General features: G+C 45.3%; 13 protein-coding genes, 1 long non-coding RNA gene and 1 pseudogene across 24 annotated transcripts; 9 read left to right on the top strand and 6 right to left on the bottom strand.

The window, feature by feature from the left end:
• Positions 1 to 66,357: 66,357 nt before the first annotated feature.
• On the bottom strand, positions 66,358 to 96,306 carry SEMA4F (ssemaphorin 4F). Of its 2 annotated transcripts, none has more exons than XM_030827609.1 (14): positions 96,019 to 96,306; positions 93,835 to 93,986; positions 92,895 to 92,954; positions 92,567 to 92,665; positions 87,696 to 87,789; positions 74,830 to 74,949; positions 74,578 to 74,729; positions 73,732 to 73,910; positions 73,373 to 73,520; positions 73,024 to 73,246; positions 72,774 to 72,883; positions 72,505 to 72,665; positions 69,083 to 69,141; positions 66,358 to 68,818 (listed from the first exon to the last, which is right to left on the bottom strand). In XM_030827609.1, the coding sequence occupies exons 1-14, from the start codon at positions 96,161 to 96,163 to the stop codon at positions 68,208 to 68,210; spliced, it is 2,313 nt and encodes a 770-aa protein (XP_030683469.1). In that variant the 5' UTR covers positions 96,164 to 96,306; the 3' UTR covers positions 66,358 to 68,207. The 2 variants fall into 2 exon arrangements, with proteins under 2 accessions (XP_030683469.1, XP_030683470.1); XM_030827610.1 differs by lacking the exon at positions 96,019 to 96,306 and adding an exon at positions 95,140 to 95,725.
• Positions 96,307 to 102,179: 5,873 nt separating this feature from the next.
• Positions 102,180 to 194,764, top strand: M1AP (meiosis 1 associated protein). Its single transcript, XM_003268710.2, has 11 exons — positions 102,180 to 102,238; positions 109,958 to 110,249; positions 132,738 to 132,923; positions 141,350 to 141,518; positions 169,952 to 170,125; positions 175,436 to 175,598; positions 176,480 to 176,621; positions 190,018 to 190,224; positions 192,375 to 192,515; positions 192,965 to 192,976; positions 193,801 to 194,764. Exons 2-11 carry the CDS (start codon positions 110,010 to 110,012, stop codon positions 193,957 to 193,959), a joined length of 1,593 nt encoding a protein of 530 aa, XP_003268758.1. The 5' UTR covers positions 102,180 to 102,238; positions 109,958 to 110,009; the 3' UTR covers positions 193,960 to 194,764.
• On the top strand, positions 121,386 to 121,751 carry LOC105738916 (annotated as a pseudogene).
• Positions 194,765 to 195,103: 339 nt separating the features above from the next.
• DOK1 (docking protein 1) lies at positions 195,104 to 198,468 on the bottom strand. Of its 3 annotated transcripts, none has more exons than XM_003268707.4 (5): positions 197,818 to 198,468; positions 197,189 to 197,488; positions 196,969 to 197,062; positions 196,565 to 196,749; positions 195,104 to 196,335 (listed from the first exon to the last, which is right to left on the bottom strand). In XM_003268707.4, the coding sequence occupies exons 1-5, from the start codon at positions 197,875 to 197,877 to the stop codon at positions 195,529 to 195,531; spliced, it is 1,446 nt and encodes a 481-aa protein (XP_003268755.1). In that variant the 5' UTR covers positions 197,878 to 198,468; the 3' UTR covers positions 195,104 to 195,528. The 3 variants fall into 3 exon arrangements, with proteins under 3 accessions (XP_003268755.1, XP_030683030.1, XP_030683031.1); XM_030827170.1 differs by having other exon boundaries at positions 197,773 to 197,894; XM_030827171.1 differs by lacking the exon at positions 196,565 to 196,749.
• Positions 198,469 to 198,671: 203 nt separating this feature from the next.
• On the top strand, positions 198,672 to 219,762 carry LOXL3 (lysyl oxidase like 3). Of its 2 annotated transcripts, XM_003268702.4 has the most exons (14): positions 198,672 to 198,751; positions 199,988 to 200,312; positions 202,284 to 202,447; positions 203,048 to 203,262; positions 215,985 to 216,204; positions 216,442 to 216,622; positions 216,761 to 216,915; positions 217,158 to 217,325; positions 217,459 to 217,621; positions 218,111 to 218,354; positions 218,454 to 218,569; positions 218,649 to 218,785; positions 218,892 to 219,003; positions 219,207 to 219,762. In XM_003268702.4, exons 2-14 carry the CDS (start codon positions 200,000 to 200,002, stop codon positions 219,278 to 219,280), a joined length of 2,262 nt encoding a protein of 753 aa, XP_003268750.1. In that variant the 5' UTR covers positions 198,672 to 198,751; positions 199,988 to 199,999; the 3' UTR covers positions 219,281 to 219,762. The 2 variants fall into 2 exon arrangements, with proteins under 2 accessions (XP_003268750.1, XP_012358085.1); XM_012502631.2 differs by lacking the exon at positions 198,672 to 198,751 and having other exon boundaries at positions 199,151 to 200,312; positions 219,207 to 219,753.
• HTRA2 (HtrA serine peptidase 2) lies at positions 219,570 to 223,477 on the bottom strand. Of its 2 annotated transcripts, XM_003268705.3 has the most exons (8): positions 222,373 to 223,477; positions 222,064 to 222,268; positions 221,780 to 221,974; positions 221,514 to 221,546; positions 221,183 to 221,288; positions 220,960 to 221,029; positions 220,172 to 220,267; positions 219,570 to 220,066 (listed from the first exon to the last, which is right to left on the bottom strand). In XM_003268705.3, exons 1-8 carry the CDS (start codon positions 222,876 to 222,878, stop codon positions 219,901 to 219,903), a joined length of 1,377 nt encoding a protein of 458 aa, XP_003268753.1. In that variant the 5' UTR covers positions 222,879 to 223,477; the 3' UTR covers positions 219,570 to 219,900. The 2 variants fall into 2 exon arrangements, with proteins under 2 accessions (XP_003268753.1, XP_030683029.1); XM_030827169.1 differs by having other exon boundaries at positions 219,709 to 220,066; positions 221,183 to 221,546; positions 222,373 to 223,040.
• On the top strand, positions 223,129 to 226,225 carry AUP1 (AUP1 lipid droplet regulating VLDL assembly factor). 4 transcript variants are annotated; one of them, XR_001114785.2, is made up of 12 exons: positions 223,129 to 223,302; positions 223,383 to 223,520; positions 223,600 to 223,750; positions 223,948 to 224,132; positions 224,394 to 224,466; positions 224,562 to 224,635; positions 224,871 to 224,937; positions 225,039 to 225,141; positions 225,288 to 225,407; positions 225,515 to 225,630; positions 225,757 to 225,937; positions 226,041 to 226,225. XR_001114785.2 is itself a non-coding variant. In XM_003268704.3 (12 exons), the coding sequence occupies exons 1-12, from the start codon at positions 223,253 to 223,255 to the stop codon at positions 226,075 to 226,077; spliced, it is 1,233 nt and encodes a 410-aa protein (XP_003268752.1). In that variant the 5' UTR covers positions 223,129 to 223,252; the 3' UTR covers positions 226,078 to 226,225. The 4 variants fall into 4 exon arrangements, 2 of the variants coding, with proteins under 2 accessions (XP_003268752.1, XP_030683033.1); XR_004033267.1 differs by having other exon boundaries at positions 225,515 to 225,666; XM_003268704.3 differs by having other exon boundaries at positions 225,819 to 225,937.
• A 451-nt stretch (positions 226,226 to 226,676) lies between these two features.
• Positions 226,677 to 234,662, top strand: DQX1 (DEAQ-box RNA dependent ATPase 1). The gene is made up of 12 exons (XM_030828003.1): positions 226,677 to 226,747; positions 227,127 to 227,382; positions 227,661 to 227,854; positions 228,551 to 228,935; positions 229,300 to 229,527; positions 229,619 to 229,718; positions 229,823 to 229,981; positions 230,066 to 230,257; positions 232,775 to 232,894; positions 233,063 to 233,253; positions 233,579 to 233,769; positions 234,192 to 234,662. Exons 2-12 carry the CDS (start codon positions 227,146 to 227,148, stop codon positions 234,346 to 234,348), a joined length of 2,154 nt encoding a protein of 717 aa, XP_030683863.1. The 5' UTR covers positions 226,677 to 226,747; positions 227,127 to 227,145; the 3' UTR covers positions 234,349 to 234,662.
• Positions 234,663 to 236,043: 1,381 nt separating this feature from the next.
• Positions 236,044 to 239,237, bottom strand: TLX2 (T cell leukemia homeobox 2). 2 transcript variants are annotated; one of them, XM_012502642.2, is made up of 4 exons: positions 239,051 to 239,237; positions 238,578 to 238,798; positions 236,942 to 237,179; positions 236,046 to 236,838 (listed from the first exon to the last, which is right to left on the bottom strand). In XM_012502642.2, exons 2-4 carry the CDS (start codon positions 238,586 to 238,588, stop codon positions 236,290 to 236,292), a joined length of 798 nt encoding a protein of 265 aa, XP_012358096.2. In that variant the 5' UTR covers positions 238,589 to 238,798; positions 239,051 to 239,237; the 3' UTR covers positions 236,046 to 236,289. The 2 variants fall into 2 exon arrangements, with proteins under 2 accessions (XP_003268748.1, XP_012358096.2); XM_003268700.3 differs by lacking the exons at positions 238,578 to 238,798; positions 239,051 to 239,237 and adding an exon at positions 237,606 to 238,362 and having other exon boundaries at positions 236,044 to 236,838.
• A 5,422-nt stretch (positions 239,238 to 244,659) lies between these two features.
• Positions 244,660 to 248,056, top strand: PCGF1 (polycomb group ring finger 1). Its single transcript, XM_003268699.4, has 9 exons — positions 244,660 to 245,518; positions 245,947 to 246,052; positions 246,210 to 246,362; positions 246,847 to 246,918; positions 247,042 to 247,147; positions 247,329 to 247,362; positions 247,461 to 247,547; positions 247,680 to 247,760; positions 247,909 to 248,056. Exons 1-9 carry the CDS (start codon positions 245,426 to 245,428, stop codon positions 247,954 to 247,956), a joined length of 780 nt encoding a protein of 259 aa, XP_003268747.1. The 5' UTR covers positions 244,660 to 245,425; the 3' UTR covers positions 247,957 to 248,056.
• A 362-nt stretch (positions 248,057 to 248,418) lies between these two features.
• LOC115838339 lies at positions 248,419 to 252,628 on the bottom strand. Its single transcript, XR_004033344.1, has 2 exons — positions 252,552 to 252,628; positions 248,419 to 250,455 (listed from the first exon to the last, which is right to left on the bottom strand). It is a non-coding gene; the product is annotated as an uncharacterized LOC115838339 (long non-coding RNA).
• A 775-nt stretch (positions 252,629 to 253,403) lies between these two features.
• Positions 253,404 to 255,601, top strand: LBX2 (ladybird homeobox 2). The gene is made up of 2 exons (XM_003268698.2): positions 253,404 to 253,781; positions 254,803 to 255,601. The coding sequence occupies exons 1-2, from the start codon at positions 253,448 to 253,450 to the stop codon at positions 255,192 to 255,194; spliced, it is 726 nt and encodes a 241-aa protein (XP_003268746.2). The 5' UTR covers positions 253,404 to 253,447; the 3' UTR covers positions 255,195 to 255,601.
• Positions 255,602 to 258,534: 2,933 nt separating this feature from the next.
• On the bottom strand, positions 258,535 to 270,183 carry TTC31 (tetratricopeptide repeat domain 31). Its single transcript, XM_030828484.1, has 13 exons — positions 270,127 to 270,183; positions 269,852 to 269,940; positions 262,973 to 263,075; positions 262,627 to 262,856; positions 262,361 to 262,444; positions 261,916 to 261,972; positions 261,727 to 261,805; positions 261,431 to 261,624; positions 261,046 to 261,097; positions 260,872 to 260,962; positions 260,656 to 260,797; positions 260,354 to 260,455; positions 258,535 to 260,179 (listed from the first exon to the last, which is right to left on the bottom strand). Exons 1-13 carry the CDS (start codon positions 270,164 to 270,166, stop codon positions 259,847 to 259,849), a joined length of 1,596 nt encoding a protein of 531 aa, XP_030684344.1. The 5' UTR covers positions 270,167 to 270,183; the 3' UTR covers positions 258,535 to 259,846.
• A 41-nt stretch (positions 270,184 to 270,224) lies between these two features.
• On the top strand, positions 270,225 to 279,712 carry CCDC142 (coiled-coil domain containing 142). Of its 2 annotated transcripts, none has more exons than XM_030828483.1 (8): positions 270,225 to 271,445; positions 271,721 to 271,807; positions 271,887 to 272,036; positions 272,173 to 272,303; positions 272,377 to 272,490; positions 277,783 to 277,897; positions 278,107 to 278,595; positions 278,709 to 279,251. In XM_030828483.1, the coding sequence occupies exons 1-8, from the start codon at positions 270,584 to 270,586 to the stop codon at positions 278,963 to 278,965; spliced, it is 2,205 nt and encodes a 734-aa protein (XP_030684343.1). In that variant the 5' UTR covers positions 270,225 to 270,583; the 3' UTR covers positions 278,966 to 279,251. The 2 variants fall into 2 exon arrangements, with proteins under 2 accessions (XP_030684343.1, XP_012358090.1); XM_012502636.2 differs by having other exon boundaries at positions 270,255 to 271,445; positions 278,107 to 278,284; positions 278,396 to 279,712.
• Positions 279,713 to 280,431: 719 nt separating this feature from the next.
• MRPL53 (mitochondrial ribosomal protein L53) lies at positions 280,432 to 281,784 on the top strand. The gene is made up of 3 exons (XM_003268695.4): positions 280,432 to 281,201; positions 281,300 to 281,412; positions 281,520 to 281,784. The coding sequence occupies exons 1-3, from the start codon at positions 281,110 to 281,112 to the stop codon at positions 281,651 to 281,653; spliced, it is 339 nt and encodes a 112-aa protein (XP_003268743.1). The 5' UTR covers positions 280,432 to 281,109; the 3' UTR covers positions 281,654 to 281,784.
• Positions 281,785 to 283,035: the final 1,251 nt, after the last annotated feature.

Below are 283,035 nucleotides of genomic sequence, written 5' to 3'. Positions count from 1 at the left end.
CATCCCCAAAACTATCTGCTGAGCAAAGGCAGACAGCCAAGCTGATGGGAGTAAAAAAGCACATCATTAGAGATGGTGCAGAAAGCAAGTTAGAAATGGAGGAGCCTGTCCCTTCCTCTAGACATGTGCTTGTCACTTCTGAGTGAATGTCAACAAAGAAACTCTCTGCAGTGATTCCAAGAGGGTACACCTCTAAGGGGGCATGTGTGCATCTCAGTAGGAAGAGGGAGAATTTTTTAACTCCCTGCAACCGCCACCACACTCACCTGCAGAAATTCTAAATCACCTTTCAGGTAAAAATGGCTGCAGCAGTGACAGCCAACAAGGTTCAGAATCTGTGTATTGAGCACCTTCTGTGTTCTGGGAGTATTCCGACAGACCCAGGTAACAAACCACATTCCACTGTGTCATCCCTCTGGACTTGTCTGAGCACGACAGCTTATTCAATCACAAGACAGTCCAGTCACAAGACAGGAAGGTCTGAAGCAAGCCCAATTTCACCCTTAGGGTGTAATGGTCCTGAGGAAAGTGACCTGCTGGCCCAATCTGATCCCAGACACTCAGCCAGGCAGGACAGGCTGATGACACAGTCACAGGCAATCCCCAGCTCTGGTGGAAGCAAACAGTGAACAGTGGGGGACCAGGCTGGTTAGACTCACAGGTGGGTGGAGTGCAGCATCAGGCAATATTATCATAGTGGCACTTGGAAGTCTGGTCAGGCAGGTTATCTATAGCCAGGAATCTGCAGTTTTGCTCCAGGATTTAGGAGAATTCTGTGGTCTGTGGCTGGGGAACTAGTAGATACAGGCAGTGAGGTGGGGGTGTTAGGAGATTACCAGGAAAAGAACCCAGGACAGAGGCCAAAGGGACAGCAAATGGGGTTCAGGCCTTGGATCTTGGAGTTGGCCCTGGGCCACCTTGTCATGGATCAGAAGAGGTTTTAGGGGGGTGGGGGAAATGAATGACGCAAAGTCATGGCAGAATATGGACTGGACAGAACTGTGAGCCTGCAGAGGAGGAAAGCATAGGCCTTGATGAGGAATCAGGAGCTGGGTGTAAGGGTAGGTTCCTGAGCAGCAAGAAGTCTGTTGTCTGCCTCCTTCAGGTGCACAACCACGGCCTCCACTAGCTCAGGTGGAGCCTGTGCATGAACTAAAAATGGTGCCTCCTTTGGGCAGACCAGTTGAGTACACACCCCAGAGGCACACAGGCACACCTTTGTTCAAACAGAAAGGCACCACTTCCTCCTGCAGGTGCAGCCCACACCAGGGCACACAACTTGAGAATGAGCCTGCACTAGATTCCAGCACCCACTTGCTTACTTGGTCAGCATCTGTGTGCCGTCCATAAAATGCACACCTGTCCGTGGATGCCCTGGGAACGGCTCAGGGAGAGGGCGTGTGAATCCACCTGTTCTCCCCGGCAGTGGGCAAGCCTAGACCTCCCAGCACGGAGCAGGGACCGTGGGTGGGCTTAGCTCTGTGATGGAGGAAGTGGTATTGGAATAAACTTGTCTTTGTGCTGTTGAAAACCAGCCCCCACACCTCAGCGGCCACCCTGCAGTGTAGCCTGTAATTGATTCCTTATTCATACCACGTTGGAATTTCAAGAATCGGTGCTAATAACACCCTTTCCCCTTCTTGCAGCCCCAGAGCTGTAGCTGGAGAGAGAATGACAAGCTGGGTAGCCTCGGCCACAGGCCCCCAGCTAGAATCCTGACCTGCAGGTTATAATAATTATCAGTAACAGCTAACATTTATGGTGCACATTGCAACTTATCAAGTGCTTTCATGTGCATTCTCTCCCTTGCTCCCTGTGAGGCAGGGATTCCTGGCAGTCCCTTCACAAATGGGAACACAGACTAGCTCTTATGTGCCCAGATGGTTGGTATAGCAGCATGTATGGGAGTTCCCTGGAGCCTGACTGCCTAGTTTCCCATACCAGTATGACCATTTCTTGGCTGTGTGACATAGAGCAAACTGCTTTACCTTTCTGTACTTCAGTTTCTCTGTGCATGAAATGGGGATATTAGTAGCTCCCTCGTGCATGAGGTGATTGTGGCAGTTAAAACACTTAGAACAGTCAATGCCTAGCATGAAACAAGTGATCCCAGCATAGAAGCTCTGCTTTCATAGCCTCATCTGGAAAACAAGATCCACCTAAGTGTGCAAAAACCTCACATCTTTTGGCAGTCCATTTATGGCACAAATAAAACTGGATCAGATTGCAGCATCACATTTGAGAAATGTAATTCCTGATAAGTTTCTTGAGCATGACTTAGCCCCCATGAGGCTGGGTACTCAGAGCAGGTGCCACAAATGCAGTTGACTGGTTTGAGGAGAGCAGGTGGAATGGGCTCTGGCTGGACTGGGCAGTATGTACCCTCTGCACAGAGGCAACTGGCCAAAGGTGGCCATTTTTCAGCAGAAGCCCCAAACTCTGATTTTTAATGTGAAATATCCTGATTTCCAACTTTAGCAACTCAAATTTCTTCTAAACACTGTGTGGACCAGACCAGACACAGGTGCATGCAGCCAGTTTGTGCCACCTTTCCCAGCTGCCCTCTCTGACTGCCACCCCTGGAAGCTTTTAGTGCCTGCGGCCTCACACACTTCTCTCCAGGTTTGTCCTTATCTGTCCCATGATGGAGACCACCCCACTTGGTCCTCTCCTCAAGGTCCATGGGTGGTAAAATGTCAGCCATGAACATGATGGGTGTTCTACCTGGAGTACTTCAGAGGGAGGATGCCCCGACAATCAAGTACTCAATTACCATGGAGGATGAAAAAGAATGTGCTACATAAGATAAAATGAAACATGCTTTGGCATGTGAACATACAATGGGAAGTGTTTTGTCAGCTCCACACACAGGCAAGATGCCATGTGCTCACTATAATTTTTTTTAATACTTTTCTCAGAGGAACGATTTGACACCACACGAAAACCCCTTATTAAGGGGAACTTCAATGTGATCTCCGCCAACCTCTCATGTTACAGCTAGAGAAGCTGAGACAGTCCTGCATGAGATCTCAGAGCTGGAACCCAACACGGCGCTGCCATGTGCTCACTCAGCCCATTCTTCATTTTTATGTGCAATGCCTGCTTTCCAGGGTCTGGGATTTCCCTCCTTGAGGCAGATCCACATATGTGTCATCCCAAGCATGTTCTTATGAGGCACTTACTGCAAGTGCAAGATAATAACACTGTAGCTTACATTTGTAGGGTGCCATATATGGTCATCCAAGAACCCTCGTGTGTTTTTCTTTCCTGACAGGGGCATGAGACATGAAAGCAAAAACCCATGCCCAGGGTCAGGAGAGCTGGGCTGTCGTCTGCACCACTGACAAGCTGTGTGACTTTGTGGGAGCTATTCGGCCTCTTCAGCCTACTCTCTTCTTTTCTCACTTTGGATAATACCAGCCATACCTTAGTATTGGTATAATTATTATGAGCTTTCCCCAGCCACTGGTTGAAGACATGTTGCTGAGTAACTGTGATGTGAGGCTCTGACTCCAGTCTAAGGATGCTTCTTGACTGACACCTTGAAAAATGACACAAGGACCCTGAATCCACCAAAGAGGAGAGTTGCACACAGAGAGACACACACAGGCCTGCACGCACATCCATGCCCTGCAAGGTGGGGTAGGCAGAAGGCTGCTGAGGTGGCCCTCAGGAACCCACCCCTGGCAGCTACCACAGTTCTTTGCCCCTGCGTACCAGACTTAAGGTCACCCAGGCCTTCCTGGCACTGAGAGTCAGCAAATGCCTTGGCTGGGGCTGGCAGCCCCTCTACTCAGCTGGCTACTGGCATGGGACGCCTTCTCCTTGACTTCTGAATCTATTTGGCAATCCTGGTGCAGGTTGAGACCAGACTTTTAGTAGTGAGTTATAGAGACAATGATCTCAGCAAGACCGAGGCAACAGGATTAGAGCTGAAGCCGGTCAAGATCCACACCTGTGCTCACATGTGTGCCGATAAAGTTAAACAAGCTAGTAGTGTCTAAACTTGAGGGGATCAACGTTGGAATTAGAAAGGATTTTCCAGAAGGGGACAGCCAGTAACTGAGGAAGAATAACTTTTGAGGGAATATATGGCAGGGACAGAATAGCCTGTGCCCTACGCTAACTGTATCAGTGGATCCTAATTAACTTGGGAACATACCTTAGTCTTATGGACTATTGTTCCCTCCATTTATAAGGAGGTAAAATACTAGTTGACATTTAGTAAATGCTTGCAATATCCCAGGCGCTATATTAAGCACTTTGCATGTGTGTCTAATTTAATCCTCACAATGAATTAGGGTTCTATTATTATTCCCATTGCCCAGATGCAGAAACTGAGGTTTACAGAAGTTTAGTTATTTGCTACCATAAAGGAGTGATACATTTTACAGGGAAAATCTTCACAGAAGTGGTGATGTTGAAGCCGTCTTAAAAACCAAGTAGCTATTTGTCAAGTAGGCAGCACCAGGAAGAGGAAAGTGGACAGGGGGGCACTTTAAGAAGAGGGATCAGCTTGTAGCAAGGCTCAAAAACAGGAAATGACCTGGAAAAGCCCACTGGGATTAGACTGTGACAGGCTATATAGGGAGTTGGACAATCATGCATCATTGGAATCTTTTTGGTAGGAGAGTCACAGGATCAGATTTGTTGGGTGGACTAATGATTTTATAGTGTCTTTTGGAATAATGTTTTGTCTTCTTCATTTATTATGGCTACAGTTTACTCTTTTTTTTTTTTTTCTGAGATGGAATCTCACTGTGTTGTCCAGGCTGGAGTGCAGTAGCGTGACCTCAGGTCACTGCAACCTCCGCCTCCCGGGTTCAAGCAATTCTCCTGCCTCGGCCTCCTGAGAAGCTAGGACTACAAGCATGCACCACCACACCCGCATAATTTTTGTATTTTTAGTAGAGACGGGGTTTCGCCATGTTGGCCAAACCTGACCTCAAGTGATCCTCCCGCCTCAGCCTCCCAAAGTGCTGGAATTAAAGGTGTGAGCCACCACGCCCGGCCAATTTACTCTTAATTCTCCATCACTTGCATCTTATTCCCTATTTTATTATCCTAGTGTAGTGTATATTTGTGCCACCTATTTAAATCCTCTTGGGAAGGAGACAAGAAATAAATACCTACTTACTTATAAATACATGAGGATGTACACCGTATAGGTGGCACGCAGATCAGGGAAGAGAAGATGTCAAGAGAGACCAGGAAGAGGGCACTGGAGAAATAGACAGAGTAGTAAAGAGATGGGTCACAGAAGCCAAGAGGAGAGAGCATTAGAAAGAGGGAGCAGCTGGCTGGCAGCACGTCACATGTTGCCAAGAGGTTAAATTGGATGAAGACTAAAAAAAGGCCTTGGGATTGAGCGATGAGAAGGTCACCAGGGACTACAAGGACACTTCATTGCCCTGTTGCATCAGACACAAATGAGAGATGAAGAAGTGGAGGCAGCAAGGACAGACACACAAGTTCAAGAAATTTGTAAGCAGGAAGAAAAAAGAACCGTGGATTAAGTGAGGGGAGGAGGCTTTTATTTTCTTGGTTTGTCTTGTAGATTTTAGGGAGTGGATGCAAACACAGATGGGAAGGTAAGCTTCAACAGGATGCTGCCAGGAAGAAGCATGAAGAAAGCGATAAACCCAGAGGTGGAATGAACCCTTTGGCAGTGGAGATATCTGACCATGGAGATGGTGAGAAAGCTCAAATCTAAGTTCTGAGTTTCCCTTGCATTGATAGCTGAGGGACTGACATGTGCATGGTGATTGGAGGAACTTGAGAAGTGAGTTTCTATCCTTTCCCCTACAGAAATACTGTGGGAGGCATTGCTCCAGAGGTAGACTCCTGGCACTCCTATTCCTGCCCTGCACCCTCACACACACTCAGTGCACGTCCCCAGGGACAGTCCCTTCTCTGGGCCTTATTTTTCCTGCCTGAGGCTCCTGGTGGGAGTGATGTTATCTTGGGGGAGTCTCAGGAGAGGAAGTGGAGCACACAGGCAGGAGGGAAAAAAGGAGGGAGGCAGGGAGAGCATAAACCAGGGCTTGGCTATGCCAGCTCAAGGCTCAGGGATTCCATATTCTAATTCCAGCTTCTCTTAAAAGGCTGGGTTCTCTCTGACTGATGGATAATTCCTGTTCTGCCTATTCTGCAATCATGCTTCCATTTCCATTCCAAAGATGAACTCAAAGAAATTTGTATCAAAAAAAAGGCTTAAAAAGTAGTGGTGACTCGGAAGGGCGAGGCCTGTGGCTGCTGGCAGCATATATGTCATGCCGCCTATTCCTGCGTGCTTATATAATCGCAGTGTAACCGTGACTCACAGCCTGACAGCCAAGCTGAAACGTGATTAAGTCCTACAATCCTTCTGCCTGGAGCAGGGCAGGGCATGCCGTTTAACCCCTCTGCTGCCACAGCCTGGTGCAGAAGGTAGTGCCCTTGGGTAGAAGAGCTCCTCCAGATGGATGAGTCCAACACATTGGGAAAGGACCCCTGACCTGCATAAATACTTTTCTGAGACAGCAGCAAAAGGTCTTTCATTCCACAGATACAAATACTCCTGGGAGAGGTGACACATGGAATCCCTGCATTTTAAAGCTGAGTAAACTTTAGACTTACCCAAGTTGAGTCATCCCCTTTAACAGATGAGGCTACTGAGGCCCAGTGTCCAGTGAGATATTAGTGACCACTCAAGGTCACACTGTGAGATAGCAGCAGAGTGGGGACTTGAACCTGGGTCTCCTGGCAGCAAGTCCAAAATGTGGTAGCCCTGATGACCTGTTGAGAAGATTGCCCCTCTATATTCCAGGCTACCAGCCAAGAGGTTCTGCACTTTGGTGTAGCCTGCGTGCACCTGCTGTCTTCATACAGCCCTAGCAAGAATTACCCCAAAAGAGTTGTTCCTTAATCTCCAATCTCTACTTAAAAGTCTCACAACTGGAGTTCCGGGGAGAACAGTATTTGGCTTCAGGTCGAATCTCCAGCTCTGGAGTCTGTCCACATGGATGTGGTTGTGTCTGACACTTCCTAGCTCAGTGACTTTGGGCATCTATTTGAGTCTCAGTCACCTCATCTGTGAAATGGGGATAAAAACAGTAGTGTTGTCATGAAATCATTGAAATAATTTGTGAGAGGTGCCTGTCACAGTGCCTGGCATGCAGTAAGTGCTCACAAGTGATAGCTGCTACTCCAGTGTTAGAAGCACGGCTGCCTTCATGAAGGACAGGGAGTTCCTGCTGGAAGCACTCAGAGAATGCTGCCTTCAGGCTGACCCCCGACACTCACAGGCCACATGATAATCTCAGTGCAGAGCTTCTCTATAAAGACCTCAAAGCTCCACCAGCCAGCTAGACACTGTGTGACCTGAATACTGTCCAGGCCCCTGCCTTGCAGTTGCTGACATCCAGATGAAAAGATCTGGATTGCCACATCCTACCTGGTGTTATCTCTGGCAGTGGCAGCAAAGGATTGCCTGATGGGGAATGGCTCCACAAAAGGTTAAAATGCCATCCCCTTCCCCAAACATCTGTCCTGGTTTCACTTAATAACCAAATGATTCTGTCATCCAAGAGTTCATCTAGATAAATGATTGCAAACAAATCTTTTATTTTTATAATTGTCCTATTCAAACATGTTTAAAGTCTGTATTCTAGGGGAAGGGAAGCTATAAATATTAACAGGTGAGAGAAGCACTGGACTGGGGACAGCAGGAAGAGGGGAAGGGAGGGTGAGGGGAAGGCTTGAAAACAGAGAAGAAAGTAAAAGCCTGCACACTGAATGGTGAGACCCCCTCACCCTTCCCCTGCTTATTTCCAAGAATGCTGGCAATCAGGTTCATATCCTCCAGGAAAGAGACTAGAGGATCTTAATCTGGAAAATTGAATCACACTGGAAGAAAGCCCTACAGATCCTACAGATACTGACATTTGGAAGTGTCTCAGTGCAAAAATCCTGTCATTGCACAATTGTACTGTAGCAGTTGGCCTCAACCCTATCAGACTCAACACCTTCTTTTTTGTTGTTGTTTTTTAACAGCTTTATTGAGGAATAATTGATATTCAGTAAAGTGCTCATGATTAAGATGTGCAATTTGGAAATTTTTGACATATGCATGCACTCATGAAATGATCACCAAATTCAAGATTAAAAAACACAGCCATTCCCCAGAAGTTTCCTTGTGCCATTCATTGCCATTCTCTGTCCCAGTCTCCATTCCCAGGCAATCACTGATCTTCTTTTGGTCACTGTAGGGTTAGCTTACATTTTCAAGAATTTTATAAAAATTGAATATACGACGTCTTTTTTTTTTTTTTTTTTTTTTTTGAGATGGAGTCTCCCACTGTTACCCAGGCTTCAGTACAGTGGCATAATCTCTGCTCCACTGCAGCCCTCACCTCCCACGTTCAAGCAATTCTACTGGCTCAGCCTTCCAAGTACTGGGATTACAGGCACCCACAACCACACCCGGCTAATTTTTGTATTTATAGAAGAGACGTAGTTTTGCCCTGTTGGCTAGGCTGGTCTTGAACTCCTGACCTCAAGCCAGGAGGTCAGGCTTGATCATCAGGTCAGCTGATCCGCCTGCCTCAGCCTCCCAAAGTGCCGGGATTACAGGCATGAGCCACCACGCCCGGCCAATATGCCCTCTTTTTGTCTGGCTTCTTTCAGTCAGCATAATTATATTTTGAGATTTGACCATGTTGCAGGTACCTTCAACTTTCTTTTTAAAGCAAAAATATTGAAATACCTCTTTTACTATGTGAAATTAAATTCATAGTTAAAATAATCAGCCTACACATTATTTTCTTTAAATTATAATGTCCTTACGAAGGAGAAAAAATAAGGAAAGCAGTTCATGGCCCAAGATGGTTTACTAAGTAGGCACATGGGCAGCATACCTGGGAGACATAATGAAACAGTTAGGTGCTTTCATCTTTTTACAATGAATAGTCCAACCTTAAAAGAAGTTAGACCATATTCAACTGAATATTGTTGATACCATTTTTCATTTTATTTTGTCATGTTTCTTATATTTGCCATCTTGAAAGAAGATCTAAGTTAGTGCATTGGAACCCCTCTGGGTAAGAGGGACAACTGCAAACCTAATTTTTGCAATTGCAAAAATTATCTGCGTATTTGATCATGAGCAGTGCTATTGCCATTGACATGTTTTTCTAAATGGTGACAACCCTTGGTTAAGTTCTAAGCAAAACAAAGTCCAGTCTCCTCTCAATTTACATAGTAGCTGCATTTTAAAAAATCATAGGGTATGTTAAATCTGTGTGAAAAAAGTATTCATATTTATATACAAAGCAGAGCTGATATCAAGAATCAAATCATTATAAAGAGCTTTTCACCCACATAACTGTGCAGTAGGACATAGAATAGGACACAGACAGGGTTGCCAGATTTGGCCCATAAACATATAATATTTGAGACATACTAATACAAAGAAATGTATTTGTTGTTTATCCAAAATTCAATTTTAACTGAGTGTCCTTTATTTTAGGTGGCAGCCCTAGATACGGGACAATCTTTGTTTTGCGGAACTGTCCTGCAGTCCAACTAGCATTCTTGGCCCCCACATATTAAATGTTAGTAGGCCCCCCAATAACTGTGATAACTAAAAATCCTCACAACTTTCCAAACTGCCCAGGAGCTGCCCCTACTGAGAACCACGGTCCCACAAAGGAGATCACCAGAAGCAAGCCCTACCCCTGCCCATAGAGCCCACATCAGATTCTTAGTGATTGACTCAAATATTAATGAATGGTTAAGGATCCACAGACATTTGAAAAAGACCCCCAAGGTGAAAAACAAAGGCCAGAACAGACAGAGAAAAGGGACTTGAAGAAAAGAACAAGAAGAAAAACAACTTTAGAGGAAAAACTGTATGTATTCTTTGGAGAGATAATAGCAAGAAGAGGATGCTATAGAAGGAGGAGGAGGAGAAACAGGAAACCTATCAGAGAAGTTGGAAATTAAATATTATAGCCACAGTCAAAAAAAAAAGTCAATAGGAAGGGTGGAAGGTAAATTCAAGGGAGTCTCCCCAAAAACAAAACAAAATAACTAGGAGGTAAACAATAGGGAAAGAAAATGAGCCAGAAAATTAGAGGATCAATTCGGGGAGTCCAATATTCAAGTAATAAGAATTCTAGAAACAGCAAACAAAAACTTGAGAGAGAAGAAGTTTATCAAACAAATAATAATTTTAAAAAATGCTTCAAACAAAAAGATTAAAAGAGCCCATCAGGTACCAGAAAAAGAATATAACTTATGCCATGATCATATTTTAGAACACCAGGGAGGAACAGAAGTTTCTAAAGAGAAAAAAAAATTACATCCAAATAACTAAGAATAAGAATGGCCACTTCTTAACTGTAACAGAAAAAGCTAGAAAACATAAAGCACTGCTTTCCAGGTTCTAAGAGGAAAAAATTATTTTCAGTCTAAAATTCTATACCCAGCCAAATTATCAGTCAGGCATGAGGACAAAGAAAAATACAGGCTTGAAAGATCTCAGAAAACTTTTCTTCCATGCACTCTTTCTCAGGAATAGTTACTTAAGAAGATGTTCCATGAAAATGAGCGGGTCAATAAATCAAAAAAAAAGAAAGACTTAGGATCCAGGAAATGAGGTCAAATACAAGTAAGAGTCAAAAGGGATTTCCAGGTTGATGAAGGGAAGGCCCAGAGCCATGCTGCACAGCTGTTCCCAAGAGCAACAAGTCAGCCTGAAGCAAGAGGATGGAGTCAGGAAAGTTATCTGGTAAGTTATTTAACAATGGGAATAATCATGTTCAGACATTACCCAAAGGAACCAAGTAATTTAAGCAAACGGATGGAAAGGCAATTATTAACCCTAGGAATATCCAAAAATTTATAAAAATAAAACATTATAATATACTCCTTTGCTCTGCAATAAACAATATTTACATAGTCATAGTAATATAACATTTTATAATATAATATAAAATAATATAATGAAATAAAATAATATATAAAAATATAAATCTGAAATCAGATTTAATCAAAGCAACAATATACTATAGCTATATTGGCAGAAAGAGGGGCAGGAAATGGGGGTGAGGAACAGAAAGAAAGTTATATCTCTTGTAGTTCATGAGAAAGCCAAAAGATAAAAATTGATGCCTCAAACCAATGATATGCACATATCAAATAGAATAAAAATAGAGATAAACAGCAAAGAAAAAAACTTAAAAAGAGTTAAGGAGTGGAGGGGGCAGGAGATTGCTGTTTTTTCATAGGAGACTTCTGTCATTAACTGTTAAAGCTATGCGTGTACTGCTTAGATAAAAGGAAAAATTAATTTCAAGAAATTAATGGCTGTGGTGGAAGTAGTCTGGAAAGGTTCCAGCAGGAAGAGCTGCTACATTCTGTCACTGAATTTAATCATTGAGCTACTCTCGACCCTGGGATGAGGCCAAGTAGACCGGCTCCTTTGAAAAGGGAAACCAATGACTTCTTCTGATTAGAGAAGGCTCAGAGGAGAGGGCGTTTGGGAAGGATCCTGCTGTGCACACCTGCTACGGCCGTAATCTCTGTCTCTTATTCAGTTTTTTGCCAAGTCACTAGGAGCAGGAAGCTGCTTTTTCTATTATATAGAGCAACAAAGGGGATGAGTGGTTTGATAATGAGGACTGATAACTGTCTAATACAGAGAAAGCCTGGGCTTCCCAAAAGCTTTAAATTACAACTTTGATGGCACTGATCAGGGTTCTTGAAGTTGTAACTGGGACATAGAGAAGCCACAGAAGATGCAGTCTGAATGTTTTCTCAAACACAAAGAAAGACCTGGAGTCAGATTAAACAAAGATTTCCAGCTATTGAAGCAGATTGGTGCGGCAGTGGGGTGGGGAGGGGCGGGAAAAAAAAAAAACTAAGAGACGTTTCTGTCTCTTTAAATCTTATTCTAAATTGCAGGTTGCCTTGTGTGTAATAAGGTGGAGATTAGAAATCATTTAATTGCTGTTCAGTTTTAATGGAGAGCTTTATTTTAGTCAGAAAAAAACACAAATGGGTTATACAGGATGTGCTAGTTTATGACTCAGTTAACCATACTTAGGAAAAACCCGTCTGCTTGGATCATAAGTCCAAAAGCCAGCCTCCACTATTCACACAAGCGGCAGCTTTACCTGGGCTACAGGCCTGGTGCCTAGGAGGAGCAATCACCTTACAGTGGCATCGCCTAACCTAGGACTTGGTGAGAAACAGCGTGTCCCTTCTGAGCCTGTGTATATTTTCAAACTAGGCTGTCTCAAGCCAGATCTATTTGTGCATGTTCATCACAAATTCTGATTGAGGTAATGCTGACTTGATTCTGCAGACCAAAATTTACTGCATCTCAGATCTGTTTCAACAACTATTCCATTAAGATCCTTTGAACAGCACATCTAATGTCCATCCAGTTAGGTAGTGTGGGGGTTGGGGTGGGAGGGGTTGAGGCCTGGCCTTCTTACCCCAGCTCTGCACAACTCTGAAAGTCACGTCTAGCTTCATCACTCTCTATAGGATCCATTGAGGGCGTTGTAACAACATCATAGCCAAGTTCTCCCTCTGCTCAATCCCGCTTTCTTCCTGCTTCCTGATTTTAGGAATACTCCCTAATTCATGTGTGCATACTAATCTCTAAAAAACAAACAAACAAACAAACAAAAAACCCAGAAAACTCTTTGAACATTTAGTAAGAGCAGTAAAGATCTACAAACCAGAGATTACGGTCGTCGTTTCCAAAGAGGTTTTTTTACCGGACTTTGGCTGGTTTTTCATAAACTGTTTTAACTAGATGCTAAATATCCCCCTCAAAATTGATTTGATTTGAAAAAAAAAAGACAAAAAGATGGGCACAGGACATAAATACAATGTGCAATTGTACCCTCAGTAGAATGAACAGACCTAAACTCTCAGAGGTATCTTACATGACTTTTTGTGTCTCCACAGATCTGAAACCACTATCTCAAACTGCAGAGCTCTTGGCTCCCTCAGATAACCTGTGGCAAAATCTCCCCTCATTACTGATGAAGTTTGAGGTTTTCCTGGACTCTGGCTACAGTGGCCTGACCATCAGTCAAGAGACAGTCAGTCAGGGCCTCTTGTGCTCCCTGGGGGGATTCATGGTGGAGGAGGATATTAGCAGCATGGCTGTCTACACCAGCAATTCTTACAGCAGGTCATGGTGGAGTTCACAGGCGTGCACATGTGAGAAAGAAAAGGCCTGCCTCACTCTCTCTGTTACCTGCCTTCCAACTTCTTCGAGGAATAATATGCTAACAACACAACTTCCTCCACTCGGGTGACCACATACTACTCAATTACTGCTAGACTAGCACCATGTATTAAGTGATTAACATGTGCTAGGCCCTTTTCTTATCTTATTCAATTCCCATAACAATCTCCAGAGAACATGGGTACCCTTTTCCAGATGAGAAAACAGAGGCTTTTAGAGGTTAAGTAACATGCCAAAGACCACATGATGTTGGTATTCAAACTTATGTAATCTGAGCAGGCATCCTGTTTCTATTTATTTATGTATTTATTTATTCATTTATTTTTATTTTTATTTTTTAGACAGAGTCTTGCTCTGTCGCCCTGGTTGGAGTGCAGTGGCGTGATCTCGGCTCACTGCAAGCTCCGCCTCCCAGGTTCATGCCATTCTCCTGCCTCAGCCTCCCCAGTAGCTGGAAGTACAGGCGCCCGCCACCACGCCCAGCTAATTTTTTGTATTTTTTAGTAGATACGGGGTTTCACCATGTTAGACAGGATGGTCTCAATCTCCTGACCTTGTGATCTGCCCACCTCGGCGTCCCAAAGTGCTGGGATTACAGATGTGAGCCACCACGCCCAGCCTTCTATTTTTTTTTTTTTTAATAAATTCGAGTTGGGTTTCCATCACAACCAAAAGAGTGTCATTCAATACAGAAAATTAATGTGATGGGCAAAACATGAAACCACAAAGCCAAAAGAACAGGCAGCTGGGTCTCAGAAGCTTCTGCAGCCGCAGGGTCACACGCTCAGGGCTTCACCCCTTGTTTCTATTTCTCTACATGTGTTGGTTTCTGGCACTGAGTGGTTGGTGATATGTTGAACGAGGATAAGTGTTTCTGTATTTCTGAGATTAAAGGTGATTTTTAATTTATTTTAATATTTTTTCTATCACTTTTTTTGTTTTCTGCAATAAATGTATTTCTTAGGTGATTTTTTAAAAGGCATGAAGAACACAAATAAAATCAAAACAAACTCCAGAGTGCTCATTATTCATCACTTAACTGCTAACAATCCCAGAAAATACATTGGGCAGACTCCTAGATGCAAGAAAAGTGGACTGAATGTGGCTGGATAATATGCTGAAATGTCCTTTTTTTTCTCCCTCTCTCTCTCTCTCTCATTTTCTTTTTCCCTTTTTCTTTCACCCCAGTTTAAGGAGTAGCCTACTGCATCTCACAGGAGGTATGTCATGGGGCAGAATATAAAAATAATATGCAAAATACTTTCCTTCCTGGATTTTAATCCCAAGAACTTAAACAATAGAGAAGGGAGAAGAAGTGAGGATGAAGGTAGAATATGTGGAAAAAGCATGAGCAGAAAAGGATTTCCTCAAAACTCAATAAAAGACTTGCCAGGGAGAGGAGTAGGAGGCAATAGTCACCAAAAATTAAGCTTTTTCTTCATTATTTTTTTCTTCTCCCTGCCCCACCACCTTTTTTTTTTTTTTTTTTTGCTAGCTCCATACTAAATAATTATGTAAAACTTTTTAAGGCACATTTCTAGTAATTCATACATTGAAGAAGGTAAAATTATACATGGAAAGCATTGACATAAGGAAATATTTTAGCAGCAACTGCAGAAGCACCTAAACAGGCACCCCCACCAAAAATATTTAGGAAGCTCTGCAGAGAGGGAAAAAGCTGTTCGATCAAGGATCTGGGGTTATTTCTACTTTGAAACTACTCATTATTAGAAATAACTACAGATTTCTAGAGACAGAGATTAAGAAGTAAAGTCCTGCAAAGATATATTTGTTACTCTGCTTTCTTAAGAACTTCTGGGAATTACACATTAATGTTTTGTTTTGGTTTTGGTTTTCCCCTCATAAATGCCTCTGTTTTGGTTTCTGCTTCTCTGCTTCTGAATGTCACCCACCAAGAAGCTGCGAGCTGGATGCTCCACAGATATGATATACAGAGCCTTCCCTGCTGGCCTTTTTCCTTCCATCTGGAGATCAGCCCGGGTCCATAGGTAAATCACATCTTCCTACCTAACAATGACCAACTGCTAAAACCCAGGTAAGAGTACAAGGCTTGGAATTGGGGAAAGGGAAAATGCAGCATTTTATCAGCTGATTCAATTTTTTGTTTGTTTTAAAGGCTTTTTAAAAATAAACTTATTTTGGAATAATTTTAGGAAAGTTACAGAAAAGTTGCAAAGATAATACAGAGAATTATCATATACCCCTCACCTAGTTTCCCCTAATGTTAACATCTTATATTACATGGTACACTTGCTAAAACTAAAAAACAAAAAAAAAAAAAAAAAAAAAAAAAAGGTACATTATAATTAACTAGCCTTTATTCAGATTTCACCAGTTTTTCCACTAACATTCTTTTTCTGTTCCAATTCAGGATATCACATTGCATTTTGTGATTTATAATTTTCAAGTTTAAGCTCTATTTTTACAAAAGTTAACATGTCCAAAATTGAAAAAGGAAATGATCATACATGACTTATGAAAGGCAATCTTCTGCCCAAACCCTCCTTGCTTCTAATTTTCTCCTTCCAACAGCAAACAATTTCAACTTTCTCACTTCTTTCATCCTCTCTCCCTCAGTCCAGCCACACTGGTCTCTGTACATTCCTCAAATGTGCCAAGCCTATTCACATTTAAGGCCAAATCTTTGCTCAAGTTTTCTCTTTGTCATGTCTTTTTCCCAAGAAAGTCTACCCAGACAGACCACTCTATTTAAAATTGTGGAGACTTCTGGTTCTAAAATGGCAGAACCAGAAACAAGTGTAGAAACAAGCTGGCTTCACTCACCCCAAAGAAAACCAAGATCAAATATACAGTGCTGAGATTATCACTAGCAATATATTATAACTCAAATATGAAGATGAGAAAGTTCTCCTGGCCTCAGAGAAGCAAAAAAAACTCCAAGCAGATGGTAAGAGACTTGGACTTCCATATCTGTGACACCGCTTTCCCCAATCTGCCTAGCACAAAATGCATGGAAAATTTCCCCTGACGCATGGTTTCTACACTGGAAAAAGTGAGTCGGGATGGACAACCAGCTTGCCCACCCTCTTGGTCCTCTGTCAGGAGACCTGTCCCTGCCTCAAACCACAGGATGCACTGGGAGTGCTTGAAAGGAGAAATCACCCTAAGGAAACTGAGGAGGCAGGACTGCCGTCTCCAGCTGTGAAAACTGCTCTCAGCCAAAAAAGACACCAAATTACAGCGGCACCACACTGCAGGATTGTTCCACATGTCATTGGGCATAAACTCTTAACCAGCCTTTCGATACTACCAGGCTATCCCCCTTGAGACCTACCCTATTCAGTACTGGTGGTGCTCTGGTTATTTACTAGAACCAAGGCAAACCTGGGCGTAAGGCACCATTTAGTGCCAAAAAGGAGGCAGCAACCTAGCAGTGGAAACATAAGAAAGAAAATCAACTGATAAATTACAAAGAATCTCTAAGCAAACATATCCAATAAAAACCAAAACAAGCCAGACAAAGAAGACTGAAATAACTAATCCTTCAATGCAAAAACATAGACATACATCCACAAGAAACGGCAGCCAGTAGAGTGCTATGACTGCCTCAAATGGACAAAGCAAGGAACCAGTAACTGACCCTAACAAGATGGTGATATATAAACTCTCTGACCAAGAATTCAAAATCGCAGTTTTAAGGAAACTCAATAATCTCCAAGATAACACAGAAAAGCAGTTCCAAAATTTGTCAGAGAAATTTAACAAAAATATCGAAGTAGTTTTTTAAAACACAAATATTGAGGCTGGGTGCAGTGGCTCACACCTGTAATCCCAGCACTTTGGAGGCTGAGGCAGCAGGATCACTTGAGGCTAGGAGTTTGAGAGCAGCCTGGCCAACATGGTGAAACCCCATCTCTACCTAAAAATACAAAAATTAGCTGGGTGTGGTGACACATGCCTGTAATCCCAGTTATTCAGTTGGCTGAGGCATGAGAATCGCTTGAACCCAGGAGGCGGAGATTGCAGTGAGCCAAGATTGCACTACTGCACTACAGCCTGGGCAACAGAGTGAGACTCTGTATCAAAATTTAAAAATAAAATAAAATAAAGTATAAAAAATCACAAATCTTGAAACTGAGAAATACATTTACTGAACTGAAAAATTCATTAGAGGCTCTCAACAGCAGACTGGATTAAGCAGAAGTAAGAATCAATGAGCTCAAAGACAGGCTATTTGAAAATACACAGAGGAGAAACAAGGAGAAAAAAAAGAATGAAAAGAAATACAGGTCACCAATAAAATATACAAAATTACCTCAAAAGACCAAATCTCTATTTTTTTTTTTTTTTTTTTTTTTGAGATGGAGTCTCACTCTGTCACCCAGGCTGGAGTGCAGTGGTACAATCTTGGCTCACTGCAACCTCTCCCTCCTGGGTTCAAGTGATTCTCCTGCCTCAGCCTCCTGAGTAGCTGGGATTACAGGCATGTGCCACCTTGCCCAGCTAATTTTTGTATTTTTAGTAGAGACAGGGTTTCACCACGTTGGTCAAGCTGATTTTGAACTCCTGACCTCATGATCTACCTTGTAATCCCAAAAGCGCTGGGATTACAGGCATGAGCCACCATGCCTGGCTCAAAAGACCAAATCTAAGGATTATTAGTATTCAAAAGGGAATTGAGCAAGAGCAAGGAATAGAAAACTTACTCAAAGAAATAATAATAGAAAACTTTCCAAAACTTGAGAAAAAGATAAATATCCAGATACAGGAAGATCCGAGAACACCAAACAGATACAACCCAAATAAACTACCCCTAGGCATATAATAATCAAACTCTCAAAGGTCAAGGACAAAGAGAGATCCCTAAAAGCAGCAAGAGGAAAGAATCAAATAACATATACAGGAGCTCCAATTCTTCTGGCAACAGACTTCTCAACAGAAACCATACAGGCCATCAGGGAGTGAGATGACATTTTCAAAGTGCTGAAAGAAAAAACAACAACAACAACAACAAAAACTGCTTACCAAGAATACTTGTAACCTGCAAAGCTATCCTTCCAACATGAAAGAGAAATAAAGGACACACACACACAAAAAAAGAAAACTGCAGGCCAATATCCCTGATGAACACAGATGCAAAAATCCTTAACCAAACCAAATTCAACAACATATTTAAAAAGATTCACCATGATCAAGTGGGATTCTTACCAGGATACAAGAATAGTTCAACATATGCAAATCAATAATGTGATACATCACATTAACAGAACCAAGAACAAAAACCGCATGATCATTTCAATAGATGTTGAAAAAGTATTCAACAAAATTCAACATATTTTTATAATAAAAACCCTCAACAGATTGGATATAGAAGAAACATACTGCAAAATAACAAAGGCTACATATGACAAACCCACAACTAACAGCAAACTGAACAGGGAAACATTGAAAACCTTTCCTCTAAGGTCTGGAACAAGACAAGGATGCCCACTTTCAACATTTTTTTCAACATAATACTAGAAGTCCTGGCCAGAGCAATTAGTCAAGAGAAAGAGAAAAAGGACATTCCAAATGGAAAGGAAAAAGTCAAACTAGCCTTATTCACAGACAACATGATCTTAGAAAAACCTACACTCCACTGAAAAACTGTTAGAACTAAAAACAGATTCAGTACAATTGCAAGACACAAAATCAACATACAAAAATCAGTAGAGTTTCTATATGCCACTGTGAACTATCTGAGAAAGAAATTAAAAAAGCAATTGCATTTACAATAGCTACAAAAAAAAACCTAGCAATAAGTTTAACCAAGGATATGAAAGATTTCGAAAACTATAAAATATTAATGAAAAAAATCAAAAGGGACACTAATAAATGGGAAGATAGCTCATGTTCACGAATTGGAAGAATTAATATTGTTAAATTGTCCGTGCTATCCAAAGGGATCCACAGATTTCGTGCAGGCTCTATCAAAGACCAATGACAGTCTTCACAGAAATAAAAAAAAAATACTAAAATTTGTATGAAACCACAAAATACTCCAAACAGCCAAAACAATCTTGAGCAAAAAGAACAAACCTGAAGCCATCACACTACCTGACTTTAAAATATACTGCAAAGCAATGGTACTGGCATAAAAACAGATGCATAGACTAACAGAACGGAATAAAGAACCCAAATATAAATCCTCACATTTGCAACCAACTCATTTTCAACAAAGGTGCCAAGAACATAGAGTGAGGAAAGGAAAGTGTCATCAATAAATGGTACTTGGTAAACTAGATAACCAAATGCAGAAGAATGAAACTAGACCTTTATTTCTTACCAATACAAAAATAAATTCAAAATAGATTAAAAATTTAAATCTAAGATCTGAAACTATGAAACTGCTAGAAGAAAACATTGAGGAAATCCTCAAGGACATTTGTCTGAGCAAAGATTTTTTTGCTTTCTGAGCAAAGACCCCAAAAGCACAGGCAAGCAAAGCAAAAATAGACAAATTGGTTACATCAAGCTAAAACGCTTCTGCACAGAAAAGGAAACAATCAACAAACATCGTATGTTCTCACTCATATGTGGGAACTGAAAAAGGGGATCTAATGAAGACAGGGAATAGATTGGTTGTTACCAGAGGCCAGGAAGGCTAGGGGGTGAGAGGGATAAAAAGAGGTTGATTAATGGGTAAAAATATGCAGTTTGATAGAAGAAATAAGACCTAGTGTTTGATAAATTAGTAGAGTGGCTATAGTGTACAATAATCTATGGTCTATTTCAAAATAGCAATAAGAGAATAACTGTTTCTAGCACAAACGTTGTTAAAATGTTCATACTAACCAAAGTGATCAGAAAGAAAAGCATAAAGAACAGATATTTAAGGTGATGGATACCCCAATTACACTGATTTGATCTTTACAAATTTTATGAATGTGATAAAGTATTGCATGTACACAGAAAATATGTAGATATATTGTGTCAATAAAAATAATAAGGCTCAGCACAGTGGGTCACATCTGTAATTCCAATACTTCAGGAGGCTAAGGTGAGAGGATTGCTTGAGGCCAGGGGTTCAAGATCAGCTTAGGCAACATAGTGAGACTGCATCGCTACAAAAAAAATAAAAGAGTTAGCCAGGCATGGGGGTGCACACCTACTGTAGTGCTAGCTACTTGGGGGGCTGATGCAGGAAGATCACTTGAGTCCAGGAGGTTGAGGCTTCAGTAAGCTATGATCACTCCACTGCACTCCAGCCTGGGTGACAGAGCAAGACTTTGTCTCAAAATAATAATAATAATTAATTAATTAAAATTAAAAATAGCCTGGGCACAATGGTTCACACCTATAATCCCAGCACTATGGGAGGCTAAGGTGGCCAGATGGTCTGAGGTCAGGATTTCAAGACCAGCCTGGTAAATATGGTGAAACCCCAACTCTACTAAAAAATACAAAAATTATTTGGGCGTGGTGGCAGATGCTGTAGTCCTAGCTACTTGGTAGGCTGAGGCAGGAGAATCGCTTGAACCCAGGAGGCAGAGGTTGCAGTGAGCCAAGATCATGCCACTGCCCTGTAGCCTGGGTGACAGAGCAATACTCCACTGCAAAATAAATAAATAAAAATAAATAAACTTATAGGCCAGCTGCGGTGGCTCATGCCTATAATCCCAGCACTTTGGGAGGCCCAGGTGGGCGCATCATCTGAGGTCAGGAATTCGAGACTAGCCTGGCCAACATAGCAAAACCCTATCTCTGCTAAAAATACAAAAATTAGCCAGGCATGGTGGCAGGCACCTGTGGTCCCAGCTACTCAGGAGGCTGAGGTGAGAGGATCATTTGAGCCCAGGAGTCAGAGGTTGCAGTGAGCCAAGATCACGCCACTGCACTCCAGCCTGGGCAACAGAGTGAGACTACATCTCAAAAAGTTAAAATAAAATAAGATGAAATTATAATACACCTCACCCATGCACTCCTAATGTCCCTTACTCTAATTCTTTGTTCTTTTTTTCCACATAATGCCATATACTTTATTTATCTATTTATTATGTATATTGTTTATTATTTCTCTTTCCCTACTGGAAGGTAAACACCTAGAATAGTGCCGGGCCAGACAATAGCCTTTAAATAAATATTTGTTGAATAATGAATGAATGAACATTGAGAGAGAAGTAAGCAGACAGGAAGATGTAAGTTCTTTCCTCCTCCAGCTCTGCAGCATCCCTCTAATTTCCATACTGACAGAGCCTAACATGGAGACAGCCAGCAAGGAAGAAATGTGGTTTGCAGAGTTCCAGCCCCAGCATCACAGAGCAGAGTGTAAAAAGGTGAGCTTATGGCTGAGAAACAGTGTAATAACTGAAACACACACACTCAATTTTCCTGCACTAATCTTCCCAATATAGTTATATATCCATTTTTGTTTAAATTTATATTATTCTTTACATTATTTTTAATATAGAATATTATTTGCAGCTGAGTCATATGGTGTGCAATGATTACATTTCCTTTCTTATACAACTTTCTGTTTTTCCAGGATTTAATAATTGCCTATCATTCTTCATCTCAATTTCATTCCCCAGATTCTCACATAACACTCCTCTCAATACAGTCAAACACATCAGGAACCTATCAGCTCATTTTTTTCACGACTACATGCTTCAGTGCAGTCCTCTGTCCTCTTGTATTTTCATGTTTAGCTTCTTTGTTTGTAAGATTACTTCTTTCCCTATCTTGATGATACAATTTGCCACATATTCAAATGTATCTGATGATCCATCTATTATTTTGTTTTCCTTCCCCATGGAGCCCTGTACCTCTCCTACTGCAGACTGGATTGTTTCTTCTTGAGGCCTGCTACACAGCTGTTCTGGAACTTCCCTTCCCCAGCATCATTCTGAATGTCTTCTCCTGTGTTGAATCCCATATTTCCCGAATCTCAATCTTCCTCTTTCCTGGTTTAATCATTTTTGAGGCTCACATTCTCCAGTATCTTTCTGAGAACGAATGCACAGGAGATAAGCATTTTGCATGTCTGAATTTGTCTACTCTCAGACTTTATGGATGGTTTGTCTGTGTAAGAAAAATCTAAGTTGAAACTACTCTCCTCAGTATATCAAAGGTATTGTTCCATGGTCTTTTAATTCCTCAGGTTGCTATTGAAAAGTGTTATTCGGCCTCTCACTCCTTTATATGTATCCTATTTTTCTTTTTTGTGCTTCTCTCTGGACTTTAGGGCTTCCCTTTTTTTCCTGTGTTTTTTGTTTGTTGTGGTCTCTGGTGATCCATGACTGTTCACTCACAGGTGAAAGCGAGAAACCAAAAGGCCGATTGATATTTCAGTGCATGTGAGCAGGGCTTGTTGACTGTCAGGTCTTGCCTTGCTATAGGATGATTAGGTGGGGACCCAGCGATTTTGTTGATGAGTCCTTTCTGTCAGTATTTTCTTTTAGACTTGTCAGTTTCTCCAGATACAAGTGACTGTGTTTTTTGTCTTAGGTATTCCTGATGATGGTGCACTGTAAGGAGGGGAGCCTGCTCGGCTTGTGAACTTTTACTTAATACTCCTCTTCAAATACAGTGCTTCTTCTGCTCTGCCCTCTGCCATACTGAGTCCCCAAATCCCTGGCCTCTTCAGTCAGCCTCTGCAGAGAAGACATTCACCCCAGTGCCCTGGCAGAGCAGACAATCACCTGGATGTGTAGAGTGAGGAAGGAGATGTAGAAGCCTAAGCGTCTCACGCAATTCTCGTTTGGAGTCACACCCTGAACCGTTTCCCAGCTCTACCACCTATGGCCCTGAAGTATCACGTAGGGAACTCAATTTCCTCCCCTGAACTTGGAAGACCTTTGAAACACATAGGATGTCCACGGCCCTCCTGGCCCTGGGATTCTATGATCTATGAACCTTCAGAAGGTGGAGAGCTCTGCCTAGGCAGTAACATAGACAGGAAGATATAGGAGGTGAAGAAGGGCAAGGTGGCAGTAGGATAGAGTGGCAGGAGACTTCAAAGAAAAGGTGGGACAAGAGCAGGACAAGAGCCAGTTGGAGGAATAGGGGAGGGAGCACCTCCTCAGGTGTCCAATACTGGGGCAGGATCGTCACAGCATGTTGGGGGCTGGTAGGTAGGCAAAGTGTTCTAGAATAATAAAGTGGAAGAGTAAACTTCAATTAGAGTGTGGAGAATTTGAATTTCTTTTTTACATCAGCGGATCCCACGATCAAAGTCATCTAGAGATTTGTTTTCAGTGCCGGAGACCCTACCCCAGACTTTAAATCAGAATATCAGAGAAGAGCCCAGGAACCTATATGCCTTTAAACTTTCCACGTGAGTCCAGTAAACTGGCAAGTTTTGGAACCACTTCCTTAGGCAATGGAGAACCATGGATGGTTTGTAAGCAGGATGCATGATAGAAATGGAAATTCTAGAAAGATGAATTTGACAGGCATATGCAAGGTGGACTGGAGGTTGAAGGACATCAGACAGGGATTCAAGGGAGGAAATTTCAATACTTCACAAAGATGGTCATGAGAGTCTATAGGAGGTAAGTGGTCAGGGAAAAGAAATAAGAGACTATACCAATCCATCTGTCATGGATTGAATTATGTATCCCCCCAAAATTCATAGGTTGAATTCCTAACCCTTAGTACCTCGGAATGTAACCTTACTGGGAAATAGAGTCATTGCAGATGTAATTAGTTAGGTTAGGATGAGGTCATAGGGTGGACTCTAATCTAATAGAAGGGGGAACTTTGGACACACCAGCACGGACAGCCATAGAGGGAAGACGATGAAAAGGAAAGTAGGGAGAAATGGTTATCTATCTACAAGCCAAGGAGAGACACCTAGAACAGATCCTTCCCTCAAAGCTAACAGGAGGAACCAGTCCTGCTGACACCTTGATCTCTGTCTTCTGGCCTCCAAAACTGTAAGTCAATAAACTTCTAATCACCAGGTTTGTGGTACTTTGTTATGGCAGCCATAGGAAAATAATGCACCGTCTTTTTGGAAACACATTCCTGCCTTCAATTACCTCTTCCTCACTTTCTCTTGAGGAATGATTTCTCAAAGCCACCCTCCTGAGAGGGCTGGGAGCAGTGGTTACAGAGTGAAGCATGTGTTTCTAACATTATAGGATGCCTTTTTACTGGAGGAGTGAGTGTGGGTAGCTTTTTGGAGTCCTTGGCCAGTTTGCTCCCAGAACCCACCTGAGATATCAAAGAACTGACTTGTGATTAGACCTTGCTGAATAGAAAAGATGTTATCTCTAGGAGAAGCAATTCACATTCTCCCCACCTGAGAAAGGAATTGGTGCCAAGAATATCAGACAGTGGGTAAACCCCCAGAGGAGAAGGGAGACTCATTTCTTTGGAGCCATTACCGTCCCACTGGTGGCTCATCCAGATGTTAGAGCTGCAAGAGGAGGAACAATCTACAAAAAAAGGTTAACTCTCATTTTATCCTTTTGTGGCTTGGCCTACGCTGAAATAACTATCTTCCTTGGCTAAACAAAGAATTTCCAAGAACACAATATATGAAGGTCAATGTCATGGTGGCTGATATAACCACATGGGACCAAGCACAACCACATTCCTGGCCTCCCTCACTGTCCTGCTGAGCCTGGACCCACACCAGCTACTCTGCACTGCCCTTGCTAATATCCTTGGGACACTTGGCCCTTTTACCTGCCAGTGTCCCCAGTGGCAACCCTCGATCACCCACCACCTGCTCACTCCAGGATTGCCAAGTTTTGCTGGAAAAAGTGTCATAACTGTACCACAGGACTCGCTAAGTATTCCCACTCCACAACCCTATCTGGGCCCTTCCTGCTTACATGGTTATCCATCTGGAGTTAGCTTCCTGTTGCTTCCCTCCTAGCCCTTGCAAAGAATTCTCTAGGCTCCATGAGTCTTCAACTCCATCCCAAGGACTCTTACCATCAGCCAAGGATGTCACTTCAATTTTCTGGTGAAGTGAAAAGTCTTCAGGCATCTACTACCTCAACTCTGTTTCTCTCCACTTTGGAGTTTCTCTGTGTTAACATCACTCCTTTTCTGTATTCCTCCTATTTAGAGGAAGAGGTGGTGTTCTAATTTCCTTGACCAGGCAAACCCATCTCTGTTCTGGGTCCCATTTCTTATTATACCAATAATCTCATTTTTAAAAAATTTTCTTACAGAGCATTTTAAATGGATACACATAATTTTATTACCTTTTTATATCTTCGAAATTCTCTGGCTTATTTTGCTTGCAAGCTCAAGTCTCTTCCAGCCTTAAAAACAAAACAAAAAATAAATATAAAATAATCTTAATCATTCCACTTCTTTGAGCTACTTCCTAATTTCTTTCCATTTTTTAAATGGCCACTGTTTCCAACAGGTTACCTTTTCTTTCTCCTCTTTGTTTCTTAACTTTCTACAATCTAGTTTCAATCTCTATCACTCCACTAAAACTCTTCTTTCTTTTTTTGTAACTTTGTTATTTTGAAATTTCAGTTTTTTTAAAAAGTTTGCAAAAAACTGTGGAGAGAGTTCCCATATATCCTTTGTCCAGCTTCCCCAAATTTTAACATATTACATAACCTTAGGACATTTATCAAAAGCAGGAAATTAACTTTCAGACAATACTATTAATAAAACTATAGGCTTTATTAGAATTTCACCAACTGTTCTACTGTTAATTTCTAAGGCCATTCTTTTAAAAAAGCTTTCTACTAAAGTCATTTTAAACTTTGTTTTACTTCATAAATTCTGAATATAAAATTAAGGAATAATGAGTGGAAAACTTAGAAAATATGAAAAGATATAAGCCAGGTGCAGTGGCTCACGCCTGTAATCCCAGCACTTTGGGAGGCCAAGGCAGATGGATCACGAGGTCAGGAGATCGAGACCATCCTGGCTAACATGGTGAGACCCCATCTCTACTAAAAATACAAAAAATTAGCCAGGCGTGGTGGCGGGCGCCTGTAGTCCCAGCTACTCGGGAGGCTGAGGCAGGAAAATGGCGTGAACTCAGGAGGCGGAGCTTGCAGTGAGCCAAGATCACGCCGCTGCACTCCAGCCTGGGTGACACAGCGAGACTCCAACTCAAAAAAAAAAAAAAAAAAAAAAGACATAAAGAAGAAAATAAAAACTACCCACAATCTGGCCAGAGATAAAGCTACTAATCTACAGGGCATACCAGGGACAGAAGAACATGTTAAATACCACCATGGAAATATCAACACAATTCAGACTGTGGATTTATTTTTTATTTATTTATTTATTTTTTGAGATGGAGTTTCGCTGTTGTTGCCCATGCTGGAGTGCAATGGCACAATCTTGGCTCACCGCAACCTCCGCCTCCTGGGGTTAAAGCAATTCTCCTGCCTTAGCCTTCCCGAGTAGCTGGGATTACAGGCATGTGCCACCATGCCCGGCTAATTTTTGTATTTTTAGTAGAGACGGGGTTTCTTCATGTTGGTCAGGCTGGTCTCGAACTCCTGACCTCAGGTGATCTGCCCGCCTCAGCCTTCCAAAGTGCTGGGATTATAGGTGTGAGCCACCAAGACATTCAGTTCCCAGGGGCAGGCAGGAGACAGTGGCCTTCCTCTATCTCAACTGCAAGAGGCTTTCCTCTTTTACAAATCCACCTCAACACAGACCCTTTACGGGTGTCGGGCTGGGAGACGGTCAGGTCTTTCTCATCCCACGAGGCCATATTTCAGACTATCACATGGGGAGAAACCTTAGACAATACCCGGCTTTCCAGGGCAGAGGTCCCTGTGGCTTTCCACAGTGCGTTGTGCCCTTGGTATATTGAGACTAGAGAATAGCGATGACTTTTACCAAGCATAATGCTTGTAAACATTTTGTTAACAAGGCACATCCTGCACAGCCCTAAATCCCTTAAACCTTGGTTCCATACAACACATATTTTTGTGAACTCAAAGTTGGAACAAAATAGCTGGGGCAAAGTGGCTGGGGCAAAGTTACAAATTAACAACATCTCAACAAAGCAATTGTTCAAGATACAGGTCAAAATAGAATTTCTTATGTCTTCTCTTTCTACACAGACACAGTAACAGTCTGATCTCTCTTTCTTTTCCCTACAACTGTGGATTTCTTTGGAAAAAAAAATTCAAGGAAAAATAAAAGAGATGAAAGGGGAATCTGTAACTTAAAAAGATGTTCATAAGCTAGATTAACCAATTGCAAAAGGTGAACTTTCTGTGGATTCCAATTTAAATAAACTACAAAAATTATAAGACAATCAGGAATCTGAAAATCCTGAATATTTATTTAGTAATGCTAAGAAATTATTGTTATTTTTAAAGCATGATAATAATACTATGTTTACATAAGGAACATTTATTTTAGATATAGCTATTGAAATATTTATAGATGGAATGACTGCTTCAAAGTAATGGGATGGGGGAAATAGGTGGGGGTATAGGTGAAACAGATTGCCATGCACTAATAATTGTTAAAGTCAAAGGATGAGTAAATTAGGTTCATTAAAACATTTTCTCTGCTTTTGTGTATGTTTTGAAATTATCCATTGTGAATGCTTTTAAAAAATGAATCTATTCAACATTCAAAGTCATTAAAAATAATGTAGACTTTTTTGCCTTAGTTTTTCAAATACATAGCACAAAGAATCACATCATTTAAGTCTGGCAAACACCAGCACAAAAGACCTTTTATATCCACCTGTGTCCTCCAGGTCTCACTAACCCAGCCAGTGTTTCCCTTGTCTGACTCACTCCCAAACTCTGGCCCTACCCAGGCTGTTCTGCTTTCTTTGCCTTTTTCGCGACCCTTTTACTCTTGCCCTTTGCTACCCTCTTCCTGATCTTCCCTGGATCCTTCATGCAAGTAGCTCCAAGCCCTTTCTAATTTGAAGCAATCCAGTCTTTCAAATTCCAGTTCCATGGCTCTGCTCATAACCTTGCTTCACTCAATAAAAGCACAATAGCCTGGCAGAGAACAAAGGAAAACTCCCTAGTATATGTTAATATTTTGTTTGTGTTTAAAAGGTAGGCAGACAAAATAAACTTGGAATGATGTTTTATAGACATAATTGTATCCCCTCTTACGCTTTAATTTCTTTCTTTTTCTTTCTTTCCTCATTCTTTTCTTTAACATTATATTATAAACACTTTGCCAAATCCCTGTTCTTTGAAAACCTGGTTTTTAATGTCTGTGGAATATTCTGTCACATACATGAGCTATAATGTATTTATCTCATCCTCCTTTGTTAGATCCAGTGACCCCTTAGTTGCCAAAGCAATTCAGTCCTCACCCTCCTTGACTTTCTACAGTATTTTGACACTGGTGACCACGCTCTGCCTTAAAATGTCCTCTCATTGGCTTTCCTGATATCCTCTCAATCTCACTCCTCTCTGACTCGTCATTCTCCTGCCTTCTGTGACCTGTCTTCCTCCTGCTCCCTGAATAAAATCCCTCCCCAAGGTTCCATTAGATTCTTTCTTTTCCTCTCTTTACTCTCATTCCCTAGGTGGGTTCTTTCTCCCTTGGCTTCACTGTGAAGGATTCCCAGATCTTATAACTTCATCCCTAACCCCTTCCCAGTGTTCCAGACCTGCATCACCCCTGTCTGTTTTACATGTTCACCAAAATATAGCCCAGTGCAGTCCCACCAACATGACTAAGCAACCAAAAGGAGCTATCCAGAAGCAGATCAGCCTGCCTCCTCCCACCTGACCACAATGCTGCATCTCCTCAGGATTCAGCTCAATGCCTTGGAATCACTACCAACTCTTTCCTTCACCCTCCACTTTACCAAGTCACCAAGCCCTAAAGAACCTACTTCTGACATGTCTCCTATGACAATTTCTTACTTTGGATTCTCACTGCTCCATTCAGACTGTGAATGGGGTCAACAATTTTCATCTCCCATTTGCATTCACCTCCTACTTGGTCTTTCCTCCTCCTCCTCTGTCTCTGTTCTCTCCAATCCATCTTACCAATCAATCTTCCTAAAGTCTGACTTTAGTTAGGTGACTTACCTGTTCAGTAATCTTCAGTGGCTCCCTATTACTTAACCAAATTGAATTCTGACATTTAAGGTACAATTTAATAGGACCTGCCAAACAATTTCCCTAATCTCACTTCTCTCTTCTTCCCACACATATCTTGGAGGGGGAATAGCATGGCTCCAGAGTCAAATCCCAACCTAGTAGTGCTATAGCCTTGGGTAAATTATTTAAGTCATCTGAGGCCTCTGCTTCCCCATCCATAAAATGGTAGTATTAGCAGCATCTGCCTCATGTGTGATTATGAGGATAAGATGAAAAATATATATATAAAGTATATAATATCCAGCATACAGTAAGTTCTTGATAAATATCACTTACTACTTTTATTACATCACTGCAGTCAAACTGCATTGCTTGGTTTTCCCATATAAATTTTATGACTTATTTCCCCTCCTAATTTTGCTCCTACTCTTCTCTCTGCCTAACTTTGACACAACATCTTTGCCTTCTGAAAGCACCTCCTAGACTCTAAGGCCCTACTCAGGTGCTGCTTTCTCTGTGAACTTTTCTTTGGCCACCAGCCACAGGAGCTCTCTTCTTGCTCCTCTGAATGGTAGGGCTCTGCCTCCAGCACTCTGAGGCATTTATACTGCCTTCTGGTGAGCTGTGTGAATGCTTTATCTCCTACAAATCAGGGCAGGACCATGTCTTCCTCATGTTTAATTTCCTCTACACTGTCCAGCACAGGATCTGGCACAAAGTTGAAACTCAGGAAACTTTAATGGAAAGATTGAGTGGACAACATTTCCTGTTTCTCATCAATAAAGTTTCACCTTCATACTCATCTGTTAAATATTCATTGTCTCTTTTTAATACATCTTATTAAGCCTAGGATTAATCAACATGGTTCCTGTTCCCTCAAAGCTTACAGCTAGTTCAGATTATACTTTCAGAAAGTAGAATGAAAACAAGTCAGGGCAATATTTAACAATGTGTTTAATCAACTATAATCAAATTTCATAATATATAATCTAGACAGACAGTCATTCCCGGATGGTCAATCTAGGGAGGAGTCTGTAGGAATTAGAAGGTGAGATGGGGAGCGGCAGAGGCAGAAATCTTCAGCAGAAGGTTGGGCAGACAGAAAGGCAGTTGAATTCATGTCAGGAAAGTAGGAGGAAAAATAATTTTACAGGAGAATAATCATACCTGCTTTCATGGAGGTGGGGGACAAGCGGGACGGAGTGGAAACTAAGAGGAGTGTGTCATCTACTTAGTTAATGACTCTTTGTCTTGGAGTACTGGTGGAGGACAATGGACACCAGCTACATTGTTCACAAGTGGTAATTATCATGATTACAAACACCAGGGATTAATATTTACCTATCGAAGACCATATGAGTAATGGGTGTCTCCCAAGCCTGTAACTGAAAGCACCTTCTAGACTCTAAGGCCCTACTCAGGTGCTGCTTTCTCTATTATACAACTGCTATTCCTGGAGAATCAATGTTGATTAAAGAAGTTTCTGACCAGGCATGGTGGCTCACGCCTGTAACCCCAGCACTTTGGGAGGCCGAGGCGGGCAGATTACCTGAGGCCAGGAGTTCGAGATCAGCCTGGCCAACATGGTGAAACCCTGTCTCTACTAAAAATACAAAAAAAAAAAACTAGCCAGGCGTGGTGGTGGGCTCTTGTAATCCCAGCTACTCAGGAGGCTGAGGCATGAGAATCACTTGAATCCGGGAGGCGGAGGTTGCAGTGAGCCGAGATTACACCACTGCACTCCAGACTGGGTGATGGAGTGAGACTCTGTCTTAACAATAAATAAATAAACGTTTCTGAGTTTTTGCTTTTTCTATTTTGAGGCTCCCAATTGCTGTTCAGGTTAATAAGGTCACAGCTCTATGCTTCACCTAAGAGAAGAGGGTTTACCAGGAAGTCCGACTTGCCTCTCAGCCACAGATGGTTGTAAGGCATGAGCCGATTGTGAGTTGAGGTGTAATTTAAAGAATCCTAGAAAGACACCCACATGTCTGAAATTACACCCTTATATCTCATGAAGTTGTATCCAGTTCCCTTCTTAACAAACGCAAGCATTCTCGACGAAGGACACAGAAAAGTCTCTAATCTTTTGGCTTGAATGTGATTAGCATCCTTCAAGAGGAGGAGAGAAGGCATGGAACGAGATGCAGGAGGACAGGTCCCTGAGCAGTAAAGGTGAGGGACAAAATAACCCGCACCCTGTCAGGTCTAAAGAGGCCTCCTGTCCCTCGCCTGCAGACCCGGGTCCGATTCCTCTGCTCCTACCGGGGCCTGCAGTACGGGGGAAGGCAGCTTGGTGGAGTCCGCAGGCGTCCCCCCTTGGAGGTGCAGCGCGGACCTCGCAGTCCCCAGGCGGGAGAGCGCGGGAGGGCGGCCGGCGGGCTCGGGTCCTCGGTGGCTGGGGGGGCAGCCATGTAAGGCCTTACGAAACGTGCGAGCCGGCCCTGGCGCCGGCAGTACGGCTGCGGAGGGACGAACACCCACGCGGAAGACCTCCCCAGGCCCTGCCAGCCGCGGACTGCGGAGGCTTCCGCACAGGCGGGCAAACAGCGCTGCGTCCGCCCCGCCCTGGCCAGCCCTGCGACGCGGGGCTCCAGGGCCCACGAGGCTTACTCAGGTGGAGTTTCCAGTTGAGCTCGGCTCGAGGGTTTAAATGGATGACGTGTTCCATCCGAAGTCGGAGTTCACGTGATCTTAGTTCTGTGTCTAACTCCGTTCTAACCTCTATCCCTAAATTACTCTCTTCGGCTCCCACCCCTGAGCGCCCTCGCCCGACCGCGATCGGCACTCGTGCTGCCACCTGCAGGTGAAAGGGGAAATTGAGCGAACTCAAGTTGGGCGGCCCACGGCTGGAGGAGGGCTTTCAGGACAGGGTAGCGGATATTCCAGATTACTGGAAATCCTGGAATTACTAAGATTTAGATATATTAAGCCCAAAGAGCACAACAATTGGCAAGAGACTTGATCTAGTCTTCACATCCTCTGGAGGTTTTCCTTTGGTTTGTTTTTCCATTATGCGGATTTGGCAGGGGATGGATGATAAATATTTGCACGAATGCAATTTAGGGCTGTAAAACGTATGTTCGCCACCAGGGCTTGTAATCGATGCACATCGGGCAGAGCTGGTTTTTTTACCAGCGCCACCTCCATGATGTTACTGTGATTTCCATCATGGCAGGCTCTGCCCTGCCTGTATTGCTCAGAAAGGGCCTTGTGCCATGACCAGTGGTCATATCTGGGTCATTCCTAGCCTGGCGGGTTACCCCATTACAATGTTCTCTGTGCCATAGCAAGTCTTTTTTCAGGCATTCCAATACCATGATTCTGAAAATGAATGATTGTTTTTAAAATCATTTTAGAATAATTCCATTAGCATTATGGTTGAAGCGCCCTGGGGTCAGGCTGCCTGAGTTTGAACCTGACTCCAGCTTACTTACTTGGTGACCTTGAGAAAGTTATTTAGTCTCTCTGTGACTTAGTTTCCTCACATACTGAATAGGAATAATATACAGGCCATATAGGATTGTGCATTTTAAATGAGATAATACACACAAGCACAGGAATATAACATAAAAGAGGATGTGCTCTAAGCTCAAAATGTCCAAGAAAAAAAAAAGTGCTCTGAGCTCAAAACATCCAGTGTCAAAAAGTCAGGCTTTGACACTAGCTAGTTTGGGAATATGGGACAAATTACTTCACTTTTCTGAGCCTCAGTTTTCTCACCTGTAATATGCAGATGATGAGAGTATCTATCTCACAGGTTATTTATTAGAATTAAATGAGATAAAATGTCTTCCGTGCTTAGACACAGTAAGGATTCAATAAATGCTAGTCTTTTAAACCTTAGCTAGTCTTTACTATTCAGCATTCTGTTGTTTGGAAGATTCTGGGTTTTAAACTCCCAGATAAACAATCTTCATCTGTTTGTTCACTGTTTTACTTTTGTATCTAGTACAATCATATGTAGTCCTTCTACCATCCTGGGAGGTAGGTGTCCTCATCCCCAGTTTACAGATGAAGAAGCTGAGGCTCATTGTAGTTTAGTGCCATGCCTGATATCATCATACAGCACCTGGAACCAGGGCACATACACAGCTCCACTCTCCAAGACTAGGGCTCTTTTTCCTGTATCACAGCTGCCTTTATAATTCCTCTAAATGTGATGAGCACTCATTTTATTTTACAAGCTTTTGCTAGATGCCCATGCAGTGTTTGAAATTTTTCAAGTTATGGCAACTTCCTAAACTCAGACTTGAAAATTTCAGGAAACTAAAAGAAATATACTTAGAGCCTTTTCTTCATGGCAAACCTTTTCCTCTGTCTTATTAATGACTTATTAGGTGTTGCTTTCAGAGGGAAGGGTGGAGGGGGCAGCAGGAGGGGCTGCTGGAACTACCAGTTGCTCAGAAGTGACAGGTGTGTTAAGTTCATGCATCTCCCTCCTTCCTAGCACCCCACATTCCCCTTTTGAAATGTTCTTCCCCTGTACTGAAATTGCTTATTTTCATCCTCTTTCTCCCCTGACAGACTGTGATCTCTATGATCTCTATGATCACAGTCTGTGTCTAACATGTCAGTTCTCTAAAAGTTCTTTCAATTTTATTTCTGTAAGAAAAGAAATTCATAGAAGAAACACTCTTCACTTCAGGAGTCAGGAAACAAGATGACTTAAAAAAAAAAAAAGAAAACACTTAATAACAGATCCACACCAATCTGTAAATCAAGAGATTAGGGATAAATTTCATAATTTTGCCCAAATATCCAATTGAAGATCTTTCTTTGATGATTAGTAATATTAATAATGATAACAACTAGCACTTATCAAATGCCAACCATGATCAGGCCCTATGCTAAGCATGTTAGATTTATTGGCACATTCGAGTCCTGCAGTAACTCCATGTACTAGGTACTCTAGTCATTCTCATTTTACTGATCAAGAAGCAGGCTAAGAGAGAGCTTGGGCTCATCAGCATCTCACAGCTAGTAAGTAAAGTAGCAGACCTGGACTTGAACCCAGGCCTGTCTAACACCGAGAGAGAAGGCTCTAACCACTGCCCTGTGCTGCCTTCCAAGGAGTGGCAGAGTGCATCAGGAGTGGCAGCTAGCTCAGGGAGGTGCCCGATGTGGAACAATGGATGGGATGAGTGTGTGCATGCTTCCTACATGAACCAGCTTGATTCCTTCTCTTTTATTTATTTTTCACTTCATCAACTGGGTTTGTACCACAGTCATCTTCTTTTGCTGTGCCTGGCATCCCTGTTCCTGACTCAAGCCCAAAGTGATCTCTCCCCTAGTCCCTGGCACCAGGGCAAGGGGAAATATCCAGTGTCAGAGATCAGCAAAGCCCTCCATGTGACCATCAGACAGATCGGCGCTCATCTTCCCAGCAAACTGCATCCACGCCTCCAATGAGTGGTTTCAATGGTGATCAGCTAGGCCAAGATCATGTCTCTCCCTCAGTAAGTCCCAGATGCCCAGGTCACAGGGAACAGCTGCCCGTTGCATGATCTGTCCCCAAAGGCCAAATCTTTCTACTCAGTTCATGCAGTCCTGAAGCCTCCCACCCTCTTCCCATGTCCCCATTTGCCCCTACCCATCAAACCTCCCAGGGCCATATCCTTTTACAACTGACTGGCACAGCCAATTCACTTCTGGGATTTGATTTCCAAATACTCAACAGCCCCAGTAATTTCAGCAATAATTGCACAGGCAGGCCCAGACCATTCACAGCTGCTGTGTCCGAGATTTTTTAAAAAGGTTTTTAAGGGGTTTTTTTAGAATTCCAAACTTGTTTTCTGTTATATTTGGTTCCAAATAATTAGTAAGCCCCATGGCAGACCCTAGAAACCACCGATCATGTGATGAACACCTGCAGGAAAGATAGTGGAACACCGAACGCCTTTATGCCAATGTGGCACTTAAGGAAAAGTAACTATGACTAGAAAAGGCGGAAGAGTGGGTTGAGATTCTGAAGTGGAATTCGAAGCAACTTCAGAGGCCACAGAGCAAGAACTTCTCGACTCCCAGATGCAGAAGAACCATCAGAAGAGCTTGTCGAAATGCAGATTCTGGAGCCGGGTGCGGTGGCTCATGCCTGTAATCCTAGCACTTTGGGAAGCCGAGGCGAGTGGATTGCCTGAGTTCAGGAGTTCAACACTAGCCTGGGCAACATGGTGAAACCCCATCTCTACTAAAACACAAAACATTAGCTGGGTATGGCAGTGTGTGCCTGTAGTCCCAGCTACTTGGGAGGCTGAGGCAGGAGAATTGCTTGACCCCCAAAGGTGGAGGTTGCAGTGGGCCAAGATAGCGCCACTGCACTCTAGCCTGGGCAAAAGAGCAAGACTCCATCTCAAAAAAAAAAAAAGAAGAAAATTAATTAACATTAATTAATGTGTGACTGACTTATAGCTCATATTCTTCCTAAAGATAAAGTTTTTAAAACAACTTTATCGAGGTGTAATTGATATACAATAAAATACACCCATTTAAAGTGTACAATTTGATAAGTTTTCACATATGACTATGCCTGATAAACTAGCCCCACAATCAAGATAATAAACATATCCATCACCCCAAAAGTTTTCTCCTGGCCTTCTATTATCCCTCCCCCTGCAACCCACACCCCATCACACCTAGGCAACCACTGATCTGATTTCTATCACTATAAATTATGTTAGATTTTATAGAATTTTATATAAATGGAGGCTTACAATATGTACTGTTTTTTGTCTGGCTTCTTTACTCACCTTAATCATTTTGAGATTCATCCATGTTGCTGTATGTGTCAATACTTCATTCTTTTTCATTGCTAAGTAGTATTCCATCTCATAGATATTTATTCATTCATCCATTGATGGACATTTGGGTCGTTTCCAGTTTTGATTATTACAAATAAAGTGTCTATGAGCATTCATATAAACTCTTTGTATGGATAAGTGCTTTCATTTCTCTTAGGTAAACATCTAGGCATGGGATGACTAGATTACATGGTAGGTATATGTGTAAGTTTGTAAGAAACTGCCAAACTGTTTTCCAAAATAGCTGTGCCATTTTACACTGGCAATGTATGAAAGTTCTAGTTGCTCCATATCCTTGCCAACACTTGATATGGTCAGTATTTTTTTTTTTTTGAGATGGAGTTTCACTCTGTTGCCCAGGCTGGAGTGCAGTGGCGCGATCTCAGCTCACTGCAAGTTCCACCACCTGGGTTCTCACCATTCTCCTGTCTCAGCCTCCCGAGTAGCTGGGACTACAGGCATCTGCCACCATGCCTGGCTTTTTTTTTTGTATTTTTAGTAGAGACGGGGTTTCACCGTGTTAGCCAGGATGGTCTCGATCTCCTGACCTGGTGATCCGCCCACCTCAGCCTCCCAAAGTGCTGGGATTACAGGCGCGAGCCACCATGCCTGGCTGATATGGTCAGTATTTTTAATTTTAATCATTCTAATAGGTAACCAGTAATATTTCATTGTGGTTTTAGTTTGTATTTCCCTAATGAATTATTTTCAGCACCCTCTTGTCTCCAATCCATATATTGTCTTTGGATGAATAGCTGTTCAAATAGTTGTCCTATTTGGGGAAGGGGAGATTGTTTTCTTATTATTGACTTTTTTCATAGTTAAATCAGAGGAATAGATTTAATTCACTGTCTTATTAAAGTATTCCATACTTTATGTCCTTTACTTACCCAAAAGACACAAAACTGATAAAGAAATTATAAGCAAATGAAAAACTCAAGCGTTTCCCATAGAATAGCATAGAATGTTCATTAAGTTATTAAAAGCTCAAAGATAACTTAAATCAAATTCTTATTTAGATCCAAGAATTGTGCTTTGTTCTGCCTCAAAAAGCTTCATAACCTAAAAATGAAATAAATATAGGAAAAGAAAGCAAGTTCAAAGTTTTGAATGAATAAAATTGAAGCAAGCTCTAGAAAAAAAATTCTAAATGGAAACAACAACAAAAATGTACTTAAGAGCCAAATATTGTTGGAAACTTAATTCACAATGCAACCATGTTGAGAGGTAGGACCTTTAAGAGGTGGTTTGGTCATGAGGCCTCTGCCTTCATGAACGGATTAATGCTGTTATGTTTCCCAGATGAAACAGGGTTCCTGATAAAAGGGTGACTTTGATCTTCTTACTTCTCTCTCTCTTTTTCTCCTTCTCGCTCTTTTCCACCCCCTCACACATATACACACATGCTTTCTTACCTTTCCACCTTCTGCCATGGGATGACACAGCAAGAAGGCCCTCACCAGATGTGAACCCCTCAAACTTGGACTTTCCTGCCTTCAGAACTGAAAGAAATAAATCTCTTTACAAATATTTTTTAAATAGCCAAATGCTGAACAAAACCATTCGAAAACAGTAGATTACATAGTGTATTATAATGGAGTGCTTTAACATGTGCAATGTAGGCATATAATATATACTGGTTTTACAAACTATTTCCATTATTTTGTATTCAGCTTGCTTGTAAAATAACTTTTTCTATCTTGAACATCAGAGAGTAGCAAAAAACTGACTAAAACTGCCAGAAAATTACATTAGGCTAAATTATAATGTTTTAATACAGCTAGGCAATCTCCCCTTTATTCCTGAATGACATTTTCACTGAATATAGGATTCTGGGCTGACAGTTCTTTTCATTTAGGACTTGAAAAATGTGTGATGCTTCCCTCTGGCCTCCACAGTTTCTGATGAAAAATTTCTGTCATTCAAATTATTTTCCCTCTCTATGCAAGGTGTCATTTCTCTCATTCTGTCTTGTCTTAGTTTTGCAGAAGTTTGATTATGATGTGCCTTGGCATGGATTTCTTTTCAGTTTATTCTGTTTGGGTTTCATTAGCTTCTTGAATTATGCAATCACAGCTCTCCGCAACCTCTGCCATCTGGGCTCAAGCCAACTTCCCACCTCATCCTCCTGAGTTAGCTGGGACTACAGGTACGCACCACCACACCAGCTCTTTGTATTTTTTGTAGAGACAGGAATTTGTCATGTTTCCCAGGCTGGTCTCAAACTCCTGGGCTCAAGCTATCCTCTTACCTCAGCACCCCAAAGTGCTGGTATTAATGGGGTGAACCACTGCACCCGGCCTATTTGGCTCCTCTTTGTATCTTGTGTTTTCCTGCTGAGACATTCTATTTTTAAATTTGTTTTAAGCATGTTTATAACTACTAATGGAAGCATTTTTATAATGGTTTCTTTAAAATTTTTGTCAACATCTGTGTCATCTCAACATTGGCATTTGTTGTCTTTTCTCATTCAAGTTGAGATTTTCCTGGTTCTTGACATGACGAGTGATTTTCTATTAATTCCTGGGCTTTGGGAGAATTATATAAGACATTAGATCTTACTTAAATTTGTCGTTTTAGCAGGCCCTGTCTGACACTGTGCCAGTCAGGAAAGGGAGTTGCTGCTTCATAATTGCCAGGTAGTTGTGTAAGTCCACAGTCCTCACTTGGCCTCTGTGGACACTCCACTGGGGTAGGGTATCTCATTACTGCTGGTGAGGGTGAGAGTTCCAGGTCCCCACATGGCCTTCACTGACATAATCATTGAGGAGAAGGTCATTACAGGGCACATCACCCCAGCAAGGAAGGGTTGGGTTGCCTCATCACAGCTGAGTGAGGGGAAAAGCCTAGGCTCCTTTTTAATGTGGGTCATATTTTTCTACTTCTTCACATACCTGGTAATTTTTGCTTAGATGCTAGACATTGTAAATGTACTTTGCTGGGTGTTAAATATTTTTGGATTCCTATATATATTTTTGAACTTTGCTCTGGGATAAGTTAAACTACTTGGAAACAGTTGGATCCTCAGGTTTTGATTTTATGATTTTTTTTTCAAGGGTGCTGAGAAGTGCTCAGTCTAGGGCTATTTATTGCCCACTTCTGAGGCAAGTAAGTACCTTCTGTACAAACTACTGAGTGCCCCAGGAATCATGGGACTTTCCAATCTGGCAAGTGGGAACTGGCACTGTTCTCAGCCCTGTGTGAGCACTGAACAGCGTTGCTTCTAATCTTCGCAGGTGGTTTCCTCACACACATGTGCCGATTGGTACTTAGCTGAACCGATCTTGAGGAGACCCCTGAGGATCTCCTGGGCTCTCTCTGTGCACCTCTCTCCTCTCCATCATCTCTCCTGCAAACTCTAGTTGTTTCGGTCTCCCCATACTCTTATCTCTGTTTCCTCAACTCAGAGCTCCACCTGGGTTCCACCTTCCTGAGCTGTGGCCTAGGAACTTCTTCAGGGCTGTAAGCTGGAGCAATTGTAAAACTCTCCTCACCTCCCAGGAATCACTGTCGTTTATGTCTTGAAAACCATTCTTTCATATATCTTTATTGTGTTTGTTGGTGGTAGTGTTATTGTTTCAGGCAAGAGGGCAAATCTGAACCTATTACTCCACTTTGGCCGGAAGCAGAAGTCTTCTAGAGAAAGTTAACCTTTTTTTAAAAAAAAAAACTTTCATAAAAGCTGCAAGAATACAACGAACATTTACGTACCTTTAACCTAGATTTACCAGTCGTTAATATTTTGCCTCATTTGTTTTATTTCTCTCTAGATAGTTGGATAGATGGATAGATAGATAGATAAATAGATAATCTGCACACATGCACACATTATTATTGGTTTTGCCTAACCATTTAAGTGTAGGTTGCTGACATCATGCTCCTTAACCCCAAATACTTCAGCATCTGTTTTTTAAGAACAAGGATCTTTTTATATAACCACAGTATAATTAACAAATTTGGAAAATTTAGCATTGATAACAAACTATTATACAATATATAACCTACATTCACATTTTGCCAATGTACTTTAGAGTAATTTTTTTCCAATCCAGAATCCAGTCTAGGATCATAAAATGCATTTATTTGTCAGATACATATTTTTAAAATATATTTTAAAATATAACCCATATGACTTCCTAGTTAGTTAAATGCAGGTAGCAGAAGGGTGAGATCCAGCCTTGTTCTGCTTCCAGGTAGCAGAGGAAAGGGAGTGGCCTACCAGGGATCCTGCTTGGTCACTGCCTCTGAAGCCTACTACCTAATCCCCGCAGTTAGGCTGTCTCCTCTCCTCATTTGGCTCTTTGATGAGAGTGAAGTGAAAACACTCACTCACTGAGAAGTGCTCAATGGAGTATAAAAACTAATAGAAATGAAATGAAGAGATTTCAAACAAATAGGCAAACTCAGAAGTGAAAAATCAATGACACAAAAGTGGTAATGCTATAAAATAAATAAATGCAGAGATTAACCATGAAATATGAGTCAGCAAACCTCGTCCAGACAACCTACTCCAGTACTGCTTGTGTCAGAAACTTCCCCATGTCTACTCCAGACAACCTGTCTGTCCCTGCTCTTCCTCCTTGCCACTGCACCCACATCCTTTGACTTTCAGGAAAAGCTCTAGCCTCAATTGCTGATTCCTGAAATCTGACATCAAGTTCACATCAGATCTCCCTCCCTGATTATGCAGCCAGATCTCCCCTCTATGCATCTCCATGACCCTATGTTTGTCTCACTCATGAGCCACTGATCTGGGTCTGCCTGGACCTGAAGTCTTTGGGTTTGTGGGTTCTGAGCCCCTCTAATACTGCGAGCTCCTGTGGTGTCATGGAAAAATTTTAAACCTGTATGAATAATGATAAGTTCTTTGGAGTCAGATCTGGTTTCAAATCCCACTGAATGTACAATCTTAGGCTAGTTTTTAATCTTCTATGAACCTCAGTTCCCTTATCTGTAAACTGGAAACATAATATCCTATGCAATTATGGTAAAAATTAAATGAATTAAATTATACAAAGGATTCAGCTCATTGCCTAAAATGTTAAAACAAATTCAATAAATGTTATTTCTCCTTCTCTTATTCATTTTTTGAATTCCCAAAGCCTAAAATGTGTTACTAGCAATTTAATGCAAATTAAAATGGCTTGTAATTACATGACTAATTCACATTAACCATAAAGGAATCAGAAAGTATACAAAAAAAAAAACAAAAGAAAGTAGAGAATAATTTGTAACCTCCAAACACCAAGATACTAGTGTATAAATTGATACATATCTTTTGAAATTTTAAAAATGTGCAAATATGGCCAGGCCCAGTGGCTCACACCTATAATCCCAGTGCTTTTGAGAAGCTGAGGCAGGAGGATTGCCTGAGGCCAGCAGTTCAAGACCAGCCTGGACAATAATAGCAAGATCCCATCTCTACAAAAAAAATTAAAAATTAGCTAGGCATGGTGGCACACATCTGTAGTCCTAGCTACTCAGGAGGCTGAGGCAGGAGGATCACCTGAGCCCATGAGTCAGAGGCATCAGTGAGCTATGATTATGCCACTGCACTCTAGCCTGAGTGATAGAGCAAGACCCTGTTTCTATAAAAATAAAAAATTTTTAAATACTCATTGTAAAATACTGTACATAGTGCTTTATAATCTGCTTTTTATATGATAATATATGACAAGCATCTTTCATTGACTATAAATAGATTTCTCAATATTATCCATTATGGCTACAGAGTAAACCTATACAGGGATGTCTCTACTTACTCAACCAATCCTCTATTTTTGAATACTTAGATCTTTTGCAATTTTTTCACTATTTCCAGGCAATTACTATGATGACAAGCTTGTAAATCTTTGTTCTTATTCTCAATTAAATTCCTAAGAGTGGAATTGCTAGGACAAAGAAAATGTGAAAATGTTAACGCTTTTGAAATACATTGCCTAATTGCTCTCCAGAAAGATGTAATCAAATTATATTCCTCACCTACCCAGGGTATACGGTCATTCTTTGCTTGCCTTTGCCATGGGGAAATGGTATCTAATTGTTATTTTAATTTCCTTTTTTAAAAAACGTAATTTGTATTTAGAAAATGTTGGACTGAATAAATGCACTTCTCTGTCCATCCTGGCCCACACGCCAAACCCATCTGCACATTTGCAAGCTTTCCCTTCTAGGATGAGTGGTCATGAAGAGAATATGATCCTAATTTGCATGAAACTGATGGACCCTTGGACTGAGGGGCAGGAGGAGGACCAAACACATAGGATAACAAAGACATCTGCAGTGTTGGGACGAACTGAAGAAGAGCAGGGCAAATCATAGGATTCCAGGGCTAGCAGAAATGAAGGTCAGGATTATAGGGCCGGGTTTGAAGGAGAGAAGATAGGAAGGGACAAATCCAGTGACCATTCGGAGGGCAACTGGGGCTCTGCTAGGGTTGGGAGCATTATTGGAGACATCTGGCTAAGTGTGAATCCAGCCCGCATTGGTAGGCAAGTTACAGTTCCCACTCACTCTTATGTGGGCTGGTTATACAATATTTGTCCCCTAATAATTACTTTTCCTCATCTCCAATTGGTTAGATAATAAAAGTAATAACAATAAACAATTATTGGTGCTATATTCTACATGCATTATCTAATTTGATCCTTACAATAACCTCATGAAGTTCACACTAGCCAATTGTACAGATAAGAAAACAGCCTGAGAGATGTGCATCAACTTGCTCACGGCCACGTAGCTGGTAAGAAGGGATCCTAGATGAGAACTCCAGCCTTTTTTCAAAGTAACTGCAATATTTTACAAGGGCTGACATCTTTATCCAACCCATGAGTCATACTAGATACTATTTCAAGTTGAAGGCCAAATAGCCATGGGAAAATAAAGGTAAGACTCTGGTAGCAATTCTACATGGAGAATGAGGAAAAGGAGATCAATAATGCTGCCCCTCTCCATACCCAGTCCACTATAGTGACTCATCTAAGGCCCCAATTATTCAAACATCTACTTTGTTAGAAAAACTTAGCACCTACTTCATCAAGCTGGGGTGAATTTAATATACTTGACTCTTTGGAGATTTGACACTCATTTAGGCCCAAAGAACCAATCTATTTCCTGATTCACACATCCTGCCTGTCTTCTCCCCTGTGCAGTCTAATCTAAAATGGGTACTAGGAACTCACTCTTCTCAAGCCCTACTTTGCACCTGGCTACCACCCCCAAGGTTCGTGTCTGTGTTCTTTGGGGCTCCTCTAACACAGACCACAAGTGGGGCTTGGCCACATCCCTAGAGTACAGGTACAAACTCAAAACCTTAAGAAAGAGATGCAGGAGGACCCTTATATCGGCAGCTCCTGGTGGTTAACTCAGGGCAATCTGTGGCCCCCTTGGATTTTCATGCTACAAAGATTTGGAAGTAGAAGGTGTTACTGAGTCTGCAGGGGTTGGTTCCTACTGAGTCCAAAGCCTGAGCTTGACCTGAAAGACTTGTTCCCTCTCCAGCCAATTTGGCCAGGTCATGTGGGGATCCACTGAAGCTATTGTGATTGTTTTTCTGTGCCTGTTACAGCATCTCCCCATAACAGCCTCTTCCTGGAATAGGCCAAGATTAGTGTTTCATTTTGGCGCATTGCAACACAAGCTGCTTCCCAGCAGCTAACGGGAGGGGAGGAAGGATGGAAGAAAACTTGCTTCACTATTTCCCGGCTAAGTTCCACACCCTTCAGGAGACTTTTCCAGACCACTCATGCCAACAAGTCCTTGGGCTGCATCCCTTCCTGCTCCCCAGCTTCTCTGACCTTTTAGAACACTGCTCCTCTCCATGTACATCATAATGCCTTGTTCTATCAACAAAATTGGCATGTGAATGCTGTCTTATTTCCTTAACCAAAATGTGCATTTCTGGAGGGCTGGGACTATATTTTAAGATTTTTTTGTATCTTCCCCCAGCTCAGAAGATGACGTTAGGGTCCCAGATCACTCTACTTAAAAACTCCAAATGAGTCATCTCCTTTCCTCCAACCCGTGGTATTATTTATTTTGTTCAATATATGACCCCCAATAGAAGGTTAGCTTCAGAAATGTAGGGATTTTCACCTGTTTTGCTCACTGATTTTTCTTCAGCATTTAGAGCAGTGCCTAACATATAGTAAATGCTCAATAAATACATGCTGAGTTAAAGGATTAATTCAGGAAGAATTATGAAGTGAACCACCAATATCTATGGGAAAATGACCATTTTCCATTTCAACTTTTCAATGAGTATTTTACGTGTTTCTTTTTATGCATTTCAGGATAATTTCTTTAGGCTCCCAAATCAATTTCCTTTTTTACTTTATTTCTAGCTCAGAATATCCTAAGATAAAGCACTACTACCAGTAGTTAACTGAGCTTTTACTATGCATCAGTGACTATACATATTCTCATTTAATCAACACCCCCTCCCCTAGGTTGATCTATGAATCTTCTGGAAAGTAAATAACTTTCCTAGTCTCACAAGCAGTAAGTGGCAGAGCTAGGGCATGAACCCAGGCCATCGATCATCAATCTGCTTTCCTGCCTGAACGGAATCCAGGTTTCTAGGATTCCCCTTGATCTTCCTTCCCTTGCAGTCCTCAGGCCCTAATTAGATGAGATCAGCCTTTTGATAAGAGACCAGGCCTGGAGACGCCCAGGAAGAGTTCAAAGTCCACTACTAACCAAAGAACTAACATAGAGTAAGTTTATGGAAGAAAAAGAAAGTAAAACAACAATTTCTGATTGACAAAGTTGCTTCGTTACTTCATTAGATGCTGATGAGCAATTTTAGCTGTACCATAAACATGAACTGAATGGAGATGACTGCAGATAGAACAGGTTTCAGGGCAGAGGAAGGAGTTAAGTTTTGGTCGTCTTGAATTTGAGATGTCACTTCAACACTCAAGAGCAGATGTTCAGTAAACAGTTGTCAATAGTCTGAAGTTCAAGCAAGAGGGCTAGAGATATAAATTGGGGAGTTGACATCATCATGGGAACTTGTTAAAAGCAAATGCCTCAGGGCTGCCAAACTTATCTCTTGGCTGTCAGGTCCCTAATCCTGATGATTGTGTTAAATGTTTTTGAGAGGCTCGGAAGAGCCATGGAGAGATTTCAGTGTTCCCCAAATTGCTGCAGCTGCGGCATTATGAAGCTCAAGTTTACCACAATGCCCTTCTCATCGGGGTCCCGCTGGAACTCCATGAGTGTATGTGTGATCAATTGCAATTGCTCAATGGCTGTAATGGTTGACCTCTGGGATTACCTTTTTCCTGGGCTTCCAGGCTGCCCAAGACACTTGTAAATGGACACATTCTTTTTAGATAGGTTAAAGCCATACTCCAGGCCTGGGATCCAGCTTGCTTCTTTTCAGTGACTTTGCATATCTCTGAACTGAAACAAGTGACACAGATTTCATAGTGTGATGTGAGGATCCTCCAATTTTATTTCTTTTCATACTCTAGGCACAGCATGTACCACTTCAGCAACTACTCAGTCAATGTGCATCTCACCCCTGCCCCCAGCTGTGAAGATAGAGGCTACAAACGAGAGGTCTGAGGTTGGGGGAGGGACTCATGGAGCATGGCGAGAGCTCAGAGCAACTGACATGGGGTATCTGAAAAGTACTGACTGAATGAAAAGATTTTTTTAGCAGCACTGCGAACACAGCTGAAGTTGGAAACCATAAATTTGTTCTGGAACCAGTCAATCTGGCTATGGAATTTTCTATAGTTGAGTTCAACTACAGAAAATAAATGGTAGGGCTGATTCAGGACTGGGAGATGGTCTGACACTGACAGGTGTGCAGGGAGAGCAAGGTGGGATTCATTGATGAGAATATAGCTGAAATAGCTAGTGGGTCCCAGGCTGGGTAAGGAAGGAAGGGAAACCCAGAAGGAACCGATAAACAGTGTCCCATCTCTGCCGGTGAACCAGCGATCACCTCAATAGGATGGAGTGTGGGGGAATCCAGGAAAGGCAAGGCCAGAACAATGGAGACCCCCATGCCCGGTCCAGCTCAGTAACCTCAACAGCCCCATCCTCTCCCACAAGCAAGGCAGCTGGGGTGCTACACATTCCCCTCTGGCTAAGCCATACCCCACCCATCAGAGATCCCCAAATATCAGGGGCTACTGAAGGCTGAGTGTCCCAGGAATGCATCAGAACCTCCAGTTGAATCTCTCCAATTTCATGTTTTACTAGAATGGCACTGGGGTATCTCACAGCATCAAATGAATAACTGAAGAATTAAGCCTCAAGAAAGCAGGAAGCAGGAATTCTCCAGAGACCTCAAGCACAAGAACCAGGAACTGAAACACCATTAGAACTGTCTCTTCACCTTCCTTCTGTCCTTTGTTCTGCATGTTACCTCCTTCACTTTCTCTTACTAAAAAAAGTTAAGAACATGGTCTCTGGAACCAGTGCCTGAGATTTGAATCCTAGCTCTGCTCTTCCAACTGAATGACCTTGAGCAAGTTACTTACCCTCTCTGTGCCTCAGTTTTTTTATGGAGATAACACTAGTGCCTACTTTGTATGATTGGTTGAGGAATAAATGATTTAATACTTCTAAAGTGGCCGGGCGCGGTGGCTCACGCTTGTAATCCCAGCACTTTGGGAGGCCGAGGCGGGCGGATCACGAGGCCAGCAGATCGAGACCACAGTGAAACCCCGGCTCTACTAAAAATACAAAAAATTAGCCGGGCGTGGTAGTCCCAGCTACTCGGAGAGGCTGAGGCAGGAGAATGGCGTGAACCTGGGAGGCGGAGCTTGCAGTGAGCCGAGACTGCGCCACTGCACTCCAGCCTGGGCGACAGAGCGAGACTCCGTCTCAAAAAAAAGAAAAAAAAAAATACTTCTAAAGCACTTGGAAGAATCCCTCCCACACCCCCAGGCTCTGCCTTATCTAAGAGAAGAGTTTGGACAACAAGAGTATTAATCAGCAATCTAGCCTGCAAGGCTGAAGATAATAAACTGAGGTCCCATTCAGGCCAATGGTTGGATCCAATGCCATGCACGGGGTAGGGGGCAACAGGAGCCATGGTGCTACTCAGGGTCAGGCAGGAGACATATCATTTAGTGAGGAGCAGGGGAATCTATTCCAACATGTGGTCTTTATTCTCAGACCCTTACTCTACCATTGCTCCCTTTACTGGCAACAGATGACCTCATCTACTACGTCAAGGCAAAACTAGGCATCTTGCCCTCCACCCTACCCCTACATTCTTTCAGAGATGTCTGCTCTGAAGCCCATCCACATTGCCTTTCCTCCCCCTCTGTGAATAACCTGTTCTCTCTGAAGACTATTTAAGATGATTTAAGAATAATTCCCTCCACTGTCCTTTCATGCCCCCAACGCTCTTCCTCAAGACCACATCAGATGTGGTGTTCTTCCCACTCTCCGCGTATCTTCCACCCACTCTCCGCATATCTTCCACCTCGTCCTCCTCCTGGCTCCTTCCATTAGCATTGAAACAAGCTCAGGTCTCTCCCTCCCTAATGACAACTGGCACTCCTTTGACTCCCCTTCCCAGCTAGCATCTCAAAAAGTTGTCTCACTCCCTGCCTCCACATCTCCCCTCCCATTCTCTCCTCAGCCCTATGTTCTCTAGTTCTCATTCTCACTTCTCCTGAGAAGCTGACAAATGCCTGGGCCTCTGCTATATTAGACATCACTGATATCCCTATTTTGAACACCCTCCTCCCTGAGTTTCTATGGTAACACTCTCTTGGTCATTCCCCTGCCGCTCCGACCGTTCCTTCTCCATGTCTTTTGTGTGCTCCTCCATCTTCCCCCAGGTTCCATCCTCTCTTAATCTTACAGTTTCCATAGGTGACCTCAACTACCTTCAACCACCCCTAACATGAGCTAATGATTCTCAAGTCTATACCCATTATCTTAGTCCTCCCTCTGAATATCAGATTATTTATCCAACAGCCTATGTGGCATCTTCACTTGGAGGTCCCCCTGAGGCATTGCAAACTCAGCATGTGGGTGTAGGGGATAGTTCCTGAAGCCATGTCATGTGAAGAATGGCTGAAAACCTAGGAGGTATCTGATCCACAGAGGTGACTCAGATGGATTATAGCAGTAAAGTGGGCCATAGTCTGGGTCTGCTGGGAAAGGTGCTGGAGATATTCTGTGTGTACCCCAAGGGGTGACATGAGGACCAATGATTGGAAAATTGGAAAAGACAGATTGCAGCTGAACCTCAAGAAGACCCTTTGGAAGTCAGAGTAGCTCAAAGGTAAACTTGGCTACCTTGTAAGTTAACTCAGTTATTGACAGCATTCAAGTACCAGGCTTTAAACTCCCTCAATAAGACAGGGCACAGTGGCTCACACCTGTAGTCCCAACACTTTGGGGAGGCCAAGGCGAGAGGATCACATGAGGCCAGGAGTTTGGGACTAGGCTGGGCAATATGGTGAGACACCATCTCTACAAAAAGAAAAAAAAGAAAAAAAAATTCCCTCAAACTTCAGGAGTCTGTGATTCTGTGAGAAAGCAAAATGGAGCTTATGCAGATTTGACCAAATACTGTGAAACCTGGTACTACTGCTGCTTATTAATTGGGCATTGGTTTGCTGGTGGGGGCTCTGACACTCTGAAGTGGAAATAACAACAGGGATGTTTTAGGATACCTGAGAGAAGAAAAGAAATTGAATACGCTCTCAAGTAGGAACGACTGATAGTCAAAGGAAAACTCACTATGGCATGACTTTCTTGAAGGTATTTGTAATTAGTTATATTTGTAAGGAACCTCTCAGTGTATATGGATTTGGCATGACTCATACTGCAGTAGGGCCTTTGTGCTAAGGTTCTGTTTCAACAAACCTAAGCAGACATCCTTTGAGGCAGGGCCCCCTGAATCTGGGTGGAGTAAAATGGCCTGGCAACCAGCCTGGGAAGGACTTTTGTGACTGAGTTTACAGATACCTCTGCCTTCTAAGTAGAGGACAGAAGATAAGAATTGCTGTCTGGAAAAGGATAGCTCCCACTTACAGCCAGCTCCATGCACATCTACAAGACAATGTACCCCATCTCTATGACAGCTCCATCCTATCCCATCCCATAATATGTATCATACTTATATTTTCTTGCTTATGTGGTTCCTACAACCTCTGCTTCCTTTCTCCCCATTTAAAACCTTCTTATGAACAGATTTCTCTGACTTGCATCTAGCTTTTTCATACCTGGATTTTCCAGCTCTGTCTAGTCCATTCAGATTGATGATTTAACTGGATTATTTCCCATAGCATCACTTTTAGACCTAGGACCTATGTTTTAGAGGGTTCTTCTTTGGGGAAATCTATGGTCTCTAAGGGATGTGCCCATCTGGAGTCCAAACTTCCTTCTGGACCATCTTGCAGGTACCTGGGACCCTGGAATTTCCTGTCCAAACAGTCCTGATCCTGATTCCAGGGCCTGGACAAGCATCTTCTCTGGGTCTGGAGAGGGGACCTTGCTGCCTGTGAGTGAACTCCCAGGCCTGAGGGGTGGCTGAGGCCAGTGCACAGGGCTTTTTGAGATGCAGGATGGAGCCAGGGCCAGGAAGAGAAGGGGGAAGACTGGGGGCTGGGATCCTCTGTTTGTACTCCTGCCCTGGCCCTGCTAATCCTAGAGGTTGCAGGTATGAAGATGAATGAGGTCCAGTCCTTGGCCCAATGGAACATCAAGAACACAAGTAAACTAGGGATCAAAGTTGAACTAAAGATTGTTTCTTTCTTCTGTCTAAAGCCTGGAGCCTGGAGCGGCCTTCAATGTGCTGCTCTCTACTCCCTCTGAATGACCTGCACCTCCCCAGCAGGAGGCAACCCCACCTCAAAGTGTTGCCCTCTCAAAATGCTCTCCAGTTCATCAAGACCCCAATCTTACAACTGGGGCTCATCTCAGAAGAGAAGACGGCAGTAAGAGGGTGCTATCTCTTCCCTCTGTGCCTCAGCTTCTTCATCTGTCAAGTGGAAGTCATATCTGCCCCCTCACTTCCCCAGGATTACTTTGAGGATAAAATTAGAATTGATCACCTGACTGCCCAACATTCAAGGCTATTCTAAGCAACAGCCTCTCAAAGAGATATGCAAGAAAGAGCTAATCTGGGGTGACAGACACTGATACTCTGGACTATACATTGAGCTCTAGCCATGCCAAGTTCTTGAGTCAATGCTGGTTTTCCATGTCACCCAGCATGACTCAGGTCTAATGCCCCCCAGTATGTACTCAAGAGATGAAAGAATTTAATCTTAGTCCAAGAAGACTATAACCTTGGAAGACAGATCTCCAGCAAGGGCTAACTCTAGCTGTGGGGAGACAGGCACACTTCTACTCTGTTCATGGAAATGCAAAATGGTACAGGCCTTTGGGAAAGTATTTTGGTAATATTCATCAAAAGTACACATGCAATTACTCTTTGACCTTTCAAATCCATTTCTGGGAATCCACAGATATACATTCTTATGAGATGACATATGTACAAAGTTAGTTATGATGCCACAAGTTGTAACAGCAAAAGATTAGAAATAACCCCAGGGTGCATAAATAGAGATTAGTTAAATATACTGTGATTCAGCCTTACAACACAATACCTTAAAACAGAACAAGGACACTTTCTATGCACTTATGTGGAAGGATCTCCTTGATATATTGTTTATGTAAAAAATAATGGAAATAAGAATGCATTTTAACATTTTGATTTTTTTCTTTTCTAAAAATATTTTTTATTTCCATAGGTTTTTGGGGAACAGGTGGTATTTGGTTACATGAGTAAGTTCTTTAGTGGTGATTTGTGAGATTTTGGTGCACCCATCACCCGAGCAGTGTACACTGAACCCAATTTGTAGTTTTTTTTTTATCCCTCACCGCCTTCCCACATTTTCATATTTGATTGTATTTTCACAAAGAAACACTAGAAGGGTACAGAAGAAATTAATAAGAAAGGCAGAGCCGGGCGCGGTGGCTCATGCCTGTAATCCCGGCACTTTGGGAGGCCGAGGTGGGTGGATCACGTGAGGTCAGGAGTTTGAGACCAGCCTGGCCAACATGATGAAGCCCCGTCTCTACTAAATTTTTTTTTTATTTTTTTATTTATTTTTTTTTTGCACACAAAACAATAAACATTTTCTAAAAGTACATACAAACAAAAAGATGCATATCAAACATATTGGGAAGGTTGCACATGGGAAGACGGGGAATAGAAATGGGGGGTGGGAATTAAAGAAAATAAATGAGAGAGGGACTTTGTATGGATCAATGATAATAACTCAATCCTCTATTTGACAAAGAAGAAGGAGAAGGAAGAGGAAGAAAAAGGAAGTGGGATAAAGGATCAGAAAGGGAGGAAAATAGAAAAAATTAGCGTATGACTCCAGGGTAGACCTGTTTTGTTGTCACTGGGTTGGTTGGTTGGTTTGTCAATTGTATTTTTCATATGTTTCGCCATGTTGGCCAGGCTGGTCTCAAACTCCTAGCCTCAAGTGATCAACCCAACTCGGCCTCCCAGAGTGCTGGGACTACAGGCGTGAGCCACCACGTCCAGCCCCCACATTGCTTCTGGCCTCTGTGGTAGACCTCCCAGACGGCGGCCGGGCAGAGGCGCTCCCCACATCCCAGACGGGGCGGCCGGGCAGAGGTGCTCCTCACTTCCCAGATGGGGCGGCCGGGCAGAGACACTCCTCACTTCCTAGATGGGGTGGTGGCCAGGCAGGGGGGCTCCTCACTTCCCGGACGGGGTGGCCGGGCAGAGGCGCTCCTCACATCCCAGATGATGGGTGGCCGGGCAGAGGCGCTCCTCACTTCCCAGACGGGGCGGCCGGACAGAGGCGCTCCTCACTTCCCAGACGGGGCGGCCCAGCAGAGGCGCTCCTCACTTCTTCCCAGACGGGGCGGCTGGGCAGAGGCGCTCCTCACTTCCTAGACGGGGTGGCGGCCGGGCAGAGGGGCTCCTTACTTCCCGGACGGGGCGACCGGGCAGAGGCGCTCCTCACATCCCAGACGGGGCGGCCCAGCAGAGGCGCTCCTCACATCCCAGAAGGGGCGGCACGGCAGAGGCGCTCCTCACTTCCCAGACGGGGCGGCCACGCAGAGGCGCTCCTCACTTCCCAGAACCCCGTCTCTACTAAAAGTGCAAAAAAAATTAGCTGGGCGTGGTGGCATGCACCTGTAGTCCCAGCTACTTGGGAGACCAAGGCATCAGGATCGCTTGAACCTGGGCGGTGGAGGTTGCAGTAAGCCAAGATCATACCACTGCACTCCAGCCTGGGTGAAAGAGTGAGACTCCGTCTCAACTTAAAAAAAAAAAGGGGGGGGGCAGGAGAGATGTTTTTCAGTATACAAACTTTTATATATATATTTTTAAATTGTGAATATTTTAACTTTGCAAAAAAGAAATTCATAAAGATTTTTTCAAAATCACTTCAGAATGCCTTTTAAATGGGCAAAGAGTGCTGAACTAGGTGGCAGAGGTTTAGATTTGATTTTGGGTGGGGCCCTGGCTTCCCTGAATTTGCTCAGCTGTGAGACTAGGGTGGCCCTGTATACTCTCAGTCCCTTACAGCCTTGCTCTTCTATAAATAAGGTATTTTCCTGGATCGCACCGTGTGTTATATTACTGCACCCTTCTGTGCCCTTTCGTTGTACAGACAGTATCAAGTTTAATGAGTATGTTTGGCACCAACTTCGGGAGAATTCCCAGCATCTCACAGTTCATATCTGGTTACTTCCTGCTCTTGGATTATATTTGTCGATTGTCCATGCCATGTACTTCTCTCTTAGGCTTTATTCAGAGGCTTTTAAATTTGCACTTTAACTTGGATTAGTCCTTTTAGAAAGCAATTTGGTCATATAAAAGGTAACTCATTTACTCTTTTGAAAGAGTTTAATACAGCATCCTGTTTCTTGGGGAATTATCCTCTATATGACAAAGTCCAGTTGTTTTATTTATTGATTTGGAATTACTTCTATTGAGGGTTGTAGGGATGAGGGAGTAGGGCTAACAGAAATCCATGGGTAGAGGATATGGAAGACGAGGTGAGCCAACTGCTCTGCTGCATTTGGAGAGAAAAAGGCAAGGCTGAGGACAACAAAAATCCAGACAGGGGAGTGCTCTGTGCAGAACAGAAGCACTGTTGTGCTCTGAGGTTGTGCAAAGGAGATCATTGTGTGGAAAGCATGGAGACAAAGCCTGAAGGCTCAAGGAGGATAGAGGAGCTCTACGAGTATAAGACACCAGCTCTGCAATTGAGTCTGCTCCCAGCTACACGGGAGGCAACTCGACTCACATCTGGCTGGGTGTCTGATGCTGGTGTGGACAGTGTTGGTATAACCTGCTGAGACACACAGAGATCCCAGCACAACAATTTTCCTCTTTTTATTCCTTAAAAACCATTTTTGTTCAAAAACAAAATTTCAAATAATAAAAAAAATTATCATCCCAGCTATCACAGTCCTCAGTATCTACTGAAAGGAGTTGAAAACATATCCACACAAACACCTGCACATGTATGTTTATAACAGCTTCACTCATAATTGCCAAAACCTGGAAGCAACCAAGATGTCCTTTAGGAGGCGAGTGGATAAACTGCAGCACATCAGACAATAGAATATTATTCAGCACTAAAAAGAAACAGGCTACATTAACCAGTCAATGTACATATTGCTTGGCAAGACTAGGCTTCAGCTTGTCCAGCATGAGTCTTGACTTACACTTCTGTATTCCCTGCAGCAACTAGCCCCATGCTTTCCACCTGAAAGATGTTCCACAAGTGTTTGTGAATTTTACCTGATTGGCATCAAAATGAAGATAGCAACACAGAGCTGTTATTTAAAAGAATAAGCCAGAAGCTGAATGGTATTGTTTTTAACTATTAGGACATGTCACCAAGCATCAGTCTTTCCCAACTCATTGTTAGCTGGGAATGACTGGGAATGGGAAGCCTGGGGGAAAAATCCTGGAGGGGTGTGGCCAATAAAGAGGATATGGCTGTGGAGCAGACAGACTTGGCTTCAAACCCTGCATTTACTACTTCCTAGCTGGGGACCTTGAGCAAACAGAGCTCTGGGTTCCTCATTTTGTAAAAAGAGTTCAAAAGAGCTCTTGGTGTGGTTGAAATGAGAGTTCGAAATAACATACTCAGAGCACCTGCCAAGGTGTCTGGCCCCAAGCTGCTCAATGTCTAACAATGATTATCACCTTCCTTGCTTCCATCATGTGCTGGAAAATCTAAGTGCATTAAAAAAAAAATGAGAGACTGAAGGATGTGAATCGTTATGAGAAAGCATGAATATCACGAAGGAAGCATAAAATGTGTGAAAGAAGCATGCACACACACATGCACACACACGTGCAACAATTCCAGGCTCAACTGTCTTGGCTGCAGATGTTTTATCAAACACAGGAATATATTATAGCCAAGTTGTCTAAACTCTGTTTACCTGAGTCTATCAGAGTTTATCTGTTAGTAATCTATCTCTAAAAGGCTGAAAGCTTCCCGGTTCATTCTAACACAGCAGTCCCATTTCTGAGAATTTACTTTAAAGTATATCCACACACCTACAAAATAATAGATTTATGGGGTTGCTTACTGCAGCAGAAGACTGGAAACACCTCAAATATCTATCACTAGGGAACTGGTTGAATAAATAAACTATGACACAACCACACAAAGGAACACTGTAGCTATAAAAAAAAAAAATATGAGGAAACACCCTATGAACTGATAGAGGACAATTTCCTTGATTTACGGTTAAAAAGAGCAGGTGTAGCACAGGTTATAAAGCATGGAACCTTTTCTGCAATATTTTCAAGAGCAGCAACTTCCCCTTCCTGATCTACAAAACCGCTAACACAGGTCTGACCTTAGGAACCAACGCAGCTTCAGCACTAGGACATTCACAGGCTAAAGGAGAAAAACTATACCATCATCTTACTGGCTGCTTAGGAAGATATTTGACATAATTCAACATCCATCCTATCCTCTTAAAAGAAAAATATAAAACCCTGTTAGTGTTAGAGGTAATGCAAAGACTCCCTCTGTATTACAAACCTATTAGAAACCAAGAGGAAGTGTGAAAAACAATGGTGAAATACTAAAGGCACTGCTATAAAATCAGGTTCAAGTCAAGAATGAGTTCTATCTGGGCCAGTTCTGGAAGTTCCAGCCAACATGCTGAAATAAGAAAGAGAAGAAAGAAACAAATGTATTATTTTCAAATGATGTGATGTTAATCAATGGAAGGTTAGTTAAAATAAGAAATATCAAGCAATAGAATCCTATGCAGGATGATGATATAGAATAACATTTTATTGTGGAAAAGTACCCAAGATATAGTATCAAATGGAAGAAGCAATTTACAAAATAGTATCATACTATGTTTATTTAAAATATCTATTTATAACTCTATGTTGAATATGTACATAGAGAAAAGTCTGAAAGGAAATCCACCAAAATATATTTAGAGATTGTATCTCTGGCCTATAGGTTTTGAAGTGATTCTTATTTTTATGTACTTTTCAGCATGTCCTAAATGCTTTATTACGAGCATATGTATGTAATTTTTTAGATAAATTTCTTTCACCCACAAATACACTTGTGTGTGCACATGCAAAACTCATTTCAAGGTCAGTGGGATGAGCTGCATTTCTCTTAAAGTGGTTAGTGTTTGTGACCTAAGGCCACTTTCCAACTCACTCCCACCTTTGTGAAAAACCAAGCTGGTCTGCTCTGCCTGGTCCCCACCCCTCTGAATGGAAGCCTCAGATCTGTGGGCTCCAAAAAAGCCTGCTCTGGGCTCGATTTCCCAGGTAACCATGGCCCCTGTCCTGAGTACCCATACCCAGTCCTAGCCCTATCCTAGCTGTTTGCAAAGAACTCCCAGCCCTCTGAAGCCTGCCCACCTTGCTTGAGTGAAGAGGGCTCCTCCTTGCGACACATCCAACAGAAGCCTTTGCCTCCCCAGCGGGTGAATTTGGAGATCCCTGTGGCAGTCTGAAGCCTCCAAATGCCAGGCTTCTCAGCCCCACAATAGGGCTGAAGGTCATAGGCAGAGCATACCAGGTCCTGTCACCTCATCCCAGGTCTCTTGGGACCTTAAATGTCCCTCATATGTGTTTCCTCCCTTGGGAGGAAACCTCGTTTCTGTTGGCCACATTTCATGAACGCTGTGTCTGCCTTTCCCTATCTCATCTTAGGCACATTGCCTGGCACAAGCTGCTGGTATGTGTGGTGCATCTGATCCTTACTTATTCTCCACCCTGCACCCTGAAGTTGTGAGAAGGCCACTCCCAGGTCTCAATTCCTCTGGGGAGAGGGCTGGATTTGTTATCTTCCTGTGTCAACTTGAGTCATAATCCAGCAGTCCGCCCCCAGAGCCTAGTACTTCTTTTGCCTGGTACTTGCCCCACACCCCACCAGCTTCCCTCCTGGCCCAGTGCCCACCACACCATTGGAGGGTGGTCAGGCCCGCTCCGTAAGGCTGGACACTGTCACCCCAGACAGGAGCATTCTGATGGCTGCAGCAATGGAGTGACCAAGCCATATATACGTCCAGCGTGACTCAGTAGACTGAGATCAAAGCTGGCCTTGATCATCTTGGGACTCTGAAAAATATTGGCATAATCATCCCTCATCTACCCAGAACCAGCTTCCTATCAGTCAGCATCTCCATAATTTAGTTATGCACCAGGAATTAATGCACAAATACAAATGCCTTCAAATAGAGTTGCTTTGAACCTGGGAAAACTTTATGTTATACTCATTTCCACCTAGCTTGGTTATTTGATTTCTAACTCCAAAACGTTTTAGGAAAAGCAAACTAGAAAAAGGGAAAGCAGCAGCTATGTGGCAGGCCTCAGGAAATGATTGCCTGATAATTGATAACATGCAAGGTTTGGAAAAGTATGAGACCTCCAAAAGAGGGAGCAAACAGTCCTTTGCATCTGATATTACCACTTAGCACAAAACCTCATGTTTATAACGTAACCCCAAGTCACACACATGCAAACATGAGTCACCTTCAGCATGCTCCCTGAGGATGCCTAGGTGTTTCCGAACAACTCCCAGACCTCTGAAAGCTGCACACCTTGTCCAAAGTTGAGAGGGCTCCCCCATGTAATGCATTCCCGGAAGCTTTTGCATAATCACAGTACGCGAGCAGCATGGTCAGTTCTCATAATTTGTACTGCAGTTCTCGGAAACTGATGGGAATGTATTTTTACGGTTGATATATTTACAACAGTAAATATATATTCATATATTTAAAGCACAAATCGTGCTTTATTTGCTGCCTATATCTTGTTTCTTGAATTAGCTAATGGAGGAGAAAGAAACCTTGACCAATTGATTGTTAATGACCTCAGTTTTCTGATGAACTTCGCCTTCCTCATCTCTAAAATGAAGCCAATAATACCTGCCTGAAGCACTTTGGATGACCATGAAAATCTAACAGGATGGCTATGTGAAAGTTCTACAGAAAGGAATAAAGAAGTGTAGTAATTTCTGTTATCTAGATTGGATAATGGATCTAAATTACAGAAGGAAGGAAAACTACAAGTACACATTACTCAAAGGTTAGAGATTAGGCAAATCTTGAAGACAGATAATTGACAGAATTGGGCACAGCTCAGAGCGGACTTCCACCAGCATTAGCAACAGGCTATTCTTGGGGAAAAAGCGACACCTACTGCATCTAACTATACTGCAACGGACCCAGAAAACCAAAAGTCCTCAAACTTGTGTTCAATGTTAGTCGGGCACGAGATCCCTACTTCACTATTGCAAAAATAAAAAATTAGAAATAGTCATATCGTATTTCTCCGGAAAAATCACAATCTCTTTTCATTTAAAAATAACTGTTGTTTTTCATATTCAAATGTAATGCATATTAATTATAGATATTTAAAGAAGAACATAAAGATCCTCTAATAACATCATTATCAAACGTGTCTTAGAGCTGCTGCCACTGCCATCTTCATTTCTCTTCATTCTTCCACTTTTTTCCTTCACTTACTCTCCTTCCCCACCTCTTCATCGTCCACCTCCTTCTATCTCAATTCATGCACATTGTAAAAAATATAAAAAAATAAGATAGTAAATCAAAAGTAAAACCCCTCATCAGGGGTGACCATTGCTAACAGTTTGTTGTGTGCTATGCCACACAATTTTATAACAGTGGAAATACATTATCTATTACAAATGATTATAAGATAGTACTGGTTATCATTGCTGTCCAGCCAAAGATCACTGGGAACACACCTGTAGTCAAGCAAGTTGGGGTTATTACTCTTTGCTGTGGGGGAGAATGCATGACATGGGGAACTGTGGGGTGTTTCAGTAAGAGGGTGTTAGAAAGAACTTATTATGGGACTCAGGCTTGTGCTAGGGGGTTTCCAGAAGGGTTTAAGGAAGCAAGGTAATTCTGTGCGTGGGTATCTTAATAACTCTCGTCCGGAAGGAGGGAAGACTGCTGCAACGCTAAAGCCAGTGAAGAACTGGTAAAGAAGCAGCAGTCATTCCTATTAGCCAGGACAGGAGGCTGCTCGGTCATTTTGTGGTCTGGACAATGTTCCTGTTTTGCCTGTGTTGAGACATGATTATAGAGTGATCTCATTTTTTTCTTCATCATCAGCACTGAGTGTCCTTGTCTGATGTTGGTGTTCTATGAAATCCTTTATGTTCAATAGGAAAACACCGAGGCCCGGCTATGAGTGCCAGGCCAGCTCCTATCTGTCAGGGACCACTTTTCTCTTATTGTTTCCTCCTTTTTTGCTTAACAATGTGGACATTTTTTCATGTCAATACTGAAGCTTATTTAACCAAATTTCTCTTGTTGAATAATTGATTTTTTCCCAACATTTTAGGCTTATAATTAATATAAAAATAAAAATCTTTAGAAGTATGTCTTTGCACACTTATACTGCTATTTCCTTAAAATAAATTTCTAAAAGTGTAATTACTGGATCAAATGATATATACACTTTAAAGTTTTCAATAGATATTACCAGAATGCCCTCCATAGAGTGTGTACTAATTTCATTTCCAACAATAGTATAGAATGCCCACTCTCCACAAATCCTTGTTTGGGGAGCACACAAGGTCACCAACCTTTTTTTCTTGTTTTTTTCTGGTTCCATAGACAGAAAAACATCTTATTTTAAAGTGTTTTATTATGTAAAATTTGATACACACAAAAGACAAAATGAGGCATGTATATGTCTCACTAGACTACACTACATTAGACTATCTCAGTAGCTTCAGGGGAGTCTGGTTAGGTGGTACAAATGCTTTGATTGGCATCCCAAACCTGTTTCTCAAGCTGCTAGTTAAGAAGAGAGGTCAGTAGAATGAGGTATCTTTGGGTTCCTCAGATTTGGAACACACCTTAACAATAGCGCCTTTCAAAGTGTGTTGCTGTCTGCTTACTCATCTGCTTATCCTTGAATTATGAGCTTTAAGGGGACAGGGACTATGTCTTATTCACTTTTGTGTCTCCAGAATCTAGCCTAGAAACTGACCTAAATAGACCTAAATTAATATTTCATGAACACCCCCCAATCTATTTTTTTACAATCAATTGATACATAAGTAGTTGGGGGTGATAAATTAGCTATAGATTTTCTATGTAAGAAACATACTTATACATAAAATTCAATTTGCCCAACTACTCTGTTGGAATAATTCCTACAGATTGGAACTGCCAGGGCAAAGTATATACAAGATCTAAATTTTGAGTAAATTACCCAAAACTGGAGTAAATTTTCCCAGTGTTTAAGAGTTCCCTATTTCCTAAAATTCTATACAAATGTTAGATTTCTGTATTTGTGATCATTGATAATGTAATATTACAAAGAAATTGCTTTTTCATCTATTAATGTTAAGCTACATCATCTTCATATCACCTTATTAACCATTTGTGTTATTTCATTTTCCTGTTTCTTTTATTTTCATTTCCCTTGTAATGTTAGTCTCTTTGTTACTGATTTCTAAGAGCTCATTTACAATTAAGAATGTTAACATTTTTTCAAGTATTGCAAATGAAATACCATGTTTTTCTCATTTATTTCACTGTGGTGTTTTCATTTTTGGTTGTACAGAAGTTACGTATTGAAATATGATCATGTTCTGTTTTATATATATGAAATGAACAATGAGTGAAGGAGGAAACACCACTCCACTCTAGGAAGGCAAGACCCAGTTCTTGGAAGTTGATCTCTAATGGGCACTATTTGGGTACTTGGTACACTGCAGGGGTTCCGAGCACAAGCTTTGGAATCCAAGAGACCTAGGTTTTAGTCACAACTCAGCTACAAACTAACTGTATGACCCTGAGCAAGTTATTTCTTCTTCGAGCCTCAGTTTCACTGGCCGACAATGTGGCTAACACCACCAGTCTTTCTGAGATTGAGTTTGATGTAAAAAATGTTTAACTCAATGCCCACATCATATCTAGCACATGATTATATTTTAGGGCATTATTATTATTATTATTAAGGGCAACTATGATTAGGGAATTTATGCTTGCAAAGTGGTGTTGTGCCTCCCAGGGATACTTTGATTCTTTCACTCTGAAAGAAAGAGCAGAGAGGACCTACCTGTGGACAACCAGACACAAATTAGGGCCCAAAGCAAAGAAGGGTCCAGGATGGAGTTCGGAACACAGACAGAGAGAGGTCGTTTGAGGTCTAGGAGAAGGACACCCTAAAGCTATCCCTTGAAAACCGTGAGCCTATGAGCAGAGGATCCCAGGGGCTGCCACTTGGTACTGCAGAACCACAGGAGCTGGGAGCTACGTGGCCTCCTATAGGAGTACTGACAATTGGATGGTGTTGGCCTCTCAGCAGGACCTGCGTTCTTTCCATTACCCAGTGGGTCAGCTCGGCAATGGCCATATTCATTCACTCAATAAATATTGAGCATCTACTATGTGTCAGGCACTGTTAACTGTTCTAAGCACTGGGGATACAACAGTGAACAAAAAAGCCATAGTCCAGGCTTTCATGGAGTTTGCAATCTAACAAGAAGGAAAATAATTAAAATAAGCAAACAAGAAAATACAAACTGATGATATGCTATGCTGAGAATTAAAATAGGAGGATGTGACAGGAAGTAACTGGGAGCTACTTTATACAGAGTAATCAGGGTGGGCCTCTTTATGGAGGCAATGTTTAAGATAAAGCCTGACTGACCAGAAGGACTTGCAAAGATCAGGGGAAACAACTAGTTCCCCCAGTTGGGAACAAGCTTGGTGTATCTAGAAAGCTGAATGAAGGTTGGTATGGCTGTTGCTCCTGAATGAGGGGAAAGTAAAAATAGTTTAGATAGATGGACATAGGTCCTAACATGTAAGGCTCTGTAAATCAGAACAGAGGATTTGGATTTTATTCTAATTGTAACGGGAAGTGATAGGAAGGTTTTCATTTGGAAGGAACATTATCTTATTTAGTTTTCTTTTCTTCTTTTTTTTTTTTAATTATACTTTAAGTTCTAGGGTACATGTTGGTTTGCTACACCCATCAACTAGTCATTTTTACATTAGGTATTTCTCCTAATGTTATTCCACCCTCAGCCCCCCACCCCCCAACAGGCCCCAGTGTGTGATGTTCCTCGCCCTGTGTCCATGTGTTCTCATTGTTCAACACCCACTTATAAGTGAGAACATGCAGTGTTTGGTTTTCTGTCCTTGTGATAGTTTGCTCAGAATGATGGTTTTCCCAGGCTTTCAATCCATGTCCTCTGCCAAAGGACATTAACTCATCCTTTTTATGGGCTGCATAGTATTCCATGGTGTATATGTGCCACATTTTCTTAATCCAGTCTATCACTGATGGACATTTTGGTTGGTTCCAAGTCTTTGCTATTGTGAATAGTGCCACAATAAACATACGTCTGCATGTGTCTTTATAGCAGCATGATTTATAATCCTTTGGGTATATACCCAGTAATGGGATGGCTGGGTCAAACGGTGTTTCTAGTTCTAGATCCTTGAGGAATCCCCACACTGTCTTCCACAATGGTTGAACTAATTTACACTCCCACTAACAGTGTAAAAGTGTTCCTATTTCTCGGCCGGGCATGGTGGCTCACGCCTGTAATCCCAGCACTTTGGGAGGCCGAGGCGGGCAGATCACGAGATCAGGAGATCGAGACCATCCTGACTAACACAGTGAAACCCCAACTCTACTAAAAATACAAAAAATTAGCCAGGCGTGGTGACGGGCACCTGTAGTCCCAGCTACTCAGGAGGCTAGGCCAGGAGAATGGTGTGAACCCAGGAGGCAGAGTTTGCAGTGAGCTGAGATCACGCCACTGCACTTCTGCCTGGGTGACAGAGCAAGACTCTGTCTCAAAAAGAAAAAAAAAAGCATTCCTATTTCTCCACATCCTCTCCAGCATCTGTTGTTTCCTGACTTTTTAATGATCGCCATTCTAACTGGCGTGAGATGGTATCTCATTGTGGTTTTGATTTGCATTTCTCTGATGACCAGTAATGATGAGCATTTTTTCATGTGTCTGTTGGCAGCATAAATGTCTTCTTTTGAGAAGTGTCTGTTCATATCCTTTGCTCACTTTTTGATGGGGTTATTTTTTTCTTGTAAATTTGTTTAAGTTCTTTGTAGATCCTGGATATTCGCCCTTTGTCAGATGGATAGGTTGCAAAAATTTTCTCCGATCTTATTTAGTTTTCAAAGGTCACTGTCTATATCTAACTCTAAGACAGCTATAGTAAATTACAGTAATTGTGTTTTTTATTTGCCCAGCCAACTTAACCATGTCCCTCGTTCTGACAATTTAATCCTGTCCTCCCTGGGCACGCACTTGACTCAGGCCTGACCAATCATAGTATCCCATTGCCTTGGACACAGTCATTGGTTCAGTGTGGGCATGTGATCTAAGCTGAGCCAATCAGAGTCCTTCCCTGGGATTCCTGGATTGGAGCCAAAGAAGAAGTCTTGTCTCTACCCTACAGAGCTGAGAGAATGTGAAGGAAAGATGGCAACCATCTTTCCTAGTTCTAGGAATATGGCCATTTCCAACAAGCAGAACATGCAGAGATGACAGACTAATGGAAGAAAAATAATCCTGGTGGCATTAACACTGATTCCAGTGGCTAAGGCCTCAGTTCCTGAGGCCCTTCTTGCAATCCTGGGGAATAACTACTCCTTATCTTTTCTACTAAGTGAGACACTAAGTTTCTCTTTTTACTGAACCTTGTCACCATGAGTCCTCTCTAATTCAACAGCCCTTCTTACCCAGGTATTTTTTAAAATATCCAGTCACCATTTCTCTAAGAGGAAACTCACTATACTCCATGGAGACGGAAGAAAGCAGAGGAAGTAGCAGGTGCTCAATAGGAGGGGTGAGTGAGATTATGAGTGCAAAGATTTAGTATATGTTTCCCTTCAATAAAGAAACAAAGAGGATATCAGCAGCTCTTGGTCCTAGCAAAAGGGTCTGAGGCCATAATTTTTGCTTTTGTTTTTCTTTGAGACAAGGTCTCGCTCTATCACCCATGCTGGAGTGCAGTAGCACGATCATGGCTCACTTCACCTTCCACCTCCCAGGCTCACAGGCTTAATCCATCCTCTCGCCTCAGCCTCCTAAAGTAGCTGGGACTACAGGCATGCGCCACCATCCCGAGCTAACTTTTCTATTTTTTGAGAGACGGGATTCCGTCATTTTGCCCTGGCTGCTCTGGAACTCCTGGGCTCAAGTGGTCTGCCTGCCTTGGCCTCCCAAAGTGCTGAGATTACAAATGTGAGCCACCGCGCTGACCCTGTGGCCATACTTTAGGCACAAATGCTTAGTACTGTGGTCTGAGCACAAGGCTATCATAGCCCTTCTCCACCTGCTTGAACTTGCATAGTCACGTGGCTTGCTTTGATCATTCAAACGTGATCATGCATGTTACTTCTAGACAAAAACTTTGGATGCCTACCTATGGTTAGCCAAGTTCCCTTTTCCTTTATCTACAATCATGGAAGCTTGTGTCAAGATGAAGCCTCCCTGAGCCTTGGTTCCTGAGTGACTACCAAGGATAGACATACGGCATGAGTAACAAATGTTTTAAGCCACTAAGAGTGTGGGGTTGTTATTGCATCATGGCAAAGCCTGCCCTGGCTAGTAACACAATAAATACCCAAAGTAGAATAAGAACTTATCTAGCAAAGATCTTAATGACAGCTGTATTACAAACCTTTGTAGAGGTAGCATGTGGACACCTTATTTTGTTGACTGGAATCCTGTAGGTTCATATTCCCTTTTTTCCAAGGACGTTTACCTAGGAATTTACAAGGCAATCTCAATCTATGATGACCTATATTATTATGATGAAACCATAGGCTTTGTCTGGTTAAAAAAAAAAAAAAAAAAGTTAATTTGGTGGATATGTGTGGGGAGAAGTTGCATTAGGGGGATGACTCCTGCAAAAGGTTGAAGGGAGGTCCTCTTTCTTCATTTTGGGCACTTGGTGCTCACTCAACTCCGTCCCATTTACAGGTATTCTGCTCTATCTATAGGTAGGTTCACCACGCATATGCTCCAGACAGATCATTTTAGAAATGCTGATATTAGTATAGTGGGCATGAATTTTTCTCCACAAACTCATAGGTACAAAAACTATCTATTTCTATTTGTTTATTTAATCAAGTTAACCCGATTCTAAGCGTCCAGTGATCTGATGGGATATTTGATCTCAGCCATCTTGAGGGTGGTCATCCCTCTCCCAAGAATTCCACATTAATCCAGGGGGCTCATGTGGCTCCCAGCAAAGGGCAGAAAATCCTTTGGTTCTTATGACTGCCGCTGAGAAGCTCCTCATGAAGCCCATACAGAGGGTGAGCAGCTCCCTCCTTCCACACCAAGCATGGGGACCCTTTCTCACAATCCTCTATGCCACAGCTGTTTCCAGCAAACACACATTCCATCCCAGAAGAGGTCTGTCACATCTGAGGAAGTGGCATGGAAGCAGGGCATAGGTCTACATCAAAGAAAAAACTCCCATTCCTGTCCTCACCTCGGGGAAGGCCACTTCTGCCTTCTCACTTATGGAGGAAGGAATTGGAGCTTACGTATCAAACACACTTAAGTGTCTCTTGAGAGTGCTGAGGATGGGTGGCACGTCCTCGTGTTTTGGGCTGGCAGGGTTCAGATGAACCCATGTGAGGTGATTAGTGGCCCTTACTTGACAGACATGCAACGTGCCTAATGAAAGCCTGAGGCCTCAGCCTCCCTGATTAGACAGATCCAATCATCCTTCTCAATCATTAATCTTCAGAGAATCCCTGCTGTCTTAAAAATGTACCCAGGTTTGTTTTAATAAGGTATAATAAGACACACAGACACAGAAATGACTGTCATCGAGGAAGTTTATACTCACAGGTCCCTAGAAACAGGAGGCAAAGCACACTATACAGGGGCCACATGGGGAAGCACCAGGGTCAGTCGGGATGCAGAGGGAGCAGGGAAAACGTGGGCAAGAGTGCTTATTGTGGTTTCCATTGGAAGGAATGAGTGAGGCAGGGTAGACAGACTTAGGATTGGCTAGTTTGAGTAATTTCAGCAGGCTTTGGGGTAAAGAGGCCATCCCTAGTTGTCTGGTGCCTGGCCCTAGGTGATTAGGGCAGGCAGATAGTGGCTCAGAGTATAAGAGCCCTGGTCTCTCTCCTCCTTGAAAAACTCTTCTCTCCCATTCCCCACAGGAAGCCCAGTCCCCTTTGACATCTCCCCACCTTCCTTCCTCCCCCAAAGAGGAACTAGGCCATAACCTCAAGTGAGTGGGGGTGAAAGATAGGCTGAGGGTAAACCAAAGAACACACAGCCTTCCTCCATTCTATACAAAGGGATCTCAGGCCACTAAGGTCAGACAGGTCTGAAGATTATAAAAATCATAGATCTGCCTCCCAAAACCTAGAAACTAGCAGCTAGGAGCTGTCCAGAGGTGACCCAGAACAGGACATCTGTGAAGCAATGACTGTCCTTTACTGAGTGAGGCTTAATATGATTGAGAGTGTCATGGTTTTTTTTTTTTGTTTTTTTTTTGAGACGGAGTCTCGAGTCTCGCTCTGTCGCCCAGGCTGGGACTACAGGCCCCCGCCACCGCGCCTGGCTAATTTTTTGTATTTTTAGTAGAGACGGGGTTTCACCGTGTTAGCCAGGATGGTCTCGATCTCCTGACCTTGTGAGCCGCCCGCCTCGGCCTCCCAAAGTGCTGGGATTACAGGCATGAGCCACCACACCCGGCCTACGAATGTCATAGTTATCATATAGTTAAGCTATATGGTTATGGATAGTAAGCCCATTTTTGCAATAACAACATCTATTGGTACAGACAGGTCTTTATTGTTGACATATTTTCTCATTTAATCCTTGCAGCAACCCTGAGGTAGGTTTTATTATCCCCACTTCACAGATGAGTAAACTGATGTCCCTAGGTTAGGTTACTTGCTGAAGATCACGCATTTATTAGTGGCAAAGCCACTGATAATTCCAAACCCAAGGGGACTCTTTTGAGTAGTTTACAGGCTGCTGCCAAGGAAAGTAGAGCAGAAAACTTCAAAGGGGAAGGACTGGATCATTGACTGCAGCTTGAGGGGCTCAAGCACCAGGGATGAACGAGGCACATTCACAGGCCAAGACCGGGACTCAGCAGGAGAAGCCTAGAGCCATGTGCAAGTAGTCAAGCAGGAACAGGTCTTGACATTTGGTAAGAGTTGACAATGTCATTAAATACACATAGAGCTCAGCTTCCAGGGACTGGAGAAACAAGAAGGCCTCCAGCAGCTACCAGTCCAGGGACTGGCCACAGTCAGTCAGACTCAAAGAGAACTGAGAGGCCACAACAGTCTTCCAGACCCAGCAACCTCTGGCATCTCAGTGGTAACTCCGTTCCAGCAAATCACTGTGTTCCAGGCAGGGTAAGGCCAGGGAGAGCTGCCACAGAGTGATGCCATCCTAGCTTGGCCTCAGTGCAGTAACCTCAGGGCAGTGGTCTTTTAACTTTGTTAAGGCCTTGAAAATCTGACAAAAGCCATAAAACCTCCCCACAGAGACATACAGACACACATGTACAAACAACATTTTGCATACAATTTCAGGTAGTCCATGGACCCCAGGTAGGGGGAACTCCTGCTTTAGGGCAAGGATGTCACCCTGAGTAGTCACTGATTGCAAGCATATCTTTATACTGCTCGTATATCCTATGACTGTTCCCCTTCTGTTGTTCCCTAATCATTAGAATGTTGTTAATTTTTAATGGGAGCCAAGGAAATGGGGTACAGCCTACAATTTAGCCAGAGAAAGCAGCTGTGACATGGCAGTGGTGGCAGCCAGAGGGTAAAAACAAAGAAAAGGATGGGGTCATGTGTACTGCTGCCCTTCCCACCCGGAAGGTCACTTTAGGAGCTTTTCTCTAATCAAATTTAGAGTAAGGTTGTGGGGCAATGGGGAGAGGGGCAGCGTTTCAGTTCCTTTTAGAAAGGAAAGCCATTCCCTCTATGGCTACAGGGTCTAAAGTTCTGCAGGCAATGCCCCCATTCCAATCTTCTTCCTCCCCATCCCTCATAAATATTCCTAAGCATCGGCCCAGTCATTCATGCACATGAGGCCAGGTCTCCTATGAACAACATGTATTTACAAGTACTCTTTCATGAAAGGAAAACTGAGATGGGGAAGATCTCAGGACAGAGACTCCATGTTGCAACATGGGGATCATGCACTCCCCACAGATTCAGATAAACTTGAAGAATAAGCAGAACTACCCCAAGGACTCAGTGCACATTTGCCCCCAACCACCTCCAGGGGTCTTCCTTCTGGCCAGGCTCCAACCAGAAAGCAAAGTTATAGCTATGCCCTGTGCCCCATCCCCAAAACTAATGGGCCCAAGATAGGGGGCCAGGGATGAAGGGTTACAGGAGTTCAGATGTTAGGGGGAAGCCCTGATTTGCTGCAGAAAGCAGTTCTGATTTCTCATGGGAATCAGGAATCAGGCAAATGTCTGGCCCCAAGCCCATCCAGGCTCAGAGAGAACAGACACTAAAGTCCAATTAATCACTCATACTCAAAGAGAACTCAGAGGCTGGGATGGTCTTCCAGGCCCAGTGTCCCCCAGCATCTCAGTGGTCACTCCGTTCCAGTGATCACCTATACACTAGTGGTCATTTGCCCAGCTCTAGATGGATGTTTCATCACATGTGGCTAGAGGAGCCCCAGTTAGCCGAATGTGGGCTGGGCTTGGGCAAGGATCAAGCAGGAAGGGTGGTGAGAATCCACCAAAGCCACTGCCCCTCTTGGCCAGGGCCAGTGGCAACCGCTCATCTTCAGGAGAGGGGGAGGGAGGGTCTTGGCTGTAACTTGTGGTCCCAGAAGGTGGAGCCCCCAGGTCCAAGCCCACCTTGTCTCTAGCCAGAAGTTCCCTCTGTCGCCGTCGCTGCTGACGCCGACCAATCAGAATAAGAGTCAGGGATGCTGTGAGAACCCCCAAGAAGAAGCCAGCCAGTCCTGCCCCCACTGTGTGGGCCCGGCTTGGAGCATCTTGCTGGCTGCCCCATACCAAGCTGTAAGCTGCTACCACACGGGCTGCCCCACCCTCCTGACATTCACAGGCATAAGCGCCCATGGCCCCTGGAGTCACCACCACCTCCAGTCCATCCCGCCGGGGGGTGAGTGCAGTCACTCCACTGGGCTGGTGCCACACACAGGATGCCCATGCTGAGCTTGGAGAACATGGCAAGACCACATGCGCAGCTGTAGCCACGGGAACTTCAAATACTACTGGACGTTCTGCGAGAGACAGCAAAGGCACAAAAGGAGGTGAGGCTAAAGGCTGGAGGTGTGATGAAGAAAAGTGTGGGGTGATGTCAGATATGAAAAGGGGCTATGGAGACTAAGCTAAAAAGGGGATTCCTAAAGAGGCTAAGGCCCGAGGTTCCTGGCTGCCACATCTTCCAGGATCCAAGGTTTAGAATGGTTCCAAAATGAACAACTCTCTAGCCCCTTTCCACCCACTCCACCCACATTTCCCTAATCCATACAGACTATACAGACCTCCAGGCTCTTTAGGACACAAAGAGGAGACATCTGCTGACTCTATGTCTTGGACCAACCTATAAAGAAGAGAATGCTTGGTAAATCCAGTGTCAACATTCCCTTCAACCCTCCTCAGTATTACTGAAGACTCCCTCATTCAATATATCTCCCATCATCCCAGAAATCACTCCAGAAATTATCAGTCAAGTTTCTCCTCATCACCAAATTTTTCCCCAATACCTCTTAATATTACTCATGACATTTCATTTGCCATATCAAATTCCGTGCATCTTTCTAGCAGACCATGGATAGCTAAATTTGCACTAGGTCTGTTGTAAAGATGTTTAGTGGGGGTGCTTTAAAAGAAACAGAATCTTCTACGAAATGAACCTGGTTCTCCACAACCACAAGATTTCTCTAGGACAAAAAAAGGATAAAAACTATAGGGATTTTTCTTTCCTCTTATTTAAGAGAAAGAGCAAACTCCTTTTCTGTAGAAGTTAATCAAAATTCCTTTAGGGTCAGTGAGGTGACTTCTTGTTTCCTAAAAGCTGCTTGTCTCTACAAAGGAACTCTTCAATAGTGGTTGATATATACTGGCCTATGTGTTATTTCAAAGGATCTGGGGTCATCCAGCTGGAAGCTCCAGGCACAGTCCTGGTACTTCCAGGATTTGGGTGGACTATATCTGATGGAGGATAGCAAGATGGACTGCTCACTGCTAAACTCTCTGGCACCACTCCCAGAGGCAGGGAAGTCAATGAGACCCCTACTACGGTTGTCAGTGAAAAGGTCTGAACACACAAAGCCTCAATCAAACACAGACTCATCTGAGTATGAACTCCTTCAATATGAATTGAGGTCCCTGAAATGAGCTCCCAAGACTGGTATGAATAGATGGAAGTTTCTTGGGTAAAACCAAGGTTGATTAGTCTAGCTGAGAGTGGGGAACACAGGAAGACCACATGTACAGCTGTTGCCACAGGAACTTCACAGTCTATGTTCTTCTCCCTTGGATGAACTCAGGTATGGGCAATTTACACAAGAACAACCCAGAACACTGGCATAAACACACACCCCACACTCCCCACCACCCCCCTCCACTCATGTATACCTTAAGGGAATCCTTGAGGCTCAAGTATAGAGGATATCTAAGACCAGTGAATTCTTATTTTAATGGAAATTAAAACAGTAAAGGACAGAATAAAGCCCTTGCTTTTGTCTTAGATGTTTAAAAGTTCTCCCCCAAAAAACTAAAAGACCAGGTTAAAGTTCTTAACCAAAAATGCAAAGCTGGCCAAGCCTGTCATCCAAGAGTTACTTTATATCCCCAGTTGGCAAAAAGTCAAGAATCTGATCGAGAGATGGCATAAGATTTTACACTTATAATTCAAGACAAATATCAGAAAAACAAAATTAAATGTTATGACTATTCTAATCATATATCTTTCATATAATTTTTCTTTCATATCTAGCCCTACAGATCAGTTACCATTTTAAACATTTCACTCTGTTTTGACATGTGTGAATTAATCTGTTTTATTCCAAAGACACGTACTTTTATCTCTACAGAATTTGTAGCCATGGGGTTTTGTAATATTCTGGGTTCTGTATATACTTGAGGTTCTGTAGTATACAAATATGCTATAAATTAACTGGACTTCAAAATAGGAAATCTCAAGGTCAGTTTGCAAAAACACTTCAGAATCAAGTGATTAAAAATACTCTACTGGAAGATCTCAACAATTAAAAGACACTTAAGAAACATATTAGCCAATTACAATTAATAAGCATTATTTGGATACTGACATAAACTTTTTAAAATATATGCAATTGAAGAAATCCGAACACTGACTGGATATTTGATGACATTAAGAAAGTAAGTTTTTGGTATGATAATGGTAATATGGTTTTTTTTTAAAGCCCTTGTATGTTAGAGATACGGACAGAAAGATTTATGGATGAAGTGAAATGATGTTCAGGATTTGCTTCAAAATAGTTGGGAATGAGTAAACGTACTGATGAGGCAAGACTGGCCAGGAGCTGATGGTTGTTGAAGCTGAGGGATGGATGCATGGAAATTCATTATACAATTCTCTCTACCTTTGGATATGATTGAACTTTCCCACAATAAAATGTTTTTAAGAGTCCTGGGCTGGGCGCAGTGGCTCACACCTGTAATACCAGCACTTTGGGAGGCCAAGGCAAGTGGATTGCTTGAGGTCAGGAGTTCCAGACCAGCCTGGCCAACGTAGTGAAACCCCGCCTCCACTAAAAATAAAAAAATTAGCCGGGCATGGTGGTGGGCACCTGTAATCCCAGCTATTCAGGAGGCTGAGGCAGGAGAATCACTTGAATAAGGGAGGCAGAGGTTGCAGTGAGCCGAGATGGCGTCACTGTACCCCAGCCTGGGCAACAGAGTGAGACTCCATCTCAAAAAAAAAACAAAAACAAAAAACTCCTTATCTAGTAGAGATATATATTGAAATATTTAAGATGAATATGATATGATGCCAGGGATTTGCTTCAATGTGACATATGCTTTTAAGCTGCTAAATGGAAAATGGCTGGTAGGAGCCCAAAATGGTCAAAAGAAGACCAATTAGGTTATTAGAGTAGTCCAGTTAAGAAGCAATGATGGCTTGGACTAGAGTGGTAGCAGTAGATGTGGACAGAAGAGGGTGGACTAAGGACATTTGGGTGCTAGAATCAGTACAAATCATAATACAATGTGGGCAATTTCTGGCTTGTGCAACTAGATGCATGGAGTTCCCTTTACTGGAATGAGGAAAACCAGAGGAGGAGCACGTGGGATAAAGAGGAAACAACAGTGCGTACTTTGACTTGCTAAATTTGAGTTGCTTATGAAGCATCCAAGGGAATATCAAGTAGACAGCCAGATGGGGAGTTCCACAGCTCAACTAGATATATTCGTGGTTGTCTTAGCACTCAGATGGTATTGAAAGTAACAAGAATGAAACTGCCTAAAGAGAGCATGAAAGTGTAAAGAGAATGGGTCCAGGACTGAATCCTGAGGAATATCAACATTCAGTAGTTGGATGGGAAAGTAAAGGAGACCAAAGAATGCAGTCATAGAGAGCAAGAGGAAAGCATTTCAAGGAAAGAGGGAGTGGACAACTGTGAAAACACTTCCAAGAGCTCTTGTAAGATGAAAACTAAGAAGCATCCACTAGAGATGGCACACTGTCAGGTCAAGGCAGGTCCAGCAGAGAGGCAAGGACATTGATGAGGTAGCACTAGATGGACAAACAGATGAGCTAGTATGGACTGACAGAAGGACACACGAGTGATGTAGACACTAACAGACAGAAAAAGAAAACAGCCTCCAGCAGGGCAGCATTAACAGATGAGAAACATAGACATATGGATGGGACAGAGCCCTGGCACAGTAAGCAAGAAATCCAGGCAGCTACACTCACCCTCGGTGCTCCCCGGCATGGGCCACACACTCATCCAGCCGGAAGCTCCAGGCACAGACTGGGTCCTGGGCCAGGATGCACTCTGAGCAGCTCTGGAGACGGCCACAGTTGGTTGTATTCACTTGTGTCACCTCAGTACCGGAGCCAACCAGGAGCCAGCTCTACAAAAAGGGAGTGGGGAATACACTGGATCTCCCAGACCTCAGGGTCACAAACTGGCTCTGGACTCAGATGTCTCCCCAGTAGACTCTCCAAAATCTACAACTCACGTGGTACAATTTCATGTTCTCAACTGGCTGTGGCTCTGGGAATAAGGCCAGATCTTCGAGAACACTGAGCTGAGCTCTGATCCGCACTGCTCGGTGGAGGTGTCCATCCTCTAGGGGACAGCAAAGGAACAAGAATAATGACATAAATGCCCCTGTGCCTGGGACTCAGACCTATATATATTACAGTACCCTCTCTGTGATGAGAATGTGTATGCACTAGGTAGGCAACCTGCTTGACCACTAAATATACCTGTCCCCAGGTAGAGCACATCATACTCTTTCCCTGAGAGGCTGGTCACTCTGTGGGCCACGACCCTGAGATAGGCTGTATCTGTAGTGACCAGCAGGGGGTGGCCATCAGCTGGAAACACTGGCCTGTCCATGAGTGGGTGGTCCCGGATGAAGGTGAGTACGCGGTCAGGCAGGGAGAGAGATGAGCCAAAGTGCCGGAGCTTCATGTTGTTGGTGATGCACTAGAGGAAATACAGGGCTGGTGACAAAGTTTCCCAGGAACAGGACATGCCAGTGATGCTTAGTGGGGCTCTTGCCTTAATAGCAGCTCTTTACTTCAGGCCTAGAATGAAGATCTGCCCCCTCACCTCTCCAGGTCTAGGCTGGGGCACATCATTGTCCACTACAGGCAGTCCTCTGTTGCAGTCATGTTTTAGTTCTCTGAAGGGACCATTCAGCACTGTCCGAATGTCTTGTGGTCGGAAGGCACAGACAGCAGAGATGGTAGCCCCTTCCCTGGAATTCACAGGTTGGAGCTGGATATCTGGAGGGGTCTGAGGGATAGCAGCTCATCCCTTGTCAAATGAGATGACCCCTGAGAAACGCACAGGGAGGCATGCAGCCAAAGGCGGGAGAGCCTGCCCCCTCTGGAAGAGACAACACTAACATTGTGCCAACCCCACATATCTCCCACCCTGTAACTCTCCTCCACACCAAGACCCCTCACCACTGGGAAGAAAAGATGCCATAAAAGATGGGAGTCCCTGCCCCAAGCTCAGATCGAAGCACAGCAACATCCTGCAGGACACTGGAGGCCCGGCCATGCTCAGGTCCTGGACAGAGCAGGTCAGCTTTCAAAAATGTCGTCCATCTCTGCTGGAGGGTCTTCCGGCCCCCGAGGTCCCCCTGGGGTGACAAACACATGGGAGGTTCTCTTTAGATGATCATCACTGGGCAAGGAGCATGGAGACCAATTTAAGTTTCCTCTCTGACTTCAGGGCAGACAGACAGACGGGGAGACAGATGCACACAAATGCAAGGACAGAGAGCCACACAGAGTAGCTGCAGGGATAATAAGATACAAGGGTGAAGGGGTCACAATAACAATGACAGTGACTAAGTTAACTGTGCCCTTATAAAGTGCTGTATTATGTGTTTTACGTAAGTTACCTCATTTAATCCTCAAACAGCCCTCACGGACAGGCATCATTATTATCCTCTTTTTATAGACAAGTTTCAAAGACACTAAAGAACCTGGACAGAGTTGCAAAGGCAGTTAGTTAAATGGTGAGTAGGGCAGGGAGTTGAACTCTGGTCTATCTGTCACCAGTTCCTCCCTTTAACCTCTACACTAGTCCACCTCCTGTAGACAGTGTGTCACACAGGTAATTGTGGGTGTCAAAGAGGCCAGAGCCTCTCTCTCACATTCCTCAAACTCCCAGAAGAGAAGTCAAGGCAGAGAAAATAGGAGACACAGGAGAGATTCAAAGACAGAGACCCAAAGAGGAAAAGATAAGACAGGGGGACAGACAGAGCAGGAGACGACAGACAGACATCTGGGAAGGGGTCTCACCGCACACACACGGGCCACCCGCGGGACTTTAATGCGCTCGTATGAGTCAAATGTTCGGGAAGTCTCCGTAAAGAAGAAGTAGATTTCGTTGTCTCCATCTTCATCCCCCCATTCGGCTGGGCTCAAGGCCACGGCTGCGACAAAGGCTGGGGCTGGGAATATCAGTGGCCTCAGATCCTCACAGACACAACCTAGGCCTTCCCAGACTCCACCCCATCGGTCCCCCCAGAGGACCCCTCTCCCTCTCCCCACCGTTCAGCCAGGACGGCAAGTTGTCTGTCCGAATCCAGTCCTCGGCACGACCCACTGCTCGGGTGATAATTGGCTCCGTCCCCAGGTAGTTTTTCACAGTGGCAGCATAGAGGACCCCCCCTGCAGGGCGACAGGGAGGAGATGGGCTATCAGGGACCCACTGAGGGAAGCAACAGAGGTCACAGGCAGAGTAGGGCACAAAGCAGGGCAGCGACTCTCAGGGACTAAGCACCCATGAGTGCAAGATACTGCTGAGCACATCACAGGCATTATCGCAGTTAAGGAAATCTAGACATAAACTGCTCCAGGGCAGTCAGGGAAACCAGGATTAAGAAAATACTGTGCAGAAATGTCCATATGTATGAGAATAAAGGCCCCCCTCATAAAAATCAAGCTTGTTTCTCTGGGGCTTTTTTGTTGCTGTTTCAGTGATCCTGTAATGTGCTGATTGTACTGTGACTCTCCAAAAGGGGCATTTGCTTTATAACAGGTCCCAATCTTATTTAAGTTGTCCCACTATGGTAAATGTATCAGGGAATGAATGTTCTTTCTGAACATTAGTGGGCGTACACTGCTTTGGAACAAGTCACAATTTTAGAGAATACTAGACTCACTTGGGGAAGTGATTTAAATGCAGATCCCTGGGCCAGCAATTCTCATTCAGTAGAGCTGGGCTTGGCTCAAGAACCTGCATTTTGAAGAAGCAATCGGAGTAATCGGATGCAGGTGATTCAGGACCTCACTTTGAGAGATACTAGCCTAGGAGATGAGTGGAGATTTCACAGGCAGCCAGGAGAAGCAACAAGGAATCAGGTCCTCCCTCCTAGTACAGTGGAGGGGCAGAGGTGCTCCAGGGATAGTGGAGATTGAGTAAGAGACAAATCACAGACACTCTGGGAAGGAAGGGGGGTTCAGCTCTGTGGGTTGAATGGGAGAGAACTGTAGCCACTCTGAGTACCACCACCAAGGGCTCTGACATGAGTAAGAGGAAAACGAATCAGAGAGTAAGTACCAAGACATGAACACCCTGGAGGTGTGTTGAATATCACAGGCACTCTGGAGAGAACAAGGTGGCATGCCTTCACCAGCTACTATGTACAAGGAACTGTGCTGGGTGCTAAGTATATCTCTGGCCCCAAGAACCCCCATGTGAGTCAGGAAGAAAAGTGTGTAATCAGATTTTGGGAGGCACAGACTAACAGCTATGGGGGACCCAGCTATATCTACCTGAGGGAACAGTATCTCAGAGGCAACATGTGAGCTAGGTATGGGAATGAGAAATTTGCCAGATGGAAGGAGGACTTCAGGGAGGAAGACAAGCAAGCAGTGAAGAGGGTAGCCATGCTCAGCCATGTGGGGGCAGAGAGGCTGCTGGGCAGGGCCAGTGAGCAGAGAGGAAGCTGGAGGTGTGGGGATGGGCACTCAGTTGTGGTTAGTCTGCTCTGCCATGCCAGCAGATATGCACTTTACCCTGCAGGTAAGAATAAAACTGCAGAGATTTCTTTTTTTAGGAGGAAAGTGATATAAACAGTTTTGTTTTTTAAAAAGATAATGCTACTTAAAAGGCTATTCATACAGCCCAGGCAAGAGTGAAAGGCCCAAAGTAAGGCAGAGGCAGAGGAAATAAAGGGGCTGGATTTGGAAGGTATTTCTGAGGTAGAATCCATTAATAGGATTTGAAATTCATCAACTGAATATGAGATGAGACAGAATGAAGTAAACCAATGTCTCTCAAGGTTTCTAGCTTCTAAGACTGATGATAGTCGGTGGTGACATTATTAACCAAGCCAGCAAATGATAGAATAAGGCCCATAAAAGAGGCAGCTGGAGAGGAAATGAGTCCACTTGTTGCACATTCTAAGGCTGAAGTGCCTTCAGGATATCGGTCAGAGATCCTGGAAAGCAATTAAGGGAGGCGCCTGGGAACAGAGCCAGAGTCAGCAACCTGGGAGACATCACACTTCATGCTTAAGTCATGACATGAAAGTCATAGCCAGGGAAAAAGGTAAAGCCAGAAGAGAGCACTCTCATTTAAGGGGAGAGCTACCAAAGGCAACTGAGAAGATCAAGTCAGAGGCTAGAGAAGCAAGACAGGCTGACGTGCTGGAAGCGGGTGCATGAAACCTCAGCCAGAACCACAGGGCTCATGCACACTGGGGGAAGCAGCAGAGAGTGGGGGGCCACTTGGAGGGAGGCATGAGCATCCTGGGGTCACAGATGCTCCAGAGAAGCGGCATGTCTCAGGTACCAGAAAGGTAACCAGCACTGAAGAAACACTCTACGCAGAGAACAAGAGGGCCAGAGCCCTACAAGGGCAGCAGTGCAGGGTTGAAAGCCTTCTTTTGGGGTGGGGAAGTGAGACTATTCCATTATTTGCAATTATAAAAAGAATCCAAGTGTTTGGGAGACAGGAAGACTTGGGTTTGAACCCAAGTACTAGTACTTGTATTAATACTAGTACCTAAGTATTAGTACTATGATCTTGGGCAAAGTAACTTTCCTAAGTCTCAGGTTCCTCAAATGCAGAATAAAGATAATGCCATCTTCCACTCAGAATAGTGCTAACAGTTAAATAAGATAAATAGAGACCTAGCTAAGGCCTGGCACATGGTTGACATTCATTCATGTTAGTTATAGCTCCTTATGAAACTTCAAAGGGCCATATGCTTGATCTGCCACCAGAAGAGGGGGAAGCTATACAAAGATATTCCATTCCTTTCTAGAAAATTTCAGGAAAGAAAAACCAAGTATTGGTCAAAGGTCCTGGCAGAAAATGGAGCAGCAAATGAGCCAACCCTCTGTATTTCCAAGGGGGGGAAAGTTGACACAGAGGCCAGAGTTTGAAAATGTTCCCTAAGAGCATGCCTCATTAAATGCTCTAAAACCAAAACCCTGGCAGAAGCCATGTCATGGATACCCTAAGAATAGGAGATGTGGTAAAGCAGACGCTGGGAGCATGACTTCGTACGTAGGGTTAGAGAAAAACAATCATAAATATTCTGAAACAGTAAAGGACCACAGATAACCATGGAAAGACTCAGCAGTAGATGGAGGTCACAAAACTTCCTAAGTGACCAATGTGGGAGTCAGCAACACTGGAGCCCAGAAATACTGAGAAATGTGCAGTCACTCAGAGTGGAACAGCCAAGAATCACTGACACTATGAAACAGCAGGAGGGATCAGACACTTTGGGGGCAAGTAGCAGGGCTCCAGGTGCCCTAAGAGTACGAAGGGGCTTGCAGCACATCTTACAGACAGACAGACAGACAGATATACACGTACACACCCCTACACAGCAGAAGGAATAGCAACCATTACAATATTGAGCATAGGAGTCCACAAGATCACCACATGTCCTGGACTCTTCAGGACACTCTCAATTCCAAATATTGTGATTGTGATACATTGCTTATATAATAACACTGACCATACAACCGTTTGGCAAATTATTGCTGAATGGATCAAGGCCACATCTGCCATTGGCAAAAGATGATGTGCAAAAGCAAGTAATTCCCACAGTGATGAGTTTGCTCAACAAGCAGGTTAGAAAACACCACCAGGAATAATTCAACCCTATTTTTACTTTTTTAAAACTACGTATATATGCCTGCAAGCATAGGAAAGATTATTCATTGAATAATCCGTTTTTTGTAGTTAGCGTCTTTTACTTTTATATTGCAAAAAAACTAACATATTTCCATTTTGAAAATACAAAAAAAAAGACATAGAAAACCACAAAAGATGAAGAAACACAGCCAAAGAAAAATCGTAATTATGTGTAAAAATAGATCCCAACTTGCCCAGATGGAAAGCCTGTAAACATGTGTCATGGCAGTGAATATTTCTCTACAGCCTGGGGGTTTAAAATTTCTATTCTGGCATCAAAATGCTTCCTTTTAAAGGAGAGTTACAATAGGAATTATCAGTTCATTAGTTTTTTGTTTGTTACCTTTTGTTTTGTTGTTGTCGTTGTTGTTTGAGATGGAGTCTAGCTCCGTTGCCCAGGCTGGAATGCAGTGGCGCTATCTCGGCTCACTGCAATCTCCGCCACCCAGGTTCAAGTGATTCTCATGCCTCAGCCTCCCAAGTAGCTGGGATTACAGGCACCCACCACCACGCCCAGCTAATTTTTGTATTTTTATTAGAGATAGGGTTTCATTGTGTTGGCCAGGCTGGTCTCAAACTCCTGACCTCATGATCTGCCCACCTTGGCCTCCCAAAGTACTGGGTCTTGAACTCCTGACCTCATGATTTGCCCACCTCGGCCTCCGAAAGTACTGGGATTATAGGCGTGAGCCACCATGCCCAGCCTACTTTTTGTTTTTAAGACAGGGTCTCACTTTGTCACCCAGGCTGGAGTGAAGTGGCGTGATCAGCCTCAACCTCCTGGGCTCAAGCAATTCTCCCACCTCTACCTCCCAGGTAGCTGGGACCACAGGCATGTGCCACAATGCCTGGCTAATTTTTTTTAAAGACAGGGTCATTTTTAAAGACGGGGCCTTTAAAGACCCCATCTTTAATTTTTAACAACAAGGTCTCAGTATGTTGCCGCAGCTGGTCTTGAACTCCTGGGCTAAAGCAATCTTCCCATCTTGGCATCCCAAATTGCTGGGATTACAGGTGTGAGCTACCACACCTAGCCTTGTACATTAGTTTTAAAAAGCTAATTTTTTTTTTTTTTTTTGGCCACGCACGGTGGCTCATGCCTGTAATCCCAGGACTTTGGGAGGCTGGGGCGGGTGGATAACCTGAGGTCAGGAGTTCAAGACCAGCCTGGCCAACATGGCAAAACCCCGTCTCTGCTAAAAGTATAAAAATTAGCTGAGCGTGGCAGCGCATGCCTGTAATCCCAGCTAGTTGGGAGGCTGAGACAGGAGAATCATTTGAACCCAGGAGGTGGAGGTTGCAGTGAGCCGAGATCACGCCACTGCACTCCAGCCTGGGCAACAGAGCAAGACTCTGTCTCCAAAAAAAAAAAACACACACAACCGGTTTTTACATGCCTTGGCCTTTCTTCTTCCGCTCCCTTTTCTTCCCATGATCAGACATTTTTCTGGATAGATAGCTCCTACTCAAAAAGTCTTTTCCTTATTTAAGGATTGAGCCAGCTGGATATTTTTTTTAAAAAAAAATTTTTAAGCCTATTATTGGGCACAATTAGATGATTGGAGATGCAGTGTTGACTCTACCTTTCCCTCTGTTGGCCATGTAGGATTTCTGTAACTGTCTTGTTTTCATGTGTGAATCCTAGTCTTGGAGATTTAAGAGGTAGACTTGGCCTCAAAATGCTGGCAGGATGCAGTGCATCTAGAACATTTGCAGAGCTCCTTGGCAGACGCATTCATCACAAGATGCAGTGACACCAAAACCATATGATAAAAACACAGAATGGGTTCTCAAAGAGAAAGAGCAAAGTCTTCTGCTCTTCTTGATAGAAACCCTATCTATTATAGGATGTGATAGGGAGGCCCAAAGACAACTGACTGCTATCTCTAGCTTGTGTACCTGAGTGAGTATGGCACTATACACTCAGAGGAGGGAAGACTGGTGGAGAAGCAGGTTTGGGGGAGGTGAGTAAAGATGAGCTCACTTTGGGACATGATGATTTTCAGATTCCTGTGGGACATCCAACTGAAGATGTGTGGAAGGCAGTTGGATGTGTGGTCTGTACCTCCAGGTAATGTCCAGGAGGCAGATGCAGATTTGGGAGCCATCAGAATGCAGTGGAAACAGAAGCCATGGGGCTCACTGAGATCACAACTACATAGAGTGAGAAGAGAAGAGGCTCTTAGGTAGAAGCCTAAGGAACTCCAACATTTAAGAATGAGAAGACAAAAGGCCTATCAAGGAGACTGAGAAGGAATCACTGATGTTCTTAGGCTAATGTGAATGTCAAAATATTCATATTTTTCCAAATTATAATAGCGCAAATAAAGACAATGAGATCATTTTCTTAATTGTATCTAAGTATAGTACAGATAAACTTCGTATTTGAAAATAAGACTTCAGAGGCTTTCCCAAAAGAAATAGAAGTACCAATAAACACATGAAAAATTGTTCAACCTCACTAAAAGAAATGCCAATCAAAATATATATATATCATACTGGACTTTGTAGGAGGTCACTGTTTGTTTGTACATATTACTTGGGACTGGCAATGGGACAGGCCCTTTAGCCACTGCTGGTAGCCATTGCTGGTAGGCCTAACTGGAGAGCAATTAATTTGTCCAAATCCATCAAGCACCATCAAAATCTACACTCTTTTTTTTTTTTTTTTTGAGATGGAGTCTCGCTCTGTGGCCCAGGCTGGAGTGCACTGGCACAATCTTGGCTCACTGTAAGCTCCGCCTCCCAGGTTCACGCCATTCTCCTGCCTCAGCCTCTCCGAGTAGCTGGGACTACAGGTGCCCACCACCACGCCTGGCTAATTTTTTGTATTTTTAGTAGAGACGGGGTTTCACCGTGGTCTCGATCTCCTGACCTCGTGATCCGCCCGCCTCGGCCTCCCAAAGTGCTGGGATTACAGGCATGAGCCACCGCGCCCGGCCAAAATCTACACTCTTACATCTAGCAATTCCACTTTTTGGATTGATTCATACACAATTAAGTAGATTAATGCAAAGAATTATGTAAAAGGATTCCTGCTGCAGCATGATTTATAAAAGCAATAATTTTAAAAATTGAATGTATAATTACATAGAAATAATTAAATCATGCTACATCCATCTACCTATGCAGTACAAATTATGTAATTGTATGCAACTGCTAAAAATCATGTTTTGAAGAAAAAATTTCTATGATGAGCAAATGCTCAGTATACAATAGTAAATGAAATATACATAATTCCAAGTTATTATAAATATGCAGACACACAGACACAGTAGAAGAAAACACTCAAAATACTCCAAAATAATAATAGTGGTTGCTTGGTAATGATAGAATTACAAATAACATTTTTACTTTCTTTTTTATGTATTTCTACATTTTCTCAATTTTCTACAATGCACATTGTAATTTTTACAATTTTAAGTAAATACTCATATTCTAATCATATTTTCATAATTAAAAGCTCTTTTCATTTCAAATACTGCTATTATCTTTAAGGACATTTTTACAGAACCTAATTGGGAATTTTGGTTCTAATTCTTATATAATGTTACCACTATTTCTATACTGCTATTTTCAAAACAGAGGCAAAGCAAGGCATAATGAATCATTCTTGAAAGCCTCAAGTAAATGCTAGCACTTATGTCAGACCAGGAAAAACTTTTAAATTATAACCCTGTAAAGTAATAACTTCAGATGAAAATGTATAATATTAGTATTGACTATGATTTGGATCTGAGATAGCTAGAGACATAGTTTCCACATTAACTGAAGCTAACCATTCTAAACTATTAGGAAGTGAGTTCTGATGGCCTCCAGCAATTATCAACTGAAAGGCAACCCTGAATTTTCTTCAAAAAAAGAAAAGACTTAAAACCTTTTTGAAAATGTTCCTCCCACTTTGTTTTATAATGATCTTTATGAAATTTGTATTCTTGTGTTCGCTTCAGCAGCACATTTACTAAAACTGGAAATTTGTATTCTTAAACCACATTCTAATACGAATTCACTTGCTGACCTAATAAAGAGAAATTACTCACAGAGGGCTAAACATGCTTAAAGATTACTGCTTGAGGCCAGGTGCGGTGGCTCACGCCTGTAATCCCAGCACTTTGAGAGGCCGAGGCAGGCAGATCATGAGGTCAGGAGTTTGAGACCGGCCTGACCAACATGGTGAAACCCCATCTCTACTAAAAATACAAAAATTAGCCGGGAGTGGTGGTGGACGCCTGTAACCTCAGCTAGTCAGGAGGCTGAGGCAGGACAATCACTTGAACCTGTGAGATGGAGGTTGCAGTGAGCCAAGATGGCGCCACTGCATTCCAGCCTGGGAGACAGAGCAAGAATCCGTCCCAAAAAAACAAAAAAACAAAACAAAACGAAACAGAAATTACTGCTTGAAACAAAAGTACGATAAATGATTATCTTAGATTGTTGCAAGTAAGAAGTCATTTTGCTGATAAACAATTTTAAAGACTCAAGAGATATCACAACCATGAAAACTCAGAAATCTCTGACAGACAAACAGAGAGCCAAATCATGAGTGAACTCCCATTCACAATTGCTTCAAAGAGAATAAAATACCTAGGAATCCAATTTACAAGGGATGTGAAGGAGCTCTTCAAGGAGAACTGCAAACCACTGCTTAATGAAATAAAAGAGGATACAAACAAATGGAAGAACATTCCATGCTCATGGGTTGGAAGAATCAATATCGTGAAAATGGCCATACTGCCCAAGGTAATTTATAGATTCAATGCCATCCCCATCAAGCTACCAATGACTTTCTTCACAGAATTGGAAAAAACCACTTTAAAGTTCATATGGAACCAAAAAAGAGCCCGCATCGCCAAGTCAATCCTAAACCAAAAGAACAAACCTGGAGGCATCATGCTACCTGACTTCAAACTATACTACAAGGCTACATTAACCAAAACAGCATGGTACTGATACCACAACAGAGACATAGATCAATGGAACAGAAGACAGCCCTCAGAAATAATGCTGCATATCTACAACTATCTGATCTTTGACAAACCTGACAAAAACAAGCAATGGGGAAAGGATTCCCTATTTAATAAATGGTGCTGGGAAAACTGGCTAGCCATATGTAGAAAGCTGAAACTGGATCCCTTCCTTACACCTTATACAAAAATTAATTCAAGATGGATTAAAGACTTACGTGTTAGACCTAAAACCATAAAAACCCTAGAAGAAAGCCTAGGCAATAGCATTCAGGACATAGGCATGGGCAAGGACTTCATGTCTAAAACACCAAAAGCAATGGCAACAAAAGCCAAAATTGACAAATGGGATCTAATAAAACTAAAGAGCTTCTGCACAGCAAAAGAAACTACCATCAGAGTGAACAGGCAACCTACAGAATGGGAGAAAATTTTTGCAACCTACTCATCTGACAAAGGGCTAATACCCAGAATCTACAATGAACTCAAACAAATTTACAAGAAAAAAACAAACGACCCCATCAAAAAGTGGGCAAAGGACATGAACAGACACTTCTCAAAAGAAGACATTTATGCAGCCAAAAAACACATGAAAAAATGCTCATCATCACTGGCCATCAGAGAAATGCAAATCAAAACCACAATGAGATACCATCTCACACCAGTTAGAATGGCGATCATTAAAAAGTCAGGAAACAACAGGTGCTGGAGAGGATGTGGAGAAATAGGAACACTTTTACACTGTTGGTGGGACTGTAAACTAGTTCCACCATCGTGGAAGTCAGTGTGGCAATTCCTCAGGGATCTAGAACTAGAAATACCATTTGACCCAGCCATCCCATTACTGGGTGTATACCCAAAGGACTATAAATCATGCTGCTATAAAGACACATGCACACGTATGTTTATTGCGGCACTATTCACAATAGCAAAGACTTGGAACTAACCCAAATGTCCAACAACGATAGACTGGATTAAGAAAATGTGGCACATATACACCATGGAATACTATGCAGCCATAAAAAGTGATGAGTTCATGTCCTTTGTAGGGACATGGATGAAACTGGAAAACATCATTCTCAGTAAACTATCGCAAGGACAAAAAACCAAACACCGCATGTTCTCACTCATAAGTGGGAATTGAACAACGAGAACTCATGGACACATTTGGGGGAGGGGGGAGGGACAGCATTAGGAGATATACCTAATGCTAAATGACGAGTTAATAGGTGCAGCAAACCAACACGGCACATGGATACATATGTAACAAACCTGCACATTGTGCACATGTACCCTAAAACCTAAAGTATAATAATAAAATAAAATAAAATAAAAAAGAAAACTCAGAAATCTTCCTTAATGACTCTGAGTGTCACCAAAGATGTTGACTAAAAACCTAGAAAAATAAACTATCGACTAAATTGTTTTATTCAAACATGTATGAGTATAAGGAAGGTCTCATCAATTTCAACAATAGATAATGATAATCATGACAACTCAAAATATTGTATTTAGTCAATATATACTCTATGCTCATTTTCAAAAACTTTTTTTTATTTTTCAGAAAAAGATAAGTCATTAACTATAACACTAAAGAGTGATTTAATGGCTGGGCACGGTGGCTCACGCCTGTAATCCCAGCACCTTGTGATGCCGAGGTGGGTGGATCACAAGGTCAGGAGATTGAGACCATCCTGACTAACACAGTGAAACCCCGTCTCTAATAAAAATACAAAAAATTAGCCGGATATGGTGACGCGTGCCTGTAGTCCCAGCTACTCGGGAGCCTGAAGCAGGAGAATGGTGTGAACCCAGGAGGTGCAGCTTGCAGTGAGTGGAGATTGCACCGCTGCACTCCAACCTGGGCGAGAGAGCAAGACTCTGTCTCAAAAAAAAAAAAGAGTGATTTAATTTGTATAGCTTTTAAAACTTTCCCTAAAAAATAAAGTCATGCATAGGAAAAAATTTTCATTGTTAGAATCTTGTGTCCTAATTTTTGTTTTACATAAAATATTTCCCAAAAATATAGGCAAAAATTAATTTTATGATAAAATTGGCAAAAAAAAGTCAGCAAGGAAAGAAAAAAACAGTATGATGAATGATGCTGAGTCAACTGATTAGCTAGCTGTGAAAAATTAATTTAGATCCCCCTCTCATGCGATTCATCAAAATAACGCCAAATATTAACAGATCAAAGAGTTATATGTTTGGAAAAAATTTTTAAGAAAAAATGTTATCTGCTCTTTAAGTAAAGGATTGAGCTTAAAAATTATATACAATCACAAAGGAAAAGATATGTAATTGAAACACTAATATCCTACGTGTTAACTGGTCCAAGAACATGAGCAGAGGATTTACCAAAGAAGAAATAAAAATAAGTACTAAAACATGAAAAACATTCAACTTCACTAATATTCAAAGAAATACAAATAAAAACAAGGTGCCATTTTTAGTCTCAAAATAGCAAAGATTTTTTTAAATGACAACAATACATTCTGGTGAAATTTTTGTGAGAGAAAAGCCACTCTCATTCACTGCTGATTTAGGGTGTAAATTGGTATACCCTTTCTAGAAACTCAATTAGCAACAGATAATGAGCCATTAAATGTTCACATCCTTTGATACAGTAATCCATTTCTAGGAATCTTAAGAGGACAACCTAAAATGTGAGCAAAAATTTATGCACAAAGATGTTCATTACAGTAATATGGATAATAGCAAAATCTTTGAACTAATTAAATTTATATAAATAATTTGGAATTCTTTAATTCATGGTATGTTAGCAGAATGAACAACATGTCATTAAACATTATCTTTACAATGAATTTTTAAATTATATAGAAATGCCTGTGATATAAAATTACATGACAAAATTCAAAATTACATCCATGTAGCATGACATTTAAAAGTTTTATAATGTGCACATGCTCATAAAATTTCCATTAACCTGCTTTACACTACCACAAGAAAATGGCTTTTCACTGAATTTGGAGGGTGTATGTTGGGTGGTCTGACCTAAAATTCAGGCTATGTGGCACAAAAACAATTTGCTGTGTGGCTGCTAATAGACAGTCACTCTCAAGAAGAGGTTTAGGTTTGTGATAGAATCATTTCACACTTGAGCAATCATAGGCAGCTTGTTCAAAAGAAGTACTAGCAGGAATTTATTTAATAGTCATTACTGACTCCCCTGAGCAACAAAGGACTGGCAGTAAATGTATGTGCATGAATGTACATGGGTGTGCACACACATTAATATCCATTTAGGATAAGATATGGCTTGGATATTTTGTCCCCTCTAAAACTCACATTGATACGTGACCTCCAATGTTGGAAGTGGACCTAGTGTGAGGTGTTTGGTCATGCAGGAAGATGTTTCATGAATGGCTTGGTGCTGTCCTAGCAGTAATGAGTGAGCTCTCACTCTGAGTTCACAAAAGATCTGTTTAAAAAAGCACCTCCTCCCTCTCTCTCTCTTGCCCCCTCTCTCACTATGTGACACACTGGCTCCCCTTCACTCTCTGCCATGACTGTATGCTTCCTAAGGCCCTCACCAGAGGCAGATACTAGCACTATGCTTCATGTCCAGCATCCAAAACCATGAGCCAAATAAACTTCTTTTCTTTATAAATTACCCTGTCTCAGGTATTTCTTTATAGCAACATAAATAGACTAATACAGGATATTAGGAAATATCCTAAAATATTAGCAATAATTTTCTAAGTAGAGATATTTTAGAATTACACTAATATGGTACCACTAGACATACAGGGCTAATTACATAAAATAAATACTATTTAAAATTCCTTCCTTCAGTCACACTAGTCACATTTCAAGGGCTCTATAGCCACAACAGCTAGTGGCTACTGTATTGGACAGTGCAGATGTAGAACATTTCCATCGTTACATAAAGTTCTTTTGGAAAGTGCTGTTCTAGAAGTTTTTTTCATGTTCTTCTTTATACTTTTTCCAAATTTATTACAATATGCATTGTAGTATATTCCACTTATTAACAGGAAAAAAAACACTATGAGAAAAGAAAATGAGGTTAAGAGAGGACACATTACACTAGAGGTGCAGAGGATACATTCTGTGGAGAGAATCCTGGGGATATCATACTAGGTGAGGAAAAGCAGGTGGTCACACAGGCACTCAGGGAAGAACAGGAAAGGCTAAAAAGAGATATGAGAATAATAGACATTCCAAGGTAAGAAAGAACACAGAAATTCTAACAGCAGGGGTGGGGAAGGAGGAAATTAGGAAGAAGTTACAGGTTCTTGTCTCTTCCCACTCACCAGCCATTACAGCTGCTGACCGCTGAGCTGGCTCAAAAGGACATTTCCCCCGGCCACTCTCAAGTCTTTCAACCTGCTGGAACCTGGACACGTCCTATAGACCAGAAGGGGGCAATTGGTTTAGGGGTCATAGGGAAGGTTCATGGTGAGAATTACAAAGACGGTCAGATGAAGGAAAAGGTCAATTCCCATTCCTCTCCCCTTCCACTCCCCACCCCCAACTATCATCCCCATATTACCAGTCAGCTATTCCTGATGCCCCCATCTACTCCTGCATGTCTCATCTCTGCTATCCTTTGTTCATCAGTTTATTCCTCCTCCCTCAATTCCCCCAGCAGCCAACACCCACATGCCCTGATGAAGAAATTCCTAGGACAGCCCAAGAAGCACCTAAGAGGCTGAAGGTAGGTCTTTCCTCTGAAACACTGCTGAACTATAGGGTTTGTAACTGGCTGGAGAATATGCTACATGACAAGAAGGATCAGGAAGAAAGCAGGCCTCCTGAGGACTGGAAACCTTAGAAAGGACAAAGAAAAGTGCAGGCTGATAAAGGACCATCTGAAACCCAGAGGCCTAGAGAGACAAGGGCCATTCTCCTCCTATTCCCCACCCCAAGGATGAAAGACATACGACCAAGGGCAGAGGACAGGGGAGCCAGCAAAATCAGTAAAGAATGACCTGAAGCTCAGGTCAGAATGTGAGAGTTTGGTAGGTAAGTACCTTCCTTACCCAGGGACTCCAGAGGGACTGACATGGGCAAGGAACAAGAGGTGTAAGAGCTTCATCAGGGCCAGCCAGAAGTTACCTTGGTCTAGCATTTGGCACTAAGAGAGGCTTCAAGATAACATCTAAAAACAAGGATGATTTCAACCCAGGACTGAGAGGGAAGTTAACAGTGGCTGGTTGAGAGTCAAAGTCATGGCATGGAAATGCCAGGTATGATATCTTTAGTTCACAAACTGGGGTGGGCATATGGCGTCATTGGAACCTAATTACTTTCATGGTAGCTGTTGCAGAAATATCGATATATATCCCCTGAACATAAGTGTACTACTGGCCCACTCCAATTACTCATCTCTTGTTCTAGATGGCAAACAAGGTTCTATTTTACTGAGAGTCTTGAAGAAGGCCTGTTAAAACTTTTGAAGTCCCCAAAAAGGGAATGCTGGGTCAGAAGAGTCTACTGGAATGGAGGACTCTGCAGAGGCACAGGACTCCAGCTGTGTGACAGTGGGAGCATCCTCATCTGAGAAGAAAGATGGGTTTGGTGAGAGATTAACAAGATGGTTGGGCACTCTAGAGATGTGGTACTTACCTGCTGCTGCTTCCCTTCTTACCTCTCACCTAAACCATGGCAGTAAACTCCTTTCTCCACATCATCTAGCCACCCCCACCAACCAAGTTATTCTAATACCCACCCAAGATTAATCTGAAGTATTGGTCACTGACTTAATAATAAATTTTTGTGCAAGAGAATGAGAAAATAGCCCACCATTGCCTGGAGTACAACCTCATTAGCCAGACCTACTTATTTTCAACTAATTCTCAAAATGACCTTTGTTCTATCCAAACCAGATCATCTGTTATTCCTGGAAAACAAATAATGTTTTCTATGCCTATAACTGCTGCCTTACATTTCTCCAAGGACTAAAGGGATGAACTTTTTCTCAGTTCTCATTCTCTTTAAACTTTATGCACCATTTGATACTTGTGACTCACTCCCTTCCTTGAAATATTCTATTCCTTGACTCTCCTGAAACTCTGCCCTTCTGGAATCCCTCCTATCTGTTATTACTCTATTTCCTTCTTCTTCTTTCTAGCTCCCACATGTGTATCCTAAGAATCTACCCTTAGTCGCTTTCACATATGCTTCAAAGATCTCATTCATTCTTTCCAGCCAGATATTCTTTGCAAATCATTCCCCAAACTCTCCAAATCTGATATCTTCTAAACTCTAGCCCATATTTTTATTTGACTGCTGGACTTCCTCACAGAGATTTCCTAACTGCCCCTTAAAACTCAATATGTTGAAACTAGTTCTTTTTCAGTTTTCCCCAGCAGCATCATCATATCATCCAGGTTTCTAACCTTTGAGGAAGTGAGCCTCCTATTAACTAGATAGGTTATGATTATTGCATGGTCAAAATGACATTTAACTCGGGTCTGAAAGAGACATGACCACTCCACTATATTATCTATCTGAATGTTGAGATTCTTCATTGTATCATCATTGTGTTAATCAGCAGCATAGTCTCTGGAAATCAGCTGTGGTAAAGCAAAGTCCCTGAAGCTGAAAGCCGGAGCTGGACAGGAAGGCTCTCTCTGAGCTATGGGTTGGAACCGGTCCTTTGGCCTCGGCCAAGAGGAGTTTAAGGCATAGAAAGGACCTTTCCCAGGTGGCTAAGAAAAAAAGGAAAGAAAAGAAAGATGGTTCCTAGTACATGAAACACATCAAATGCCACAAGAAATTGAAGACAGATAAGGTCTTCCGGGCTGCAGGCTAGACAAAGGGACAGGATAGTGGAACAGAGCCAGAGACAAACACAGGTTTAAATTTTGGTTCTGCCTCTGCTAGCTATTCAATCGTAGACACAATACTTAATTTCTCTGAACTTCAGTTTCATTATTTGTAAAATGGAAATAATACCTAAATATCATGATGTGGTGATAAGAATTAAACTTAATCCTTAATGTAAAATACCTAATACCAAGTCTTCATCAGAGCAGACACTCAATTGAATGGTTGTCACTGTTGTTGTTTGTTGTTGTTGTTGTTAGAAGTCTGACATTTTTCTCTGTTAACTGCTGGAGGTCCCTCAACAAAACAAATTATGATATTTTCCTCCAATGTCCAATGAGCTATCACTGAAGGACAGCACTTCACAGTGGGAGCCCTTAGGTCCAATGCTTGAACTTCCTTTTTGTAAGAACCTTCATTTCTCCACAATCAACTTTGAGCAAGTTGCTATGTCTGGAACAAAGCTCTCAGATAATTGTTTATATACAGTCTCAAAGTCATCAGTCTAGGACACGAGAGGTTCAGCAGTGAGGATAAAGGAAGAACTTGGTCAAGCAGACTGGGGCTGCTGGGTAGTAGGATAAGACAGGTTAAGGCAGAAGAGAACTTTCAAAACGTCTACAGAGCAGACAGGATGTGGCTCAAAGGGTTACCAGAGCTGACCTCTTGCGGCTAGTCTCTATATTCTCCTTCAAACAAGCCTTGACCAAAGGATGGGCCCTCATTTCATAAGCCTGCTAGACAGGAGGTTTCAGGAAAAGAGCTGAATTCTTGGGAGATCAAGACACAGACCCCTGGCTTCACTCTTCATTGCTGATGTTCCTCAAGAAGAGATAGGTATCCAAGTCACACCAATCCTGACAGGTATGTCCAGAAAGAACATTTTCTGTCTAGATACCTTATGTAACAACCACTAGAGTCCCACCTCAGAGAAACAAGGAAGAATTAAAGGCCCTAAGAGACCAACTTAGAACAATCACACTGTCTATAAGCCATGGCTCTGGGATTCATACCCATGGGATCCCCAAGCCTGGCAGAATGGAAAAGGACAAATATGGCAATGGCAGTACCACTGCTACCTTATAAACTTAAGGAGAACTGTAGGGAAATTAGACCTCAATGTTACCTGAGAGAATACAGAGATTTTCATCAACACCCTGAACTGGGAACCTTTCCAGAATGAAGGAGCTATCCAGATGCTGGTAGGGAGCCTGTATCACCTGCATTATGAAAAGGACTCAACATAAGTCCAACCCACCCCAAGGCAGCCCAGGGGGACTAACTGGAGCAATCATGCATACGATTATGATTAGCATCCTAAGCCAGAGATATGAGGGTGGTATGTAACAAAGAGGGGTTTAGAGATACACACTGACTTGATCCAGGTGGCAACGATTACTGAGAAGAGTCAAGACTGCAGAAGAGTCAAGACAAGATCTACAGTTAAGGATTAGGTCAAAAAAGGGAGCAGTTATACTACCTCCTATTGCTCTACAGAGCAGAAAGAGAAGCCACTGGATATAAAGGATATGTGAGGCTTCTGATTCACCCCAGGGGCTTGTCACAAATGTGAGCTGCCAAAAGACCAATGCTGACTACTGTGTAACAGATGGGAAAAGCTGAGAGTTCAGAAACAGTCATCAGTCCCAAAGATTATGACTAGCCTAGATGTGATTACGGATACACATGTCCCAAGCCTGCCTGTGTTTGAGGCTGGTGATGTCCAGGCCTTCAGCAGCAATAAACAGGATCTATAAGAAAACATGACTGACAGAATGCCCACCCTGAAGGCAAGATCCAGAATATGGGGCCAGCAGATATTACATTAGTGGAATTGACATCAGAAGCCATGAGAGGAGACAGTCACAGCCCATACACAATGAGGTTGGCAGTGGAAGTAGGAGAAGGTGGTAAGAGACAGTCACATGCTATGAAAGGAAGAAACAGGCAATGGGCTGCACTAATTAAGAAATGGACCCAGGCTGCCTGGACAAAGCATACACAGGGCAAGGGAAACATGAGTTTCTGGTTTCTGAAGTCTCTGCCTGGATTTCTTGTTTCCCCAGCCCAACCAGCATCCCTAACTTCCTTAACTATCCCACTACGTCTCTCTTTACACTTTGTATACCTTACCCTCTCCAGACAACCTCCCTTTCCCTCCCTCAGTGGCTTACACATACCCTCATCCCATGAGGACAGCCCCTACACCCAATGCTTATCATGCACAATGGTTGCCTTGACCATGCCCCCATCATGGTCGCTCACAGAAAACCCTTCCCATCCTCCCACCACCACCCCAAGTAACTCTCACTGGTGCAGGCACCCTCTCCCTCTCCTCCCACCCGTCACTCACAATAACCCCGCACTTCGGATCAAAAGCGAAGGTGCCACAAGTGAGGAGGTGAGAGGCATTGGCAATGGCGAGAATCTGGACAAAATTGTGACATTCGTCCTGGGGGTCAGAGATGGTTAGAAAGAATCAGAAGCAGCAGGTACGAGGAAGGGTAAGGTAACGTCAGGACAGTCAGATGAAGCTTTGGGATCAGAGATGATGGGTGATGGCATGGTGTTAGAGTCTCTGCCTGGGCCCACTGGGATGGGAACATTACAGGAGGACTGAGAGTCAGGGCTGGGCCAAGGTCTCAACTGACACTCAAGACAGGGCTCAGATTTACACCTACCTCTTTCTTGCCTTTCTTCCTACAGTTCTGTCTGTGAGCCTCAGGAACCATCCAGTCAATCTGAGAAAGGAGAAGTGATCATTTCACCCAGATTCCCCTAACATCAAACTTCCTCAATGTTAGAGGATATTAAACTGTTCTATAACCTCCATCAATTTGGGAACTTCAAAAGTCCCCCTAGAGCACTGTTTTTCAAATGGAGATCCCCACCCATTAATGAGTAATAAAATCAATTCTGAAATCATGACCATCATTTTTAATGAAATAGAATATATCAAAATGTATCACATATAAGAGGTAGATATTGTTTCAAGAAAGGTTTCTTTCAGTACACAATTGTGTACTGGGCCACAATACACAGTATAGATTGAGTATCCCTTATCTGAATTGCTTGTGATCAGAAGTGTTTTACATTTCAGATTTTTTCAGATTTGGGGATATTCGCAGAATACATACTGGTTGAGCATCCCTAATTTGAAAATCCAAAACCCAAAATGCTCCAATGAGCATTTCCTTTGAGTGCCATGTTGGCACACAAAAAGTTTCAGATTTGGGAGTATTTTGAATTTCAGATTTTTAGATTAGGGATGCTCAAACTGTATATAATAATGGTCAAAAAAAGTTTGAAAGGTGTTTCCCTAGAGTATTGTAATTTTTATGATCCCTCTGCCCATTGTCACCTGAAACCTGGTCACTATAGTCTCCTCCCCATCATCATGAACCTCCTTCATATCCTCCCCAGTCACCTTGACCCACCATACTCTTAGCTAAGAAAACAAAGCGGATGATCTCCCCCCATGTCTCCCAACTCACCCCCTCCTACTACCCCTGCTGTTACATCTTTAGTTATTATGAAATCCCTCACACACACACACTCATAAAATCATAGATTTAATCACATGCTACGGGGTCAGGGGCCCTTCCCTCTCTTGTCTCTCACCCTGCGGGGTCTCTCCCCTGAGAAGGGCAGGGATAAAGCGAAGATGGTGTCCCGGGCGCCAACATAAAGTGTGTGGGAGGCAGGATCCACAAGGAGAACAGAGTAATTGTATGTGTGAGGGACAGCGAACCGGGTGAGATAGGAGTCAGCCTCTGGCAGGAAGAGAGGAGAGTGATGTTAGCCATCGCTTCCTAAGGGTCGAGTCCACAAGAGCAAAACCAAAGGGGCCAATTTTTGTTTTCTTCCAAGTACCATTTATTTAGCAGCCATGGGGGAGAAACAGAGCCTTGACAAGTGAACCAGAGATAGATGAGGCCAGAATATTTAGCACACAATCCAGTGGGTAAGTATGCTTTTTCTATAAAAATAGAGCACTAGCTGGACACGGTTGCTCACGCCTGTAATCCCAGCACTTTGGGAGGCTGAGGTGGGTGGATCACTTGAGGTCAAGAGTTTGAGACCAGCCTGGCCAACACGGTGAAATCCCGTCTCTACTAAAAATACAAAAAATTAGCCAGGCATGGTGGCGCATGCCTGTAATCCCAGCTATTTGGGAGGCTGAGGCAGGAGAATTGCTTGAACCCAGGAGGTAGAGGTTGCAGTGAGCCAAGATCACGCCACTGCACACCAGCCTGGGTGACAGAGCAAGACTCCGTTTCAAAAAAAAAAAAATCTAAACCTCATATCAGCATTCAAAATATTTATTTAAAGATTGGAATAAGTTGGCATGAATTTATCTTCCTAGCTCAACCTGTAGTTCTGGGGACCCCACCCTTGCACCAATACAGCTCTGCTCTACCTGTTTCCTCTGCTCAGTACCCTCAAGACGGCAGAATGGACACCAACCCATTCATTCCTAGGTGTGCTGATGTGAGTCCCGCCCACTCCATCCTCCCACACCCATACTTACCTCTGTGCTGTATCTTGCCCACTCTCTCATGCTTAGTATAAGCCCTGGATCACCTAACTTCCCCTCATATCCTCAACTCTGCTTCACCTTGCTTGCCATCTAGACATCTCTGGATGCCTGGACATCAACCCAGCCTGGCAATCTCAACTTACTTTGTGGCTATTGCTCGGGTGCAAACTGAAACCCCAGGCTCTGGCCACAACTTCGCCTTCTGGAATCACAGCATCCCTATATGGCACTAGTCTGAGTTTAAACTCTAAACTACTATTAACCAGTCCAGAGTTGTTGCCAACAGGTTGTACCCTTGGCTTCACTGGTTCTGTCTGCCCAAGGTGCTAATAACACTCAATGCCCACTGAGAAGACAACAAGGTCCATGGCCATGCTCATACCCACCTCAGCAGTCTAAAAAGTGAATCGCCCCAATGATCACTTTTAACCTTGTGACGTCTCCTAGCTTCTTCCACATCTTTTCAAAGGATCATATCCCCCTCCTCTATTTTTCCTTCTGAAGACTTGAAAAATCATTTAAGCAGAACTTTACATCAACACATTGAATGGTTTACCAATATTCAACGTAGGGAATGGGCAGAGGCAGCAAGGAACACTGAGGAAGTTAGGAGAGTTAACGTGGATCCAATAATGGGAGAATGGGAGCTGCTGTCAGAGATGTCAGGGGAGCGGGAAGAGGGTTAGGAAGATTAGGGCTGTCAGAAGGTCCAAGAGGCTCGGATGATGTGTAGAATTGATAGGGAAATGAATTGGAGAAGATGGAAATGCTGACCTGGGGATCGGAATGGAAAGCTGGAGTAGAATGAAAGACTGATGGGTCTGAAAGCAGAGTGGGCGTCAAGCTGGAATGATGGACCCAGGTGTATGTGCGTGGAAACAGGTGACTAAGGGAGACGGAACTTCGAAATGAACGACCTCGGGCAGCCCCCACCCGAGCTCTGGGCCTCAGTGTACCAGTCTGCACGGTGAGGACTGGACGCTCCTGCAGCTCTGGGAATAGGGCCCGCTGGGACAGCCTGGGCGTGTCTTGGGAGCCGAGGCGCGAGGCCCGGGCTGGGGATGAGGGGCTGGAGGGGGGGCGCGGGAGGGATGCAGAGAGGATGCGGTGAAACGCGAGGGTCTCGCCCCGGTCCCGGCGGGGCGTGGGCGGCGTGGAACGCCATACACCAGGCTAAGAGGCCCGGGTCCGGCCGCGCGGTCTGAGGAGCAGGTGGGTGTGGGTGTGGGCGCGAAGGGCTGAGGGCGTGGGCGCCCGCGCCTTACCAGAGATGGGAAGCGAGGTTCTGGGCACCGAGCGGGGGACGCGGCCGGATACCAGGCCGCTCAGCACCGCCAGCAGCAGCAGCGGGAAGGGCGAGGCTGTAGGCTGCCCGGGACCCGGGCGGGGCTGCGCAGCAGAGGCCGGCATCTTTGGCTCCGCCTGGCCGCGAGTGCGGCGCAAGCTACAGCCTCTGCTCAGGGCCCCCGGGCTACCGGCCTCGGCCCCACTCGGGTCCTCTCGGCTCGGTCCGGCTCGGCCTGAGGCTGAGGGATGAAACACCGCCCGGCTCCGCCCCCTCAAAAAGGGGCCAATGGTCGGGCCTTCTTCTTCCTCCAGCCAATCGGGATTGAGTGAAGGCGGGGCTGAGGGGAGGCGAGTCCTAACCCAGGCAGAGGCGGAGCTAGACCCAGGTGAAGGTGGGAGTTCTGCCTCGGAAGTGCGCTGGGGCTGCCACTCAAGGACCTCGAGTGGCGAGTTTGCTCTGGCCACTCCAAAAACTCAAATGCCCATAGCTGTACTAATAAGGAAAACTTACTAATAAGAGGACGTGGATACACGCACCAAGTTTCTCAAAATTAATACTTTGCAAGCATTTAAGGACGGCTGCCTATGTGCTGGGCAGGCACAGTGTAACGCGCGCGCGCACACACACACACACACACACACACACACGATTATACAGAAAATACTAAAAATCAGGGCCCTTGCCCTAGGGAGTTCACACTGTAATGGGGCTTCCAAATGTAAACAAATAACTGCAAATAGGTAATTGCAATACAAAGCAATGCACGTTTGCTATAATAACGTGCAATAAGTGTGCAGAAGGGCCAGGTTTTGCCAGAGGAAATCAGGAAGGCCTCACAGAAGAGGTGACATTTGAACTGAGTCTTCTAGGGTTGGTAGGCCTTTGAGGGCGAGGAACAAAGACTGCCTATGGGCATATCCACTTGGATATCCTACGAACAAGGCAAGCATAGGTCCTGAGCATAACTCACTATCTCCTCCATCCCAACCCTAGCTCCTTCTTCAAGCACTTAGTCTGCACTTAGTAGGTAGTCTTTGCTTTCTCCTCTTTCACCCCCATTGTATTAGTTATCTAGGCTGCAAAACAAATGTAACAAATTAACCTCAGAATTTGGTGGCTTAAAACAAAGACATGGTCCCTGAATTCAAATTGCTTAGCCTAGAGGGAAAATCAGACATTTGGAATAAACTTTTATTATCTCTCACAGTCTCTCTGCGTCAGAAATTTAGGAGTAGTTTAGCTAGGTGGTCTGTCTTCCAGTCTCTCACAAGATTACAGTCCAGATATCAAATGGAGCAGCAGTCCACTGAAGGCTTGCCTGGGGCTGAGGATCCACTTCCAAGATGGCTGACTTCCATGCCTGCCAAATTGGTAGTGGCTGTCGGAAGTAAGTAGGTTGTTCTCCACATGAATTTCTCCATGGGGTTGCTTGAATGTCTTCACAAAATGGGGTGACTTTCTCAGAGCAAGTGATCCAAAAGAACAAGGCAAAAGAGCAAATGATATATTTGTGACCTAGCCTCAGAAGTAACACACAATCACTCGGCCATATTCTACTTGTCACACAGGCCAGCCCTGATGCACTGTGGAAGGGGACTTCACCAGGTGGTATAGGGATTTCACTGGGAATACAAGGATTTCAGCCTCCTTTCTTGGAGACTAGCTACCACACCCATATATAAGAAATCACTATGTCCTTATAAATCTGACTAAAAAATAACTTAAATCCATCCTTTTCTTTCCATTGTCATCATAGTTCAGGACATCATCATCATTCACCTGGACTGTGTGATAATTTCATTTAAAAAACAAAAACCTTGCCTCCAATCCCTCCCCTTCCAGACTGCCATCAGGATAATCTTTCTAAAGTGCAAGTACTAGTTCTAGTTTATTCTTTCAACAGTTATTAAGGGCCTACTATGTGCCAGGCATTTTACTAAGTACTAGAGATAAGAAGATTAAGACATGGTCCCTTGGCTGGGCATGGTGGCTCATGCCTGTAATCCTAGCACTTTGGGAGGCCGAGGCAGGAGGATCACTTGAAGACGAGTTTGAGACCAGACAGGTCAACATAGCGAGACCCTGTCTCTGCAAAATAATAATAATAGCAAGGCCTGGTGGCACACATCTGTAGTCCCAGCTACTCGGGAGACTGAGGCAGGAGGATCACTTGAGCCCAGGAGTTCAAGGCTGCAGGGAGCTACGATCACACCATTGCACTCTAGCCTGCCAAAAAAAAAAAAAAAAAAAGCCATGGTCCCTGAATTCAAATTGCTTAGCCTGGAGGGAAAATCAGGCATTTGGGATCAGTACTTCAAATCTTCTCTCTGAAATCTTCTTTCTAAAACCAACCTCAACACAACAATGGAACCCCTGCCCCCGTCTGAGTTTCTTCCTCTAGCACCGCTATATGCCTTTCCTAAGCTGCTTCTCAGCAGTCTAGTCTAGGCCTTAGTCCCTTTTCTGAACATGATTTATTGGTTATTTTGTCTTTTGATTTTTTTAATATTTTTTCAATTTTTTTCACAAAACATACAATAAGAGGTTATTGTGCAACCTAATCGCACTTAAGTAAGTACATGCATTCATGTACCCAATGTACATATTAGTGAGTTAAATTTTTAACAAAGTCATACTTACATTATATTTACCTTTACTTCAGGAGCTAAATTCTCATTTTTTTCCTATCATGTTGCATTTTATTCTATTCCATTTTTTTAAACGCTGGTTGCAGCCCACTAAATTGATTTTACTGTTCATTAATGAGTTGAGATCCCCACTTTGAAAAAAAAAATCACTGTTCTATGTAGTCTCATTCATACTAGTTAATAATGATTTTCTAAATCTACATTTCCAGGCCATATCTTTCTCTTCAGCTTCTGACACACACATCCAAGTGCCTAGTGGACATTTCCACACGGTGTAACCACAGGCACCTTGATTTCAATATGTCCAAAACTGAACTATCATCCCTATCCTCATAGCATCCTGGTAATTGTGTGGATGCTAAAACCAATGTTCCCCATCTTTATACGTAGCACTACTGTCTTTCCAGCTGTCTAAGCAAGAGACTTTGCATTCGTTTATTCAGTAAGTATTCATGGAATGCCTACTGTGTTCTAGGCCCTGTCATTTTGGATTCCTCCTAATCAATCAAATCAATCATAAAGGCCTGTTAATTTTAACTCCTAAGTATTTCCTCCCACATCTCTGCATCCCCTTTACCAACACCCTAATTCAAACAACTATCTTCTCTTGCCCGGGCTACTTCCTATTTTAGTCTTGTCCCTATGCCTTGCTGCCACCACCCCAATTTCAGCCCCCAATCCATTCCTTTTAAGGCAGGGAAGGCAGGGAGAACGTTCTCTCCAGTACACAAATCAGATCATGTCACTCTTCTGCTTAAACACTTCAGTTTATCTCCCCATTCCAGCCCACCCCGCCTTTGCTATGAGATAAGATCCGAAATCTTTAATATAGTCCACAGGTCGTGTATGTTCTGGCCCTTTGCCTATCTCTCCTGCTTCATCTTTGCCACTCCTCTTCCACATACTATACTCCATACTGGAGTATAGTTCAGCAAGACTGTTGGGGAATCATCAAGCCGATGCTGCCCATTAGAGGAGTGCTGTGTGAGGAGTGCAGTGTTTCCCAGGAATGGGTCTGCTTTAGTATCTCCACCACATTCAGTCGGTGGCTGGGAAGATGGCCTCCACACAAATGTGGCAGTAGATTTATTTTTATTTATTTATTTATTTTTTTGAGACGGAGTTTTTGCTCTTGTTGCCCAGGCTGGAGTGCAGTGGCACAATCTCGGCTCACCGCAACCTCCGCCTCCCGGGTTCAAGTGATTCTCCTGCCTCAGCCTCCCGAGTAGCTGGGATTACAGGCATGCACCACCATGCCCGGCTAATTTTGTATTTTTAGTAGAGATGGGGTTTCTCCATGTTGGTCAGACTGGTCCCGAACTCCCGACCTCAGGTGATCCACCCGCCTCGGCGTCCCAAAGTGCTGGGATTACAGGCATGAACCACTGCGCCCAGTCATGGCAGTAGATTTCTAAGGCAGCAGCTGATGCCCTTGGTCAGTTACACTCCTTGTAGTTTAAAGTATGCAAGGTACTTTCTCATGACCATTATAGTTTGTTGCCCTCAGAAAACAATTCTTATGTCATAGTCCCCATTTCTGGTACAGTTCTTTGCATATTTTTAATAAATGCTATAGAGGGTACAGAAAGAAATTAATAGTAGGTAGGAGCAATGGGTGGTATGGTTTGGAGTGAGGCTAGTGCTCAAGTTTGAATGTGTCCCCCAGAGGTCATTTGCTGGAAACTTAATACCCAATGGAATAGTGTTCAGAGGTGGGGCCTAATAAAAGGTGATTAGGCAATAAGGGCTCTGCCCCCATAAATGAATTAATGTCATTATCTTGGAAGTGAGTTAGTTATTGAGAGAGTGGGTTTGTTGTAAAAGTGAGTTCAGCTCCCTGTTGCTATCTTGCTCTTTTGTACCCCTTGCCCTTCTGCCTTCTGCCATGGGATGACACAGAAAAAATGCCCTCACTAGACGTGGGATTCTTAACCTTGGAATTCCTACCCTCCAGAATTTAAGAATACATTTCCTTTATTTATAAATTATTTGTTCTGTGGTATTCTGGTATAGCAACACAAAGGGGAGTAAGACAGCTAATTTTGGGCTCAGCCTAGTAAGGTAGGTGGGGTCAGTTATAATGGACCCTCTAACCGAAAAGGAAACATAAGCCATTTTTAAGACAAAGAATGATATGATCAAAACATTTTTACAAGGACAATTCTAACATCAGTGGAAACGATAATCTGGAGATTAGAGACAGGAAGGCTAATTTGGACTATTTGGGGGGAAAGAGCTGTTGAGAAGCTACCCTTTAAACTGAAACACAGGAACTCTATTGTATATCAGATTATAGTGTTTAAAAAAGGACGTAGGTTAAATAGTTCTGTTCTTACCTGAGGAACAGTTGATAGGAGCAAAATGGTTTAGTGGGACTAGAATACAAGCAGGCAACTCTTTTCCTGTTGAAACATCTAACCTATCCTGTGCCATTCATTGAAATATTGCCCCACCCCCCCCAACCTGCATCTAGGCAATGAACTGAGAAAATAACAATAATAATAATAAAGAAAACAAGGAAAACTGCTTGTACATTTCTAGCTTGGAACTAGCATTATCTTTCCCTCTCCTGTGGACTAATTCAGAGAATTCTTTTTTAACCAGACAGAGTTGAAGACCCAGACCAACCAACTGTTAGGGACCAGGACGCTCCTACCCCACCTGGAGTTCGTCAGAGGGACTATCGGAATCAACCTCAAGCAAGCGAGAATGAGTATGAAGACAGGGACAGACCCTCTTGGAATATAGGAGTTTGAAAAGACTTAAAAAAGAACTTTCTGAAGGTAGCTATAACTTCCATGAGGGCAGGGACCATTGTCTGTACATCCACTGTACTCCAATCCTAGCACAATGCGTGGCACATAATGTGCCCACCACAGATGTTTAGTGAACAAAATAGCGACTGGCTGAAGGAGAAATGATGCGGAAGGGAAAAGTCAAAACCAAGAACACGGTCGGTGGGGGCGCTACTGGGATGTTTCATGGGAAGGGGTAGAAAAAGAAAAAATGTCAGGTTTAGCACAGTATATCCAACAAATAGACAAAATTCTACCTAAGAGACAAAGAAGGACTGTTCTCAGGGCATCTCGGGACTTGGAGACCGTTTTCCTCAAGCGCCACCCTGAGGCGGCCGGGCCCCGCCTTGCCCGCAGTGAGCCTCCCGCCCAGCCGCGCCGGCCTGAGGGGGGCGCCTCCGGACGCGCGGGCGCACGCCGAGAGCCGGGAGGACCAGGTGAGGGGCTCTCCGTCTTCCGAAGACAGGGACGCTTCTCCACGCCTCGGGGAGGGAGGGCAGCCCGAGAGCAGCCGGCACCACTTCGCAGGCTGGGCGTGGGCCGAGCTCGGGCGGTCCTAAGGCAGGTGTTGGCTGCGCTGGCCGTGACGTGTGCCGGGGCAAGACTGACGCCAAGAGAGAGGCTCCTAAATCGCTGCCGGAGTCATCCCTCCGCATACTGTTCTGGGCGGCCAGGCCTGCGCGGAGTCTGGGCCCGGAGCTTCCTCCGCGGGACCCCCAGGCCCTAGGGCCGGGCTGCTGATCCGCCAGGCACGGTAGGCGCCATGCCGAGGGACCACGAGGCTTCGGGGGGCCACGAGAATTTTTTTTTTCTTCTGGTTTTGCTTTGTTTTTGAGACAGAGTTTCACTCTTGTCGCCCAGGCTGGAGTGCAATGGCGTGATCTCGGCTCACTGCAACCTCCACCTCCCGGGTTCAAGTGATTCTCCTGCCTCAGCCTCTCGAGCAGCTGGAATTACAGGCTCCTGCCACCACGCCCGACTAATTTTTTAATATTTTTAGCAGAGATGTGGTTTCACTATGTTGGCCAGGCTGGTCTCGAACTCCTGACCTCGTGATCCGCCTGCCTCGGCCTCCCAAAGTGCTGGGATTACAGGCGTGAGCCACCGCACCAGTCCACGAGAATGTTTTCATTTCGTTTAAAGTGAACCCATGAAATCAAAGAAAGTGTTTTGATTTTTTCCTCACATCAGGATGGGAAAATGAGATTTTTAGGGCCTACAAAATCCATTAACTTCTTTTAATCTTTTTTTAATGGAGGAAGGGGCCCACGAAGACGAAAGTGCTTAGGGCCCACGAAATCTTTAATGGGGCCCTGCCAGAGGGGGAACCATTGAAGAAAGTGAATGAGGTCTTGTAAAGGGGCCCTAACCTAGAAAGCTCATCACGGAACAGAACATCCGCAGAGGCAGACACAGCGAGAAGCCGATCTGTGAGAGGTGGATCTTCCGGGGTGCGGGCAGGGGAGGGTCTGGTGTGAGGATGGAGAGTTGGGCAGAAGGCACAAGCAGAACTTTAGGGCCAGGGTAAAGAGATTGGATTTTGTTTCCAGTGGTGTAATTGGAAGTCATTGGAGGGTTTTTAGTTTGGGCATAACTTGGTGGTTTTGGGTGGTTCAAGGCCCAGTTCCAGTTTTAACCAGTTTGCAGGGAGAATTCATTAAGCGAGTGTTCTTGGCAAAAGTGGAGAGTATAGGGTCAAAATAAGGTCAGAGCCTGTTTAGTACTATGCCCAGACACATCAGATGAATGAATTGATGATGTTTGAGGATGAGAGGCTGCCTCTTACCTCATTTAAAATACAGTCTTCCAATGCACATTAGTGTGGGATTGAAAAATGACTGCAGGCTGAAACCATTCAAAGAGATCTTACACACCAATGGGAAAAATTACAGTTGTTCTATAACCTTGAAAAATTGTCAAAACACTAAAACTTTCTTACTAACTATAGGTAAATGTAAAACAGTAAAACTATTTCATACACTAACTTAAAACATTAGAAACATTGAGAGCTGAAGTGTTTTATTTGTTGAAAAAAAAACTTATCAAGAGTAGTTTGAACAGTACTTGTTTGCTTCGTATAGTAAAACTTAATGAGAGAGCAAACATTTTTTGTGTGTCTTGGCAAACTGTCATACTTCTTTCTAAGTTTGGGTCAGTTTCCTACATTTTATCCTTTGTACCTTCAATTTTGTAAAATATCTCTGAAAGTTTCTTTAATAATGAAGCTTTTTGCCAGTGGCCTTTTCTGTAGGATGTCTTCATCCTTTTCATCACAATGACTTTCCTCAAGTATGTTGATAAGTTTGCCTTCACTAAATTCCTCTGGCTGCTTCTCTAGAGTCTATCAAGTGGAGGCAGTGTCAACACTCTCAGTCAGCTGTTTCTCCTTTAACTCCACTTATGTTAGATTCAGATTTCACTCTTGGCATTATCATTTTTTATTTCTTTGCTTCTCCTTTTATTGGCTAGTTTCCTCTTTCAATTTTTGTTTTTATAAAACATCACGTGGGCTTATCACTAGGAGACAAGGAGACGACACAACTACACACTTCTGTCTGTGCTTTAACTGACTAACGGATCTGCAGTGACCGGTCACCAACAGACTTTGAAAGAAGTGATATAATTAATTACTGATCATGATGCACTGATCACTATATTATATCAGTACACTGTATCAGTATACTATACTATTGATACTGATAACTATGTAGTAATTCATGAACTAAAGAGCTAGATACTACTTTATATAATTACAGTTAATTCCATGGTAACTGAAATTTGAACTGTGTTGTTGGAGGACTGGTGTTAATTAAACTGTAGTAACTGAACTCTATATACTGGAACCATGCAAAATGAGGACTGCCTCTACTTTATTTTTTTATTTTTATTTTTTTCAAGGGTGAGCTGGTGGTGTTAAACAGCAACTTTTATTGAAGCAGCAGTGTACAGCAGCAGCAGAGGTACTGCAACTGTGGAGTAGGTCTAGCCCATAGGCAGTGTGCCCAGAATAGCAGCTCAGAAGTAGTTCAGCAGTCATAGTTATACCCACTTTTAATTACATGCAAATTAAGGGGGAGTTGATGCAGAAATTTCTAGGAAAAGCATGGTAACTTCCAGGTCATAGAGTCATTGCCATAGAAAGGGATGGTAACTTCTGAGTGTTGCCATGGCAATGGTAAACTGACATGGCACACTGGTGGGCATGTCTTATGGAAAGCTGCTTCCACCCTGGCCCTGTTTAAGCTCGTCCTCAGTTTGGTCTGGTTTAAGCCCTTCCTCCAGAATTGAGTCCCGCCTCCTACCTCACTATCAAAACTAAACTCATATGTGCCTTATGGCCCAGCAATACTGTGTCCAGAATTGGTGGGTTCTTGGTCTTGCTGACTTCAAGAATGAAGCCGTGGACCCTCGCGGTGTTACAGTTCTTAAAGATGGTGTGGCCAGGGTTTGTTCCTTCTGATGTTCGGATGTGTCTGGAGTTTCTTCCTTCTGGTGGGTTCGTGGTCTTGCTGGCTTCAGGAGTGAAGCTGCAGACCTTTGCGGTCAGTGTTACAGCTCTCAAGGCGGTGTGTGTGGAGTTGTTCGTTCCTCCCGGTGGGTTCGTGGTCTCGCTGGCCTCAGGAGCGAAGCTGCAGACCTTCATAGTGAGTGTTACAGGTCATAAAGGCAGTGCGGACCCAAAAAGTGAGCAGCAGCAAGATTTATTGCAAAGAGCGAAAGAACAAAGCTTCCACAGTGTGGAAGGGGACCTAAGCGGGTTGCCCTGCCTCTACTTTAAAATGGCGTTTCCAGATGTGAGAGATGGAGATGGATAATTAAATTTAATTATACATTAAATAAGGCCTCTGACTACCTGTTTGTGTGAATTTCTTTGTGTCAGCTTCAAGTTCAGCATTCCATGTAGAAATTGGCCCCATGTACTTAAAGTACAGTTTAAAAATATGTTATGTGCTTCCTTGGTAAATACGTTAGTCATTGATTTGGATTTCTGGTTCAAGATGACTTTCAACAGATTAGCATATTCATTCATTTATTTTTCTAGCTGTATCCAGCACATAATTGGAACTCAATTTTTAAAAATGTTGAATGAACAAATGCTGACTTCCACTATTCAAAAAGGGAAGTTTGAAGAGAATAACTTCACTGATTCATTTGGGGAAATACATCTATCTATGTTTTTTTGTTTTTTTTTTTTTTTGAGACGGAGTCTCGCGCTGTCACCCAGGCTGGAGTGCAATGGTGCGATCTTGGCTCACTGCAACCTCCGCCTCCCGGGTTCAAGCGATTCTCCTGTCTCAGCCTCCTGAGTAGCTGGGATTACAAGCACGCACTACCATGCCCGGCTAATTTTTGTATTTTTAGTAGAGACAGGGTTTTACCATGTTGGTCAGGCTGGTCTCCTGACCTTGTGATCCACCCGTCTCGGCTTCTCAAAGTGCTGGGATTACAGGCGTGAGCCACCGCGCCTGGCCTATCTATGTATTCTTAGATCATTTTTAAAGATTCTAAATTCCAAAGTGTTTCTGAAAATTATCATAATTATCTTTCTATTGGTCACAGGGGAAATCAAATAAGCTTTAATTTTCCCTACATTCTTTAGCTAAAAACAATTATATAGAATGATTTTAGTTCTCAGAGGTGGGGACATTTTTTAGCTATTTTTTTATCATATTTCTTTTGTTTTCTTTTGATTGTCCTAATGTTCTTTTTGAAATATTTTTATTATTAAATATAACATATATACAGAAAATGTCATAAAACATGAATGTATAGTTTAATAGTAGAAAGTGAATACCCAATATCCACAATAAAGATCAAGAAATAGAACATTAGGCTGGAAGTGGTGGCTCATCCCTGTAATCCCAGTACTTTGGGAGGCCAAGGTGGGAGGATCGCTTGAGCCCAGGAGTTTGAGACTAGCCTGGGCAACATGGCAAAACCCTGTCTCTACCAAAAAAACACACAAATTAGTGAGGCATTGTGGTGCATGCCTGTAGTGCCAGGTACTTAGGAGGCTGAGGTGGGAGGATCACTTGAGCCTGGGAGGTGGAGGTTGCAGTGAGCTGAGATTGGGCCACTGCTGCACTCCAGTCTGGGCGATGGAGTGAGACCCTGTCTCAAAAAAAAAAAAAAAAAAAGAACATTACCGACAACTCAGGACCCCCTTCTTTTGTCTCTTCTCATCGTAATGCCTTCATTCCTTCCTAGGGAAAATCACTAGCCTCATTTTTTTTTCTTTTTTTTATTATTATTATTATTATACTTTAAGTTTTAGTAGCCTCATTTTTGTGATAATCATTTCTTTGCTTTTCTTTATGGTTTTATCACTGTGTATGCATCTCTAAACAATATAACTACTTTTGCTTATTTTTAAAATCTATGTAGATGAAATCAAGCTACATGTGTATGTATTCTTTGTGTCTTGCTGCTTTTACTCAATAATATGTTTCTTAGAATCATCCATGTTGCCACATGCAACTGTAGTTCATTCATCTTCATTGCTGTATGTGGAAATATACTATGATTTATCCATTTTAATGTAGATTGACATTTGTGTTTTTTTCAGTTTTGGGTAATTGTGAACAAGATTGTTATTAATAGTCTTTTGGCTGCTATGATCTGACTTTTTTCATGTAACCTGGTATATATGATTATTTAAAGATTATATGATTAAGAACAAAAAAATCCAAAAAGTTCTATAGATAAATTATTATAATTAGTAAGAGAGTGCAGCAAGTTTATTAAATATAAAGTCAATATACAAAAATTAATTATAGCTGGGCACAGTGGTTCATGCCTGTAATCCCAGCACTTTGGGTGGCAGAGCTGGTTGGATTGGTTGAGCTCAGAAGTTCAAGACCAACCTGGGCAACATAGCAAGACCCCATCTCTATAAAAGATTTTTTTAAATTAACTATATTTCTATATATAAGCAACAAACTAAAAATGAAATTTAAAAAGATGAGAAAGGGAGAGAAACTTTGTCATCGATAGTTCTTTGAAATGTAAATTAATATTTAAAAATTAACAGATCCCTAAGACTAAAATTTGACAAAGGACAAGGAGATCTTTTGGGAAAAATTATAAAGCTGTAGATTATTTTAGATTTTCTATATACACAATCATTGGCACACAATGACAGTTTTCTTTCTTCCATTGCAATGCCTTTTATTTATTTGTCTTACCTCATTACTACCTTCACTATAAGGCTGAATAGAAGTGATGATAGCATGCTCCTTGTCTTACATGGAAAGCTTTCAACATATCACCATGAAGAATGATGTTTGATCTCTCTTTTTGTAAATATATTTTATCAGATTATTCCCATCATCTGTTCTTACTCAGTCTTTATCATGCACAAATGCTGGGTTTTAAACAGAGGCTTTTTTGCATCTATTGGGATGATCATATCATTTTTCTCATTTACTTTTTTAATGTGACGAATTACGTGATTGATATTCTAATGTTATATCAACCTTATGTTCTTGGGATAAACTCAACTTGGTCATGCTGTGTTATTCTTTTTTTATATTATTAGTTTCAATTTCTCTATATTTTATTTAGAATTGTTACAAGTTTATGGGTGAGATTATCCTATAATTTTTTTCTTATTACACCTTTATCTGGTTTCACTTTCAAAGGTTGTGCTAACCTCATAAAATTAATTGAGGAGGCCAGGTGCCGTGGCTCATGCTTGTAATCCCAGCACTTTGGGAGGCCGAGGCGGGTGCATCACCTGAGGTCAGGAGTTCGAGACCAGCATGACCAACATGGAGAAACCCTGTCTCTACTAAAAATACAAAATTAGCCAGGCATGGTGGCGCATGCCTGTAATCCCAGCTACTCGGGAGGCTGAAGCAGGAGAATCGTTTGAACCCGGGAGGTGGAGGTTACAGTGAGCCGAGATCGTGCCATTGCACTCCAGCCTGGGCAACAAGAGTGAAACTCCATCTAAAAAAAAAAAAAATTAACTGAGGAGTGTAGCTTCTTCTGTTCTTAAAATAATTTGTTTAAGATTGAAGTTCTTGGCTGGGCACAGTGGCTCACGCCTGTAATCCCAGCACTTCAGGAGGCCGAGGCAGATGGATCACTTGAGCCCAGGAGTTTGAGACCATCTTGGGCAACATGGCAAGACCCCATCTCTACAAAAAAAAAAAAAAAAAAAATTGAAATTCTTGGTCTTTGCAAGTTTGATGGAGCCCATCAGTGAAATCATCTGACCCTCTTGTGGGAAGATATTTGATTACCAATTACATTTCCTTTAATGATTATAGACTATTTAGGTTTCTAAAATTTCTTTAGTATTGGTTAGATACATTTTTCTAGGAATTTTCCCACTTTATCAAACTTATTAGCATGAAGCTATTCATTATGTCCTCTTATAATCCTTTTCACCTTTGAGCGTTTGTAACGATGTCCCTTTCTCATTCCTTGTATTGGTTCTTTGTTCTCATTTTTTCTCACTTCCTAATCTGAGTCCTGGGGATAAGTATAAGTAGCCAGTAGAGAAAGAAGCCAGGAGTATTGGAGGCAGAGAAGCAGCATGAGCAAATGCACTAAAGTGAATATATTTAGTATTGTTTCCATGAAAACCTTGAGGTGAAGAACAGTTCCTAATGAGGCTAACAATCAAGTAATGACAGGTCTTAAAGACGGTTTAAATTTTACCTTATAAGAGATTCAGACAACCAAAGAATTTTAACCAAGGAGAAATGTAGTCATATTTTCATTTTTAAGAATTATTCGTTAGGTACTAAACACACATATGCTAGGCATTGATGAATAAAATCAACAAGACAGGTTCTCTACCCTTGGGAAGCTTACAATATAGTGGGAGAGGCAGTCATAGAAACAAATTGTAATAGAGTGCAATAAATGCTAATAAAGAAACAAAGTTTATGAGGGCAGATAGCTTACTTTGAGACAGAAGCTTGAGTTTTTTGGTGTAACTTTTGATTAGTTCCACCCAGCATCTCTAAGCATTTTCAGGCTTACGTTATAGGCAAACATCTAGATCTCTTGGGAGCTGTTAAAATAGGATGGCCTGGGCCGGGTACGGTGGCTCACGCCTGTAATCCCAGCACTTTGGGAGGCCAAGGCGGGCGGATCATGAGGTCAAGAGATCAAGACCATCCTGGCCAACATGGTGAAACCCCATCTCTAAAAATACAAAAATTAGCTAGGTGTGGTGGCGCGTGCTTGTAATCCAGCTACTCGGGAGGCTGAAGCAAGAGAATCGCCTGAACCTGGGAGACAGAGGTTGCAGTGAGCTGAGATCGCACCACTGCACTCCAGCCTGGTGACTGAGCGAGACTCTGTCTCAAAAAAAAAAAAAAAAAGGATGGCCTGGACAAGCTTTAGTACCCAATCTGACTCCTTTCTGGATTTGTTTCCCTCAACTTGTATTTTATATTTCAACAGAGCACGCATAATTCAGTTTGAAAACCAGTGGTTTCTCTTTCCTTCCCTATAGGTGTAAAGAATATCCAGCTGGTGGCTACAGTTCCCCCTCTGGTTTTGCTGCCATGCATCCTGGGCGAACGACTGGTAAAGGGCCCTCCACTCACACTCAGATTGACCAGCAACCTCCACGGCTTCTCATTGTGCACATTGCTCTACCGTCCTGGGCTGACATCTGCACCAACCTCTGTGAGGCTCTGCAGAACTTCTTCTCTCTAGCCTGCAGCTTGATGGGCCCCAGCCGCATGTCCCTGTTCAGTTTATACATGCTACAAGATCAGCATGAGTGCATCCTCCCTTTTGTGGTAAGTATATCTATATATATTCATTTTACCCTGAAAGCAAATACAGTGGTAAGGTTTCTGGAATAGAGATCACAGTTATTAATACTTACAACAATAACCGCACTACTTCTCTATACACAGTAGCCCCCAGGTAACACCATGAGAGCCAGAGGGTATCCTGCATATATAGGGGTGTGTACTGTTGAAGAGAAAATCCAAAATTATTAATCTGGGAGTATAAATAGGCTACAAGCTTCACTCCAGAGAGAGGGAGAGAAACCTTGGCATTGACAGATGTTTGAAATGTAAACAACTGACTCCTTTTATGCCCTTTGAAATGTAAACACACAAGGAGGGAAGCCTCTAAATCTCTTCTGAGGTTTCTGACTATTCAATCATCTTTTAAGTTCCAAGACTTGCCCTTTAACCCAGGTACCAGTTTTCTTTGCTCAGAAAGCCCTAACTATGCAAAAACATGAAAATATTTTTTCTGCATTCCACATAGACTCAGGTGAAATTGCCCCCTAGGGTTATGGAAGGCAATGGCTGGGCCAGGGGCAGTGTTTTTACAAAGCTCCTTCATACATAAACAATTATCTATGCTCCTCCTCAAAATTTCAATCCTCCCCTTCTCCCTTGTATAAAATTCAGAATCATAGTGATGAGAAAGACTTCCAGAGGTTCTATGCATCTCCTTCCTTGAGGTAGCCTTGCTGCTAATATATGTTATCAAATGGACATGTCTTATTTGAGATTTCCAAAAGAGGAAATTTCATAAATCCATTGCTGAATTATGAATGTAATATATGACTGAAATCTATTTTTTTATTAATGGCTTAGTTTCCCTCATTGGAAGTGGAAAGATAACATCTCCGTTGATACTATAAAGAATGAAAATAATATATATTACTTCATGCTTCTTGTGTTAGAACGTACCCTGGTTGCTTTGACAGAACCTTAGGCTTACAACAACTCACGGTTTATTTCTTGACAAAAGTCACACAGGGAAAGTTTTAAGTATAAATGTTCCAAGTGCTAAGTGTGGGGATTTTGTCTGTGCATTGTTACTTAGGCTGGGTTGGGGATGGGAAAAGGATAAAATTATTTAAGAAATTCAACTGATCCTTTCTACAGTTTGAACAGAATTTGGTACCTCTATTCATTGTTTATTGCTGTGTAACAAATTATCCCAAAATGTAGTGGTCTAAATTAATAAACATCATCTCATAGTTACTACGAGTTAGGAATTCATAAGTGGCTTAGGTAGATCAGGCTTGGGGTCCCTCATGAGGTTGTAGCCAAGATGTCAGTCATCCGAAAGCTTGATTGAGGCTGGAGGATCCAGTTGCAAGATGGCATATTCACTTAGCTGTTGGTAGAAATTCTTATTTCCTGACCACTTGGATCTCTCCAAAGGGCTGCGTGAATGTCCTTAATTTGTGGCAGCGGGCTTCTCCCAGAACAACTGATCCAAAAGAGAGAGAGCAATGAAGAAGCCAAAATACCTTTTATGTCTTAGTCTCAAAAGTAACATGTTGTCACTTCCTCCACATTCTGTTCATTGGAAGCAAGTCACTGTTCCACCCTAGATAGAATAACAGCAAGCTGATTTACCCTCTTGCCTAAAACAATAAAAAAAAAACTGGATAAAACCTATGAAAAACACTTTTCAAAACACTGGACATCACGCAACAAAAAACAAAGCCCCCTGGGAGATAGGAAGTCAATGAGGTGAGACTTAGAATTGTTCCAGCTTGCAGATCACCTGAGGTCAGGAGTTCAAGACCAGCCTGGCCAACATGATAAAACCCCACCTCTACAAAAATACAAAAATTAGCCAGGCATGATGGCGGCTACCTGTAATCCCAGCTACTCAGGAGGCTGAGGTGGGAGAATCGCTTGAACCCAGGAGGCGGAGGTTGTAGTGAGCCGAGGTCATGCCACTGCACTCCAGCCTGGACGACAGAGCAAGACTCCATCTCAAAAAAAAAAAAAAAAAAAAAAAAAAGAATTGTCCCAGCTTACTGCCTTGAGAAAGTTTCCAAGCTACAGTGCAGAGAGGGAGAACCTAGGGGCGGGTGCCAGTGGTTTCCTTGAGTCAAGGAGATGGATCTGGGACTTCAGAGAGACCAAGGTATTAATAGCTAGAGAAGAAAGAGCTACATAGAAGAAAGGAGAGAGCTACATACAGAACTCTATAAAGACCTGAAGAGGGTCCCCCTTGAGTATTCAGCAGAGTACTGATCAGTACATGCACATGAGGAAACTATCCAAGGCCAAAGGAGCCACCCTAAAGGACTAGAGACAGTGGTACCTGATACTCACAACTGGAATAGTACCTGTTCATATCAACCAAGCTGGAAATCCTCATAATTCATGATACATTGGGTAGAGGACTCAAAAAGATGTTGCCTCAGTAGTAGGGCATAAAATAGCCCAAGACTTAGTACTGCTCAAGACTACCTAACATAAACACAAGATCCTAAGTGTCAAACTGTTTCCAAGTAACTTAACTATCCCAGAACAAAGCTCAAGAATATTTATAGAAATACAAAACTATCCAGCACCCATCAAGGTAAAATTCATACTGTCTGAGATTCAATCAAAACTTAAATAGGTGTGCAAAGAAGCAGGAAATTATGACTCATTATGAAGAAATTGTTAATTAAAACTGACCCAGAAGTGACATAAATGTTAGAATTAGCAAATGAGGACATTAAGACAATTGTTATAATTGGGTTCCATGTGTTCAAAAAGCTAAGTGGAGATATAGAAGATATTTTAAAAGTTCCAAATCAAACTTTTAGAGAGGAAAACTACAATTTCTGGCATGGAAAATACACTAGATGGAATTATTGGCAGATTAGACATTACAAAAGAAAAGATTAGTGAGCATGAAGACATAGGAATAGAAACTATCCAACATGAAACACAGAAAGAAAATAATCATTTTTTTAAATGAATAGAACATGATTGAGTTCTGGGGCAACTTCAAGCCGTCTAATATATGTGTAATTAAAGTCTCGAGAGGAACAAGGGACAGAAAAAATACTTTTAAAAAATGGCCAAAATTTTTCTAATTTTGATAAATACTCCAAACCCACAAATTTAAGAAATCAATGAATGCCATGCACAAGAAACATGAAGAAAGCTACATTAAGGTACATCATATAAAAACTATTGTTAAAGATGAAATCTTGAGGCTAGGCATGGTGACTCACACCTATAATCTTAGCACTTTGGGAGTCTGAGGCAGGAGGATCACTTGAGCCCAGGAGTTTGAGATATATGTAGAGGAAATACCTAAGACAATTATATTATAAACAAAGCAGCGGAAAGTGATATAAAGGGAGGTAAGGTTTCTACACTTCATTTGAACTGGTAAAATGTTGACACCAGTTGATTCTGATAAGTTTCTATGTACAATGTGATAATTAGAGCCACCACTAAAAAACCTATACAAAGAAATACACTCAGAAACACCATAGATAAATCAAAAGAGAGTATTTTAAAAATATTCAAATAGCCCATTGGAAGGTATGTAAAAGAAAACAAAGAAACTAAAAACAGGGGGAACAAGCAGAAAACAACAAATAAATTGGCAGGCTAACATATCAATAGTTATATTAAATGTGAGTGGCCTAAAAACGTCAATTAAAAGAAAGGGCTTGGCAGAGTTAATTTTTTAAATGACCCAACTATATCCTGTCTAAAAGAAACTAACTTCAAACACATTAAATGTAGGCTGAAAGTAAAAGAATGGAAAGGGATATATCATAAAAACATTAACCAAAACAAAGCAGGAGTGGATTTAATATATCAGATGAAACAGATTTCAGATCAAAGAATACCAGGTACAGAGAGGGACATTAGACAATGATGAAAAGGTCAATCCAGCAAGAAGATACAGAAATCCTAAATGTGTATGCATCAAACAACAGAAGCTATAAAATATGTGGAGCAAAAATTGATTGATCTAAAAGAAGAAATAGATAAATCCACAATTATGGTTAGATTCAGTGTCCCTCTCTCAACAACTGTAGAACATCAATAAGGATATAGAAAAACATCAGCCAACAGGATCTAATTGACATTTATATAATACTCCACCCAACAACAAGCAGAATACACACTCTTTTCAAGCACCCATGGAACATTTGCCAAACTAGACCATACCATGGGCCATGAAGGAAAGAAACTTAAACAGATTTTAAAAATTGAAATCATACATGGTATGTTCTGTGACACAATGAAATCAAGGTAAAAATCTATAACAGAAACACAACAGAAAAATTCCCCCAAACACTTGGAAACTAAACAACACACTTCTAAATAATCCATTGGTCAAAAAGCAAAATGTCAAGGGAAATTTTAAAAGATAATACATTGAACTGAAGGTAAATGAAAATGCAAATATCAAAATTTGTGGGATGCACGTAAAGCACTGCTGAGAAGGAAATTTATGGCACTAAAATGCTTACATTAGAAAAGAGAAAAGTCAAATCAGTAATATAAACTCCCACCTCAAGAAACTAGAAAAGGAAAAGCAAAATGAACTCAAAACAAGCAAAAACAAGGATATAATGAAGAGCAAAAATAAGTGAAATTGAAAACAGAAAATAGAGAAGATCAATGAAAAGAAGTTGATTCTTTGAAAAGATCAATAAAATTAAGAAACCTCTGGCAAGAATGACAAGGAAAATAGAAAAAGAAAATACAGATTACCAATATCAAGAATGAAACAGGGGAGTGTCATTATAGGCCCTTATTATTCCAAAGGATAATAAGAGAATACTACAGATACCTTTACATACGTAAATCTAACAACTTGGATGAAATGGACCAATTCCTTGAAAAGCACAAACTATCACAATCGCCCAATATGAAACAGATAGTTTGAATGGCCCTGGAACCATTAAAGAAACTGAATTCATAATTTTTAAATTTTGAAAAAGAAATCTTCAGACCCAGATGGTTTTATTGAAGAATTCTACTAAACATTTAAAGAAAAATAACATCAATTCTACATAATCTCTTCCAGAAAATATAAAAGAAGGAAATACTTCCAAACTCATTTTATGAGGCTATTTTTTATCCCCAAAATAGACTAAGACAGTACAAAACAAGAAAACTGAAGACCAATATCCCTCATGAACATAGATGACATAAAACTTAACAAAATATTAAAAAATAGAATTCAGCAATTAAAAAGAATTATATACCATAACCAAGTAGAACTTATTTCAGGGATGCAAACTTGGTTCAATATTTGGAAATCAATCAAAGTAGTATACCATATTAAAAGGCTAAAAAAGAAAACCACATGATTATGTCAATTGAAGTAGAATAAGCATTTGACAAAGTTCAACATCCACTCATGATAAAACCTACAGCTAATGCCATATTTAATGGTGAAAGACTGAATGCTTTCCCCCTAAGACTGAGACAAGACAAAGATGTCTGCTCTTAGTACTCCTCAGCATAGTACTAGAAGTCCTAGGCAGCACAATAAGGTAAGAAAAGGAAATAAAAGGCATGCAGCTTGGACACGAAGAAATGAAATTGTCCCAGTTTGTGGATGATGTGATGGTCTATTTAGAAAATCCCAAGAATTTTGTACTACTCTTTGAGGAGAAGTATGTCAAAGAATTTGTATACATATTTAAAACCACCACAGTTCCCTTCTGGTGATATACTAACACCTTAAGTCAAGTGATAAGAGCCTGGATTTCTGAGAGGGAGCTCAATCCTCAGGTACTTCCCACTGGTAGTTTTGCCCTTACGAAATTGCCTCTATAGTAACCACCAACCTTCTTATTACAAATATACAAGATATTTGTTGGTCATTTTCAGACACTCAATTCAGACAAATCGTTCTATTTGCTAATATGTTAATAACATTAAGCAGATATTATGGAGTGCTTACTGCATACATGGCATCATGCTAAGTGTTTTTTCTATGACTTTCCCTTTTATCCTAATACATGTTCACTTATTGATGTATGTATTCAATGTAGTTTTTAAAATCTATTGTTATCTTTTAGCTTATAACTTTAAAAAGTATTTTAGATTTTATTTTCCTTTTTAATTATTTATGTAAGGAGCTGTTAAGTCAGTCAAATTGCTAGGAAGAAACAGATTGATGGCACACTCAAACCAAATAATTTTCAAAGAAATATAGAAGGGAATATTTACGTAGGTGTGGGCAGAGTTTAGATGGTGCAATAGCCATACCACCTCTAGGACTGAAGAGGAGGGAACTGTCTGAAGAGGGCTGCCTGACAGGTTCTTTGGCCTTTGTTAAGGAAAAAGTTATTCATGACATTGTTAAATTATGGTAAGAAAGACTTTATTGAGGACCAACACAATAGGTATGTTGTTATGGTCCTAAATAAAGTGACCATAGCATTGGTCCCTTGGAAACCCATCGATAGGTATAAGGACCATGACAATGGGATGTTGCAATGGGAAAGAGAGATTGGGCTCAATTCTGAATATGGCACAAGCAAGTGGGAATATACAGCCAAGGAGCATGTAGGGATCAGTGGACAGATAATTACTAAGAGGAAACATCAGGGGTAAGGGGAATTCTGGCTAAACTGACTTACAGGATTCTTGCTGAAAACAGGCCAGGGTGATCAGACATCACCTGGGGGATGGTGCAGGATGAGGAACCCAATCAGATACTGAGAATGATCAGACATTAAGAGTAGGGGATTCTTGCCAAACTGACTTAGCAGGGTTCCTTTGCTAAAACGAAATTTTACAAGGAAGTGCACAGATGGTCTAAGAAAAGATTTAGAAGCCTGACTAAAATTTGGTCAAGCAAAGAATCATGTTGCCTTCAGAAGAAGGATGCAGCCATCCCATGGCAATCTGGTGAGGAGGAAATCAGGAGATGAAATACCCTGACCTCACTTTCCTCCCACCTGCAGATCTCCTGCTGGTGCCTCCCATTGACCAAAGCCAGCTAGAAGTAAGAGTGTGAATGACCTCATTGAATCAGTCCCTATGGATCACCTTCCTAGGGCACAAAATAGGGTAGAGAAAGTAGAGAGTGATCTGGAAGGGCAAATGGAAGATATCCAGTATAAGAGGTTTCTTAGGAAATGAACCCATGTCCCAAACAAGGGTAAAAGGATTTTTTTTCCTCCTCTAGTGGCTATGTTATATCCCTCTGGCACTCCTCGCTACATTTGGACCTAGTTGAATCCCTTAATCTTTTAATCACTCCACTAGAAAAGGCAGACAGCTTTACACTAGAAACCAATGACTTGTCAGAAGCTCAACTAAGCTAGGAAAGAGCTGAGCTGTCATAGTAGCTGATTAACGACATCAAGCCACAAATAAAAGGGTAAGCCTTTGATTATTTACAGTAATAGTATAAGCAAGAATCTAAACTGGAGAAAGTGCCTACTCGCCCTATTCCATTTCCTCCATGGAACTGTGCACTGGTTGAAGATAAGTACAGACATGGGGATAGTTTCACTGTTGAAGGAGTCCCAAACAAAAGGCTCTAGCAATTTTATGCACCCTGGGGTTGAGGGGAGGGCAAGGAGGGAAGTCTAGGAGTGGAAAAGTACTGAGTACTGACTCAGAGTAGGGAAAAGTGTCTTTAAGGCTTCCTTCTCCCTTCCCCAACAAGGAGGTCTTGACAGAGGGCCTGAGGAGGACTTGGCCCAAGGCCTCAGATGAAGAGAGCTAGAAATGAAAGTACCAGAGCTAGGAATACAAATATTCCAAGAACATGACCAGCTAAGGGTTCTGAATCCTTGACTGCAACTCCCTACAGAGACTGCAGTGCATTAGCTGTGCACCAAGTCTGGTGTGGCAAAGGTAGCTTTTTCCCCATGAGGCCTGGCAGGTAAATTATTTGTAATTGCCTATGGTCAGGCTTGAAAAAATCACACATAGGTTTTTAACCAGGAATCAGACTCCTCACTGGCTTCTCAGGAAAAATTGAAAGCCAAAATTTCTTTCCAACCAAACAATAAGTTCAACCCTAGTTAAAAGCTCAAGAAAATTGCTGAAACAATGCTATTAACCTTATGTATCGAACAATCCAATCTTTGCTTATGGAAAAACATGACCTTAAATCCATTGTCACTGACCTATATAAATATTTGACATTTTCTATCTGCAGAAGCAGCTTAAAATATAAATGGAGAAAGATAGCATGTGGGAAATCTTACTCAGAATGAATACCTGAATATATCCTCTCATATTTAATTTTTGAGTATAATCAAATAATTCTGAATGTTTTATAAGGAGTCATGACAAGGGATTCATAATTAATATTAAAATTCCTTTTATATCCATTGTGCCCTTAATATAAATAATTCCAACCAGAATGATACATTTCCCCTCAAAACAGGGTTTCAGAAGAATGCCCTTACTGTGAAGATCTTCCCAATTCTTTTACTTTTTCATAATAAAAAACTTATTTAAGTCATATATTATCTACAATGAGATATTAGGACTCAGAGGATTCTAATTTAGCTATAATACGTATTTTCTCATTCTTAATAGCTGGCATTCAAATGGAATCACTTCAAGGTGACAAATAATAGAGATATAATATATTAAACAGCATAAAGGTAAACCGCAAGAAAGATAATATAATAAACTATAAGTTAGTGCTGCAATAAAGGGAGAGTAAGAGTAATAAAAGGAAATACACTAATTTTGTCATTTCCATAGTGGTGAATTAATAGATACTGCTAAAGATTGACTTAAGGGAATTACACAGAGTTATAAAGATATTCACTAAAGTAGAAATACAGGCCTTCCTAATCATGATAAGACAAACATACAGAAAAAATGAAAATAAAATATACAGTAAAGTGATTTTCTAAAAGCTATAAAAATAAAGAGTATACCATAAAATAATATAACTAAAAACAAACATATCTGTCATATCAGATGCCTTTTAGAACTTACAGACAGACTTGATCACAAAGCAAATCTGTTGTTTTCAAGAGACACAGCTACAACAAAATGATTCAGAAAGGTTGAAAATAAAAGGGTAGGCAAATGTATACTAGGCAAAGGCAAACCAAACAAAGAGAATTATAATCAATTGCAGACAAGGTTGAATTTGGAGCAAAATGCATTACATGAAACTAAGAATGGCACTTTAATGCTAGGGCAAAAACAGAGTAGAGTACAGAGTGATCAAGAAGGCACACTGAGAAATACCCTTTGACCCAGCAATCCCATTACTAGGTATATACCAAAATGAATATAAATCATTCTATTATAAAGATACATGCACACATGTGTTTATTGCAGCACTATTCACGATAGCAAAAACTTGGAACCAACCCAAGTGCCCATCATCGATAGGCTGGATTAAAAAAAAATGCGGTACATACACACCATGGAATACTATGCAGCCATAAAAAGGAATGAGATCATGTCCTTTGCAGGGACATGGAGGAAGCTGGAAGCCGTCATACTCAGCAAACTAACACAGGAACAGAAAACCAAAGACCGCATGTTCTCCCTCATAAGTGGGAGCTGAACAATGAGAACACATGGACACAGGGAGGGGAAAAACACACACTGGGGCCTGTTGAGGAAGCGGGAGGAGGGAGAGCATCAGGACCAATTGCTAATGCATGTGGGGCTTAATACCTAGGTGATGGGTTGATAGGTACAGCAAACCACCATGGCACACATTTACCTATGTAACAAACCTGCACGTTCTGCACATGTATCCCAGAACCTAAAATAAAATAAAAAAATTTTTAAGGTGCATTGAGGATATTTAGCATAGCAGGCTTGTTGGAAGGGGACCCTATTAAAAATATATCAGTTTTGAATACCTATATACCAGCCTGGTGAGGTGGCTCATGCCTATAATTCCAGCACTTTGGGAGACCAAGGAAGGAGGATCACATAAGACCAGGAGTTCAAGACCAGCCTGGGGCAACATAGTGAGACGTCATCTCTACAAAAAAGTTTTTTAAAAGACGTGGTGGTGCATACCTGTAGTCTCAGCTACTCAGGAGGATAAGACAGGAGGATCACCTGAGCCCCAGAGGTTGAAGTTGCAGTAAGTCATGATTGTGCCACTGCACTCCAGCCTAGGCAACAGAGCAAGGCCTTGTCTTAAAAAAAAAAAAAAAAAAAAAAAAAAAGGTTGTGACTCTCTTATCCAAAATACTTGAGACCAGAAGTGTTTCAGACTTTGGATATTTTTGAATTTTGGAATATTTGCATGTACATAATGACTTAGGGATGGGACCCAAGTCCAAACATGAAATTCACTGGTTTCATATATACCTTATATACACCATCTGAAGGTAATTTTATACATTTTTTTTTTTTTGAGACAGAGTCTTGCTCTGTCGCCCAGGCTAGAGTGCAGTGGCATGTTCTCAGCTCACTGCAACCTCCACCTCCCAGGTTCAAGCTATTCTCCTGCCTCAGTCTCCCTAATTGCTGGGATTACAGGTGCCCGCCACCGCACCCAGCTAATTTTTGTATTTTCTAGTAGAGACGGGGTTTCACCATCTTGGCCAGGCTGGTCTCAAACTCCTGACCTCATGACCCACCCGCCTCGGCCTCCCAAAGTGCTGGGATTACAGGCGTAAGCCACCGCGCCCAGCCTATACAATATTTTTAAAATAATTTTGTGCACGAAACAAAGTTTTGATTGCAACCCATCACATGAGGTCAGATGTGCAATTTTCCACTTATGGCCTCATGTTGGCCCTCAAAAAGTTTTGGATTTTGGAACATTTCAGATTCAGACTTTTAGATTAGGGATGTTCAACCTGTATTGGCAATATAATCCAGTGTCACATTAAAAGAATTATATGCCAAAAATTGAAATATGGTTTAATATTAGGAAATCTATTAATATAATTTACTATGTTAACATATCTAAGGAGAAGAAACATTTTATGATCATGTTCATCTCTGTAACTTCTGAAAAAGCATTTGATAAAATTCAACATCCAATTTTGTTTTGTAAAAACTCTAATAAAAGAGAAACAGCTATTCTTTAGCATAATACATTTCTTTTTCAATTCAAGAGTTAGTATTGTTCTTAATGAAAAAACACTAAAGACATTCCCATGCAAGATAAGGAAGTTTAGTATCATCACCATTATTTAAAAGTATTCTGGGCCATGAAGCAGCAGGATAGTAATGATGACACTGCAGATGTTTCACTATTTGATGCAGAAGAGGAGACAACTAATAGACCAAAAAAATCCAAAAATCAGATATTCAGTGGTATCGTTTTTCCACTTACTCTTTCAAGTCAGTGCAATCATCGTCCATCTTCTCTGTGAGTTATTCAGCAGCAGCTTTATTGCCTGTATGATGACAATTATCTTGTTGTTGTCATGTGACTTTTGGGCAGCAAAGAATATCACAGGTAGACTAATGGTTGGCCTATATTGGTGGAGTCACACTGATGAAGATGGAAAGAACCATTGGGTGTTTGAATCTAGAAAGTCATCCTCTCAAGATAATAAAACTGTGTCAGAAGCTGAATCAAGAATCTTTTGATTGGGACTTATAGTCTGTGCAGTGCTTTGGGTGATATTTGCCTTTAGTGCCCTGTTCTCCTTCAGAGTAAACTGGTTAGCAGTGGTTATCATGGGTATGGTGCTAGCAGATGCCAACCTATATGGGTACATCAGGTGTAAGGTGAGCAGCAGAAATAATTTAACCAACATGGCTGCCTCGTATCTTATAAAGCAGTTTTTAAGACAAAACACTGGAGATGATCGGAGAAGCTTCCCAAATAGAGAAAACTTATGTGCTTTGTTACATTGGGGAACAACTGAATAGATTCTTGACTCTGAACCTTTTGGAGCTTATTCCATGTCGCAATGAGGAGGATTGGCTTTGTTTTTCCACTTAAAAACTATTTATAAAAAGGAAAAGTAGTTTTCATATTGTTTTTATTTCCTTTCCAGCAGTTGGGAATGGAAAGTATGTTGGCAGTAGAAACATTGTCAAGATTTGATCTGTAGTATATGTACATGTTCCATAGGTATGCACATGGTCATGTAATATCAATATATCCCAAATTAATGAAAGAGTTTATTTACATATATAATGGAGACCTTTGCATTTTGATCCATAGAACATAGGAGGATGTTCTTCGTCTATCTCAAAGCTCTATGTGTTTACATATTATTTCTGTAGATTATTTTCAGAAGTAAGTTTTGCTTTCATGGTAAGAGTTAGTGCTTTGACTTATGTATAAATGAGAAATAATTGTTAGATTTTAATATGTACTTCATGGAGAAATTTCTTAGACAAATGCAAGCAAGTGAAAACCAAATTAGGGCTAGTGGTATTAACTAGTTTCTAAAATGTTATTTTTATTTGCAAGAAGTCATTTACTTATAGCCCAGGTAATATTAATGGAATCATCATAGTTTATGTTTAAGGGATACCCAGAGATTCCTGCTGTTCTATTTATTTTACAGAAAAGATGGCCAGATTTTTCTTTAGAACTTCCCGAAAGCTCTTCAGTGGACCTTGAGCTAATAAAATCTATCTTTTACCACTAAAACAATAAAAATAAAAATAAAAGTATTCTAGATATTTTCATTGATGTAGTGATACAAGAAAAAGAAATTAGGGTATGAAATGAGAAAAGAGGAGATTAAATTGTTATTTGTGGATTATTTGATTATGTATCCAGAAAGCCCAAGAGAATCAACTAGGAAATTATTTGAAACAATAAAATAATCCACAGCAAAATCAACACAGATATTTGTACTCTTTATATGTCTAAGAGCAACAAGTTAAAAGTTATAATGGAAGAAAATTTTTCATCACAATAACCAAAATGATCAAATACTTATGAATGAAATTAACAATAAATATGCAAGATTTATATGACTGAAATACTATTGATATATTTACATTAATAATGTTATACATCATAAATATATATAGTTTTCCTTTTGCCAATTAAAAAATTGTTTAATACTATTGAGAAACACAAAAAGAGACTTGAACAAATAAAAAGCCATTAGTTCTTGGGAAGACTCAGATGTCAATTATCCCTAATGTACAAATGTAATGCAATTCCCAAAAATTATAAAATTTCCAACAGTAGAACTAGACATTCTGCTAGTAAAGTTCAAATTTTAAAAGAAAGAATATCCAGGGACTATTCCTATCAGATATTAAACAGATATTCAAAACGATGTGATACTGGAGATTGAAAAGACAGATTGTAATGGAATACAATTTAAAGTTCATTTAAAAAAAATACATGTGGGAACTTATTATGTAATAAAGATAGCATTTAAAATGAGTTGGGGAAAAGGCTATTAATAAATGTTTGGATCAGCTGGATAGCCATATGGGAAAAATAAAGCTAGATCCATACTCACAGCATATACCAGCATAGATTCCTGATGGAGCAAAGTATAAAAATAAACTATACAAGTACTAGAACAGATTGTATTAGTCTGAGCACAATCAGGAAACAAACCACACAGTGATTTAAACAAGGAAAGTTTGTGTAAAAAGTTTTAATACAGGCTGGGCATATTGGTTCATGCCTGTAATCCTAGCACTTTGGGAGGCCAAGGTGGGAGGATTGCTTGAGGCCAGGTGTTCACAACCAGCCTGAGCAACATAGTGAGACCTCATCTCTACAAAAAATTTAAAAATAAAAAATTAGCCAGACATGGTGGCCTGCAACTGTAATCCTAGCTACTCAGGTGGCTGAGGCGAGAGGATCCCTTGAGCCCAATGCTGTAAGCTATGATTGCATCACTACTGCATTCTAGCCTGGGTGACAAAGCAAGATCCTATCTCAAAGAAAAAGAACTGAAATATAGCTTAACATATTAAACTATGATAATAGATTACCTATAAGATATAAGGGAATTTATATGGTACCCTAAGGCTGAGGGAGAGATCCTAAGGAAAGTCAAACTTGAAAAGGGGGCTCCCTTTCCGAGGCTGGGGTTCACACCAAATTGCAGAATGTGTATTTGTAACCCACTGGATGTCAGAGTTCACTAGTTTGTCAAGGCTAAAGTTGGTCTACAGTTCCTGGGAAAGCAGGAAGCTACTCTCCAGTGATAGGTGAGCTACAGTGGTGGCTGGGCATACAGGCATGCAGAGAGAGTGCAGGCAGGATGCCCAGAATGTGTATTCTCCATGTTGGAAGAGCAGTAGCATTGAGATGGCCACAGGAGACAAACTTCTCATGGGGAGGGACAAGTAAGCAAAGGGAATTAGGCATTAGTACAGGCAGGAGGCCTGAATCATATGGTGTCCATGTTGAAAGGGCTGCAGAAAGGTGATTACTAGGCCAGGCAGGGCTATGAAGTCACTGAAAGACTATGAATTCTGAATGCATGGATGGGTCACCATTAGATGTCCCTATACCCCACAGCTGACCCACGGTATGCTGCATGTAACAACAGGAGAGCCTCTTCACGTCCCTCCAGTGCCCTTTACTAAGAAAACTTAACATTGTGCTCACTGTAAAAGAGAAATGCTTAAAGGAATTTATCACAGAGCATGTACTGAAGGATGAATTTGGAGTTGAGAGGCAATAAATTAATAATTAATACACAGACCACGGGGAGAAAATAATAGGAATGGCTTTTCTAAGCATAATATAAACCAAAAAAATCTAAAAATAAAAGATTAATAATATATAAAAACAGAAAATGTATGCTTGGAAAATAACACACATGCAAATTCTAAAGATAAATAACTATGTGGGGGGGTGGAGCCAAGATGGCCAAATAGGAACAGCTCCCGTCTACAGCTCCCAGCGTGAGCGACGCAGAAGACGGGTGATTTCTGCATTTCCATCTGAGGTACCAGGTTCATCTCACTAGGGAGTGCCAGACAGTGGGTGCAGGACAGTGGGTGCAGCGCACCATGCACGAGCCAAAGCAGGGCGAGGCATTGCCTCACTCGGGAAGTGCAAGGGGTGAGGGAGTTCCCTTTCCTAGTCAAAGAAAGGGGTGACAGATGGCACCTGGAAAATCGGTTCACTCCCACCCTAATACTGCGCTTTTCCAACAGGCTTAAAAAACGGCACACCAGGAGATTATATACCGCACCTGGCTCAGAGGGTCCTACGCCCACAGAGTCTCACTGATTGCTAGCACAGCAGTCTGAGATCAAATTGCAAGGCGGCAGCGAGGCTGGGTCAGGGGCTCCTGCCATTGCCCAGGCTTGCTTAGGTAAACAAAGCAGCCAGGAAGCTCGAACTGGGTGGAGCCCACCGCAGCTCAAGGAGGCCTGCCTGCATCTGTAGGCTTCACCTCTGGGGGCAGGGCACAGACAAACAAAAAGACAGCAGTAACCTCTGCAGACTTAAATGTCCCTGTCTGACAGCTTTGAAGAGAGTAGTGGTTCTCCCAGCACGCAGCTGGAGATCTGAGAACGGGCAGACTGCCTCCTCAAGTGGGTCCCTGACCCCCGAGCAGCGTAACTGGGAGGCACCCCCCAGTAGGGGCAGACTGACACCTCACTCGGCCAGGTACTCCTCTGAGACAAAACTTCCAGAGGAACAATCAGGCAGCAGCATTTGCGGGTCACCAAAATCCACTGTTCTACAGCCACCGCTGTTCTGCAGCCACCACTGCTGACACCCAGGCAAACAGGTCTGGAGTGGACCTCTAGCAAACACCAACGGACCTGCAGCTGAGGGTCCTGTCTGTTAGAAGGAAAACTAACAAACAGAAAGGACATCCACACCAAAAACCCATCTGTATGTCACCATCATCAAAGACCAAAAGTAGATAAAACCACAAAGATGGGGAAAAAACAGAGCAGAAAAATTGGAAACTCTAAAAAGCAGAGCGCCTCTCCTCCTCCAGAGGAACGCAGCTCCTCACCAGCAACAGAACAAAGCTGGACGGAGAATGACTTTGACAAATTGAGAGAAGAAGGCTTCAGACGATCAAACTACTCAGAGCTACAGGAGGAAATTCAAACCAATGGCAAAGAAGTTAGAAACTTTGAAAAAAAATTAGATGAATGGGTAACTAGAATAACCAATGCACAGAAGTCCTTAAAGGAGCTGATGGAGCTGAAAGCCAAGACTCGAGAACTACGTGAAGAATGCAGAAGCCTCGGGAGCCGATGAGATCAACTGGAAGAAAGGGTATCAGTGATGGAAGACGAAATGAATGAAATGAAGCGAGAAGGGAAGTTTAGAGAAAAAAAGAATAAAAAGAAACAAACAAATCCTCTAAGAAATATGGGACCATGTGAAAAGATCAAATCTACATCTGATTGGTGTACCTGAAAGCGACGGGGAGAATGGAACCAAGTTGGAAAACACTCTGCAGGATATTATCCAGGAGAACTTCCCCAATCCAGCAAGGCAGGCCAACATTCAGATTCAGGAAATACAGAGAACGCCACAAAGATACTCCTCGAGAAGAGCAACTCCAGGACACATAATTGTCAGATTCACCAAAGTTGAAATGAAGGAAAAAATGTTAAGGGCAGCCAGAGAGAAAGGTCGGGTTACCCACAAAGGGAAGCCCATCAGACTAACAGCAGATCTCTCGGCAGAAACTCTACAAGCCAGAGGAGAGTGGGGGCCAACATTCAACATTCTTAAAGAAAAGAATTTTCAACCCAGAATTTCATATCCAGCCTAACTAAGCTTCATAAGTGAAGGAGAAATAAAATACTTTACAGACAAGCAAATGCTGAGAGATTTTGTCACCACCAGGCCTGCCCTAAAAGAGCTCCTGAAGGAAGCACTAAACACGGAAAGGAACAACCAGTACCAGCCACTGCTAAAACATGCCACAATGTAAAGACCGTCAAGGCTAGGAAGAAACTGCATCAACTAATGAGCAAAATAACCAACTAACATCATAATGACAGGACCAAATTCACACATAACTTTAAATGTAAATGGGCTAAATGCTCCAATTAAAAGACACAGACTGGCAAATTGGATAAAGAGTCAAGACCCATCAGTCTGCTGTATTCAGGAGACCCATCTCACATGCAGAGACACACATAGGCTCAAAATAAAGGGATGGAGGAAGATCTACCAAGCAAATAGAAAACAAAAAAAGGCAGGGGTTGCAATCCTAGTGTCTGATAAAACAGACTTTAAACCAACAAAGATCAAAAGAGACAAAGAAGGCCATTACATAATGGGAAAGGGATCAATTCAACAAGAAGAGCTAACTATCCTAAATATATATGCATCCAATACAGGAGCACCCAGATTCATAAAGGAAGTCCTTAGTGACCTACAAAGAGACTTAGACTCCCACACAATAATAATGGGAGACTTTAACACCCCACTGTCAACATTAGACAGATCAACGAGACAGAAAGTTAACAAGGATACCCAGGAATTGAACTCAGCTCTGCACCAAGCGGACCTAATAGACATCTACAGAACCCTCCACCCCAAATCAACAGAGTATACATTCTTTTCAGCACCACACCACACCTATTCCAAAATTGACCACATAGTTGGAAGTAAAGCACTCCTCAGCAAATGTAAAAGAACAGAAATTATAACAAACTGTCTCTCAGACCACAGTGCAATCAAACTAGAACTCAGGATTAAGAAACTCACTCAAAACCGCTCAACTACATGGAAACTGAACAACCTGCTCCTGAATGACTACTGGGTACATAACGAAATGAAGGCAGAAATAAAGATGTTCTTTGAAACCAATGAGAACAAAGACACAACATACCAGAAGCTCTGGGACACATTCAAAGCAGTGTGTAGAGGGAAATTTATAGCACTAAATGCCCACAAGAGAAAGCAGGAAAGATCCAATATTGACACCCTAACATCACAATTAAAAGAACTAGAAAAGCAAGAGCAAACACATTCAAAAGCTAGCAGAAGGCAAGAAATAACTAAAATCTGAGCAGAACTGAAGGAAATAGAGACACAAAAAACCCTTCAAAAAATTAATGAATCCAGGAGCTGGTTTTTTGAAAAGATCAACAAAATTGGTAGACCGCTAGCAAGACTAATAAAGAAGAAAGAGAAGAATCAAATAGATGCAATAAAAAATGAAAAAGGGGTTATCACCACCGATCCCACAGAAATACAATCTACCATCAGAGAATACTACAAACACCTCTATGCAAATAAACTAGAAAATCTACAAGAAATGGATAAATTCCTCGACAAATACACCCTCCCAAGACTAAACCAGGAAGAAGTTGAATCTCTGAATAGACCAATAACAGGCTCTGAAATTGTGGCAATAATCAATAGCTTACCAACCAAAAAGTCCAGGACCTGATGGATTCACAGCCGAATTCTACCAGAGGTACAAGGAGGAACTGGTACCATTCCTTCTGAAACTATTCCAATCAATAGAAAAAGAGGGAATCATCCCTAACTCATTTTATGAGGCCAGCATCATCCTGATACCAAAGCCTGGCAGAGACATAACCAAAAAAGAGAATTTCAGACCAATATCCTTGATGAACATTGATGCCAAAATCCTCAATAAAATACTGGCAAACCACATCCAGCAGCACATCAAAAAGCTTATACACCATGATCAAGTGGGCTTCATCTCTGGGATGCAAGGCTGGTTCAACATATGCAAATCAATCAATGTAATCCAGCATATAAACAGAACCAAAGACAAAAACCACATGATTATCTCAATAGATGCAGAAAAGGTCTGTGACAAAATTCAACAACCCTTCATGCTAAAAACTCTCAATAAATTAGGTATTGATGGGACGTATCTCGAAATAATAAGAGCTATCTATGACAAACCCACAGCCAATATCATACTGAATGGGCAAAAACTGGAAGCATTCCCTTTGAAAACTGGCACAAGACAGGGATGCTCTCTCTCACCACTCCTACTCAACATAGTGCTGGAAGTTCTGGCCAGGGCAATCAGGCAGGAGAAGGAAATAAAGGGTATTCAATTAGGAAAAGAGGAAGTCAAATTGTCCCTGTTTGCAGATGACATGATTGTATATCTAGAACACCTCATTGTTTCAGCCCAAAATCTCCTTAAGCTGATTAGCAACTTCAGCAAAGTCTCAGGATACAAAATCAATGTACAAAAATCACAAGCATTCTTGTACCAATCACAGACAGAGAGCCAAATCATGAGTGAACTCCCATTCACAATTGCTTCAAAGAGAATAAAATACCTAGGAATCCAACTTACAAGCGATGTGAAGGAGCTCTTCAAGGAGAACTACAAACCACTGCTCAGTGAAATAAAAGAGGATACAAACAAATGGAAGAACATTCCATGCTCATGGGTTGGAAGAACCAATATCGTGAAAATGGCCATACTGCCCAAGGTAATTTATAGATTCAATGCCATCCCCATCAAGCTACCAATGACTTTCTTCACAGAATTGGAAAAAACTATTTTAAAGTTCATATGGAACCAAAAAAGAGCCCACATCACCAAGTCAATCCTAAGCCAAAAGAACAAAGCTGCAGGCATCATGCTACCTGACTTCAAACTATACTACAAGGCTACAGTAACCAAAACAGCATGGTACTGGTACCACAACAGAGACATAGATCAATGGAACAGAACAGAGCCCTCAGAAATAATGCCGCATATCTACAACTATCTGATCTTTGACAAACCTGACAAAAACAAGCAATGGGGAAAGGATTCCCTATTTAATAAATGGTGCTGGGAAAACTGGCTAGCCATATGTAGAAAGCTGAAACTGGATCCCTTCCTTACACCTTATACAAAAATTAATTCAAGATGGATTAAAGACTTACGTGTTAGACCTAAAACCATAAAAACCCTAGAAGAAAGCCTAGGCAATATCATTCAGGACATAGGCGTGGGCAAGGACTTCATGTCTAAAACGCCAAAAGCAATGGCAACAAAAGCCAAAATTGACAAATGGGATCTCATTAAACTAAAGAGCTTCTGCACAGCAAAAGAAACTACCATCAGAGTGAACAGGCAACCTACAGAATGGGAGAAAATTTTTGCAACCTACTCATCTGACAAAGGGCTAATACCCAGAATCTACAATGAACTCAAACAAATTTACAAGAAAAAAACAAACGACCCCATCGAAAAGTGGGCAAAGGACATGAACAGACACTTCTCAAAAGAAGACATTTATGCAGCCAAAAAACACATGAAAAAATGCTCATCATCACTGGCCATCAGAGAAATGCAAATCAAAACCACAATGAGATACCATCTCACACCAGTTAGAATGGCGATCATTAAAAAGTCAGGAAACACCAGGTGCTGGAGAGGATGTGGAGAAATAGGAACACTTTTACACTGCTGGTGGGACTGTAAACTAGTTCAACCATTGTGGAAGTCAGTGTGGCGATTCCTCAGGGATCTAGAACTAGAAATACCATTTGACCCAGCCATCCCATTACTGGGTATATACCCAAAGGACTATAAATCATGCTGCTATAAAGACACATGCACACGTATGTTTATTGCGGCACTATTCACAATAGCAAAGACTTGGAACCAACCCAAATGTCCAACAACGATAGACTGGATTAAGAAAATGTGGCACATATACACCGTGGAATACTATGCAGCCATAAAAAATGATGAGTTCATGTCCTTTGTAGGGACATGGATGAAACTGGAAAACATCATTCTCAGTAAACTATCGCAAGGACAAAAAACCAAACACCGCATGTTCTCACTCATAGGTGGGAATTGAACAACGAGAACTCATGGACACAGGAAGGGGAACATCACACTCCGGGGACTGTTGTGGGTTGGGGGTGGGGAGGGACAGCATTAGGAGATATACCTAATGCTAAATGACGAGTTAATGGGTGCAGCAAACCAACACGGCACATGCATACATATGTAACAAACCTGCACATTGTGCATGTGTACCCTAAAACCTAAAGTATAATAATAAAAAAAAAATAAAAATAAAGCTATGCTTAATGCCAATAATTATTTCTCAAAATTGGTATATACATGTTGTTTTAATAAATTGTATATGAATGATAATTCTAATAATAACTCAATCTAGAGTGCCCCTTAGAGCCTATGCTCATAGGAAATTTAGAACTCTTGCAAAATATAGCTGTTTTAGATGCAGAGAAGTATGATGGGATGATCAATAAAAGGTTGCCAAGCATAAAAATTCTTTTACATTATGATAAAACTCTCAGGGAAAGTGAAATGGAAATATGAGTTCAAGGAGAAAAAGGAACAATCTAAATTTCTATCTCTTGGGAAAAAAAGAGCTTGTTCATGTACTTTTAACATTGAGTAATGGTGAGTATCAAATCACCATGGCACTTAGATTCAATTGGACTGTTTTGAAGAGTTATATTAGAGTTTTATTTTTAAATGTTGATATTTAAAATATGCTAGAAGTTACATCCTTAGCAACCACTTATGAAGTTGGAATTTTAAAATATAGATGTTCACTTAAAAATGCATAAAGGGGGTACATTGTTTCTCAGATTCTTTCAGGGGGTACATGAGAAGAAATGCTTAAAGCCTACTAGGCTACACCTGTGGTGTGATTTCTTCTAATTTCTTTCTCGGATAGTTTTCTTATTTTCCTATCTAGATTACAAGTTTTCTTTGTGTAAGAATTATATCCAATTCCTTGTGTTTTCACCCCAAAGACTTGGGGAGAGAAGAATGTAATCAACTGTGGAGGTAAGCCCAGGAAGGTGTTGACTTAAGCAGTCTTTGTGTCCTGGCAGGTTTATAGCTCATGGATTTTAAGTGCATTACAGATATCATTCAGTTCTGCTCTTTGGTCAGGAATGTGTCCCCGTCCCAAAATATAATTCTTCCCCACCCCCCACCTGCTATTGATGCATGGAATCCCTTCAAATGATATCACAAATCTTCAGTCCACATTTATCAAAATGCATATATCCTTAGGAGAAGTAACATTGACCTAGTATCAGATTAAATTACTTGACTCCTAAGAGCAAGTTTTTATAAAGGTAGATGAGGAGAACCAAAAGGTCACTTGTCTGGGGTTAACATGTTGGCTCCTTAAGCTGACTGCAGACTAACCCGAATATCTCTTCTTTACTAAAGTTATCCTAAAAAGCATATTAGATAGGATGTATGAATTCTGAAGTGATCAACCACATCAAAATTCTCACTTCTGGGAAAACATCATTTTTAAATAGAGAAGCTTTTGGTGCCTAGACTGACTAAGAAATGAAGATAATGTCTAAGGTGAACACTCTGGCCTCCAGTTTGCATGTCACCCCAAAGTAAAGCTAAGCAGTCACACAACTGGATTTCCCTTTGTGTGAGTGAATGAGTTAAAACACTTTCTTTCATGTTTCTGGTAACCCTAAGTAATCAAAACCTTTATGGCTGCAAATTTTCCTTGTGCTGATGTAGGGAAGATTTTGGTGCAGTGGCTAGAACACAATAGGAATTCAGTAGATGTTGGTCAAATAAGCAAATTTTCAGGAAGGGAAGGAACTTCTGAGGAATTATTTATAATAAATTTAGACTGCCAATTAATCTGAAACCTGGTCCCTAAAGACTTGTGTCTTTGATTCATTTTTCTCTGCAGCAAGTGAAAGGGAACTTTGCTAGGTTGCAGACCTGCATCTCAGAGCTCCGCATGTTACAGAGAGAAGGCTGTTTCAGATCACAAGGTGCTTCTCTGCGGCTGGCAGTAGAGGATGGGCTCCAGCAATTCAAACAATACAGCAGACATGTGACCACAAGGGCAGCTCTGACCTATACGTCCCTGGAGGTAAGTGATGCTGGCCTTTAGGACTCCAAGCTGTGTTCTGATTTCAGTCTATATAGGTCATTGTTTATCATCGTTACATTGTTCCATCTTTCATTCACTCTAGATGTAATATTCAAAGCCAGATTTTCAGCTCCCTACAGGCATAGGACATGTTTCTCTTCGTCCTATAACCTGTACAGTTCTTAATGTAGAGATAGTTATAGAGAAGAGCCCTAAAAATATAGACTGAAGTGAATTATGAGGAAAAACTGAAATCAAAATAAAATCTGAATATGCCATCTGCCTCTGGATTTTTGGAAGTTGTAAAGAAAATGTTAAACTGTCTGCATTGGTACATTGGTAACTGTATTTATATTTACCTTGGTACTCTTAGGAATTTACAATTGTTTTTAATCAAATCTTGGCATCAAATTGAGTAACTTTTCTTGGGATTAGCAAGTGTGCAAATACAAGAGTGCCAGACTGAGCCAATCTTAAAAATATAAATAAGGGCATGGCTGGATACTCCATTGGGTACATGAGTAAGTGTGAGTTAAGACAGTTTCGGTCTCTTGTAACCTCAGGGATCAAACAGACAAGACAAAAAATAATCGTGTGGGATTGCTGGTTTCCAATTCTTCATGTAAGGAGCTTGGAAGTTGCCACTCCAACCTAACAACTAGTAAAAAGCTTAACAAACTAAAAAATCAACAATATTTTTTAGATCCCTGAGAAGTGAGGTCACAGGGCAAACTGTTGCATCCAAAATGGGAGAGACAACCAGGCAAATACAGAGAATCACAACATACTGGAACAGAAACCTCCACAGGAGCCAGTGCTAGAGTAGGAAACTGTCATTGACATTGCTACAGGCTAGGTGTAGACGTGTCTAAAATTCTAGGAGAGGATGAGCATTGTGGCTCACACCTGTAATCCCAGCACTTTGAGAGGCCAAGGCAGGAAGATCACCTTGAGGCCAGGAGTTCAAGAGCAGCCTGGACAGCATAGCAAGACTTCATCTCCACGAAAAATAAAGATTAGCCAGGCTTAGTGGTGTGCACCTATAGTCCTACCTACTTGAGAGGCTGGGGCAGGAAGATAGCTTGAGCCCAGGAGTTCAAAGTTGCACTGAGCTATGATCCTACCACTCCACACTTTTGTGAGTTTTACCTCCAGGAGCTCAACCAAGTCCTCATAGTAAACATCAGGGGAAAATTCCCTCATGCCTCTGACAGGGAGAGGGAAAAATGAACCATTTTGAAATATACCAGAGCACTCTGTTCTTAACAGGTATAATGAAACTACCCTAACAGGTAGTTACTCAGGAGAAACTAGTTAAAGAGAACCTAACCCCTAACCTTCTAGGATTTTATCAGAGTCTAAATGACCTGGAAGAAGGGAAATACCAAACTCCAGCCAGCTGTATCCTTCAATGTAGCAGAAAGGAAATACTCAACTTCAGCCCACTCTAGCCATCCTGTTCCACCTAAGTGGGGAGAGAAAAAACTGAGGAACACTTGTAAAGTTCACAGTCCAGAGGCATAGGTTCACTAAAAGACTGAGACCTAATCATACTTCCCCTGCCTCTATCCCTTACCACACATTACTAAAGGCCTACTTATAGCAGCTCCTTTAGCCTGGAACATAATGTACAACTATAAAAAGCATACTAAAAGACAAAAAAACACAGTTTGAAGAGACAGCAAGCATCAGAACTAGACATAGCAGAGACACTGAAATTCCCAGACCACAGAATTTAAAGCAACTATGATTAATATGCTAAGGGCTCTAATGGATAAAGTAGACAGAATGAAAGAACATATGGGCAATGTAAGCAGAAAGATGGAAATCCTAAGAAAGAATAAAAAAAGGTGCTAGAGATCAAAAGCATTGTAATAGATGTGAAGAATGTCTTTGATGGGCTTATTCGTATACTTATGGCTGAAGAAAGAATCTTTGAGCTTGAGGATGTATCAATAGAAATGTTCAAATCTGAAAAAGCAAAGAGAAAAATAATAACTGGAAAAAAAAAACCCAGAGCAGAATATTCAAGAACTGTAGGACAACTACAAAAGGTATGACTTACATGTAACGGGAATACCAGAAGGAAAAGAAAGAAAGAAAGAAACAGAAGAAACATTTGAACAATAATGACTGAGAATTTCTTAAAGTCAGACACCAAACCACAGACCCAGGAAGCTCAGAGAACACCATTAAACCATATGCTCCTGAACAACCAATGGGTCAATGGAGAAATTAAAAATGAAGTTTAAAATCTTGAGTCAAATGAAAATGGATACAAAATATACCAAAACCTATGAGATACAGCAAAAGAGGGAAGTTTATAGCAATTAATGCCTACATCAAAAAAGAAGAAAGATATCAAATAAACAACCTAACATTGCACCTCAAGGAACTAGAAGAACAAGAATAGACTAAACCCAAAATTAGTAGAAGGAAAAAAAAATAGTAATGATCAGAATAAAAATAAAAGAAATAGAGACTTAAAATAGTACAACACTTTGGGAAGCTAAGGCAGGAGGATTGCTTGAGGCCAGGAGTTTGAGACCGGCCTAGGCAACATAGTGAGATCCCATCTCTTCAAATTTTTTTTTAAATTACCCAGGTGTGGTGCACACACCTGTAGTCCTAGCTACTTGGAAGGCTGAGGTGGAAAGATTCCTTGAGCCCAGGAGTTTGATGCTGCAGTGAGCTATGATCACACCACTGCATTGCAGCCTGGGTGACAGAGCAAGACCTTGTCTCTTAAAAACAAACAAACAAAAACATAAAAGTTCAATTAAAAAAGAACTGGTGGCCGGGCGCGGTGGCTCACGCCTGTAATCCCAGCACTTTGGGAGGCCCAGGCGGGTGGATCACGAGGTCAGGTGATCGAGACTATCCTGGACACGGTGAAACCCCATCTCTATTAAAAAATACAAAAAATTAGCCGGGCGTGGTGGCGGGCGCCTGTAGTCCCAGCTGCTCGGGAGGCTGAGGCAGGAGAATGGCGTGAACCCAGGAGGCGGAGCTTGCAGTGAGCCGAGATCGCGCCACAGCACTCCAGCCTGGGTGACAGAGTGAGACTCTGTCTCAAAAAAAAAAAGAACTGGTTTTTTTGTTGTTTTTTTTTCCCGTCTGTTTTTTGTTTGTTTGTTTGTTTGTTTTGAGATGGAGTTTCGCTCTTGTTGCCCAGGCTGGAGTGCAATGGCGCAATCTCGGCTCACCGCAACCTCCACCTCCCGTGTTCAAGCAATTCTCCTGCCTCAGCTTCCCGAATAGCTGGGATTACAGGCATGCGCCACCACTCCTGACTAATTTCATATTTTTAGTAGAGATGGGGTTTCTCCATGTTGGTCAGGCTGGTCTTGAACTAAAAAGAACTGTTTTTTTTTTTAAAGGATAAACAAAATCACAAACTTGTAGCTAGACTAAGAAAAAAAGAGAGATGACTCAAATAAATCAGGGATTAAAAAGAAGACATTACAACTGATACCACAAAATACAAAGAATTATTATAGACTATTATGAAGAACTATATGCCGACAAATTGGAAAACTTAAAAGAAATGGATACATTCCTGTATATACACAATCTGCTAAGATTGAATCATGAAAAAATAGAAAGCCTAAACAGACCAACAGTGAGTAATGAGATTGAATCAGTAATAAAAAGTCTTCCGTTGAAAAAAAGCTCCAGACCTCATAGATTCACTGCTGAATTCTACCAAACATTTAAAGAAGAACTAATAGCAATTCTTCTCAACTACTCTACAAACTTGAAGTGGAGAGAATTCTTCCAGACTCATTCTACAAGGCCAGCATTACCCTGATACCAAAACCAGACAAGGGCACAACAATAAAAAAGAAAACTATAGGCCAATATCTCTGATGAACGTAGATGCAAAAACCCTTAAAATATTTGCAAACCAAATCCAATACCACATCAAAAATATCATTTACCATAATCAAGAGGGATTTGTCCCAGGGGTGCAGGGATGGTTCAACATATGCAAATCGATAAACATGACACATCAAATTAACAGAATGAACGACATAAACCATTTTCATGGATGCAGAAAAAGCATTCAATAAAATTCAACATCACTTCATGATAAAAACTCTTAACAAAATAGGTACAGAAAGAGCGTACCTCAACACAATGAAGACCATATATGACAAACCCACAGCTAACTCATACTGAATGAGGAAAAGGTGAAAGCTTTTCCTCTAAAATCTGGAACAAGTACCAGGTGCAGTAGCTCACGCCTGTAATCCCAGCACTTTGGAAGCCGAGGTAAGAGGATCACTTGAGGTCAGGAGTTCAAGACTAGCCTGGACAACATAGTAAGACCCTGCCACTACAAAAAAAAGCTTTTTGGAAAAACTAGCTGAGAGTGGTGGTGCATGCCTGTAGTTCCAACTACCCAGGAGGCTAAGGCAAGAGGATCCCTTGAGCCCAGGAGTTCAAGATTGCAGTGAGCTATGATCATACCACTGCATTCCAGCCTGGGCAACAGAGCAAGACCCTGACTCTTAAAATAAGGGAAACAATTCGTGACATTGGTTTGGGCAAAGATTGTTTTTAATAAGACCTCAAAAGCACAGGCAACAAAAGCAAAAATAGACCAATGGAATTTTATCAAATCAAAAAGCTTTTGCACACCAAAGGAAACAATCAAAAGAATGAAGTGGGCCAGGTGCAGTGGCTCACACCTGTAATTCAAGCACTTTGAAAGGCCAAGGCAGCAGGATCACTTGAGTCTAGGAGTTCCAGACCAGCCTGGTCAACATGGTGAGGCCCCCATCTCTACAAAAAAAAAATACAAAAATTAGCCAGGCATGGTGGCATGCATCTGTGGTTTCAGCTACATGGGAGGCTGAGGCAGGAGGATCACTTGAGCCTAGGAGGTCATGGCTGCAGTCAGCCATGGTCGCACCACTGCACTCCAACCTGGGCAACAGAGTAAGACCCTGTCTCAAAAAAAAAAAAATAGAGTGAAGTAAGAGCCTACAGAATGGAAGAAAATATTTGTAAACTATGCATCTGGCAAGGGATTCATATCCAGAATATATAAGGAACTCAAACAACCCAATAGGGAAAAAAATGAATAATCTGAAAGAGCTGAATAAACATTTCTCAAAAGAAGATATACAAATGGCCACAGGCAGGTGAAAAAGTGCTCAACATCACTAATCAGAGAAATGCAAATCAAACCCACAATAAAATATTACCTCACCCCAGTTAGAATGGCTACTATATAAAAGATTTAAAAAATAACAAATATTGGTGAGGAGGTGGAGAAGGGGGACCCTCCTTACATTGTTGGTAAGAATGCAAATTAGTACAGCCACTATGGAGAACAATATGAAGGTTCCTCAAAAAATTAAAAGCAGAGTTACCATATAATCCAACAATCCCACTACTGGGTATATATCCAAAGGAAATGAAATCAGTGTGTTGAAGAGATATCTTCACTCCCAGGTTTATTGCAGCACTGTGCACAATAGCCAAGATATGGAATCAACCTGAGTGTCTATCAATGGATAAATGGATTTTTAAAATGTGGTATTTATTACCATTCCTTCATAAAAAAGAATAAAAGCCTGTTGTTTGTGACAACATGGATGAGTCTAGAGAACATTATATTAAGTGAAATAAGCCAGGCACAGAAGGACAAGTACTGCATGATCTCACTCATTTGTGGAATCTAAAAACGTTGATCTCATAGAAGTACAGAGTTGAATAGTGGTTATCAGAGGCTGAGGATAGTAGGGGGGAAGGGTGCATGAGGAGAGGTTGGCCAATGGTGCAAAGTTACAATTAGATAGGAGGAATAAGTTCTGGTGTTCTTTTGTACAATAGCATGACTATAGTTAACAGTAATGTATATTTCAAAATAGCAGAGAGGATTTTGAATGTTCTCATCACAAAGAAATGAGAAGTGTTTGAAGTGATAGATATGCTAATTATCCTGATTTGATCACTATACAATGTATAAATGTATCAAAACATCACACTGTACCCATAAATGTGTACAATTATTGTGTCAATTAAAAACAAAATAAAACTTTAAAAAATGGACCAAAGACCTTATCAGACACCTCACCAAAGAAAGTACACAAATGGTAAACAAACATGAAAAGATGCTCCACATCACATGTCATCAGGGAAATGCAAATTAAAACAACAATGAAATACCACCACGTACCTATTAAAATGGCTAAATTCCAGAACACTGACAACACAAAATGCTGGTGAGGATGTGGAGCAACAGGAACTCTCATTCATTGCTGATGGGAATGCAGAATGGCACAGCCACTTTGAAAGACAGTTTGATGGTTTCTTACAAAACTAAACATACATTTACCGTATAATCCAGAAATCATGCTTCTTGGTATTTACCCAAAGGAGTTGAAAACCTATCCACACAAAAATCCACACATGGGTATTTATGGCAGCTTTATTCATAATTGCCAAAACTTGGAAGCAACCAAGATGTCCTTCAGCAGATGAATGGGTAAATAAACTATGATTCATCCAGACAATGGAATATTATTCAGCACTAAAAAGAAATGAGCTATCAAGCCACAAAAAGATATGGAGGGACCTTAAATGCATATTACTAAGTGAAAGAAGCCAGTCTGAAAAGGCTGCATATATATCCCCAACTATATGACATTCTGGAAAAGGCAAAACTATGGTGATATAGTAAAAAGATCAATGGTTGCCAGGGGTTGAGGAGAAGGAGGGGTGAATAGATAAAGCAGAGAGGATTCTTCGGGTGGTGAAAAGGCTCAATATGATATTTATTATACTGATGGGTACATGTCATTATGCATTTGTCTAGACTCATAGAATGTACTACACCAAGAGTCAACCCTAATGTAATCTGTGGACTTTGGGTGATTATGATGTGTCAATATAGGTTCATCAATTGCAATGACTGTGGTGGAAGATACTGGTAGTGAGGGAGGCCATGTATATGTGGGACAAGGGGTATATGGGCTATCTCTGTACCTTCCTTTCAATTTTGCTGTGAACCTAAAACTTCCCTAAAAAATAATGTCTTTTAAAATAATAATAATAATAGTGCTTTAATCTACATCCCTCTTCATAGATCAAAAACATCTAAGTACAAATGAGAATTGCATGTTTAATGATTACCTTCCAGTGTTTAAAAGTTCAAGAGGAAACTGCTAATAATAACATACAGTGGCCGGTCATGGTGGCTCATGCCTGTAATCCCAGCACTTTGGGAGGCCGAGGTGGGCGGATCACGAGGTCGGGAGTTCGAGACCAGCCTGACCAACATGGTGAAACCCCGTCTCTACTAAAAATACAAAAAAAATTACCCGGGTGTGGTGGCACGTGCCCGTAATCCCAGCTATCCAGGAGGCTGAGGCAGGAGAATCACTTGACCCTGGAAGGCGGAGGTTGCAGTGAGCCAAGATTGCACCATTGCACTCCAACCTGGGCAAAAGAGCGAGACTCTGTCTTAAAAAAAAAATGTGTGTATATATATATACACATATATATGTACATATATATATACTGTGTTCATTCAGGTAGAATAAGACATTTAAATTATATACAGACACCTGAATATTCCTTCAGGTGAGATATATTGGTCAAGGATAAGTACATTTTACAGTCGAAAGAGCAAAATAAATAGCTCAAGTGGATCCAGCAAGGAGATAAATCAGTCTGAGAATGTGAGATGGAAGCATCACTGAGAGAGAAAGGAGCATATAGGCTCTCTAATATTTGGTATACATTTAGTGTGTAAAATTTAAGAATCTTATTTCCTTTGTTACCTTGTAAAATCTAAGTATTTTGACCCATGAGATGCTCCTAGTGGCTCAAGCAGTCTTAAAAGACTAAAACATGGCTGGGTGCGGTGGCTCAAGCCTGTAATCCCAGCACTTTGGGAGGCCGAGGCGGGCGGATCACAAGGTCAGGAGATCAAGACCATCCTGGCTAACACGGTGAAACCCCATCTCTACTTAAAATACAAAAAATTAGCCGGGCATGGTGGCGGGCGCCTGTAGTCCCAGCCGCTCAGGAGGCTGAGGCAGGAAAATGGCATGAACCTGGGAGGCAGAGTTTGCCGTGAGGTGAGATTGCACCACTGCACTCCAGCCTGGGTGACAGAGCAAGACTCTGTCTCAAAAAAAAAAAAAAAAAAGACTAAAACATTCATATGGTTTCACCAGTCACTTTCTAGGGTCAGCTCATCCTGATTGGAAAGGTCCTGTGATAACCTGTTCCACAAGAATCTGTCAGATAAAATTTGATTTTAAGTTACAGCCAAATCCTTTTTGCACTAAACACAATAGCCACCACCACAGACTTATGCTGTATTTATCCTCTGGGTAGGAACTGTAATGTTCCTCACTCTGTACATCAGGGAGAATAGACACATTGATTCTTGGATTTATTTTCAGATTACTATTCTGACTTCTCAGCCTGGAAAAGAGGTGGTCAAACAGTTGGAGGAAGGGTTGAAAGATACAGACCTAGCCAGAGTCAGGAGGCTTCAGGTCGTTGAGGTCACAAAGGGAATCCTAGAGCACGTGGACTCAGCGTCTCCTGTTGAGGATCCCAGCAATGATGGTAAGAATTTTTTAACAAGGTAAAAAGAATTGTTAAGAATTTTAATGAGCAGTCTTTTACAAGTCAGAAAGATTATTTTCCATGGTCTTTTTATGTTCTTAAATGATAAAAGAAGCCAGCAGATTTCATTGAGGTTCAGACAGATGTTTCTAGACGTTGGAGTTGAATTTTTTAATAAACATTTTATTTCAGAAACAATATATCCTAATAATGAAAACTAAAATTTTATGGGTATAAAAAGTAAAAATTCCTTTATCCCCTAATCACTTCGAAGGGATTGGGCTATCCCTTCTAACATTCTTTTATATATATATATATATATATATATATATATATACACACACATATATATGTATATATATACATATATACGTATATATATATATATACACACACACACACTCTCTCTTAATATTTTAATTAACACTTAATATTTTATAGATACATATATACACATACACAACTAATTTACTGAAACCTTCTTTGTTCATTTGTGTTGGACAGCTGTGTCAGTGTTTATAGATCAGACTTGTTTTTTAATGGCTACCTGGTTTTTTATTGTGTTGTTTTACCATAATTTATTTGTTTAATCACTAACGTAAACAATTTGGTTTATTACATTTTGGTATTATAAACGGTGCTGTATGAACAGACTCATATGCAAGGCTGGCTTCATGGGCTAATGACCAGGGGAGTCACGTAGGGTCCTAAGTACAGAAAGGCCCCCATGCTTGAGATTTAATGCCCTGTGGCTTCATCTTAAAATTCTTAATAATTTTATCTTTGAATTTGTGCAGTTTGATGGAACAGTGGAGCATACACCAGGAGTTTTGAGCCTTGGCTCACACATGCCCGGCCTCCTGCTTCCTTCCCACCATAGTGGAGACCTCACTCATTTGCCAGCTTACCAGCCATCCAGTGACCTCTGCTGGCCTCTGTTCCCCCAGCTGGGCAGAGGCCTGGACACCTGCGTCAAGGTCCAGCACACATTCCTTTTGTGTTGAGTTGCCCAGGCATCTTTGGGGGTCTGCACTTGCTTGGCAAGTATCTGGTGCCGCCTGAGGAAGTGTGACATTAATAACAAATTTTTTTTTTTTTGAGAGGGAGTCTCGCCCTGTTGCGCAGGCTGGAGTGCAGTGGCGCCATCTCGGCTCACTGCAAGCTCCGCCTCCCGGTTTTACGCCATTCTCCTGCCTCAGCCTCCTGAGTAGCTGGGATTACAGGCGCCCGCCACCAGCCCGGCTAATTTTTTTTGTATTTTTAGTAGAGGCGGGGTTTCACCGTGTTAGCCAGGACGGTCTCCATCTCCTGACCTCGTGATCCGCCCACCTCAGCCTCCCAAAGTGCTGGGATTACAGGTGTGAGCCAACGCGCCCAGCAGCAAACTTTTAAAAACCATGTCATGATGAAAAAGATAAGTTCTAGATATCTGCTCTACAACATTAAACCTAGAAATAACAATACTGTACTACTGTACATGTAAAAATGTGTTAAAAAGTTAGATCTCATGCATGGTGTTCTTACCACAATTGAAAAACAACACCCACACACACATACACACACACCATGACATCTTAGGAAAGAGACTATGGAAAAAAGGAAAAGGAAGAAGTTTTATATTTTAGTATTGTTGATGGCAGTTTTTTCCTGCTTTTTGAACAAAGGGCTCTGCATTTTCATTTTGCTCTGAGCCCACAAATTATCTAGCCTTTTCTGTTTATGTGTATAACTGTGCATTTGTGAGGATGTTTTCTGTGGAATAAATTACTAGAAATAAAGTTACTAGGAGGTAAAACAATATATGCATTTTTGACAGTTATTGCCAAAAAAACTCTCCAAAAAGATCATACCAATTCATACCTCCACCAATAGTAAATAAGACTTTCCTAGTAGGAATTATCCTTGTTTGTTTGTTTTTTTTATTTTTGCTAACCCCATGGGGAAAAAAAAGTCTAGTTTTGACTTTCTTTCACCATGTTGGCCAGGCTGGTCTCAAACTGACCTTAGGTGATCCACCTGCCTCGGCCTTCCAAAGTGCCGGGATTACAGGCGTGAGCCACCATGACTGGCCAGACTTTTATTCTTGAATTACCTCCTAGGATTTTTTTGGAGAGAAAGTGTGGAGTGGTCCTACGTAGTGGTCTTTCCCCTTGTTCCAGTCACTCTGTACCTTAATGACATTTTCCTTGATATTTATGTACTGAAAAATATTCATGTTTATTACAAACAAATTAAAAATGCGAATAAGCACAAATAAGTAAATCTAAGTTACCCACAATCCTACACTTCCTAAAAGAAGAAATATTCAAACTGTGCCTTAGAGCAGGGGTCTCCAACCCCCGGGCCATGGACTGGTACCATCTGTGGCCTGTTAGGAACTGGTGGTCACACAGCAGGAGGGGAGGGAAGGGTGGTGGCAATTGAGCATTACTGCCTGAGCTCCACCTCCTGTCAGATCAGCTGTGGCATTAGATCCTTATAGGAGAGCAGACCCTACTGTGAACTGTGCATGTGAGGGATCTAGATTGTGCACTCCTTATATGAGAATCTAATTAATCCCTGATGAGCAGAGGTGGAACAGTTTCATCCCAAAACCATTCCACCCACCCATCTGTGGAAAAATTGTCTTCCATGAAACCAGCCCGTCATGCCAAAAAGTTTGGGGACCACTGTCTTGGAAGACAAGTAGGAATTAGCTAAGCAGAGGAAAAGGAAAAGGGCCACTCAAAAAGGAGACCCAGAGACATGAAAAGCAAGATATGCCCAACTTTTGAGAAATGCGCATGCTTCCCTACACCAGAGCCTGTCAGGCAGAGGTGGGAGTGAGGCATAAAGGTAGGCAAGGGTTAGATGGAAATGGCCATCTATGCCATGCTAAAACATTTGGATTTCATTCTAAGGCAGTGGAAATGTATGAAAATATTTTAGTCAGGAAGTCAAGTAGAGATCTCCAAATTATGGAGTTCAAGGGCTTTGGGACCAGTTTTAATTCATGCAACATTCAAGTTACAGTTGACCCTCCTGCAGTGCTTTTGAGCTGTACTGGCCTTTTCCATGGTTGTGCATACATGGAAGTGGCCACTGTTCTGATACCATCGATCTCTTTCTGGTCGCATGCAGATGACTTCACTCTTCCTCCCCCTCCCATCTCACCTCCCTCTAATTAGGTAGGAGGAAGGGTTGGTAACTAAGGGTGTGGTTCCTGTCAGATTCTGACACATGTGGATCTTTCCACCATCACGCAGCCACTGACATTGTTCTGGCAGTGGAGGGAAGGCAACCAGCCTTAGCCGTGTGATTCATGAGCTCTCACTGTGTGCCCTCCTGTCTTCTTCACTGACTGTCCTTTCTATCTCCATCCCTGTACTCATAGCCATCTTTTCCTCTGAATTCCCTCTTCTTCTCTCTGAATTCCTTCCTCTATTCTCTTCCAGCCAAACTCTACTCATTCCTTAAATCCTAATTCAGGTTCATTACTACTGTATTGATTTTCCTCTTCTTAGAACAACCACATCACTTCTCCTTAGAACAACCACATCACTTGTGGTCTCTACCACGCAATTTAGCACTTAATTGTATAGCATGTAGAATCGTTCACCATTGCTTTATTGTGCAATAATTGTGTCTTCTCGCCTAAATTGTAAACTACTTGATATCTTTTCCCTCTGCATTAAACTGTAAGCACCTTGGCATTAGAAACTTGTCTTACTCATTTCTGTGTCCTGGTGTATATCCTACATTATCAGTGTATATTTGTTGAGTGAATCAATGAGTTTGATACCCATGGAGGCTACTCCTGGTCTGCCTAGCATCCTCTATATCCCCTTTCTCTGGTAACACCTCCAACTTCCTGGTCACAGAATGGGTCATGACCCAGGTTGAGGCAATCATAGTTCCCTAGGCCACCAGTCAGAGCCCTTCTCATTGGGTTCTCAAAATGAATCTGTGAGAGAGAAGCTCTTTTTCTCTCTCTTTGGCCAGTGACAGATCAGGCATGGACTATGTTATTTTCTGCCTTCTGTGACTGTCACCAGAAAGAACTTGTTATGTCTCTAATTGCATAGAGCTTAGAGTACACTAAGGCTGCTTGATGCCTTTCTTTAGAATAGTTAGTGGCTAGCATTGTATAGAAGAGCTTTTTAATGCAGGAAAGCAGCTTTCTACCTGTGTCAGTGCTGATGACTCTTCCAGTAACTTCCCATTTGCTTCTGAATAATGCATCCTTCCATAAATTGCTTGTAATTCCTCTTTGTGGGTTAAGTGTATATGACTCATTGCTCAAAATCTTCCTAGTTTGCCTGTGCTTTCCTCATAATTGTTTTATTCCCTTGGTGTTTTACTTCATCTTGGTGTTGTTATCAAGACATTAGCAACAGCAGCTTCTCTCATTCTCAGAAGGATGTGTGCTCCAAAATTAGGTTGCCCGAGTCTAAACCGCAGTTTCTATAACTTTCTAGCTGTGCAACTTTAGGCAAGGTATTTAGCCTTACTAAGCCTTAGTTATTAATTCCTACTCCATGCAGTAGTTGTGGGAATTAAATGAGATCATGTAAGTGCTCTATAAAAGTTAGCTATACTTACTATTAATATTTTTGAAATTTTTTGTATATGGATGGTTTGTTATTTCTGATATTTGTTTTTAATGGCCAGGTCTCAAGTGAACTGTCAGGTACCTGGAACTAAGACTGTGTCTTACATATCTTTCTATCACTAACGATTATCACTCCACCTGGCACACAGTAGATTCTCAATAAATGTTTCTTGACAAAACAAATGAATGATTGAAAAAAAAAACAAACGATTTGTGAGTGATTGGGGTCAACCTCTGTGACATCAGCTAAAATAGTTAGGGATATGTCCCAAACAGCCATAGCTTCCCTCGATAACTCATGAATATCATGAATTGATTCAAACACTTCTTAAATCTAGTTATAATTCTTTTACTCCAATAGCCATGATCATCAATTAAATACAAATTATCTATATTCCACTTTTCAGAGAGAAATACGTCAAAAGCAAATGTTGATATTGCAGATTCATTTATAAAATAACTATGAGAATGTGTCCTTCGATGAATCTAAAAGCTGCCTACTTTAGTACAGTTCTGCACAGTGAGAGCTAATTATCACAAAAATGACTTAAGGACCCTGCAAGATCCAGGATCATCAAAAAAGAATGAATTTAGAAATTAAGATAGTAGACTCACATTTTAGAACGTTCTTTAACAGGATCTAATATGAAAAGGTTAACTTTAAATTACATTCACATTAGTTAAGGTTTTCTATAAATTTTAACCATATAGCCTATTATATATTTTCTTCTAACTGTATAAATGGGACTTCCTTTAATTTGTTCCTGGTCTTTTTCATTTTATTCTTTAAAATTTTGCTGAAAGATCCTGTCCAGTGCTGTTTGTAGTAGCTTTTGCCTGGCTATTTTAAAATTTTTTATTATGCATTATACAAATGTAAACATTATAGAGGCATAATAGAGACAGTTCAAAATGACCCCAAATTCCAGCCTCCCAGGATAACTACCATCAACATTGTAGGACACATTCTACTGAATTGCCCTCCTACTGATATACATGTAACATTATTATTGATATTATTTACTTTGACAAAAAATGAGACTATACCGTACCAACTGCTCTGCTTTTTTTTCATTTAGCTATTTATCTAGGATTTTTTCCATATTGGCACATAGAGATCTAACATCTTCCTTTTCATAGCTATGAAGTATTCCAATGTATGAATTAATCATCATTTATTTAACTATCCTTTGGGTTTTTACATTTTACTCTAGAACTATGTAACCTTGAACAAGTTAATTTAACTCTTTATTCCACAAATTTATTCCACCCCATTTATAAAATAGGGCTTTATAAAATAGCTTATTTTATAAAGCTCATTTGTAAAATAATAGCCACTTTATAGGGTTTTTGTAATGATTAAATACAACTTGCATGGAAAGAAAGCACTTATAACAGTGCCTGGCACAAACAAATAAATGTCATCTACTGATATTAATAGTAGTAGAAGTCCTTCTTATATATGCCTTTTACTGAGAAAATTTCAAGCTCTAATAATTCATATTTATTAAGAATATAAGACTATAATTTTTAATGTAAAATTACTCATTTCACCACCCGATTGCACTTTTATTTTTGCACATTGCTGCTCAGTTGTTCACTAATGTTTATGTTACATAGTTATAATTCATGTATATAATTTTTTGTTTTCATGTAACATAATATTATAAAACTTTTTCCATAGTTCTCATAGCCTTTCTTTTCTGTTCATTCTCTATTTTGTTCCTCTTTCCTCTTTTCCTCTTGAAGGAGAACTAGGAACTGTCTACTCAAGAAATAGAGATAAGAAGAGATATACCTCTAACAGGGAAAGCCAGATGCTTTTTGTCCTTAAATGCCCTCTTTACATATAAGTGAACCCTACAACCCTAGAGCAGATCCCTAGTGCTGGATCTTGATCATAAATTTAGGATAGAGGAGAACCTGCCAATTCTAGCAACCAATGTTAACCCCATAGAAGAGCCATAAATCATGGGAATAATGCTGCTAGCTTTGTTTTTAAATAAATTTTGAGCCTTGAGGAAAAGATATGTGAACTAAAGCCACAGTCTCTTAATATTCTAACATTTGTTTTTAGATCATAATTACGGCAACATTTTACTGAATACTTACTGTTCAAATACCTTCTGTTCTAAATAGTTTCTACATATTATCTTATTTAATCCTTGTTTATCTAGATGAAAAAACTAAGGCATATTTTCTTGTCTATAATAACTTTCCCAGGGTTTTTCAGTTGAGATAGAAAAGGATTCACATCCAAGTAGTGTGCCTCCAATGGCCCCATGCTTAGCTCTTCTCTATACTGCTTCAGTTGAAAAGAACAATAGAGATCAACAGTTCAGGGCCAGGTGTGATGGCTCATACCTGTAATCCTAGCACTTTAAGAGGCTCAGAAGTTTGAGACCAGCCTGGGCAATATAACAAAACCCTCTCTCTACAAAAAAAGTTTAGGCAGGCTGAGGAGGAAGGATCTCCTGAGCTCAGGAGTTTAAAGTTATAGTAAGCTATGATCGCATCAGTGCACTCCAGCCTGGGTGAGAGCAAGACTCCACCTCTTTTATTATTATTATTATTATTATTATCGTACTTTAAGTTTTAGAGTACATGTGCACAATGTGCAGGTTTGCTACATATGTATCCATGTGCCATGTTGGTGTGCTGCACCCATTAACTCGTCATTTAGCATTAGGTATATCTCCTAATGCTGTCCCTCCCCCCTCCCCCCACCCCACAACAGTCCCCGGAGTGTGATGTTCCCCTTCCTGTGTCCATGTGTTCTCATTGTTCAATTCCCACCTATGAGTGAGAACATGTGGTGTTTGGTTTTTTCTCCTTGCAATAGTTTACTGAGAATGATGTTTTCCAGTTTCATCCATGTCCCTACAAAGGACATGAACTCATCATTTTTTATGGCTGCATAGTATTCCACGGTGTATATGTGCCACATTTTCTTAATCCAGTCTATCATTGTTGGACATTTGGGTTGGTTCCAAGTCTTTGCTATTGTGAATAGTGCCGCAATAAACATACGTGTGCATGTGTCTTTATAGCAGCATGATTTATAGTCCTTTGGGTATATACCCAGTAATGGGATGGCTGGGTCAAATGGTATTTCTAGTTCTAGATCCCTGAGGAATCGCCACACTGACTTCCACAATGGTTGAACTAGTTTACAGTCCCACCAGCAGTGTAAAAGTGTTCCTATTTCTCCACATCCTCTCCAGCACCTGTTGTTTCCTGACTTTTTAATGATCGCCATTCTAACTGGTGTGAGGTGGTATCTCATTGTGGTTTTGATTTGCATTTTTCTGATGGCCAGTGATGATGAGCATTTTTTCATGTGTTTTTTGGCTGCATAAATGTCTTCTTTTGAGAAGTGTCTGTTCATGTCCTTTGCCCACTTTTTGATGGGGTCGTTTGTTTTTCTCTTGTAAATTTGTTTGAGTTCATTGTAGATTCTGGATATTAGCCTGTCAGATGAGTAGGTTGCAAAAATTTTCTCCCATTTTGTAGGTTGCCTGTTCACTCTGATGGTAGTTTCTTTTGCTGTGCAGAAGCTCTTCAGTTTAATTAGATCCCATTTGTCAATTTTGGCTTTTGTTGCCATTGCTTTTGGTGTTTTAGACATGAAGTCCTTGCCCATGCCTATGTCCTGAATGGTAATGCCTAGGTTTTCTTCTAGGGTTTTTATGGTTTTAGGTCTAACATGTAAGTCTGTAATCCATCTTGAATTAATTTTTGTATAAGGTGTAAGGAAGGGATCCAGTTTCAGCTTTCTACATATGGCTAGCCAGTTTTCCCAGCACCATTTATTAAATAGGGAATCCTTTCCCCATTGCTTTTGTCAGGTTTGTCAAAGATCAGATAGTTGTAGATATGTGGCGTTATTTCTGAGGGCTCCGTTCTTTTCCATTGATCTATATCTCTGTTTTGGTACCAGTACCATGCTGTTTTGGTTACTGTAGCCTTGTAGTATAGTTTGAAGTCAGGTAGTGTGATGCCTCCAGCTTTGTTCTTTTGGCTTAGGATTGACTTGGCGATGCGGGCTCTTTTTTGGTTCCATACGAACTTTAAAGCAGTTTTTTCCAATTCTGTGAAGAAAGTCATTGGTAGCTTGATGGGGATGGCATTGAATCTATAAATTACCTTGGGCAGTATGGCCATTTTCATGATATTGATTCTTCCAACCCATGAGCATGGAATGTTCTTCCATTTGTTTGTATCCTCTTTTATTTCATTGAGCAGTGGTTTGTAGTTCTCCTCGAAGAGCTCCTTCACATCCCTTGTAAGTTGGATTCCTAGATATTTTATTCTCTTTGAAGCAATTGTGAATGGGAGTTCACTCATGATTTGGCTCTCTGTTTGTCTGTTATTGATGTATAAGAATGCTTGTGATTTTTGTACATTGATTTTGTATCCTGAGACTTTGCTGAAGTTGCTTATCAGCTTAAGGAGATTTTGGGCTGAAAGGATGGGGTTTTCTAGATATACAATCATGTCATCTGCAAGCAGGGACAATTTGACTTCCTCTTTTCCTAATTGAATACCCTTTATTTTCTTCTCCTGCCTGATTGCCCTGGCCAGAACTTCCAGCACTATGTTGAGTAGGAGTGGTGAGAGAGGGCATCCCTGTCTTGTGCCAGTTTTCAAAGGGAATGCTTCCAGTTTTTGCCCATTTAGTATGATATTGGCTGTGGGTTTGTCATAGATAGCTCTTATTATTTTGAGATATGTCCCATCAATACCTAATTTATTGAGAGTTTTTAGCATGAAGGGTTGTTGAATTTTGTCAAAGGCCTTTTCTGCATCTATTGAGATAATCATGTGGTTTTTGTCTTTGGTTCTGTTTATATGCTGGATTACATTTATTGATTTGCGTATGTTGAACCAGCCTTGCATCCCAGGGATGAAGCCCACTTGATCATGGTGGATAAGCTTTTTGATGTGCTGCTGGATGTGGTTTGCCAGTATTTTATTGAGGATTTTTGCATCAATGTTCATCAAGGATATTGGTTTAAAATTCTCTTTTTTGGTTGTGTCTCTGCCCGCCTTTGGTATCAGGATGATGCTGGCCTCATAAAATGAGTTAGGGAGGATTCCGTCTTTTTCTATTGATTGGAATAGTTTCAGAAGGAATGGTACCAGTTCCTCCTTGTACCTCTGGTAGAATTCGGCTGTGAATCCATCTGGTCCTGGACTCTTTTTGGTTGGTAAGCTATTGATTATTGCCACAATTTTAGAGCCTGTTATTGGTCTATTCAGAGATTCAACTTCTTCCTGGTTTAGTCTTGGGAGGGTGTATGTGTCGAGGAATTTATCCATTTCTTCTAGATTTTCTAGTTTATTTGCGTAGAGGTGTTTGTAATATTCTCTGATGGTAGTTTGTATTTCTGTGGGATCAGTGGTGATATCCCCTTTATCATTTTTTATTGTGTCTATTTGATTCTTCTCTCTTTTCTTCTTTATCAGTCTTGCTAGCGGTCTATCAATTTTGTTGATCTTTTCAAAAAACCAGCTCCTGGATTCATTAATTTTTTGAAGGGTTTTTTGTGTCTCTATTTCCTTCAATTCTGCTCAGATTTTAGTTATTTCTTGCCTTCTGCTAGCTTTTGAATGTGTTTGCTTAAAAAAAAAAAATCCTGTCAGAGTTTTTAGATGAACTTGACAAGCTGATTTGTGTGTGTGTTTGTGTGTGTGTATTATATATTATATATAGAGAGAGAATATATATTCTAGAATATATATATTCTATATATTAGAAGTAAAGATACATATTAAGGCCAGGGGTTTGCCTTACCAGATGTTTAGATGGTTTATAAAGCTATTCTAATTAAGATAGTGTCATATTTACATAGGAATAGACAAATTGTCCAAACTGGAATGGATTAGAGAAGTCCAGAAACAGCCAGATGAAAACTTGATATGTGGCTTGGCTGACATGGCAGAGCGGTGTGAAAAGGATGGATTTAGCCATTAAGTCATATTGAAACTATCAATATTCCATATAGGAAAAAATATTCCTACCTTACACCATTTATAATAATGTTTTTAGATGGATTAAAGACTTCAATGTGAAAAGTAAAATGTAAAACTTTAAAAAAAAAAGTATAGGAGAAAATTTTCATGACAAGGGTTGGGGGGAAGAGGAAGAAGCATTTCCTAAATAAGACATAAAGTTTGCTAATCATAAAATAAAAGATTTTTGACAGAGTCTCTGTCACTCAAGCTGGACTGCAGTCGCGTGATCTCAGCTCACTGCAACCTCTACCTCCTGGTTTCAAGCAATTATCATGACTCAGCCTCCCGACTAGCTGGGATTATACGTGTGCATCACCATGCCCAGCTAATTTTTTGTATTTTTAGTAGAGACAGGGTTTCACCATGTTGGCCAGGTTGATCTCAAACTCCTGACCTCAGGTGATCCGCCCACCTCGGCCTACCAAAGTGCTAGGATTACAGGCATGAGCCACCGTGCCCAGCCCATATAATAAAAGATTGATAAGTATAACTACATTAAAATGAATTTCTGTTCATCAAAGTATACATGAAAATGGCTGGGTGTGGTGGCTCATGCCTATAATCCTAGCACTTTGGGAGGCCAAGGCAGGAGGATCACTTGAGCCCAGGAGTTCAAGATCAGCCTGAACAATATAGTGAGACCTCGTCTCTACAAAAAATAAACAAAATTAACCATGCATGGTGGCATGCACCTGTAGTCCCAGCTACTCAGGAGGCTGAGGCAGGAGAATCACTTGAGCCCGGGCAGTCAAGGCTGCAATAAATCAAGATCACACCACTGCACTCCAGCCTGGATGACAGAGCAAGACGCTGTCTCAAAAAAAAAAAAAAAAAAAAAAAAGTTGATATACAGAATAAACATTACAAGGAATGTTTGGTGGAATATCATACATTTTTTAAAACGAATGGGCCACAGCTATAAATAACAATGTGAATGAATCTTTTCAATATTGAGAAAAAAGCAGATAGAGGTGTATACTATATGATACTTATTTATAAAGCTCAAAACTAAAATTATAAAGTGTTAAAGTAACAAAACTACTTTTATTTATTTATTTATTGACATGGAGTCTCGCTCTGTCACCCAGGCTGGAGTGCGGTGGCGCAGTCTTGGCTCACCACAACCTCTGCCTCCCAGGTTCGAGCCATTCTCCTGCCTCAGCCTCCTGAGTAGCTGGGATTACAGGTGCACACCACCACACCCGGCTAATTTTTGTATTTTGAGTAGAGTCAGGGTTTCATCATGTTGGCCAGGCTGGTCTTGAACTCCTGACCTCAAGTGATCTGTCCACCTTGGCCTCTCAAAGTGCTGGGATTACAGGTGTGAGCCAGCGCATCCAGCCACAAAACTACTTTTAAAAAGAAAGAAATTATAAAAATAAAAGTCAATGTGGCAAGATTTCTTCTGGAGAAGATTAGGGAAAAGCATGCAGATATCTCAGGAGTATTGATGATGTTCTACATCTGAAGTTAAATAAAGGATTTCTGAGTGTTCACTTTTGTTGTTATGCTTCATAGCTTATATTTTTATTGCATGTATTTATTTGCATACAATAAAAGTTTTAAAATAGTTTTGTGAAGAATGACTAAGTAATAAATATGCCAAAACTAAAATAGCCACTGAGATCAATAACTTTGGCATCCACAGGGCATCTGTGCAGGTTGACAGCAGTCTGCACTCACTGGGTATGTAAGTCATTCAGCCAGTTACAAATCAACCTAATGATGCTGTCAACTAGTCTACATCTCTCAGTCATACACAAGGATATCAGGTTCCCTTTCTAAGTGCTCACAAACCATCTGTTTAATATTTCCTCCTAGACTTTGCCAGGGATCAATGTCAAGCTCTTTTGGGAAGGTATTTTCTCCATATGTGTTCTCAGGAAACACCAAATGTTAACAACCCAAACATAGAAGATAAAGATTCATTGCTTCCTAAAGAATGCCAGAAAAAAAGGGCTGGGGGCGGGGTGGGGAGCCTCTTCTATGCTTCAGTGCAATTGTCAGAACAGATACTGATTTTCTCCCTTTCAGTGTCTTAGAAAATAGACCAGAAAACACAGCTGTTCATTGTGTCTGCCTTTGATAACTGCATTAAAGTCATTTCCCTCTGACATTAAGACTAAATTAGAACCACTGTTGTATTTATTACCTAAACATTTTTAACACAGAGAGACATTTGTTTATTTCATTAACAGAGGCCATGGTCTCAGAAAAATAGCAAATTTTTTCTTTAAAACTTGAGTTAAATAATTTTTTGAGTTCAGTAGAAATCTAAAAGTATTTAATAATTGAAATTTAAAAAACTTTTCCTTTCCTTCCTTTATTGGAGAATAATTTACATACCATAAGTTGCATCCATTTGAAATATACAATTCAGTGAATTTTGACTGATGTATATGCTCACAAATCATCACACAATCAAGATACAGAACATTTCCCTCATTCTCAAAAAAGATTTTTCTTTCCCCTTTACACTCCATCCATCCCTCTAGCCACAAGTAATACCACTTATCTACTTTTTGTCCGTAGGTTAGCCTGTATTTTGTGTAAGTAGAATCCTAAAGTACACACACCTTTTGTGTTTATATTTTTAATTCAGATTTTGAGATTCATGTATGTTGTTTATTTCAGTAGTGAGTTTTCTTTTTATTGCTGTGTAGTGGTATATTGCATGAATGTGTCATATTTTGTTTAAACATTTGTGTATTAATGGATATTTCTATTGTTTCCAGTTTTTGACTATTGTGAAGAAAGCTGCTATGAATGTCTGTACACAAATCTTTGTGTGGATATGTTTTCATTTATCTTGGGTCTTACTGTTTTTTGTTGTTGTTGTTGTTGTTTTGAGACGGAGTCTCGCTCCGTTGCCCAGGCTGGAGTGCAGTGGCATGATCTCAGCTCACTGCAAGCTCCGCCTCCCAGGTTCACACCATTCTCCTGCCTCAGCCTCCTGAGTAGCTGGGACTACAAGTGCCTGCCACCACGCCTGGCTAATTTTTTGTATTTTTAGTAGAGACAGGGTTTCACCATGTTAGCCAGGATGGTCTCGATCTCCTGATCTCGTGATCCGCCCGCCTTAGCCTCCCAAAGTGCTGGGATAACAGGTGTGAGCCACCGCGCCCCGCTGTCTTACTGTTTTTATGGTTCATCCTTTCCCACCCATTTACTTTCAACTCACTTATGTCTTTACACTTAAAGTCTCTCTCTTGTAGACAGCATATAGCTGGGTCTTGCTTTACGTCTATTCTGATCATCTCTGGCTTTTATTTAGAATGTAGGGTCCGTTAACATTTGCCATACATATTCATATAGTTGGACTCAGGTCTACCATTTTATTTTCTGTTTGTCCTGTTTTTTGTCTTTCTTCCTTGCTCTCCTGCTTTCTTTTGGATTATTTAAATATTTTTCAATTTCATGTTAATCTATTGTCATTTAGCCATTCATCTTTGCATTTTTTGTGTTTTCTCTATGGATTACATTATATATACCTAACTTTTTACAGTCTGCTTAGAGCCAATATAATACCATTTAATATAAAATGTAGAAACTTCAGGATTACAATATTCACATAAAATGCAAAGACCTTGTGGGAATTAAAATGCATTTTAAAAACTCTTTTACAGCCTACTCAGAATTAATATATATAGTACCATTTCATGTAAAATATAGAAAACTTGCTATTAAGTCCATTTAATGCTCCCATTCACATACACGATCTTTCATGTTGTAATTGTCATGTGTATTATATCTACATAAACTCCACAAGAAAGTGTTGAAATCTTTGCTTTTAGCCTATAATCCCAGCACCTTGAGAGGCCACAGGCAGATCACTTGAGCTCAGGAGTTCAAGACCAGCCTGGGCAACATGATGAAACCCCATCTCTACAAAAAATACAAAAATTAGCCCAGCATGGTAGTGTGCACCTATAATCCCAGCTACTTGGGAGGCCGAGACAGGAGGATCACTTGAGCCTGGAAGGTGAAGGCTGCAGTGAGCCATGATCACACCACTGCACTCCAGCCTGGGTGACAGAGTGAGACCCTGTTTCAAAAAAAAAAAGTTTTTGCCTTTAAGCACACATGTATTTTAAAAAACTTAAGAGGGCCAGCCATGGTGGCTTATACCTGTAATCCCAGCACTGTGGGAGGCCAAACGGGGAGGATTGCTTGAGCTCAGGAGTTTGAGACCAGCCTGGGCAGCATAATGAGACTTCATCTACAAAAAAATCAAAAAATTAGTCAGGTGTGGTGGTGCACACCTGTAGTCCCAGCTACTTGGAAGGCCAAGGTGGGAGGATTGCTTGATGTTGTTCCACTGTCTTCTGGCCCTTCATGGTTTCTGATCAAAAGTTAGTCTCTAACTCATTTTTCCCTGTATGTAAAGGATCATTTTTTCTAGCAATTTCAAGAAATTTCTCTTATGTTTATTATTCAGCAGCTTGACAATGATGTGTTTGGGTGTGAATTTCTTCTAATTCATCCTATTTGGGATTCCCTGAGCCTCGTGAATCTGAAAATTGATTATCTTTTTTATTTTGAGATAGGGTCTCACTGTGTCACTCAGGCTGGAGTGCCGTAGCATGATCACAATTCACTGCAGCCTCTCTACCTCCTGGGCTCAGATGATCCTCCCACTTTAGCCTCCCAAGTAGCTGGGACCACAGGCTCGTGCTACCACACCCAGCTAATTTTTGTAATTTTTTTTGTAGAGATGAGGTTTCACCATGTTGCCCAGGCTGGTCTCAAACTCCTGGGCTCAGGCAATCCTCCCATCTTGGCCTCTGAAAATGCCAGGATTACAGGCATGAGTCACCATGCCCAGCCTGTAAATTTACATCTTAACCCAACTTGGGAAATTTTCTGCCATTTTTTTTTTAAATATTTTTTCTGCGTCATTCTTTCTCTCTCTCTTTTTAGGACTTCAGTTACCCAAATGTTAAATCTTTTTAAATTGTTCTGCACAGCCCAAGACTCTGTGACTTTTTGCTTGGTTGGTTGGTATTGTCCTATCTTTTCATTTATTATGAACATATTTTCTATTCCTCATTGAGCAAATTCTAATTATGTCACTTTAAAATCCTTGCCTGATAAATCCAACATCTCTGTCATCTTGGGGTTTGCATCTGTTGACTTATATTTTCCTTTGAGACTGAGTCATAGTTTTCTGTCTCAATATGCCAAAACATTTGGGTTGTATTTTGTGAACATTGTGTTATAAAGACTCTGGATTCTATTATATTGCTCTGAAAAGTGTTTATTTTTCAGAAAATTAACTTTCTTAAATTCAAACTGCAACCTGTTTTGCCTGCAGTGAGCAGGGACTCAGATCTTAGTCTCAATCTTTAAACCTAAACTATAAGCTGCTTTCAGTTCACCCCATATGTGTATAGTGCAAGGTCCAATCAGCTATTTACCTAAACCGAGTTTAAACACATAATTTAGGGTGCTCCGGCTCTGGCTCTCTCCTTTCATGGATTTCTTCCTCACTCTCTGGAGGTCCTGGTTGCCCCAGACTCCTTACCCTGGCAATGCTAGTGAAAGACAAAGGCTTTTCTTTCCAATTTTTAGCTGCCTTCACACTATTGTGACTGCAGCCACTCTTAGAAAGTGCAAAAAATGGGGAACTCATTCCTGGCTGGTTTACTTGGTTACTCCAAGTTTCAACTCCTCTCCAAAGTCTGTCTACTTTTGTTCATTCTGCAGAGCCTTCAGGTAGTTGATTTTTAAATATTGTTCAGGCCAGGCATGGTGGCTCACACCTGTAATCCCAGCTCTTTGGGAGGCTGAGGCAGGCAGATCACTTGAGGCCGGGAGTTCAAGACCAGCCTGGCAAACATGGTGAAACCCTGTCTCTACTAAAAATACAAAGCTTAACCAGATGCAGTGGTGCACAGCTGTAGTCCCAGCTACTCAGGAGGCTGAGGCATGAAAATCACTTGAGTCTGGAAGGTAGAAGTTGCAATGAGCCAAGACTGCACCACTGTACTCCAGCCTGAGTGACAGAATGAGACTCTGTCTCAAAAAAAATAAATAAATAAATAAAATAAAATAAATATTGTTCAGACTTTATAGCTGTTTTTTTAGAAGAAAATCAGTTTGTTGGGTACTGGAACCTAACCAGACTGGAATTCCCTTATTTACTCTTCTTCAGTTTGGTTCTTTCTTTTTATCTCCTTTTCTGCCTTCTCTTCAGCTCAATAAGCTCACATTCTCCATCATATCTCTCACTCTCTCTCTTTAGGGGATTTTTGCTTAAAAGAAGTTCTTCTGATTAAATCTCACCTCTTCTCTCCTCATTCCCCATCCCCTAACATGCTTGACACCACTGCTTTACTTAGCAAATGACTTGTGTTGCCACTACCCAATCTGGGGACAATCTGGCCACTTCTCTATCTGAAATCAGCCCCATCATATACTCAGCACTAGAGCATTAGTACAGTGCAAGAATTGACTGGGACACAGCTATATACATATTCAAGGTCCAGAAAGAAGCACGAATATAGATATTAATTTAGCATAGGATAAAGGAGACATCTCAAATCACTAAGGCAAAGATGAACTTGCTCAAAAAGTAATGCTGGGACAACTGGTTAGCCATCTGGAAAAGATTCGAAATGGACCAGGGATCCAAATGTAAATAATAATATTAAAAGTATTAAAAGAAAACATTGGTGAATTTCTTTATAATCTCAGCTTAGATAAAGGTCATCTAACTATGACTCAAAATCCAGGTACAATAAAGAAAAGATTTATTTATTTAACTATATGAAAATAAAAATCTTTGGCATGGCAAAAAGTACCATAAACAATGTCAAAAGACAACTGAAAAACCAGGAGAAAGTATTTGCAATTTATGCCATGGGAGAAAAAAAAGACTAATATCTCTACTATATAAAGAACACTTTAAAACTGAGGAGTAAGAAAAAGACCAAAAACACTAGAGAAAAATGGAAAAAAGTCATAAACACATAATTCAAAAAAAGGTTTTTAAATGGTCCTTAAACATGTGAAAATATGTTCAACCTCACCCATAATTAGAGAAATGATAATTAAGACTATACCAAAATATTATTTCCTACCTATTATTAGATTGGCTAAAGTTAAAAAGTATGACACCAAGGCCGGGCGCGGTGGCTCACGCTTGTAATCCCAGCACTTTGGGAGGCCGAGGCGGGCAGATCACGAGGTCAGGAGATCGAGACCACAGTGAAACCCCGTCTCTACTAAAAATACAAAAAATTAGCCGGGCATGGTGGCGGGCGCCTGTAGTCCCAGCTACTTGGAGAGGCTGAGGCAGGAGAATGGCGTGAGCCCGGGAGGCGGAGCTTGCAGTGAGCCGAGATTGGGCCACTGCACTCCAGCCTGGGCGACAGAGCGAGACTCCATCTCGAAAAAAAAAAAAAAGTATGACACCAATAGAAGTGGCATGTGTTTATTTTTCAACACAAAATTACATATGTGTTTTACTTCTATCCCTAGAAGTCACCAGCCCCACTTCTAGGAATCTAATACCCTGAAGATATACCCCCAGATCTACAAAAATGCATGTATATACACAGAGTCGGTTGCAAAGCTGTTATACAGTCTATCTAGAATTTTTTTAAGAATATGTCTTAGGGCTGGGCGCAGTGACTCATACCTGTAATCCCAGCATTTTGGGAGGCCGAGGTGGGCGGATCATTTAGGTCAGTAGTTCGAGACCAGCCTGGCCAACATAGTGAAATCCTTTCTCTGAAAAAAATAAAAAATTAAAAAAAGTAACCAGGCGTAGTGGTGGGCGCCTGTAATCCCAGTTACTCAGGAGGCTGAGGCAGGACAATCACTTGAACCTGGGAGATGTAGGTTGCAGTGAGCTGAGATCGCACCACTGCACTCCATCCTGGAGGACAGAGTGAGACTCTGTCTCAAAAAAATAAAAGAGTATGTCTTAGGACTTTCTTTGATTTGAGTGTCTTCTTTAGCTTTTCCTTACTCTACTTAGCTCCCCCAAGTAAGTCTTTTCTTTCATGGCTCCACTTACTTTTATTTTCACCTCAAGGCAGCTCTTTCTTTCAGTTCCCTTAGGTGTAAGGAGTCAAAACTGCTTGGTGTGGTTCTTGGGTCTTGTCAAAAGATTTAATGCCTTCCTAGCTCTGCATTCTTCTTAATTCAAACTTCTAAATAATCATTCCCCTGCTCCCTCCCCCACCACAGTGCCTATGACCACATTTCTTCCCAGCTTTTCAATTTTGCATTGCAATTTACATTAAATGCTTTTTGGTTTATAGAATATATGTATTAGTCTCTGTAGAAAAAGAAGACTTTTAAAATACCTTCTAAGTCTAATGTTTCTCACGTCAAAAATACTTTAGACTTTGGAATATTTCAATCAATAGTGATCAATCTCTTTTGCATATAAGCTGCATTTTTCCAATAAAATGAAAATAGAGCCATTGAGACCCATAGATAAAATATATTTTCTTACAACTTAGATCTTTATTGAAGAGAAAATTTTCAGCAAAAGAAATGGCACTGGCTTTTAGTGAATAAAATGTTCATATCTACTACATAGACAGCTGGGAGGCGGCTTTATACTCTATCATCCCTTGTAGTTGCATGGTGCTTTAAAGTCCACAAATTGCTTTCAGGAGTCAAGTGTCATTATTTCATATTCAAGTAAACCCTTAGCCTAGGTATTACTATCATTCCCACTTTGCAGATGGAGAAATTGAGCTTAAAGAGATGAAGTGACTGGCCTAAGGTCACAGAGAAAGTAAGCACCAGGCTGGCTAGTTTCTTCTCTTCAATATAACGTTTACCGAGCCCCTGTTGTATGCTAAACACTGTGCTAGTGCTGTGGGTACAGAGGTAGATAAGGTGCTACAACTGGTGCCAGAGGCAGGTATACCCTGCCTTAAACAGTGCCCTTCTCTCCCGTACCTGCAATAACTTCTCTTTGGACTGTCCAGGGCAGAGCAAGTCACTCAATTCAAAGTGGGATTGGCAATCCAGGAGCACTTCCGTGGCTCCAGAGGTGAGGGGTGCAGTGCAGCTTCTCTCATAGGGCAGTCCCCACTTCTGCCCTCTTAGAAACACACAAGCCTAAGAAAAAGAGTTTCTAAAAAGGCTTCTCTCCCAGCCAAAATAATTGCTCTCTAAACTTTTTCTTACCCAATTCATCTGTTTACTAAAGGCTGAAATACTACATTTGAAATTGTAGTATTTGGGACCTATCTTAGAGCTAAGGGAGTCTGCTATGGTCTGAATGTTGTATCCCGCCCCCGCCCCCCCTAAAATTCATCTTTGAAACCTAATCACCAAATAGATAGTATTAGGAGGTGGGGCCTTTGAATGGTGGATTAGGTCATGAGGGAGGGCAGAATCCTCCTGAATGGGATTAGTGCTTTTATAAAATGTTCCCTAAGGAGCTTGTTTGCCCCCTCCACCATATGAGGACACAGTGAGAAGGGGCCATTTATCAACCAAAAACAGGTCCTCCCCAGACATTGAATCTGCCAGCACCTTGATCTTGGACTTCCCAGCCTCCAAAACGGTGAGAAATATATTTCTGTTGCTTATAAGCCACTGGTTTATGGTATTTTGTGATAGCAGCCCAAATAGAACCCACTATTCCCTAGTCAGAAATTATGTAAATCAAGTTTGTCCAACCTGCTTCCCGCAGGCCGCATGCAGCCCAGGACGGCTTTGAATGCAACCCAACACAAATTCGTAAACTTTCTTAAAACATTATAAGATTTGTTTTTAAGCTCATCAGCTATCATCAGTGTTAGTGCATTTTATGTGTGGCCCAAGACAATTTTTCTTCCAATGTGGCCCAGGGAAGCCAAAAGATTGGACACCCGTAATATAAATCATCCATTGTGAACCATTAGTTCTTTAGTTAACAGTCAATTATTTTTTTCAGCCTGCCTTAGACTATATTAGCTTGATGAGGGCAGGTGAATGGATGACTGCTAACAATAGAATTCCCTGGGTAGCTGACCAGAGCTGGGAAAGAGGCATGTCCACTACAGGCTGAAGGATCTCTGCTTGAGCTCTGCTCATGGAACTCCCAGATTCCTCTTCCCTCCTTCCCCACTGCCTGCCAGCACCACACAACAGGAAAGCATAAGCGGTAAAGCTGGGCTGGGACATGTGGCACCTCACACAAGCTGATAGCTTGGGCACACCTTCAAACAAATATTTTTAAAATGCTAATTCAGTAATTGTTCAGAAGCTAAGAGCTACAAAGAAAAAGAGAAAGAAAAAGGAACTTGCTTTACTCTGCCCCACTCTTGCACACTTCCTGAGCAATACCAAATTGCAATAATGGAACCCAGCCTTCTTCAAAGCAAGTGTAGTGACCCCTGTTGATACATGAGTGTGCCACTTTGGGAGTCTTGTCCTTCACCCCAGCAGCTTATTAGCTAGTCCTCACTTCCTTCCTTATTCTGCTTTAGTCTTCTGGCTAATCCCCCAACACAAAAAGCTCATTCCCATCTCAAGACCTTTGAACTTGCTCATCTCTCTATAAGAAACAATCTTCGCACAAATGTTTTTATGACTCACTTCACTTCATTCAAGTTTCTGCCCAACTGTCACCTTCTTAAAGAATACTTCCCTGGCCAGCCAAGCTAAAACTTCACATGCATGCACGCACGTGCACACACACAAACACACCCCTTTATTTTTCTTCATAGTATCTATCATTATCTAAAATTGTATTCTGTTTTATTTGCTTGCTTATTATCTGTTCTCTCACTAGAATGTAAGCCACGAAAGTAGACAATGTGTCTCCTTTCTTGATGACACCAATAAGTGCCTAGCTCACAAAAGACAGTAAACTAATAAGTGCTTGAATGACTAAATAAATGAACGACTAAGCAGACGAATAAATGACAACAGTTCTCTCTCTGAGAAGAGTTCTGGGATATAAATTTTCTCTATCTCATTACAGTTATGGTGATGTTTTCACCCTCTTACAGATTAGGGCTCCAGGAAGATAGTCACCACTAGGTCCATTCCTGCACTCACCTCTCTGCACTGAGTTCGCATGTTGATAACCACTACCACCACCCCTGCCAACTCTTTTCAAGGGGCTTCTCCTTTTTCCTAGGGTCCAAGCATCACTTCCACAAATGAGGCAAATGAGCTTAGAAAGACAAGCTTGACTCCCTCACCGTTGTAAGCTATTAGATTATTCTCATATTGTGTTGATTTAAAGACAATGGTTGGATGATGCTGCACTGTTGTTCCTGACTAAGCTTTATCTGCTGTGATTACTTACCCTGGTTGTTAACATCCTATAGCTATCCTGTATTCAGAGAGTAGACAGCTAATTGTAAACCGACCCAGGCAGGCTAAGATACTGTGACTCTATAGTCTCTGTAGTGGTTCTTGACCTTTTTGGGGTCATAGAGCTCTTTTGAGAATCTGATAAAAGCTAGGGGCTTTCCCCCTTCCCCCACCCCACCAAAATCTATCTATGCATGTACAGATGAATTGTATATAATTTCAAGGGGTTCTCAAAATGTCTGAAGCCCATCCATGACACCCAAGTACAGGCCTCATGAATGTCATTCAGAAAGGAACAGGTCAGGCCTAGAGGTTAGGGCCCTGTGGGACAGGGGAAGATGTGGAGGACTGGGCAAGAGCACCTTTTCCTGGGCCTCTACTTTCGACATTTTATGTGAAGAGAGAAATACAGACATTGTATATGCACGTATGTGTGTTAAAGTCTCCTATTTTAAACACACTTTACTTTTATAACCCTATTTTAAGGTTTCTTCTGAGAGGGTCTACTTCAGGTATTACCTAATCTTCAATCATTTGGCTTTCTTAGTTTTTTCCCATTGTAGCCACAGGAGGGCAGGGTAAGTTCAAAAACAATGTGAATGCTGGCTGCAGCTTGGGCTGCAGTGAACCAGGCCTTCCTCACTGCTTTAACTATCCAAACACTGAGGGCCACCGTTTCACTCCTGTAACCTTTCCATTTCATGCCATTGGTGTGACCCGTTCATCTAGTGCATGGGTGCCCTGCTCCCCAGCCAGTGAAGGAGCTGTTTTTCAACATCTGAGAAGTCTCCTCCTCAGTCCCCAGATTTAGCACATTTAGTTGTATTTGTGAAGAACACAATACATACTAGTCGTTGGTGTTCAATGTATGGTAGTTGGGGGTAGAAAGCAGTGACCAAGGGAAAAAAAAGCTTTAAAAAAGGAAAACATATGGCCAGGCGCAGTAGCTCACACCTGTAATCCCAGCACTTTGGGAGGCCAAGGCAGGTGGATCACGAGGTCAGGAGATCGAGACCATCCTGGCTAACACGGTGAAACCCCATCTCTACTAAAAATACAAAAAATTAGCCGAGCATGGCAGCAGGCGCCTGTAGTCCCAGCTACTCAGGAGGCTAAGGCAGGAGAATGGCGTGAACCCGGGAGGTGGAGCTTGCAGTGAGCCAAGATTGCACCACTGCACTCCAGCCTGGGGGACAGAGTGAAATTCCGTCTCAAAAAAAAAAAAAAAAAAAAAGGAAAAATTATTATCCTATAAGAGTTCATTTTGTGAATGAGAGAAAAGGAAGAAAATTATATTTGTTGGACCTACTGGATGCCATTTATAGATAATCATCTCGCTTTGTAGTGCTTTACTAAGAAATACGTTGTACTATTCCACTTTGCCCAAAATCACATAGCTAACAAATTTTTTTTTTTTTTTGAGACGGAGTTTCGGTCTTGTTGCCCAGGCTAGTGTACAATGGCGCGATCTCAGCTCACCGCAACCTCCACCTCCCAGGTTCAAGCAATTCTCCTGCCTCAGCCTCCCAAGTAGCTGGGATTACAGGCATGCACCACCAAAACCAGCTAGTTTTTTGTATTTTTAGTAGAGATGGGATTTCTCCATGTTGGTCAGGCTGGTCTCGAACTCACAACCTCAGGTGATCTGCCTGCCTCAGCCTCCCAAAGTGCTGGGATTACAAGCGTGAGCCACCGTGCCCGGCTGCTAACAACTTTTAAGCCTCAAGTCAACCCCTGGTCTTTCCATTAAGCCTTTCATAAACTCAGGAAAAGAGAAGAAAATCCTTTAAAAAAATAAATAAATCAGCAGTGTGATTAACATTGCCAAAATGAAGCCCACAGATACCCAGGGATGGCAATTAAAGCTAGATAAGGGAGGATATAGTTAAGCATAACTTCTTGGACAAAGTCAGTCCTGAGTTGAATCCTGCAAGAGGTGCAGGCCATGGGCTGACAGTAATGAAAGCACTAAGGAAGGAAGGAAGTGATGTGGCAAGGAGACTAACTTAGATGAAGCTCAAGAGTTACAGGAAAAAGTAATGAGAGCTGAGGAGGAGGGAGCCACTGTTCAACTCAGGCATTTGCTAAGCTTCAGCTCTATACAAGGCCCTGATAGGGAGGATAAAAGTGAAAAGAAACAATTCCTACCTTTTAACTTACATTTAAATGGGAGAGATCAAACGTATTCCCAAATAACAATAGTACTAAGGTGAAATGTAATGTGAACTATATTACAAATGTAAACCAAAAGCTATGGGACTATAATAATGGAAGGAATACAATAATGGCAGACTTCGTGAAGGAGGTGACATTTGAACTCGGTCTTCAAGGATGGCAGTATCTCAACAGGTAGTGATGAGGAGGAAATAGTCTGAGCCATCACAGAGGAAGGGAAGGGTAAGGTACTTGTAGAATAATGAGTAGTACCAAGTGATACAGGATGAGTGAGTGACAACAAGAAGGCAGTGTGTGCTCTTGAGCAAAGGAGGGATCTGATGAAACCATGGTTCAGAAAAAGTAACTAGTAGTAGTAATAATAAGCAATGGAGGGGAAGAAATGTAGTTTGCTAGGACAGTTAAGAAGCTACTGCCATAATCCAGGGACAAGGAAATGAATGCCTAGAATGACAAAGAAAATGGAAAAGAAGTTTAGCCTCTAAAACGTTCTGGTTTACACGTAAGTCTCTAGTTTGGATAATGTTAAGTCTGCCCCCAAGAGAGTGCTCACTCCCTTCTGAAACTGCAAAACCGAAAGCTCAAACCCGACACACAGCACCTCTATGGAGATTATATGAGGACTTTTTCAAGAAAGCAGTTCTGCTTCATGGCTCTTCCAAGAACATGTAGGTTAAGAAGTTAGAAAAGAATGTCAGAACATTGATGGGTGACAGGAGGGAAGACTGCTGCCTGGCTGGCTGCCAGGAGGACCTAACCACATGACATTTTCCTTCATAGAGAGGCTGTGCTTCAAGCCTGGTTCTTTAGCTTTGCAGGATCAGAAAGTTAATTTTGCCAGCAATCTTTTAAAGACACACACCTTCCTAAGCTCAAGACTAAAGGATAAGCCAGAATGTTTTAGAGGGAGAACCATAACCATAATCACAAAAAAGAGCAGAGACTTGACAAATACATCTCTGCAATTGGGACACATCACTGAGTCCACATGCCTTCTCTGAGCTGCATTTAGATGGGCACTGCCAGCACGCGTCGCTGTTCCCCTTCTCTGTGCTGCATTTCTGGCCAACCCTCTCCCCTTCCAATAGACACATTCATTCTTTAGATATGCCAATATAGGCTGGGCAAGGTGGCTCACACCTGCAATCTTAGCATTTTGGGAGGTCGAGGCAGATGGGTTACTTGAGCTCAGGAGTTTGAGACCACCCTGAGCAACATGGTAAAACCCCATCTCTACAAAAAATACAAAAATTAGCCAGGTGTGGTGGCTCGCACCTCTACTCCCAGCTACTTGGGAGGTTGAGGCAGGAGAATCACTTGAGCCCAGGAGGTGGAGGTTGCAGAGAGCTGAGATCACACCACTGCACTCCAACATGGGTAACAGAGTGAGATCCTATCTAAAAAAAAAAAAAATATATATATATATGGCAATAACATCAATAAGGCTACAGCCAAATCTTGCCTTGGACAATAAGCCATTCTCCCTTCTTAGGGTAACTTTTTCACTGGCCTCACCATTCTGGTTGATTTTATAGTTTAACTCTCTGAGGAAACCTTAATTTTCCTTACTTCCAGATTCTTGATGGGACATGGCTTTGCATTGCTCCCTCACATTGCCTGTGGTAGGAGTGTCTCATCATCCACCCTTTCTCTGGGGAGAAGAAAAGAAACACTTACTTCTTTTCCCAAAAATTCTGTCATTTCAACTTAGCAATTTTATCTTCTCTACTTTCTTAGCTCCTTTGCTCAATTCTATTTTTTTTTTTTTTTGCAACTGAGACAGTGTCTCACTATGTTGCCCAGGTGGGTCTTGAACTTTTGGGCTCAAGCTATCCTCCTGCCTCAGACTTCTAAGTAGCTGGGACTACAGGCATGAGCTACCATGCCTGGCCTCGCTTGCATTGCTTTAGTAGCCACCACTTTATGCTTTAAGAACTGTTTTGCCTCACCGAAGAGAAGCTGCTCAGTCATTTTCATACTTGTTACTCAAATCAAAGTACAGGCTTCAGGCTTAGGAAAATTAAATTACTCATTGTTTTGTCTGTGACAAAATAAAATTCACATTATTTTTTAAAAAGACATTTCTCTTTACTTGCAAGGAATGTTTTTTGGCAATGACTTTATATATGTCACAGTGGTACCCTAAAACATAATGAGGCAGATGAGAGTTTGGGGAAAAATGGTCAAGATTCATGTTGCTTTATAAACTCCATAAGGGCACAGAGTGTCAGATATATCTGAGGGAATGAATGAAATAACTAACTAGTTAACAATGAATCCTCATAACTATTCATGGAAGACGGCAGAGTTTTCATCATTCTGGCCATAGAGAAATACATTTGGTGCCCCTTTTCAGCTGCAGGATAAGTTGTTAAATATGACATGAAGTCATTTTTCACCACAGTTCCCCTGTGTTGGAACAAGTATGTTGGACTGAAGCCCCTTTGTTCCGTGTGGAAAGTCTGCCACCTCTGCAAACTTGTCCTCAGGAATGTCGTTCTAGAAATAATCCAGCCTTCTCCCTGGGGTCTATGAGTCATATACAGAAGCTAATTCATTGGACCAACTGGCTTTTCTTAGGCCCTTTGTAAAAGTATTTCAGAGATCCCTTCTGATGAAGCAAGGAAAGTAACGTTCCCCCTCAGCTTCTTTCTAGCTCTTCCCTTATTTGCTCTGTGCTTCTTCCACCACCTCATATTTGGCTTTCACTGATGACCTTTATCTGCAGACCCCGGCCCCAATTCCTTAGCTAGTGTTGCCTGAAGCTGGAAGTACACCAGCAAAGCCTCATTACCCCACCTACCCAGCTCCATTCATTCAGATTTGGAATTAAATCACACTCCACCAGACCCTCCCCATCCTTTTTGCTGTTAACCACACTTGTGAGATACAGTATGCCAATGACTGATGCTCCAGGCTTGGTTCTCTACTATAAGGGGATGCCCAAAAATTCATCTTTTTTCCTTTTAGTTTTTTTAAATTAATTTTTTATAACAAGTAGTAATAGAACACATTTTCACTGTAAAATAACATGAAGCTGAAGTCCCCTTTGTTAAACTAAGTATTTAATTTGCATTGCTGTATAATTTTTGATTGTTTTTATATTCTAGAATATTTTGGGGTTGTTTGTTTGTTTTTACAGTGGATTTCTTTCTCCCATGTTTTATTTTTTATTTATTTTATTTATTATTATTATTTTTTCATTTGAGATGGAGTTGCCCAGGCTGGAATGCAGTGGCCTGATCTTGGTTCACTGTAGCCTCTGTCTCCCAGATTCAAGCAATTCTCGTGCCTCAGCCTTCCACGTAGCTGGGATTACAGGTGCCCGCCACCACACCTGGCTAATTTTTGTATTTTTAGTAGAGACGGGATTTCATCATGTTGGCCAGGCTGGTCTGGAACTCCTGAGCTCAAGTGATCCACCCGCCTCGGCCTCCCAAAGTGCTGGGATTACAGGTGTGAGCCACCATGCCCGACCTAGAATTTTTTTTAACACAAGAAATGCACAACTCCAATAAAATTCAAACAGTATAGAAGTATGAATAGTAAAAAGGGAAAGTATCTCAGAACCCTGCCCTATTTCCACTTCCTGTCCACTGTTAACAGTTTGATGATAGCCTTCCAGAGCTTTGTAAAATGCATTTACATATATATGTAGATAGTTTTATTTTTATATAAATGGGACCATGTTATATCTGTTCTACAACTTCCTTTATTTACTTACTATCTCCTAGTTTTTCATGTCAGTACATTTAGCTTTGTTAACAAACACATAATACTCCATAGTTTGAGTGTGTCATAATTTAAATATTTCCCTATTGAGGGGATTTGAATTGCTTCCTGTTTGAGGTTTTGATTGTTATTACAGCAATGCTATACCAAACATCTTTGCATATGTCTCTTTGTGTACTACTCAAGAATGTCTCTAGGCTAGATGTCTAGAGGTACAGTCAATGGATCAAAAAATGAGTGTGGAAGCCGGGCCAGTGACAAGTGCCTATAATCCCAGCTAATCCCAGCTACTTGGGAGGCTGAGACAAGAAGATTGCTTTGAGGCCAAGAGTTAGAGACCAGCCTGAGCAACATAGCAAGACCTCATCTCTAAAAAAAAGTTTTTTAAAAAATTAGTCAGTCATGGTGGTGAGTGCTTGTAGTCCCAGCTACTCAGGAGGCTGAGGCAGGAAGATTGCTAGAGCCCAGGCATTTGGAGGCTGCAGTGAGCAATGATTGCGAATGTGAATAGCCACTGTACTTTAGCCTGGGTGACAAAATGAGACCGCGTCTCAAAAAAGAAAAGATGGATGTGTTTAAAATTTTATATTACTCAAAATTTACAATCTAAGTGAACACTTTATTTCCCTTTCTTTTGCAGAAAGTTCTATTCTGGGAACTGACATTGATCTTCAGACTATAGACAATGATATCGTCAGCATGGAGATTTTCTTCAAAGCCTGGCTACATAACAGTGGAACAGACCAAGAACAAATCCATCTTCTTCTTTCTTCACAGTGTTTCAGCAACATTTCCAGACCCAGAGATAATCCAAGTACATAACCCCCAAAAGATATTTAGGCTATGATTATTCTTATCTGGGATCAGGACTCTAGATTGGTGAGTCAGTGGAATATAGCATCGTTGAGATTTAGGGACTGGAAGAGGGTTGGATGAGGCTGTCCAATATAAGCGTGAGGAATAAGAAGAGAAGTTCTAAGAAGCAATTACAGTTAGAAAGCTGAACCTAATTAAGCCCAACCAACAAGGGCCAGTTAGTTTAGGGGCAAAGTCTGAGACACCTCAATGACAGAGAATTGGCTAGACTACATAAGAACACAATGGATCACATTCTCAATATTCTCATTTTTAATGTGGTAAATATAATTGACATTATAGTTTGGAGCATGCTGCTACCTCAACAATATCAATACAGCCTGTGGCGAGAGGAAGAGAACCAAGGTTAAATAAAGATCTTCTCACTAGGGAGGCAGCAAATGGGGGAAAACTAAAGAACCTACAGAGATACGCCCCAGGGAGGACAACCTGTGCCCAAGACCATGTTCACAAAGCAGTTCAGGCAATTACTGAAACCAAGAGATCAATCCAGTGTTCTGGGCATGCCAAAAAGATCCTGGATAATGGATACTGTTCTGCCTGGCAATTATACTTCATTCCAGGTCCCACTAGATGACAGGAATAAGGCCATTTCCATTCTCCCAACTCCTCAGAAGGCTGGCTCAGGCAGGACCTGGGGCGGCTGGGCCTGCAGATAGATGGGCCCATCTATCAGTCTAATCAGCCACACTGAGGTTGGGAAAGCTGAGTCCTCAAGGACCAGCTCCAAAGAGAAATGACCAAAGTATATCTTCTTTAGGGGTGGGAATTTGTACCCTTCTTTCTCATTGAACAGAATACTGGTAGTGGTATTGGCTACAGAGATCATTGAGGGTTGAAGAATGGATTGAACATGATGTTTACTCACTGGGGTTACCACCTCCTTTGAGAGCTCTTTCTTGGCTATTGGCAGTATATTTGAGTTTTTATATGTGTTCCTTTTCTTCAGCTGTAATAGAACTCTTTATGATCATTGTTTCTTTAGGACAGGGAAGGGCTTTTTGGAGGTGTTACTACACAGGATTAAGGCTTCCCAAGACCCTTTCTGTCTGGGGATGGCCATCAAGTCTCTTCCTCTCTCCCCCATTTCAGCCTAGTGCCCAGGATGTCTTTGCCAACTTAACTTGATTTTAACCTGTCTTTGTGTAAAATATTCTTCCCAGAACCTCCTTTCCACCCCTTTTGTCCAAGGCTGATAGTACCAATTTCTCCCTGTCCTATCCTCTGGAATTCACTTCTCTGTTTTCCCTATTTACGGCAGCTAGCAACTTTATATAGAAGCTAGCGTATAGCTAACATTATTAAGCCCTTCCTCTGTGCCAAGCACTAAATTAACTTCATTTCTTGCATTATCCCATTTTATCTTCACATAACACTATGAGGCAGATACTGTTACCATATGTCATTGAATCTAAGGTGCTATCAATTGTAAGATACACCACTATTTTATGTACCAGTAAGAAAGAAAACAGGCTAGGTGCAGTGGCTCACTCCTGTAATGCCAGCATTCTGGGAGGCAAAGGTGGGAGGATCCATTGAAGCCAGGAATTAATGACAGCCTGTGTAACATAGACCTGTCTCTACAAAAAATAAAAATAAAAAATTAGCCAGGCACAGTGGTATGCACCTGTAGTCTCAGCTACTCAGGAGGCTGAGGCAAGAGTATCACTTGCACCTAGGAGTTCAAGGCTGCAGTGAGCTGTGATGGAGCCACTGCACTTCAGCCTGAGCAACAGAGTGAGACCCTATCTCTAAAAAAATTTTTTTAATAATAAAGATTTTTTTTAAAAAAAAAAGAAAGAAGACATTGCCCGTTAAACATTACACAGCTCTTTCTTGTCACTTAGAAGTAGCATTTTACCTGTATTGAGAGAGCTCTTTTAGGTTAGAGTAGTAAGTAAGGACTTACAGTGCCTGCCTGGCCAATGGCAATTGTTAAGACACATACAGAGATGGGAAAAAAAAAATGTATCTTAGAATCAATTAAATACAATATTACCCTCATTTTACATATGAGAAAACTGAGACTTAGCGAAATTAAGCACACTTTCCCAGGGCTGCGCAGAAAATTAGTAGCAGAGCTAGGATTTGAAGCCAGGCAACAGGGCCCACTCTTTTTTTTTTTTTTTTTTTTTTTTTTTTTGAGATGGGGTCTCGCTCTTTCACCCAGCCCGGAGTGCAGTGGCGCAATCTCAGCTCACTGCAAGCTCCGCCTCCCAGGTTCACGCCATTCTCCTGCCTCAGCCCCCCCAGTAGCTGGGACTACAGGCGCCCGCCACTGCGCCCGGCTAATTTTTTGTATTTTTAGTAGAGACAGGGTTTCACCGTGTTAACCAGGATGGTCTCGATCTCCTGACCTCGTGATCCACCCGCCTCAGCCTCCCAAAGTGCTGGGATTACAGGCGTGAGCCACCGTGCGTGAACCCTTAGGATCAGAAATCTATATTTTGTACACTTGACACTCTCAGCCCAGACAATGTCAATAAACCCAGGTCTATCTTCCTCCAGAACCTGGGCCTTTATCTACTATATTAACCTGCCTCATGCTAAGCAATTCTGAACAAAGGGGCTAGAGATTCACTTCTTTCATTAGGAGGGCTGGTGCCCTCAGAGGCCAGGAACTCCTGTAACCAGCCTTTCTTCCACTGTCACATGGCATTTGCCCATGGTGCTAATCAGAATTTCTCTGGCTTCCCCTCCGTCTTTCCAAAGCTTTCAGCATCAGGGTCAGAGCCAGAATATTTATCTCCATCTATAATCATTTTTTCAGAAATCTCTAGGTCTTCGGTATGCACAGTGGAACTTAGATCCAGACTGCAGTCAGCTTTTCTGCTGGGGAGGTCTTCACTGGACTCCAGATGTTCAGGCACAGCTGGAATGAGGTCTGGGGAAATTAGGCCTCTTCTAGGGTGGATGTGACCCACCTGAGATTTTAAACAACCACAATAAAGATTATGCTGTCATTATTATTTTAAAAATTGATGTATTGCCACACATGTAGATTTCTGGACTATGGCTCACTACAAAAAATCAAAGAAAACAAAACAAAAAACCCAAGCTTTCCTCCTCTAGACTCTTTGGGGTATGCATCTCAGATGTTCACTCTGACTCTTTCTTACAAGGTTCTCTATCTGATGCCAGCTGCTTCTTTGACTGCCTAGGGCCCTTCACCCCGTCTCTAGGTGCTTCCCTTAGAAAGGCCTTCCTCTGACAGAGCACACAGTGAGTTACACATGAGTTTCTTTTCTTGTTCTTAGGTATGGTGTCTGCCACATCTGCATCTGGGCTCTGGGTGGGAGAAGCACACCTGGTTCTAGATTCAAGCCCTGCTAAAACAGCTTTCTCAGCTTTGGGACACTCTGCTGAGACCACAGTTTGGGTATTTCTTAACCCAGGCTGCAATAAGAATCACATGGGGAACTTATAAAAAATACCAGTGTCTCAGGGTGGGAAACATCATACACCGGGGCCTGTCATGGGGTGGGGGTTTGGGGGAGGAATAGCAGTAGGAGAAATACCTCATGTAAATGACGAGTTAATGGGTGCAGCAAACCAACACGGCACATGTATACATATGTAACAAACCTGCACATTGTGCACATGTACCCCAAAACTTAAAGTATAATAAAAAAATACCAGTGTCTGGGCTTCACCCCCAGAGACCCTGATTCAATTGGTCTGGGGTAGGGCCCAGACATCAGTATCTTTTTCAAGTTTCCTAGATCGGGGTCCCCAACCCCTGTGGCCTGTTAGGAACTGGATCAGCAGGAGGTGAGCAGCAGGTGAGCAAGCATTACCATCTGAGCTCCGCCTCCTGTCAGATCAGCTGTGTCATTAGATTCTCATAGAAGCCCAAACCCTATTGTGAACTACACATGCAAAGGATCTAGGTTGTGCACTCCTTATGAGAATCTAACTAATGCCTGATGATCTGAGGTGGAACAGTACCATCCCCCCCACCCAGTGGAAAAATCGTCTTTTACGAAAGCAGTCGCTAATGCCAAAATGATTGAGGTTTGCTGCCCTAGATAATTCTTACTGCAACCAGAATTGAAAACCTCTTCCAGATGAACACAGCTGTCCAGTCCTAAAGCCTCAGGACCGGAAATGGAGAAGTCAGGCACAGAGGAAATGAGAGGAAGCTGGAATCCTAGGCAAAGTCCCTCCTACTGACTTCCTGTGCTCTGGGACATGTCAGGCTGAGGGCCGTCTCACCCAGAATGAATGTCTTATTCACAATGTCTAATATGATAAGACCTAATGTCTAGGTCTTATTCACAGGGCCCAGGAGGGCCAGCTGGATCTGACATCTGTTCTGCCACTCTATTTTTTCTATATTGTTTTTTACCTCATATTGCAGTTAGTACAGTCATTTCACAAGTCACTAACATAAACTACCAGCCTTCTCAGAAGTACTCAACATTCATATATTCACAAGTTTGTTATCAGTATTCAAGCCAGGTATATGTTTTATTGAAGAACTTTGTAATATCAAGGATTCAAGCTTGTGCAACAGATCATCATACACTATGGCATATGCAGTTACCTACTGTAGCAGAAGCTTAATACAGAAGAGTAAAATACCTAGATGAGTAACTCTTACCTAGCCTAAGCACTCCTCAGAACTGTTGTCTGATGCCACTGTGATGCCCCAAGGCCCAGAAGGTCCTAAATTCATGTTTCTTTGGGGAATTAAAAAATAAGCTATTTCAGGAACTTATTTCTTTCCCCCCGACTCTGAATGTCCCTGAACAAGCCCACAGAGAAACAGTAGCAGTCATCTGACTGCCTGACTTCTGCTTTCCTGCTCTTCCTTCATCTGACCTGCACTGTTGCCAAAGCTTAGCCACAAGGAAGCAGCAGAAGCAAGATTTCCTTCTGTGATTGCCAAAGGGCCTCTGCATATTTTGGCATTAGCTACCTCCTCTACAGAGGATACATGTCCCTCAGACTGGATCACAAGCCAGATGTCTCACTATGAGACAACTGCTCAGCCAGCCCAGAAGCAAAACAAGTAAAAATCACGTCAGACCCTTGAAAATAAGTTAACTCTTGTGTAGAGCAATAGAGATACTATAGGTTCTCCCTTTCCAAACCTGTCAGGCTTTCCTCTTTCCACTCTCTTGCCTCCTCCTATCCCTTGCTTGCCTGGTAGAGATGGAATGGGTAGCAGATGTTGTCTCTTAATGGCATAGCCTAAGGTAACTTATTACCCACAATCCTTCCCCCAATGCTGCTTTTATTGTAGTGTGTCTGAAATGTGATCTCCAAGAGCGACTGCTCAGCCCATCCCTACTCCCTGGCACAGCTGACGGCTCCTTGAGAATGGATGACCCCAAAGGAGACTTCATCACTCTCTACCAGATGGCTTCCCAGTCATCGGCCTCTCATTACAAGCTCCAAGTGATCAAGTATGGTCCAAGGGAACCTCCCCAATCCATGCAAATGCTGTTCTTAGTGGTTCCGTGGCTAGGAAGTCCAGAGATAGATGGTATCTCTTAAGTGTCAGGCAGGCAAGAGTCAGTTCCAAAGTAGCAGTTACAGCTATGGCATGAGGAAGCAAAGACAGGCTACTCAGCATGTGGAGGCCAAATGTGCAGATGGTGGGAGAAGCGCTGCAGTAGAACACTCTGAGGTCTGCATGAGGATTATTTTTCTTTTGACTCATTAAAAAGGTGTTTATCCATTTAGTAAATGTTTATTGAATAACTACTTTGTTTAGGCATCAGGACAGAGATCCAACCTTCAAGGAGTAAGTGGTACATAGGATCTACCCCTGCCCCCTCCCATTTCTCTAAGTACTAGAATTCTTTCTTCCAGGAAAACCAATTGTAGGATAGAATTAGCAGGCCAGGCACGGTGGCTCATGCCTGTAATCCCAGCCATTCTGGGAAGCTGAGGCAGGAGGATCGCTTGAGCCCAAGAGTTCAAGGCTGCAGTGAGTTATAATTGGACCACTGCACTCCAGCCTAGGTAACAGAGCAAGCCTTTATCTTGAAAGAAAAACAAAACAAACAAACAAAAAAACACAATGAAATAGCAATGATGGCAGAGTCTGCTTCAACTCTTCCCAGTTCCTACCACTGTGCCCACGCACAGGTTCCTGAACTTTGACAATCTTCTGTGTACTAGATACTATGCTAGATGCTGGCCATACAAAGATGCATAGTTCACAGACACTAATTTAAAAGCTTTCACAGTACTGTCTTAGAGTTAAGCTGAATTGAAGTGGATCTAGGTAGAGGTTCTAGATATCACTAAGGAGTCTTTCACTGTAATTATCTCTTCCTAGGGCTTTAAAATCTAGCGGGCTCTGCGAGTCATTGACATATGGACTCCCGTTCATCCTCAGACCTACAAGCTGTTGGCAGCTGGACTGGGATGAGCTGGAGACAAATCAGCAACATTTCCATGCTTTGTGTCACAGCCTGCTGGTGAGTACCCATGTCCCCAGGTGAAAAAAAAGAATCGTTTTTAAAGTACCAACCACAGAAAAGCAGCTAACTAACTCTACCCCATCCTAAATCTGCCTCAACCCTCAAAAAGACAGAAAAAACTGGAAATACTCTGAAATTTGGAGTAAATATGACTTGCCTTTTGTTGGTTTCATGCTATAGAGAATAATTCCTGAATTCAGTTATACAACACTAAACTTGAAAATCCCCGATTGGTAAGCTTAACATTTAAATGGCAACAGCGAATTTTCCATACATACCTGTATTTTAAAACCTACTTCCTTCCTAACACTGATAGACGTTATGATTCATTTAAATGAAGAGCACTTAGTCTGTGCCAGACATTGTGTCAAGCCCTAGATATATATTCTGTAGTGACCTAAAAGACATTACCTATGACCTTAAGAAACCCACTCTCCAATGGAAAAAACAGAAATGTATATATTCTTAATTATGAGAAGTTTATAAAGGAAAAGAAGAAGCTGCTATAAGAAAGCCTGTCTATAGAAGTGACATTTAAACTAAGACCTACAAGATAAGTGAGAATTAACCAGGTGAAGGGTGGCAGGAAGAGCATTCCAGGTGTAAGGAAAGGCATGTGCAAAGACCCTAAGGCTGGAAAGAGCCGAGAGAAAAATGAAGAACAGAAAAGCCATTGTGACTGAAACAGGGAGGAAGGGAGAGAGTGACAAAAGGTAGGGTTGGAGAGGTGAGCAGGGGTCAAATCATGCAAAGCTTTGTAGGCCAAATTAAGGATTTGGACTTAGGGAAACAAATCATGAGAAATAACATTATCTATTTAAGTTTTTAAAATATTACTTGGGCAGAAATTTGGAAATGAACTTGCAGAAGCAAAAATGGAAACATGAAAACGAGATAGGAGGGTATTGCAGTAGACTAGGCAAGAGACAGTGGTGGTTTGGACTAGAACACTGGAAGTTAAGATGAGATGAGCAAACCAATTAGAGAAATATTTTAGAATTGCTTCTTGGCCTTTTGGCTATGACCAAGTGTAGAAATATTTTAGAGAGAGGATTATCAGAACTTGGTTGAGAGATTGGATATAGGGAGTGAGAAAGAGGAAGTATCAAATAACTGCATGGTTTCTGACTTGAACAACTGGATGGATGTCATTCCCTGAAATGGAAAAAATGAAAGCAGTCACATGAAACTAACACAACACTTAGCAAAATTAAAACAACTGCAAATAGAATGCAAGGACAGATATAGAATAAAGGTTTGACTTAGTAGGATGATCAGGACAGCACAGCAATGCATCTCTTTCACTATCAGAAGCAGACTTCTTTTTTTCCTGTTTCAAAGCCCACACTCCCTTTTAGGTCCACCCACTGAGTTCCTGTTTCCTGTCTGAAGAACACCCATCTCCTGTCTTTGCAGAGCAGAGACAACGGAGCCGTTGTAACTGTTAGTGCCCAACAGCTCAGTTTACTATTTACTCCACCCAGTTCCTCAGAATCTGAGATGATACATCACTTGGGAAGAATTTCTCCCAGGTGGCTTCAATACATTCTTACAGTATTTGATATTTTAAACATACATTGACATTTTAATACACTGCTAGAGAGGATGTAAATTTTCCGGAAAGTGATACCTTTTCCTTTTGCTGGGAACGTAGCCAAAGAAGACAGTCAGGAAAGGGAGCGAAGATATATGTACCAGCATGTTCATCTCAGTGTTATTTACAATGGTGAAAAATTGGTAACAACTCAAATGTCCTAAGTAGGGGAAAAGTTATAGGAACTATAACCTGGTGTGGTGACTCACGCCTGTAATCCCAGCACTTTAGGAGCCCGAGGCAGGTGGATCACTTGAGGCCAGGAGTTCAAGACCAGCCTGGCCAATATGGTGAAATCCCATAGCTACTAAAAATACAAAAATTAGCCAGGCATAGTGGCACGCACCTCTAATCCCAGCTACTCGGGAGGCTGAGACATGAGAATCACTTGAACCCAGGAGGAGGCAGAGGTTGCAGTGAGCCAAGATTGCACCACTGCACTCCAGCCTAGGTGATAGAGCAAGACCTTGTCTCAAAAAATAGTTATAATAGTCTGGGCATGGTGGCTCACACCTGTAATCCCAGCACTTTGAGAGGCCGAGGTGGGTGGATCACAAGGTCAGGTGTTCGAGACCAGCCTGGCCAACATAATGAAACCCTGTCTCTACTAAAAATAAAATAAAATAAAAAATTAGCTGGGCATGGTGGCAGATGCCTGTAATCCCAGCTGCTTGGGAGGCTGAGGCAGGAGAATTGCTTGAACCTGGGAGGCGGAGGTTTCAGCGAGCTGAAATCGTGCCACTGCACTCCAGCCTGGGCAACAGTGTGAGACTCTGTCCCAAAAAAAAAAAAAAGATAGTAATAATAAGGATGGGAAAAAGTATTCCCTTCCATCCTGGCTTACATACACGAGATAGAGTCTCCCTGCCACTAAACTCAGGGTTTGAGGATCTGTATTTATCTATCTATCTATTTATTTATCAAATATTTACTCACCACTGTATGCCAAGCACTACAGTAGAGATGAAGAGACCTCTTCTTTATTAGTCTTCTGTCTTGGAAAAGGGCAGGGATGTAGTTGACCTGTCACTAGTAGATACCCATATTTTGGAGCATTTACTAAGTGGTAGTCACTTAACCAAGTGTTTTGCATACTTTACCTCATTTAATCCTCACAATACTCTGTGAAGTAGGGATTGTTATCCCAACTTTTGCAGATGGAGGAGGCTGAGGCCTAAAAAGACCAAGTGAGTTACCAAAGGTCACACAGCTACCAAAGTAGTCTTGTCAGAGTTTGAGGACCTAGCTCACACATGTAATCCCAACACTTTAGGAGGCCAAGGCAGAAGGATCACTTGTGCCCAGGAATTCAAGACTAGCCGGAGAAACAGAGTGAGACCCTGTCTCTATTAAAAATTAAGAAATTAGCCAGGAGCAGTGACTCACGCCTGTAGTCCCAGCTACTCGGGAGTCTGAGGTGGAAGGCTCACCTGAGCCCAGGACTTCAAGGCTGCAGTGACCCATGATCGCACCACTGCACTCTGGGCTACAGAGGGAGACACTGCTTGGCAGAGGGTGGGAAAGAAAGAAAATTTAAAAAGAATTTGAACCTAGTTCTGTTGACTACAAAGCCCATGTTTTTAACTTCTTTGCTAAATTCCCTACTCTGGATGTAGCCAGATAAATACAGACTATAACACTAAAGCTAATTCTCCCTTCACTTACACCCTATGCTTCTGTACTTCAGCAGAGTTGAACTCACTTAAAATGGCACAGTACTCATAACAACTGCTTACGCATCTTGTACTGTTGTTCTCTTTACTCTGTTTGGTCCACCTCATCTAGATTAAAGACCACTCTCCTATTCTGAAAAGAGAGAAGCAAAACAGGTTTTTTTTGTTTTGTTTTGTTTTTTTGGTTTTTTTTTTTTTTTTTTTTTTTGAGATGGAGTTTCGCTCTTGTTGCCCAGGCTGGAGTGCAATGGCGCAATCTTGGCTCATCACAACCTCCACCTCCTGGGTTCAAACAATTTTCCTGCCTCAGCCTCCCGAGTAGCTGGGATTACAGGCATGCACCACCACACCTGGCTAATTTTGTATTTTTAGTAGAGACAGGGTTTCTCCATGTTGGTCAGGCTGGTCGGGAACTCCCAACCTCAGTTGATCCACCCGCCTCGGCCTCCCAAAGTGTTGGGATTACAGGCGTGAGCCACCGCGCCCAGCCGCAAAACAGTGTTTAAATGCTTCTTCCTTCCTGCTTTTCACATGACATTTTCTCCAAGCAGCAAAAATCCTGAATGGCAGTATGTTATAGAGTACAAACTTTTCACAAACTTCAGCTCATTAATTCAACACAAATATTTTTAAGTGTGACAAGACTTATTTAGGGTTTTAACCTCCTAAGCCTATTTTTACAAGTTTGCCATGCTTCTTTAACTCCATCTTTGGTTTTTTATTCTTTCATATACCTTTTTCATATATTCTTTTGAAATCTGATTTCAAGTCAGCTCCCTATTTAACGCTCTTGCCTTCTGTTTTTCACTGTAATGTTCCCCTCCAGCCAACTTCTCATTCTAACTTCTGCCTTTCTGTTAATAGCAGCACCGCCATTGTCTAGTCACCCAGGCTTGAAACCTCAGTCACTTTCAGCCATCTCACCCTTTACACCTACTCCATCACTAAGTCACATCAATTTTCCACTCATAACATGAGTTGTAACTCTCCTTTACTTCCTGTTCCCACTGCTTGTCTCACCAAGACTTCAGTAAACTCCTAACTGGCTTCCCTGCCTCCAATCTCTCTCTCTTCTGGTTTTCCCTGCACATTGGCACTAGCTTAATCTCCTTGAAACATTCCCCTATCACATGTTTTTCTATGTATCAATACTCAATCACGTATTACACCTTGCCTATTCTATCCCTATAGCATCTGTTATCACTATCCTAGTTCAAGCCCTTTTAACCTTTCCTTTAATACTGCAATAATCTCTCAACTTGTCTCAATGCTTTTTTAGTGCTTCCCATTCCTAGTCCATTTCACATAATGCCAACAGATTAATCTTTTGATTAATCTGATTCAGCACTGATTCTGCCACTACTCAGCTGAAAAATACTTTGTGGCTTACTATTGTTTATCCATAAAGTCCATATTCCTTAGCCTAATATTCAAGGTCCCACCTTATCTCCCATTATTCCTCTTCATGTACCATACACTCCAACCAAATTAATATACAAACCTTAAATTTTTCCACCTTTGAGCCTTTGCTCATGTTGACCTTTCTCTCATCTCTGTGTGTTCAAATCCTACCCTATCCTGAAAGACCAAGCTCAAATGGTACTTCTTGAATGAGAGCTCTCCAGTTTCTTCCACTTGTCATTAGACATTTGTATGCTGTTTCTTTTTGGAGAAAAGCATATTTCAAGTAGGTTTTTAAATATAGGATCCTATGATTGAGATTAAAGTCTCATATATAATTTGACTACCCAAACTCCAGATTGACATAGTGCCTTTTCTACCACTTCCCCACTTTACTAACCAATTCCTAGGCTTTGGTCAAATTTAGGCCCAGAATAGAAATTCTCCCCTTTCTTACTTCTCTTTTTGGAGGAGGCAAGGCAAGGTAGTTTTCTAATATGTTGTAGTAAAATATAATATGTGTTGTTCAGGGAAATCCTGGACTGTGGAATCAGATGGCCTTAGGTTCCTGACGGCTTTTTTTATTTCCCAACTGTGTGAACTTAGGCAACTTGCTTACCCTCACTAAGCATTGGTGTATTTATCTATTTGTAACCCTAACAAACGTAATGGCCCCTGTGTGGCTTAGTTCTGCACAAATGGCATATATTGAAGCACTATCAGAGGCCCAAAAGTAAATTTTAAAGTGATTTGTGTATTCAAAGGACACCAAAGAGGATCTAGTTCATAACCCATAATGACATTTCTCAAATTTTCTTCCCCCACTCCTCAATTATCTCTAACCTGAAGCTGTTCCTAGAACCTTTCACACACACACACACACACACACATGCACACACACACACACACACACACAAATTATCTCTACCTCCTCGGTCCCTGTTCTCTCTCAATCCTCTTCCTCCCTCTCTCAGCCATATATTATAAATTGTCTTAGCCTCTCTGACATAATGTAGTCCTCCTCTCTCTCAGGTCCTGTCTCTTTCTACCTATTTAAAATACTAAGAAATAAAGCTGATAAGGCTTCTCCTTTAATCAATAGAAGTAGAGTGAGGGAGGGCTGGGCACAGTGACTCACACTTGTAATCCCAGCACTTTGGGAGGCAGAGGCGGGCAGATCAACTGAGCTTAGGAGTTCAAGACCAGCCTGGCCAACATGGCAAAACCTCATCTCTACTAAAAATACAAAAATTAACTGGGGGTGGTGGCGCATGCCTTAGTCCCAGCTACTTGGGAGGCACAAGAATCACTTGACCCCAGGAGGCAGAGGTTGCAGTGAGCCGAGATCGTGCCACTGCACTCCAGCCTGGGTGATAGAGTGAGACTCCATCTCAAAAAAAAAAAAAAAAAAAAAAAGTAGAGTGAGGGAGAAGGTGCATGACACACACATTAGTAACTCTTGTCCCATCACATATAAAATATAGACAATAAAATATACCTTGTGTGGTTTTTAAGATGATTAAATATTGTGTGTGTAAAGCACCCAGCACATGTCTAACACATGATTTCCACACAGTGGTTGGTTAGCAGTTCTACAGTTTCCATTTGTTTCTATTTTTGTAGATTCTAATTCTCTGGAGAAATTCTCCATATTTTCATCTAATTTCTTAAATATACTAATCATGGTTATTTTAAGGTTCTTGTCACCTAACCCCAATACCTGCATCACTTATGGATTTGTTTCTATTGTCTCTTTTTTCTCTTGATTTTCAGACATGTGGCACATGTCTTTTGTCACACCTGGCAATAACATATATAAATAAATTGTAGAGACTCCAGCTGGTGTTAGCTTTCTCTAGAGAGGGCTCACTCTTCCCACACTAGGCAGACAGAGTGGTGGCTGAGCAACCTGTTTCACTAGAAACTGTGCTGAGTCAAGGCTGGGCTGCAGTCCTGCTAATGCTCAATCTATCCAGGGTTTGTTCCTGGCCCTCCAGAGTTTTCCACTGAAAGCGTGGTGTATTATGTGTATCCCCTCCCTTTGGAAGGTCCCATCTCTAATCACTGGCTCCCAAGTCTGCTAAAAGATTCTACTTTTTGGAAGCTTTCTCCTTAAGTGTTTTTGCCTTTTGCCCCATGCAGCCCTAATATTTGGCAAATGTGTTTGGGGGAAAATTGACTTGATTCCCATCCCTTCCCACCGCCAAGTCTCCACCAAAAAATCTGCTAGTTTCTCTGTTCTCCTATACTTGCCTCCACAGGTGTAAGTCTTGGATTCTCAGCTCCTCCAACCACCACTACCACCATGCCCTCTGTCCCAGAATCAACATATACTCCCAGGGTATAAGCAGCTGCAATAATTCCCTCATCTCTCTGGACTCTTCCTTCTCTAGAGACTTAGCTACCTCTAGATCTCATTGCCTCAGCAACTCCTTACTGCCTTCCAACAAATTATCCAGCTTTTCCAATTGTTCTAGGCAGGAGAACCAGTCTGCCTCTGGCCACTCCAACCCACTTAGATGCAGAAGTAGATGTTTATTAAATGCTCATTTATTCCCCCTTTGCTATCTGTTCAGACATACAGCACATCTTCTAAGTTCCCCTTAGCCAGTTGGCCGGCTTCACCATGTTTTCCTTTTCAGGCTCCTGGATTTCCTTACAAGTGTGGGTATTACTCAGTTTATTCAACCACTGCCTCTTCACTTGCCCTTTTTTTCTTTTTTTTTTTTTTTTTTTTTTTGGAGCAGTTCTTCTGAACAGAGTTCACATTGCCATAATTAAGTCACAGTGATTAGTGCCAACCCACCAGTCCTCATGGACTATAAATGTTGTGTAACTTTTCAAATTACATTTTACACATACTCTAAGCCTTAGTCAAAGCCTTGTTATTTCATTCCCTGATTTTTCACTTGAAAATTGTTTCTGTCTTCCTCACAGATTATTTTGCTTTATTCAGGTATTTCCCTTGCTTTTCCTCAGAAAATGATCACTTCATCAGATAGGCAAGACTTTTCCCAGTCTTTTCTGAAAAATATGTGTTGTCCACCACTCCCGTAAATGTCACTCTTAGATTAATACAGACCACAAGAAAGCTATGTGTTTTGGCAGCATTCTTTGGAGCTTTTATAGATCTATATCTAAGAATTATTCACGTATTTTTAATTTAACAAAGTTAAATAAACATTCATAATTAAATGTATTTTTAATTTTGAAAAGTTAACACTTCATGGTGCTTACCATGTACCTGACACAGTTCTAAACACTTCACAGCTACTAACATTTTATCCCCATAACCATTCTATGAAGTAAGAATTATTATCCCTGTTTTACAGATGAGGAAACTGAGGCCCAGAGAGTAAATGGTAGAGTCGGGATTGAAAGGCTGGCTTCAGGCCCCAAACTCTACACCACTCTATAGCTACATGAAATTTATCAGCATATTGATTGCAGGAGTGCTCTGAAATATATTCACTACTCAATAAGAAGCCACAGACAGCTTCTCCCACATTTTATATCAGGAAAAGCTATGGGGCTCCCTTCTAGCAAAAGTGCGTGGTTTGTATTTCGGTGAGCTTATTTAATCCTGGCTGTATATTGCTCTACTTTTATTTTTCTTTTACCCAGTCCCCTTAATTATTTATTTTATCTTTTTATGCTGTTCCATTTTTCTAAACTGGCATAGCTGTTTTGTGGACTGTGGCAGGAAATAAATATATAAATAAAACTAATTTTTTCCAAGTCTTTATGAGATCAATCTATCCATTGCCAGGAAAATATCATTTCTATTACCAAATCTTGCTGTATAGTCCCAGTTATGTAGCTAGTGACTCACTTTCCACATCCTCATTTCAATTACAAAGTCATGTCTGTGTGAACTAGAAAAAGAAATGAAAATACCACCTAGGTCTTTCAGTTTCCTACTTAAAATGTCAGAGTCTCTGGAGACACATTCCAGAGCTTTACAGTCCATGTCTGCCCTAATTGGCCACAGAAGTTACAGGATTCAAGCCATGATGTGTTCAGCAGGAGTCTAAGTACACAGGCGATGAGCCAGTTGGGCTATAACTGGGTGGGGAGATGGAAAGTGCTTGGTTAAATAGGCAAAGACTCAAGACCAAGAATCCAAGCTGAGAGTGGGGTGATGGCAGGTCAGGAGCCATTCAAGAACAGAATGAGGTTACAGTGTAGAATCTGGGCGGGTTACGGGGATGGACAGGTGCTAGAACAGCAGCCTAGCATGAGTCAGTGGGCTTCCTGTGACCCAGCTTTGTCTGTTTCTCTTGCTTCATCTTTCACCTACGGCCCTCCCATCTTCCCCCCAGCCACACTAATAAATGACTGAATGTTCTCCAAATATGCTGAACTGTTTCACACCTCCACACCTTTTTTCATGCTGTTCTCTTCCTCTTGCTTCTGTCCACCTGACAAATATCTACTCATTTTTTTTCCAGATCCTGCTTAAATAATTTCACTATGAAGCCTTTCTTGCCTCCACCACAGCCTATCTCCATTCATCTTTCTTGCCTTTCCACACCCATGTACTTGTTGCCACATCTATCTAGACCTTTTGCACCATAGCTCTCTGATATGAGAAATGTCACATTACTACATTTTTCTAAATCAAATTTAGAAAGCATTGGTTCCCAAGGGCCAGGATGTTGACACACTCAATATCTTTATGGGTGCCTCTCCCCCTAGGATCATACCCAGAATCCAAGGAGCTTAACACAGTACAGAAAATGTGGAAAATGACCTTCTGGTCTTCAGCACACCTCCCAAGACAATACTGAATAGAAGTAGCAAGAGCAGACGTCTCTGCCTTGTTTCTGATGTTAGAGGCAGAGAATCCACTCTTTCACCACTATATATGAGGTTAGCTGTGGATTTTTTTATAGAGGTTTTTATCAGGTTGAGGAAGTTCCATTCTACTCCTAGTTTACTGAGCATTTTTATTATGTAAGGGTGTTGGATTTTGCCAAATGTTTGTGTGTGTGTGTGTGTGTGTGTGTGTGTGTGTGTGTGTGTGTGTGTGACGGCATCTCACTCTGTTGCCCAGGCTGGAGTGCAGTGGTGTGATCTCGGCTCACTGCAACCTCCGCCTCCTGGGTTCAAGCGATTCTCCTGCCTCAGCTTCCTGAGTAGCTGGGACTACAGGCATGTGCCACCACTCCTGGCTAATTTTTGTATTTTTTTAGTGGAGATAGGGTTTCGCCATATTGGCCAGGCTGGCCTTGAACTCCTGACCTCGTGATCCACCCACCTCGGCCTCTCAAAGTGCTAGGATTACAGGTGTGAGCCACTGCACCCGGCTGCCAAATGTTTTTTCTCCATCTATTGAGATGATTATGTAGTTTTTGTTCTTTATTCTGTTAATATAGTATATTACATCAGTTGATTTGAGGGTATTAAACCAGCCTTAGGGATAAATCCCACTTTGTTGTAGTATATAATTCATTTTATATGTTGCTAAATTTGATTTGCTAATATGTAGTTAGGGTTTTTGTATCTATATTGATAAGAGATACTGATCTATAGTTTTCTTTTCTCATGATGTCATTGTTCTGGCATGGTTCTGTGTACCCACACCTAGTGCTTGGAACATAATAGGCGCTCAATAAATTCTTTTTTTTTTTTTTTTTTTTTGAGATGGAGTCCCACTGTGTCACCCAGGCTGGAGTGCAGTGGTGTGATCTCGGCTCACTGCAACCTCCGTCTCCCGGGTTCAAGTGATTCTCCTGCCTCAGCCTCCTGAGTAGCTGGGATTACAGGCATATACCACCATGCCTGGCTAATGTTTTTGTATTTTTATTAGAGACAGGGTTTCACCATGTTGGCCAGATGGGTCTCAAACTCCTAACCTCAGTTGATCTGCCCACCTCGGCCTCCCAAAGTGCTGGCATTACAGGCGTCAGCCACTGTGCCTGGCCTGAATAAATTCTTAATAGACAAAAAATTCACAAGTAAATGCACGAATCAATGTAAAAATAGAAGATTTAAAATAATACTAATAATCCAAATCCTGAGCCCCATCAGAAGTTACTTAAGCCAACTGGAATGGAGTCCCCTGAAACGTCCTGGTTTCTATCCCTTCCAGGCTTAAACAGGCCATGTCCTCAGAGCAGGGGCAGGTCCAACCCACAACCCACATACACACACACCATGATTTCTATACCATTTATTTCCAACGTGATGGATTTTAAGCATCAAGCTGACTTTCCTGCACATTTGGATTTGTTCTTCAGGAAGACAGCACATCTCTAGATAGAAGCAAAACACTAAGAAAGCATGAACTTCTGAAGGCATGCATAAAGCTCTTGGCACAGTACCTGGTGCCTGATAAGCATTCCTTTAAAGTTTGTAATTATGATTATGACTAATTTTCCCATGCCCAAATCATCTGTCCCACCCCCGAAACCTTCTAGTGAGGATGCATCATACCTCCCAAATTATCAGTCAAGTCCTACCCCACAAAGAGGTCAGCAACCACAGGAATGGTACATACCTGTTTTTCTTGGAGCTGTTAACAGGTTTCCTACCACTTGCTGTGCCTACCAGATCTCCTCAGAGCTCCGCACTGCACAGAATGATGACACTGCTTTAAAGTGCAGAGCCTCCCCTACACCTACCCCAGCACGTGCCCCATGGGGTCTAACTCTAAAGCTACAACAAGTGTTTTCTGTCTCACTATGTCACTATTTGTCTTCCACAAGACACTGATACTCCTCTTTCCTCTAAAAATCCTTTCCTCTTGTATTATTTGTCTCAACTTTTCATATAAGAGTAGCCAGAACTCATGTGTTTTCTTCCATCTTATGTAGCAGGGAGGTTGTTATGGTTTGTACCAGATGTAACTGAAGATCACCCCCAGTAAGAGGACACAGTTTGAGATGATTATGATAGGTCTAACTCCATATTTCCTGGAGTTTAGTGGTTTTTGTTGAAAAGCTACCACAAAAAAATTGCCTCATTTTCATGGCTCATTTAAAAGGGTACATCTACAAAATCTTCTCAGAAGTCTGGTTGTCTCTTCTTCTTACTCATGCCCTAACCTCTGCCATCTCCATGGCACATGGCAAAGTGCCACCCTCTGTTCCATAATACCCATCATCCACAGAGGCACTACCCCCAGAATCCTGACTCTTCTTGTCCTGTGATTGGCTGAGATGATCTCAAGGGCCCTGCACCCACCCACCTCTCCCTCTGCTCTTTATTTATGTTTTTTTTTATGTTTTGAGACAGAGTTTTGCTCTTATTGCCCAGGCTGGAGTGCAATGGTGCAATCTCGGCTCACTGCAACCTCCGCCTCCCAGGTACAACTGATTCTCCTATCTCAGCCTTCCAAGTAGCTCAGATTACAGGCATGCGCCACCACGCCCAGCTAATTTTTTTGTATTTAGTAGAGATGGAGTTTCACCATGTTAGTAGTCAGGCTGGTCGAAAACTCCTGACCTCAGGTGATCCACCCGCCTCGGGCTCCCAAAGTGCTGGATTACAGGTGTGTGCCACTGCTCCCGGCCCTGCTCTCTCTTTCTCCTCCCACTTCGCAGGCTGCTTTCACTGCCTTCTGTCTATCTGTCTATCTATCAATCATCTATCTATCTTTATTTATTTAATTTTTTGTAGAGTCTTGGTATATTGCACAGACTGGTCTTGAACTCCTGGGCTCAAGCAGTCTTCCTGGCTTGGCCTCCCAAAGTGCTGGGATTACAGATGTGAGCCACCACATATGGGCTTAATACCTTGTACCCTCTCTGGACATTCCAGGGATATTCCCCAGTCAGCCCATTCTAATCCCAGTCGTTAGCAAACAACCAGACTTTATTACCCTCAAAAGAAGAACTGAATTTCTACAACAGACAACACCCCATACAAGTCTTGGTTTCAAGACACTGCTTTTTTCTTTTTCCTTTTGAGACAGACAGGGTCTCACTCTGTCACCCAGGCTGGAGTGCAGTGGTACAATCATGGCTCACTGCAGCCTTGATCTGCTAGGCTCAAAGGATCCTCCCACCTCACCCTCCTGAGTAGCTAGGGGTACAGTCACGCACTACGGGCTTCAAGACTCTGTTTTTAAGAATTATAATTCTTAAAAGTCCACATGTATGCTGAAGGTGGTAGGCCCCTCTGGGATGAACACCTACTTCAAGTTACAGGGCATTTCTTTTTTTTTTTTTTTTTTTAATTTTTTTTTTTTTGAGATGGAGTCTTGCTCTGTCGCCCAGGCTGGAGTGCAGTGGCGCAATCTCGGCTCACTGCAAGCTCCACCTCCTGGGTTCACGCCATTCTTCTGCCTCAGCCTCTCCGAGTAGCTGGGACTACAGGCGCCCGCCACCACACCCGGCTAATTTTTTGTATTTTTTAGTAGAGACGGGGTTTCACCATGGTCTCGATCTCCTGACCTTGTGATCCGCCCGCCTCGGCCTCCCAAAGTGCTGGGATTACAAGCGTGAGCCACCGTGCCAAGCCTACAGGGCATTTCTTAACTTTTCTCTCCATTGTTGACCCTTTTATGTACTCTCTCTGGCATATCCCAAACCAGGGAGGAAGAGTAGAACATTGTGATATTGATGATTCAAGCAGGAAGTCCCTCCCTACCAGGGCCAAAGTTAAATGGTTCTGCCCTCCTCAGCACCCCTGGAAGTCAGGGAAACTTCAACTGGGACTGATCCTCAAACCATGCCATGGACTAAAGATGAACCAGTATTTCTGTATGTCCTTGTTTCAGAAAAGGGAATGGCTGCTGTTAGCCAAGGGGGAACCACTGGGCCCAGGACACAGCCAGAGAATTCCTGCCAGCACCTTCTATGTGATCATGCCATCACACTCCCTCACACTGCTGGTAAAGGCGGTGGCCACGCGGGAACTGATGCTGCCCAGCACCTTCCCCCTGCTACCTGAGGACCCACATGATGACAGCCTTAAGAATGTGGAGGCAAGTGGAGCCCAGATCTCATGGCACAGATCTAGAAGCGAATGGAGTTTGAGAAACGGATGAGGGAGAGGAGTAAGCCCATGAGGGAATGGATGGGGAGCTGAAGGAGTGTGCTAAGTGTAAGAAGAGAAAGGAAGGATAGGCAATTATGCCAGAAGAAGGAAGTAAACACTTAGATTATGGCAGCAGGGTAAGGAGTGAAATAGAATGGAGGGAAGTGGGGCTTGAGAAGAAAAAACTGGGAGAGAAAAGGGATATTGGCATCAGTGATGACTGGGAATTAGAACCATCGTGGAGGACACACGACATGCACACGGACCTGATATCTGAGGAATGGGTGGCTGTGAAGGAGAAAAGGGAGCATCACAGAGTGGAAACCTGATGGCAGGCCAGGGCACAGGGAGGCAGGGGAGGAAGCCACAGCACGGGCAGGTCCAGCTCCTGGGGATGCACTGGACGCTTGTTTGGTTCAGTTTTGTCTTTGCACAGACTGGTTCTCCTGCCCCCACCTCCTCCCCAGAGAGGAGATTGTGAAGTTAGACAAGGGAGAGCAGAACAGAACATTGGGAGGGAAAGGAAAGAAGACACAGTGGAAAGCAGAAGAAAAAAGAAGGGAGAAGGGAATAAAAGGAGACCCAAAAAATCAGCCTTTGTATGGGTTTTCGTGTCTTTGTGTGTTTATTTTTGTGCCCGAGTGTGTCTGTGCTTGGGTCTCTAAATTGGTGGCAGTGGGTGTAGATGCGCCTGTGCACATCTGTGTGCTGGTGTGTTCTTAGGGGTCTAACTTTCTGCATTGCATGTGTGCATATGTGTATACCTGTGTTTGCGCTCATTTATGTTTGTTGAGAAAAGGCAGCCAATGTAGGTGCCCAAAATAGGAAGGGCTTCAAAATGAGATGTGATCTATAGATGCAGATGCAGAGGAGCAAACAACTCTGAAGGCCTTTTTACCTCCTTCTTCTTCTCCTCCTCCTCCTCCTCCTCCTCCTCCTTCTCCTCCTGCTCCTTCTCCTCCTCCTCCTTCTCCTCCTCCTCCTCTTCCTCCTCCTCCTCTTCCTCCTCCTCCTCCTCCTCCTTCTCCTCCTCCTCCTTCTGCTCCTCCTCCTTCTGCTCCTCCTCCTCCTTCTCCTCCTCCTTCTCCTCCTCCTCCTTCTCCTCCTCCTCCTCCTCCTTCTCCTCCTCCTCCTCCTCCTTCTCCTCCTCCTCCTCCTTCTCCTCCTCCTCCTTCTCCTCCTCCTCCTCCTCCTCCTCCTTCTCCTCCTCCTCCTCCTCCTCCTCCTCCTCCTCCTTCTCCTCCTCCTCCTTCTCCTCCTCCTCCTCCTCTTCCTCCTCCTCTTCCTCTCCTCCTCCTCTTCCTCCTCTTCCTCCTCCTCCTCTCCTCCTACTCCTCCTGTTTCTCCTCCTTCTCCTTTTCCTCTTCCTGGGATCTGGATTCTCTATATTTGCTCTGCTAGTCTCCCCAGGCTAAGAGTAGGAGGGATGGCTCTGGGTAGGGAGAACTGGAACCACGTCGCTGCTGGCTCGCTGGCTTAAATGAAGCAAGGACAAGGCCTGGGATTGTGCTCTTGGCTTGGTGGCCACAGAGACACAGAGAGAGGTGGGCACAAGTGGCCATGGCCCGCTCAGCGTCTCACTTTGGGGCCAGTGGTTCCTGGCACAGGATGCTGTGGCCGGAAAACCTGACTGCACAGGAATGTTGTGCTCCTGTATCCCCTCCTCCCTTTCCATTCAGCTCAGCTCACCTCCAGGCTGAGAACTCCATGTACTCGCCTTGCAGGCTGTGAGCACCCCGCCCTGCTGGGTAGCCCACTGACACACCCTCCCTCCGTGCTCACAGTGGATCCCTTGTAGCATTCATGTGCGCCGGCCCCCTCAGAACCCCTGGACATGCGTCTTGGGGCCAGAATGTTCAGTGTTCCTAACAACTTAAGGTTGTTCCTACTTCTCCTATCCATGCCTGGCCCTTACATCACAAGCACTGGACCTCAGGCCAGAACACCCAGTGGGACAGCATCTATTTCACAGCCTTCATGGCAGCCCTGGGGTTTCCACACTTCCTCCAGCCCCTCACACTCCTGGATCACTACCTGACATCTTGTGTTCTGCTATCTCAAGTTCCCTGGGTGAGGCCCCTCCTCTCTTTTCCTCAGAGCATGCTGGACAGCCTGGAGCTGGAGCCCACCTACAACCCCTTGCATGTTCAAAGCCACCTGTATTCACACCTGAGCAGCATCTATGCCAGGCCTCAGGGGCGGCTCCACCCACAGTGGGAGAGCCGAGCCCCGAGAAAGGTACCACTCCCCTCCTTCCCTCCTCTTCCTTACTTCCCATCCCTCCCCTTCATGCCCAGAGTCCTAGAAAGCCCTCCTCCCCCATCCCAACACCGCCCCCATCCATGGGAGTAGCCCTCCTCCAGGATCCCACCCCTGGTGGAGGGGAAAATTAGAACCCTTACTGGGTAGGGAGGCCTGTTTGCTAGGGCGTTTACATATAATAATGTCTAGGTGTTTTAATTGTGGTGTTTATGATAACTCATTAGTCATTTAACAGACCATTGTCCCATTAAGCAAACTGGCTACACAGGAACTATAACCACAGTCCTCATGAAAGAAAAGGCTGAAGGAAAGGTGGGAAAAGAAATGCCCAAGGGATGGAAAATTAATGTTTATAGAGCACCAGTCATTTGCCAGGTTTTATGATAAGTGCTTGCTTATTTGTTTTTCTGATTTAATCCTCACAGCATCCCTGCAAGGTAAGTGTTTGCTCATTTACAGATAAGGAAAGGAGGCTGACCAAGATTAGTAACTTGAGAGGACTCCCATGACTATCTGGGGTTGAAGACAGTTGGGGTTGAAAAGGGAAGAGTGATTGAGGATAGAGAAATATTTTTATGAGACCCGTGTTCTATATAATATTTGGGCTTCCTTTTGCCCTTATTAACTTTTTCTCAGTTTCTTAGTAACACAGCCTTTAGAAAAATTCTCATTTTGGGCCGGGCACGGTGGCTCATGCCTATAATTCCGGCACTTTGGAAGGCCGAGGCAGGTGGATCGCTTGAGCTCAGGAGTTTGAGAACAGCCTGGGCAACATGGCAAAACCTCGCCTCTAAAAAATACGAAAAAATTAGCCAGGAGTGGTAGTGCGCACTGTAGTCCCAGCTACTTGGGAGGCTAAGGTCGGGGGATTGCTTGAGCCCAGGAGGTCGAGGCTGCAGTGAGCCAAGATTGTGCCACTGCACTCCAGCTTGGGTAACAGAGCAAGATCCTGTCAAAAAAAAAAAAAAAAATTCATTTTGTCTTAGCTAAAATTACAGGACAACGTTTCCAAACTAGAGCTAGGAGCAGAGGCTACCACAAGTTAGCTGCTAGGCAAGCTGCCAGAGGTAGGACACCAGGCATGGAGACAGGCACTGTGGAGGCTGGGCTTAAGGGACTCCAGATCACTGTCCTCGGCCTTGAGGCTGTCACTCCAGGGAAGGAACTTACGAAAGAGTTAGGACAGGAAGCCCAACAGAGAATGGGATAGGTGCTCAGAAACTCTGATCTTCAGAGAAGGCTCTGGTTGCTCTCTTTGCAGACTGGGCAGTTGCAGACCAACCGAGCTCGAGCTACTGTGGCCCCCCTGTCTATGACTCCTGTCCCAGGCAGAGCCTCCAAGATGCCAGCAGCCAGCAAATCTTCCTCAGATGCCTTCTTTCTGCCTTCAGAGTGGGAGGAGGATCCCTCAGGGCTCTAAGTCACCAGCACCAGAGCCCAGCTGCCCAGCTTAACCATATCCATGCTCAGGTTCACATAATGGCTATCTGTGGTCAGACTTGCCTTCTATGCGCCTGAGCCTCTGTGAGGGCTGACTGGGAAACAACAGCCTTCCTGTCCTCTGTTTCAGCGCTGTCCCACTCCTCAAGTTGGGAAGCGACACACCTGAACCTGTCCTTTCTCCAGCAACGACTTTCATTTTCTTTTGAATCATTTGATACTGTTTACACAGGTGAAGATTAAACACCCAGTAAGCTTCTACCATTGTTAGGAGCATTCCTAACTCAGAATTTCTTCTTGTAGCTCTGTGTAAGCAGGTGGATAAGGTCAGATCACCTTTGGTAAACTGGACCTCAGGAACAAGGATGAGGTTTTGAAAGCTCATAAAAGACAAGTAAGATTGAAATCCAAGCCTCATTTCAGAGCCTATGCCCTTCCCACTATACCAGGATTCAGCCTCCAAAGAGACAAGTGCTTGGTACCTACATGCAAAGTGTGGGAGGGCTGCCCAGAACAGGGGAGAGGATGGTGTAAAAAAGACCTACTCCTTTCCTGTTACCCTCTCCCCACACGTACCAGCCTTCCTGTTGCTCCCTCCATCCACAGAATAATAGCTACCATTTATAAAATGTTTACTCTGGGCTGGGAGCAGTGGCTCACACCTGTAATCCCAACACTTTGAGAGGCTGAGGTGGGATGATCACTTGAGGCCAGGAGTTCGAGACCAGCCTGAGCAACATTGTGAGACACCCCCCCCCCATCTCTACATAAATAATAAAAACTTTAAAAAAAAAAACACTCCGTGCTTCAGATTACACTACTTATAAGGTATCTAATTTCATACAAAAAGCCCTGTGAGGTAGAGCCCATTATAGCTTTCCCATTTTACAGAGGGGCACAGGGGAAACTGAGGGTTGCAGATGTTATCACCCAGGGCCACAGAGCTCACATCTAGCCCAGGGCAGCTTGACTTGACTCCCCAGGCACTGAACCGCCACACTCCTGTTCCCTTCCTGGGCCCCTTTCCTCTCCCTGACTCTCAACACATTCCTGGTTCTCCTCTTGATCCCACCACACCCAACCCAACCACTGTGTCCCCTCTTTTTCTGTTCACACACATAAACTTCTTAAACCCAAGCTGACTTTAATGAGAATTTTAAAATTTTTAAATAGGTCTCTGGCAAAGAACAATGCAAAAGTAAGGATCCAGGCACAGTCCAACATCTCCCTGAGGCCTCCACACAGGCCCCTCAGACTGCACCCATTCTGACCATGCACCACTTTCCACAGACCTGGTCCCACAGCTTTCCCTTCCTTTGGGGAAGTGGGGAAGGGATGGCTTTAGGGGGATGCAGAGCCCATCCCTCAGCCCTGCCATCTGCCCCACTTCTTAGGACTTCCTGGGATTGTCCTTCCCTTGACTCTCCCATCTCTCTGGTCCCCTGGTCTCACACAGCATGGCCCCTCCCACCCTCTGGCTTCTGCTGGTTCTAACCATTTTCTTTGATCCCCATGATCCTCCTTAGCCACCTCAGGGGAGCCCTCCTTCTCAGGTAGAGCCCTCTGACTTGCCTCTAGTCTTATCAGTCCCTACTCTAGAGAGCCCACAGTCCCAGCTCCCTGAGGTCCCGCTCTTCTGGACCTGGCTGTACAGGGCTGAGTTGTGGCTTTTGATGCCACTGCCAGTTGCAGTACCAGGTTCAGGGAAGGCTGGGCCCTGGGGCTTGGGAGCAGGGAGGGGTTTTGTGCTCCGAGGGGGTGGCACAGCATAGTCATCAGTGGCAGGGTTGTAGGGGAGCTCATAGCCCTCCTCCTTCACCCGAGCTTGGCACCACCACGCATCCTTGGGCTCCCGAGGCAGATCATAAAGGCCCTGGGGAGGGACTGGGGCCAGGCCCTCAGGTTCATCATAGACGGGGTCCTCCTTGGGGTCCGTCAGCTTGGCCTTCAGCAACTGCTGCTGCGCATGCTCATACAAGTCCCAATAGAGAGGTTTCTGCCGTTGTACTCCCTCTCCTGCCCGAGCAGGGGTGCTGTCCAAGGGGTCTGAGTACAGGGAGTCCTGGAAAGGGCATGGAGCAATGCGCAGGGAGTCTAAGGGCTCAGCATACAGGGCTGGGGGGCTGTCGAGGAGCTCTTGGGGGCCAGGTAGGGAAGGCAACTTCCCCTCTGCCACCTCCCCTTCATGGGAGTCAGCTCTGAGAACATCGTGCCCCTGTCCGGCCTTTCCCTGGGCCTTCTGCCGGTGGATGGCAGTCTCAACTGCCTGGAAGATGTCATTTCCCTGTGCCGTCTGGAAGGTGAAGGTTCCAGGGCCTGAGGGGCAGCGGCGGCCAGCCTCGAAAGAGAACATGACCTGAGGAGGGTAGAGGGGGAAACACATTACCAGGAGCCATCAGAGGAAGTGAGTCACACGCCTGCACTAGTTAGGGTATCTACAAAGAAGAGACCACCTGCGAACAGACGTGGGGTCACAGGGTAGGCAAGAAAGGGGGATCCAAAGGTCAGAGCTTCCCACTTTCTGTCCTGCCCCACCCCTCCCACAGCTGCCCAACCCAGGAAGCCCTCCCGGACAGCTCCTGCACCTTGTCCCGGCCATAGCGACGCAACAGAGTGTAGGGCCAGGTCAGGAGTGGCTCCAGTATCTGACTCTGGGCCCCCACGGTCAGGAGAGTCAGCCTCTCAGCCTCCACCCTCAGCACGTAGGAGCCATGCAGGCCACAGCGCTCGGCGGCCTCAGTCCTCTGCATCGTTACCCAGAATTGGGATCCTGGAAGGCATACACGATTAGACAGCTGCGGGGGGAGGGACAGGGGCAACAGTGGGGACCCAGAGGACTCATGATCATAGTGTCCAAGCACTCACTTGGAAGCCAGATCTCAGGGCCTTCCTACTTCTTACTTCCCCATGGGCCCCTGGGTATCCACCCACTTCCCAAAGGCCATCCTCCTCTTCACTCCATCCCCGCCCGGGGTTCTCAGGCGTCTACCTTCCCAGGTAGGGCTGTACAAGGAGTTCTCCAGCATCTCCAGGGCAGAAAGCTTAGGTGGGTTATCGGTAGGCGCCAGAGTCCAGCTGCCTTTCTGTAGTAAGAGAGAGAGCATCGAGAAACCCGTAATTTCCTCAGCGGGGAGGGGGGGTCGGTCTGAGCCAGCCCCATTTCTCTGCCTCTCTAACTGCCCCCACCCCGCATCGCCGCAGCTCCTCACCGGAAAGGCGTTTCGGCACAGTGTCTGCACCCAGGCTGCACTGGACGGCGCGTCGGCAGCCAGCAGGTGCGAGCGCTGAGCAGTGTCCAGGCGGAAGGCAGTGGCGCCGGGCTCAGGCGGGGTCTCCACGGTGACGGGGGCCACACTCACACACTCAGCCAGACGGATCACCTTGCAGTCCAGGCGGCGCGAGCTCCCTCGGCCACCCCCAGAGCTCGACCCCTTATGGTCAAAGAACTCGAGCCGCGCTACGCCGTGGGGACTGGCCGGGTAGAGCACGGCCCAGGTCTTTCTCCACCTCTAGGAAGAGAGTGAGAGGGAGTGGCGTGCACGGGCGGCCTGGGTCCCGACGGGGAAGGAGGGAGCGGCGCAAGTCGATTTGGGGTCTGGGGCTTCCAAACGGGGTTGGGGGCGAAGTTTCCCAAGGAGGATGCCACTCCGTCTCCCCAGGACCAGAACCCCTAGACTACAGACGCTTCCCGGGAGTGTGCAAAGCAACTTCACGGGAAAGTCACAGGCTCTCCAACTCCCAGCGCCGCGCTCCAGCCCGCTACCCATCTCTCCCTGTTTCTGGGCTCTCTCACCCACTACTAGCCCGGATAAGGTTCGGCATCCGTGCGCCAGGCTACCTTGGTCCCAAAGCGCTGACTCTGCAAAAAGAGCGGCCCTTCCATCACTGCTCCGTCCATGGCCCCCGGCGGTTCCTTCCGCGCTTCCTGGCCCTGCGGCGGGAGGCGGGGCGGGAGGTGGGGCCAGGTTCCCTGAAGGCGTTTCCGCCCCTCCCCGGCCCCTGCCGGCAGCCGCTGGCGAGTCACGGTGGGGTGAGGAAGAGGAGCGAGAAGGAATGGTGGAGGTCCACGGTTAGCCGGGCGGTGCAGCACCCTAGGCCCCTACCCGCCGTCGTGGGGGCGCGCCAGTGGCTCCACCGAAAGTTCTCGGTTTTGGCGCGAGGGCCCTGGCCTCTGGGCGTGGTGGCTGCGCGTGACGTCATATGCCCAACTTGACGTCAGAGTGAAAGCCATGACATCACCCCGAAAGCGCCTGGGGCACCGGAGAGACCCACACGGGCCTCCGGGGCTTTATTTCCCCTGGCCGGGCCCGCCCCCAGCCCCGCCCGAGCCGAGCTGTTTAGACTCCGCTGGCCCGGGACTCGGAGGGAGGGCTAGGGTTGAACCGCTTCCCGCCACCACCGGGGCCGCTCCACCGCCCGGTGGCCGCTTGCATGTCAGCTCCCTGACCGCAGAAGCCTGGCCTCCATGCCGCGGGAAGAGAAAGCTTCATTGAACGGGCCGGGAGGGCCGGGGAGGGGGAGGGGGCGCGGCAGTGGCCAGCTCCACGGGGAGGGAGGACCCAGAGGAGGAGAGGAGGGAACTGGCCGGGAGGAATGGAAGGAGAAGGCGGAATGTGGGAGGGCTCAGGGGGATGTGGGAGGGACGAACGGAGAGGGGGGAGAGAGGGGGGTCCAGTCTCCCCTGGCCGAGCATTTTTTTTTTCTGGAAGTCCTAGGACTGATCTCCAGAACCAGCACTCTTCTCCCAGCCCTTAGGGTCCTGCTCGGCCAAGGTAGGGGGAGTCACGCTAACCTCAGAGGGAACGAGTAGGGGATGGAGAGGATGTGGAGGGACCAGGGAAAACGGGTGGTGTGGGATAGCGTCGAGGGGAAGCCACCCAACTGAGAGTTTGATTCTTGTCAAAGGGCATGTGAGACAGAGTACACAGAGGAGGCACATACCGGAGGCGGGGGCTACGGGTGTTCCGAACAGGGCCGCCAGGAGCGCCCTAAGGGAGGGGGCTCCTCCGGGAGGCCCTACCCCCGGGTCCCCAAGCCAAAATGTCCCCAGAACAAAGCTGCCTTGTTGGATTGATTGTTTGGGTTGGGGGAAGCATGTTGGGGGCTTGCTGTAGAGGGGCTGTTCTCAGCCCTAGGCAAAGAAGGCCTTGGCTGAGGAGCCATAGCGCCTGGCCTCCCGTTGCCCGGTGACAGCGATGGTGGTGTTGGCAGGAGGCTGGGACAACCCTACCCCATCCCCCGCCCAGCCTTGAGGCCTGGCCCTCCTGGGCCTCTTGACCCTGCAGGGCATCTGAGAGCCTGTGTATTGGGGAGGGCGTGCAGCAGGTTCTCCAGGCGAGCTTTGGTGCCAGCCTTCCCTGCCTGGGAATCTGCTGGGTTAGGACTCTGGGCTCCCATTCAGGGGATCTGTGGTCCCAGGGCCGCCTAGGGCCCCTTACGTGCCTCTCTGCACAATCAGTACAGCTGTCTGTCCTCCCTCTGAGTAAATGGGGTCATCTGGATCCCTCCCACGTCCGCCCCTTGGCTCTTGTCAATCCCTCTCCTCCTCACCCGCGGTGTGCTTGGTTCCCCTATGCTGAGTGCTTGGTTCTTTCCCTATCACTTTCTATCTGTTGTCTCTCTCCTCTGTGTCTTTCTGGTTTTCTCTCTCTCATTCCCACAGTCTCCCTTCCTCTCACATCCTGTCTGTCTGGGTCTTCCTCTCTACGTGTCTCTTGCTCAGTCTCTATCTCTTTTTATTGACCCTTCTCTGACTCTCGGTGTCTCATAGCTGTCTCTTATCTCTGGGTCTCTCAGGCTGTGCCTCTATGACCTGTGCCACTGCCCTTATTTAATGTGTTTCTCTCCCTGTCTCTCTTGGTCCCTGGGGCTCTTTCTCTCCTGTTGTCTCTCGCTGTCTCTGTCTTACTCAGTGTCTGTTTTTCTTTCGTGACTTCTCCCTGTCTTTCTGACTCTGGGCCCCACTCAATCTGTTTCTCTCAAATACACTTTCTCTCTGGGGCACCCAGGCCTTCCCTACCATGCGACCTGTCAGTGTCTGGCAGTGGAGCCCCTGGGGGCTGCTGCTGTGCCTGCTGTGCAGCTCGTGCTTGGGGTCTCCGTCCCCTTCCACGGGCCCTGAGAAGAAGGCTGGGAGCCAGGGGCTTCGGTTCCGGCTGGCTGGCTTCCCCAGGAAGCCCTACGAGGGCCGCGTGGAGATACAGCGAGCTGGTGAATGGGGCACCATCTGCGACGATGACTTCACGCTGCAGGCTGCCCATGTCCTCTGCCGGGAGCTGGGCTTCACAGAGGCCACAGGCTGGACCCACAGTGCCAAATATGGCCCTGGAACAGGTGAGCAATGATCCAGGCATATCCTAGGTATTACCTATGTGTGGCCAAAGTGCAGGGAAAGGGAACACCGGGGTGGCACAGCCATAGGGACACACGACACCAAGAACAGCCAGCATTGAGTAAATCTATGGATGACAAACCAAGCAACATAGTTACTTCCCAGAGCTGTGTGACCTTAGGCTAGTCAGTGCTTTCTCTGAGCCTCAGATGCCCTGTGTGCAAAACGACTAGATGACGTCTAAGTTCTTTTCTGTTGCAAAAGTATGATCCTTCAAAGCCATCCACAAAACAGCCCAGATACAGGTGAGCCCTGTACAAATAAAGTACAGTTGGTTTCATGGGACGCTAAGAGCAGGTAAATGATATCTGGATGTCCCAAAGTCACAAGGGGTCACAGACACTGCAGCTAACAAAATCAGGTTATAGGCCAGAGCTAAAACTAACAAGGTGGTACTAAGGACAAGTATAAAATCTAGGACAAGTATGAATGTGGGTGGTGGAGGCTTAAGAGCAGTTCCCTAGGTGAGGCCTAGGACTGCGCCCATGGTATGAACCCACAGTGGGATTGATGGACAGAAGCAGGTGCAACCTGCAGCTGATCCCCCAGTTCCCACTGGCTAGACCACCTGTGGAATTAAGTGTCATTTGTAGATGCTGTGTTTTAAGAGGGACAGTAGAAAATGGAAATACTTTCAAAGAAGAGCTGCCTAAATGTGAAAGATTCAGAAGCCGAGTTTCAAGGAGGAATTGCTGAAGAATCAGGGGATTGATATGGAAAGTAAAAACCTTGCATAGCAATGACATAATGGTTGTTTTCAAATATGGGAAGGACAGTCATGTGGCTGAAGGATTTTTCTGGTTGGCACCAAAGGACTGAATCAGATGTGGTAGGGGAAAGTCATGAAGAGTCACAAGGACTTTGATGGTTACACAGTCTGGTGGGGCAGGAGCTAGGTGTCTCCGCAACAGCTGGGTAAGTCCTGTTGGGATGTGAATGAGATGTCCTTGAACATTGGCTAGGACAGATGACCTTTGAGGCTGCGCCCAATTCTGAGAGGAAGCCAGTGATACTCCACAGGGTTCAGTCCAGGCACAGTGGCTCACGCCTGTAATCCCAGCACTTTGGGAGGCTGAGGTGGTGGATCACCTGAGGTCAGGAGTTCGAGACCAGCCTGGCCAACATGGTTGAAACCCTGTCTCTACTACAAATACAAAAATTAGCTGGGTATGGTGGCACATGCTTGTAGCCCCAGCTACTTGGGAGGCTAAGGCAGGAGAATTGCTTGAACCTGGGAGACAGAGGTTGCAGTGAGCTGAGATCATGCCACTGCACTTCAGCCTAGGCAACAGGACAAGACTTCGTTTCAAAAAAAAAAAAAAAAAAACAGGTTTCAGACAGAGAGAAGAACAAGAGGCTATATGGCAGCACAGACAGGGCGGGCACATGAGAGAATGCAAGGATGTGATGAAAGGATCTTAGATGTCCAAGCCTCACAGATAGGTCAAACTCCTAAGCCCCCATGTATTGGCTTTATGGTCTTAAGCAAGTTGCTCAGCTTCTCTAAACCCCAGTTTCTTTATATAAAATGGTGTTCTGGCAGCTCTGTTCTAAGAATGATCACATATGTGCACACCATGGCAGAGCACCTGGCACATAGTAGGTACCTGATTAATTGTAGCTATCAATGAGTGGGTAGAGACTTATCAGAACTTCAGGGTTGATTCTTGGTTTTTTATTCACCCTATCATGTTCTTGAGTATCCCCAGATCACACCAATCTTCCCCCAATCTTATGTCCCCTTCCTATTCCCTGCCAGGGTCCCCTGTCCCTGCTCCACCCCTTATCATACCAGAAAGATGGGATCATCATGGCCAAGTGGGAGGCCTCAGCACTCACTCTTCCCTACATCCCCATTACTCCCCCATCCTCCCTCCCCAAGCTTCTCTGTCCCTTCATCTCCCCTTCCACAGGCCGCATCTGGCTGGACAACTTGAGCTGCAGTGGGACCGAGCAGAGTGTGACTGAATGTGCCTCCCGGGGCTGGGGGAACAGTGACTGTACGCACGATGAGGACGCTGGGGTCATCTGCAAAGACCAGCGCCTCCCTGGCTTCTCGGACTCCAACGTCATTGAGGTCTGCATTTCCTAGACGTACACACACACCACCCAGGATAGCCGAGAGGACTGTGGGGTGGTTAGGGGAGACATTAGAAGGTAGTTACCCCTGGGGGATCATTTGGATTGGTGGGAGACTTGGAAAAGCAAATAGTAGAGCTCCCAGATGCTGTAAAATCCAACAGGGTTTTTAGCATTCACATTCAAGGGGCTAAATCTGGCATGAGCCTCTGCAGCTTCATCCCTAGTCACCCCTGGGGCACCTGGTGCTCTCCTTCTCCTCAAATGTTCCTGCTTTCCTGAGACATCTTCCTTCTGACTTTCTCCTCCTTCAAAGCCATTTCCTCTCTGAAGTGCTCCCTCCTGCTCCAGGCACAGGGAGGTGCTCCTTCCTAGTGCCCTGAATCCTCTCTGGGAGCACAGCACATCCCACGCGCTGCTGGCTGCAAGAGAGTCCCCACCGCGGACTGCAGCCATCGTGGCCGCTCTCTCAGCGCCGCCTCGGGCCCATCCCACCACTGGGTTTACAGCAGGCACACCAAGCAGGGTTCCTTAAGGGCGGCAGGACACATGAAAGGTGCCACTGGGATTCTTTCCCTGCTTGTGGCCCCGCCCCCAGGTAGAGCATCACCTGCAAGTGGAGGAGGTGCGAATTCGACCCGCCGTTGGGTGGGGCAGACGACCCCTGCCCGTGACGGAGGGGTTGGTGGAAGTCAAGCTTCCTGACGGCTGGTCGCAAGTGTGCGACAAAGGCTGGAGCGCCCACAACAGCCACGTGGTCTGCGGGATGCTGGGCTTCCCCAGCGAAAAGAGGGTCAACGCGGCCTTCTACAGGTGAGGAGCCGCGGGCGCCGGGCGGAGCAGGCCGGGATTGGGGTGCTCCCTGATGAATAGCCTTGGGAGACATCTGAGCAGGTCCGGGGCACGGGAGGACCCGGGGGTCGGGACGCGCGGGAAAATATGGAGGCCGTTGCAAAGCTGGAGAGTTGGGAAATCTTGTGGGACCACGAAAGGTGCCCCAAGGGAGTACCTGAAATGGGAACCAGCGAGGCTCCCGCTCTCTCGTGGCCGACGCCTGGGCGGACAGGCGGATTCCTCGGCCCCAGGACGCGCGCCGGCCTCGCGAGGCCACTCCCAGGCCCGGGGGCGATTCCAGCGGTGTCGCTGCCGGCCAGCGAGTTCCGAGTTCAGCAAGGACGCGGCCGCCCCTGGGAGGCGGCGCCTGGGTGTGTCCCGCGCGGGCTGGGCGCCCAGGGTCCGGGGGCCCGGGGACGGCGGCGCCCGGTGGCCGGAGGGCGCCAGGAGAGATCGCGCCAGCTCTCTACCCGGGCCGCCCCGTTGCGGGGCGCGTGTGTGAACGCTTGAGCCCTCGGGACTCCTGGAAGTCCTGGAAGTTTCCCAGAATCTCTTTTGGCAAGGCCCAACCTCTCCACCTGCGCTGGAGCCCTGGGGTCCAGTCCGGCTTCCAGGGAAACGCATCACCCTGGGAACTGCCTGTGCTTAACTAAAGTCTCCCTTCCCTGGAACATCTACTTTGATCTTTTTGAGGAACTGCCATTGGCAGCCAGGCATTTATTTGGAAATCTTTACACCCTCTCACTGTAATCTATTTTGCGAGCCAAAAATCCTCCCTTTCTTCAGTGGTTCCCTAGATCAGTATTGCTGAAAGGCTTCTTGATGTCCGGATAGCATTCCGCGGGCACACTACTTCAGATGCGGTCTGATGCGGCCAGCCACTGTAGAAATCCTCAACCCCGACTGAAGCGTGCTCAGATTCCACTGTCTTCCTACTGCGGCAGCTTCCCACTGCTTATACTGAACTTGTCATCACTTAAAACCAGTTCAGGTCTTCCCTATGCTTCCTACTGATAAAAGCAGCCTTTCCAACCCAGGTATAGGTGACGTTTACATTTGTTTTGATACATAATTTAGAAGCCATAAAAAAGCCATGATGATCCCATGAGATTATCTTGAGTCCTGATGTGACTTTCCATCTGTCATTCCCCCTCAGCCTCCTCTGCTGAACAGACATGGCAGCTTTGCCTTCTGGCTTCATCCAAATGGCTAGAAGTTGTGGAAATGTTTAAAACCAAAGTCTAAGTCTTCTTGCAAAATGTTCCTGTAGATTTTCATCAAGCTTCTGATCATCAGCTGTAAAATATGTTCCTTCCACCAACTGGGAAGAAACAGAACACTTCAATGATGTAACCAACATTTCACCTTATCTATCTATATATTTCTTATCTGTAATGAAATCATGGGAGATTCTGTTAGTCTTTGATAAAATCCAGATACGCTATGTTCACAGCCATTCTCCAGCCTTCCAATTTAGTAATCTTGTCAAAAAAGAAAATCATAGTAGTTTGAGTCTATTTTTACTGAAATCCTTTTAGGTCTCTAAGAATCACCTTATTTTTTCCTAAATGCTTACACGCTTCTATTTAATAATTTATTCTAGAATATTACTTATGTGTAGATTGAGGAATTGAGGAATCCTTTTTCTCCTTTTTTTTTTCTTTTGAAAGTCAGGATATTATCCAGTCTCCAATCTTTTCTATACCTGCTCACACTTTCTTTGCCTTGGCTCTGAGGTTCATCTGAAATGTCTTTCAGTACTGAAGACTTTCGGTACTTTATCTGGCCTGGACACTCAAACCACTTTAAAACAAACGTGCTGTGCCTCTTTACTTTCATCCATCTTGGGGTGCATTTCCTTCTCTGTGCTGCTTACCTTCCCTAATTTAAACGCCATGTTCTGAAAGATGCGTAGAATTTAAATAGACATTTCCAGTGAAGAAGATAGCATGAACAAAGGTGTAGAGATCCATTCACCCAATATTTATTTACTGAGATCTTACTATGTGCCAGGTACTGTTGTAGACGCTACCCGTGGCTCATGCCTACCTATAATCCCAGCATTTTGGGAGGCCAAGGTGGAGGCATTATTTGAGCCCAGGAATTCAAGATCAGCCTGGGCAACATCATGAGACCCTGTCTCTACAGATAATTTTTTAAAAATAAAATTAGCTGAACATGGTGGTGCGTGCCTGTGGTCCCAGCTACTTGGGAGGCTGAGGTGGGAAGATTGCTTGAGCCCAGGAGGTCAAGGCTGCAGTGAGCTGTGATCATGCCACTACACTGCCTGGGTGGCAGAGCAAGACCCTGTCTCAAAAAATAAATTAACTAAGGCCGGGCACAGTGGCTCACACCTGTAATCCCAGCACTTTGGGAGGCCGAGGCGGGCAGATTACCTGAGGTCAGGAGTTCGAGACCAGCCTGACCAACATGGAGAAACCCCATCTCTACTAAAAATACAAAACTAGCCGGGTATGGTGGCGCATGACTGTAATCCCAGCTACTCGGGAGGCTGAGGCAGGAGAATCGCTTGAACCCAGGAGGTGGAGGTTGCAGTGAGCTGAGATCGTGCCATTGCACTCCAGCCTGGGCAACAAGAGCAAAACTCTGTCTCAAATAAAAATAAAATAAAAATAAATTAAGTAAGTAAATAAATAAATAAGTGGCCAAGGAAGGCCTCTTGGAGAAGGTGTCATTTGAGAAAAGATTTAAAGGAGGTGAGGGCACAAGCTATGCAGACCTCTAGATAAACATTTCCAGGAAGAGGGATCAAAAATGAAAATATTCTGGGGTGTGTGTGTGGCTGTGTGTGTGTGTGTAGTGGGTGATGGGATAAGGCATTCTTGTCCTTCTCCTGGAGGCCACTGTGGCTGGAGCTGAGTGAAAAAGAAGAAAATGGTAGGAGACGCAGTGTAGGTGGTCATCGGGAAAGAATGGGGAGCCAGATCCTGCGGGCCATCTGGGAGAGGCTGGCTTTTGTTCTGTGGGAGATAAGGAACCACTGGAGGGTTTGGGGCAGAGGTGTGACATCGGGCTTCCATTTTTTTTCAGTACTACTTTCACTGCTTTATTAGGAATAGACTGTAAGGGATGCAGTAGAAGCAAGAAGTCAGGTGGCTAGTTACGGGGTTATTGTCTTCTGAAATCCACGTAAAGAAAGTGAAAGGTGATGGTGACCAGTGAAAGTGGTGAAAAATGATCAAGTTTTACAGATAGTTGAAGGCAGAGCAATAGGACTTGCTGATGGATTCAGTGTGATGTGAGAGAGAGGAGTTAAGGCTCTCTCCAGGTTTTTGGCCTCAGCTGAGTAAGAAATTGGCCTCACCTGACAAGGAAAACAGTGAATAGAGTGTGTTTTGTTGGGAGACAGGCTTGGGGGGGGAGGGTAGGAACTTGGTTTTAGACCTGTTAAATTTAAGATTCTTTAAGACATTGAAGTGGCGAGGCTAAGTTAGGTAATTTAATATAGGACTCTGGAGTTCAGTTGAGTAAAACATATAAAGTCCTGAAACTGGACAACATACCAAGGAAGTGAATGTAAATTTAAAAGACAGAGAGAGGCCCAGAGACTGAACCTTGGGGAGACTAAATATTTAAAAGTCGGAAGATAAGATGAATGCAAACAGTGAGGTGAGGTAGGAAGAAAACCAGGGGAGTGTGGTGGCCTGGTAGCCAAGTAAAGTGCTTCAAAGAGGAGAGAGTGACCAGGTAAGTCAGTGCTGCCCAGACCTAAAAACATGAGGACTGAGAAACAACTGCTGGATTTAGCAACAGGAAAGTCAGTGTTGGCCCCAACAGAGATGATAATGAATGGCTTATATTTGGAAGACAGTAAGTTATACTGAGAAATAGTGGAAGATCTGGATAAAGGGAGGCCAGAAAATGGAATGCTTTAGGTGCCAAATTGGAGAGTTTGGCCTTTGCCTTATAGAAAAATTACAAATAAAGGTATTTATATGGGACAAGAATAAAGCCAGTGTTTTTGAAAGTTTGCCTGATAGTAATAGATGAGGAGAGGAGGGTCTTGATGCAGTAAGACCAGTCAGGAGTTTGTTCTAAAATTGAAGCTTATCAGGAGGGTAAAAACAAAGATGGAGGAAAATGAATAGATGTAGGATGACTGATAGAACATAGAGAACAGACACCTAAAATGATTCCGATGCTGCCTGAGAGAAGGATGGTACCAGCAGCCATCTCTGGGCTTCAGGTTAATATGAACTAGCTTTAGAGATGGGCTGTCCTTGGAAAGTTTGAGACACAGGAATTGTCCCCAGGTATGCAAAGCCAAAATAATTTTTAGAGATCAGGAATATTTGTTGGACATATCGGAATCTCATACTAAGTCTGGGATATAAAGACTGGGGAAAGAGATATACTAAAGCACAGAAGCCATTCTTCGTGGGGAAAGAGATTGCGGGAGCCCTGGGAGATTCTGTGATGGGGCTATAATCTAGATCCTTCACAGATCAGGCCCAGCAGAGGGAGCATTCTCGAAGGTGATACAATTATGAAAGATAGGCAAGATAGTTGTAAACAACTCTCCCCTCCTTAGGAAAAAAAAGAAAATTGATCTGCTGGCTTTTAGAGGAAGTCAGTAAGATTTAGGGAATGAGAAAATCAAAACCTGATGTATTAATCATTTTTCAATTTGTTTTGGTAGTTCTACCCTAGAACATGTAAAAGTTGTAGAACTTTAGAATAAGAAAAGAATGTACAGATAACTGAACTATTTACTGCTCTTTTACAGGTAATGAAATTGAGGCTCTAAGAGCTTCAGTGCTATTTAAGAAGTCACTCTTCTAGTTCATTTCAGCTTGACAGATGTTTATTGAACTCCTATTTGCCAAGTACTGTGCAAGGTGCTGAGAATACAAAGGTGAATAAATGACAAGAGAGGTTATTAGACTGTAGATCATAGAAGACCTTATAGGCCATCATAAGGATTCAGGTCCTTACGATAAAAGGATTGGGAAGCCTTTGACGTTTGGATTTTTTGTTTGTTTTGTTTGTTTGTTTTTTTGAGAGGGAGTCTGGCTCTGTTGCCCAGGCTGGAGTGCAGTGGCACAATCTCTGCTCACTGCAACCTCCGCCTCCCTGGGTTCAAGTGATTCTTCTGCTTCAGCCTCCTGAGTGGCTAGGTCCACAGGTGCCCACCACCACGCCCACTTAATTTTTGTATTTTTAGTAAAGATGAGGGTTCACTATGCTCGCCAGGCTGGTCTCGAACTCCTGACCTCAGGTGATCCGCCCACCTCGGCCTCCCAAAGTGCTGGGCTTACAGGCTTGAGCCACCGCGCCCGGCCATTGAAGTGTTTTAATGGGGAGGGCTGTGAGATGGCATGATCAGGTTTGTGACTCCAAAAGATCATTTTGAATCTATTTCTTTTTTTTTTTCCTTTCTTTTTTTTGAGACAGAGCCTTGCTTTGTCACCCAGGCTGGAGTGTAGTGGTGCAATCTTGGCTCACTGCAACCTCCGCCTTCCAGGTTCAAGCAATTCTCCTGCCTCAGCCTCTCGAGTAGCTGGGATTACGGGCACGCGCCACCATGCCCAGCTAATTCGCTAATTTTTGTGTATTTTTAGTAAAGATGGGGTTTCTCCATGTTGCCCAGGCTGGTCTTGATCTCCTGACCTCAGGATCAGATCAAGTGATCTGCCTGTCCTGGCCTCCCAAAGTGCTGGGATTACAGCTGTGAGCCACCATGCCCCGCCTTTGACTCTGTTTCTGAGAATGGTCAGGAGAGGAGCAAGAAATATGGATTGGAGAGATATTTAGGAAGTAAAATTGACAGGACTTGGTTATTGATTGACTTTGGGATCCAAGAAAGGGAGAAGTCAGGATTGACCCCTAGGTTTCTGGAGTGGATTTTACTGAGATACTTATCTTTTTTTTTTTTTTCGGGACCTACATTACATTTTAGATTACTTTCAGATCTCTACCGAGAAACATCAAGAAGGCAATGAAATAGACAAGGTTATGAATACACTAGGTGTGAATTAGACCATATAGAGGGCCCTAAATGAAGTGAGAACAGAATGCCTAAGAAAGAGCTCCACAAATTTTAATGGCCAGATAGGGGAGGAGCCTGCAGAGAAAACCAAGAAAGAGCAACCAGAACTAGGAATAGGCGGCTCTGGGCACACTGCTTAGGAGTCAGCCCTGCTCCCTGGGGAGCCACTCCAGAAATTAATAATAATAATAAGCAGAATTAGGAATAAAACCAGGATATTGTAGTGTTATAGCAGCCAAGGAAAGAGAGGACAGTCAGATGTTGCAGAGAGGTCATTAAGATGAAGACTGAAAAATGTCTGCTGGATTTAACAAAACAGAAGTTTGCAGAGTGATAGGTAGGGAAAACCAGAGGAAGTGGATTAAAGAATGAGTAAGAGGAGGCTGGGCATGGTGGCTCACACCTGTAATCCCAGCACTTTGGGAGGCTGAGGCAGGTGAATCACCTGAGGTCAGGAGTTTGAGACCAGCCTGGCCAACATGATGAAACTCCATCTCCACTAAAAATACAAAAATTAGCTGGGTGTGGTGGTGCGTGCCTGTAATCCCAGCTACCTGGGAGGCTGAGGCAGGAGAATTGCTGAGCCAGGAGGCAGAGGTTGCAGTGAGCCAAGATTGTACCACTGCACTCCAGCCTGAGTGACAGATCGAGACTCTGTCTCAAAAAAAAAAAAAAAGGAAGAGAGGATATAAAGATGATAAGTATGGACAGCTCTTGAAAAATGTTACTGTGAAGGGGAGGAGAGATGAGTAGAGGGTGTGTGTGTGTGTGTGTGTGTGTATGTGTGTAGGAGTGATTTGAATGTTTAAAAGGATTCATTTGAGAAAAATAAATTGTATGCAGGACAGAGAAAAATTGTAAGAGATGGAATTTAGAAACATTTAGGGACAGTAGACTTAGAGAAGAAAGATAGTTGAAAGGTATGAGAAGAGGATATGCAAATGTAGACAGGTTTTTGTTTGGGGTTTTTTCTTTGTTTGTTTGTTTGATTCTTTGTTTTTGAGACAGGGTCTCTCTATGTTGACCAGGCCAGAGTGCAGTAGTGCCATCATGGCTCACTGCAACCTCGACCTCTTGGGCTCAAGTGATCATCCTGTCTCAGCCTCCTGAGTACCTGGAACTACAGGCTCAAGCCGCCACACCTGGCTAATTTTTAAATTTTTTGTAGAGACGAGGTCACACTATGTTGCCCAGGCTGGTATCAAACTTCTGGGCTCAAGCAGTCCTCCTGCCTCAGCCTCCCAAAGTGCTGGGATTACAGGCATAAGCCGCTGCCCCTGGCCTACATAGGCTTTTATGTTTGATGGTTGAAGGAAGGAACAAATGGTAGGTGGAAACAAACACATCTGTGAATGAAGAAATTTAAATCAAGACAAATAACAGCATTGGTCCTCGATAAGGACAAAGTCCTTAACATAACTTATATATAGTTTTATATATAAAATATTTATAAGATAAAAGGGTCTAAACTCTTTTATATAAATATGAAATAAGATTACATATATGTGGCCGGGCGCGGTGGCTCACGCTTGTAATCCTTTGGGAGGCCGAGACGGGCGAATCACGAGGTCAGGAGATCGAGACCACGGTGAAACCCCGTCTCTACTAAAAATACAAAAAATTAGCCAGGCGTGGTGGCGGGCGCCTGTAGTCCCAGCTACTCAGAGAGGCTGAGGCAGGAAAATGGCATGAACCCAGGAGGCGGAGCTTACAGTGAGCCGAGATTGCGCCACTGCACTCCAGCCTGGGAGACAGAGCGAGACTCCATCTCAAAAAAAAAAAAAAAAGATTACATACGTCTGTGTATATATATATAAATAATACAAAGACTTGATGATATAAGGTCCTTAAATAATTTACAGAAGAGGTACTTCTAAATTTCTAGATAATACCAAAATGTTTTAGTACTACTCTGGAGATCAAGGTGATCTCTCCAGGTTGATTGGTGAAGAGGCCAAGTGTATTTCATTTTAGACATTTTAGACATGTTTGAGAAAAAGACATTTGGAGAAAAAATTTCCCACCATATTTATAAGATGAAAGAGTCTAACTATTAGTAATGTCTCAGTAAAGGGACCTGAGAGTTGTATATTCTTTGCCAGGAATGTCCAACACTTTGGACACTTTGACAAAGAGACCAATTAAGTACATCCTCAGGAAGAAGCTGAGGCAGGAAATATCAAACAGCTTCTGACTGGTTTAAAATACATGCATATATTTAAATCCCAAGGTGTCTTCACACATTAAACGGTCATCCCTCAGTACCCATGGGGGATTGGTTCCAGGATCTCCCAAGGATACCACAATTCAAAGATGCTCAAGTCCCTGATATAAAATGCTATAGTATTTGCATATAACCTATGCACATCCTCTGTATGCTTTAAATCATCTCTAGATTACTTATAATACCTAACATAATGTAAATGCTACATAAGTAGTTGTTATATTTTATTGCTTAGGGAATAATGACAAGAAAAAAAGTTGGTACGTGTTCAATACGGATGGAGGTTGAATCTACAGATGCAGAGCCCATGGATATGGAAGGCCAGCTGTACTGTGTTGAAATATGACTTCTCAAGAGAAACAGCAGAGCAGGAACATGTTCAAAGAAAGGACAACTAAAGCTGGGCTCAGTGGCTCATGCCTGTTATCTCAGCACTTTGGGAGGCCAAAGCAGGAGGATAGCTTGGGCTCAGAAGTTTGAGATGAGACCAGCCTGGACAACATAGTGAGACCCTGCTTCTACAAAAAAAAAATAATAATAAAAAGTATTAGCCAGTCATGATGGTGCACACCTGTGGTCCCAGCTATTCAGAAGGCTGAGGTGGGAGAATCACTTGAGCCCAGGAGATAAGGCTGCAGTGAGCCATGGTTGCACCATGGCACTGCAGCCGGGGTGACAGAGTAACCCTGTCTTAAAGACAAAAAAAAAAAAAAAAAGGAAAAATTATTTATTTCCCTGGAAGTAAGTTTGGGAGATGAACTCAGTTTGTGAATGACCACAGCATATGGGATTGGAACTTCAGCAGGAAGGGTGGTATCATTGTAAGGAGCCTGGCCTGTGTTCCCCAGTCAAACCAAGTTAACGCCCTTGGATATTCAGCCTTGGTTCTTGGTCCTGGTCCAGCAGCCTCGGGCCTGAACAATGCCAGAAGCCTTTCTCAAAGAGAGCATCCAGGAAAAAAAGACACAGTAGCCTCCCTAGGCTAGTTCTCCCTCCTAGCCTGGTCAGTCTGGCAATCCTAACAATCCTAACGGTGCTCCCCTTAACCCTCCACTGAGGTTTAGCACTAACATCTGGACCCAGGAGTCCTTACTTGCCATCTGCCCTAGCTAATTTCTGAGGGTGCTGGCACGGGGCCACCGTCCTGAGTCCACAGCCTTCACTTCTGCTTACCCACCTAGTCATGTGCTGATGAGGCCAGGCAGCTATGAAAGCTCGGGTCTCAGCCAGGCGCGGTGGCTCACGCCTGTAATCTCAACACTTTGGGAGGCCAAGACGGGTGGATCACAAGGTCAGGAGTTCAAGACCAGCCTAGCCAACATAGTGAAACCCCATCTCTACTAAAAATACAAAAAAAAGAAAAAAGAAAGCTCCAGTCTCAGGAGTGTCTGCTGTTATAATGTCCTGCCACCAGGAAGCCTTCGGACTGCTAGAAGAGAAATCTTGCCCCTGGTCCTAGTTGCACCAGGCTTTTCCACTTGGTTCTACACTGACCCTGACTACTATTGTCTTATCCTCACAGAAAGTTGAGGAAGCGAGCGGCCAAGGTCTCAGCCCGACATCCCAAGCCCCTTGGAAGGTAATGGGGCAAGAGCCCCGGGACCTCCTGCTCGCCCTGCGGCCCCAGGAGGTGGATGGATGGATGGCAGCCTATCCATGTCCATCCCAGAACCCAAGCTGATGGATTAGGGATGTGAGGAAAATGGCTTTTCCTGCGGGGAGGTGAAGGGAGCAGGCATGGGGATGGGCAAGCTTTGATCTTAGGGAACACAAGGAGGAAATAATGTAGGAGTGGCTGAGAAGCCTCCCATCTTTACACGTCCCCCAAATAGCTTGGATTCCAGCCTCAGCCACCTTCATTCTTCCTCCTTCCTGCCCCCTCCATCAACTCCCTTAGTTCACCCACATTCCCATTCTCTCCCCTCTCCACCTTTCCTCTTCCCTTCTCCCCCTCCCAACTCCCCCACCTGGGTTGACATCGCTAGATTTCCCATTACTGTTGCTGAATCCAGAGAGCAGCATGAGTTCCTGAAATGCAGTTCAATGGTGTTCGGCAGACGATGGATGCGGAAAGTCTTCACTTTTCCCGTCCCTATGCTGCCCACAAAGGGTCTTTCTCAGAAACAGAAAAATAACCCTGTACCTTCCCTGCACCACATACGTAACCACTACCTCTACCAACTTCCTTCTCCTTTTTGCAGACCAATCACCAAGCTTAAAGTCAAACCCAAACCCCGAGTGGGCAGGGGGCCAACCAAGAGGTAAATAAAATTCAGGTTAGGTGGAAAGGAGAGGGAGCACGGAGTTACCCGGCTGTGGCCAGGGAGGGAGGGGGTCCAGGAGGCCTGTGTGGCTGAAAGAGCTGACCAAGAGGAGGAGCAGCAGCAGCTCTTAGAAATCACCTTCCAGGGCATTTACTGAAGTGTTACGCAAGACTGGTCCTTACCTTGGTCTCAGGAATGATGCTTGTCCTGGGATTTGTTGGTTTTTTCACTCACTGACTACCTCGTTTCACATGTTTACTTGTCTTCCCCTTGTGAGTTCCAGGAGACAACCTGGTGCTTTTCTCTTTCAGACGCCATACTTGCCTCTTCTGTAAGAGGTTACATTTGCCTAAAGGATCAGTGTTCCCAAATCAAATGCTTTATTTGATTAGTTGTTAAAAATAAGTGCTACCAGCTTACTCGAGATGGAGTGAAACTCAGGGTCCCCTTTGGAACCTTTACCAGGAATGCAGTCAGATTGACAGCCCTGCCTCTCTGGCTCATTTTCCACAATTAGGCTCCCAGTTCCCTAATTTTCCTCCTGGGCTCCTTTAGAACTCGAAGTGGGAAGCTTCCAACCCCTGTGATTACATCTAACTTGTCTTCAAAAGGCAGTTGGCACATTAAAAGTCTCCCTGATAACTTCAAGAGGGACTGAAGTATAGAGAATTCATCCGTTTCTCCACTCTTGTTCTCAACAAGTTCTAGTCTCACCCAGTGGTCCCCTCATAGCCCTCATTCCCCAGCTTCTCTGGTGGTTTCAAGGGATCTCAGAAATTTGGGGATGTTCTTGTAGTGCCCTTCTAGCTTAGGGTCATCTTTGCCCAGCATGGCCACACTCTAGCCTTCCCTGACCCCCACATTAAAGTACACACTGCCATTTTTATTTGGTTCATTGTAGACAACGGGGATGAGGATGTTTAGAAGATAGATGTCTTTTTCCTGTGATGGGCTCTTTGACTTTTACTTTCAGCCAAACAGGACTGTGGGAGAGTGCCTGATCTCTTAGATCTTCAGGATCCATTTATCCTGAGCTTCCAAAGGTATTCTGTAAAGTCTCCAGGCTTCCTTTGTCTGTTTTGTGTATAAACTTTTCCTCCTCCTGTGTCTTCCTAGCCAATGGCTTCAAGTCATCATATTCCATCCTTCCTCTGACATCAAGTTAGATAGGGCACATTACTGCAATAATGCATGACCACATCAGCCTCACAGGCCCATTCCACCAACACCAGACCTCATCTTCTTCCCTTTCTCTGCGGGCTTGACCCAGCTGTTTTGGGCACAGTGTACTTCACTCTGGCACTTGCCTCACTGCAGCCTCTCGTTCTATTGGTATCGATAAACAAGTTCCCCCATTCTCTCAAATATCTCAGCAGCATTTCCAAGCTTTAGCATCTATAGTTCAGTCCCATTATCCTATTCAAATGGCTTTGGGACACTGTTATGTTGAAATTGCAGAAGCATGGGCTGCCTTTTTAAAGACTTACACAGCACAGGTCCTGGGATGCCTGCCATTTTGTTGTTCACATCCATCTCCTTTCTCTGGTCATTTATTCCCTCAAACTTTGACCTGTCCTGCATTTATACATCTTCATTCTTGCATATGCCAGTCCCAGTTCTTCCTGTGTCTACCTGCTGGTCTGTTCTTGCTGCATCTGCCCCTCCTAATCTGTCCTGCAGAGTCTCTGGCCTCTGCGGAGCCATGGAGATGGGAGACTTCCTTAGTCCTTTGCATCCTGGCTCATTCAGTTATTCCAGTCTCAGCAACACAGAAGGACTTGCTCGCCCTGGCTTTTCAGGCTTCCTGTGTCAGCCACTCCCTCCTGGCCATTTCTTCCAACTGGAAAGTCCTGGTTTCCCCTTTCCTGAGGCCTTAGCCTCAGCCTCCTTTAGGGCCAGCAGCCTGAAACCACTTGGAACAGTTTCTTCCAGGCAAGTCGAGACTAGCCATCCTTCTCCTAGGGTTGTTCTACTGCAGGAGGGCCCCAAGGCCCCTCTTATCTGGGTAGTTGAGGCTCCCTCAGCCTGGAAACTCAGCAATCCCCATGTATCCCCGAGGGAAACACGGAAGGGGGAAGAAGAGGGGATAAATGGTCACAAAAGGGTGGGGGGCATGGTGGAGGCATGAAGTGGGAGGATGTTTATGGGGCCAAGAGGCAGGAGCATTGTTTTACCCTACTGCACCTCACTCCTGTCCCCCTAGGCTGCTGGCCCAACGGCAGCAACACTCCTTTGGTCTGCATGGGGTGGCGTGCGTGGGCACGGAGGCCCATCTCTCCCTCTGTTCCCTGGAGTTCTATCGTGCCAATGACACCGCCAGGTGCCCTGGGGGGGGCCCTGCGGTGGTGAGCTGTGTGCCAGGCCCTCTCTACGCGGCGTCCAGTGGCCAGAAGAAGCAACAACAGTCGAAGCCTCAGGGGGAGGTGTGTGAGACAGTGATTATGACCTTTCCCACCCCAGGTGGAGAACCCCTAGCCTGGCAACCCCAGACTAAGCACAGCCCTGACCTTTGAGGACAGACAGGAGCCTTCCAGGGGGTGGGCCACAGACCTGATACCACCCACTCCCTCCCACCAAAGTCTCACTCATCTGCCAGGTCTGCTTAGCCCTCCGTGCAGATGTTGCCATTTGCCTCTGTTGGGCACTTCTCTCTTCTATAGGCCCGTGTCCGTCTAAAGGGCGGCGCCCACCCTGGAGAAGGCCGGGTAGAAGTCCTGAAGGCCAGCACATGGGGCACAGTCTGTGACCGCAAGTGGGACCTGCATGCAGCCAGCGTGGTGTGTCGGGAGCTGGGCTTTGGGAGTGCTCGAGAAGCTCTGAGCGGCGCTCGCATGGGGCAGGGTGAGGTGGCATGGAGGTGGGAGGGAGAGGGAAGGAGGTACATGCTCCTGGGGCATATTCCTTCGGAAGGTTAGGTGTCCCCTGGGCAGACAATATATGCTTAGTTACAACTTCCTGATCTTTGCCATCTGGCCCTAGGCATGGGTGCTATCCACCTGAGTGAAGTTCGCTGCTCTGGACAGGAGCTCTCCCTCTGGAAGTGCCCCCATAAGAACATCACAGCTGAGGATTGTTCACATAGCCAGGATGCCGGGGTCCGGTGCAACCTACCTTACACTGGGGCAGAGACCAGGGTCAGTAATCCTCTCCACCTTGGCTGAGGTCTCTTTCATCCTATCCAGGCCTGGCCTCCAATCTACAGTCCAATGGCCCCCAGCCCATTGCCCCAGGCCCCTGCCATCCTGCAGCTCCCACCTGACCCATCACTTGCTAGCCCATTATGTGCCTCTGAGTCATGCTTCAGCCACATCTATGTTAGACTCCCACTACCTCACCCCAAAGCTTCCTCCAGCGCTTCCATTCTGTGTCACTACAGATCCGACTCAGTGGGGGCCGCAGCCAACATGAGGGGCGAGTCGAGGTGCAAATAGGAGGACCTGGGCCCCTTCGCTGGGGCCTCATCTGTGGGGATGACTGGGGGACCCTGGAGGCCATGGTGGCCTGTAGGCAACTGGGTCTGGGCTACGCCAACCACGGCTTGCAGGTGAGTGGGAAGGAGAGGGGAGCCAAGACTGTTGTCTCAAAGCCTGTGTTTTGGGCAGAGGGCTGAGGAATGAGTCCTTGGCCCAAGATGCTGGATCCTGGGCCTTACAGAAACATCTGCATTATGTCCCCAGGAGACCTGGTACTGGGACTCTGGGAATATAACAGAGGTGGTGATGAGTGGAGTGCGCTGCACAGGGACTGAGCTGTCCCTGGATCAGTGTGCCCATCATGGCACCCACATCACCTGCAAGAGGACAGGGACCCGCTTCACTGCTGGAGTCATCTGTTCTGAGAGTGAGTGAAGGAGGGAGTGATGCATGTCAGGGAAGGTAGTGTCTGGGCCACCCCTTTGCAGGGAAAGGGGGCTGTAATCTGGAGGGGCACTCCTTCCCCATAAAAGAACCAGTTTCGCTGGGTGCAGTGGCTCACGCCTTTAATCCCAGCACTTTAGGAGGCCAAGGTGGATGGATCACGAGGTCAGGAGAAGACCAGCCTGGCCAAGATGGTGAAACCCTGTCTCTTACTAAAACTACAAAAATTAGCCAGGCGCAGTGGCTGCTAATCCCAGCTACTCGGGAGGCTGAGGCAGGAGAATCACTTGAACCCAGGTGGCAGAGATTGCAGTGAGCCAAGATCATGCCGCTGCATTCCAGCCTCGGCAACAGAGTGAGACTCCATCTCAAACAAACAAAAAACTAGTCTTACACACTGGGGAGGGATGGAAGCACCCCTCTCTGTGAAGTCAGCAGTGACTTCTAACACCCCCTTCCTTTCTTGGTGCAGCTGCATCAGATCTGCTGCTGCACTCAGCACTGGTGCAGGAGACCGCCTATATCGAAGACCGGCCCCTGCATATGTTGTACTGTGCTGCAGAAGAAAACTGCCTGGCCAGCTCAGCCCGCTCAGCCAACTGGCCCTATGGTCACCGGCGTCTACTCCGATTCTCCTCCCAGATCCACAACCTGGGACGAGCTGACTTCAGGCCCAAGGCTGGGCGCCACTCCTGGGTGTGGCACGAGTGCCATGGGTGAGAGGGTAGGGAGTCAAGTAGAAGGGCAAGGCCACGGGGGATGGGGCAAACCTTCTGGGGGCAGAGAAGGAAACAGAAGTTCCCTTCTCCCCACAGGCATTACCACAGTATGGACATCTTCACTCACTATGATATCCTCACCCCAAATGGCACCAAGGTGGCTGAGGGCCACAAAGCTAGTTTCTGTCTCGAAGACACTGAGTGTCAGGAGGGTGAGTTGGGGCCCGAAGTGGACCACATGGTATCCATTGCACAGCCTTTCCTTACACTGACATATGCCAATCCCTCCAGATGTCTCCAAGAGGTATGAGTGTGCCAACTTTGGAGAGCAAGGCATCACTGTCGGTTGCTGGGATCTCTACCGGCATGACATTGACTGTCAGTGGATTGACATCACGGATGTGAAGCCAGGAAACTACATTCTGCAGGTACCTGGAGTCTGGGGCTTCCAGATGGGTGAGTAGGGGGAGCGTTAAAGACACCTCTGAATTTGAGGATTGTCGCTGGGTTAAGTGGCCTTTTTCTCACTCACAGGTTGTCATCAACCCAAACTTTGAAGTAGCAGAGAGTGACTTTACCAACAATGCAATGAAATGTAACTGCAAATATGATGGACATCGAATCTGGGTGCACAACTGCCACATCGGTATTTGATGGGAAGAGCAACCCAGGAAGATTTAGGGGATGGGAGGGAAAGACGTTCATTCTCTTTTCCGTAACTTGTTTCTGCATCTTCCCACCCTCCTCTGGAGCTCTCAGTCCCTCCACTTCTACCCACCCTTCTCCACAGTGGGTCTATCTCCCTCCCTCTGTGCAAGGCACCTCCCAAATTGCCTGTCCACTCTGCAGGTGATGCCTTCAGTGAAGAGGCCAACAGGAGGTTTGAACGCTACCCTGGCCAGACCAGCAACCAGATTATCTAAGTGCCACCACCCTCTGCAAACCACCACTGGCCCCTAATGGCAGGGGTCTGAGGCTGCCATTACCTCAGGAGCTTACCAAGAAACCCATGTCAGCAACCGCACTCATCAGACCATGCACTATGGATGTGGAACTGTCAAGCAGAAGTTCTCACCCTCCTTCAGAGGCCAGCTGTCAGTATCTGTAGCCAAGCATGGGAATCTTTGCTCCCAGGCCCAGCACCGAGCAGAACAGAGCAGAGCCCACCACACTACAAAGAGCAGCACCTGACTAACTGCCCACAAAAGATGTCAGCAGCTCATTTTCTTTAATAGGAGGTCAGGATGGTCAGCTCCAGTATCTCCCCTAAGTTTAGGGGGATACAGCTTTACCTCTAGCCTTTTGGTGGGGGAAAAGATCCAGCCCTCCCACCTCATTTTTTACTATAATATGTTGCTAGGTATAATTTTATTTTATATAAAAAGTGTTTCTGTGATTCTTCAGAGCCCAGGAGTCAGTGCTGGTGGTTGGAGGGACCTGCCCCCACTGGTTCATTTAACCCTGTGTCCCGGCGCCCTCAGAGCCTCAGCCAGGAAGGCAAGGAGGAAATCAGAGCAGGAGCCTCATACTCTTGGTGATCTATTCATTCTGTGACCTCGGGGGTCACATATAAGGTCAGTGTTTCTCGTCCCCGCCGGATCTGCACTGCCAGCTGGGATTGGGTTCGAACAGCTTCATAAACATCTTCAGCATTTTGTACCATCTGCTCCCCAATGGCCAAAATCACATCACCAGGCCGCAGACCAGCCCTACAGAGAAAAATGGACACAGAGAAAGGAAGGAGTACAAAGCCTAGTTCAAGGACACATGCACACCTTGCCCATCCCCATATCACACTGCAGCCTCTCCCTCACCGGTGTGCAGGGGAGCCCAAGATGACTTTATGGATGAGTACACCATGCTGAACATCGGGAAAGCTTGGTTCTCGAAGCTGTAGTTCAGCAAGGATGCTGCAAGTACACAGATCACCCTATTAGCCAAACCCAGGCATTCTCCCCATCCTGAGTTCCACCTCAAGTCTCTTATCAACACATTGACAAATATATGGACAGGACATGCGCTAGGTACTACAAAATACAATGGCAACTCACTTTCTGTCTTCTAGCAATGAAGTGCAACATGTACATAAAAGATGTACACCACATGAGGGCACCAAATGACCAACAGTGTTAAATCAATAGCACTAATGTCATTCTAGAATACTAAGAGAAGCTTTAAGGGGAAAGAACTTAAGTTGAGCCTAAAAGGATGGGTCTGATATTAACCATATAAAACAAGAACAGCATAAATAAAAAACATGGGAGTAGGAAATCAGGTTGGCTGAGTATTCATATAGGAAGGTATTACAGCCAGGTCTAGAAAGTTGATTTACAGACAGATGGAAAATGGCCCTTAAATGCCAAGTTAATGGATTGAAGGCTTGAAATCAAAGCAGTAACAGGATGAAATCAATCTGGTGACAGGTGTACAAAGTGGAGTGGGATAAGAAAGTCAAGATGATGAAGGGAGACAGCTCTTGTGATTATTTCAAGTGTGATGCAGTTCATTTTAGATAAGACAGAAATGAGAACAAAGCTCAATAGAGGTGCTCACCTCTGATTACACTGGTCACATTACATGTCACTATCCCTAAAGCTCATACCTGGGACTCAGAGTCAGCATCATCACCCCAATGTAGCGCCGCTGGGACCCACTGATTCCAGAGGAGGAATCTGTGACAGAGGGACAAATGAGCCCCACCCAGCTACATCCTTCCTTCCCCGCCCTCTTCTCCCAACAGACCACCCTCCAGGAAGTCCCAACGAATGCCCTTCCCCTATTTCCACCACTTTAAAGGAACCCGTTTCCCCATAAGCCAGGCTCACTCTTCTTTTCCCCACGATGCAGAAACTCTCGAAGGCGATCAGAAGGGATGGCAAAGGAGATTCCAGCTGTGACCTTCATGGTGTTCACTCCAATCACCTCCCCATCCTGCAGGGATACAGCCCCCAGTTCCCTAGCCCAAACAAATAGTAGGGGATGGGGGCACCCAAACAAAAGTACCAGCAAGTGTTGGGGAAACCTGGTTGGATATTGAGAGATAACCAACAAAGAACTGCTCAAAAACTTAACCAAACATCCTTGAATTAGGGAAAACCTACCCTTCCCACACTGACCTGGGGCAGGGATTCTTGGAAGGAAGGATGTCTCACTCACCAGGTTAACCAGGGGACCTCCAGAGTTTCCAAACTGCAGGACAAGAAGAAAACATGAAAGAGATCTGGGGATTCTAAGTCTGGGGGCATACCAGGATGTAGGTACTTTCTCCAAATTCTCTTCTTTCTCAGCCCATGAATGAGTGGCCACATTTTTGCAGCCGAAGCTCTATATAGGCTCATCCACCATATATCAGTTGGTGCTTGTACCACACAGCCTCTCCCCCCTCCCCCATCATTTGTCATTTCTCTCCTGTCAGGACGCACATCAATAGCTGCATCAGTCTGAATGTATTCCACATTGGTTTGGGGGAGTCCCAGGTCTCTGGCTGGACGCTGAGCAGAGCTAACAATGCCGGATGTGATCGTGTTCTGCAGTGCAAAGGGACTTCCCATGGCAACAACAAACTCCCCTTGCCGGACATCAGCTGAGCGTCCCAGAGGCAGCGTGGGAAGAGGCTCCTAAGGGAGAATGGGTATAAGAGACCTGTCATCTGAAGATGCGAGCAAATAAGCAGCTCCAACCAGACCTGGCCTACCCCAGTCCCCACCTTAGTCTGAATCCTCAGCGTTGCGATGTCTGCCACGGGATCCACAGCTGTGACCACAGCCTCATACGTGTCGCCGCTAAGCAGTCTCACACGGACTCTGCGCCGATCAGCCACCACATGGGCGTTGGTGACAATGAGCCCATCGGCAGCCACCACGAATCCTGAGCCGTTCGAGATAGGGACTTCGCGGCCCAAGAAAGGGTGCCTGAAATGGAGGGAAAGCACAGATAAGAGGAGGCTCTGACCCCTCCTACCCGCCCGCCCTCCGGCCCGTGGCTTCAGTGCCTCCCGGTCTACCCCCACCATTACCGGTCCAGGATCTCGATATAGACCACGGCAGGTGCTGTCTTCTCCACCACATCTGCGATGAAGTTGTACTGACTCCGGGGAGAAGCGGGCGGCGGACCAGGGACGGCGGCGAGGACGGCCGGAGGACCCCGACCCCCGCCCCACAACAACAACAGCACTGCCCCCCCAGCGCCCAGCGCCACCGCCAGCCACGCGCGCGAAAGGGTTCCAGAGTTCTCTGAGGCCTCCCGGGTCCTGATATCTGGCGTCACCGCAGTCAGTTGTGCCCGGGGACCCGGGGTCCCAGACGTCAGGAATGCTCGGGGTTCAGTGACCCCAACAGACAACCGGGCCCAGAGACTGGGGGTCCCATAAGTCACTCGGGCCCGGGGGTCAGAAGTTCCTGACGTCAGCAGGGCCCGGAGGTCAGGGGTCAACCGGGGTCTCCTCCCCCAGCGAATGCCCCCCAAAGCCCGCCATGCCCGAAGGCTCCAGCCTGCACCCCGCCCCGCCCTCGGCGCAGCCATCAGCTCCGCCTTGGCTGCCTCCTCGCCCGCCCTACTCAGAGGCGGCACCCAGGACGCGAGCAGGCGGACAGTAGGACGCGGGGCACGCCGGTACCTGAAGTCCTCCAGAAGTGCACGCCGGGACCAGGATTCCGGGAGGCCGACTCCTCCCCGCCCCACGAATGCCGGGAATTGTGGTCTCTGCGGGACGCGAGTTGTGAGACGGCCCAAGGGGCCGCGGGGTATGCTGGGACCGCTAGCCCTTCCGGCGCGCCTCAGGACTTCGGGTCCCCTCACCCCGGGCGGATGCCCAAAGCCTCCGCCTTCCCAGGAGCCCCTGCGGCCGGGCGCGAAGATGGCGGCGGCGATGGCCGGGCGCTCCTGAAGCAGCAGTTATGGAGCTTCCCTCAGGGCCGGGGCCGGAGCGGCTCTTTGACTCGCACCGGTAAGAGACCCGGCGGGAAGAGACCGATCCCCGCGTCCTCTCCGCCTTCGGCGCCTGACCACTTCGCCTCTCGCCCTCAGGCTCCCGGGTGACTGCTTCCTGCTGCTCGCGCTGCTGCTCTACGCGCCAGTCGGGTTCTGCCTCCTCGTCCTGCGCCTCTTTCTCGGGATCCACGTCTTCCTGGTCAGCTGCGCGCTGCCAGACAGCGTCCTTCGCAGGTTCCGACGTGGGCGTTCGGGGAGTGTCAGAGCTGGGTCTGGCCTGAGGACACACAGTCACCACCTCCTGTGTCCCCAGGTTCGTAGTGCGGACCATGTGTGCGGTGCTGGGGCTGGTGGCCCGGCAGGAGGACTCCGGACTCCGGGATCACAGTGTCAGGGTTCTCATTTCCAACCACGTGACACCTTTCGACCACAACATAGTCAATTTGCTTACCACCTGTAGCACCGTGAGTGAGAGCAAGGCCGAGAGCGCCACGAGGCGGTTCCCTGGGGCCCAGCTGAAGGCCCCCCAGTCCCCACTCGCGTTCCCCATGGAGGATACTGAGCCTTACCCCTAACCCCGATCCTCTACCCCACATGTCAGTTTTTTTTGTTTCATTTTCCTTAATTTTTTCTTCTTGCTTTCTCTTCTCCTGGTTCCCAGCCTCTACTCAATAGTCCCCCCAGTTTTGTGTGCTGGTCTCGGGGCTTCATGGAGATGAATGGGCGGGGGGAGTTGGTGGAGTCACTCAAGAGATTCTGTGCTTCCACGAGGCTTCCCCCCACTCCTCTGCTGCTGTTCCCTGAGGAAGAGGCCACCAATGGCCGGGAGGGGCTCCTGCGCTTCAGGTGGGTTTAGCACAGGTATGGGGCGCCAGCTGGGTAGGTGGTCAAGCTTGTGGGCCCTTGAGTTTTTACAACTTTCTTCGGCCCTTAGCCCCCATCATCTCCAGTTCATTTCCTTTCTGTCCACTTTTAGTTCTTTCTCCTGAATCCCTTCATTTTTCAATTATGTGCTTGCAGAGTTTGACAGTTGCCTGTTATAAGGCAGGTATGAGCTGCTGACTAGGCTGGCTGGATTCCCATCCTACTTTCTCCTTCCTCTTCTAGTTCCTGGCCATTTTCTATCCAAGATGTGGTACAACCTCTTACCCTGCAAGTTCAGAGACCCCTGGTCTCTGTGGTGAGTGTGTGTTGAACAGGGAATCTCTGGGGCTTGGAGGGGAAGTTTCCCATCCCTGGCCCTGGCTTAGGCCTCACTTCATGCCCTCCCCTCAGACGGTGTCAGATGCCTCCTGGGTCTCAGAACTGCTGTGGTCACTTTTCGTCCCTTTCACGGTGTATCAAGTAAGGTATTAACTGCCCTCACATTTTGGTCGCTGGGGAGAGGCTCACCTCAAGGTCAAGGAATTAGTGGTCTCTGCCCTGTCCATTTGTAGATCTTTGTATCAAGGTTCTACCACAGAGGCAACACAAAGTATTTACTGTTTTCCCACCCTCACCATGCAAAGAGGTACCAAAGTGGGGAATGGTGACAGCCTCTACCCTGGGTGCCCACAACGTAGCCCTGGATTGATTTTTTTGCAGGTGGCTTCGTCCTGTTCATCGCCAACTAGGGGAAGCGAATGAGGAGTTTGCACTCCGTGTACAACAGGTGGTCGGGTGCACAGGCAGGGTGGAGGCAGGGTCCCTGCTTAGGAGGAGAGGGAGGAAAGCTTGAGATCTTGACACTTCCAGTCTTCCAATTCTCCCTAGCTGGTGGCCAAGGAATTGGGCCAGACAGGGACACGGCTCACTCCAGCTGACAAAGCAGAGCACATGAAGCGACAAAGACACCCCAGATTGCGCCCCCAGTCAGGTATGTGGTCTCTATACATTACAGCTTTTGGGGGTTTTTTTTTTCCAGCCTACTGTGATTCCTCCCCTATTCCGGTGCTAGTTAGCCTCTCCTTCTAGTTCTCTACTTACCAGAATTTCTTTTTCCTTTTTTTTCTTTTTCCACAGCCCAGCCTTCTTTCCCTCCCTCCCCTGGTCCTTCTCCTGATGTGCAACTGGCAACTCTGGCTCAGAGAGTCAAGGAAGTTTTGCCCCATGTGCCATTGGGTGTCATCCAGAGAGACCTGGGTATGGGAAAGGGTGGCCCCACACCGGGAGATGGGCACAGGGAGGAAAAGTGGGTTGTGAAGGAAGAAAGTAAGCAGGGAGTGGACTCCCTTCTCTTTTCTCCCCAGCCAAGACTGGCTGTGTAGACTTGACTATCACTAACCTGCTTGAGGGGGCCGTAGCTTTCATGCCTGAAGACATCACCAAGGGAACTCAGTCCCTACCCACAGCCTCTGCCCCCAAGGTGAGACCCAGGAAATGGTCAGATCCAAGTCTTAGGGTGAGTTGGGGGCAGGCTACATACTCCCTTATCCCTGACCTTTCTTTTTTGATCCTGAGACCCTAGCATAGTGCCTCTCTTGCAAAGTAGGCATTCGGTGCGTGTTTAATGATGATGACTCCGCAAGCCCTCTGACATTGTGATCACCTCAGTTTCCCAGCTCTGGCCCGGTGACCCCTCAGCCAACAGCCCTAACATTTGCCAAGTCTTCCTGGGCCCGGCAGGAGAGCCTGCAGGAGCGCAAGCAAGCACTATATGAATACGCAAGAAGGTGAGGGGGTTAGAGGACAATAATAGGATGTGGCAAATTGGAGAATGGAATTATGGAGCTACTGTGGCAAAGCCTGAATAATATCTCTCCCTATGTCCCACAGGAGATTCACAGAGAGACGAGCCCAGGAGGCTGACTGAGCTCAAAGGAACAGGATGGCACCCAGAGCCGCAGGACGGAGACTGGGGGCAGCCCTCACCCAACTCACAAAAGGCTGGATGGGTGGGTGGTAAAAAGGGAAGGATGAGGCTCCCCCAATGTCACATTAAATTCATGGTTTTCATTCAAGGCGTCTGTTGTCTCTCTGGGTCTCAAAAGCCCTGTGAGTGGGTTCCTTATTCTTTGGCTGGGGGCGGGGGTGGTGGGGGTGAGAGTCTTCTTGTACATTTGAGGGGGGTAGTCAGACTGCAACTGTCTAAAATCACCTCCTCATGCCAAGCGATGAGTGATAAATTAAGGAAGTGTAACTGAACTGAAGACCCAGCTTGGGTAATCAGCCCAGGTTTTGGAGGAAGCTGCTGCAAAACTACAAGTCCCAGCATGCCTTTCACAAGCACACTACACATCATCTATAGAGTTCACACATGCTCAGTGTGGTAGCTGGAGCCTGTTTTCCATAGGTTCCTGACTAGGTTAAATAAGGTGGAGCAAATAGCCCCACCCGAAAAGCAGGCTTCAGGATTTGAAGTTTGAGCCAATCCCTGAGGTAGAGCCGGAATTTACCTTTGTACTTCACACGGTCAGGGTTGGTGGTGACTACGTGGGTCTGGAGCTGACTGCCGTCCTGACACGTCCTAGAGCTGCAAGCAGGTTTGAATCCAGGATCCCTGTGACTGCTGTTCCTCTCCCCACCCCCTATATCCTTTTCCCTTCAGGACTTTACCACAGGTTACTAGGTCTCACATAATTTCTACTGCCCTTGAGGACCCCTGCCTAAGTAAGATTTCTACTACCTGCCAACAGGGTAATAGTATCAGGTAGATTTCTACTACCTGACTGTAGGGACTGTCGACTAACTCTCAGTAGCCCCTTATCAAAATACCTAGCACTGTTTCCTTGGCAGGAAATGCTGGGAAGGGTGGGCCCCAGAGCATGATCAACTGAAGGTAGAGGTTAAGGGTCAGGGCTGAGGTGGGAAGATGGCGTCCGTCACCAAATATGACCTTACTGGCTGCTCTGCCTTCTGCAGGTCCTGCCAGAGAGCCACCATGACCTCTCAGCCTCTCAGGCTAGCAGAAGAGTATGGCCCAAGTCCTGGGGAGTCTGAACTGGCTGTGAACCCCTTTGATGGGCTTCCCTTCTCTTCCCGCTACTATGAGCTGCTGAAGCAGCGCCAAGGCTTGCCCATCTGGGCTGCTCGCTTTACCTTCTTGGAGCAGTTGGAGAGTAACCCCACTGGAGTGGTGCTGGTGTCTGGGGAGCCTGGTTCTGGCAAGAGCACCCAGGTGTGGTGGGGGTTGTGGGGGCAGGCAGATTCTGGGAGTGTACAAAGGGAGGAGCTAGGGAATTGGCCTTTCCCTGAGCAAGGGGGTACTGGGCTGCTTGGGGTCATGACGAAGGTGAACGAAGAGAGATGGGATGGGTTAGGTTGGCCCAGGAGGCTGGTGGAAGACCAGGGGACTCCCCAAATAAGGAAAGATTAAAGTGGCCATAGTTCCCTGAGCACTTCTGACTGAAGTCCTACATCTTCCTCACTGGTTGTCCTTCCCTACTTCTATCCCAGATCCCTCAGTGGTGTGCAGAGTTTGCGCTGGCCAGAGGGTTCCAGAAAGGACAGGTTACTGTCACTCAGCCCTACCCTCTTGCAGCCCGGAGCCTGGCTCTGCGTGTTGCTGATGAGATGGACCTGACCCTGGGTCATGAGGTTGGATACAGCATCCCCCAGGAGGACTGCACGGGGCCCAATACCCTGCTCAGGTGGGGGCCTCTGCAGGCCTTACCCAAATCTAATTCCCCTCACTCAGTAGAAACAAACCCATTCCTCTGGCATCTCACCATACCCTCCCTTAGCCCAACTCACTCTTTTTTATTTATTTTGGAGAAAGGGTCTCACTCTGTCACCCAGGCTGGAGTGCAGTGGTGCAATCACAACTCACTGCAGCCTCAACCTCCTGGGCTCAAGGGATCCTCCCACCTCAGCCTCCCAAGTAACTGGGATTACAGGTGCGCACCTCCATGCCTGGCTAATTTTTATATTTTTTGCCATGTTACCCAGGCTGGTCTCAAACTCCTGGGCTCAAGTGATCCGCCCACCTCAGTCTCCCAAAATGTAAGGACTACAGGCATGAGCCACCACGCCTGGCCCCAACTCACTCTAAATTGTGTGTGGTGCAATGGCTAAAGTAAGCCCTTGAATCCCAGCCAGGGGCCTCAGACATTCAGCCTCACCCTCATCAGAAAAATGTCACTTCCCAGCTGGCGTATACCTTGTGAACAAAGTGTTCTCAGTGGGGTTGTGGGGTCACAGTTATGGGTCCATAGGCTCAGGAAGTCACAGCATGTTTTTCTGGCCTTCAATATCAAAATATACGTCCCCTGGGGAGAAGTTTCCCTGAGCTTGTGGGGCTGGTCAGTGTCCACACTGATTCCTCTGCCCACTACCAATGTCAACAGATTCTGCTGGGACAGGCTGCTTCTGCAGGAGGTGGCCTCGACTCGGGGCACTGGAGCCTGGGGCGTGCTGGTACTAGATGAGGCTCAGGAGCGGTCGGTGGCATCGGATTCACTCCAGGGGCTACTGCAAGATGCCAGGCCGGAAAACCTTCCGGGGGACCTCAGAGTGGTTGTGGTTACTGACCCAGCCCTTGAACCTAAGCTCCGAGCTTTCTGGGGCAATCCTCCTATTGTGCATATACCCAGAGAGCCTGGTGAGAGACCTTCCCCCATCTACTGGGACACCATCCCACCTGATCGGGTGGAAGCTGCCTGCCAAGCAGTGCTTGAGTTGTGTCGGAAGGAGGCTCCAGGAGATGTGCTAGTGTTCCTGCCCAGTGAGGAGGTAAAAAAAAAAAAAAAAAAAAAAGCCTGCAAAAGGAGGTACTCATCATCTTCCAGTCCTGGGGAATGGGAATGGGAGCAATGCCCGTTAGGAAGAGTAGAGTTGCAGTATTTACTCTCCGCTGGGGTCCCAGAGAAAAACTTGAGGATTTCAGTGTAAAGAGGTTTACCTCTCACTTTTTTATTCCCTTTAATGCAGAGATTTGTGATTCAGTGAACCCCCGAAATTAGAAAACCTTCAACTTTATGAGTAATTTGCATTTTCTCAGAGTGAAAGGCTGTAACTTTCAACAGTCTTTCAAAGGGATCTGTGACCCCAAAAAAGGTGAGAACTGCCCTAATGCCCCACCCACCCTTCTCCTCAGGAAATTTCCCTGTGCTGTGAATCCTTGTCCAGGGAGGTAGAGTCCTTGCCTCTCCAAGGGCTTCCACCACGAGTAATGCCCCTTCACCCAGACTGTGGACAAGCCGTTCAGGCTGTGTATGAGGACATAGATGCCCGAAAGGTTGTGGTCACTCACTGGCTGGCTGACTTCTCCTTCTCCCTCCCTTCCATCCAACATGTCATCGACTCAGGACTGGAGCTCCGAAGTGTGAGTGACAGAGAGAGATGGCGGTGGGGTAGTAAAGACAGAAATGGCCCACTCTGATCTGTCTTGGCCTTGGTTGGGGGATGGGCAACAGGTTTACAATCCTAGGATCCGAGCAGAATTCCAGGTGTTGCGGCCAATCAGCAAGTGTCAGGCAGAGGCAAGACGACTGCGAGCAAGAGGGTTCCCACCAGGTAAGAGCCTTTGCCCTCACTGAAATAAAAAACCCAAGAGTCACCAACATGCAAGCCTTGAGAAATCTACAGTGGTCTTCTTTCCCAGGTCTTTTTCCCCTCAGGATCCTGCCTCTGCCTGTATCCTAAGTCCTTCTTAGAACTAGAAGCTCCACCATTGCCCCAACCCAGGGTGTGTGAGGAGAATCTGAGCTCCCTGGTGTTACTACTAAAAAGGAGACAGATTGCAGAGCCAGGGGAGTGTCACTTCCTGGACCAGCCTGGTGAGCACCTCTCCTGCCCAAGCACTGCCATCTGACCACCCAGTTCTGAAACTTCATATCCTGTAAGCCCTGTTTCCTCACCAGCTCCAGAAGCATTGATGCAAGCCTTGGAAGATTTAGACTATCTGGCAGCCCTGGATGATGATGGGGACCTGTCAGATCTGGGTGTCATACTATCAGAATTCCCTCTGGCCCCTGAGCTGGCCAAAGCCCTGCTGGCCTCATGCGAGTTTGACTGTGTGGACGAGATGCTCACCCTGGCTGCCATGCTCACAGGTATAAATTGCTGCTGTAAATCCACAGCTCTTGAAACCACTTCAGCCCCTCCTCTTGGGTTTTGGTGCTCCTGAGGCTAGCCCTTTCCTCTCTGTTCCAGTTGCCACCCCTCACAATGCCTAAAGAACCAGGCTTAGTCACCCATCTCCCTCTTGTCTCTTTAGCCTTTTTTCTCTGCTGGTTCTTGCCCTCAGCATGCTTAAATCTCTCCTAATCTGTTATTGCTAAAACTCACACACCACTCTTCCTCAACCCTATCCTCCTCTTCAGCTATGCAGCATGATTTCTAACCTGTTCTAACTGGTGTATTGCTCACCCACTGTACTCCAGCTTCAGGTCTACCATGCCAGTGAAACAGCTTTCAACTCACCAGTGACCTTCCAGGTACCTAATCCAGTGGATACTTTTGAACCCTTATTCATAACCTTCTTTTGACACTTGAGATTGCTGACCGCTCCACCTTGAAACTGCCCCCTCCCTAGGCCTCTGTAATGCTGCTCCTCATGGTTTTCATCCTACATCTCTGGTCATCCCCTTTATCTTTTCCTTGAGCTCTTTGTCCTCTTCTTATCCATTGTAAATTGGTCCTCAGGGTTCTATTCTTGCTCGTTTGTCTTCTATTTCCTGAACTCTCTGAGCAAATTTATCCACACCCATGGTTTGAAGTGCTACCTTTAGCCTTAAAATGTCCAAACCTTGTACTGTTATCTCTCACCCAATACCATTCTTCGAATCTGAGAGACAGAGAGAGAGGGAGGGAGAGAGGGATGGGGAGAAGGGGAGAGACGGAGAGGGAAAGAGGTAGAGAGAGAGAGAGCATACCCCAACTCCTGATGAACGTTTATTTTTTTTTTTTCTTTTTTTTTTTTTTTTTTTTTTTTTGAGACAAAGTCTCACTCTGTCACCCAGGCTGGAGTGCAATGGCATGATCTCGGCTCACTGCAACCTCTGTCTGGTTCAAGCAATTCTCATGCCTCAGCCTCCCAGGTAGTTGGGACTACAGGCATGCACCACCATGCCCAGCTGATTCTTGTATTTTTAGTAGAGACGGGTTTTCGCCATATTGGCCAAGCTGGTCTCAAAGTCCTGACCTCAGGTGATCCATCCACCTCAGCCTCCCAAACTGCTGGGATTACAGGCCTGAGCCTCGGCGCCCAGCCCCGATGGACATTTCTACCAGAATAGTTAACAGTACCTCAGCTCAGAACTGAACTCAAATGCTCTATTAAACCAGTCCCTCACCACCATCACCAAAAAATCTTTTCCTCTCTCTAGAGTCTCAGATTCAGATAATACTATTATCTCTGCTGCTCTGCTACCATCACTCTAGACCAGTCTTTCTCCAGGTTATTTCACTTTTATCTCCTAAACGTAAATATATATATATATATATATATATATATATATATATATATAAACATATATATTCATCTGCCCTTCTCCATATTCCCTTCCAGTGAATATGGTAGGTAGGGTCTGCCAATGGTAGGTCCTCCTCATTGCTCAGCTGGATTTCCTCAGTAGCCTCCTAACTAGTAATGTGAGCTTTTTCAGACACATGGACTCTCTTACTTAAAAACTCTTCTTCAGCCAGGCATGGTGGCTTGTGCCTGTAATCTCAGCACTTTGGGAGGCTGAGATGGGAGGATCACATGAGGTCAGGAGTTTGAGACCAGCCTGGGCAACACAGTGAGACCCTGTCTCTACAAAAACAAAAAATTAGCCAGGTGTGGTGGCATATGCCTGTAGTCTCAGCTACTGAAGAGACTGAGGTAAGAGGATCATTTAAGCCTGGGAGGTTGAGGCAGCAACGGGCCATGATTATGCCACTTCACTCCAGCCTGGGCGAGAGAGTGAGACCCTGTCTCAAACAAACAAACAACAACAAAAAAAACCACAACTCTTCCTCTACAGCCACTCTTTACCTTAAAGACAGTTCCTTTCCTCAGTACTCCAGCCTCTCATGACCTTACCTATACCTACCTCTCCAGCTTTATCTCCTGCCGTTCTGCCACATGTCATTTCATTCCCTCCACCCATACCAGATGGCTTGCAGTTCACCAAATATGCTATATTATTAACTTACATGCCATGCTGTTGCCACAGTCTAAAACATACTCCCTGCCCCTTCTCCACTCGGCTAATTCCTACTCAAATTTCAAATGCTAGCCCAAGGGTCCTCATCCTTTTCTCTTACATCACTCACATCCTCACCACCTAAAGCCTGGATTAGGTATCCTCCTCTTTGTTTCCACAGTACCATATAGAAACACCTATCATGCTTATCAAGTCTGCTTACCTGTTGATCTCTTCCACCAGACTTGAAGCTCCTTGATGGCAGAGACTGTATTTATTTATCCTCAATGTTTAATAAAGTGCATAGCACCTAGAAGTTATCTATGTCTTTTGAATAAAGTTCCCAAAGGGACACTTCTGCCTTTTCAGCATTCTACCTGTACTACTATCCCTTCCCATTTCCCAAATGGCAGATTCTACCTCCCACTCTTCTGCCTCCAGCTGCCCCTGGGTTTACCCGTCCTCCACTCAGTGCAGAAGAAGCTGCCCTGCGTCGGGCCCTGGAACACACGGATGGTGACCACAGTTCTCTGATCCAGGTGTATGAAGCCTTTACACAAAGTGAGTTCTGCATCCTTTTATAGAATCCCAGATTTTCCAAAGAGGGGAAATGTTATGCAGCCAGCTGACAGATCTCTATGCTCAGAAAGAGAAGGCCCTTTGGCTAAGGGTTGGGTTATTCCAGGGGTCTCAAGGACTTTAGTTTAGCTGGTCCCTTTCCTCTCCTAGGTGGAGCAGATGAGGCTTGGTGCCAGGCTCGAGGTCTGAATTGGGCAGCATTGTGCCAAGCCCATAAACTTCGGGGAGAACTCCTAGAACTCATGCAACGAATTGAACTTCCCTTGTCCCTACCAGCATTTGGCTCTGAGCAGAATCGCAGAGACCTTCAGAAAGCACTGGTGTCAGGATACTTTCTCAAGGTTAGAGGAAAGGGTGGGGGTGAGGGTGATCAAAGGAGCAAAAGGCAAAGAGAACAAATATTGGTAAGCCACTTTGAAATCAGGGTCCAGGTGGCCATTCAAAAGATTCTTTAGAAACAGAAAGGACTTTTCCCTTGAGGATTTGAGGTACAAGGGGCTATGGAAAATGCCATGAGGTATAGTAGAGATCAGACAACACCTAGACGTAATGCTTTACTTTTAATACTCTCATCACCCTTACTCTTTCTCAATCCCCTTTTATTTTTTTCTACTGCCTGCCTTTTCCCTTTTATTTATTCCATCAATATATTTGCCTTTCAATAAGGTGGCCAGAGACACAGATGGGACTGGAAATTACCTACTCCTAACCCATAAGCATGTGGCCCAGCTCTCCTCATACTGCTGCTACCGAAGCCGCAGAGCTCCTGCCAGACCCCCACCATGGGTGCTCTACCACAATTTCACAATATCCAAAGACAACTGCCTTTCCATTGTTTCTGAGATTCAACCACAGATGTGAGTTCCCTGACATCCCTCCTATACTGCCTATTCCTCTCCCTGGGGCCAAAATTATGGCTGGGGAGTTAGAGAGACAGAGGAAGGGATCTTAGTGGTTAGTAAAAACATGATCTGAGGAGACAGGATTTGTGGAAGGGCTGGTGAGAAGTTTAAAAGTCTGCATTATAAGAGAAGATGCACATTTGGAGACCTAGGCAGGAGGAGTGCTTGAGGCTAGGAGTTTGAAACCACCCTGTAGTCCCAGCTACTTGGGAGATTGAGGTGGAAGGATTACTTGAGCTCAGGAGTCTAAGGCTACAGTGAGTTATGATCATGCCACTGAACTCCAGCCCAGGCAACAGAGCAAGACCCTGTCTCTAAAAAGAGAGAGACAGAGAGAGAGAAGATGCAGATCATCTAATTATGACTCTCTCTATTAGGCTGGTGGAATTGGCCCCTCCATACTTCCTGAGTAACTTGCCTCCCAGTGAGAGCAGAGACCTTCTGAACCAGCTAAGGGAAGGAATGGCAGATTCTACAGCAGGGAGCAAATCATCCTCAGCCCAGGAGTTCAGAGATCCCTGTGTCCTGCAGTGACCTGCCTGCCTATGGAATGGAGCTGGGTTCATCTCATCACATTAGATTCTCCCTCAGGGTGACACCAAAGCACCCAGACAGATTTAGAAGCCCAAAGTTTAGGGTCAAATGTAAACCCTGGAACCTGAGTCCCAAGAAATGGTAGGCTGGGAATGGAGAGAATGGGATAAACCACAGTCTACATAGGGAAGGACTCTTTCCTTACCCTTCTCTTATTGATTGGAGAGGGACTGATATGCTCCCCATTCTCTCAACTTTGCCAAACCCATTTTTGTACTCCCTTGTGATCTATAAAAGTTTTTTTATGATGCCAATTTTTAATTTGGTCCTGCAGTGCCATATACAACATCCATAAATCAGTGATGATATTACAGTAAATAACCAGGGCCAGCTCCTCCAACTACATAGTCTCTAGCCTCTTCCCATCTCCAATCAGGCCTTCTTCATGCTATGATCGACATAGTTGTCACTAGCACAGACATGAGTGGTCTGGCTACAGTTGGTCTCTAGCCTGGCTTCTCTTCCCTCTGTCACAGTGCATCAGCCTCCAGGGGACAAAGGATGGGGTGCTACAGGAATCAAATTCTTCCCTTTCTTCCTCATACAACTTAAATCCAATTCCTTTTTAAACCTTAAGGCTAATGCAACCATCCCCTAACTAGACTTTCTATTAACAAGCTTCCCAGCAACCCAGACACACCCACAAGATGAAGTCTTTCTAACAACTTCAAAGACATCATGCTTTCCTTTCTTTCTTCCTAGATTCTCCTTCCTTCCCTTCCCCTTTTCTGCCCTCGGACTTTTTTTTTTTTTTTTTTTTTTTTTAGACGGAGTCTCGCTCTGTCACACAGGCTGGAGTGCAGTGGTGCGATCTCAGCTCACTGCAACCTCCACCTCCCGGGTTCAAGCGATTCTCCTGCCTCAGCCTCCTGAGTAGCTGGGACTACAGGTGTGTGCCACCATGCCTGGCTAATTTTTGTATTTTTAGTCGAGATGGGGTTTCACCATGTTAGCCAGGATGGTCTCGATCTCCTGACCTTGTGATCCTCCCGCCTCGGCCCAAAGTGCTGGGATTACAGGCGTGAGCCACCGTGCCCAGCCTGCCCTTGGACTATTGACTTAGGTATTCTCCATCATCTTGCACATTGCAAACGTGGTTGTCGAATTTGGTGGAAAGGTTTAGTCCTTAGAACTCTGCTTTTCTCCTCAGAGTTCCCTCCCTCAGAGATTCTATCTGTTCTCATTCATTCTATCTAGGTCCACCTCTATGTGGATGTCAGCTGATCTCCCTCAAAGGCACTTCTCCAGGATTTATTCTCTCTAGGTATAGCATTTAGTTTTGCCTATACAGTTAATTTTGCTCCAATCTTCCCAATTTCCCTTTCATCATCCACAGCACCATTGATTTCCTGATGCTGCACATTTCCAGTCTTGGAATCACCTTTGATTCTTCTTAAGCTTGTCACGTCCAAATTATTTTCCAAATTCTCTTCACCCTAACTCCACTGGGCCCATTAACTTTGTCCACTGTTTCCTCCTCTCCCTTCTCTGTCCCTATGTGACACTAGAGCCAGATTTTCTTTCTAGATTTTCTCTTTCGTTGGGTGTGTAAGTATCCGACTCGCCTCCTGCCCAGGTGTGTTGCCGGAGGATGTGGCCAGCAGGCTGAACACACATGACAACGTGAGGCTCAAAGTCAGGAAGGAATCCTTAGCGATTATTTTACTGTTGAGGGATGAGATGCCCGGGGTGGACAACCCTCTGGTTCCGGTCACAATCAGCCAGCCTCTCGCGCTCCAGCACCCCCTCTATTGCTTCGCCGTGGTCGGCGTCTTCTTTCCTTCACACCTTTGGTACAGACCCAGCCGGCACCGCGCGCAACGCCGCTAGAGCCCCGCAGAGCCCCAGCTCCCGACCACCCGCCGGAGAATTCCGAGTCCCTCAGGAAAGCAGCTCCCATTGGCCAGCCCGGCCTCCTCCCCGCACCTCATTGGCTACTGTCCTGCAGGTCCCGCCCTCTCGGCGCCTCAGGTTCCAGCGGCGGCCGGCGTAACGGCAGTGAAGTGAAAAATGGCGGGAAAGGCCGCCTCTGAGCTGGCCTTGCATCTGCGCAACGCTGGCTTGGGAGCCGGCCGGTGGTGGAGGAGCCCTCGACGACAGCCTCAAGGCCTGCCGCTCCTCACGCGCCTGGCTGCCACTAGACCATGGGCGCAGGCAGCCGCGCTCTCCACCGCTCCGGGCCCGGCGCTCCACGCCGATCGGACGGGCGTCGCTCACACTACCGAGGCGAGCCCGGACACTGAAGCCACTTTGTTGTCCTCGGCCCAGGGCTGCAGGTTCTGCAGCGCGAAGAGAGACGAGTTGTGCAGGCAGAGAGGGTCCGGGGGCAGCGGCGGCCGCAGCGGCCGTGGCAACGCGTCCTGCTGCAGGTGCAGGAGCAGCCGGCCCGCGCGGTGCCGCTCGGCCTCGCGCTCCTCCGCCGTCTGGCGCCTAAGGGAGGGAGACGCGGGGTCAGAGGGGCCGCCCGCCGCCTCGCTTCTCACCAGGCCCGGCTCAGAGACCCTAGTCCGCCCTCGCCCGCGCCGCGCCTCACCGCCACTTGGTGCGTCGGTTCTGGAACCACGTTTTGACCTGTGCGTCGGTCATGCGCAAGGCCTTGGCCAGCGCCGCCCTCTCCGCAGAGGCCAGGTACTTCTGGCGCAGGAAGCGCCGCTCCAACTCCAGCACCTGTGAGCGGGAGAAGGACGTGCGCGGCTTCTTCCGCTTCGGAGGGGTCCGGTTTTGGTAGGGGTGGCCTATGCGGCGCGTCCCAGAGAAGGGCGAGAGCGCAGCTACCGGGAGGAAGAAAGACCAGGGCAGGATTTGCAGGGTGGCCCGAGGTGCCACTGAGAAGGCCGCGCGGCTGTCCAGGCCGCAGAGCTCCCGCGCCCTGACCTTACCCGGGCCCTAAGCATCAGCCGAGCCCTATAGCCAAGAAAGGCCCTTCCGCTGGGATGCGAGGGAGACGTCCCCTGTAACTTCACCCTACCCTCCCCGCGCGTGGACAGTGGGACTACAGAGGAGGGCGCCGGCACCGACGGCAGCTCCCTCCCCATCGCCTCTCGGAGGCAGGACCCAGAGATTCGAGTTGGGGGAGGATCCCCTGGGAGGATCTAGTGGGAGGTGTGAAAGGGGTCCTTGAGTTGGAGCAGAAAGCTAAGAGATGAGGAGACGGGGTCAGAGTCGGGCGTGACGCTGGAGGGGTCAGACAACCTCACCCGTGATCCGGTCCTTGGCAAAGCGGCGGCCGCTGTCCATCCAGGGGAAGGTGAGTCCCGCTAGGCCTCCGGCGCCGCCCAAACCCGAGGGCCCAGGCACTGCAGGCGCCCCCCCGGCGGGCGGTGGCACAGGCAGCGGGCGGTGCGCAGGGACGCGGATCACGCCGCCCGGGGCCACTCCGGAGCTGCCGGGCAGCGGGGCAAGTGAGCCGGCGGGACCGTAGCCCGAGGCTCCGTGGTATCCACCCGAGAACGCCCCACTCTCCCCATGACCCTGGCCCCCGCGACCCGGGCCTAGACCGCCCCCTGGGGTTTCGGGGCCGCTCAGGATCTGATCGATGCCGAAGCTGATTGGCTCGTGGTGTGGGAGGTTGTGTGGACCCAGCATCCCCGGCTCCATCGGTCTGGGCCGAGGAGAACCGCCGGAGGTTCGGTGGTTGGGGAGGATGCCTCAGGCAGCTCCAGAAGCCCAGCGGCGGCGCGCTCCGGAGAGTGGCCTCAGGGGCCCGCGGGGCTGGCCAAAGCAGGGCGCCGGGGTCCCCGGAACAGCAGCATCCCTGTGCACCCGGAGCAGCCGCGCCCGTGCCAGCCGCTGCCGGGCGTCCGCGCAGGGACTTGCATCCCGGGGGAGCACGGCCAGCTGGGGCCCCTGGAGCTTCCTTGCTGGCTCTCAAGCGCAAATAGACGCTGGGCTGCCGGCGCCGCTGCCCAAGTCCCGGGTGGAGAGGGTTGGCCAGCTCCGGCTGGGGCAGTGACTGACGGATCGGCCCGGGTGGGTAGTGGGGGCTGGGGGTAGGGCAGGGGCGGGGCCCACCAGTTAAAGGGGAAGGGACGCCTGTTTGCGCCAAGCGCAGGGGGAAGGCTGGCTGGCGGAGATGTGCGGGGCGGGGGACAGGGGGCCAGGGTGTTAGGAACCAGGCTCAGCGCGGGAGGGGTCCTAGCATGGGCCGCTGAGTCAGCGGAGATGCTCACCGCGCCTCCATCCTTGCTGGCCTCCGCCTTTGGGCTGCCTCCGCCTCACCGGCTTCCTCCGCAGGTGCCTCCTCCCCCAGCCCCCACTCTTCGCCTCTCGATGGATCCTTCTGGCCAACTCCCGGATTCGTTGTGGTCCCCGCCTAAATGCCCTCGAAGACCAAATCTCGTTGTGGTTTCCCGGCTGCGTAAGAAGCGGCTGGGGAACGGCGCCCGGTGAGCTGCAGGCCCAAGAAGAGAACAGGTGTGGGAAGGGGACGGCAGGGGCTAAGGGCGGGGAACGGCCGCTTTGGGCTGGCGATCGTGGTGCGCCTTCTGGCCTCTCCTGTAGGTCCCCCCAGCCCTGTTCATGCGCACCGGTAATTGGTGTCCTGTGTTTCTTAGAATTTCGATTTTCCAAAATCCGTGTAAAATGGACCATGGCTCAACCCGGGCCAAATCAGGCCGGCGGGTTCTTGGGGCTGGCACTCTACCCCCGGACCCCAAGTGCAGGGAGTCCTCAATGCAGGACTCTACCCCTCCATTCTGTGCCTAGAAAGTCTATTCTCACACTCTTCCTCCTCAACGGCGGGAGGGCGAAATCTTGCCATAGGGGACACGTGGGACCTCATTGAGGCCTTGGTTGCATCCCGGCCGCCTTGTTTCCCATAAACATTTTACCCCACCCAAACTCAGAAAATGGCCTGGAGCTGTCAGAGAAGGGAGGTGGGGAAAGACCCAAGCCGCTTGGTGACCTTGTGACCTCTGGCCATGGATCCAGGAGCCGGGAGTGTGTGAACTCTGCGTCCTTCCCGGGGATGGGACCCCCGCCGGGCGGGCCCCTGAGCCTTAGACCCGCCCCCGCCGCCGCCCTGCCCGGTGCAGGCCGCGGTAATCGGGTTAGCTGGGCCGGAATTACATTACCTTCCCCGGCCCGCCCCAGCCCCCGGGGGGGCCCTGGCGCCTCTGAGCCGGTGAGACTGGGCTCAGAGAGGGGGGCGCTTCTACCATCCTGCGGTGGCGGTGGCGGGTGGGCAGCTACGAGCAGCTCAGCCTACCTCTGACACGTGGTGGCCAAAGGACCTTACCCTGCTGTGCCAGCCCTCTACCCTCGTCCCTAGCCCACCCCCTGTTCAGCTCCATCCTGCTGGTTTCCCGTGTGAACCGAAATGCCTTGTAAGTCTAGTAGCTGGATCTCCCTGGGAGCACTGATCTTCAAACTGATTCTCCAAGATGCCCTGGGAAAGACTCTGCCCCCTCCTTTCTTCCCAGCAGATGGGCTGGCAGCCTGGTGCCTGGGGCAGGGTGAAGGGGTCTTTTCTCCCCTGGGAACCAGGAATGATACTTGGGCATCTGGGCAGGAAGATAAAGAAGAGAAAGAAGAGTGAGCTCTGTCCACCAGCCCTCCAATGTTCTCCGAAGCCTTATGTCTAGAGGAGGTGAACCATAAATGGGACAGAGGGCAGTGGGAGGAACAGTGGGCATTAATATGTGTCAACCTGCCAGGCGCGGTGGCTCACACCTGTAATCCCAGTACTTTGGGAGGCCGAGGCGGGTGGATCACAAGGTCAGGAGATTGAGACCATCCTGGCTAACACGGTGAAACCCATCTCTACTAAAAATATAAAAATTAGCTGGGCATGGTGGCGGGTACCTATAGTCCCAGCTACTTGGGACGCTGAGGCAAGAGAATGGCATGAACCCAGGAGGTGGAGCTTGCAGTGAGCCGAGATCGCGCCACTGCACTCCAGCCTGGGCGACAGAGCAAGACTCTGTCTGAAAAAAAAAAAAGTGTCAACCTCCCCCACCTTGACCACTGTCCTATCCAATTTGTCCAGCCCCTCCTCAGCCCTGCTCACAGACCATTCTGAAAGAGGGTGGGGGCTCCTACCAATTTAGCAGATGTATTTTCATCTTGATGGAGAAGACAGACATTATCACCTCCCATCTCTTTACAGAAACCCATGCACTTTTCTCAGCAGTAGAGAGGGCTACGAGGAAGCATGAACCTGTTCAGTCCAAATCTTCGGCTGGGAGCAGTGGCTCATGCCTGTAATCCCAGCACTTTGGAAGGCCAAGAGGGGACGGATCACCTGATGTCAGGAGTTCAAGACCAGCCTGGCCAACATGGTGAAACGCTGTCTCTACTAAAAATACAAAAAAATTAGCCAGGCATGGTGGCAGGTGCCTGTAATCCCAGCTACTGGGGAGGCTGAGGCAGGAGAATCACTTGAACCCGGGAGGCAGAGGTTTCAGTGAGCTGAGATCACCACTGCATTCCAGTCTGGGGTGACAGAGCAAGACTCCATCTCAAAAAAAAAAAAAATCTTCCTTGACAGCAAGGGCTGGATTCCCCCAGATGGGAGCAGGAAACCTAGGGAGACAGCAAAGAAATATAATCTCTGAAGAGGGCTGGTGTGCAGGTTAGGAGTTTGCTAGTCCATTTCTCTGCTCTGAAGGGTGAGTCTGGGGGCGGGGGGCAGGGTAACCAGTGTGTCTCCAGCCAACCTAAATAAATCCTCCTTGAATGAATCAATGAGTGAATCAACAAATGAAAAAAAAGGCAACATCATGCAGATCCATATATCCCTGCCTTTTGAGTTCAGCACAGATGGTACTGCCACCCAGAGATCGTTTAAGGAGAATGGTCACAAACTCAGTAGTTCATACAAGTCTTCTGGAGAGTTTTTAAAATATTTTAGTGCCCCACTTCAAGAACAGATGGCATCCAGTTATGTCACCCAGACCACAGTCCTAGGACTTTCTTTTTTTAAGAGACAGGGTCTCGCTATGATGCCCAGGCTGGCTGGCTGGGCTCAAACTCCTGGGCTCAGACAATCCTCCCACCTTGACCTCCTGAGTATCTAGAGTTACAGGTGTGCACCACCACCCCAACCTGGCTTGAAATGTCCTTTCTTGCCTCCTTGTCTCTGATTCACAGGGAAAGGATTGTTCCTGCTGGTTTATGTTGAAGATTGGCCGGGCCCTGTGGCTCACACCCGTAATCCCAGCACTTTGGGAGTCCAAGGCGGGCAGATCACGAGGTCAGGAGATCGAGACCATCCTGGCTAACACGGTGAAACCCTGTGTCTACTAAAAATACAAAATATTAGCCGGGCATAGTGGCGGGCACCTGTAGTCCCAGCTACTCGGGAGGCTGAGGCAGGAGAATGGCGTGAACCCGGGAGGTGGAGCTGGCAGTGAGCCGAGATCGCGCCACTGCACTCTAGGCTGGGTGATAAAGCCAGACTCCGTCTCAAAAAAAAAAAAAAAAAAAAAAAAAAAAAAAAAAAAAAAAAAAAAAAAGACGAAGATAGAGGTGCTGGAATGAGTGCCCCCTCATACACACTGCTTTGGATCTGTCTCACCATGTCCTGTGTGTCCGTGGCTCTCATCAACTTAGTCTTTCCTACCCCTCAGCTGTCTCAGATCTTTATCATCTGGACAAAATCTTTGCCTGAGTCTTCAAGAGAGATCATGCTTTTCCTTTCCTTTTTACTTCATGCTTACTGCCTCCATTTCATCATGATTTATTCTTGTTTTAACTCAGTGCAAGCTGCCTTCATTATAGTAACCCTTTCTCAGAGAGCTCCAGTGTCCAGTATCCCTCCTCCAGGACTTCCCTGACATGTTTTACTTTGTTGGTCATCAATTATTTTTTGAAGTGTCCCTTCTTTTTGCTTCTGTAATATCTTATTCCACATCTTTGGACTTTCGTAGTCACTGCTTATGTTTTTCCTCCACTGATTTTGCTTCTTCCACTGAAGACTGTGAGGAGTCTTCAGAGCTCAGACTTAAGCTTTCTTTTTTTTCTTTTTTTTTTTTAAGACACGGGATGTCACTCTGTCGCTCAGGCTGGAGTGTAATAGCATTATCACAGTTCACTGCTGCCTCAACCTCCCAGGTTCGAGCAATCTTCCCACCTCAGCCTCCCAAGTAGCTGGGGCTACAGGTACGCGTCACCATGCCAGGCTAATTTTTGTACTTTTTGTAGAGACGGAGCCCCACCATGTTGCCCAGGCTGGTCTCCAACTCTTGGGCTCAAGTATCCACCCACCTCAGCCTCCCAAAGTGCTGGAATTACAGGCATTAGCCACTGCACCAGGCCTTAAGCTTTCTTTATCTCTTCATCTGCTCAAGTTTCACCCATTCCAAAAGTCCCAACTCTCATATCCAGCCAGATAACTCTGAGACCTCCATCCCTTGTTCTGACACTTCAGCCCGACCGCCCACTCTCCTAGCCTTCTGACAAGCTCCCCCTGCTTCCCTGCAGCCACCTTAAGTCCAGCAGGCTGGAGGACATGCTTCCCTGCAAAGCTCTTCATTCACCCTCTTACCCAGGCCTACTAAGCCAGGTTCCTGGCTACTTCCTCCTATTACACTTTCCTTTGAAATGTTTCAGATAACAGCCCTTCCTTTTCATTGCCATTGCTAAAACCCTAATCGAGGCTCTCATCACCACCACTTGGATTCATTCATGTACTCATCCAGAAAAGTTTTATTGAACACCAACTATGCACCTGGCACTGGAGCTATATCTGTGAACACAACAGAGGAAAAAAATCCTTGCCACTGAGAAGCTTATAGTCTAGTGGAAAAGGCAGATGAAAAACTAGGAGATATGTTTTCTAGAAAATATTTTCTGAAAATAACTAGAAAATATATATTAGAAATGTATATTAAATAATAAATGCTAAGAATGCTAATAAATGCTAACCAGAAAAAAAAAAAGCAAGGAAGTGAAAGGGTGGGTGAGTTGTTATTCATCTAGAGTGATTACAGAAGCCTCATGAGTAAAGACCTGAAAGAAGGAGGGAGCCATTTTGGATACCTAAGCATTTCAAGTTGGGGACAAAGTGGAAGAATATCCTGGTGTATCTGAAGAGACTATGCAGGCCCTTGCACACCACTGTAAGACTTTGACTTTTATTCTGATTGAAAAGGGAAGCTCTCAACAGGTTTTAAACAGTAAAAAAGGAACAACCTAATTTTTCAACTTTATTTTTAATAGCTTTCTTGAAGTATAATGGATATATAAACTGCAGATATTTGAAGTGTACAATTTGATAAGTTTTGACATATGTATATACTCATGATACCATCATCACCATAAAAATAATAAACATATCCACATCTCAAAAATTGTCCTTTGTCCTTTGTGTTTCATGTTTTATCAGAATCACTAGCTCTGAGAAACATAGCACTGAACTGTTATGTTGAGAACAGGCGAAGGGGGACTCAAGGAAAACAGTCAAGAGGCCACTACGGAGGACAGATGATAGTGACTCAGACCAGGGAAGTAGGTAAACAGTGGCTGTAACAAGTAATTGATTAATCACTAATCTCATAACTTCTTGCTGCATATTCAATTCACTCTGAAGAGAAATGAACAAAAATGTTGCTTTCGGCCGGGCGAGGTGGCTCAAGCCTGTAATCCCAGCATTTTGGGAGGCCGAGGCGGGTGGATCACGAGGTCAGGAGATCGAGACCATCCTGGATAACATGGTGAAACCCCGTCTCTACTAAATATACAAAAAATTAGCCGGGCGTGGTGGCGGGCGCCTGTATTCCCAGCTACTTGGGAGGCTGAGGCAGGAGAATGGCGTGAACCCAGGGGGCGGAGCTTGCAGTGAGCCAAGATCACGCCACTGCACTCCAGCCTGGGTGACAGAGCGAGACTCCGTCTCAAAAAAAAAAAAAAAAAAAAAAAAAAAAAAATGTTGCTTTCACAGGATAACCTCCTCCCTTAAAAAAAGTCCACTAGCTCCCAATTGCCCTCAGGCTAAAAATCGCAACTCTTTACGGCCCTGCTTTTTCTATTACCACTCTCAAATCTACATCTTGACCTTCCTGTCCTCTGGTCATTCCCCTCCACGTCCTTTCTATTTCACCACACTTCCACCCCCCTCCCCGCCAAGTCTAAATTATGCCCAAAGTCCCACTTTCTCCAGAAAGCCTTTTTGAGGTCTCCATTGGAATCTCTCCCTTCTCGTATCTCCAGTTGCATTTGATGTTAATACCTCAGAGCAAATTTACCCTTTTTTAAGTACCCAGGGCTGGCGGTGTAGAGCTCTCGAGCGAGCACCCCGCATAGTCCCCAAGTTCGGGGCTGGGCCTATGCTACTACAGGCGCTCGCTGCCTAAGCCTGTCTGTGTGTGGCAGTGTCCTAGTCGTCCTCCCCTCCTCCTTCGGCATCTGCTCTGCATTAGTCTGTCCCAGGCCTCCGCAGGCGCCGATGATTAAATCATCATCATTAACCAGGGCCTGCCCCCCCCATCCCCGGCAGCAGGGGGAGAATGGGGGAATAAGATCACTACCAAGTCCCTAGGGGTCTCTCCCTCCCCATCCCCCGGCACCCTCTCCGAGACTCTGCAAAGCCCGAGAAACTCCCTCTGTGAAGCCGGGAGAAGGCCCGCCATCTGGATGAAGCTCCACTACGCGGACGCCGACAGGGCGGCATTACGAGGAGAGGACCCAGGAGGGGCTTCTTCAGCAGGGTCGTCGTCACAGAAGACCGACGACCCTGAGCGGGTAGCGGGCACAGACTGCCAGGCCTTTGGGGGTAGGAGGGGGCAGTCTTTCGCAGGCTCCAAAAGTTAGTCATGAGGTCGCGTAGGGTCTATTATGATGATTTCTACAGGAGATTGAAGAGATAGGACCCTTCCCTACGCTCCCCCCCCACTCCTTAATTACGGATTGAGGAGGGGAGGGGCCGGTGGGGCTCAGGTGAGCGCACGGGGAGAAAGGGACGTGGGCGGGGCCTTACAGAGGGTGAGCGAATCCGAAAAGACCTAGAACCTCGTTGCTGGGAGACAAGTCCCGCCCTGCAGGCGGCACCGGAAGTGGCCGGCTGGGATCAGCCTTTAAGATGGCGTCTCCTCAGGGGGGCCAGATTGCGATCGCGATGAGGCTTCGGAACCAGCTCCAGTCAGTGTACAAGATGGACCCGCTACGGAACGAGGTGCAAGGGCGGCAGGGTTACTGCTGTGGTCGGCCAGCGGTGCGAATTGGGGCGGGCTAAATGACGGGCGGTGGCTGGCCGGGCGCCCAGTGCGCCTGCGCAGAGACAGAGTGCCCAGTGCGCCTGCGTGATTGCGATCGGGTTGCCAAACTCCGGTTAGGACGCCTGCGCATTGTGTCGCCGACGTCGTGTAGTCTCCCCTGGGAAAGGAGGGTCAGGCGAGTCCACGTGAGGGAAGCCCCCGCTGTGCGCGGAGCCCTCTGCTGGGCGGAGGGGGAGTGCCAGCCCCCAGGAGCTAGTCCCCGGCTGATGGCGCAGGGCGCGGGGCTTGGCCGTGGAGTGTGATGAAGGAGGCGACCCCCAAGGCGGGAAGGCGCACGGGTTGGGGTTTGAGGGTGGATGATTGGTGACGGAGGGTGTATCTTCAGGAGGAGGTTCGAGTGAAGATCAAAGACTTGAATGAACACATTGTTTGCTGCCTATGCGCCGGCTACTTCGTGGATGCCACCACCATCACAGAGTGTCTTCATACTTGTGAGTGCCTTGGAGACTGCCTAGTTCTTCCAGTCCCTAGTCTTCACCAAGCTGACTGCCAGCTTCTGTGCGGCCTGCCTCACGCATCCAGGCACCCCACCCAGCCCATGAATCCAGTTTCCAGAGGGCCTGAGAATCTGCTTTTCTTTTCCTGCAGTCTGCAAGAGTTGTATTGTGAAGTACCTCCAAACTAGCAAGTACTGCCCCATGTGCAACATTAAGATCCACGAGACACAGCCACTGCTCAACCTCAAACTGGACCGGGTCATGCAGGACATCGTGTATAAGCTGGTGCCTGGCTTGCAAGACAGTGAGTCACCAACCTGACTTTGAGGGGCCTCTTGAGGACTAATTGCTGAGGGGCAGCTTGAGGTGACAGGGGTTTGGTAGGACTCACGTAGGCAGAAGGCCAAAGATGAGGGAAGGACAAAAAGTGAGGAAGGGCTAATACTTTATTCTCCTTTTTTTTCTTTTTTTGAGACGGAGTCTTGCCCAGGCTGGAGTGCAGTGGCACAATCTCGGCTCACTGCAAGCTCCACCTCCCGGATTCACGCCATTCTCCTGCCTCAGCCTCCCAAGTAGCTGGGACTACAGGCGCCCGCCACCACGCCCAGCTAATTTTTTGTATTTTTTAGTAGAGACGGGGTTTCACCATGTTAGCCAGGATGGTCTCGATCTCCTGACGTCATGATCTGCCCACCTCTGCCTCTCAAAGTGCTGGGATTACAGGCGTGAGCCACTGCGCCCAGCCCCGAAGGGCTAATACTTTATTCTCATACTTCACCTTCTTCTAGGTGAAGAGAAACGGATTCGGGAATTCTACCAGTCCCGAGGTTTGGACCGGGTCACCCAGCCCAGTGGGGAAGGTATGTCCTTGGCCGTGGGAGAGTAAAGCCCCCAGAGCATTCTTCTTGCCCAGTTTTGCTCTCTGGGGAAAGAGGAGTATGGAATGTGTGCCACCAGCCACCTCACTACCCTATCTTTCTCAGAGCCAGCACTGAGCAACCTTGGCCTCCCCTTCAGCAGTTTTGACCACTCTAAAGCCCACTACTATCGCTATGATGAGCAGCTGAACCTGTGCCTGGAGCGGCTGAGGTGAGGAGAAGGTCAGGGGTTACAGGAGGTGACAGTGCCAATGACCCAGAGCCAGGGAGGGTCTGGGGGAGAGGTCGAGCAGTGAGTGAGTGCCTATCCCCTTGAAGAGAGTATATCATGGCTCTGGGTGGGGGAGAGGAGGAAAGATAGGGTTCCCTAACCTGTGTCTATTTCCCCCCAGTTCTGGCAAAGACAAGAATAAAAGTGTCCTGCAGGTGAGAAGGGCTGAGGGGAGGGCTTCTCTAAGGAGACTCACCTCCCATGGTCCTTCTCTGACACACCTTGCCCTCTTCCCTCCCCTCCCTGCTCCCAGAACAAGTATGTCCGATGTTCTGTTAGAGCTGAGGTGCGCCATCTCCGGAGGGTCCTGTGTCACCGCTTGATGCTAAACCCTCAGCATGTGAGTAGTCCCACAGTAGGTTTCTTGAGGGGGAGAAGGGGATAAGAAAGGAGGGACAGAGTCTAGGGTGGACCAGGGTAGCTTTTGACCTGCCAGAAAGTTCCTAAAATTATGCTCCCATCTCCCTCCTAGGTGCAGCTCCTTTTTGACAATGAAGTTCTCCCTGATCACATGACAATGAAGCAGATATGGCTCTCCCGCTGGTTCGGCAAGGTAAGCCAGGCCACCCTCCCTGGCATCACACCCTCTTCAGACTCCCCCCAGCCAACCTACAGTCCTCAGGGGAAGGATGGGCTGAGGGGCCCTTTGGATAATAGAAGAACATTCCCCACCGACTACTACTTTCTCATTCTCTCCTTAGCCATCCCCTTTGCTTTTACAATACAGTGTGAAAGAGAAGAGGAGGTAGGGGCCAAGCCCCCACCCCATCCCACTCCCCTTCCCTCCCCAGATATTTATGTGAAATGAACTGCAGCTTTATTTTTTGAAATAAAAACTTTTAAAAAGCACCTCTCTTCTTCCTTATTCTTCCTGCCTCATACTCATGCTGTGTCCTGCCTTCTTCAAAAATCCTCTGAGTTTCATTGTGAAGAAGGGCCTGTCCTCTATGGCCATGGGCCCTCAATGTCTTGCCAAAGGAGAAGGGTAGAGGATCCCTATATGTGTGAAACCAGGCCTCCCGCACCACTCATTTTGGTGATGGGAAGGTTTCCTGGAGGGGAGCTCTCAGCTGTCCTTGTATGCTGCAGCATACAGTGCGGGCGGGCCTGTTAGGAGGTGTCCTAATTCAGCGGTGGTGAGAAGGCTAGAGTTGGACAGTGGCTGCTGCAGGATTGAACAAGTGTGATTTTTTAAAGAAAAATCCAAAGAATTGCATTATAGTTTTATAACTTGGGGGATGGGGACAAAAAGGAGGGAGAAGTCTAAAAAACAAATGGAGTGGGGGTCACAGGAATTGTCAGAAATGGAGGCTTAAGCTGTCCATACAGGATTCAGCAAGTACTTGGGGACTGAGACTAGAAGAAGCCAGGGTGGGGAATAAGTAAGTAGCTGAGGAGGAGAGGGAGCTGATATAGAGGAGAGCAAGGGCAACTTCAAGGAACAAGAGGGAAGCTGCAACGCACCAGCTCCGGTAATTCAGCAAACATTCCTTGTCTGTATGCCATGCCAGGGTCCTTGTTCTATGGTTCAGTGGGGTAGCTAGAAACTTGCCCAACCGGGACAGGAACAGACAGAGGCCAAAGCAAAGAGTTCCTGAAGGTAGCCGGCCTGCTGCCAAAGCTGGGACAAACTATGGAGGCGCAGCGTGTGTAACCAGAACCCGAGTTAAAACCTAGGTCCCACCCTGGCCGGTCTGACTCCACGGCTTCTAGGGGTTGGTTGTGCGAAGCTGTTGAGGGCTGAAGGCGCTAACCATCAAAGATGGAGGTCGGGTGGCAGAGGATGGGGCGGGAGGCAGGGAGTGAGTACAGCGAAGGCGGCCTCAACTGGATAAGAAAACTCCAGACTTGGGGGAAAGGCCTGAGCTCGAATTGGACGCTCTGGGGTGCCACAGTCGGACTCTGTTTCCGGGAGACCTCCGCCTCTCCGCGCGGATGAACAGGCTGCAGACGCCGAGGAAGAGTTCGAGTGCATGGGGCACTGATGGGGACCCGGGTGGGCACACCGCGGACGGCCTGGGTACGCTTCTTTACTGACATGTTCTCCAAGGTTAGCAAAGCTTCCAGGCTCCAGCCTGGAATGCCTCTAACCCCGCTCCCCGACCTCCTCTAGGAACACCCTAGCTCAGGGCTCCCCACTCCCCTTCCTCCGAATTGAAGCTCTGTGGGCTTTGCGGTCCGGGCGAGTACGTGGCGGCCGGGGCTGTTCTCCAGGAGTTTCTGCGCAAAAAGTTTCTTAGGAGTGACGGGATGGCGTGGGCTCAGGAGAGAGTAGAAACGCTCCCTGGGGCTTTGCAGGGACCGAACAGCTGCGGGAGCTGGGGAGCAGTCCGACTGGGTCTCCCTGGAAGGCCCTGCCATTGGGGCTGGGCGGCAGCTCGGGGTCGAAAAAGCCGGGTCTGAAGATTAATGGGCCCGAGGCAGGAGACCCTGAGGACCAAGTCACGGGACTTGAGGCCCTTGATGACTCACGCCTTGAGGCCGAGCAGCGCGGAAAGCGCTCAGGCCGGATCTGGGGTGGGGCCCCGCCGAGCCTTGGTCTTGTCTGTCAGCAGCGGCAGCTGCACTGGTCTCCCGAGGTGGCTGAAGCTGGCCAGCTGCTGGCTCCGCGCCGCTCGTCCCGGGCCTATGGGTCCATTCCCCACGCCCACCCGGACCCCGAGGTCACTCGGGTCTCCGTCTGTGCCAGGGAGGGAGAATCACGCCCAGGGTCCTCTCTGGCTTCGCGCGACTGAGAACGCGCCCGGACGCGGCGCGGCGCTCCGAATTCAAAGGAGAGGCGGCGGCAGGACCACCCCAGGGCGCCGTCTGCACCCCCGGACACACTCGGCCGTGCTGCGCTTCCGGGACAAGGCGTCGGCTCTCCCCTGAGGGCCAAACCTTGCCCCTGCCCACCTTCCTTACCTCCGCCATTTCCAGGACTCACATCCAAAGGCGACAGCACCAGGATTTGCTCCCGCCTTTGGCACAGAGGAGGACGGGTCCCTCTCTCAGCCTGGCCAGTCTTTCCCAGGGCTTGACAGGAAAAAGGACTTCCCTAGAAGTGAGTCTTGGGGAGTTGGGGGGAGAAAAGTGTCGGGGAGGGCGTCGGAGTTTCTCACCGCTGGCTGCTTCTCGGCCCGCACGCCCGGGAGGGTGGCGGTGGGAGCGCAGAGATCTTTGCAGGGCGGAAAACAACTCAGAGGCCTGCCGCCCCCAAAGTCATGAAACTAAAATATAAGGATCGGTTCACTCCGCAGTAGCGCTTTCTGAAAGAGAAAACAATCCCAGAAGTGTGCGGGACGGACGGACGCCCCGCCTCACGCTCCTCCGCCTGGACTTTCCTCCCGGAATTCCCACTTCCCTCTCACTCCGGTTCACGGACGTTTCCTAAGGGTGGGGAGGAGGGGGGCAAGCTCTTCGCTGAGACTGTCCTTGTCCACCTCCCCAAGGGGGTTATTCTGAGGGTCCTCCAACCCTCCTACACATTCACAGAATTCAGTGGCATGTCCGGGCCAGGCAATCCGAGACTAAAGGTCGTTTGTTGAGCAGGCCTCCGTGCCACCGGTGGGGAACGGGGTCGAGCGGGGGCGGCCCGGGGTGGAGGAACCCGCCGATGGGTTGTGTGGGTGCAAGATAAGGTGGGGGTAGGGCTGAGAGTAGCGTTAGGGTGAGTGGTAGGAAGTTTTTTCATAGGTGAGAATGGGAAATCTGAAAGGGGAGATGTGAGGAAGCATCCTTAAGCGGGAATGGGGTGCCTTCCCAAGACAGCGAATTTGGAATGTGGGATCTCTACAAGGGGAGGGAATGCAGGACCCCGAAATGTCTGAACGGACAATAAAAGGACTCTGAGAAGGTGGGAAACACAAGAGATTGCCTGAGAAGGAAAACCATTGGCCCCGCGGGGCCAGTGGTGAAGGCTGGCCTCCATGCATCTCTTGAGAAGGATTGTGAACAGGGAGGGTTCTACCCGCGGGTGGGAAGAGGCTAGCACTGGGGAGCTTCTGCGCCTCCAAGCTGGGGTGGGGGGTAACCTTATAGGACTGCCGAGTGAGTGTCCCCTCCCCAACCCAGAACAAGTTTTAATCTCTTAATCTTCCTCATTAATCACTCACCCTCCTCCTACCCCTCTCTGTGGATCCGATTTCGCCCTAGCTCGAGTTCCAGTACTGAGAAAAGTCCCCTTCTGTGGCCCCACGATCCCCTGGACTACTCCCTGGCCGCTATGACGACCTTAGAGGGGCCTCTGCTGTCCTGGGCCTCCTCCCTTTGCTAGTCTCCACTTCCATCTCCTCCCCCAAACTCATGTTTGGGAGCTGTCCAATCCCAGTACCTGAGCCCAGCTGCAGAGGGGAGAACTAGGCGGGAGAGATGGAAGGGGCTGCGAGGCACAGGCCCATCAGGAGAGCTCCACACTCCTCACAGACACACGCAAGTAATTGAGAGCAGAGGTAGAGACAGACACAAAAGCCACATAGAGGATGCATGAGTGAAGGTTGCAGCATCTGCTTGGTGACATGCCTGGGATGCAGTGGGGCAGTTCCTGCTGCCTCGAGAGAGCTGCTTTATTGCACATTAAGTGAAACCACTAAGATGGTTTCCAGGGCTGAGGCCTGTAGCCTGAAGATCTCTCCAGGCCCTCCCCTGCCCCTCACCATTAATAACCATTTAACAAGGTCCTGAGGCAGCTCAGCTTTCCACCATGGCCTGGCTCTGCTCTTTGATCCAGCAGTGGCCCATCAGGCTTTAAGTGTGTTGTTCAGCTTTCCAGGAGGGCATTATGTGAATGTTGCAGGTGGGGGAGGGGGGTTGTTGGAGTGAGCCCTTTACCAAGAAGACCCTATCAAGGTGCCTTCCCATCTTTGTCAAGGAGTCTTTGGCCCAGGTGCCTTGGATCTCCTAAGCCCTGTTTAGGGAACCCCAATTGCATGCTGCAGTTGCCCCAGGGAATAGACAGGTGGACACTGCACAGATGGTGGGAGACGCAGCGGTCTACAAGGAAAGTGACATAATGGACAGTCCGGGAGGGACTGGCCTGGTTTTTCCTGATACTGTTTTACAAAGCTAGAAGCACATCAGTTTCTGACTTCCCTGGGCAGCAAAGCAGCAAGCTCCTCAGGAGTGGCAGGGCTTCCCTGCCTCTGAGGTGTGAATACTCCAGCTGTTTGGGGTGGAATGTAGGAACAAAACCCATACCTTGCTGGGCCTCCACTGCTGAGGCCCCACTGTCCCTGAGCTGCCTTCTTCCTACAAAGGAGGGCTGTGGGTGCTTACCCAAGTATGAGCCCAGAACCAGAATAAGTGTGGCAGATAAAAAGGACCCAGATTAAATAGGAATGAGTATCCCAGGCCTCACAGTTAGTACCTGGGTTGTCAGGAATGCCTGTCCCAAGATCCAGTTGGGTCCGTGAAGTCTGCCCTTCAAGTCTCTCTTCTATGGGGAGTGACCCCTCTCTGGTCAGGGCACCTTGCTCCCCTTGGCAGTTTCTGAGCCTCTGCAGGCTGGGGAAACCATACATACCTGAACTATGGGAGCTTAATAAAAAGAAGACAAAGACAGACAAAATCGACTGATTTTGCCAGTCCTCACTGACAAAGACCCCTCCTGGGCAGTTGCACCAGCTCGGAGTTCCCTGAATCTTCTCTCCTGCGGCCCGGTCTCCCGGCAGCTTCTCTGTGTGTTCTGACTTCGTCAGGTGGGGCAGCCTCGGGTCCATTCACCTGTGCTTGCTTCTTCGTGGCATCCCCACTATTCCCAGTTGCAGTCGCTCCGCCAGGCCAGGTCCTCCCAAGTGTTGCGCCCCCGACCCATGCAGCACTACTTCCAGCCGTCAGGACCAGAAACAACGTTTCTCAGGGGTGGGGTGGGGAAGAGGGAGCCAGGTTAGGAGACTGAGGTCCTAGCTGGGATCAGAGATCCCAGCACAGTCAGCCCTGATAGCCTTCCTCAGAACTTTGCAAATCCCCAGCCGCTGGGGCCAGAGAAGGCAATTTTATCGTCTACGAGTTTATGAGCCAGAGCGGCGGCTAGGCGGGGAGTCGGCAGCATACAGCGTCTGGAGGTATGGCCCGGCCTGACTGTGCACGGTGCAGCGCCCTGTAGCACGGAGCAGCCCCGCGGCCCTGCTCTGATGGGTAGTTTGGTCGGCTTCTGCTCTCCGCGCCTGCCCCAGCCTGTAGAAATACCCTCCCCGGACATCCAGGAGCTCCAGACCCACCGCGGCCCGGAGTGGAGAGGTGGGGGCGCAGGAGGAGGGGCACATGGGACTCGGGCCCAGAGCCGGGGGCGGGTCCGAGACTGGGGGCCCGGATCGGGAGCCGAGCGCTGGGGCCCAGGCAGCTGCGGAGCCGAGCGCAGCGGGCAGCGGGACCGCCCCAGCCCGGCCGACTATGAACTCGGGACGCGAGCCCCGAACACCCGGGACACTCTTAAGCATCGCAGACATCCTAGCCCCGCGCATGGTCCCCCGAGCACCATCTGCGCCGCAGCTTCCAGAGTCGGGTCCGGGTCCAACGTCGCCGCTGTGCGCGCTGGAGGAGCTGACTAGTAAAACTTTCCGCGGACTTGACGCGCACGCTCCGCAGCGGTCTGAAGGTATAGAGCCGGCAAGGTCGCGGACTCTGACTTGGCCTTTTCCCCACCTCTCTCCTCCTGGTTCCCCGTCTCAAACCTTTGTCCCAGCCCAGGCCACCCACCCTAATCCGTCCCCTGTCCTCAGCCCACGTGCCAGGACTCGCACCTGCGACTTCTCACCTCTCCTCCGTTAGTCCCTAGGTTCCGCGGCGGCTCCGGAAGGCCGCCAGTGCCAAGGGAAAAGAGCAGACCGTTGCCAACAGAGCGACCTGTTGCTCTGTTCCTTGTAGGCGGGGCAATCGCGATAGAGAAGGGCAGGAGAGAAAGAGACAAAAGGCTTGAGCCGCAGGCGGTAAACAAGTGAGCCTGCAAAGGCGGCACAGAAAACGCTGGAAAGAGAGTCGAGTCTCTCCGAGTGACCAGAATCCGCTCCAAGCCATTCTCTTCTCGAGGGGAGTCAAGGAGCAGAAAGCCCTTGGCGCAGCATTGGGCGCGGGACTCCGCACTCTGCCTTTCCTCACTCTCTGGTACCTCATTATCTCCCTTTTGGGCTGCAGGAGCGGGCTCTGGTGTCACTAAGGAACTGTAAACCGAATGCCCGACCCGATCCATGGAAGGGCATGATCTAAGTCCTGTTACCACCACCACGCTGGGTCAGCTGCCCTGACTCTTACTCGCCTCTAGTGTCACCCTCAACCTATAGCCTGCTCAGCCTGAGGCTCCTAAAAGCCTCAAAGGCTCCACCGCAGAAGGTTTGACCCTGCACCTCTGAATCATCCCTCCCTTCCTTCACTTCCTTGCCACTACAGTATGCCCTCAGCCTGCTGCCTTTCGCACCCCTGTGGCCAGCCCTCTTTGCGCCCCATATCCCCACCTGGGCCTGACTCCCGATAAGGGATCACAGTTCTGGTCTCCGTCCGCCTTCCTGGCTCTCCCCCTACTTCCCCCACCGCCACCGGCCCGACCCAACCCCCAACTTTTCTTTCCAGGCCTCAGCCTGATTCCCGGAGGCTGGAAACTGACCCCCTCCCTATCCCTACAGGGCGGGCAGCCCCGGACGCGCTGGGCCCTGGCCCCTCCGGCCGCAAGCGGCGCAAGTCACGCACTGCGTTCACCGCGCAACAGGTGCTGGAGCTGGAGCGGCGCTTCGTCTTCCAGAAGTACCTGGCGCCGTCCGAGCGAGACGGGCTAGCTACGCGACTCGGCCTGGCCAACGCGCAGGTGGTCACTTGGTTCCAGAACCGGCGAGCCAAGCTCAAGCGCGACGTGGAGGAGATGCGCGCCGACGTCGCCTCGCTACGCGCGTTGTCCCCGGAAGTCCTGTGCAGCCTAGCGCTGCCCGAGGGCGCTCCAGATCCCGGCCTCCGCCTCGGCCCTGCCGGCCCTGACTCCCGGCCCCACCTGTCAGACGAGGAGATACAGGTGGGCGATTGAAGACAAAGCCGCCGCCAATCCTGGGCTCTGGGACCCTGGACTCCTCACCTCGCGCTCTGCCTCCGGCCAGAGTTCCAGGGTGGAGGAAGGAGGTCCACTTGGGCCTCTTCCGGCCCACAGCCCAGACGCTCATCTTTTCCGGTTTTTTTTTAAGTTTGTTTTGTTGTCTGAGACAGAGTCTCGCTCTGTCGCCCAGGCTGGAGTGCCGTGGAGCGATCACCGCTCACTGCAGCCGCGACCTCCTGGGCTCAAGCGATCCTCCTGCCTGAGCCTCCTGACTAGCTGGGATTACAGGCGTGCTGCACCACCCCAGGCTAATTTAAAAAACTTTTTTTTAGAGAGGAGGTCCCGCTATGTTGTCCAGGCTAGCTTTCCCAATATTTGAATAAAGTCGAGACTCTGCTGCACCATGCCTCTATCCAGACGCCCGCCAGGAGCAAGGAACAGTGAAATCTGTAAAGTGCTATGGAGAGTCCGCACTTGGCACTGTACCAGGGCTCTCAATGCAATGTTTCCTTTAGCTCTTATAGCAACCCTTTAAGGTAGGTAATAATTACACCATTTTTACAAAGTAAGAACCCTGAGGTCAGGTTTTGGACCCAGCATCCAGGCAGCCTTCAGAGCTGATGCTTATCAGTCTACCAAGGGGAAGTCACCGGGCCTGAGTGAAAGACAGTGGGGCCTTGTCCCACCTACTCTCTGCCTGGAAGACCTTGATTCGAATCCCTAGGTTGGCCCCAGAGTGATGACATTGTTTCCCCACCTGTTAATGGGTTCCTGACCCTTTCCCCATCCTGCCAAAGGAACCCTCCGCTGGGACACAGGCAAAGAGATGGATGCCCAGAGAGGCCACACCCCTACCTGGAAGACCTCTGCCAGGCCCCCGGGCCAGAAATTTTCCCACTAGGATGGTGGCAGCAGCCAGAGGGTGGAAAGGCTTGGCCCGCTGGGGTGAAGCTTGGAGTAGTGGCCTTGCCTGGTAGGGATTCCAGCCTAACTCAGCCAGTGGACATTTCTGACATTCATTTATTCCACTGGTGATAATCACCCTGAGGAGGGGGAACGCTCAGTAGTTGCAGGCCTTCCCCTCCCCAGTGGTCCCAGCCAATCTTCAGATCAAGCTCAGGTGTCTTTCCTGCTTCCCTTCTCTCCTGTCAGTCCTCCGGCTCTCTTCAGACTTTCTATTGCCTCTGCCTAAGTGTGACAACCCCACTTTCAAGGAAGCTCCATGGGTTCAAGGGGGGTCAGCTAGGGCCTTAGTTGCATGTGGAGGGCCCAAGAGAGAATATTCCTTGGAGAGTGAACGAGGCTGGAAGGCAGAAGGGAACCTGGCATTTTCAGACAGTACCACTTATTAAGCAGTTCCAAGTGCTTTGCAGGTATTAATCCTTAAAATAACCCAACAGGACAGAGACTTTTCTTCCCATTTTAAGGATGAGACTGAATCACAGAACCCTGAGGAAACTTGGCCAGGTCACAGTTTGTAAGTGGTGGCACAGGGATTCAGCTGTTTGCTTGTCTGATTCAGGAGCCCATGCTCTTGGTCTCTATAAAGGTGACTGAGCCTAAAGGAAAGAAGCATTTACAGAGAGAGGGGAGGAGAAAGGGCCACAGGTAGGAACTTAGGCATTGTACTGTAGAGCATGGTCCCTGGAGGTTTTAGAGAAGAGAGACATGAGACCATTGTTTAGGGTAGGCCAATCTGGCTGTGGGCGCAGAGTGGATCAGAGACTGGTAGAGACCTGAAGAAGGGAGTATATATCTGGCCACTGCAGAAGGTAACAGCAGAGAGAACTCAGGGCCAGACTTGAGGTGGGGCTGGGAGGTGGTCACAGAAGAGGAATCTGCGATTGCCCCAGGGATCAAGGATTGCATGAGTCAATGACAACCTAGCAAATGTGGGCAACTGGAAGAAAGATGGCAACATGGAAACAATGACCACTGGTGTGGAGCTAAGAATCTGTCAGCCATTATGCATATGCAAAAAAATAATTCTTTGCAACTGCATTGCCCCTTCAGTACTCCCTTCTAAATACCACCTCTCTGGAACATTTCCAGTAGGGTGATCAACTCTTTCCCACCTGCCCAGCATTTTCCAAGTTTTGGCATTGAAAGTCCCTCACTCCAGGACATCCCTCAGTTCCAGGAAAACCAGGATGGTTGGTCACTCTACTTTCCAGTCCTGGGAACTCAGAACTCAGGCTGTTGGGTCAGACCCCTATTAATTAGGAGGGTGAATGTGGGGCAAAGTGTCGGGAGTCACGTGACTCTTGGAGAAGCTACAAGTCCAGGGCAGGCTAAGGTACTGGGGAGGGAACATTTACTTGAGAAGCTAGAACTAGGAACCAGCTCAGCTGGAAGGCAAAAATACCATTGAGTAGTGGTGGATGGCCTTTCTTTGAGGTCAGGAGCCCTACAGACATCCCAAAAGAATGCAGGTCCCTGCTCAAAAACAGGAAAGCCAGATGGGCAGGCCTCTTACGGAACTACTGTAATATAATCACCCCTTGGACAAACACAACCACCTATGCCCATCCTGCTCCCCAACCAGGGGTGAGCAAAGAACTCTCAGAGCAAATCCTTCTAGTTAGGAAGGTAGAGTCCAGTCAAATTAACTGGCTGAGTCATAACCTCTCTCCCCGTTGAGGTTTCCCAAATTCTAGCCCAGCTAGCACTGCCACCTCTTATACTCAAGACTTGGACAACAAAACTCAAACCTGTCCCACCAAAATGGCCTCTGGATGGAGGTCTGCTCCGCTAAGCCCCGCCCTCGAACAGTGTGTATCAGGATCACTTGGTAGGCTTATTGAAACACAAATTGCTGGGCCGTGCTTCCATGGTTTCTGACGTAGGTCATGGGGAGGGGGGGGAGCCTGAGAAATTGCATTTCTCTTTTTTTTGAGAGTTTTGCTCGTTACCCAGGCTGGAATGCAATGGCGCGATCTCTGCTCACCGCAACCTCCGCCTCCCGGGTTCAAGCGATTCTCATGCCTCAGCCTCCCAAGTAGCTGGGATTACGGGCATGTGACACCACGCCTGGCTAATTTTGTATTTTTAGTAGAGGAGGCTTTTCTCCATGTTGTTCAGGCTGGTCTCAAACTCCTGACCTCAGGTGATCCACCTGTCTTGGCCTCCCAAAGTGCTGAAATTACAGGCGTGAGCCACCGTGCCCAGCCTGAGAAATTGCATTTCTGGTAAGTTCCTGGATGATGCCGATGCTGCTAGCCTAGAAAGCACACTTTGAGAATCCAGTCCCAGAACTCTAGATTTTGTGAATCTCAGCACCAATTCACCCACACTCCTCTCTTCCTATTGTGGGAAGCATGACTATGTAGGACAGTTGCAGACAAAAATTGGTTTATTTAGCACCCACTATGTACCAGGCACTTGGGAGGTATTTTCTCACACTTTCGCTTTCCATCCTCACAATATCCCTTATGAGGTAGGGACTACCCTCATTTTTATAGGTGAGGGAACTGAGGCTTAGATGTTGACAGACCCATCCAAGGTGACCCAGCTGGTAATGGTAGACTTCATCCTGCTACACAGTATTTAAGGGGCCTAAACCATAAACAATTTTTAAAAATTTGGGAAAGTCACACATAAAGGAGATGTTTCAGTACCTCCTCTCTCCAGGTATGAACAGTATTGAGCAAGACCCACAGGGGAGCAATAACCATTTATCCTGATGAATGAGGCAAGGGGGTTGGGGGAGAGCTAAAGCCTCCTGCAGACCCACATTTAAATGAGCTGACAGTCCCAGCAGGACTACGGAGGAACCAGCTAGGGGAAGCTGCCAGGATCTTAGAGGTGAAATTAAAAGGAGATCATGATTCTTACCCAGGAAGTGGTGAATTCAGTTGACCCTTGAAAAAACTGAATAAATTAACACGGGGAAAGGCTAATTACAATGCCCAATGCTGGGGTGGAGAAACAGAGTGGCCAAGGTTGTAGCAGCCTGGGCACCTGCTGAGGCCCCATTCAGCGGAAGAGCCACCAGTTGGGAGTGTGGACATGTATTGCCCTACCAGCTCTAAGCAGGAGCTGGCAAGGGACTTCCCAAATGCAAACCCTTGGTGAATATTCTAGCAGTGAGAGGAAGTGCTCACCAGACCACTGGACAAAAGAGGTCAGAGTCATACACAGCAATCTGGACAGGAAATGGCATAAGGAGCTATAAGTAATCTGGGGGCTATGGCTAGAAAAACACGGCATGAGCTGGGGCTGGGAAGAGGTGAGCATCCATCAAGCTGAAAGGTGGGACTCAAGCCCCCTCAGCACTGTGACCCCGTTCCTGCACACCAAGCTCAAGTTGGTGAATGAGGTCCCCCGGACCAAGAAGAAAGAAGAGCAAGGCCCAGATGCTTTCTCACTGTCTCTGCTATAGCCTAAAAACCTGAACTTTTCTATAGTTCCCTTCTTGAGCCTTGGTGGGTTTTATTTTTCCTTACTGCCTCCAGAAGAAGCTTGAGAACCAAAGGATGTTTCAGTGGATGTGGAGCTCCTTTCTCTCATCAGAAGCTTCCCCATGGCAAGAGGAATGACTGCCAGGGGCATCATTAACTATGGATCTAGAGAATAAGGTCTCAAAATATGCAGTGAACTGTCACCACACTATGTCCCCCGCCATGAGATATATACATGGCCCTGCCCTATGAGGGACCGATGCCCCCTCCTCTGGCCTGAGGTAGATGCTGGAGCCCAAGTCCCAGGATGTCCCAGCCCTTTGAAGGGTCCTGGGGCTGGAGAGGATGGGGCCTTCTACTCTGAGTCTGGGAGAAGGGCTGGTTGGGGTGGCTTCGGTGACATAAAGGATAATGCCATGAAGGATAATGCAAGAGTGGAGACAGGCCAGGGGACCTCGGAGCAGTGCTTCGAGGGCACCTGAGGGAAGGTAGGCATGAGGGTGCCAGCTCAGCATGGGGAAGTCGCTGGAGGGCCCCAGGTGACAGAAGTGGTGCACGGATTCCTCCTCGCTGACCCTGCTGAGAAGGGAGAGAGAAGGGCACCAGATCCTTCTTTTAAGCAAGACAGCCCATGCCTCTCATTCCACCCATCCTTCCCCGCCCCCTCCTTAGCCACCTGAGGCTTGGTATTGCAGTCCCAGCCAATTCTCCCTGATACCCACCTCAGCATGACAGTGTGCCTGGCCCCCTTACCAGTGTGAGTTGGAGAAGGCAAGAGCGGAGCTCTCGGGCTGCGTCAGGCTGGGACCCATCTCTCAGAGTTTCCTGAAACACAGCAGCTGCCTCTCTGAAGCGCTTTGGTCCCAGAGGGATCAGAAAGAAAAGATTAGGTGTCAAGGAGCTTAAAAGTACCCTTTCTAAAACTGGCCCCTGCTCCTAGTACCACAACCATTGTGACATTTTGGTACTAGAAGCTTATCTAGAAAGTCAACATAGACCCTCTCCCCACTCCATCCCACTCAAATCTCTCCTGTTTCCAGCCCCAGACCTATTACCTGTAGTCCCATCAAGGCCTTGCCCAGGCGGAAGAGGCCCCGGGGCCAGCCAGGCCGTAGGGTAAGGGCCACCTGGGCATCAGCCAGGGCCCACACTGGCTGACCCAACCGCTCATGGCAGAAGGAACGATTTCCAAATAACCTGATAAAGACAGAAGGTGGCCAAAGGTCTGAGTCCTCAACACTCTGCCCTGCCCTGGCCAAGCCCCCACCTACCGGTGGTCCTGGGGGTTGAGCTTCAAGGCCTGGGTGAAGACGACCACGGCTTCACGGTAGAAACCATTTTGAGCAAAGCTGGTACCCAACTCTGGAAAGGAAAGAGGGTGAGAAGGTTCAGATGGGGCTACCCCAGGGAGGGTGGGGTGAGGAGTGAGAGAGAAAGGATCTCACTTGCCAGTTCCTGGCTCTGTTGTAAGGCAGCTGCCAGCAGTCCCGGAGATGCCTGGGGATAGGGTGCAAAGTCAAGCAGGCCTTGAGGTCTCAGTCTCCCCAAATCCTTCTCCTTTGTTTAAACAAGTAACACTGCAATTAGCATCACCCAACTCATGTAATCCTCATGACAGCCCTACAAGATGGTATCAGCCCTATCTTCCTAGAGAGGAAACCACCCGGGGGATCATGGTGACAGTGATGGGGCCTGACTGCAGGTCTCTTGACCCCAGGGCCAGAGAACTCCCACTGGACCGTGCGTCAATCCTTAGACCCTGTGCCTCCCCAGCAGCTCCTTGTGCCCCTTCCACGGTTCCAGCTGAAAAAGGTTCTTCAGCCATCTCACCTGTGCCTTTGGACTCTGCTGGGGCCTCTCCTCTCTTGGAGGGCTCTCTTCCTCTTGACCCATCTTCTGGAGGGCCAGGCCTCTGCCTTGGGGCTCCTGGTTCAGTCCCTTCTCTCTGCGGGCACTGAGGGGCCAATCCCCAACCTTGCGCAAAGCGAGAGACACAAAAGTGCTAGATAGATCCAGTGAGTCCTGTGAACAAAATGGAAAGTTAGGGAGGGGGTGGGGATGAAGTACATTCTGGAGGAGGAGGAGGAAAACGAGCAGAGACCAAGAAAGGAAAAAAGGGGCTCTCACTTCTTCACCGCACTGTCCCTGAACTGGGTTTCCAGGGCTGGACGGGGGGCTCTCATCTCCATGTGAGGTAGTGCTGGCCTGGAAGAAAGATGGACAGGTACAGAGTTGGGATCACCTTGAGCTGTCTGCTTTCTTGGCCCTCACCTTCCTGGCACTTGGTGCTCTTAGTACCTGCCCTAGATACTCACCTTGGGCTCCCCACAGTACTGCTCCAAACGTTCCTGTCGCTTTCGTTCCTTTTGACACTACAATAGTAATGGTAACAATGATGTATTTTGAACACTTACTGTACGTCATGTGCTGGGCTAAGATTTCTCATTCCATCTTTGTAGCTCTATGAGACAGGCATCATTATTATCCTCATTTTGCAGGTGAAAAAGCAGACAAGAGAGGCACCAGAAAGAGGCCTCATGTAAGGAGGCAGATTCCTACCTAGGCAGCACAGTAGGATTCCAGAACCACTGCACCAGATGGCCTGTGAGAGACCCCCTATTCCCTGGACCCCTTGTGTCCTCCTGGCAAGAGAGTCCACTGCAGGCCATCTTGAGCTCTCTCCTGTTCCCACAAAGCTTCCTCTTTCCCTCTCCCAAATCCCTTTGGCTCCCCTGCACCCTCCAGCCATGCTCTAGCCACCTTCTTCTTGAGTCGCTTCTTCTCTGCTTTCTGTTTCATGCGCTCCTCCTCAGCCACCAGCTCCTCAGCCAGGCGGTTGGCTTCCTGAAGGACGAAGGGCAGGTGACAGAAAAAGGGAGAAACAGGGAAATGGACAGCAAACATGAAAGGGGGCAGGCAGTACAGAAGGATCTTGAAACGTACCAATTAGGGGAGAATATAGGGATGGGGATACAGGGATTGAAAGAACCCTGGGGGACGGCAAAGCCCTTTCCTGAGAATCTCACCTCTTCTGTCACCAGGAGCTTCTGGGGCATGGCCACCTGAAGCAGGCTGTCTGAGACACTGGGGAAGGTGGCAGAGGCAGAGGGGTTTTGAGGGCAGGGCTCAGACTCTTGGGGAGGATACAAGAAGGACTTGCGGAGACCACAGTAGGTGCCCGGTCCCTCAGCCCCCTTGCCCCTGTCACTCTGTGCAGTTGATTTCCCTTCATCATCCAAGTGGCCCAGGAGGTAATCTGTCAGGAAGGAGAAAGAGACAGGAAAGAAAGAACATGAGAGAGGGGTGCATCTGAGGGTCAGCCCTCCCAGGGTACCAGCCTTGATCCCTGGGCCCGGCCCCTGCACTCCCCACCATGGTGCCACAGCTGCAGCCGCCCGCTGCTCCCATCCACATGGATCCGGTGCAGGCCCTGGGGATCACTCTCCACAAGCCGTCGAAGAAAATCCACTATGTCCTGGGAGAGGAGGGGGAGGGGAGGGGAGGCTGGTGTTGGGGGCAGTTCCTGCAGATAGCAAGGGCTTCACTGGCTTGATCTCTCCACCATGGCAGCCACCAACCAGTCATCCAGCGCCAGAGACTCTCACTGGCTCTGACCCCTCCCTCCTCAGCACCACAAAATCTGCTGCCCCCAGCTGTTGTAGTGAATCACCTCCCCTCGCTGCTTTCCTGCCTTCTCAAGGGTTGAGTATGGTATTCAGCCTGGCCTTCTCTACCAACCAGGATCTTCTCTCCCAACCAGGATCTTCTCTCCTCAACCTGAGTTAGCCACACTGAGGCCCCTGGAATGAAGCCCTCCTACCTGCTCTTCCAGCTAGGCCCCCTGTCACACCTGCAGTATGAACAGCCCCACATAACCCACCCTGAGGCTAGCTCACACCTAAATAAGTACAGCAGCTCCTGGCTGGCCACTCCTCTGCACCTCATCTGTTTCTCCACAAAACTAAGCTCTAAGAAATTACTTCCCTACTCAGGGACATCCAATAATCCCCCACTGCCAAGGCCATAGGCAGAGTTGAACCTAATTCCTCAGCCTATGATTCAGAGCCTTCCAAAAGGCTCCCAGGCTGACCTTTCCAGCCCTCCTTTTAATCCTCCCCTGCTTCACTGCTGTCCTCCCTCCCACCACCAGGCTCCCTCCAGCCTTGGGGCCTTCCCCCAGCTGCTCTCCAATCCCTCCTAACTCTAAGCTTCTTTCTCACTACATCTTGCCTCACCTTCAAGATCCAGTTCAAATTCTATCTCCCTTCAAAGCCTTCCCAGAACCTTTCATCTCCAATTATCTCTGCCTCCTCCAACTAACCTGCACCCACATTGTCTGTGTTACACAATTTAGAACCTTGTTATTGATTGCTTTCTATTGCTCTCCTCATTGGCCAGGCAGCATGGAATTGCAAAGAGCATTGTGCTGGAGTGGAGCCACTTGCATCTGAGGTTATTTTTTCTTTTGAGGCGGATTCTTGCTCTGTCACCCAGGCTGGAGTGCAGTGGCACGATCTCAACTCACTGCAACCTCTGCCTCCCATGTTCAAGCAATTCTCCTGCCTCACCCTCCCAAGTAGCTGGGATTACAGGCACGCGTCACAATGCCATTTGTATTTTCAGTAGAGAGGGGGTTTCACCATGTTGGCCAGGTTGTCTTCAACTCTTAACCTCAAGTGATCCACCCGCCTCAGCCTCCCAAAGTGCTGGGATTGCAGGCGTGAGCCACTGTGCCCGGCCGACTATTTTTTGTTTGTTTCTGAGACAGGTTCTTGCTGTGTTGCCCAGGCTAGACCCAAACACCTAGGCTCAAGCGATCCTCCTGCCTGAGCCTCCTGAGTAGATGGGACTTCAGGTGTGCACCATTATCTCCAGCTTGTCCAAGTTTTCACTCTGCCACTACCTGGCTGTTTGATTCTGGAGAAGTCATTTAACTTCTTTGGACCTCTCCCTCATTCACAAAATAAGGCAGGCCTCTTTAAGGCCTGGCCCACACATTCTGTGGTTCTGATGGGAGTCATTTCCTCAGGGAGTATAAGCTTCAAAGACAGGAATGATCACATTCCTATTTGCCTAATCAGGCCTAAACAGAGCAGGACTGATGGAGAAGCTTAGAAGCCAATGATCTTTTGGACTTACTGAGTTAGAAGCCACAAACTTAGAAACTCCAGTGTGCTAAAAAAAAATCTGTAGGCAGGACTTCAGATGGTTGAGGTATATTCAATTTTCTAAACAATTTTAGATCCAAGGCTTCCCTCAGAAGATAGTCCTGGCTTAACAGCATCTCCAATACTGCTAGGCACCTTCATCAGTCTTATACTTAAAATTCAATTTCCTGGTGGGTTTGTTTCACCTTCCTAACTGCAACATAAGCATAAATAATGAGCCAGGTGTGGTGGTGGATGCCTATAGTCCCAGCTACTTGGGAGGCTGAAGTCAAAGGACTGTTTGAGCCCAGGAGTTCAAGGCTGCAGTGAACTATGATCATGCCACTGCACTGAAGCCTGGGTAACAGAGGGAGACCCTGTCTGGATAAATAAATATGGCTGGGCATAGTGGCTCACGCCTGTAATCCCAGAACTTTGGGAGGCCCACGGGTGGGTCACTTGAGGCCAAGAGTTTTAGACCAGCCTGGCCAACATGGTGAAACCCCATCTATACTAAAGATACAAAAATTAGCTGGGCATGGTGGCACACGCCAGTAGTCCCAGCTACTCAGGAGGCTGAGGCACGAGAATTGCTTGAACTTGGGAGGCAGATGTTGCAGTAGCCAAGATCACGCCACTGCACATCAGCCTGGATGACAGAGCAAGACTCTGTCTCATAAAAATTAATCAATTAATAATAAATAAAGCACGCTCTCTCCATGTTAGGCAGCCTCCTCAGGATGTGCCACTCAAATATATACTGTATTTCCTCTCTCCTCCTCCTCAAACCAGTGTAGTCATCATTAAAAATAAAAAAAAATTAAAAAAAATAAAAAGCCGGGTGCAGTGGCTCACGCCTGTAATCCCAGCACTTTGGGAGGCTGAGGCGAGTGGATCACTTGAGGTCAGGAGTTCGAGACCAGCCTGACCAACATGGTGAAACCCGTCTCTACTAAAAATACAAAAATTAGCCAGGCGTGGTGGCACGCATCTGTAATCCTAGCTACTTGGGAGGCTGAGGTAGGAGAATTGCTTGCAACTGGGAGGGGGAGGTTGTGGTGAGCTGAGATCGCACCACTGGACTCCAGCCTGGGTGACAGAGCGAGACTACGTCTCAAAAAAACAAACAGGTACTTCCTTGACCTTCTACTACCTGTCCCCAAACCACAGTCTGTGCTGCTCTCTGAATTCACTACATGGCTAGCACATATGATCTGGTCCCCCAATATCATTGTGAATCTTCTCCTATCTTGTCACCCTCCTCCAGCCACAGTAGTGTCCTTGGAAGTTCCCACAACATACCAGCTGTGCTCCCATCTTAGGGCTTTGCACTTTACTTTGCCTAGAATGCTTTTTCCCCAGTGAACAGCTCACTCCTTCACCCTTTTTAGATCTCTATGTAAATGTCACTTTCTCGGAGAGGCCTTCTCTGAACACTCCTTTTTTTTTTTTTTTGAGGTGGAGTTTCGCCCTTGTTGCCCACGCTGGAGTGCAATGGCATGAACTCGGGTCACCGCAACCTCCGCCTCCAGGGTTCAAGTGACTCTCCTGCCTCGGCCTCCGGAGTAGCTGGGATTACAGGCATGCGCCACCATGCCCAGCTAATTTTGTATTTTTTAGTAGAAACGGGGTTTCTTCATGTTGGTCAGGCTGGTCTCGAACTCCTGACCTCAGGTGATTCGTGTGCCTCAGCCTCCCACAGTGCTGGCATTACAGGCATGAGCCACCACACTTGGCCTGACCACTCCTTTTAGAAGGAGAAACTTCCCAACTCCACTCAGCACTCCCTATCCTCCTTCTTGCTTTTTCTTTGTATTTCTCATATTTGACATACTATGTTGTTTATTTATTTGTTCACTGGTTGCCCTCATTAGATGCTCCTAATTTGTTGAATAGAAAGATTTTGGTCTGTTTGATTTACTGCTGTCTCCCAGTACCTACAACAGTGTCTAGTACATAGGTGGTATTCTGTGTGTGCTGAGTAAACAGAGATTGGTGAGGAGGCTATTCCAATAGAGACAGAGCCAGGAACTGTGTGTGAAGAAACATGTGTCACACAGTGAGTGTGAACTTTTTTTTTTTTTGAGACGGAGTCTAACCCTGTCACCAGGCTGGAGTGTAATGGCACAATCTCAGCTCGCTGCAACCTCCATCTCCTGGGTTCAAGCAATTCCTTTGCCTCAGCCTCCCGAGTAGCTGGGACTATAGGCGCCCACTACCATGCCCAGCTAATTTTTTGTATTTTAGTAGAGACAGTGTTTCACCATGTTGGCCAGGATGGTCTCCATCTCCTGACCTCATGATCCGCCTGCATCAACCTCCCAAAGTGCTAGGATTACAGGTGTGAGCCACCGCGCCTGGCCGTGAGTGTGGACTTTATCTTGTTAGTGATAGCTGTGGACTTGATCTGGGGAATGAAACAATCAAATGAAATAGTGCTGAGACGGCCGGGCGTGGTGGCTCAAGCCTGTAATCCTAGCACTTTGGGAAGTTAAGGAGGGTGGATCACCTGAGGTCTGGAGTTTGAGATCAGCATGACCAACATGGAGAAACGCAGTGCGGTCTCTACAAAAATACAAAATTGGGCCGGGCGCGGTGGCTCATGCCTGTAATCCCAGCACTTTGGGAGGCCGAGGCGGGCAGATCACGAGGTCAGGAGATGGAGACCATCCTGGCTAACACGGTGAAACTCCGTCTCTACTAAAAATACAAAAAATTAGCCGGGCATGGTGGCGAGCGCCTGTAGTCCCAGCTACTCGGGAGGCTCAGGCAGGAGAATGGCGTGAACCCAGGAGGTGGAGCTTGCAGTGAGCCCAGATGGCGCCACTGCACTCCAGCCTGGGCGACAGGGCGAGATTCCGTCTAAAAAAAAAAAAAATTATCCAGGTGTGGAGGTGCATGCCTGTAATCCCAGCTACTTGGGAGGCTGAGGCGGGAGAATCGCTTGAACCCGGGAAGCGGAGGTTGCGGTGAGCCAAGATCTCACCATTGCACTCCAGCCTGGGCAACAAGTGCAAAACTCTGTCTCAAAAAAAAAAAAAGAAAAAAAAAGAAATACCGCTCAGGGGAAGATGAGGCTATGGATGTAATGTTTAGTTCAGGCTAGATACAAGGAGTCTTGATATAAGGGAGTGGCAGCAAGACCAGGAACGGAAATGAGGGGCTTCTGTCAAGAGACATTTAGAAGTAGATTTTAGTGGCCGGCATTGTGGCTCATGCCTGTAACCCCAGCACTTTGGGAGGCCGAGATGCGTGGATCACAAGGTCAGGAGTTTGAGACCAGCCTGGCCAATATGGTGAAACCCCTCTCTACTAAAAATACAAAAATTAGCGGGGTGTGGTGGTGGGCGTCTGCCATCTTAGCTACTCAGTAGGCTGTGGCAGGAGAATTGCCTGAATCCGGGAGGCGGAGGTGGCAGTGAGTGGGGATGGCGCCACTGCACTCCAGCCTGGGTGACAGTGTGAGACTCTGGCTCAAAAAAAAAAAAAAAAAAAGTAGATTTTAGTGACTAACTAAATGTTTGAGGTAAAGGAAAGGGATATAAAATGATTATCAGATTTCTAGATTAAGCAACTAGATGAAAGTTTGTGTCATTAACCAAAATTAGGATTAGAAGAAAAGCAACCAATTTGCAAACATGATAAATTAATTTAACAAAAGTTAATTAAATTAACTTTTGGGTTTGAGTTTGAGATTCTAGGGAGTATAGCGCCTCAATGCTTCCAAATCTGATCCTGTCCCTCCTTCAAAAACCCTGCTGTCTACCGGGCGTGGTGGCTCACACCTGTAATCCCAGCACTTTGGGAGGCCGAGATGGGCGGATCACGAGGTCAAGAGATCGAGACCATGCTGGCCAACATAGTGAAACACGGTCTCTACTAAAAATACAAAAATTAGCTGGGAGTGGTGGCATGTGCCTGTAGTCCCAGCTACTCAGGAGGCTGAGGCAGAAGAATTGCTTGAACCAGAGAGGCAGAGGCTGCAGTGAGCCAAGATCACACCACTGAACTCCAGCCTGGGCGACAGAGTGAGACTCCGTCTCAAAAAAAACCAAAAAACAAAAAAACCCTGTTGCCTACTTGAGAACATCCAAACCCCTGTGCTAAGTCAAAGCCTTTCAAGCCATCTGCTGCCTTCTCTCCCACCCAATCTTTTACTGTTCCAACCAAATTCTCTACTCTGGTCTCACTTTGGTAAAGTTCTCCCAACTTTTCCTTGTTTTACTGTCTTTGCTCACACTGTCCCCTCCATCTATAAAAATATATTTTTTCTTTTTTTTTTTGAAATGGAGTCTCCCTCTGTTGCCCAGGCTGGAGTGCAGTGTGATCTCGGGCTCACTGCAACCTCTGCCTCCCGGGTTCAAGCGATTCTCCTGCCTCAGTAACCCCAGTGGCTGGGATTACAGGCGCACACCACCACACCCAGCTAGTTGTTCGTATTTTTGGTAGAGATGGGGTTTCACCATGTTGGCCAGGCTGGTCTCAAACTCCCGACCTCAAGTGATCCGCCCGCCTAGGCCTCCTAAAGTGCTGAGATTACAGGTGTGAGCCACTGGGCCCGGCTTTTTTTTTTTAGACAGAGTCTCACCGTTCCCCAGGCTGGAGTGCAGTGGCACGATCACGGTTCACTGCAACCTGGACCTCCCGCGCTCAAGAGATCCCCCACCCACCACGCGGTCTAAATTTTTTAAAAACATTTTTGTAGAGATGGGGTCTCACTATGTTGCCCAGGCTGGTCTCTAACTCCTGGGTTCAAGCAATCCTCCCGTCTCAGCCTCCCAAAGTGTTGAGATTACAGGCACAAGCCACCGCGCCCGGCCTCCATCTTTTCCCAAGGAACTCGTACCCACTCCCTAATCCTCAACTCAAAGACCCTTGTCTGCTCAATTCTACCCACTTCGAGCATCTGTTACAGCAAGATCATCCTCCTGGTCCCCTGCCCCTCACTTGCCTAAGATCCTCAAGGGCATGGCCGGAGGCTACAACTCCCCAAAGCCTCCAGAGCCCCGTCTGGCGCCCATCCATCGCGGGTTTCTGCACAGCTGACTTGAAAGAGGCGTGACCAAAATGAGCAGGACTGGGGGAAACTGGGGGTCGCTTTTACCTTTTCGCCATAATCCTCTGGACCGAATTCCTTGCAAAGTTTGGGTACAGCAGCGACCTCCAGTGGGCAGCTGGGCCGTAGAGGGCAGTCTACAGGAAAGGAAGGCGGAGCCTCGTCAGCGGGCTCGGGATAGACGGGCTAGCGTCTTCCCCACTCCGCCCTCGACTCTCCGCCCTCTGCATAAAATCCTACTCGAAACGTTCAGACCACAGGTGGACCCAAGAGTGGCTGCCTCTGCCCTCCTAGACCCCCTCTGGTCTTGTCATAGCCCTCACCTAGCTTGATCCGCCCCACAGTCTTCGGAATCGGCGCCATCGCGTCTACAGTGATCCGGAAATGAAAGATAGTCTAGTATTTGATACCAGCCAAAGGGCGGGGTGGGACAGAGTAGGCGGCCATCTTTGTTAGGGGCAGAAGCCTCCCATTACGGAGCACGAGAGAGTCCACGAAAGTCCCCGCGACTCCCGGACTGGAGAAAACGGCTCTTGCGATGGGGCGAAGTCCGAGCTGCGGCGGGCGTTGGTCCGTGAGGGGAAGTGGGAATCGCTAGGTTCGTTCCGGACCCGCCGCCCCATGGCCCAGTAGTCTCGCTCTGGTAGCCTGCCTCCACTCGTTACCGTGCCCCCGCTGAGGGCGCAACCTGGGGGCACTGGGGAGGAGCAGTGGGAGAGAAGGCGAACAGGCGGTCTTCGCTGGGAGGTTCACGGCTGGCCGAGCGGAACTTCTGGAGGAATGCCGTGGTGGCCGATGCCGGCGGGTGTGAGCGAGGACTACGAGGCTGATGCTGCGGCCTGGAGGCGGGGGCCTGCAGGTGGCGGCCCGATCCCTCCCGCGCTGCAGCGTCTCCGGGCCGTGTTGCTGCGGCTGCATCGCGAGCGGGAGCAGCTCCTCCAGGCCCGAGAATGCGCCTACCACCTACAGGCGGCTGTGCACCTCATGAAGACCCTGAGTCCTGGCTCGCCATCCGGCGGCCCTAGCCCCTTGCCCCAGTGGTGCCGCGACCTGCAGCTGCACCCTTCCCAAGGGGCAGTCCTGCGAATCGGCCTTGGGGAGACCCTCGAGCCGCTGCTGCTAGCGCGCCCCATCGGACTAGCTGCCCAGTGCCTGGAGGCTGTCATCGAGATGCAGCTTCGCGCTCTCGGCCGGGAGCCCGCCAGCCCGGGCCTGTCGTCCCAACTAGCCGAGCTGCTCCTTGCACTTCCCGCCTACCACACGCTACAGAGAAAAGCCTTGAGACACGTCCCTGGGGCTGCACGTCCTTTTCCCACGTCCCGTGTGCTCCGCCTTTTGACGGGGGAGCGGGGTTGCCAGGTGGCAAGTCGGCTGGACGAGGCGCTCCAAGGATCGGCATTGAGGGACCAGCTCCACAGGCGGTGCCAAGAGGAGCGGGATCTGCTACCAGGGCTGCTGGGCCTGGTGGGGGGCGTGGCGGGTTCAGCCAGCTGTAGACTAGGGCTTGGAGGGGCTGGAGCCTTGTGGAGCCAATATTGGACCCTGCTGTGGGCAGCCTGTGCTCAGAGTCTGGACCTAAATCTGGGACCCTGGAGGGACCCCAGGGCAACAGTGCAACAGCTGAGTCAGGCACTGGGTCAGGGTGAGTGATGGGCTTGGGTGGGCGTTTAGGAAGGCTGGGGTCTCTTCCTTCTCCCTGGCCAACTCACTCACCTGCCATCCTGAAAGCAAAAGCAGTCCCTTTAGAATGAACACCCCTGGGTTCAGACTATAGCTTCTGAGCTTTCAAGGCAAAGCCTTGCTTTCCACCCCAGTGCTCAGTCTTGGAGGAAGCATGCCTTCTGGCCTCATCGAGTGGGCAGGGGTTGTGGAAAGTGAGACCTTGTTTTCAGGCCCCAGAGTCATTTCTCCCACTAGCATCCCTGCCTCAGGAGTGTGAGAAGGAGCTGGCTTCTTTGTGTCACAGACTACTTCATCAGTCGCTTATCTGGAGCTGGGACCAAGGTGAGAAGGAAGGGGCACCGGGGGTGACATAAGTCCCAGGTTACCGCTTCCCCACCACACCATACTCTCTCATCCTCAGGTTTCTGCCAGGCCTTGGGATCAGCTCTTGGGGGTCAGAGCAGCCTTCCCACATCCTCTGGCACTGCTGAACTTTTGCAGCAGCTCTTTCCTCCTCTCTTGGATGCCCTTCGAGAGCCCAGGTTACGACTGATTTTCTGCCAGCCTGCAGGTGAGACGAGGGGCTAGGTCTGGGGAGACAGAGCAGTTGAGGATATCTCTTTTCTTTCACTCTGTTCTGAAGTCTGCTTCTTCCCAAAGGTACTCCATGACTCCTAAGATACTCACTCTGCTGCTCAAATTCCCAGATCCTGCGCCTGTCGCCCTAGGTCTCTGTACCCTGCAGACCACCTTGCTCTGGTTCCTGGGCAGAGCTCAGCAGTACTTGGCAGCATGGGACCCAGCTTCCTTCCTGCTCCTGATCCAAAAGGACTTACCTGTGAGTGGCTAGGGAGTAGGGAGGGGAGCAGCCTGAGCTAGGCTGAGCCCTCACTCCCTGTTTCCACCCAAAGCCTCTGTTGCATGAGGCAGAAGCTTTGTCTAGCCTGGCCTCAGAGGAAAGCTTAGCTCTGGAAGTGGAGCAGCAGCTGGGCCTGGAGATCCAGAAGCTGACTGCACAAATCCAGGTGAGAACAGGGGCCTCGACAGTGGCAGTGTAAGACCCTATGTTCTGTGCCAAGTATCGGGGGTGGGAAGAGAACATCTCAGTAACTTGGAATCTCCTTGGAGTCTCTGCTAAATGTATCTTTTTTTGCTCTGTTCATTTTTTGTTCTCTTTAACTTTTTTTTTTTTTTTGATATAGGGTCTCACTTTGTCACCCAGGCTGGAGTGCAGTGGCACAATCTCAGCTCACTGCAGCCTCTACCTTCTGGGCTCAAACGGTCCTCCCACCTCAGCCTCCCTAGTAGCTGAGACTACAGGCTCCTGCCACCACACCTGGCTAACTTTTGTATTTTTTTAGTAGAGGCAGGGTTTCACCATGCTGCCCAATCTGGTCTCAGACCCTTGAGCTCAAGTGATCCATCTACCTTGGTCTCCCAAAGTGCTGGGATTACAGGCATGCACCACCATGCCTGGCCCCTTTAACATTTTACTATGGAAAATTTCAAACATGTACAAATGTAGGGAGAGGTGTATAATGAACTCCCATATGTCTATCACCAAGCATTTAACAATTATCAACTCATGGTCAATTTCATCTGTGTATCCCCTACCCTCTCCCCAGTAATGCCAGACTCTCGTTTTGTGATGGCAACAGCGGATCATTGCCTCGATTCATTATTTCATTAGAGGTTGTAAAGTGTTAACATTTCAATTCTCATCATTCCTACTTCATTTATGAGTTGGATTACTCCTATGAAGAAAAACTTGCTTTCATTAATGATTTGGTTACTCTTAGGTATATTTTAGAGAGAAAATTCAGGATAAATGATTGCATCTTTCTCTTTACTTACCAGTTATCGGCACATTTCTCCTCTCTTAAAAGTTTAATTTGTATTTTTATTAATGTTTTGGGAGGCCAAGGCAAGAGGATTGATTGAGGCCAGGAGTTCGAGACCACCAGGGGCAACATAGCGAGACCACCCTAGGCAACACAGACCCCTGTCTCTCCAAAAATTAAAAAATTTAGCTGAGCATGGTGGCATGCGCCTGCAGTCCCAGCTACTTGGGAGGCTGAGGCAAGAGGATCGTTTGAGCCCAGGAGGTCGAGGCTGCAGTAAGCTGTGGATAGCCACTGCATTCCAGCCAGCCTAGGCAATACAGTGAGAGACCCTGTCTCAAAAAATAAAATAATGCATGTCTGTAGTTTAAAAAGTGAAATAGAATATTATTTTATAAAACTAATGAAAAAATAGCACTTTGCCGTCACTCACCTCTGATTTCTATTTCACAGTAGTAACCTTCATCCATGTTTGCCTGTTTCTCCTAACATTTTCTTATATATTTACGAATAAAGCCATTATACTTTTTCTTCCCCATTTTGCACATTTATCTATTACTATGTGGAGGATGTCTGTTTTTTTGTTTTCCTGCTCAGTTTTCTCCTCTTTGTCCTGAATAGGGGCGTGGCTATAGAGTTCAGTCCTTAACTCTCTGCTTTTCTGTCAGTATTCCTGCTTACCCACAGTGTCTTGGTGCTGTGAACTCCCAGGTTCAGTCTTTCTGGCTCCCAGAGTTCTTTTTTTTTCTAAGACAGGGTCTCACTGTCACCCAGGCTGGAGTGCAGTTATGTGATCTTGGCTCACTGCAACCTCCACCTCCTGGGCTCAAGCAATCCTCCCACCTCAGCCTCCTGAGTAGCTGGAACCACAGGTGGAAACCACAATGCCCAGCTACTTTTTTTTTTTTTTTTTTTGAGAGGGCGTCTCACTCTGTCACCCAGGCTGGAGTGTGGTGGCGTGATCTCCACTCACTGCAACCTCCACCTCTCAGGTTCAAGTGATTCTCCTACCTCAGCCTCCTGAGTGGCTGGGATTACAGGCGCCTGCCACCACGCCCAGCTAATTTTTGTATTTTTAGTAGAGATGGGTTTCACCATGTTGGCCAGGCTGGTCTGGAACCCCTGACCTCAGGTGATCCACCCACCTCAGCCTCCCAAAGTGCTGGGATTATAGGTGTGAGCCACCACACCCGGCCAATGCCCAGCTACTTAAAAATTTTTTTTTTTGTAGAGACAAGGTTTTGCCATGTTGCCCAGGCTGGTCTTGAACTCTTTTTAAAAATCTTTTTAAAAAACTTTTGGGAGGCTGAGGTGGGTGGATCGCCTGAGGTCAGGAGTTCAAGACCAGCCTGACCAACATGGTGAAACTCTGTCTCTACTAAAAATACAAAAAAGTAGCCAGTATGGTGGCAGGTGCCTGTAATCCTAGCTACTTGGGAGGCTGAGGCAGGAGAATCACTTGAACCCAGGAGGCGGAGGTTGCAGTGAGCCAAGATAGTGCCATTGCACTCCAGCCTGGGCAACAAGAACAAAAACTGTCTCAAAAAAAAACAAAAAACAAAAAAATTTTTTGGCCAGGTGCAGTGGCTCACGCCTGTAATCCCAGCACTTTGGTAAACCGAGGCAGGCGGATCATCTGAGGTTAGGAGATCAAGACCGGCCTGGCCAACATGGTGAAACCCTATCTCTTCTAAAAATACAAAAATTAGCTGGACATTGTGGTGCACGCCTGTAATCCCAGCTACTCAGGAGGCTGAGGCAGGAGAATCACTTGAATCCGGGAGGCGGAGGTTCCAGTGAGTCGAGAGCGTGCCATTGCACTCCAGCCTGGGCAACAGAGTGAGACTCAAAAAAAATATATATGTATATATTTTTTATTTATATTATATATATTTATGTATATTTTTTATTTATATTATATCTATTTTTATATATATATATATATTTTTTTTTTTTTTTTTTTTTTTTTTTGAGACGGAGTCTCGCTCTGTCGCCCAGGCTGGAGTGCCGTGGCGTAATCTCGGCTCACTGCAAGCTCCGCCTCCCGGGTTCACGCCATTCTCCTGCCTCAGCCTCTCCGAGTAGCTGGGACTACAGGCGCCCGCCACCACACCCGGCTAATTTTTTGTATTTTTAGTAGAGACGGGGTTTCACCGTGGTCTCGATCTCCTGACCTCGTGATCCGCCCGCCTCGGCCTCCCAAAGTGCTGGGATTACAAGCGTGAGCCACCGCGCCCGGCCTATATATTTTTTTTTAATTAAAAGTTTGGCTCGTGACACAGCCCTCAGGAGATCCTGAGAACATGTGCCCTGTTCTTGAACTCTTGAGCTCAAGCAATCCACCACCTTGGCCTCCCAAAGTGCTGGGATTACAGGCATGAGCCACCACGCCCAGCCTGGCTGCCAGAGTTCTAGTTAAACATCTGCATTTGCCTGTTGGGCATTTCTACCTCAGTTTACTGCTGTCTACTTAAACTCAACATGCCCCAGAGCAGGCTCATCATAAGTACTGCACACAGTGATGGTCACAGAGCCCTGAAGAAGGAAGGCTATAGTGGGCATGTGGTTTACAGAAGCCTCCATACATGGCCTACGGCTGGAGATGGTGGCTGGGAAGCCTCAGAGGAGTGGCTGGGGTTACCGGAAGTGGGCAGTTTGTAGATCCTTGTGGGGGTAGCAGAGAGGTGGCCTTACCAGAGCAGAGGTTCCTTTTGTGGGTATGTTCACTGGGGTTGGGTGTGGGGGTAGAGTAGTAAGCAATTTGGCATCAAATTGTGGAGGGCATGAACACCAGCCCCAAGAATTTGGGCTTTACCTCATGAGTGATGGGGTGACATTGTAAGAGCAGAAGGGCATAATCCCAGCATTTTGGGAGGCCGAGACTGGCGGATCACTTGAGGTCAGGAGTTTGTGACCAGCTGGCCAACATGGTGAAACTCCATCTCTACTAAAAATACAAAAATTAGCCAGGCATGATGACGGGTGCCTGTAATCCCAGCTCCTCAGAGGCTGAGGCACGAGAATCGGTTGAACTCAGGAGGCAGAGGTTGCAGTGAGCTGAGATTGTGCAACTGCACTCCAGCCTGGGCAATAAGAGCTAAACTTAGTCTCAAAAAAAAAAAAGAGGCATTGTGAGTTTTCTCCCTGTTTGGACTGTAAGATCCCGGTGGGTGGGGGAGAGACTGTCACACTCTGCACCTTGCATTCCCTCAGTGTTGAGTACAGAGGCTCCTAACAAAAGTCCATTGACAAAAGGGCAATTTCCTTGACATAAATAAGGGAGGAGAAGGGGGCTTGCATTTACTGGAGAAGAGAGGAAGATTTTGGATTTAGACAGGTTGTCAGATGTGCCAGGAGCCATATGGGCTCCACTCCATGTCTGGCCGCCCCCGGGTCTATCCTGTCTTCAGGCTCCCTGGCATCTACCATTTCTTTACAGAGCAGCTGCCATTAACCACATTTACTGGGGTTCCTCTCCTTCAAGATGGGCTGTAGAGCAGAAACCAGCTTTATTGCTGTGTTCTCTCCCTCCAAAAACAACCTATCAAACCAAAGAAACAAAACCAGCATATACGCCTTTTCTTGCTTTATGGGTTATATTGCTCTGGAGTGGGCTGTCAAGAATAATAATATGTAATAATAATGCCTTTCAATGTAAGGACATTCCAAAACTTTCTGAGTCGTAGAACATTCAAATAGTCATTGCTTCTGGTCTACATACAGTTCTTGTCTTCCTTTTGTAGGTGATAACCAAAAGATCATTGTAGGCTGGGTGTAGTGGCTCACATCTGTAATCCCAGCACTTTGACAGGCAGAGGCAGGCAGATCACCTGAGATCAGGAGTTTGAGACCGGCCTGACCAACATGGCAAAACCTTGTCTTTACTAAAAATACAAAAATTAGCTGGGTGTGGTGGTGCACTCCTGTAGTCCCACCTACTTGGGAGCCTGAGGCAGGAGAATCACCTGAACCCGGGAGGCAGAGGTTGCAATGATCACGCCACTGCACTCCAGTCTGGGCGACAGAGCAAGACTCTGTCTCAAAAATAAAAGGTCATTGTAATTCCCCTTTCTTCCCTCAATCTCTGCCCATCGCAGATCATACAATCCCTCTCTCTGGCATATGCTCTGTGTGTGTGTGTGTGTGTGTGTGTGTGTGTTGCGGGATGGGGACAGGGTATGTCTTTCTTTTTCCTTAAAGCTCTTGTATAATAAAATTAACTTCAAGGATTTTCCATCTTTTGAACCAAGCTGGGGAGAGCAAGGTAATCCTAGGGCAATTGTTCATAATTTGGGTCCAGACCTCTTGGAAAACCCAGTGACAACTATGGCATTGCTCCTCAAAAAATGGCCAGGCATACACAACTATGCAACAATTCTGGGGTTTTATGGATGTCAAGTTGGACATAGAGCTCCTTAGATATAGAGGATCATTATAATTTGACAAGCTCCTTTTACTTTCTCCCTATCCCTACAGCTACTGCCTGAAGAGTCACTAAGTGTCTTTTCTCAACAATGTCATAAACAAGCCATGCAAGGTTTCAAGCTCTACATGCCACGGGGTCGGTACTGGCGGCTTCGTCTCTGTCCTGGTAACTCCTCATCCCAGCTCCTCCTTCCAGAGTTCCAAGGGGGTAATAGTGTCTCAGCCCTTCCAAATTCTGGTTCCCCTCCACTGTCTCCATCCTTGTCCTCAGCTTCTGTGCCCTTCCCTCCTGAAATTCTACCCTCTTCTCCTAAACACTCCACTTAGGGGTTCAATGGATCTCCACAGCCTTATATTCTGTCTTCTCTATTCCAGAACTTCCCAGTGCTCCTAGTGAGTATGCTGGTTTAGTGGTCCGCACTGTACTGGAGCCTGTGTTGCAAGGATTGCAAGGGTTGCCACCCCAAGCCCAGGCCCCTGCCCTTGGTCAAGCACTGACAGCCACTGTGGGTGCCTGGCTCGACCACATTCTTACCCATGGGATTCGGTTCAGGTCAGGAGTAAAGGCGGAAGTGGCAGGGGGTGAATGGAACTGGGAAAAGGAAGGGTTAATAAGTGGGAGAGGCAGGAGGGTCAAGTGGCCATACTGTACCTCTGCCTTCAGCCTGCAGGGAGCGCTGCAGCTCAGACAAGACTTTGGAGTGGTCAGGGAGTTGCTGGAAGAGGAGCAGTGGAGCCTGTCCCCTGATCTCCGCCAGACCCTGCTCATGCTCAGCATCTTCCGGCAGCTGGATGGGGCCCTGCTGTGTCTGTTGCAGCAGCCCCTGCCCAAGTCTCAAGTCCACAGGAGGCCCTCCTGTTGCTGTGAGTCACTCCCCTTCGCTCACTGCTTTGTGTGTCCCAAACCCCATTCTCACCATTAATCTGGCTTCAGTGTATCCCCAGCAGCCACCTACCTTCCACTCCTGCCTTACCAGGTGCTTGTCAGGAGGTCCAGACCACAGAATTGCCCAGCAGCTGCCTCAATAGCCTGGAGAGCTTGGAGCCCCATCTCCAGCCTGGAACATCTCCAGCCCAGACAGCTCAGCTGCAAAGCACACTAGGAGGAGGGGGACCTAGCCCAGAAGGCGACCTGGTGGGAAATCAGCAGGCCTGGCTTGCCCTCAGGCAACACCAGCGACCCCGTTGGCACCTGCCGTTTTTTTCCTGCCTGGGAACCAGTCCTGAATCCTAAGGAGCCTGGGACCAGGAGCCAGAAAGTTAAGAGCTCCCCATTTCTAGCTGGAAAATCCAGACATTTGGAATCGCATATTAAGGAAGCCCAGAACCGGAAGCTTGGAGGAAAACATACTGGAGAATAAGCTACAAAGAGCCTGGGCTTAAGAATCCAAGATTAGGCCAGGCGCGGTGGCTCACGCTTGTAATCCCAGCACTTTGGGAGGCCAAGGCGGGTGGATCACGAGGTCAGGAGATTGAGACCACGGTGAAACCCCGTCTCTATTAAAAATACAAAAAAATTAGCCGGGCGTGGTGGCGGGCACCTGTAGTCCCAGCTACTCCGAGAGGCTGAGGCAGGAGAATGGCATGAACCTGGGAGGCGGAGCTTCCTGTGAGCCCAGATTGCGCCACTGCACTCCAGCCTAGGCGACAGAGCGAGACTCCGTCTCAAAAAAAAAAAAAAAAAAAAATCCAAGATTAGGGGCTGGGCGCTGTGGCTCACGCCTGTAATCCCAGCACTTTGGGAGGCCGAGGCAGGCGGATCACGAGGTCAGGAGATCAAGACCATCCTGGCTAACACAGTGAAACCCTGTTTCCACTAAAAATACAAAAAATTAGCCGGGCATGGTGGCGGGCGCCTGTAGTCCCAGCTACTCAGGAGACTGAGGCAGGAGAATGGCGTGAACCTGGGAGGCGGAGCTTGCAGTGAGCCGACATCCAGCCACTGCAGTCCAGCCTGGGTGACAGAGCAAGACTCTGTCTCAAAAAAAAAAGGAATCATCCAAGATTAGGCAGGGCATGGTGGCTCACACCTATAATCCCAGCACTTTGGGAGGCTGAGGCAGGCGGATCACCTGAGGTCGGGACTTCCAGACCAGCCTGACGAACATGGAGAAACCCCGTCTCTACTAAAAATACAAAATTAGCCAGGCGTGGTGGCGCATGCCTGTAATCCCAGCTACTTGGGAGGCTGAGGCAGGAGAATCGCTTGAACCTAGGAGGCGGAGGTTGCGGAGAGCCGAGATTGTGCCATTGCACTCCAGCCTGGGCAACAAGGGTGAAACTTCGTCTCAAAAAAAAAAAGAAAAAAAAAAATCCAAGATCACTCCAGCACCTGGAATCCAGAGTAAAGAGCAAGACCATAGCTTGGAACCTGAAGGTCAGCACCCTTGGGAGGTTCAGGCCTAGTTCTCCATCACTGAAGACATCTCAGGGATAAAAAGTTGAGTGCTCGGCCAGGCGAGGGGGCTCACGCCTGTAATCCCAGCACTTTGGGAGGCCGAGAAGGGCGGATCACGAGGTCCGATCAAGACCATCCTGGCTAACGCGGTGAAACCCCGCCTCTACTAAAAATACAAAAAATTAGCCGGGCGTGGTGGCACGCGCCTGTAGTCCCAGCTACTCAGGAGGCTGAGGCAGGAGAATCGCTTGAACCCAGGAGGTAGAGACTGCAGTGAGCCGAGATCGCGCCAAAGAAAAAAGAAAGAAAAAACAGGCTAGAATGCACTTCAACTTAAGTCCTGGGAGCTACGCTAATTCATGGGGACCACAGAGGTTTAATAGGCATTTCTACACCTGGATCAGCCCCAAGGACAGTATTACCCTGTACTGCCCCTTCCTATTACTATTTTCAGTCATTTACGAATATTGGGCTGTAGTACTTTCACGTTTAAGCTTTGGCTATTCAGAGCTCACCGTGTTTAATCTTCAGTTACCTGAATGGTGTTTACCTTCTGGTGTGGATCATCCCGGCTTGTGTTAGCTCTCTCTCTTTGGAAGAAGCCAGGACTTAAGATCAAGTTAGCCTAGATGTGGCCCAGCAGGGTACAGAAGGGGAAGGGCTGCAGAAAACAGGCGTTATTTTCGTACAAAGAGGTTTTTGCGCCATTTACTTATGGTTTTCACCGTCATATGAGAGGACTATTAATGATAGGTTGTATTTGCTGACCGCCTACTTTGGGTTCCCCCATGCGTTGTGCCGAAACCACCTCTTTCCTTCCTGCCTTCCTCCGCCTGGCCTGGGGAGCCAGGAGCTGCGGTTCACAGGCCTGCTAGGGAGCCTGCGGCCGTAAGTCTCTATTCCGCAGAAGCGCAGCCATTCACGGCCTCACGCAATACGACACTTCCGCCTGCACGAGTTCTTCCGGGGCGGAGGTCAGCATGGCAGCTGCGTTGGCTCGGCTTGGTCTGCGGCCTGTCAAAGAGGTTCGGGTTCAATTCTGTCCCTTCGAGAAAAACGTGGAACCGACGAGGTACGAAGGGGAAGTGGGTAGAAGCGGGAAGTGGTGCGCCTTCCTTCAAACGGGGCTTTAAGCCCTCAGCCTGGCGCTCCTCTGTTTTTCCACCGTAGGACCTTCCTCCAGGCGGTGAGCAGTGAGAAGGTCCGCTCCACTAATCTCAACTGCTCAGTGATTGCCGACGTGAGGCATGACGGCTCCGAGCCCTGCGTGGACGTGCTGTTCGGTGGGCTTGGTGGAGAGACGGGCAGGAGGGGACAGCAAGCAGCCCGCGCACCCCTAAGCCCCAGCACTGCCGTCCCTCCCTGTCTCACTCGTTTGTTTCTTCCCCAGGAGACGGGCATCGCCTGATTATGCGCGGCGCTCATCTCACCGCTCTGGAAATGCTCACCGCCTTCGCCTCCCACATCCGGGCCAGGGACGCGGCGGGCAGCGGGGACAAGCCGGGCGCTGATACTGGTCGCTGACAGCGCCAAAGAGACCAACAAGACGATTTTAGCGTGGACTAGGACACTTAACCTAAGAAGAGTTTCACTTAATCATTCAACTCACCATCTGGAGGGCCAGGGAGCGCAAAATAAAGTTTAAAACCCTACTACCACAGTGTTTCTGGAACAAGACTAGATCAGAGAGGTGTCTGGATGACCTGAATTTATTTCACTTTCTTACTATCATTCACTGCTTAACCCTTTTTAATTTGGCTTCTGGCTTCTCCTACCACTCATTCACTCAAGGTACCTCTTTTTTTTTTTTTTTTTTTTTTTTTTTTTTGAGACTGATCTGTTTGTCGCTCAGGCTGGAGTGCAGTGGCATGATCCTAGCTCACTATAACCTGGGCTTAGCCGCTCCTCCCAAGTAGCGGGGAAGTTGGGACTACAGGCACGCGCCACGCGCCACCACTTTTAGTTAATTTTTAATTTTTTTGTAGAGAAGGGTTTTCACTATGTTTCCCAGGCTGGTCTTGAAGTTCTGGGCTCAAGTGATCCTCCCACCTTGGCCTCCCAAAGTGTTGGGCGTGGGCTACTGTGCCCAGCCCTCTTACTTTTACCAAATCTTCTGTGAAAGAACACTGATAGGCTGAGCGCGGTGGCTCACATCTGTAATCGCAGCACTTTAGGAGGCCAAGGAGGGCAGATCACCTGCTTGCAGAAACCCCGCCTCTACTAGAAAATACAAAAAAACTAGCTGGGTGTGGTGGCAGAAGCATGTAATCCCAGCTACTCGGGAGGCCGAGTGAGGCAAGAGAATCGCTCGAATCCAGGAGGTGGAGGTTGAAGTGGGCCGAGGTCACACCACTGCACTCCAGCCTGGGCAACAGAGTGAGACTCTGTCTCAAAAAAAAAAAAAAAAAAAAAAACACTAACAGTGCTTTTTTTTCAGCTCTCTTCGTTCTATCCCAGTTCCATCTGTCACTCTTTTTTTTTTTTTTTTTTTTCAATAGAGGTGGGGTTTTGTCCTGTTGCATGGGCTGTTCTCTAACTCTTGGACACAAGTGATCCTCCTGCCTCGGCCTCCCAAAGTGCTGGGTTCACAGGGGTGAGCCACCAATGCCTGGCCACATCTGCAACTCTTGTTTGTTTTTGAGACAGAGTCTCACTCTGTCACCCAGACTGGAGTGCAGTGGCGTGACCTTGGCCCACTGCAGCCTCCGCCTCCCGGGTTCCAGTGATTCTCCTGCTTCAGCCTCCTGGGTGGCTGGGATTACAGGCATGTGCCACCACGCCTGGCTGATTTTTGTATTTTTAGTAGAGATGGGGCTTTGCCATGTCAGCCAGGCTGGCCTCAAACTCCTGATCCGCCCCTCGGCTTCCCAAAGTGCTGGGATTACAGGTATGAGCCACTGCCCAGC

Source organism: Nomascus leucogenys, chromosome 14, assembly GCF_006542625.1.
Source record: "Nomascus leucogenys isolate Asia chromosome 14, Asia_NLE_v1, whole genome shotgun sequence".
Classification (NCBI taxonomy): domain Eukaryota; kingdom Metazoa; phylum Chordata; class Mammalia; order Primates; family Hylobatidae; genus Nomascus; species Nomascus leucogenys.
This window is presented reverse-complemented; position numbering and strand designations above follow the sequence as displayed.

Bases quoted from the DNA above. Each gene is read 5' to 3' on its own strand.
- MRPL53 (XM_003268695.4), top strand. From the start codon at position 281,110: ATGGCAGCTGCGTTGGCTCGGCTTGGTCTGCGGCCTGTCAAAGAGGTT. The intron at 281,202-281,299 runs GTACGAAGGGGA...TTTCCACCGTAG, and splicing joins AAAAACGTGGAACCGACGAG to GACCTTCCTCCAGGCGGTGA. The intron at 281,413-281,519 runs GTGGGCTTGGTG...TTTCTTCCCCAG, and splicing joins CTGCGTGGACGTGCTGTTCG to GAGACGGGCATCGCCTGATT.
- LOXL3 (XM_003268702.4), top strand. From the start codon at position 200,000: ATGCGACCTGTCAGTGTCTGGCAGTGGAGCCCCTGGGGGCTGCTGCTG. The intron at 216,916-217,157 runs GTCAGTAATCCT...GTGTCACTACAG, and splicing joins ACACTGGGGCAGAGACCAGG to ATCCGACTCAGTGGGGGCCG. The intron at 217,622-218,110 runs GTGAGTGAAGGA...TTCTTGGTGCAG, and splicing joins TGGAGTCATCTGTTCTGAGA to CTGCATCAGATCTGCTGCTG.
- M1AP (XM_003268710.2), top strand. From the start codon at position 110,010: ATGCATCCTGGGCGAACGACTGGTAAAGGGCCCTCCACTCACACTCAG. The intron at 110,250-132,737 runs GTAAGTATATCT...TTTTCTCTGCAG, and splicing joins AGTGCATCCTCCCTTTTGTG to CAAGTGAAAGGGAACTTTGC. The intron at 176,622-190,017 runs GTGAGTACCCAT...TCCTTGTTTCAG, and splicing joins CTTTGTGTCACAGCCTGCTG to AAAAGGGAATGGCTGCTGTT.
- DOK1 (XM_003268707.4), bottom strand. From the start codon at position 197,877: ATGGACGGAGCAGTGATGGAAGGGCCGCTCTTTTTGCAGAGTCAGCGC. The intron at 197,489-197,817 runs GTAGCCTGGCGC...CTCTCTTCCTAG, and splicing joins GTCAGCGCTTTGGGACCAAG to AGGTGGAGAAAGACCTGGGC. The intron at 197,063-197,188 runs GTGAGGAGCTGC...CTCTTACTACAG, and splicing joins TGTGCCGAAACGCCTTTCCG to AAAGGCAGCTGGACTCTGGC.
- HTRA2 (XM_030827169.1), bottom strand. From the start codon at position 222,878: ATGGCTGCGCCGAGGGCGGGGCGGGGTGCAGGCTGGAGCCTTCGGGCA. The intron at 220,268-220,959 runs GTATGAGCTTTA...GTGTACTTGCAG, and splicing joins ATGCTGACTCTGAGTCCCAG to CATCCTTGCTGAACTACAGC. The intron at 220,067-220,171 runs GTGAGGGAGAGG...TTTTCTCTGTAG, and splicing joins TTGGGCTCCCCTGCACACCG to GGCTGGTCTGCGGCCTGGTG.
- SEMA4F (XM_030827609.1), bottom strand. From the start codon at position 96,163: ATGCCGGCCTCTGCTGCGCAGCCCCGCCCGGGTCCCGGGCAGCCTACA. The intron at 92,955-93,834 runs GTGAGAGACAAG...CTCCTTTCTCAG, and splicing joins CAGGGGAGAGACCCCGCAGG to ATTGACTGGATGGTTCCTGA. The intron at 73,521-73,731 runs GTGAGGGGTCTT...TGTGAATTCCAG, and splicing joins GGCATCTTTTCTTCCCAGTG to GGAAGGGGCTACCATCTCTG.
- DQX1 (XM_030828003.1), top strand. From the start codon at position 227,146: ATGACCTCTCAGCCTCTCAGGCTAGCAGAAGAGTATGGCCCAAGTCCT. The intron at 228,936-229,299 runs GTAAAAAAAAAA...CCTTCTCCTCAG, and splicing joins TGTTCCTGCCCAGTGAGGAG to GAAATTTCCCTGTGCTGTGA. The intron at 230,258-232,774 runs GTATAAATTGCT...TTCTGCCTCCAG, and splicing joins CCTGGCTGCCATGCTCACAG to CTGCCCCTGGGTTTACCCGT.
- LBX2 (XM_003268698.2), top strand. From the start codon at position 253,448: ATGGGACTCGGGCCCAGAGCCGGGGGCGGGTCCGAGACTGGGGGCCCG. The intron at 253,782-254,802 runs GTATAGAGCCGG...CTATCCCTACAG, and splicing joins CGCTCCGCAGCGGTCTGAAG to GGCGGGCAGCCCCGGACGCG.
- TLX2 (XM_003268700.3), bottom strand. From the start codon at position 238,005: ATGGAGCCGGGGATGCTGGGTCCACACAACCTCCCACACCACGAGCCA. The intron at 237,180-237,605 runs GTGAGGTTGTCT...TCCTCCCGGTAG, and splicing joins TGCCAAGGACCGGATCACGG to CTGCGCTCTCGCCCTTCTCT. The intron at 236,839-236,941 runs GTGAGGCGCGGC...TCCCTCCCTTAG, and splicing joins AACCGACGCACCAAGTGGCG to GCGCCAGACGGCGGAGGAGC.
- PCGF1 (XM_003268699.4), top strand. From the start codon at position 245,426: ATGGCGTCTCCTCAGGGGGGCCAGATTGCGATCGCGATGAGGCTTCGG. The intron at 245,519-245,946 runs GTGCAAGGGCGG...GTGTATCTTCAG, and splicing joins TGGACCCGCTACGGAACGAG to GAGGAGGTTCGAGTGAAGAT. The intron at 247,761-247,908 runs GTAAGCCAGGCC...TTCTCTCCTTAG, and splicing joins TCTCCCGCTGGTTCGGCAAG to CCATCCCCTTTGCTTTTACA.
- AUP1 (XM_003268704.3), top strand. From the start codon at position 223,253: ATGGAGCTTCCCTCAGGGCCGGGGCCGGAGCGGCTCTTTGACTCGCAC. The intron at 224,636-224,870 runs GTATTAACTGCC...ATTTTTTTGCAG, and splicing joins TTCACGGTGTATCAAGTAAG to GTGGCTTCGTCCTGTTCATC. The intron at 225,142-225,287 runs GTATGTGGTCTC...CTTTTTCCACAG, and splicing joins CAGATTGCGCCCCCAGTCAG to CCCAGCCTTCTTTCCCTCCC.
- CCDC142 (XM_030828483.1), top strand. From the start codon at position 270,584: ATGCCGTGGTGGCCGATGCCGGCGGGTGTGAGCGAGGACTACGAGGCT. The intron at 272,491-277,782 runs GTGAGAACAGGG...CTATCCCTACAG, and splicing joins AGCTGACTGCACAAATCCAG to CTACTGCCTGAAGAGTCACT. The intron at 278,596-278,708 runs GTGAGTCACTCC...CTGCCTTACCAG, and splicing joins CAGGAGGCCCTCCTGTTGCT to GTGCTTGTCAGGAGGTCCAG.
- TTC31 (XM_030828484.1), bottom strand. From the start codon at position 270,166: ATGGCGCCGATTCCGAAGACTGTGGGGCGGATCAAGCTAG. The intron at 261,806-261,915 runs GTGAGTATCTAG...TCTTTCTTCCAG, and splicing joins AGTACTGTGGGGAGCCCAAG to GCCAGCACTACCTCACATGG. The intron at 261,625-261,726 runs TGAGAGCCCCTT...CATTTTGTTCAC, and splicing joins GGGACAGTGCGGTGAAGAAG to AGGACTCACTGGATCTATCT.